The sequence below is a fragment of the Sturnira hondurensis genome, unplaced genomic scaffold, assembly GCF_014824575.4.
Source record: "Sturnira hondurensis isolate 20B ecotype Veracruz unplaced genomic scaffold, ASM1482457v3 Scaffold0013063, whole genome shotgun sequence".
NCBI lineage: Eukaryota > Metazoa > Chordata > Mammalia > Chiroptera > Phyllostomidae > Sturnira > Sturnira hondurensis.
This window is the reverse complement of record NW_028085694.1, coordinates 1,873,656-2,162,013: the sequence shown is the minus strand read 5'-3', so window position 1 is coordinate 2,162,013 and position 288,358 is coordinate 1,873,656. Positions and strand designations below refer to the sequence as shown.

The following is a 288,358-nucleotide window of genomic DNA, read 5'->3' as shown; positions in this document are numbered from 1 at the left end:
CATGTACATACATGCATGGAACTCGGCTATGGCGTTTTTAGCCTTGAACCACAATCCCTAAGCTAGCAGAGCTCAAGAACAGGAACTTGGTGTCCCCTAACCCCTAGCATACCTTAAGTGGAGTTTCAACAGTCCCCATAGCTGCTTGCTGCATGCTAATTTCTACCAATGTCCTATTAATGATTGGGATTTGGTGTTTGCCCAGAGAAGCATTGCCCCCTTTTAACATCAGTATAAAGACACATGTTTACTTCTCTTCAGAGTAAATCCCAGATCTTTCATTATTACTTCCCGTTGACTGGTTCATTTTACACAATGCTCAACACTGTCATTTTTCAGAACAGTAATTTATTGGGGAATGGAGCTTTTGTGGGTTATAACTATATTTTGAGTTAATTTAGTACCAGTCATCTCTATTAAGTCAGGATCGGCTGTTTACATTAAGCTTTTTCATGTAAATGTCCTCTGTAAAATGTGTTAACTTTCCTTCCTTTAACCTCCACCTCTTTTCCAAGCTTCCTTTTTTACATTCATACACGTATTCCCTCTCCCTTTCAAAAAAGATGCTTAGAACAATGTATAGCACATAACAGAGGAGAGGAAAAATGATAAAATAGTCAAAAATCCAAAATAGATCTTGCTCAATTGTTATGTGTGAGTGACTAATCTAACTCATTTTCTAGCAGCCAAAACAAAGAAAGAAGCAAAGCATGATCAAACTTCAAACTCCCTGGTCACTAAGAGAACCATGCTGGTGGTTCAGGGGAAGGCCCATCACCAGGGAGGACTCTGACAACGTCAAGCACCAGGGCACAGATAAGGGACCCGAGCCTGGCCCTGATCAGGATGAAATGTTCCATGACTGCGGTATTGCAGTTTTCATCAGCCTGGGAGTACAAATGAGCACGAAGCGCCTCCCTTCAACATCCTGAAATACAGTGACACTGTGACTTCACCCGTCAGGTCATGAGGAAGGGGAGGGGATTCCCTTTCGTACAGATTTCTAACAATCTCCAGGGATCCGTAGGTCCACAAATTAATCCTCCTTTCTACCTGCTGATGGACGGGGGACTCAAGGGCCACCCACCTGCCAGATTCCAGGACATCTCACCCCCATCCCAGTTGCCTCGCAACCTTTCTGTGGCCTCTATCGGTGTAGCTAGGTTTAGCGGGCTCCAGGTTAGTTAAAATCAGCAGGTTGGCACTGCCCTCTGATGCAGCATTCTGCAGACACTGCTATAGAATGCTATTTTGATTAGTATAGTTCAATTTTAGGCACCAGAGTTGCTCGTGATACCTCCAAGTCTTACAGCAGTTACATGATAGAGCTCTTTTCCTCTCGGAGACCCACCACCGGAGCAATCTCATGGTGACTGAGATCGTCCCCAAACATNCCAGGGATCCGTATGTCCACAAATTAATCCTCCTTTCTACCTGCTGATGGACGGGGGACTCAAGGGCCACCCACCTGCCAGATTCCAGGACATCTCACACCCCCATCCCAGTTGCCTCGCAACCTTTCTGTGGCCTCTGTCGGTGTAGCTAGGTTTAGCGGGCTCCAGGTTAGTTAAAATCGGCAGGTTGGCACTGCCCTCTGATGCAGCATTCTGCAGACACTGCTATAGAATGCTATTTTGATTAGTATAGTTCAATTTTAGGCACCAGAGTTGCTCGTGATACCTCCAAGTCTTACAGCAGTTACATGATAGAGCTCTTTTCCTCTCGGAGACCCACCACCGGAGCAATCTCATGGTGACTGAGATCGTCCCCAAACATCTGTGCTTCTTGCTAACCCCTAACCCACTCCCTCTCTTTATGCCATCTACAGCCCCCAGAGCCTGGGTCACTGCTCCCTCAGACACGGGTGGGAGTCAGAGCACTGGAGCCCTGACAAGAGCTCATTCCTTCCCTCCTATTATGTTCCGTCAAGGGCCTCCCAAAGCCCCGCCCCCCCCCCACNCCACCCTAAACCAAACCCCCCCCCCCCCCCCCCCCAAGCGCCAGAGCTCTTCCACTTGAGGCACACATGCCAGTTCCTCCAGGAACAAGTCCCAACAGCAATAGCAGTGGGAGACAAAGTCCACTCCTAGACACTTTTCAGACCTGGAGCCGAGACTCCATTTCATCCCATAGCCTCTCGTGCAGGCACCAGTGTAGTCTATTTGTACCTTCACGTAAATTCCCTCTTAGGGGCCACATTAACCTCTCCAACCGTCCGGCTTTGATTAGAACCGTCTCACAGCATCCACACTGTTTATCGTATTCGAACCTGAGCGTTGAGAGCAATGAGTCCTATCCTATTGCTAGGCTACAAAACATTACTAGTACTCTCCTGCCCAGACAGAATCTAATTGCAAAATCACCTAGCACAGAAACATTTTGAAATCAAGCAAATTTTTAAATCCCAGCTCAGCCAATTATTAGCCATGGGTTGGGTCAGTTTACATAGCCTCAATTTCTGTTTCTTCACCAGTAAAATACAAATTGAAATACCTACTTCCCAGGTTTGTGGCAAGCAAAACATGGTCCCCCCAATCAGCAGGATCAGCATCACTTGGAATTTATTAGAAATGCCAACTCTCAGACCCATAGTGAATCCGAAACGATTTGTTTTGACATGTCCTCAGGTCATCTGATGCATGCCAAACTTGGGTAACCACTGGTGAATGAAACAATGCATGAAAGGGCTTGGCTCAGTAACCAGCACATCCTAAACACCTAACAATTTCTATTACTGTTGTTGCTACCAGAAATTCTCAATGAATGAACCACACACCCTCAAGCAAAATTCCATGTATGTTTGCCATCACCGGTCTTTTCGTAAGAGTTTGGCAGCTGAAGGTTTGAAATTCTCTCGTGAGAATAGGAAGTACAAATCCCAATACTTTAACCGATCATGTAGAAAATGAGTTGAAATAATTTTTACCAAAAATTAACCTACTTATATCCGTACAGTTCTCCTATCTCTGCAAAAAGGAGCACTTGGAGAAAGGGTCAAGTTTTTCTCAAAAAAAAAAAGCCCACTTAGATTATGCCTGTACACATGGAATAATGAGGCAGTGAGGGAAGCTTCGATGGTATCTGCCAAGAATACCACATGACCATTTTGATTTGAAATTTTTCACAGCATATGTTACCANAATCCCAATACTTTAACCGATCATGTAGAAAATGAGTTGAAATAATTTTTACCGAAAATGAACCTACTTATATCCGTACAGTTCTCCTATCTCTGCAAAAAGGAGCACTTGGAGAAAGGGTCAAGTTTTTCTCAAAAAAAAAAAAGCCCACTTAGATTATGCCTGTACACATGGAATAATGAGGCAGTGAGGGAAGCTTCGATGGTATCTGCCAAGAATACCACATGACCATTTTGATTTGAAATTTTTCACAGCATATGTTACCAATCATGTGGTTATAAAATAATTTCAATCATGAAATTAGAAATGACTAAATGTATTTCATATAACTTACTGATGAATGCCTCTAGATAAATGTGTTTCCTAATGCAATCCTAGGACACTAAATGAATTTACCTTCATGTAGGGTACTTGGACATAAACCAATTACACGTTACAAGAGACTAAAGTAATTGCAGTTTTGGAATAGTTCATAAGCCATTCTTTCTCAGAGCATTTATATAGCAAGTCAAGTAGAAATTAAATTTATGGTCATGTACCCTCAGGCAAATCACTCACTTAACCTCAAAGGCCATCAGCTTCTCATCTGTAAAGTGAGAGGAGTAAACCAGACGGTCTCGAGATCTAACTCTTGCATCCTAAGATGCTCCAAACAAGGCAAAGTTGCTCACGTTTTAATAGTAACAAATTCTAAACCTTAAAACTATTAATTAACTCAAAGAGCATGAAGGGACCATTTTCTTTACATTTAATTTCGGATAACAAAACTTCAGTTTAAATTTTCCAGAAGAGACTGATACCTTATGAGAAATTCCTTTGGAAATTCTTCTCGACCTGGACTGACGGAGCCTGCCTGCCCTGGACCTCAGAGCAGCCGCTCTGTGCTCAGATTTTCTAAAAGGTTCTAATGAGCAATTAGGAACAGTGGCGCTCACGGTCTTAGACATAGTTGAGTTTTTACATCTCCTTGAAAAAAAATTGCTCACATTGATTAAGCAGTTTATGTGCATTACCTTTCAACCTGACAAGAAGGTAAATATCCTTAACCTCTTTTCGGAAGAGGAAACAGTTTAGGGAGCCAGAGTTAGGTCTCGTTCCTTGTCTTCCCAATCCCAAAGCCCAAGCTCTTAATCTGTGTCTAAAACATACAGCATTTGTTCAATCCTCGCCCATGTATACATTCACTGATTTCAGAGGCGGGGGAGAGGAGCGAGAGAAACATCGGTCAGTTGTCTCCATATGCACGCCAACCAGGGTCCAAACCCACAGCTCCGGCGAGGGTTTTGACCAGGAATCGAGTCCACAGCCTTCCAGGGTATGGGACAATGCTCCATCCACTGAGCCTCACTAAGCGGGGCAACACCAATTTTTTATACATGCCCCCGAAATATGGTCAATGGCCCATTATTTCCTGTACGCCTTCTGGGCTAGTAACTGTTCTGGGGGGCATAAAAAGGTTCTTAACATGAAGTGACTATAAACTATGGCTTACCCAACTTAAAAAATATCTGCAAAGTTTATTAAGCCAAGTAGGGATCTTTCAGCCCCATTCATTAACCACCACAGCTGAAAGGGCAGAGAAGTCAGCTTTGGCTTAAAGCAGAGGTTCTCAAGTGGGCTCCCCAGAATCTCAGGGCTGGGATCCAGCCGTCTTGTCTCTCAACAAGCCCTCCAACTGATTCTGATGCACATGTTTGAGAACCACCTGTTCAAAAAAAAAAAAAGAAAAACCACAGACTACCTTTTGTTTTTTACTTTAAAACTGACTTAGCTACAGAGCCAATAAAGGAGAATGACAGGCCCCAAAATATTGCTGCAAGCTATTAAATTAAGCTAAATTGTAATAGCATTTGACTGGATACTATTAATTAAATAGGCCATTGCTAATAAGTAATATGGTGAGCAAGTGAAAATGCTTAGAATATAATTTTGCCAGGAACGAGGAAAAGAGCCCATGGCTTGGAAGAGTTTATTCCAAAATTCAGCCATAAGGGAATATATATTCTATACACTTGTCTTTTTGAAAGGTAACAAATCTGTATAATCTTTATTGTTCTTTCTAGCCAGAGCCTTAGTTTCCGAGGGGCTTATATGCCCTGTTTGGTGGGACAAGAGAACAACACTAAAAATAACAGGTGCCACTCGGTGGCGTTTATAACATGCCAGTCACTGTGTGGAGCACTTTACACGCCTTTTCTAGTTCCATTCTGACGACAGCACTATGCCGTGGAGACTGTTGTCCTTGCTCTGCAGATGGGACAACTGGCGCTTAGGTAAAAACTTAAGTGGTGAACCTGCTACACTCATTTCTAGGTCCCAGAGTCCCTAGAGATGGTAAATCCTCCAAGCTTGCCTCTCCCTGCTCTACCCTACCCCCCCCCCCGCCCCCTTACCTCTGTTCCCAGCACCGCCAGGCACTGGCGGCCAGTGCTCTGGACTTCCCTTCACAACCCGGTCCCATGCTTGCTCCACCTCACGCACGATATACCCATTGTGGCTAATTTTAAGCTCAATTGCTGCGTTTAGCCTTCCAACTCCCAGGGCTGCTGAGACTCAAGGACCCAGGAAGGCTGGGGACAAGGGACGCCTCCTGGGAGGGGAAAGAAAGAAAAGCGACAATAGCAGCAGGAGGTATGACTTCATGGAATGTGGGAAAATGTGTGACAGTGCTACTGAACAGAGATCCTAAACAACTAGCCAAGAGAACTACTGAAAATACCATTGGTGGGTAGGGAAATCCTGGGGAGTGTGGTCATTTTCATGAACAGCTTACCATATCTACCTCTCTACCACATAACAAAACAGCTGGTGTGCAAATTCTCAGATGGGTTGGAATGGGGACTTCTGTGCTGCCGTGACAGTGGCACGCTTGAGTCGGCTGAGCACCGAGCGCAGTGGTCTGCTCAGCACTTCGAAGTAGCAAGAACCTCCAGTCACACGTGTATTTCTCTAAATTAGGGAACACATGTCTACCAACCAATAGTGCAGACATTCCAATGCAAAAAGGTAAAAACTAAATCCCCTTCGTTTGGTAATGGGCAAACATTACCATTGTTACCAGTCCCGAAACGTGTGCTCCTAGCAGCCCTGTGTCTACCTCAGAAACCCACTTGGCTACAGGAAAGAGATCCCCCTCCATTTGTGCTCGCTTGCTTCATTTGCGATAGCTTTGAAACCGAGGATTCTTCCAACTTTGATTAAATTTAGTTTTAAATCCCAGTTCTAGAAATTATATGTCTCTCTCTGTCCATCCCTCAAAGACTTAGCTTTCTCCCCTGGCTACACAGCAACCGGCAGGCAGCAGGAGACCTGACTTGTGGTCACAGGCCCGGACCCCACACAGACTAAAGATAACATCTTGACCTAAGCTATGTTTCAGGTCCTGAGCCCTAAGGTGAAACACCCACACCCACCCGCAGCTCCTTTCCCATGAGACTGAACAGAGGGGCACCGGAAAGGACCACAGAGCTGTCCTCAAGACCTGAAGACATGATTCATTACCCTTACCTCACCTCCGACCAAGCAGCTCCCAGCACGATCCTGAACCCCCAACCCATGGTGGCTTGTGATTTTGCCCTGTATAATCTGTAGTGTACACACCTTTGGGAGTTTGGGCTTTTGAGACACTGTTCATAATAGATTAGCCAATATTTCCCTGCTGCAGTTCTCAGTGTTTGTCTCTGCCAGCTCCAGGGGACCCTCCTTCTGTTCTGTAACAGCTTCCCATGGCTGACCCCAGGGAGGTGCTGGGCAGGGATCCCTTTGCCGTCCCTCCCCATCCCTCGCCCAGCTCCCTTTCTTTCTTTCAAAAGTCCTGTCTACAGGGATCTTTCCACTTCAGGAAAAAAAAATGAAATAATCATAGCTACAATGATCTAAGTGCTGTCTGCATGTCAGGCACTGTACTAGAAGCTTTCCATCATTATCTCATTCTAACAACCTGTGAGGTGAGTACGGTCTTATCCCCATTTCACAAAAGGGGAAAGGAAGGCTCTTAAATTACACAGCTAACAGAGCCTGGGCTTTGACCCAGGCCTCCCCAGTTCCAAAAGCCTTGCCTTGCTCTTGATTTCTGCACTGAGGGCTCCCCCAGTGAACTATTATACCATTCAGTCTAACCAATGTTTAAAGCAAACAGGAGCAGAGACATACCCTTCTATAATCAAGAGAGAGTGCAGCTTTTCAAGTGCAGCAAAACACCAGCACCACCAGCAAAACTCGTGATGAATTGGCTCGAGTCCCTCCTCTTCGTTTCTGCTTTGAGCTCTCAGAGGTTTGGGCTGAGACGCTGTGAGGCGGAGGAACACAGGTTGGCAGGGAGGTGAAGGCAGTCAAGCCAAGCAAACCAGGAATAATTAGGCTGGAGAACAGGCCTTAATTGACTCCGAAACGGTCTCTAATGGCAAAGGCGGAGGAAGAACAGAGAAAGGAAAACAGATGCCCCTCGGCGTTTTCCATCAAAAATCTAATGAACCATACTTCATAAATGCAATGGTGTTTTATGATCTGCTCTGCAATTCTTTAAAGTGTCTAGGTCCAGAGCAGCTCTCTGTTTGCTTCCATCCTGCTGCTGAAAGAAGCATTGCTGGTTGCCACTGAAGTTATTCTTTGGGGGGAAAAAATAGAGCCATGATGGATGGCTCCTAAACTAACATTTGTTGTTGCCTCCCCCTGTTATATATTAGCTGAAGAGGCTTTTGGAAGACATGACGGAGACATTATATGTAAATCAATAACCATTTTTCTTCTGTATTCAACCCCTGAATACTGACTAGCTAATTTTCATGACTTCTCTATGAGATAAGTGAGTTTTATTATCCTGTTCCCATTCAATTCTTCTTGAGCATTTTAATCAGCCTAGGCAATTTTATTTTAATTCATCTCCATGAAACGATTTTTACTGGCACCCTACATTTTCATCAGATTTTCTTGTCATAACCAGCTCCAGCTGGCACAAGCAGTCAGGCGCTGCAGACTGGGGCAGACTGATGAGGGCGATGCTCCCACAAGGCCACTGTGGGGGGTCAGCTGCGCGGACCCCACCCAGCTGGGAACGTCAGGAAGAAGTCTAGTTGGTGTCAGTACAATCTACAGAGATCTTAGCACAGATGAAAAGGCAACAGTCACCACAGTTGAGGATACAGAGCATTGACAGATGGACAGGATTGTCACCCAAAATGGGCGTACCCCTTTCCCTCACCTCCGTGGACTACTTCACCCCATCACCCCATTGACGTCAAGCTTGGTCTTGTGACCTGCTTTGTCTGACGGGTGCTAGCAGGCACATAAGCAGAGGCTTGTGATATGTTCACACAGTGAGCTTTCCTCCCTGGGCCTGTACTAGCACCTGGAGGAGCGCCTGCCCGCATAGCACCAGTTCAAAGGAGATGAGAGGCAGTTGAGCAGACCCTGATCCCACCTCCAGCCCCGAGCAAGCCCGGGCAGGTACGCATGATGGTGTACCTATACGTTTCAAATTCTTTGGGGCTTCAGGGCCTTGACGAGTGCTATCTCCTATGCCTGTATTACGCTTGCCTGTATTCTTCCAACAGAAAGCTCATGCCTTCTCATCCATCCAGGCTCAACTTCAATGTCACTTTCTCAGACACCCCTGCCCTGACTCTCCTTCAACCTCACTTATGTTCCTCTGTTAATTCTTTCCAAACACACCTGGTTCTTTTCCTTCACTGACCTTACCACACCTATTTGTTTAGTGCTCATCATTTCCATTAGATTTGCATTCCTTGAGAGCAGGGAGTATTCCTTTGACATCATTTAGTTTGAGCACAATCCTAGCATATAGTAGATACTTAGGAAATAATTGCAGAATTAAATATACCAAGCACTCTGGTGGGAGGGTGTAGCAAGAAATACTACCCTGAGCCCTTCTCCTAGGGAGATTTGAATCTACAGGGCAGAACCAGCACCCTCGGCACTGTGGTGGACGGGTGCTACTTCATCCCCATCTGCTTATTGTCAGAACTGACCTGAGAGATTGAGACAAGGTGATTGAGTGGCCACTGCTGCATAACAAATCATGCCCAAATTTAGTGGTTTAAAAAAATGCAGACCCTCCAGGGTCTAGACAGATAATTGCACCTACGTCATTGCCAATCCCCTTGCCTCCACTTCCTGTGGTGGCTCTGAGGTGTCCCCATTCGAGGTTCTCAGTGCCTTCTCTTCTCCCTCCTGGAAGGCAGCCTTCCCCCTCGAAGGTCTACCTGCCCCCCACAGCCCTTCATAACCCGACCTTTTCCTCCTTTTGCCTCCATCCAATCTTAACCACCCTTTGTCCTATTTCTTTAGGCTTAGAGCAACTCTACAACACACCAGATAGATGTGCTTGGCTTTCAGAGAGATAAGGACCAATTGTGTCTTAATAGGGACTTTCTATTCACTAAGCCTATGATGATAAACACATGCCAAACTTTCACAGGGGTACTGTGGGGTATTTTCTGTTTTAGAAGGAAACACACAGACATGTGTCAGACTTTGCACCGAGTTCTACAAATTAGTTATTAGGACTTGACTACTTAATAAACAAACTGTAAGATGTTTATTTTGTCCTAGAAGAGCCCTGAAAAGAAATAAGTATGCCATGAACAGAGAGAGTTTGGGAAATTCTGCCTTAGGCCAAAGAAGTTGGGAAGGGTGACATTTAGCAAGAACTTTAGCAAGCTCTGGGGAGAAGTATTTGTGGGGACAAGGTCTGTTTCAGGAGCCTAAGTCACACCATATAGGTAAGTGTCCCCTCCTCCAGTGGCTCAAGATGTCCAGCTTTGTCAACAAATTTCTGGTCTCATCTTAGTGACACCTGACCCCAGGACCATATGCCCCCTAAAAGGACAGCTTGATCATAGCCCTGTGGACAAAGAGGCATGCACATAGATTACACAACCTCACACAACCTCATAGATTATGAGGTTCACTGGGCAGAGATGGGGAGAGCCTGCCATTTAAGTCCTTCTTGTTGGGGGAATGAGCAGAAACCAGCTAGATCCTGGCTCCGTTTCCATATAGCCTGACCTCCCCAGACATGCTAAATAGCCTCCCCTTCCCTTCCTGTGTCCAGACCCCATCTCTGTCTTTAAGACCCAGGTGTAGTACACCCAAAACTAACATAATATTTATGTTCACTATAATTAAACAAATAAATGGAAAAAAGACACAGGCATATAGCCTACATATTGTTTATATGGATGACCCTTGAACAACATGGGTGTGAACTGTGTAGGTTCACTCACATGGCTATTCTTCAATCGACTTGCATAGTTCAAACCTGCATGCTGTTTCAGGGTCAGTTGGAGGTTGGAATCTGAGTATACCAAGGGCTGACTTAAGTTACATACAAATTTTCAACTACGGGGACAATCAGTACCCTGAACCCCTGTATTTTTCAAGGATCTAATATACACACACATATACATACACACACATATATACATACATATATACATATGTGCATATATATATATATATATAGGGTGGGGCAAAAGTTGGTTTACCGTTATAAATACATAAAAAATAAAATGTATTCTTATTATTAAGGATAATAACTTTCCATACAAACAGCTGTAAACCTACTTTGCTCTAACTCATATGTATGTATATATATATAACCCATATGTATGTATATATATATATATATATATATATATATATCCTGAATCTGAATTCACTAGAGTATAAACACCATGAGGAAAGAGACCTGTTTGGTTCACTGTTGTATAACCAGTACCTGTAAAAGTGTCTGGCATTCAGTAAGCCTTCAGTAAATATATTGAATAAACACACTGCAGTTACATGAGAGAACGAAGTCCTAATGCCCGTCACCCACTGAATGAATTAACTTTTCCTCCACGCATCAAGAATGGCACTATATGTCCCCTTCCTGAAAGAAGAAAATATTTAAGAAAACAGCCAGTCAAGTCACCTTCTGTGTGCTGTGGTGTGGAGGAGGAACTCTGAGTCCACGAGTGAATGAATGGACGAGAGCTCCACTTCTTCCAGCCTGCCTTCTTCTCTGGCCATCCATTTCAGGCTCAGTTAATGCATTAACATGACTCACAAAACTTTTTACTCCTGCACAGATTTAGCAACTTTCCCCACATCTATTAAGTATATATTGGGTTGGAAATGGTTAAGAGTGCAAGGCTTCTGCCTAATGATTGGTGTGTACTTAGGAGGGGGTGCTCAACCGTCCCTGTAAGGTGACTTTTGGGACTCCAAGTTAATGGCTCTGTAAGCAGATCCAGCCTTTTAAAGATCTCACAAAGGGCACACACAATCCAGGCTGCCGTTCTAAGTACTGTCTGGTCCTGATAAGGCTGGCTGGGAGCGCCCTGTTCTATCCTTTCCCCAAATCAAATGCTCTTTGAGAGCCGGCCAAGCATTTCAGACCAACCAAGCAGTACTAAGTGCATTATCTTGTCTAAGCAAAGCATGAGAAATAAATTAAGATTCTTGCTGACCTCACCAGCTTAAAAAAACATCTCTGCTGTTACCTAATGTCTGGTCCATGTCCTAAAGAGAGTCTTCTTCCTCCCCTTAAACTGTATTTAGGCTAAAGAGATTAGGCAGTAACTTCCATTCCATAAGCATGCTTCTGTTCAATGCTCTCTGGCCATTTTTAAACCGAGCACTTGCAAAGGGAATGGAATTTTCATAATTAGCTTATACTGTATTATCCTAGGCACTGGGGAGGCAGTTCCCTACGTCACACAGGGCAATGGCAGATAACTGAAAAAATTCAGGGTTCTCTTAGCAAGGAAGCAGGGACCCAGTAGTGTCCATTATGAAAGATCTCATAGAAATAACAGATTTCAAGGTAAAAATAATTTTCAAGTACTAAATAAAAGAAGGAAACAAATTCTTTCTCTAGGGTCGCACTTTCAGAATGTTCTGTGTCAACTGCAGTGACCCAACAATTATTACAGGAAAAACAAATTTTTAAATCTGGTCATTTCCTGAAAGTAGAGTGTTTTAACTACTGCATGTCATGTATGTGCACATCACAAATATCTGACTTCATAAACCTAACAGCACAGTGGAAATTGGTGACAAATAGGTGATCCTACGTGGAGTTGACAGTGCAAAGCTGCAGACAAAGCCAGACAGCTGATTGAAGTGTCCATCCAGCTGGGGCACCTGGGAGGCCCCGCACGGGACCTCCCAGGTGCCCTAGCCGGTGCGCAGGACTGTTGTGCTATGAGTCCCCTTTTCCTGGCCCGTCCCTCGTCACCTTCCTACTGAATTTCTTCTGCTTATTATTTCACTTGTTTTAAATTTTTTACTAAGATTCTCTCACCGGAGAGAAGATGTGCTAGGCACTAGTGTGACAAAGATATACAAGAAATAATCCGTGTTACTGAGGAGTTTACCGACTAATCAGGGAAGAGACCAACATGTCAACAAGCAATTGCCATGGTGAGAGAAACATCCCACGGTGGAAACATCGAAATAATTGTATGGGAATTGGAAAAGGTGAGAGAGTAACACTGATTAAATCCTGCTTTGTTCATGTGGCTTAAAATCCAGATTTCTTCACGGGGCTTTCGAAGCCTTTCCGACTTTCCCTGTTGTCCAATCTGCCCTCCTTCTTCCCCCTAGCAAAAAGGATATCAGATCTTTTCAGCCTGAGAGAGGTGGCTAGTGCTATGGTCCCTCCATTCCACTTGTCCTAAGGTGAGGCTTATCACACTGCCTTCCTGCCAATGGACACATTTGGTACAATCATGAGGTCCTTGCACGTGCTGTCAACATTGAACAAATGACCAGAGATCCTTCTCCTGCCTTTGCAGTGCCGAGCCATTCTAGCGTGCTCCGACACCCAGCCCACTTTCAGTGCGGCAAATCTCCTCGGGTTGCTCCAGACTTGCCTAGTCCCCAGTGACTTCCCAGAACAGTTGTCTTCAAATTTTCTTGCAGATTCCCTTACAATTTTTCAAAAATAATCTATATACATCCTAGCCCTGGCTGGTGTGGCTCGGTGGATTGAGTGCGGGCCTGCGAGCTAGGGGATCGCGATTTGATCCCCAGTAAGGGCACATGCCTGGGTTGCAGGCCAGTTCCCAGCAGGGGAACGCATGGGAGGCAACCACACATTGATGTTTCTCTCCCTCTCCCCTTCCCTTCCCCTCTAAGGATAAATGAATAAAATCTTTAAAAAAATAATCTGTATACACCCAACATAATTTAAAACCAACATCAAAAATTTTTCATCATATGTTTAATTTCCTTCATATTCTGTGATGCCTATAGGCTCTGAATATATTCCTGTCAAAACCTGGAAGCTGCATATTTACTTGGTTCAATTTATATGCAATATCTACCATAATAACTTGGCAAACCCAGTCTCATTGTCAAGTCAACTATCTCAGTCAGAGTCACTTTCTGTGAAAAAAATCTTACTTTATTTTTCCATTCAAATAATATATTAATGCCCACTCCTGTGACAATCATCTCAGTTTTTAAGTAGAAGGCAAATGGATGTGTGGATGGATGGATAAGTAGATAGATGGGTAGATAAATAAGTCCTCAGAGTCTTAACAAGAGTTTGTCTTTTGGATGAAACAAGAGACTACTTCCTTCCATATTTCCTGCCGACACTCCTAGGACTCCCCTAGGGAGCAAGGCATCTGGAATTGCCCCTTTGTTTGGGGCCCTGGGTCAATCAGGTTCCTAAGACTAAGGCTGGGGGAGAGATTTCTCTTTCATTTGCAAAGAAGATTTAAAAGAGGAGGTGGGGCAGCCCAGCAGACCACAGACTAGGCAGGAAAGAGTACAACTGGAAATTGAGGATGTAGAAATTGATTCCCATAAAATTAATTTAAGGGCCCCACGAAAGGTCACTTGTTCTCCTCCAGTGGGTAGCCTGAGGTCCCATGAGGAGGCTCAAAACCCAATTCTACACGTGGATTTGGGTGTATCAGAGCATTACAGCTTGCCATACTTCTGATCCATATCTTGGTTTGAAGAAACTCTCTAATGGTTATACGCTTAGTTCCTCCAGGTTTTCTATTGCCCATTAACTATGACTTATTTTCATATGTTTCCTGAATGAAGGTTAAACTCCTGAATGAAGAGGCTGTGAACACTTATTTTAGCTTCTCTTCTCCTTTCCCCTGAAAAGAAAATGTTGGCTGAGGCATCTCTTTCTTGGCTGAAAGTTACCTGGAAAACTACCTTGGTGATTCAAGGGTGGGTTGGTGAGCGTGGAACCCGAATTTGGAGTCAGATAGTCTTACTTATGAATGTTAGTTTAACTATAGATTAGAAGTTATTCGATGCAGCTGTGAAAAAGCCTGAATAACTTCCCCTGTCCCAACCCAGACCACATACCCCTCTGTAGGCGAAGGAATATTTGTGGAAAAAATATGTTTCTTGTTCCAGGGAGATTTCAGCCTTCCATTTTATGAAAATCTCCTGTGGCCTGGCTAGAAAAGTAGAAAATGCTGTATTTGGTGTAGTCCACAGTAGTGGGACATGTCAAGCAATCCATCAAGTTAAATTCAGCTCAACCACATTTATACATTCAGTATAAATGTGGGTAAAATGAAAGAGACAGGACTCCTATCCTCAAGGAGATCACAGATTATAGGTGAGGCTGAAGTGTATACATTCAGTTGGAGTTATAGTGGCTGCTATTCTAACCACCTACCCAAGAACTGCTTAAAAATGATTTTCAAGAGCCATTGGAAGTTGGCCATTTGGCTCCACTCTCTGAGTCTCACCTAGTTCTGGCCTAGTTCTACCCACCTCAGTAAGTATCTGAGTTCAATTCTCCCTTCAAAGGCAAATAAGTTCTCCCTGACTGGTGTGGCTCAGTGGGTTGGGCTCGTCTCACTAGCCTAAAAGTCCCTGGTTCAATTCCCAGTCAGGTCACATGCCTGAGTTGCAGGCCAGGTCCCTGGTTGGGGTGCATGAGAGACAACCAATTGATGTTTCTCTCTCTCTCTTTCTCCCTCCTTCTGTTCTCTAAAAATAAATAAAGTCTTTTTTAAAAGTGCATTAAGTTTATGAAGAGCTTCCCAGTTGCCCTTTAGTGTCGCTTCATGGCACATTCCTGGTAAATTAATCTCAAAACTATTCTATCCTGATAATGAGATACTATCTCTACCATTCCATAAGCCAAATTCAGGTTTTTCATCTTACACCATTCTATATATGATCAATAACACATGTTAAGTGATTCTGAAGTGATTTCTCTTTCCTGCGGGCATGAAAAAGTTACTTTTGGGACATGAATCTGGAGTTTGGGGACAAGCAGGTGCTCCCAGACTTGGGGTTCAATGTAGCGACAGTTGCTTCAGTTTTCACTGTCCTGGAAGCCAGCTGTCAGCAAGGCTGCCATCCTTCCCACTGGGTGCCTGTTTATCCTTTGAAGGGGGGGAAGGTTTGGGGAAGTAAAATCTTCCTGTTTTAAGACCTAATCAAAATGTGAATCAGAACACCATTTGGCAGTACCTACATGCATGGTTCTCTAAGGCTAGCAAAAATGTTTTGATGAAACAGAAGAATAGTTTGCATTTCCTGTCTAGGTAATATTTTTAAAAGACTACTGGGGTCATAGTGGAAGAGTAGAATGGAAGCACTTATGACCCCAGATACATTGTTTAAGAAAGGAGATTAGTACCGCAGGCAGGAAGAGATATTTGCACCTGAAAGATTTGAAACACATATGAATGAGCCAGAATTTGGGCCTTATTCTGGCTGACTGTTTTTAAATTGAATTTATTGGGGTGACACTTGTTTACAAAATTATACAGGTTTCGGGTGCAAAATTCTACAACACACCATCTGGACATAAGTGTATCAGATATCTTAAATTAAATTTAACTTGATTTAAGCAGTTGAAAAGTCGGGGGTGGGGGCATGTATGTATGAACTAGGAAAGATATTAGCCTTCCACTAAATTAACAGTCTAAAAGCAAAGATGGGATTTCGCCACACTTTTTGAGGATAAACATGTGTATCCAAGGGAGAAAAAAAATGAAAGCATTCTCTTTGCTAGCCCAGCAGCTGAGAAGGAGCCAGACGCAAGCTCTGGCCGACCACACAAGGCTCATTTCTCTCCTCCCCGAAACTATTCTTTCCCAACTCCTGCACCCCACCCTCCGCCCCAACACTCTTCTCCACTCCATCCCCATTTAAAATCAGCAAAAAAAAAAAAGACAGTTGCTATGATTCATGGCGAATGAATTAGAGCAGATGTACAACCTTCATACATTTTAGGTTTGAATCAAATTGACTGTTCTTAACCCCTCTTCCTAAAGCCCAACAGTAACCCTTCGTCACCTGCCGCCCTCCTTCCCGTTCCTTTCCCAGCCATGCTAATTAAAGTGTCATGGCCAGGACTGAAGAAGGACTTGAGCTGGCTCTCTGATGGACGCCTTCCAACCTCAAGCCCCTGCTTCCTAATTGGACCCGCCGGCAGAAATCAACGCGCAGCAGCTTCTGCAGGAGCAGCTGCCAAGGCCGGGTCCCCTCCCACCAGCGCCCCTCATCCTTCCTCAGAGAGGGTATTTTTCTGCCGTCACATTCTCAGGCAGTATTTCAGAGGCTTACTCATCCCGCCACTCACTTCCCCCACCCCCACTCCTCTGCCCCCAGAACAAGACATTAGGAAGGAAACATGAGAGACTCTATTTTAGCCTAATTGAACAATAGCCCTCATTTCATCTTGAGTAAGACAAATGTCCGACTTCACTTCTCCCTTATTCGTAATGAGCTTCCTCTCCCAACTGTTTACTAAAGTATTAAAAAGCACTTTGCCGCACCTGCTGGTACATTCCATCAAAGGGAGTCAATGCAACAGATGAAGACATATGAGAAAGTCAGGGAGATAAGGTGCCTTTTGTAAAACTTCAGGTTGCAGGCCTATTAGAAAGAACTGCTCCCCCAACCCCTACCATAAATTCAGTGGCAAAAAAAAAACGGTGTTTTTCTCTTTGGCAGCAAAGTGGTTTCTATAGGGCAGCACAGCACCTGGCTGGTTTTTCTAGGTCAGACCAAGGTGGGTAACTAATTGCAGTCATTAACATCCAGGTGGTAAGAAACTGGCTGAATTGCGAGATCCTAATAAGCCATTAGCATCACTATCCTGGATGCACTGCGTGGACCCTTCTCTCGCCCACGGTGATGAAATGCTCGTCTGTTGCAGCTCTGGCTCCATCTCCAGCTGTTCCTGGAAGAGAGGGGCACATTCCGATGCTGACTGCTACGACGGTGGGTGAGCACCCGGGAGCAGACCTGCTCAGGTTTACGACACCAAAAGCTGTGTGACCTTACACGAGTCACTGAACTTCACCGCCACATCATCTCTTCCCTCACCAAACAGGGAGGAAACCTGACAAGTATTCCTGTAAGGGGAATGAACAGCCATCTGTTCGATGTGTTGAGCTTTTTACACAAGAACTAAGTGTGGACACTTTACAGCACTACAGCCACAATCCTGTTCAAAGCTTTTCTTTGACAACAAGTTGAGGGCTTACTGCATGGATACAGGTATTGGGAAGGGAGATAAAACACAGAAACATGGAAAGTGAAATAAAAGGCCTACTTAGGTTAGAATGGGAAGTCAAATTTCTACTTCTCATTCCGGACCCCATCAATGCCCTCTCCTGAGTGCCTCCCTTTGAGTCTAAGGTACACTGTTCATTCCGCAGCTGGTCAAAACCCTTGCTACCTTCTGCTGTGATCCGCCTGTGTCTCCTCTACTGGACGGTTAGCTTCAAAGAGAAAATTCAATGCCCCATTCCTTTCTTACCCCCAGTCCCTAGTGTCGCTCCTGAAACACAGTAGGCACGCAATGTTTGTGCATTAATAAATGGATGGGCTGACTAAGTAAATGCCAAATACAGACCATAAGTTTTGAAAGAGAGGCAGTTATGCTATGCTTGGAAAAGTCCTAAAATAGGAGCCACAGACCTAGGTGTAAATCACCAACCAGGCTGTCAGTCTATGAAAGCCTGACTTTGGGCTCCCTGAGCTTCAATGTCCATAAACGAAAAATAGGTATGCTAAATACCTGAACAGAACAGGGTTATTATGGGGATTAAATGAGATAACAAGCAAAGCACTTGTACATAAATTTTAGCTTTCTTATCCTGTTCACCTTTACCCCCTTAATGGCTGGAACATAGCACTGGAGGTCACGGAGAGACCCAAGATGCAACTACACATTTCTATGTTATTAATGAAGTACAAAGTCATAAACCATGGGAGTAAATAAATTCTCAGGGAGCAACAGAAGGGAAAGAGTCTGATGAAAACATTAAATTAAATACCAATAATTACAGAGCATGGTGCAGATGAAAGAGTATTCCAATGCTGGTTAAAATGATAAGAAAGGTCTTCCTGAGACCCCTGCAGGGGCATCAAGACTGTCACACAGCAGGGGACAGGTAGGACTCACCACCAAACACACCATTGGCAGCTGGGGAGCGGCTCTGAGTGTGGAGGGTCAGTGGATGGGGAAGCACTAACGGGAAACAGCAAGGGGAGGGACAGTCTTGCTAAACTGACTTAGGATTCTTCCTGCGGGCAAGCTGGTGATCAAGGGGACTGCTGTGGAGACGGCATAGCGGGGAGGAATTCTCACAAAACTGACTAAGTAGGATTCTCATTCTCGCTACAACTGAATTAGGCAGGTCGTAGGCAGGGCCCAAGGACAAAGCCTTGTCGAGAAGAGGGCTCGGAGAGGCCCAAATAACATTTTGTCAAGGTGGGAGTCTTTGTCCGAGGGGAGATCATGAGCTAAAGAAAAGACTGAAGAGGACAGTGAGTCCCAGGGCCATTCAAGGAGAGGATGGCGAAATCCGTGGAAGGCAAAGACGAGGTCCAGGAAGACAGGGACTCATCTATGAACACATCCGTGAGCATTTTGGTTTCTGAATCTTAAGTCCAAGTCACTCATTAAAACTTTTTTTTTCATTTGGTGATTATCAAAATTCTCGATGCATTTTCCACAGTATATGTATCAATCATGAAAGATACACTTTATGGAGGAATAGGGAACTTAAGAATACATTCTTCTTAAAGCATCATATCCAGAACCATACTCGTACACCTATTCTCTCCATGCAAGACTAGACAGAACGGTGACAGCGGTGGTGTGACTTTCCTTGTTCCAGAGGTGCCACTTCCGTTTCCTCATCTGGCTGCAACCTCATGTGGCTCCTGGCTCATGCTGAGTCTGTGGCGGAATTAAACAACGTTACTTTTCGTCGAAAACATAAACTAAATCAGAGGTGTAACAGTATACTTGCCTCACTAATTATTTTGAAACTAAGACTCAGTGTGGACCTAATGAGTCTGATCTGTTAGAACTTTTCAAACGTGTTGATTCAGATATCCAACCTTTTCGTTACCCCTCCCAGATTTTTGTAACCTCAAAAATTCAATGGTCATGTCCCTGTGTCTCCATACTTCTGATTTTTAAAAAGTCAAATAGCACTACACTGAAATAAAAATCCAGTCAACTATTCATTCGCCCACCTGGGGCTATTTTTAAGTGCTAAGGACTAACTGAAACAAAAATCTGCTAAACCGAGAGCTCCTTGAGGGCAAGACCCACGCTCCCTTGCCTTGACCTGCGTCTTGTTTAGCCCAGGGTCTAGCAAACAGTTGCATCCCACCCACATTTCTCCCACCCTGTGTTCGGGAAGTCTCGTCCAGCTCTCTGAAACCCAGGCCAACCGGGTCGATAATTTCCCATGGTTTCTAACTAGGCAACCAACCTTTCCTCATAAACGCTCCATCTGTTCCTGCCATGTTCTTTCTGGCTTGGAGAGGTGCCACTTCCCTTTCTTGGTCTTTACAAAACATCTGTTTAATGATCATACTAGAATCCTGCCATACTGGTATGTAATATAATATTCATAAACAGTTCAGAAATATTTTTCAAGAACTAATCTTACTTCTAGGCTTTGCAAAATGGAGGCCAAGCTTTTCTGAGATTTTTTTTTTTTACTTTGCTTTAGTTATTTTCTCCAACACCACAGGATGAACCTAATCATATGGCTCCATGCATTTACCTGCTTGTCCCAGTCCTACCCCCGCGTTCAAACAAGAGGGAGCAGCCCACATGCAGGGGCATGTGGAGGAACAAGTTCATGGTGCCCACAGCGCCCTCTGCTGCAGAGTCCTCGGTCTGTCCCTCACGGTCCCACCCTGGGGCTAAAAGGCAGTGTTGTGGACCGCAGACGACGGTCCTGCAGTTCCTCCTTTTCACCCTCAAATTCGGCCCTGCACTGTCCCTGTGCTCTGTGTCATCCTGGGTCCAGCCCTCAGCTCCACAGAAACACGCTGAGTCTCGCACCCAACACGGAGCTCCCAAAGACAGGAGCAGAGGAGGACACTTCAGCCAACTCCGCCGTCAGGCCTCTTCGGGAAGCCAAAGGTTCCGGTGGCCTAACTTCGAATTTCAGGCCTATCCTGGAGGCTTGCTCGCCATCGGCAGGGAGTGGCTTTTTTCTGGTCACAGTCTCTACCTTGTTTCTCTTCGGGAAGTGGAAAGAAATGTGGCCCTGTCACCCATCAGGAACAAGGAGCCATCATTTATACAGATCGTAATGCAGTTTTCAATAGAGCGGCAATAAATTTACACAATAGTCTAATTCCTATTTGCAGACGTAAAACTGCGGCACTGCGAGGTCGACTGACCCCTCCCACCCCGCCTACCGGGGTGGGAAGTGGCCAAGCGACAAACTGACTCTTAGCGCCTCGCTCTTCTCGTCACACTATCTGCATTACTATTTACTCAACAAATATGACAGGGGACCCAGAAAACTGGAATTTACGTATAAAAATGGTTTATTTACTCTTACATGTTTAAACTTCAGTCACCTTCAAAATACTCTCCATTTGATGCAATGCACCTATCAAGGAGTTTTTCCACGGCTCAAAATGGGTTGGAACTCGCCGATTTTGGTGCCTCTTCATGCTTCTGCTGTTTTTGTGTCACATCTTCCACATGGGCAAGATGTTTCCCTTTGAGGACTTTTTTCATCAGGGAAACAAAAAGTTGCTTGGGGCAAGATTAGGTGCCTAGGGAGGGTGGGCCATGGGGGTCATGTCACTTTGGGTCAAAAACTGCTGAACACTCAGCAAGGTATATAGGCAGGTGCACTTGCAAATCGCCCGTCATGAAATGGGCAAATGTGTTGAGTTTTCAAAAAAAAAAAACTCACTGAAGCCAAATGCAGCCTCTCACAACAGGGCCATTGGTACATGATACAGATGGGTTCCAGAACCCTCACCTAGTGGGGGAAGCATACACTACATGGGGCCCACTCTCTGGAAGATATCCCATTTTGGGGGGGTCCCCCCTCATATATTTCGACCCTGATGATACAGGACTTGGGCCAAGTGCCAGATGTACTAGTGAACAAGCTGTGGGCTTTCAGTTACACAAGGGAGACCTGTAGTAAACACATGCTTGTCAATTGTTACACCTGCTAAGAAGAATTAACACATGGTTAAAAGTTTAGGCTCCTAACCAGATGCCTGTGTTTGAATTTATACCAGCTGTGTGATCTTAGGGACATCAATTAGTTTTTCTGTATGTTGATGTCTTTGTTATAAAATGGCATTGATACTATTGATCTTATAAATGCTAAGGACTAAGTGCCTTCATATATGTTATGTCCTCATAATCAGCGCCCAATCGATATTAGCCACGATTACAGGAATCTCTGAAAGAAAGGGGATCTTAACCTATGGGGATGGGTGTGGAGTAGGGAGGTTGGTGAAGGTTAAGAAAGTGTTCATAAAGTGTGTGGAGATTAATCTGAGGCCTGGAGGATGAGGAGGAGTAGGGCCCATAGGGCGGGGAACATGAGAGAGAGGGGAGAGAGAGAGGGGAAAAAACATTAAGAGCGAGTGTAGGGGGGAGAAGAAATCAGGTAGAGAGAGGAACAAGTGCTTCAAATTCATCAGACTACAAACTGAGCTAAGTGTTGCCATGTGTCATGGTTCGGCCCATTCCCAAGTCTCACTACAATACTTGTCAGGGTGAAGGATGGGGTGTTTATCAGGGAGAAAAAATGTAAGCCTTTTAGCCCCTGTCCAATATCTATCTATTTCTCTCTCTCTCCCTCTCTCCCCACCCCCTCCCCCACCATATATAGTGGAAAGAACACCAACCTTCAAAGAAAACACTACGTTGATTCTCTGACTCCACCTCCTACGCCCCATGACCCTGGAAGTTCCACCTCCTCTCTAAACACCTCTGATTCCTCTTCTGTAAAAAACGATGACAACAATTTCTACCGCAAGCACTGTGAATTTACTTTAATAAAATATAAAAGTTCTGTAAACCTACTAAGCTTAAATTCCCAGCTTTGCGACTATGTGACCTAGAGTAAGCTACTTAACCAACTCTGAACCTCAATTTTCTTATCTGTAAACTGGGGATGATTAGAAAAATGTCTCATAGTTTTCTCCCCAAATATTTTTTAAAAACTGTAAGACGTCAAAGCATAAATTTATAATCTTCATATAGATTCACCAATAGTTAACATTTTACTACGTGTTTGATTATCCTGTGCATGTATTGCAGACATCGCATTTTCCCCTTAAATATTTTAGAATATATTTACTAAGAACGAGGATATTTTTCTATCTAGTCACCATTATCACACTGAAAAATTTACCCCTGATTTTTTTTTTAAAAGCAATGCATATCCAAATGTCCTCCATTATACATGAAGTGATTTTTGTGGCCTTTATTGAAATTCAAACTCTGATCAATCTTCATGCAATGCATTGACTATCATATCTCTTTCATCTACCTCAATCTACACCACTTTCTCTACTTCCTGGGTGTGCTAGGGAGGACTTTGAAGAAGTTAACATTTTTGAAGTATTCATGCTAGATTTCTTCAGAATGTTTCTGGATTTGTTTGGTTACTTCCTCATATTTAAATTCAGATTGAACATTTTTAGCAAAAATACTGAATAAGTTATGGAGTGACAGCAGCAAGATGACAGTGCAAGAAGCCCCAGACCTTGTTCCCCCATACAGACACTAACTTAAAAACAGCATACAGTGGGCCAGTGTGGCTCAGCTGGTTGGGTGTTGTCCTACAAAGCGAACAGTCACTGGTTTGATCCCCAGTTAGGGCATGTGGCTGGGTCATAGGTTCAGAAGCAACCAAGTGATGTTTCTGTCTCATATCAACTTACTCCCCTTCCCATTCTCCCTCCATGCCCCTCTCTCTCAAAATAAATAAATACGATCATTAAAGAAAAAAACCAATATACCATTTTAAAGCTTTATGAGAACTCCAGAAACCAGTTTGGAAAGAATAGTACCTCAGGCAAGTTCAAAGCCAAGAACAGCCAGCCACATTGAAATGGGTAAGAAAAGCTGTTTTATTTCAACTGCATCAGTAGGCCTAGTGATAATGGACCTCTTCAGGTTCCGTTCATCTGGAAGCTCCCTTGTACGTAATAATAAAGCGACTCATCGGTTATAAAGAAACTCCCACAAGTGTACCAGCAGATTTCTCAGCAGAACTATTCCAGGTCAGAGCAACTGGACTGATATATTTAAAGCGCTAAAAGAAAAAAGAAAGTCAACCCCAAATACTATAGTCAGCAAAGTGTCCTTCAAAAACAAAAGTGAAATAAAGACATTCCCAGATAAACAAAACCTGAGGGAGTTAGTTCATTATCGTTAGACCTGCCTTTACAAGAATTACTAAATGGAGTCCTTCAACTTGAAGCAAAAGAATACTAGATAGCAATATGAAAGCATCTGAAAATATAAAGCTCTCTGGTAAAAGTGTGTGTATATATATGTATATACACACAAATATAAGATATTATAATACTGTAATAATTTAGCCATAGAATTTAAAAGATAGAAGCATAAAAATAACTATAACTGTAAAATTAGTTCATTGATACAAATTTCAAAAAGATGCAATTTGTGACACTGATAACATAGAGTTTGGGGGGAAGATGTAAAGGATTAGAGTGTTTGTCTGCAATTTCAATAATGAGATTATTAAAATATTTCACATTTCAAACATGAAAAGGAAATTTCAATACTGTACCTTCAATATGAATAGATTAATCAGAGAGAAGATCGATAAGAAAACTGAGGACTTGAACAACACAAAATACCAAGTGAACTTAGCAGACACAATATCCACCCAACAACCGCAGAGTGCATGTTCTTCTCAATGACACAGGGAGCTTTCTTCAGCATGGATCACGTTAGGGCACGAGACAAGCCTTAACAAATCCAGGAAGACTGAAGTCACACCAAGTATCTTCTGACCACAATGGAATGCAACTAGAAATCAACAGCAGAAGGAAAATTTGAAAATCCACAAATCTGTGGAAACTGAACAATATGTACTCGAACAATCAGCGAGTCAAAGAAGAAATCACAAGAGAAATCAGAAAATGTTTGGAGACAAATGAAAACAAAAACCTCACATACCAAAACCTGTGGGAAGCAGAAAAAGCAGTTCTAAGAAGGAGGTTTATGGCAGTAAATATCTACATTAAAGGGGAAGAAAAATCCCAAATCAACAACCTCACTTTGTACCTCAAAGAACTAGAAAAAGAAAAAGAACCTAAACCCAAAGGTAGCAGAATAGACTAAGCCCTGGCACTAATAAGACAGTCCTTACCCTCGGGGGGCTTCCAGCCTAGCAGGCAGACTTGCTGCCAAGTGGGCCCCCCCACGGCAGTGTGAGAGCTGAGGGCCACTCCCCGCGCCAGACCTCAGTGGCTGGGGCTGGGGTGGGACACAGGAAGGGCTCTCCTTTCCAAGAAGCATCTGCCATCCTCCGAGGCTCAACACTTTGCTCCAATGCATCCTTGTGACCTCTTTCTCCTCCCTAACTTGAGTGAGTTGACCTAAACAGGAAATAGACTAAAATAAACAAGACGTTGTACAATCAACTAAAAGACCACTCACGGAAGTCAGAGAGTCACATTATGCAGGTGCTATGGACAAGTGGCAGTGAGCATAGGCAGGAAGGGCACAGACCCTGATGTCAGAACCTTCTGGCTTTACTGCTAACTCAACCTTTCTGTGCTTCAGCTCCCTCGTCTATAGAATGAGACAGAACATTACTCTCCTCACGGGGGAGTCGGGAGGTTACATGAAAACTGTAATAAAACGTTGCCCTCTAGTAAGCTTAAGCACTAGCTATATCTTAACTACTATTTCTATTTGGGCCTAGGCACGACCCTTTATCTAAATATTATAAATAATTTAAAACAGTAAAGCTCTGGCTTCCCATGGAGGCCTATGGAGAATTTCTCTTGCTAAGACGTGGAGGCAGCTACTGCTCACGTCTCCCCCCGTCGCAGAACTGTGATCTTTTCGTCCCTGGTTCATGGTGGTTTGGGCCTGATTTCCTGGCCCCTACTGTGTCCTGTGGCAGAAACCAAAGCCACTCTCAGCAGCTTTCTCTTTTCCTGGCACTGCATTTATAAAGGTATCACCAGCACACCTTTCTGCTTCAGTTCAGATTTCCTTCTGGTACTGATAGTCGCTTTATCAAATTTGACTTGAAATAAGCAGATATCCATTGGAACCTGAGATTTAACCAGGAAAGAGCTTGGTAGGCCATATTTAAAAAACAAGTCCTAAATCTGAGAAGGCACTTAAAATTGCATCAAGTGCCCCTCATTGTCTAGATAGTGTGCACTAACGTTTTAAAAATATCACCAGACATTTTGATAAATTGGAATTCAGCAATTAAGAATGTATTCCCTTCAAAAGACACTATGAATGGAATGATAAGCTGAGAAGAAATATTTGCTTAGTATATCTGATAAAGGACTTGTATCCAAATTACCCAGTATATCCAGAATATGAGATCTTTCTGGAAAAAGTCCAGACATTGTTACTATAACAAGAACAGTCTTCCCAACATCAATGTAACCTGGCAGCCAAGGAAAGTGACTGGAATGTGCATGTGTGAACAACAATGACTTCACTGTACTAGTCAGTGGGGGTGGTAGATGCCATTGAGTGAGCGTGTGTACTGTGTGGCTGTCCCATTCAAAATGACTGAGTGAATAGAGCAACAAATCTGCATTAAATTTTGCATTAAGCTTGAACATTCCTCCATGGAAACCATTTGGATGATTCAGCAGTCTGCAGCTATGGGCAAGCAGTGATTGGCTGCTTCATCACGACAACATGCCCACTCATGCATCACGTCATATGCAGAGTTTTTTGGCAAAACATCAAATCACTCTGGGGGCTCAGCCCCTCTACAGCCCAGATTTGGCATCGTGTGACTTCTGGCTTTTGCTGAAACTAAAATCATCTTTAAAGAGAGGAGGTTTCAGACTATTCACAAGATTCACAAAAATACAACAGGGCAGCTGATGGCGACTGGGAGAACTGGGTGAGGTCCCAAGGTGCCTGCTTTGAAGGGGACTGAGGTATATTGTCCTATGTACAATGTTTCTTGTATCTCATATCTTCTTCAATAAAGGTCTCTATTTTTTGTATTACTTGGCTGGAGACCTTTGAATGGTACAATTGGGATGTAAAGTACTTTCAAAACGTATAATAAAAAATGAACGACCCATTTTAAAAAATGGGCAAAAGATGTAAACAAACACTTCACCAAAAACATGTATAAATGGCAAATAAACACAAGAAAAGATGCTCATCAACATCTGTCATTACAAAAATGCAAGTTAAAACCACGGTGTCGTACCACTACATGTCTATTAGACCAGCCAACATCCAAAAGACGAAAACTCTCAGACACTGCTGGTGGGATGTAACATAGTGCAACCTCTTTGGAAAGCAGTTTGGCAGCTTCTTTAAAAGTGAAATATATCCACACCACGTGACCCAACCATTCCGCTCCTAGGCATGTGCTCGAGATAAATGTGTCTTGATACATAAAACAACATGAATATAAAGCTGAGTGAAAGAAGCCAGCCTGGCGGGAGAAAAAGGCATATTGTGTATGATTCCAGTTATGTAAAACTCTAGGCAATCCAAAGTAAACTTTAGTGACAGAAAGCAGGTGGTCACCTAGGGACGGGGTCGGGGGCGTGGGAATGTCTGGCCGAGGAAAGGAGAATCCAGCGGCTCCTTCAGAGAGGCAGAAGGAGCTTTGGGGAGTGGTGATTCTGACTGCGGTGATGGGTTTTCACAAGCGCATGCATAGGTCAAAATAAAAAATTGTCCACTTTCATCATGTGCCGTTTGTGGTATGTCAACTATACCTCAGTAAAGCTGTATTTTTAGAAGAAATAGCAGAGGGCTTACACTACTGCTACTGGAGAACAGGCTGGACGGTGTTTTCCTTAATATTCAACCTCTTTTACCTAATATATAATTTTTAATGTACCACAAGTAGATTATCAGCCCACTGCACTTTTCCTCTGCTTATACTGCTGGTATTGAACTCCGTAGTTAGTAAGCGAGGTTCTAGAGATCTGCTTCCACTCTCAGAATCCATCTCAACAGCTGCCAGTGGGTGGAGGCCATCTGAGCCCGTCAACAACTGCTCAGACAGCTGAGGGACGCCAGGGAGCTAGTGAGAGCCGGGGCCGGAGCCCGAGCACACCTGCCACAGGCGCTGGGCTCCAACTCAGCCCCCACTTGGGGTTCGAGAGGAATGACATATGCACCATAATAAGGATGCAGAAAACCCGCTTTTTATGGCATCTCAGCTCCTTTTCTCCCTTGTCCTCTTGACCTCTTAGCCTTTATAACCTTTGCAGAAGCCTGTTGTATTTATCTGACTGCCATTCTCTGAAACTTGCTCACTGAACAAGGGCTGGTTAGCAAGCCCTCCCTTTGTTCCTTAAAGCCAGAGAAAGAGGATCTTTGACCTCGGTTTCTAAGCACAGTAAACAAGGCCTCGTTGGCTGCCAGGAAGCTCAAAGTGCTCATTAAGCAAGAAGTTTTCTGGCCAGTGGTCGAAATGACATCATGCTTCCTCCTGGAATCCAACTAGAGATAAAAATCAGGTCATTCACTTTGCTGAAGGAAAACGCTCCCTTCTCCTACCAGCATTGAACAGTTGCTGGCTTTCAAAGAGATCAAGGAAGAGAAAAGCCTATCTGAACTCAGGTCTTCGGAATGTCTTTGACACGACCCCCACTTAATTCCTGATGATACGCAAAGGTTTTCCACTCCAAACTGCCTGGTGTCAGAGAGCAGGAGAGCCACTGACTCACCTCTTCTGAGTTTTCAAATGGAGTGTTTAACCAGTCCCCGCAGGGGCTGCGGTCTCATTAGCTGACAAGGAGGACCCTTCGGGGCTCTCTAAGTGCTGTGGGAGGAAGCAATGTATTATCTTTATCTTTTGACACCATTAATCACAATTTGACGTACGGAAGAAAAAGATATTGTGATCCTAAAGAAGGCCATTCATATTCCTTTAAGATAAAACCGAAAAAGGTCCAGTTTTCAAAGGACGGTGATCTATGCCCTGTGCTACTTGCTTTTTAAGACCAATATAGAGATCTTTTTGACTCTGTTCGGTGATTCATGAAGCAGGCCACATCCAATCTATCAGACAGAAAGGACCTCTGAGGAGCTCTACAAGATAAAAGGCTTTTATAGACAGAAAGCAGCAGAAACAAGGGAGTTCTACCAGGCAAAAAAGTGGATTGATTATTGCAAGGTCACTTTCCTGTAAGGCATGGCAGGGCCCAATTCGGCAGATGGCCTAACTCGTGCTGATCAGGTGACTGCTGACTGACTGGCCTGAGATCTGATTCCTGAGGGAGCCAAAGCTATAACGGAGTCACAGTTTGGTGATGTGGGACTGCGCCTGGTGACTCCATCGGAGGCCTGTGGCTTTAGGTTAACACTAGTGTAATGATGTTTTCTCAAAGACCCTCTGTCAGTGAGGAAAGTCTGGAGGTAACGCATTTGTAACAAGTTTCCAGGTCTGGAATTTACAGATAACTTCACAAAAATGCTAGATACACCATGCAAATGAAAACAGTGGGGGTGGGTGGGGGGTAGTAACTCTTGCATGAAGGAAAGTTTGCTTTGGATGTTACATTTTAAAATTCTATATGAAAATGTGTGGCATTTCTCATTTTTAAAAATGGCTTCAAAACACATTTTGGTGCTAAACAGGGAAAATTAACATTTTTAAATGCATGACGAACACACACATTTCACCAATCACTGTTCTGTGAGTAAGACTGTTGTCTTCATGAGACCAGAGATTACTTATAGAAGACCTACAATTCTCCTGTCGGTCAGAAAAATGATTCCAAACTTGGAAATAAGTGAGGGGATGATTGGGTGACCTTTTGTTCACACAAGGATGTTTTCTAACAGGCCCATTGAGTGTGGGTGGTGTCTTCCACTATTTGACTATTGTCCTCTGATCAGCAGCCCACTTAAAAAGTCTGTAATGTAAGAGTCTGTCTCTGTAGAAAGCTGATAAGTTATGGTGACATTTGTTCCTCTAAGGGATAATGTAACTCAAAGGTGGTGATATTTTTGCCCTGCAGGACACTAACCAGTTTTACACCTAATTTAGTGATCCTACTTCAGCACTGCTTTTCCAACTGACAATACACGTGAAATCAGCTTTGTTATCTCGCCAGTGCCCTCACAAATGAATTAAATAAAGCTTTGACACACACTATTTATCATATGAGAATTATCTTTCTAACAGTTTGAAAAGTATGCTTTGACATTCAACCACCACTTAGCAGAATCTGAAAAACCAGCCAAGAATGACCCTTTGCTGAACAAACAGGCCCGTCTCAGTTTGGGCTCCCCAGAAGCAGACCCTAAGATGAGGACTTGAGTAGGGCAGTAGCTGATTTGGGAGGTGCAAGGACCTTTGGAAGTGAGGCGGGGAATTGACACAGGGGCTGGAACTGAAGGAGTTCAAAACGTGCCACCCCAAAATGCACCGCCTTGGCCTGTGGATTATTTAGGGGGAAGCGAGGGGCGGGGTGGCAGCAAACAAGACCCAGCAGACTCAGGAGAAGTCTCTTCCTTTATTTTGAACAACTCGGCCTTTTAGAACGTAGCTATTGGAATGTAGACCCCCCCCCCCACCAAGTTCATTTAGAACAAACCGAATCTCTCTTCCCCATAACAATTCTTTCCACATTTGAAGACCAATGCCCTCTTTTCTTCAGCTGTTCCAAGTGGCTGGGTTTTGTGTTCCCTCACCAGCTGCTACGCTTGCTCAGAAGCCCTGAATTCCCCTAACACCTTTATGTTGGGACTCCTGAAGCCTCCAAGAGAGTCAGCTTCCTCTGTTTCCCCCACCCGTCTGGGGCGACTCCCGCAGCTGGCCCGGAGAGCGGCTTCTGCTGGGGCCTGGGAGGGCTTGTGTGAGGCTGACAGCCGAGCTGGGGCGTCAGGGCCAGCAAGTGTCAAGCTTTCAGAAGCATAGCTGAGGCTATTTCTCCCCTTGCACTCATTTGTTTGCTCTCCAGAGGAAAGGAAAAATGTGACCACAGTTTTCCCTGTAGTCAGTATCTGGAACAAATGGAAAGGCCTAGCTGTTACAGAGAGTAATCTGAGAGGAGAAATCCATTTGTGGCTTGAGGAGCAATTTGCAGAGGGCGTGAGTGTAAACACTCATTGCTTGGGTTCAAATGCCCAGCTTGGTCTTCAGTCTGCTTCTTAGGACTCGTTCCCCTCCTGTGAGCTTTTCCTCGGATGCACTCAGAGAAAAGGGCGAAGTGAAAACATGAGTGTGAGTGAGTGCAGTGGAGGAAACCACCAAGTCACCGGGAGAGGTGACCGCTGAGTCTGTGCCTCAGGGCCACTGTGACCTTCAGTGACATAGTTCTGGGTTCCAACTCAAGCGAGAATAGAAGGATGGGAACTTTTTCAGATGAAAGGAGACAGCAGAGGACTTTTGTTTTGTTTGCAGCACTCTTGCTCCTTTTTGGCTTTAAAAAAACTAAATATAAAACTGTTGAAGACAAGAATGAGGTTCTAGTTTACAAACTGGGTGATGGCAGGCAGAGCCCCTTCGGTTTTCACAGGCAGGGCCCCTTCGGTTTTTTTTTTTTTTGGACTGGGGCCTTTCCTCTTGGTCCTGAGCACGTCCGTCCTGCACCGACTTTCTGAAGGGGATGCTGAAGTGTGTGCGCCCGTCAGCCTGCTGCTGAGGGTTTGTATCCCACATTGCTCTACTTTGAAGCGAGCGACAATGGGGCTCTAGATGGCGTCGTGCACTTCAGGAAGTACTCGTGTCCAAATTTAGGTTTCTCTTCCACTAAAGAGCAGAAAATTGGAGGCTTTCTGAGTTTATCAGTGATCCTTTCTCACCCTCATCACTTTAAGACCCCTCCTCCAGGTACCTCCACTCCCCACGCCAGATACATTTATTTCTCTCTCTGCTCTTGATTGTATTGAACATCTTAGCATCTTATATATCTTTCCTAATGATTTCTCCTCACAAAATCTGTAAGCTCTCTTACAGGGAAGGGGCTAATATTTATTGAATGCCCTGCCTGGACCGGGCACAGGGATGGCTACTCTTACCTTCACTGTCTCTCTTAACAACACGTCTAGGAGATATTTCCTCTTTCCACTATTTTACAGATGAGGAACATTAAGATGTTCACCCAAAATCCCAGAGTGAATATGTATGGAGCCAGGATTTTTACGCAGCCTCTAGGGTGTCTCTCTACACTATCTCGTAGATTTTATTGACTCTTTGGTGTGTTGGACATGGGGTAACAATCAATCATTGGTGTATTGACCAATGATTATATTAACAATCAATCATTAGTGTATTGTACACACTTATCGTGCCTATTTGAAATCTCTGATTTGTAGTCAGCTAAGAGTATTTAGTTAGGATAAGGATAAGAAATAATCTTTGCAATGTCTAAGGGTATGTTGTAACTCATTGTCTAGGTAAGTCTTAATTCACGTCCAAGGGTTCTACCAACCTAGACTATTTCCGATGCCACAGATGAAGATAACAAAACTGGATGACTTCCATCTCCATTCTGCCTTCTTTGAAGCTTTCATTCCTGTTGTTTCTGTGAGTGATAGAAATGACTCTCAACTGTCTCACCCCGAAAATGAAGGATAGACAGTAAGTGCCACAACTTAAACAGACATACACACTCTGTGTGTGTGTGTAGCTACAATTTATAAAACAGTTACAATGGGTCATGGCTGGTGTGGCTCAGTGGATTGAGTGCCGGCCTGTGAACCAGAGAGTCATTGGTTGGATTCCCAGTCAGGGCACATGCCTAGGTTGCAGGCCGGGTCCTCAGTAGGGGACACATGAGAGGCAACCACACAGTGATGTTTCTCTCCCTCTCTTTCTCCCTCCCTTCCCCTCTGTCTAAAAATAAATAAATAAATCTAAAAAAAAAACAAACCACAATGGTTTCACCATTGTAGAACCTGAGGCTCACAAGATTTTAACTCACACGGTTAGGAATGCTAAGTATGCCAACCATGCTGTAGCACCCAGACCCTGCTAAGACACAGACCCAGGCCTATCTGAGTCCAAAGCCATGCCCTGAATGCTGCTTATGGCTGCCTTGTCTCCCCTGGGTGGTGGCCGACAGTGTCGGGAGAAAGACACCAAGAAAGGTCCAACATAAAGCAAAATATAACCGATAGAAGAGGCAGCACATTTAAGACTAGGGGTACAGAAGAACATTTCCCATGTATAAAAATATTAAAGTGCTTTCTGAGTATTAAGTCTTGTTCAAATACTTTTGACACCAGTGACTGATAGAAAACACATTAACATGAAGAACAGGCAGCAGGTTAATAATCTGAATTTTAAAGAGGCTTTTTCTCCCCTGACAGTTCAAAATTGTTTTATAAATGTTAAGGAAATGTTAATAGGTATCTGACATGAACGATTAAAGGGGAGCTACTTAGTATTGCAAAATGAATTAAAGCTTTAAACTGTCTCTGCACAATTATACGTGGAAGCAAAACTGCTATAATTGGAATCATGAATTTGGAAATTGCTACTTCAAAAAACTAAGAAATCTGAAAGTTATCCTCCCACAAATAAGATGCTCTTAACCCTCCTAACTGGAACGGCCTGGAAGGGGGGAGGGGTCACATCCAAATCTTAACAAGAGGTATTGATAGAAAACGAAGGTTGAGCCTCATGAAAGGTGCTGTGATTTGTGCAAAAGGAAGGGACAGCATCTTGACTGGCTACCGTGGCCTGTTCCCCTTTCCCTCCCCTGGCTCCCCAGCCTTTCTCTTCCTCCTAGAAGCGCACTTTCTGTTGAGAGCAGGCAGGATGACTCACCCCCTCATCATATATTTAACACTGCTTTCTAAAATTACCACGATGTCACTGAAGTGCTTTTGAGATCATAGTTCTCCACTGAAGAGTCCTCAGGATGGTACGTACTCAATAACTCCACTCTTCAGAAAACGTATAATGAAGCGAGCTTGGGAAAGTAGTTATAGCACAGTAGTTATATCTGTTTTCTTCATCTGTAGCTAACCCTACAATTTAGAAACATCACTGTCACTGGGAACTTCATTCTGTTACTTAGAACAGAGAAAAAACTCCCATGTTTCATAGGAAAACATCTCAGGGTAGTTTACTTTCTCTGTCTCTGAATATAGGGGTTTATCCTCAGTTCTGAATTCATCCACAGGAACAAAAATGGCACGTAGAGTAAGTTCTTGCTTAATGAGGTCAATAGGTTCTGTGACTTTAAGCAAAACAGTGTAAAATGAAATCAGTTTTTATCTTTGGCTAATTAATATAAACAAGCATTAAGTTCCTAAGCGTCTCATCAGTGTTATAACAAAATGACATTGACTGAAAGGATGTCCTTTGAGGACCTGCTGCATTCGTTAAATATCATAATTTTTCTTTCCTCAAATGGTTATTTTTCATGGAGGTGAATTTAATCAAATATTTGACAGAAAAGAAAACAGATATTAACAAGACCAATAGTCTTAGGAGCTTTTGGGAACTGGAGAGCTTTGGATTTAATTATAGTAAAATAAATGCCATAGTGATTGGGAAGCTGTTTGAAACGCTCCCAGACTGACTGTTACTACCCTCTCTGATACCTCTCTGAAGACAGAGCTTGTTCATTTTGGGTGGATGGTTCGATAAATGATGACCTATCCATATACTGTGAAGTCATTAAAAATAAAGATGCAGAGAAGTCATTTTCATGACCTTTTAAAGCAGCTTTGTTGCCATCCTCAAAAATCTTACGTAGCTCCCTAATCACAGAGGCAGCTGCTGGGAACAGCCCCAGTGTAATCAAGGGAGGGCACCTGGAACACAGTCTGCATGTTCTCTCGGCTGCTGTGGACTAGACCACCCCATGTGCCAAGGAGCTCCTGGAGCAGTTGAAAACCATATTGTATCTCACAATGCAATTAGTGGTTATCTATGGATAGTGCCATTAAAGGCGATTTTGTTCATTTCAACTTTTCTCTGTGTTTTAAAAAATTTCCACAGCAATGTATTTTTATAAGGAGGAAAGATTAGTTTTTTAAACAGATACATATAAGGAAGCTCAAAAATGTATAGAACTCAGGTTTCTATTGGGGGACAAGGGAGCGATAAAATAAAAAACTCCTTTTGATCACTCTGGGGCCGGTAGAGAACAGAGGAATGTGAGAGAGACAGTTGGCCTTTCTGTGTTCACAGGCTCACGTTTTCTTTGCCCTCCCCCCAGGGACGTCAGTGGTGGATGGGCAGTGTTGACTTGGTCTCTGGCCTAGATGCCAGCAGATGCAGCGGCCACATCTGCTGTCCTGCTGTTTCAAATCCCAGCACAAGCCTGACTCTCTGGGAATTCTGGGGCTCTTGTTACTCAGCTTCCTGTGCACGGAGCTGGTCACTTTCAGGGGTGCGCTATAAACAGCCCGTAGCGCTTCCACCTGCAGCCTGTCCTGCCCTTTCTTTGACTAAGATGCCACCATTGCCTTTTAAACTCTGACTCTTTGCCAACGCCCTTGTTCAAGCAGAACTATCGCATCTCAGTGCTGTTCCCTGGGCCATTTTGCCCACAAACTGATTTCCCAGCAAGCCCCAGACAGCCCACGGGTAATGTTTGATGGGGCTTCAGTCATCAACAGTGAGCTCAGAGTCAGGGGTATGATAAGATCACTCCAAGAGCAAATACCCTAGCGCTAGCTTTGGAGTCCAGCAGTCGGACAAAAGTCCCTGCCCTGCCATTTACTTGCTGCATGACGTCTTCCAGATTACTTAATCTCTCTAAGGTTCAGGTTTTTCATTTTTGAAATGAAAGCAAAAGCACTTGCCTCACGGGGTTGTTTCAAGGGCTTGCTATAAGGAGTTCACGTAGAGCCCCGAGCACAGTGCCTGGCATGTAAGAAAAACTCAGATGAGAGCTGTTTTGTTATTATTATCATTATCATTATCATTATCATTATTTTACTATTTAGAGTCTAGAGTCCAGAGCAAATGGGGTAGGGACAGCGGCTGAAGCAGAGCTGGACTCGTCCAGGAGGTGTTCTTTCCAGTTGCTGCGAAATGAAGGCGTTTTGCTGTCCTAGGAGAGGATCTCCCAGGCAGGGTCTCAGCGAGACACGGACAGCACACTCAGTGGAGAGTGTGGGCAGGGTAAAGAGAACCAATATGAGACACTGAGGCATTCAGGGACTGGCCACAGCAGGTGGCACTGCCACACCTACCTGAAAGGGGCAAGGGTAGGGATGTCACTAGATGTTGCTGAGAGCCAGAGCCCTGGAATAGAAGTCAGCCAGCCAGCCCACAGGAGCTGCGGGTCATGGAGGAATTCGGGCACAACCCAAACCCCAACTCAGCAGGAAGGAGCAAAGGAACACATTCCAGACTTCTCTCTCCTCTTGACCTCCAACCTCTCTGGTACCTCGTGTTAGCGACATCCAACGAAAACTCATTGGGCACGGAAGCCAAATTGGTGCACAGAGCAGGATCGAGAGGAGGGGACGATGGGCATCGAAGTGCAAACGGAATAACCAGCCCAGCAGATTTATAATTCCGCAAATGTTGAAACATCCTCCCCAGCCTGGCCTAGAGGATTGTGGTGAGTAGGTGCAGCAGGCAAGTGACAGACGCCCTAACTCTGCCAGGACGAGTGGGAGCCCAAGCTGCTGAGGGCTCAGAAAATGAGGACCCCAGATGATCCTTCACATGTGGACTATGAGTCTAAGGATGAGCAAGAGGCAGCTTCAGAAAAGCAAAACCCAAACTACCAACCAGGCAGGTGGTCCGACAGAGGTGTCAGCTGGAGAGAGCGAAGGAGAGAAAAGGAAAAAGGAGAGTGCTTAGGTGACTAGGCCCATGACGAAGTTGAGAACAGAGGCACAGCTGAGACTGGGGATTTTCTGAGATGCTGAAATGCAATCTTCATGGATCTTCTGTGATTCCAACATGGGTGGCATGCAATTTACTTGTTCATTCATTAATCCACTCATTCAACAAGTACGTACTGATTTCCTTGTCTGTGCTGGGCAAGTGCCAGGTGCTAAGGATAGAACATAGAGTAAGACACAAACCCTAATCTGCAGACTCTCAAGTCTAGTGGGTTCAACAGCCAATCCCAGCACAGTATGTACGTACGTGTGTAGCAATTTTAAGCCTTTCTCATCTCACAGCACTCATAAACTAGTTACTAAAATTTTGTGGCACATCAAGAAAATATTTTTACATTTTTTGCTATTCTGATGAAAAATAGGTATGCTTTTGATAAATTCACACTGGATGGCTGTTTTTGTGTTGAGTGTTGCCATTTTCTACCTGAGAGTCTAAGGGAAGAGAAGTCAGTGCCCCTGACTGAATAGTCAGGTCATGTATTGCATCTTTCATTTGTTTGAGTCTATTATGTTATTTTAATAACCAAATAACCATATTTAAATAACCATACTTATATGGTTATTTTAATAACCATATAAATATGGTTATTTAGCCCAGCAATTATCTAAAAACAATTCTTGGAAAAGATGGGAATAATGTAAACAGACATAAAATTAAATAATAATATAGGTCTAAAAATTCTAGATTATATCAATGAAAACAGTGATAGTGGGTTAGGAAGGAACTGGGGATAACTTCTGAAATGCTTCTTTATGCCTCTCCTAGAGGGGGACTCAACAAAAATCATTTAGTTCAGTATATCAATAAGCAAATAGAGTTGCAAGTACAGTTTTGTTTTTTTAAATATTTTATTTATTTATTTTCAGAGAGAGGGGAAGGGAAGGAGAGAGGGGAGAAATATCAATGTGTGGTTGCCTCTCATGTGTCCCCCACTGGGAACTGGCCTGCAACCCAGGCATGTGCCCTGACTGGGAATCGAATTGGGATCCTTTGCTTCACAGGCCCACGCTCAATCCACTGAGCTACACCAGCCAGGGCGCAAGTACAGTTTTTAATAAGGAAAAAAACAGTCACTCCAGAATATAAGAAAGTGCTATACTCTTCAATTAACCAGAGGAGGAAAAAGCACAGGGGACAGAGTTTATAGAATATTTTGCATATTATTACTAGTGCTTTTTTAATATTTTAGAAGTTTTTCAATATTTAGAAATTAGGCACAGTGGTGATGGAAAAACATGACTAATGGCAAAAAAAAAAACCCCACAAAGAACAAAAAGTACAAATTAGCAATAGGTATGGCATGTTTTAAAAATTCTTGTGGCACACCATTGACGATCGCTGTGGTATGCATGCATGCAGGGTGAGTTTCCCTGAGGGCTCACAGAAGAGGGGTACTCAGCCTAGGCTGATTGGGGAGGGAAACCTGCCCAGGGGGGCAACATCTAGGCTGACTCCAAAGGCTGAATTAACAGAGAGAGCAGAGTGAGAGGGACAGGTGGGGACAACTAGAGGCTGCTCCGTGTATTTAGGAGATTGCTACTAGATCCATATGGACAAGTGGGGAGCAATGACAGATCGGGCGGACCCCAAAGGGCATTGCTTATCAAGGTGAAGACAGTGAAGACAATGGGCAACCAACGAAACTTGTAGGCAGGGGAGTGACACCACCAATTTGAATCTCAGCAAGTTCTTCCGTTTTTAGTGTGAAGAGCAGATGAGGAGACAGGGGACATGACAGGGACAGGAAGACCAGCAAGCAGGGTGTGTCAGCGATGTGAAAGAGACGGGGTGTTCCGGTGCTCAACCCAGGGAGGGCCAGTGGGCAGGAGAGGACAGACCCAAACGCATTCAGGGGAAGAGCCGGTGGGAGATGACCAGATGGTACTGAGGTTGGAGCCACAGATTGCTGAGGCGTGGCCAGGTGTGGGCCATGCAGGGAAGTAATTCTGCAGAGACGGGTCTCTCTCTGTAGTAAGTCTGCATGCTTTGTAAGACTGAGAATAAATCACTAAACAGATTACACTTCATATATGTGTGACAGGGCTGCTGATGTAGTGGGAGATCTTGTCCTCACCCTGTAAGACTGGAAGACAGCAAATCAAATAAAACAAAATAGGTTTTGTTATCTCAGAACATCTCAGAGGCCTTAATAGCCTAGGGTCCTTCGTGTCCTAAACTTGGAATACAATCTGCTGTTTCTCAAGTCTACTTGACCCCTGCCTCTCCCCGTGCAGTATGCATTTATAGTTCCCGTGATGGTGCTTCACAGGACACTTTTACTCAAAGCACGCCCTGCAGACCAGCACTGGCTCGCAGCTGTTAACAGGAGGTCAGAAATCAGTACCATTTCAGAGCTGCTAACAGCAATGGTGTGTCTCCAAATCTAACAATTAAAACATCTAGGCTTGTATGTCTGCTTTTTAGCATCACTATACTTAGTGATGTATTTTAATTTTCCGGAAGTATTAGTCAACAAAAAATAAAACAACAACAACAACAACAAAAACCCCAAAGCTAATCCTTTACCAACAGGTAGTTGGAGAAGCAGCATCTCATAACACACTGAGGAATGCGTGAGGTCAGGGGCTCTCAAAGTCAGCTGCCCATTTTAACCTCCCAAGAGCTTTTTAAAAATGCAGATCCTGGGCCCCACTCCCAGGGATTATGATGTAATTTTTCTGGGGAGCAGCCTGGGCACTGGTAATTTTTTTTAAAAAAGATCCCTAGGTGATTGGAACATGTGCCAAGGTAGAGAGCCACTGTGCATAGGCAAAGCACAGGCAGATTATCCTTGGTTTCACCCTGACCTGCTTAGGACCAAGGGTAGGGACAGTGGTTCTCAGCCCTGGCTGCACAGAGGAGTCACCAGGCCACTTCTGAAGGGACTTGTGCCTGGGCCTCCCCTAAGCCAACTAAACCAGCATCTCTGGCGGTGGTTCCTGGGTGCTGGGATTTCACTAAAATGACCCTTGGCAGCCAGGGCTGGGACCCACTGGGGTAGGAAGTCTGATTGCAGATGAGACAGTCTGTTCACTGCTTTCCCCAGGGCCTGGAGTCAGAGTTAGCCCTTGGGATTTTAACTCTTTTGCCTTTTCAGGATCTACACAGCCAGGAAGCGGCGGCGGTACTGTGGATGTCGGCGTGGCAGGGACGCACTCTAGGCCTCCCCACTGAGGCCGGCGAGAGAGGAGAGGTCCTGGCACCAACAGTGTGGCCTCTGCTGGGCCCTGACCGCTCCTGGACGCTGCCGTAACTTCCGGGAGGCAGCACCGCTTCTGCTTCTCTTCCACTGAGCCAGAGTGACCCCTGAGAGGCTGGTTTTCTGAGAGAGGGAAAAAAGTGTGGCTCTTTATGCCTGACACTATAGGTCTTTGTGCCGGGCAGCCACTCCCAGCCGTCATGGCCGCTGTGTTTCAGCGGGTCCCACTTCCCAATGCGCCCTCTGCAAGAGTCCAACAGCCACTGGGGAAAACACTTTCACCTGGGGAAGGCACAAATGCGTTAGGACTTCTTTTCTGAGAGGAAGGCAGAGAGAGGAGATGGAAGGCGTATGCACAGTGAAGACTCTTTGATTTGCTGGTGGTAGCTGTGGGCAAATAGTTCCCGCTGTTTGAAGGACTGCTGTAGGAGGAGGATGGGACAGGCCTGGCGGAAGGGAACATGTCCACTCTGTTGGCGCACTGCTGCGTGTGGTGAGTTGCTTCTCACAACAAAACTCTGGGACACTCCATGGTCTTGCTCGTGGGGCAGCTCCGGCATCAACTCTGCCGAATGCTGCAAGGGCAGTGATGTTTGAAATTGCCTTGAAATCTGACTTTGCCTTGAAATTCTTAGTTCAAAAAACCCATTTGAAACAACATTAGACTCTAAAACCAAACACATATTTAATGACAACAAAAGTTCAATAAATGACAAGATCTTTTTACTGCGGGGCACTCAGGCTTGGAGGGGAAAAAAGCAAGTTTTGTAGTTTCTGGTTGAAAACTGTCGCCTGTAATTTGGGCTGTGTGGACCCTGGTAATTGTTTAGGTGGAGACCCCTTGGTTATGGTATGAACTGTTCAGTAGTTATAACTGTGTTATCGTTGCTTTCCGTAGCAATCGTTTACTCAAAAACCTTAAGGATCTCTGGTGAGCTCGGCTCTGGAGGCCAGTCCTTGGTGAGCAAGGCGGACATGGTGGTTGTCTTTATGGAGTTCAAATTTTAGTGGAGAAAATAACTGTTAAACAAATAGTTCGTGACAGTGGTGGTAAAGAGGTCCATTAAAAACGTACACGACTGTCTTTGTCTTTCCTTTCCTTCCCTTAAAAACATGTTGCTTTCCTTCGCTTCCTCCCTCAAAAAACTATTAGGCAGGCCCAAACAAAGCAGGCCGTGGAGCGGAGCAGGCAGGCGGGGGAAGGGGGAGAGGGGGAAGGGGGAGGTGGGGAGGAGGCAGCTGGGGAGGAGGCAGGTCTGAGCAGGGACTGTAGCCTGCACCAGAGGGCAGCAGTACAGTGAGGTCAAGAAATTGAGTATGTACCAGAAGATTGAGCAAATTAATAAATAGGCTGAAAAATAAATCTCAGTCAAGTTTCTCCCAAAGGCAGGACAAATAAAAGAAGAAGAAAACCTTAAAAGTGAACCATGTGCGCCCTGGCTGGTGTAGCTCAGTGGAATCAGCACGGGCCTGTAAAGCAAAGGGTCACCAGTTCGATTCCCAGCCAGGGCACATGCCTGGGTTGCAGGCCAGGTCCCTAGTAGGGGACACATGAGAGGCAACCACACACTGATGTTTCTCTCCTACTCTTTCTCCTTCCCTTTCCCTCTTTCTAAAAAATAAATACATAAAATGTTTTTTTAAAAAGTGAACCCTGTGCTGGTAAATTGGGATTGTAGATATTTTTATGAACTCTTAGTTTTCCATACATACTGATAGAGAAATAAAGAGAGATTTAAATGTATGTGTGTGTGTGTGCACTTATTTCCTGTCTCTGCCTGAAAGGTCCTGGGAGCAGTGACAACCCAGTCGCAAGGAGCATACATACTGCCCAGATCTTAAATTGTAATCTATTGAGCAAAATAAGGATCCTATGAATCCACAGTGAAATAAATAAGTAAATCAATAAATAGACAAATAAAGGGAGAAAAGAGAAAGGTCCTTCTTACGGTAGAAAGCCAACCAACAAATGTAGAAGGAATGATAGGATTAGAAAATCACTATTTGGCCTGAGTAAAAATTATAGTAATAACCAGGCAAGAACCATGGATGAGTGCTGACACTTATGGGTGAAAGTGGGATAAGTAATCGGGGTTTACATAGTCTCAAAGTCTCTTTGCACAACACGTCTACTAATTGCTGTGGTAGGTGGTGTAATGGCCCTTAAAAGATGTCCGCATTCTATCCCAGAACCTGTGAACATGTTCCCTGACATAGTGAAAGAGACTGAGGATTTGATTAAGTTAACGGTCTTGACATGGGGAGGTTATCCAGGTGGGTGCAATGGAATCAACAGGCTCCCTTTAAGTGAAAGGGAGAAGCAGGAGAGCCAGAGAAGGAGATGTGATGGAAGTGGGACTTAGGGAAAGATTCGAAGATGCTCCGCTGCTGGCTCTGGAGGTGGGAGGAAGGGCCACGAGCCCAGGAAGGCAGGTGGCCCCTAGGAGTCTGGAAAAGCAAGGAAACATCCTCCCCTGGAGTCAGAAGAAACACTGCCCTGCCAACACTCTGATTTTAGATCCACGAGACTCATGGAACTTCTGACTCCCAGAACTGTAAGGTAATAAATTTGTGTTGTTTTAAGTCACTCAGTTGGCAGTAATTTGTTACAAAAGTAATAGGAAGCTACTACAATTACAAAGGCAAAAAGTAACTTCACAGTACAGAAATACTGCAGATTCTATCTTAGTGAAAGTGATAGAAATTAACACCATCAGAAACAGACAACTAGACATTGAATGCCATGAGAGGATACAATGAAAAGATACAGCATCTGTCCTATTTTAGCCAAAAATGCAGAAACTAGGTTTTATCATGAAGACATCAGACAAACCCAAATTTAGGGTCATTCTACAGAAAGACTGTCCAGTCATTTTTTAAAATACCAAGGTTCTGAAGCCAAGGAATGAGTGTGGAATGTTCCAGGTTGAAAGATACTAGAAACACATGACAACTGGAGCAACATGTGATCCTGAACTGAACCCTGTGCTACAAAGGAGCTACTGAGACAACTGGGAAACGTGCATGGGGTCTCCTGGAGAAGTATATACGGGACTGCTCTGTACTATTCTTTGTAACTTTTTCAAGACAGTGTTTCCAAACAGAAAAAAAAATTCAGTAGATGATGATCATGATAACACCGTCAGTCGTGTGCAAGTTGTTAGTGTGGGTGGAAGGACAGCAGAGAGTTTGGTGGAAGATTGGTAGGGGGAGGAGGGGTGTGGGGGGATAATAGTTTGAGAGGTGCCCTGATTTCCCCCAGCACGGTGAAATTCGCCTCCATGTTTCTGAATGGCAATCAGGCGCCGGCCGTTTTTGCCTGCAGCTTTGAACCGAGGCCTGCAAAGCCGCCAGGTTTGTCAGTCTGCTAACAAGATCCCCTGGAGCAGCTTCTGAAGATGCCTTGGGAGGTAGTGCTGAGAAACCGCTGGAGTCTCATTTGGCAACTTAGAAAACATCAATGTCATGATTTTAACTTAATTTGGCCAGCAGATGGCAGCAGGCAATTCAGGGAAGAAGGAGAGACAGCCCAAACTGGGAGGTCTGAGGCGGCAGCTTCAGCGTCAGCCAGGAGAGGGCAAAGTCCTGGCTGACTCATTGAGTTGTTGGCAGTCTTTGAATTAAAGGGCTCCCGCCAGACAAAACCTCAGGCAGTCCAACCTCACTCTCTGAAAATAATGGGGGAAGGAGTAGGAGGACCAAGAGAAAGTCTTTATTGTGTTTCAAAAGAAAGAAGCTTTTATTTTTTTCCCCATAATGCAAACGACAAAAAAAAAAAAAGAGAGAGAGAGAGAGGCCATTATTTAGGGTCTGTGAATTAGAAGCCTTAAGGGTCTGAAACTCTGAGAAGAAAGAGTTGGACTCGGCCTATAGTGGCATCAAGTATTTGGATAATAAAAATAGGGCCTGGATGGGTTTATCTGTGAGAGGGGGCATTTGGAGGATTTGGTGAATGGTTGTACGCAGGGTGTTTAGAACAGTGCTAAGCATTCAGCAGAAATTAATTGCAGTTACCATTGCTTACTGAGCGCTCCCCATAGGCCAGGCGTCAAACTGAGTGTTATTTGTGTGCTGTGTCCTTTATTTCTTGGAATAGTCTTATACTATACAGATCTCAATTTTTTTAGGTTCAAGCTTAGAAAACTTAAGTCATTTGCTTGAATCCATTTAAGCATTTACTGAATGTCTCCAAGGGCCACTGTGAAGGTTATCACCTGGGAAAAAAGGACAGATGTGGTCTTGCCCACCTGGAACTTACAGTCTAGCTGGGTGCCATACAGCTAGTTAGGAGCAGAGTCAGGATTCGAACCCAGGACTGTCTGATTCAAACAGCTTCCTTTTACTGCCTTCCATAATAAAAAGACCTAACTTACTCAATGCCTGTTGTGTGCCAGGAAGTTTACATGTATAGTTTTGGACCCAACGAGGCAGGAATTATTGTTGTTACTATTTTACAGGTGAGGAAATATTGATTTCCCAGTGGCCATGTTCATAGGGAGTACTCAAGGGTCTTATGTATTTGAAGCCCATGTTCTTTCCATGGATGCTTCTTAGGATCAGAAGACACCTCTACAAGCATCACCTCATTGTGTTCAAAAGTTGCATCCATCCCAACACTGATGGGTCATGAAATGAGAGAGGTGTGTATCTGGGTGGTAAGAATCCTCTGAGAGCTTCAGATTCAGCGTTTTGTGTGCGTCAGTGAGACGGCTGTGCCATTAGCATTATAGATTCAGAATCAAAGATCCAAGACTGAGACTGCTCTGTTTGTCACGAGCTATATGACTTTAGGCAAGTCCTGTCCCCTTTCTGGGACCCCATTTACTTGTTTGTAATTATAAATAATGATATGTACTGCAGTGGATACCCATAAAGATTCGATGAATTAATTTATGCAAAACTGCTTTGTTCAACTTAAAGGGTAATCTGAGAATCATGCCAATTCTTGGTGGAAATCTAGTTCAAAACCTGGTATTCAAGGTCTTTTTCAGTCTGATTTCAAATTCTCTTTCCAGTATTAACACTCTTTCACTTCTACATGTTTTTAGGTAGATATGAAATCCTAATTAAAACTGGTTTAGGAAATTAAGGGAATATTGATTAATGTAATAATTGTTTGGCTAATGTAATACTCAAGGATTATTTCAGCTTCAGGAATAGATTGATGAAAAGCCAGTTCCTCTCTGCCCATTCTCAGGATGCCTTCCTCTGTGCTGGCTCCATTCTCAGTCAGACTCTCCCCTCATCGTCACAGACTGGCTGCAGCTGCACCTGCCTCTACATCCTCTCAACTTCAAATCCAGTGGAAAGAGAATTCTTACAGTTGAATTCTGGCTAGAACTCTGCCACATCCAAACACAAGTCTTGGTTCTGATTCTCATTGATTTAAATTGGGTTACATGCCTGTCATTGAACCAATTACTTTGGCCACAAAGCTAGATTATGCTGAGTAATTGAAACCAGTTGGGGCCCACCTTTGGAGCTGAAGGTTGTCAATCTCTCTCACACCTGATGGATAACACCAGGGGAGGGTTATTCTCCAAGTACAACGTGGGATATCATTTTTACTGGTTGAAGGGTGAGTGGTTGTCGTGGTTGAGTGGCAGAAACAATAGCTATCTCCACCCCATGTATATTAGAGTTAAGCTGAGCTGTTGTAGTGTCTGAAGCGCATTCCGTAATTTCCTGGTGGCAGGCCTGTCTGTGTCCTTCTCTCGCTCTCGAACACTTGGTCCCCCTTCTCCGAGCTCGGTGGGTCACTCCTCCCGGCCTTCTCCATTCAGCTGTTACCTCCTCACTGCCCTTCTTTTTCTGAGCAGTGGTGCTTCTCAGGCCTCCCGTCTCCCCTTTATGTTGCAGTTATATTTGTGTTTGTCCCAACTCATCTAACCCTAAATTTTGGATCCAATTCCTTGGGTTAATGACGAAGCCTCTGAAGAGGAAAGAATTACCATCTTTAGAAATGTTTGTCAGTAGTGAAGGTAAATACTTTAATGAATTACTTAAAATCGGAATCAATAGAACCCCAAAGAATGAGACTATATTATATCAAGAGGCAGATTACATTTGAATAGTAAAATTGCTTTTCAAGTTAACTAAAGTTAGCCAGACGTGTTTTCATTGCAGCCCTTATTGAAAGATTGATACGGGCCACCATTAATTCTGAGGGATACCTCACTCTCTGAGAGTGAGGCATCTTGGGAATGGGTATTCCCCTTAGAGTAGGATAGATAAATTCCCCATCTTCTTGACTTTCCCACCCAGGTGTGCGAAATCACTGACACTTGCACCTTCGGGGTCTGTACCTTCAGGGCCACGCCAATGCCCAGAACACAACCAGTGCTGCATGAAAGTTTGTTAAGTGGAAGAGTGAAGAAATAAAAGCAATGATTAGGAAAGGTCGTGCTTATTCTTTCAAATGTTTTCCAAGAAATCCCCAAATGTCAGTTTATTTTGCTATCTTTTTCCTTCTTCTGCTTTTAAAAAGAAGCACAAAAACGATTTCTAAGAGGGGTTTTGAGTCATAAGCTGGAAGACTGTCAGTGCCAAAGGAACAGTTCATTGCCAGCTGTGCCTGGTACTTAGCAGACATTCAAGTGGTGTGGGAACGGATTTAAAAGTGGGATAAGTGAACCTAAGTTCACTGTGGGTGGAATCACAGATCCTAAAGTCCTAATAGATCATACAGTGTTCTGATGGCCCACTAAAAACGGCTAAAGGAGGAGTATTTAAAGAAGGGACAATTTACAAAGACGTCTACATAAACCAGACATATTTTCATTGCAACAAGATTCCAAGGAATGGGTCCTGGCTGGTGTGGCCCAGTGGATTGAGCACTGGACTGAGAACCAAACTGTCACTGTTCCATTCCCAGTCAGGGCACATGCCTGGGTTGTGGGCCAGGTCCCCAGTAGGGGGCACACAAGAAGCAACCACACATTGGTGTTTCTCTCCCTGTCTTTCTCCCTTCCTTCCCCTCCGTAAAAATGAATAACTAAAATCTTTAAAAAAATGATTCCAAGAAATGATGACAAATCCCAGGGCAAGCAACAGCAGTGAGCCTTTATTACCCCTAGACAGGAATGCACCAGATAAGAAAACAGTTTCCCAAACCCAGAGAGAGGGGAAGGAGAGAGCCACCCAACAGGAGCTGTGGTCTTTGAATCTAGCCACTGAGCCACAGGAATCAGTACTCCAACCTCTGTCTCCTTCCATCCTTTCTTTTTCTGCTACTTCTCCTACTGGCCAAACTCAACAGCAAGGCAGAGCACAGGGATGTGGCCCATCCATCCAGGTCAGCCTCCCAGGACACAGCTAAGGCAAAGAGGTTGAACAAGCGGAGAATATTGACATATTCTCAAAGAGGATATGACATACTCTCAAAGAGGATATTGACAACCTTCAAAGAGGTTGAACAAGTGAAGGCCTCTTGAAGGCCTTCTAGTCCCGTGGTTTAACTTTTTTCCTACCACAGCAATCTTTCTTCTTTCTATATTAGACTTAAGAACAAGCCCAATGGAAAGCAACAGAGTTGATGTGACGGAAGGAGTGTGGACGGAGTACCAGCTGGAGGTCTCCTTGCTCTCCATGGCAGACGAATAGGCGTTGCCATGGAAGCCCCTGTGCTCCACAGAATATAGTTTGAATGTCACTGGTAGCTTTAAAATATTCCTTTTATAGATGAGAAACAGAGATTCCAAAACTTAAGTCCCTTGCTTAAGTTAGTGTCAGAGCTGCTCACCCAAACTCAGGCCTCCTGGGCACCAGGTCAGTGCTCAGGCGTTAGTTAGGCACTGAGTGGGTGACCGGGAATTTCCTGCAATGCGAGGCCATCACTAGGCTGGGGAGATGGGGCAGCATAGTTCAAGTTCAGAGTTAGACAGACCTAGGTTCCTTCCTGACCCTGGGACTTTTAGAATGTTATTAATAAACCTCTCATTCTTAATTGTCTCATTAGTAAAATAGAAATAAAAATGCCTGGTTTTTAGAGCTGTTGGAAGGATAAACAAGACAATATTTATGAAATGCTTATAATAGTATCTGGCTCTGAAATCTCACCAGTAACAACTGGTTATTGTTATTAATAGTAACCCCCCCCCAAAGTTTCTGCAATCATACAGAAGTCTCATTGACTTGCCTTGAGAAATATCCAGAACCAGAATGTGACCAACCACATCTGTAGTAAGAAGTTGTATAATGAACATCTGTAGCCTTTGCCTCCCTCCTATCCTTCCTCCTTGGAGAAACCATCCCCTGTCCCAGCCCCTGTGGCTTGGGGGTGACTGGCACAATCAGTATCAGTCCCTCCTCCCAGCCATCGGCATCAATCCAAGGATGGGGGCCTCACCAGGTTGTCAGTTTACAGTAAATTCTAGGGCTTCCACAAGTTACTGGAAAAGATGCGCTCTTCTCAACTGGGACTGTTACAGGAAAGGAATGATATCAGCATCCACTTGTTGGGGACGTGTGTCAAGCCCAAGAGTGACACCATCTCAGAAAAGGATCAGAGCAGAGAGAGAGAGAGAGAACCCTGATGACCTCAGCTGATCCCTTAGGCCAGGCACTGGCAAAGGTTTTCTGCAAAGAGGCTCATAGCAAAGAGTTTAGGCTTTGCTGCCTGTGACTTTTCTCTTGCCAGCATTCAGTACTACCATTGTAACTTGGAAGCAGCTGTAAACAGTGTGTGCAAGGACAAACACGGCTCTGTGCCAATAAAGTTTAATTTGTGAAAACAGGCAATAGGCTATAGTTTGCCAGCTTCTGCCTTAGGCCAGGCCGAAAGCCAGACTACCCTGGGACTTTTCAGTTAGATTTGCTGCTAAATTCTCTCCTTGCCTTAGGCTGGTTCGAGTTAGCTTTATAGCTTTAGAATGGAAAGAGTCCTAGAACACCTTTCCATTTGATAAATATGAGCTTAATGAATCGAGCGTGTCGCAGATTGCCTGATGGTAGAGAAATCGACCATTCCTGTCATCAAGTGGAAACTACCCTTGGGAGGATAAAATTCCCTCTTTGAGTTTGGGGTCCTGTGTCTCTGCCACCAAAGCTGGGTTTTAATTGGTGTTTACCTCCTTCTTGTCATGAAGGAGAAACGAGTATCTCCATGAATCTTTGCCTTAGACCAAGCCCTTGACGAGAGCCCCAAATACTCACTCAAATGACTGCCTGAAGGACAAAAGGATCACAGAGGCCATCATCTCCAGATACGAAACTAACATAATATTGTGTGTCAACTGTAACTAAAAAATAAAAAAATATATTTAAAGTAAGGAAAAAGAAAAAAAGAACCCCATAAAAGAGTTCTTATTCAGTCCACATAAAAATGGGAGAGAGGGCGTGTTGTGTGGATGGGCAGAATTGGACCTTTAGAAAAGTCCAGGCCCAAATGTTCTTGTCAAGGAAATGTATTGCTCTTCTTAGGAAATGACTTTCCTATAAGAAGGCTCTCATGTTCCTTGGATCAGGGCTGCCTGTTCTATCCTTTCTGACTAATTTCTTGCAGTTACTCAGACTTTCCTGGAATTAAGCTGACTTATTTGAAAGCTGAACACTGCAATCCTGATACTGAAAATGTAAACGCAGCTCCTACTGGCAAGCGGCACGTATTATAAACAAGTGTCTCCTTAAGGAGTTTCAGCGCTCACTGAGCAGCCAAAATGGGTGAGCAGCGAGGAACTTAGTGGACTGGTCTTTACTGAAAATTGCAAAGATGTTACCAGTACGGGCTATACTTAATCGCTGAGTTGTACAGAGCAAACTTGAAATGCTCTTCCCATTTCAAGGAGAATAAGGTGGTCTTATTCAGTTGGTGCTTCTGATACAAAGTATCATAAACTGAGGGGCTTATAAACAATGCAAATTTACACCTCACAGTTCTGGAGGCTACGAAGTCCAAGATGAAGGCACTAGCAGGTTCTGTATCTGGTGAGAGCTTGCTTCCAATCACCGATTGGAAGATCCATATTATATAGAATGACCCTGTTCTTGCTATGTCCTCATTAGGAGGGCTCTGCCCTGATGACCTAATTACTTCCCAAAGGCTCCACCTCCTAATACTATTACATGGAGGTTATTTTAACATATGACTTTTGAGGAGACAAAGTTAGTCTGTAGCAGAGAGGAGAGTGGGCCTAAGAATCTGGAGATCAAAAGTGAGAACATTCCAGGTGTGTTGGAGCAGACATGTGGCACTGGGGATGAACATTTACTTTAACAAGCATTTATGAAACACCTTCTTTGTGCCAGACACTGGACTCAGCCCCATGAATACAATTCAAACAAGAGGAACAGGGTCTCTGTTCTCGTGGCGCCTAATTCCAGCAGGGTATGCAGGGAACCCCAGTAGAAAGAGACAGACTTTATTTGTGTCAGTTGTTAGAGGCAAAGTTGGAGAAAAAGGGCAGGCCAGATGAGCTGGAGGAGGATGGAGATGAAGTAACTGCTACAAGGGAGGACGTGATGAAAATGCGTGGTATTTTCATCTATGTTAAGCAGAGGGGACTGAGGTAGAGGGAACTGGGGATGGATGCCAAGCGAGTGTGGGAGGGTGGTGGGAAGCCTGAACTTCAGCCTTGTGCTTCTTCTTGTGTCTCTTTTTGTCTTATATCCGGACAGTCAAGGTCCTCTTTGATGTTGAATTAAGGGTAGGGATTGTTTTGCTTTTTTCAGAACCTTTCAAAAACGAGGACCACTGGTTCTCGAGCCAAACTGCATATGCCCTGCTGAGCTGGTGATACCACTTCTTGGGGAGGCAGAGGTCTCTTGTTAGGCGCTGCCTCCAAGAGCAATCCCTCTGGTGTCTTTGTAGCACTTCAGCAAACGTGAAAACTACTGTGTGAGATCGTGCATCATTTCAAGAACTCTCTCAAGAAACCAGTGCCCTGTAGTTTTTAAAAATGTCTACTCTGAATGTGCAAGGAAAAGCATCTTCAGACGCAGGGTTTTCATTCAGTCTTCTTTGAAATAAATTTTCTCGTGGAAACCTGAACTTCAGTAAGAAAGAATGTTAAACAAATATGTATTGGGGAGAATGTAATCTCCCGATACTGTACTGGTAGAGTGTAAAAAAACTAGGATGTGTGGGGAGAAGAAGGTGAGTTCTTTCCTTCTTGTAAACTGTGATGTTCCCTCACGAGTTCTGCTTGAGTGTCAGACGGAGGTGTAAGTAAACGCTGGGTAGGTGATGTGTGAGTGGAGGAGACCCTCAGGAAGCGTGGAGGAGACACTTCGCAGTTAGAGAAACAGCAAAGAGCCCTTTGGAAACACTTAAGGCATAAATGATGTGCTTTCCACTTAGTAAGGTGTTTGCCTCATGTTAAAAAACAAATTTACCGGTAAGTGAGCCTCTTGAGAAGTCTGCTTTACAGATCAGAAGTAAATCAGGCTGGGTGGGTTACCGAAGGCTCCTGAGCTCAAAGTCAGGAGTGGTTGTTGTTTATTGTGCAGGGTTTAAGTGGTGCATAAAACGGCCTATAAATGGGTCTTGTCCACAGAGTCCTGGACAGGAAGACCTAGATTCTGAGAAGAGCCTGTCACTGAAACAGCTATAGAGTCCAGTGCAGTCAAGGAAAGGGTTTTTGGTCAAAATGGTGTCTAAAAATGGTGTTCAGTTGTGGCGCCTTTCTGTGGAGTATGCATTTTATCTTTGCCAGAGCTCTTACCACTCCTTATTGATCTGACCTCCGTGTTACCTGCCTGGCCCAGCCCTGATGCTGTTTCCATTTCTGACACTTGACAGAGAGAGGAGGCCTGTGAGGATCGACTTGCAATGTTTATGCATAGGCAGAGGAAAAGTAACCAATGAGGGACAGGAGAGAACTAGGCACACGTGGTGAGCTGGAAGCAAAAGCTGTTCCAAGGCAGAAGTGAAATTGACACAGAAAGTTCAAATAGATTGAGAACAAGGGATTAGCGATTAGGAGATTTCTGTTCTTGGGTGGGATGGAAACCAGATCGTAATTGGGTTAAGCAACACGAGGAATTGAAGTAGGACTAATAGCTACTGTAGATTTGACTGAAAAGAAAAAAATCATGATTCAGACTTAGAATTCAATCTTCTCACTGGTATGTAGCAATCATCACCAGGCTTACATGTTTCTAGGGGAAAAAAAACAAAACTCTGAATCTTAGCTTGTCATACTGACTCTGAGGCTGACAGAGGACCTTAACTAAGGTCACTGGGGCATATGAAGGAGATGCCAAGTCGAAAACAGGTCAACTCCTCAGCACAAGGAAGTGAGAGGTCTTCTAAAAGTCACTAATGCATTTTACATGGTCAATAAATTTCAGGAAATCCTGACTTACTGCCCCTATCGAGTAAAAAGCAAAGGCTGGTCTCAATTTACAATCTTATAAATCAGCTTTGAGGGGAGCAGAGATTATTCTTGGCAGAAATACGTCTGCTTAGTGCCTATTTTAATTGGAAATGTTTCAGTATGTGTATGTCTTATTTTCTTTGAGGGAAAACAGGCTCAAATTGGAATGTTCTGGGAATAGTTAACACTAAATGGGCAAAGTAACAGGTCTAGGCTCCACTTTTGAATGGGAGATGGGAGTGCTGAACCGGAAAAGTGGCGTCCTTGCCACCTGTCACTGCCAGAACCAACAAGCAGAGACAAGGATTGGCTCTTTGTGGGTGCTTTCTTCAGGTACTGGAGATCTGTACCCTCAAAAACCATCTTAACACTTCATCTGAAGCCAACCTTTTTATAAGGAGAAGTAAAAATAGGTAAGGGGGTTGGGAAAAAAGTTAATTAGACAAAGAGTTTAGTCCAGGGGCAGTTTTCCTAGTGCTTCTTTATGTGTTGTTCTTTGTCCCTGGAACAGGATGGCTCACATACCACCTCCATCTGTTGCAGACCACCCCCCCACCCGGGGCACAAAGGCTGAATTGCTTGTGGACCTCCTGGAGTCACATAGGTCATGCATTCCAGTTCCTTGAATGACAGCTTTCCACGAGCATGAATCACTTCAGCCTATCAGCAATGACTGAAACTAAAATCTTTAACTCTTAAGTTCCCCTATCATTATGAGCTGAATTATTTCCCTCAAATTCATATGTTGAAGTCCTAACCCTCAGTGCCTCAAAATGCGATGAGAGCACCCTATGTACCCAATGTTCATGAGAAAAATCAACGTGGTGCCACACAGGAAAAGAGAACACAGAGGGACTACCTTTGTACATGACTTCTCCCAACACAAGTCACCGGGAGGAGTAAATGACAGAAGTTAAATGCTGATGGAAAAATGGTGGGGGGGGGGGTAAGAGAGTCCACTATGGTGGGTCACTCCACCCCACGCATCCCCACCCTTGGCTACTCACTGCCAAGTCCCATGATTCTAGCAAGTCCCATCACAAAGGAAACCTGAGGATGCTGCTTGCTTTGCTCTAGGTTGATCCTGGTCTATTAAAAATAACAGAATAAATACTTCAGCATTCTCAAATGTACCCACTTAAGATCTAAGGTGCTAGATCATATATTTTTTTCTAACAAATAACTATATAATGTCAGATAGGATAAAATATCTGGCTACATCGAATACAGATTACATCCATCATTTCTCCCTGTTCTAGAAGGCCAATAATAACTCTGCCAAAAAAGATTACATTAATTTAACAAGAGGTCGTTCTCCCAGACTTTTATGCTAATCACTTTTCCACTTCTGTTTGCAAATCAATCACAAAACACAGTTCTCCCTTTCAGAAATTTCTGAACCAATCAACAGACATCATTGTTTACACTCCAAAGATAACTTTTTTTTTCCTTTTTTACATTTAGGTCTTTTCTTGTAAACAGTGTTAAACAACTCATTTAGTTGGCTCTGATGGTGTACACTACATACAGTCAATCATAAACACAACTGCATATGTTACTGCTAATGGGGGAAAATACCACCGCCTGACAAAGACACTTTGGCTAAGCGTCCGTCGTAAATGAAAAAGCAGGTCTGGCTGCCCGCTGCTGGGAAAGCCAGTGCTTCAGAGGCAGGTGCTGATGTAAAGGAAAGTGGTTAATTTTCAGGTGCTGACCACCTGGAAGGTGGGGGACTCACATCTCAAAGCCCATCTCCACCTCTCAGTGCAGGCAGAGGTTTTTATAAGGAGGGAGAGGGGAACAGAACAAGGAGATCAAGGTGGGAGGGGGGTTGAAAAGTTCTCTACGTGCAGATGAGCACATTCCTCTCCAGTCAGGCAAGTGACTGGAGTGCCTCATCCTGGTTTAGTCATCCTGGAGTCACGTCAGTCTGGCTCCATGGTTGAAGGTCAGCAAATCTCCCGGGGCTGGGATGCCTGAAGGTCAGAGCCTGTATCTTTTGAAGTTAGTCCCTAGGATTCTTATACAAACAATGCTGTTTATCTGCAAGCTACAAGACTAACATTTACTAGCTACATTTACTCTGACTAACTTACTCTGTTAGTGTAAACAGTTACACATACAATGTTAAAAGAATAATGGGGCGGGTTACAATTTCCCACCATTACAATTTTCCCCTGTTACACTATGAGGAGGAGCCTGTCAAAATTCCGTTAAAACTGAAATACTGTCAGTCTGACAATCTCTGAACATAGGTTTCATAAAGATCCTATAATAGTCTAGACTTATGTTGATCCTTTTCTTGAAAATCTTTATAAGTGAATGTTGATCATTAATGCACATAATGTTGCCAGAGACATATTAGGTTCTCTAGAGAAACAGAACCAGAAGAATCCATTTTGTTTGTATAGAGATATAGAAATATTTTGATAATGCATCTATCTTTCCATAATGTATTTGTCATCTGTATATTTTAAGGAATTGGATCATGAGATTGTGCAGTCTGGGAAGGAAGAAATCTGTCGGCATTACAGCAGGCTGGCTGGAAATTCAGGTGACAGTTGAAGCTGCTGTCTTGAGTCTGAAATCCATAGGAAACCCAGCAGCCTGGAAACTCAGGCGAGGTTCCTATGTTTCAGTCTTGAGGCATGATTCCTTTGACTTAGGAAAGCTCAGTCTTTGTTCTTAAGGGCATCAACTGGTTGGATGAGTGCCACCCATAGTGTGGAACCAGTCTGCTATACTTAAAGTCTACATATTATAACTGCTAATCGCATTTAAAAAGTACCTTAACAACATCTAGATTGGTGTTTTGGGTGTCATGGCTTTGCTAACTTGACACGTCACAAAGCGAATATTAACGATTTAGAACAAATGATTGTACTTAGGAATGTTTATTTACACCAATTACAAAGAAGGAGGTCAGATATACAGAATTATGGACTGGGGTTGGGAGAGCGGGCAGATGTCCTACATCAGCTCCCTGTTAAAGTTAGGAGGATCTTATGCAAAGCTAACTTAGAGATGCTCATGTTGCTTTAAAAATGAACAGTGCAAAATTGACAAAATTGCTTTGCTCTCCCAGGAGTCTGATAGGCAAATGTTTGTTCCTCATTAAATCCCTGGGAGTGCCTGCACGATAGTTAGACCTAGAGCCACATGTAGCAACTAGGAATTTCTCAAACCGAACTAAAGCCCATCTGAAGTAAGAAAAATGCCCAGCCCCTGACTGGTGCGGCTCAGTTGGTTGGGCGTTATCCTGCAAAGCAAAAGGTCACCGGTTTGATTCCCGGTCGGGGCACCTGCCTGTGCTGTGGGTTGGCCCCTGGACAGAGCACATGGCGGAGGCAACCGATGGATGTTCCTCTCCCTCTCTTCCTCCCTCCCCTCTCTGCCCTCTAAAAATACATTTTAAAAATCTTTAAAGAAAGAAAGATGTTCAGTAAGGCAAAAGGAAAACACACTTAAATAACATGAATATCACCCAAATGCTTCGGACTGCAGATGAGTAGGTGTGGTGTTAAAACATGGCTCCATAATTCTTTTCTTTAAATGCCACCAAAGATATTTTTATTACTGATTTTTAAGAGAAAGCAGGAGAGAGAGAAAGAGAGAGAAACATCGATATGAGAAATAGTGATCGGTCACTTCCCATATGTGCCTTGACCAGGGATCAAACCTGCCACCTAGGTATGTGCCCTGGCTGGGAATTGAACCCCCAACCCACTGGTTTATGTCATGATGCTCCAACCAACTGAGTCAGCGGGCCAGGGCTGTAATTTTTTTTGACATTCTCTATTGAGTTTATGTCTTCTCCTCTGACTCTGGACTCTCATTGCTTGACCCATAGAATATGGTGGAAGTGACATTGTGCTTTTTCTAGGTGTAGGCCTTAAGAAATGGGCAGTTTCCATTTCCTGCTTGTTAGGGTGCTAACTTTTGGAACCCAGTCAACATGCCTAAGGAAGCGTAAGCTGCCTAAAGGAGAGGGAGTGGCCGCCTGCGCAGAGCCAGCTGTGTGAATGATCCATCTTGGACACCCCCTCCCTCCCCCCCCGCCCTAGCTGAGCTGGTCCAGCTGACACCTGCAGAGCAGAGATGAGCTCTCCTCATTGAGCCCTGTCCTAAGTACACGTTTGTGAGCAAAATAAGTGATCATTGTTTAAAATATTTAAACCATTGAGTGTGGATTTGGTTACACAGTGACAAACCCTAGTCCAGAAGATGCGTGGCTGGGATCTGGCCTGGGCCTGGAGGGAAAGTAAGATGTAGCTGAATCTGAGTGGAGAGGCAAGGGATAGATGCGGACAAGGAGCTTTGATTCCATGTGGGGAAGAACTGAAGAGCGCTGCATTGCTGGGCTAAGATGCAGCTATAAAATATGTGGATTTAAAGTGGGTGAGTCATTCATTCATCACAGGACCAGGTTAGGAGGAAAACATGGAAATCTGCTCCGAGTGTTTGGGCTATAGGTCAGTATCCAGAAGTTCAAGCCAGGAAAGAAAAAAAAAATGGAAACACAATTCAGGACTGGGGAATAGATTTCAAAATCTAGAATGACAAATAGGGTGGTCTAGCCGGGTCATACGGTCATTGATGATGTGGGAGATCAGGCAAGAGGAACCAGGGACTCGGGTCAAAAGTCTGAGCGTAGGAAGAGGTAAAACCAGCAAGAACGCTGCTGGTACTAGTAAGAGTGGCACTGGCGAAAAGAGAAGTTTCAGAGTTGGAGGGAAATCACTCCAAGGCTGGCGTTCCATGATCACTCACTGGAGCTAGAATTGAGGTCAGGGCTCAGCTCAAAGGGGGGGGGGGGGGGCAAGGAGGAACACCGGAGAGTGGGATGAGCGAATACGCACTTGCGTTAGTTTGCATAACTAGTGAATAATCTAGGAATCGTTTGAGTGTATATACAAATAAACAATGGAATCTTGTACAATTTAACATTTATACATAGGCTTGTCTTTTTTCTTCCCAATGAAAGTTGATGAGTATCTTTAGAAAGCAAATTGTATCTTTGAGGTTCCTAGAGAGGGTATTAATCATGAATAAAAGCACTAGATAAAGTATGTAGTATTTACATAGACATAATTGACTATTTCCTGATCGCTCACGATGCTTAGAGTTGATCTCCTGGATTTTGTCATTTCCCTGTTTAAGGTTTCCTTTTCTGATTTTATTCTAAAAACAATTTAGAATATAGCTAAATTCTTTGGTTTTTCCCCCCTACATTTCAAAAGCACTTTATCACCAAAATGAACAAAAGCAGAATGACATGTAAATTAAATAAATTACACAAATAGGTTCAGAGCCTTAGCCTTCTCCAGGAGAATACAGCTAAATTCTTACGATGGCCTGGACAGGATCCTCCTAGCCTGTCTTCCCGGCCTCGTTTCCTGCTCTTCTTCCATCTGGCTCACTGGTTTCCAGAGACAACGGCCTTCTCTCAGGTGTGTGAAGGGTCCAGGCTGCCTGCTATGTCAGGCTCTTGGCACAGGCTCCTCCCTGTGACTGTAAGGCATTTCAATCCACTTTTTCCGATGGCTTCTGTTCATATTCCAGGCCTCAGTTTAGAGGTCACATCCTTCAGAGATCCCTAAACTCATTCATCTCCTTTGCAATTCTCTTCTAATAACTTTTTCTCATCCCTGCACTTACCACAATCACCATTAGGCATTTGTACTTTTTTACGTATGGCTGCCTGTCCCACTAGCGTGTGGTCTGTCAGATGTGGAGACGTTAAAGGTGTGGTTTTTATTCATGACTGGAGCTGGGGAAGAGAAAAACAAATTAAAACCCTGTAAAGGGACAGAAGGCAGAAGAGGCAGATAAAATTGAGAGTAAAACATGCCATCTGAAGAATTAAAAAAGAAACCACAGTCTGAAGACCACTTAGTAGAGGGCCAAGTGCTTAATACACCTCAACGGGCCTCAGTGACAAGACTGCAAAATGAGCACTTTTAATGAGAGATCAAGAAATTTAGGATGTGCAGTAATTAGAACCCATGTACATTGGCGGTGGGAATGTAAACAGAATGGTGTATTTGGAGAGTAGGGCAGTTCTTCACAAGTTAAACACAGACAGTATATGACTCAGCAATTCCATTTCTTGATAAATATCTTTTCTTAAAATAATATATTTTGTTGATTATGCTATTACAGTTATCCCAATTTTTTCCCTTGTTCCTCCTCTGCCTGGTACCTCTCTTTCCTCCAGCAATCCCTCCCTTAGTTCATGTCCATGGGTTGTACATATAAATTCTTCAGCTATTCCATTTTCTATACTATTCTTAGCCTCTCCCTGTCTATTTTGTACCTACCATTTATGTTCTTATTCCCTGTACCTTTTTCCCCATTGTCCCCCTCCCAGCTCATAACCCTCCAAATGATTTCCATACCTATGATTATGATTCTGTTTCAGTTCTGGGTGCCTGCTTAGTTTATTTTTTTAGGTTCGATTGCTGATAGTTGTGAGTTGCAATTTTAATGTTCATAGTTTTTTTTTTTAGATTTTATTTATTTATCTTTAGAGGGGAAGGGAAGGAGAGAGGGAGAGAAATATCAATGTATGGTTGCCTCTCATGTGTCCGCTGCCAGGAACCGGGAACTGGGAACTGGCCTGCAACCCAGGCATGTGCCCTGACTGGGAATTGAACCGTGATCGTGTGGTTCGCAGGCCCGCGCTCAATCCACTGAGCTACACCAGCCAGGGCTTAATGTTCATAGTTTTGATCTTCTTTTCTCTAAATAAGTCCCTTTAACATTTCATGTAATGATGATTTGGTCACAATGAACTACGTTAGCTTCACCTCGTCCGGGAAGCACTTTATCTGCTTTTCCATTCTAAATGATAGTTTTGCTGGATTGAGTAATCTAGGTTGTAGGTCCTTGCTTTTCATCACTTTGAATACTTGTTGTCAGTTCCTTCCTGGCTACAACCTTTCTTTTGAGAAATCAGCTGATAGTCTTATGGGAACTCCTGTGTCGTAAACTCTGCTTTTCTCTTGCTGCTTTTAAGATTCTCTCTTTATCTTTAACCTTTGGCATTTTAATTATGATGTGCGTGGTATAGTCCTTTTTTGGGTCCAACTTGTTTGGGACTCATTTTGTTTCCCGGACTTGTATGTCTATTTCCTTCAACAAATTAGGGAAGTTTTCTTTCATTACTATTTCAAATAGTTTTCAATTTCTTGCTCTTCCTCTTCTCCTTCTGCATCCCTATGATTTGGGTGTTGGGAAGTTTGGAGATGTCCCAGAGGCTTCTTATACTGTCCTCACATCTTTTGTTTCTTGTTGTTCAGGTTGAATGCTTATTTCTTCCTTATGTTCCAAATTGTTCATTTGAATCTTGGCTTCTTCCCCTTCATTGTTGGATCCCTGTAGATTTTCCTTTATTTCATTTAGTGTAACCTTCATTTCTTCCTTTGTGCTGTTGCCATACTCAATGAGTTCTTTGAGCACCTTGATCACCAGTGTTTTGAACTCTGCATCAGATAGGTTGGTTATGTCTATTTCATTTAGTTCTTTCTCTGGGGCTTTGTTCTGTTCTTTCGTTTGAGCCGTATCTCTTTGCCCCCTCATTTGGCAGCCTCCCTGTGTTTGTTTCTGTGTGTTATATAGAGCTGCCTTGACTGCTGTCTTAGTAAGCAGCATGGCCTATTGAAGAAGTGGCACCTGTAAATTGTGTGCGGCAGGGCCACCCCTTTTACCACTTTGTGGCTGTGTAGGGGGAAGGCTGGGAGAGGAGACCATGCCACTGCCTGGCTTTGGAGATTTTGCCGGGCACTTGTCCTGATTCCAGTCACTTCACCTGCTCCCTGTATGTGACTAGTGCCCTTCCAGCTGTTGCCCTAGTCCTGAATCCCAGAGTGGGTGGGTTGACCTACGTTCTAAGACCATGCATGCCCTTTAAGTGGAATCTGCTGAAAATCCAGCAGTTTCTTCCACTGTATGAATCTCCACCAGTTTTTGCAGCCAGAAGTTATGGGGGTTTATAATCCTGGTGCTGGAACCGTGAGCTGTGAGCTCTGGCTTGGGGCTGGGATTGCTCACTCCCAAGGTATCCTTCCTTTTATCCACCGCATGTGAATGTGGGTCTGCCTGTTTGCTGCCACCACCTCTCAGGGCCACACTGCGTCTCCTCGCTTCTCCGCCCCTTTGCATTTCTGCCCCTCCTACCTGTCTGGATGAATGTGGCTTCTTGATGGTCAGATTTCCATAGTTTGATTTTCTGACGGTTCCTGATATTTGTTTTTAGGTTTAATTGTAATTCTATCTGTAGTTGCATGTCTACCTATGCCTCCATCTTGACTGGAAGTCTCATTATTGTTATTGATATATATCTAAGAGAAATTAAAACATTTCCACACAAAAACTTGTATATCAATGTGTGTTATTCATATTACTCATAGTATAAATGGAAACAACCCAAATGTCTACCAAATGATGCATAAAATGTGGTATATTCATAAAGAAGGAATATTATTCAGCCACAAAAAGGAATGAAGTACTCTCATATGTGCTGTCATATAAATGAACCTTAAAAACACGCAAAGTAAAAGAAGCCAGACACAAAAGGCCACATATTGTATGCTTCCATTTAAACGAAATATCCAGAATAGTCAAATCCATACAGAAAGCAGATCAGTGGTTGTTTAAGGGTGGGAATAGGAAATGTGGGAGTGACTGCCAATGGGTATAGGATTTGGGGGGAGTAATGAAAACGTTCTAAATTTAGACTGTGATTTTGGTGGCACAACTCTGTGACTATACTAAAAAAACACAGAGTTGTTGGGTGAATTTTAAATGTAAATTATATCTCCATTAAAAAAAGTCAATTCTCAGTACTCATGGATGGTAGTTAACTATGCTCTATAAAATTGCCACAAACACTGAATTAGCAAATACTGAGCTTTTGCGCTCAGGGGATATACAATGTTGGGTTCCTGGAAGTTTTGTTCACAACAGCATTGTCAGCCCTTCCATACATACCCTTGTTTTATGTGTTTGTTTAAAGATACCTTATTTCCAATACATTGTTGATTTATTAACATTCAACTCATGGCCAATAGCACTGTAACTCATGCCTGAACAAAACTTATCTAAAACATGTATTTTCCCATAAGGCACATCACAGCCTTCTTGTGCTTAGGGAATATAGATAGCATGTTAGCACTATGCTTGGGGACCATTTGAAATAGGTAAATCACCAAGAAAAAGCACAAAAATGCTAAAAATGTGGCTCTAAATAGGCTGTGAAAAGGATATGCATTTATTTATCGCATGAAAGCTGCAAGCAGGCAGGGTCACCTTGTTTGGACTTGGCTGGGAATGCACACATTGGGTGGCCCACGGTTTGCTGCTCTGCGTGCATCCCATGCGCTAATGATCTCAAAAGTGCCTCAGGTATTGTAACTGTGGGGTTGCAATTAAATTTTAACGGTTCAGTAGGTGAATATGTAAATAATGGAATTCACCAATAAGGATCCGCTGTAGTTTAGTTTTACTACCAAAAGTGTTTTTTAAAAAAGTTTTGAATTTTAAGTTCTAAACTTTAATGTTGTCATGATGCTGAATAGACAAAATGCTGTACTTACGTTTCAAGAGTGGTTAATAGGAAAGAATGGCAAAGGAAAGTTTTAGGGGCTTTACACAGATACTTAGTTTAATCCTTCAGTATTTCTAAAGAACCGTATTTCATGCTACTGACTGTTGTGTCAAGGGCACTTCGAAGGTAAAAATGTTTATATTTAATCAGCAAAAGTCTGTTTTAAATTTTAAACACAAATGCAGACTCTTCTCCCAGAAAAAGCCCTTTGCCTCCACAGAGTTTAATTAAAAGGTACTTTATTTTCAGGTAGAAGAAATAGGTGGTTGAGTTCCTATCTGGAATCTGTACTCCTACTTCTCATGTATTTGTAGACACGCTTTCACATACTAGCTGCTGCCAATTTTAATTTCCAAAGTTCTGCAGTATTTGAAGAATATTTTCTGCACTTTATTAATTTTAGACTAGCTTTCAAGCCTCCAATCCTCTTATAACAGGAAATGTCAGCTCTTGCTCATAGTTTCTTGTAAGAGGCTTTTGCCAACTTCAGAAATCTAGAGATAAATGAGCTGTTTTAGGCTATAAGTAACAATTTTGGCGGAGGGATCAAATTTATAAATATCAAGTGACTAGTACAAATCCACATCTGTGAACTTGAGTACACATAATCAAATGCCAGAATTTGACTACGAAATGGTACTTTCTGGATTGGTATTTCTACCCTTTCTTGGTAACCAAGATTTCTTTGTTTCTTTAAAAAGCTTTTAGCTGTTTTTTTATTGAAATTGCTGAAAGAGTTGGAATCGGCTGATTAACTCAAACCTCCCAATTACAATAGTGAAACTTGGCAGATAACACATTTATTCAAGAATTTCAAGCTCTAAGATACTGCAGGGTTCTTTAGCCTCTTTTGATCTCTCATGATAAATTGAATATAGTAGACATTTTAGGCTTCTCTTCACTTTTTTGAGAAAATTCTCAATGCCAGATACTCATTTAATAAGCTCTTCCTGCCTAGAGACCAGTCCAATTACTTTTCTGTGCCAATCCCTTACGTTTTGCAGTTTTATCCCTTCAATCTCACTCTTGTTCTATGTGGTAGCAACTCCTCTCCTGGTATTTTTCCACTGTCCATGACTGGCTTTACTCCCCTCTAGTTCTGAGGTAATAACCACTATTAAGGATTACTGCCAATTTATCCAGGGCCTTGTACTATCAAAATGATGGCCCTCTCCATCACTCTCCCGATGAACACAAGTGGACCATGATCTGTTTGCCAAGGACTTCTCGCAGTATTTTGACTAACCATATTGTCCAGGGTTTTATTCTCTTGCTGGCTTTAAAAATATATTTGTTAATTTTAAATAGAGCAACAGAAAATGCTAGTAAAGACTAATAACTAATCTCTATTAAAATAAGCATTTTATAAGTGTTTTCTGGTACAGTTGTCTTTAATGACTTCCAAATATCCTTCATTAAGATGGTTTAATTCAAAATAAAAAATTAAGGTTTCCAGATGATAAGAATTTATCCTGACATTAAGTGTATATATAACAGGATTTTTGACCCACTTTTTAGTAAGCAGTTGAAATGACCTAAAGTCAGTGGATGAATGTTGTTCTTAGTGAATTAACTTTTATGAAATGAAGTCACTGTCACCAGACAGAAGGTTAAGTGAAAAAAAATAATCATTAAAAAATTGTTTATAAGAGTTTATTTGAGCCAAACTGTCGATATTTCCCAGGGAGCAAGATCTCAAATGCTCCCCCAAAACTATAATTTTTAGTAGCTCATAAACACCCTATATATTTTTAATTTTTTAAAAATTGTTATTTATTTATCATTAGAGGGGAAGGGGAGAGGGAAAGAAATATCAATGCATGGTATTGATATGGTATCAATGCATGGTATTGATTGCCTCTTGTGTGTCCCCTGCTGGGAACTGGCCTGCAACCCAGGCATGTGCCCTGACTGGGACTCGAACCGCGATCCTTTGGTTCACAGGAACATCCTATATTTTTAAATAGCTCATAAAAATTCTATAATTTGAGATATTTATGTAAAATTACAATGAAAATGTGTTCATAAATAAAAGCACTTGACAAAAAAATATTGCTAGAAAAATATAAAGCACTATTACCCAGAATAAGAAGTTATAAGTTTTCACCAGTGCAGCCAGCGAACATTTTTTCTAGGGAAAATAAAAGCTGATATGACAAGAAAATAAAAGTATACTGAGAAATGTGTCATTTTTTAAAGATGAAAGGACAAATCAGAAGAATTTCAAATTCAGATTTTTGAAACTTTTTATTTATATTCTGGTCTTACAAACGATCATTTTAAAATTGGCTTTTTTGGTAAGAATGTAAAGCACAAGAATTTGCTAAGTATCAGATCCACACAAATCCTCAGAAGGGTTTTCTGTGCAGTCCTCATTGACGCAACTCTTGGTGAACATTCCACTCTTGCAGTAGACCTTAAATCTGTTTCACAACAACAAAGCCATACAATTTTAATGCTGTTCATTCATTATGTATGTACTAGAGCATTTCTATTACAAGGAAAGCTGGGTAATACAAAAATATGGAGAGTCTGAGGATCAAGCAATCTGTTGAGGCTTGGTGTATCTCATTTGCTTTTCAGTTTACTGTCAATACTTTCAAAGAGCACACAGCACACAAAGCATAGCAGTAATCATCTCTCTTACAACCTCTCTCATTTAAAAATCTGCTGTTCATAAAACTGGACCAATTATCACAAACTATCACTTGCATAATTAACCACAAGTCTATTACAAAGCACTCTGTTAGTGGTATCAACAACTGTAGGGGGATAGAGATTTATAAAACATGAGTTTTGTTAAACTTGCCAAGTCCTTAGATATCAAGGGCAGTGCTGTTACTTTAACTTTTAATTAGATGCTTAATACCTCACAGTAAAAGACTGATCAAAGGGTGGAAGCAAAACTAAAGTATTTTCTAGGTGCTTATTTCATTTGATAAGGCAGTAAAAGGATAGGATACAATTCAAGCAAGATTTATATGCGTTCCAACTTTTCGTTCAGAAATTCTTCTACACTGTCTGTGTTCCACTTGAGGATGCTTAGTTCTTCAGCAATGTTCCCATTGTCATCCAAAAGCTTCAGTACAGGGTCTGAACCGCGAACATACTACAAAAAGAGAGGGGCATCATCATTATTATCTGCTTAAACGAGCCTTCTCAGCCTCAACCAAAATCAAACCAATGCAATCCAGCTTACCTAAATTTAGTAGTAATACAAAAAAGCATTCAGACATAACATCACAACAGGTCTTAAAGTCTTTGGGAAAGAATTTAATAAAATTTCACTTAAAAAATTACAATTTACCTCTGAAGAGAAAAACACTTGTTAGCACAACACAGTTCATTTGGGATTTAAGCTTATTATTGACTGTAACAAATATTACTGCATACATAGTATTGTCAAACTCTCAAAGAGCTTAAAATCCCATGGAGGAAGCATATAAGTTCAAAATAACTCATGAGGGAGAATGATTACATGAGATCAATGCTAAAATAAGCTGTCTAAATAAATTATCTGATAGAATTCTGCAATGGACCCTAAAATTTTTCTCTGGTTTAAGAAATCTAATAATTTTGTTGTGATTAGTTTAAAATTAGGCTAGATTCCTGAAACTTCAACCCACTAGCTGGGTCCATATTTCACCAGAGAGCACTGAGAAATACTAAATTTGGGCAAATGCGACCACAAACATGACCTCATTCCTTAAGACATCAAACTCCAAAAAGGAAATAAATTCATGCTGGAAAAAAAGACATTCCAAAATCACCTTACCTTGATTTGCAGTCCTCTGAATAGCTTGGGTTTATCACTTCTGACAAAAGCTTAAGAGAAAAGAAAAAGATTCAAATTGTTTCCTTCTAAATCCAAGCGAAATACAAAAATCAAAACAAAAAGAAATGAACTGAATAGTAAAACATTGATCCTATGTGAAAAACGGATTCATATATACCCTTCAATGAGAAAACAGTATTTTAACATGTTGCTTTAAATTAATTAAAACCTCAAATTGCAATGGGATTCTGGAAGCTTGAAAAAAATGATAGTAAAACTCAGCTAGAAAAGTGTATGTGTAAGAACAGTATAGCTTAGAAAAAGTAAGATGTGGAAGACAAATTATTCAATTGCTTTTTAACGTATGATACTGATACCAGAATAGAAAGAAACGGGTAAGAAATCTAGGGAGCTACACATATCTGTAGAAATTTTTTAGTTTGGTAAAGCTACCAAATCAAAGAGAAGGAGGCAGTAGGGAGATACTGATTACGTGTGTGTACATCTGGGGTGTGTGTGTGTGAATTATTCAATACATACTTTTGAGAATAAATACTAGGTAGAGGAGCATGTCATGTGCAAATATATATACACGGTCAATAAACATCTGAAATAAATGTTCAGCTTAACCATTGAATAAGTGTCAAATAAAACAATGAGATATCTTCATTTAGAGTGACAAAAATTAAAAACAAAATTTAAGATCAGAGAATAATTTTGCTGGGGTTTAGTTGTGGAGAAAACATGAATAGACACATCTATTCATGATGGATATTTAGCAAAATGAACCAAAAGTCTCAAAAATGTACATATTCTTTAAACCAGCAAGTCCCCTTCTAGGAATTTATTTTGAAGAAATAGTTATACAATAATGTGAAGATATATTATATAAGATCCTGCTAACCAAGTCCAGAAATTTGGGAATAATCTAAGAACAACTAGACCAGCACACTAAGACAAAGAAATATGGCTGAAATGAAAAGACAGAGAGCTAAGCGATAAGGAGATAGCCAACCTATCTGATGGGGAATTTAAAGCCCTGGTAATTAAAATGCTCACAGGACTGATTGAGCCTGGTCGAAAAATGAAAACAAACAAACAAACAAAAAATGAAAGATACGCAAAATAAAATAAAGCTAAATATTCAGGGAACCAAAGCAATGATTTGGAACAAAAGAGAAAAATAAACATCCGGACTTCCGCCAAGATGGAGGCATAGGTGGAAACACTGTGCCTTCTCCCACAACCAAGTTTGAATACAACAAAGGTTTGGAGAAACAAAGACACAACCAAAGGACAGAAAATTGAATTATACGGAAGTCCGACTACATCTAACCGTTCAACGGGACGGTAAGAGGGGCGGAGCCAGCAGCGAGCAGGGTTGGGCAGGACAGGGCCCCCGACCCAGGCGTGTAGGCAGATGGGAACCAGCTGGGGTGCGGGGCAGACCGCGGGCGCATATTCTCGCACAGAGAGACAGACCACGCAGGCCCCAGGGGCGAGGGCTGACAGTGGTGGCACACTCGCGTGCAGTGGGACAAAACGCGTGGGCCCGGTGACGGCAGCAACTGCGGCACCGGTGAGGGCTGCCGCGGCAGGTGGCGGACAGGATGCCATAGTCCCTCTTTGACCCCGCCCCCACATACAGCGTCACAACCCAGCGACTTAGTTGCCCTGTTCTAGTGAACACTTTAGGGCTCTGATCCTGCTATGGAACAGGCACGAACAACCCGAAAGATGGCACAAGAAGAACTCAAAGTCCCAGAGCCAATAACTCTAAGCGACCGAGAAATTGCCAGCCTCTCAGAAGCACAATTCAAGACACTATTTATCAGGATGCTCACAGAACTGGTTGATTATAGTCACAAATTAGAGGAACATATGAAGGCTAAACTAATTGAAATGAAGGGAGATGCACAGGAAACCAATAGTGATGGAAAGGAAACTGGGACTCAAATCAATGGAATGGACCAGAAGGAAGAACAAAACATCCCACCAGAAAGGAATGAAGAAATGAGAATTCAAAAAAATGAGGAGAGGCTTAGGAACCTCCAGGACATCTTTAAACGTTCCAACATCCGGATTATAGGGGTACCAGAAGGGGGAAAGAAACAGCCACGAGTGGAAAACTTATTTGAACAAATAATAAAGGAGAACTTCCCCAGTCTGGCAAAGGAAATAGACTTCCAGGAAATCCAGGAAGCTCAGAGAGTGCCAAAGAAGTTGGACCCAAGAAGGAACACACCAAGGCACATCATAATTACATTAGCCAAGACTAAAATGAAGGAGAGAATCCTAGAAGCAGCAAGGGATAAGGGGACAGTCACCTACAAAGGAGTACCCATCAGACTGTCAGCGGATTTCTCAAAAGAGACCTTACAGGCAAGAAGGGGCTGGAAAGAAGTATTCCAAGTCATGAAATCCAAAGACCTACAGCCAAGATTGCTTTATCCAGCAAAACTTTCATTTAGAATGGAAGGACAGATAAAGTGCTTCTCAGATAAGGTCAAGTTCAAGGAGTTCATCATCACCAAGCCCTTATTATATGAAATGCTAAAGGGACTTATATAAGAAAAAGAAGATGAAAAATATGAACAGTGAAAGGGCAGCAAACACACAGTTATTAACAACCACACCTAAAACAAAAGCAAACCAAGAGGACAGCTAGATCAGGAGTGGAACCATAGAAATGAAGAACACATGGAGGGTTAGAAACAGGGGGGTGTGAGGGGGAGAAGGGGGGAGAAGGCACAGAAAATAGCATAGATGGTAGGTAGAAAATAGATAGGGGGGAGGGCGATAATAGTGGGGGAAATATAGAATCCAAAGAACTTGAGACACGTGGTTATAAACTAAGGGGGGCAGAATGGTGGGGGAGGGAGGGTGTGGGTGGAAGGGATTGAAGGGGGGGTATAGAACAACTGTAATGGTATAATCAATAAAATATATTAAAAAAAATAAATAAATGTGTAAAGGCTGTTGGTTAACTAAATTAATATGAAACACACTGTCAAATGCATCCCAATCATTAAAAATTATATTAATCTCTACTTAATGACATAGAAGCTAACACACGTATACATCAGTTTGTTTCCTATGGTTGTTAAAAAGAAGATGGATAAACATTTTTATGTTCATATATGTTTATCCATAAATATATATTTACAAAGAAAAAAAGCCCAGAAGCACTAAACAAAATCTTTTTAAAAAATGAAATGAGAAATATAATACTTAACATGATAAACAACAAAAATGTTCACTATTATTTAACAGTGGGTTACATCTGGAGCACAGGATTTGGGGATGTTTTAAATAAACAGTTTTCCTTTATGGGGTGGTTGTTGATGTACATTATACCAATTTTTTAGTAATGATCAAGTTAAAAAATTTAGAGTATCTTTTTCTAAAATAAAAACAAATGAGATGTTTTATTTAGATATTTGATTGTTCTTAATCCCAGTTTATGTTATCATTTACAACATTCATTACTTTGATTTTATAGTGACATATGCTTTTTAGAACTTACTTTTTAAACTTAGAATTAATTAGCAAAAGCATTACAGCCATAAGCCATTATGCAGGTCTTCATATACTTGCATTTAGGACAACACAAAGACTAGTAAATGTTTTTTCTCTTTCTTTTAAGATTGTGAGGACTTGTTGGAAGAGAGTTATATACCCCATCTAAATTTCCCCTACAAAGTTTAGTTCAAAATAAAACTTGATTATGCTATTCTGGCTTATTAGAATATCTTCTCCATTAATTTCACCCTTTAAGATTTGTCCAAATGCTCTGCAGACTCCAGAATCCTCAAACAAAAATGATCTTATGCTATGCCTTTGCTTTTCACCATCCCTTTGTCTATGTGCACACCTGTGCAAAACACCACGAAACACACAGTATGCTCTTTACTACATAAATAACCTCTCTGGGGAAAGGACTATTCTTTTATCTGCTGTATCCATCCACAACAGAGCCTAGCACACTTAATAATTTTCATTCACTCAACAGATTTTTAACAGGTTGGAATGAGTGAACACACTGGAAAGAAGTATTAAGATGAGTTACCAATGCCTGTTTTCATTACTTCTTTCTACTACTCTCTGCTGAGCAGAGACTCATAAACCTCCCAATTTTGAACGAGGAGAATACATGTTAAATGCCGTAACAGCAAATGACATTTTACAAACAGTAATCATTTACCAGGTATGTGAGTACTTATTACATATGCCCGGCACTAGGGTAGGCTGTAGGAGAATATAAGGGTCTTGCAAAAAGACCTTAAAGTGAATTATTTTCCAGTTTACTTTCTACTATTTAAAAACAGCACAATGCCAGACTGGAGATTCCTAATCCAGTCACTCTATTTCTAGAAAATATTCTTCACACCAATTTAATTATTTGTCAGTTAGGCAGTTTTGTAAACACTTCAAAGTAGTCAAAAATACAGAAGTCATGAGAAAATAGATTAAACGTTTCAGTATTTCCCTTGGGATTCTCATCAGCACTCATCCATGCAGCTCCCTTGGAGAAGTTGTTTTGCTATTCACACTGCTTGGAAAGTCATGTGACTCTTCCTATAACTCGGAGACTCTTCAGAGTTAACTGTATATAAAGAGTAGTTAAAAAAAATCTATCCTCTTCTGTATTCCAAAAAGAAAATAGAAAGGAGTATGATGGGGTAATGGAAATGATACGTCTTGAGGCTAAAGAAAAATGTTTGAAATACGTTATTTCCAAAATCAGAAACAAGCAAAAATGTATATAAAAAAGAGACAAAATATACTTAACTAGATCTAATAATAGACTTTTGATCACATTATAAACAGTTGTACAATGTATTGGTTGTAAGATTTAGCTTGATTATAACAGCTTATGGCAGAGTGATTAAGACTTGTGAACTGTCATAAAATTACATGGGATGATAATTAGATGTTTTCCTGTTGATTAAAAGTAAATATACTTGAGTCAGAACATTTCCAAATAAAAATGTCATAACCAGAAGCAAAAAAGAGAACAACAACAAACAACAATAGAACTGAATTCTCAACTGTGCTCAATGAAAGCTACTGGGATCTAAAAGAGTATTTCTAAACTTGGAAAATTTACTATTGTATACAAACCATCTGGAGTGCAAAATTAGATGTCATTTGGGTCCTATCAATAAGACAATTTAGCAGCACTTAAAAACATTCAGAGAAGTGTGATCTAAATGATTAAGAGAATCTGGGGAGATTGGAGGTACAATAATGAAGAGAACACAAACTTAAAGGATTATGACTTCTCAGACAGAATAATAAAGGCAGGAAAGAAATGTCTGAAGACTATAAATTTATCAAGAGTATAGAACCATGTAAAGAAAGGGCACTTTTCAAATACAAGATGGTGAAGGTATAAGTGGAAGTTACACTCACCTCCTTCCAGGACCAATCTGGAATTAGAATTAAACTGTAGAGAAATCATCTTGAATAACCACCTGAACACTAACTAGCTGGAGAGAAGCCCTATAACCAAGGACAGAGAGAGGAAACCACTTCACCACAGTAAGACTGGGAGGGAGTGTAGAAGAGGCACAAGAGGATTGGCTGGGGGCTCCCATGGACAGCAGCTGAAGATTTGGAGGGATAGTTCAGTGGCTAGGGGGTTCCCCCTGAGAAGTGTGGGGTATAAGTCTGGGTTCCTGGCCTACAGCACCAGAGCTGGAAAGGAACCCAAATAATGTTCGGCTGTGAGAGCAGCAGGGTTTCTGTCTGCCAGGGAGAGATGGTAGGAGACTTAAAGAGCTTCTTCAAGTGCCAATGCATAAAAATTTGTGGACACTTGCCCTAGGTTCCAGCAGAGGGGGGCAGAGTGGACTAGAGACGCTTGAACAGAGTTTGGGGCTGGTTGCACTGGGGAGAGAACTGAAGGAACAGCCACCAGGATCCCTGTACCAAGTCATTTCCCACACTGCCTGAGCCAACTTTCTCAGGCAGAGCACTCCTCTCTGAATGGCATCACCCTGAGAAGAAGCCATAGCCCTGCCCACAGGAATTACTCTACCCCACCTACAGAGCTAAAGCTGGGCTGATGATTACAGCAGGAGGCTAAATCATTGATTAATTTAACAACTAAGGTAGATATCTGGGAGCTCCGTGAGACTTCAGCCTACCCTCACCAGGGCACTGTGTTGATAAAAGCTGGCTTTGGTGTGCAGCCTGATTCTATACACACACACCGAGGCCCAGCAGAAGAAGCCACACACTCTGGATTGCTGATAGCTCTGAGTAGGTTGACTAGGGCCAGTAGCAAGCAGCATTGGACAAAGGTCTACATCAGAGTCTTTGCAGATCTATCTAACACATAGAAACACATACAAAGAAGCAGACCCCAAATGAAAGAACAAGAGGATTCTCCAGAGGAAGAGCTAGATGAAATGGAAGCAAGCAATTCATCAGATAGAGAGTTTAGGGTAATGATTATAAGGATACTCAAAGCATGAAAAAACAACACAGAAACCATAAAAAAGGACCAGTCAGAAATAAAGAATGCAATATCTGAGATAAATAATACACTGGAAGGAATAAACAGTAGGTTAAATGAAACAGAGGATGAAATGAGTGATTTGAAAGACAAAGTAAAAAAAAAAACACACCCAGGAAGAACAGCAAAAAAGAAAAAATAATTTTAAAAAATGAGGAGAGCTTAAGAAACATTTTGGACAACATGAAGCATAACAACATCTGCATCACGGAAATACTAAAAGGAGGAAAGAGTGAGCAATGGATTGAGAACGTATTTGAAGAAATGACTGAAAACTTCCTTAATGAGGTAAAGGAAAAAAGATATACAGGTCCAGGAAGCTCTGAGAGTCTCAAACAAGCTGGACCCAAAGAGGCCTACACCAAGACACATCATAATTAAAGTGACAAGGCTTAAAGACAAGGGGAAAATCCTAAAAGCCTCAAGAGAAAAAGCAGGTAGTTACCTACAAGGAAGCACCAATTAGACTGTCATCTGATTACTCAATGGAAACATTTCAGGCCAAAAGCGAGCGGCATGAAATTTCAAGGTGATAAAAAGCAAAGACCTACAACCAAGGCTATTCTACCCAGCAAGACTACCATTTAAAATTGAAGGAAAAATAAGGAGCTTCCCAGACAAGAAAGAGTTAAAGGAATTTGTTAACACTGAACCAACACTGCAACAAATGTTAAAGGGTTTGCTTTAAGAAGAAGAAAAACAGGGGAAAATAATCTAACAATAAATGACACTAAATACTTATCTATCAATAATCACCTTAAATGTATGTGGCTTAAATGCTCTAACCAAAGGACACAGGGTAGCTGAATGGATAAGAAAACAAGAACATATATGTGGGGGCCCGCCAGGCCACAAGGGGACCAAGGACAGAGTTCTCCACTGTGAGAATGGTGGATGAACTTGGTTTCTGGTCCCTGGAGCCGGCGGGTACCTTGACACTTTCCTAACCTTCTAGTTCCCAGCCTTGAAGGACACAACAAGACTCTGGCGCAGGTGTCATGTTCCCAGATGGTTATGAGAACTTCTTGCCCTTTTGATAGCTTAAGGGAGTGCATGAACTTTGAAAAACAACATTGTTTCTAGTTCCCTGCAGTCTTGCTTTAGGCATTAACAGTTTGTATATAAGACAGCTGTTCCTTGAATAAATTTGCCATTTTGCCAGCAGAGCTTATGGTCCTCTCCATTTTTTAAGTCCCTCGCCTCACCTCGCGACCACCCTTGCTGCAGCGGGCTGCGGCACATATATATGCTGCCTCCAAGAGACACATCTCAGATTGAAAGATACACACAGACTAAAAGTAGAGGGATGGAAAGAGATAATTCATGCAAATGGAAAAAAAAAGAGCTGGAGTAGCAGTACTTATATCTAACTAAACAGACTTTAAAACCAAGGCTATGGTAAGAGACAAAGAAGGACACTACATAATGATAAAAGGAACAATCCAACAAGAGGATATGACCCTATTAAACATTTACACACCCAACATAGGAGCACTTAAATATGTAAAGGAAAGCTTTTTTCTAATCTCTAAACATTTTAAAAAATAATTTTATTATTTTTAGAGAGGAAAGAAGAAAGAGAGGGAAAGAAACATCAATGTGTGTTTGCAACTGAACCAGAGACCCCTCTGTTCATAGGCTGGCACTCAATCCACTGAGCCACACCAGCCAGGGCCAAATATGTAGAGCAAACCTTGATGGACATAAAGGGAGGGATCGTTAGAAATACATCATAGTCAGGGATTAACAACTCATTTAACAACCCATTGACTTCAGTTCATAGATATTCTAGGCAGAAAATCAACATGGAGATGGTGGCCTTAAATGACATAGCTTATCAAATGGATTTAATTGGTATCTTCAGAGCAATTTACCCCAAAGTTGAAGAATATTCAAACTTTTCAAAGTGCAAATGGAACATTTGCTAGTTTAGACCACATGTTAGGACACAAAACAAGTCTCAGTAAATTTATGAAGACTTAAATAATATCAAGCATCTTCTCTGACCACAAGGCTATGAATCTAGAAATCAATCACAAGAACACTGGAAAACACTGAAAGACATGGAAGCCAAATAACACGTTATTAAACAATGAATGGGTCAATAACTAGGTCAAGGAAGAAATCAACAGGTAGCTTGGAACAAAGGAAAATGAAGACAGAAGAATCCAAAATCTGTGGGACACTGGGAAAATAATCCTAAGAGGGAAATTCATAGCACTAGAGGCCTATCTTAAACATCAGGAAAAAGCTCAAATAGATAATGTAACTTTACACTTAAAGAATCTTGAAAAAGAACAACAAACAAAGCCTAAAATAAGTGAAAGGAAGGAAATAACAAAGATCAGAGCAGAAATAAACTAGATTCTAAAAAATCATACAGAAGATCACTGAATCTAAGAGCTGTTTCTTTGAAAAGATAAACAAGACTGACAATCCTCTAACCTGACTCATCAATAAAAAATAGAGCACCTAGTACATAAAATCAGAAATGTAGGAGGAGAAACAAATGGTATCAAAGAAATACAAAGGATTGTAAGAAAATATGAACTATATGCCAACAAACTGGACAACTTGGACAAAATNTATCTTAAACATCAGGAAAAAGCTCAAATAGATAATGTAACTTTACACTTAAAGAATCTTGAAAAAGAACAACAAACAAAGCCTAAAATAAGTAAAAGGAAGGAAATAACAAAGATCAGAGCAGAAATAAACTAGATTCTAAAAAATCATACAGAAGATCACTGAATCTAAGAGCTGTTTTTTTGAAAAGATAAACAAGACTGACAATCCTCTAACCTGACTCATCAATAAAAAATAGAGTACCCAGTACATAAAATCAGAAATGTAGGAGGAGAAACAAATGGTATCAAAGAAATACAAAGGATTGTAAGAAAATATGAACTATATGCCAACAAACTGGACAACTTGGACAAAATGGATAAATTCTTAGAAACATACAATCTTCCAAAACTAAATCAGGAAGAATCAGAGAATCTAAATAGACAGATTACATCTAGTGAAAAATGAAGCAGTAAAAAAAATAAAATGAAAACAAAACAACCCCTTCCCCCCCAAAACAACAACAATAACAATAACAAAAGCCCTGGACCAGACAGCTTCACAGATGAAAGGGAGCATACCTAAACATAATAAAGGTCACATATGATAAACGCACTACCAGCATTATACTCAATGGGTAAAAACTACAAGCATGCTCCTTGAGATTGGGAACAGACAGAGATGTCCACTTTTACCTCTTTTATTCAACATAGCACTGGACGTCCTAGCCATAGAAATCAGAGAAGAAGAAGAAATAAAAGGCATCCAAACGGAAAAGGAAGAAATAAAACTTTTTATTTGCAGATGACATGATACTAAAAAAGAGTCCACCAAGAAACTACTAGAACTGATAAGTGAATTCAGCAAAGTGGCAGGATACAAAATTAATATCCAGAAATCAGTTGAATAGACAATTTTATTTACAATTGCTACAAAAAAATCTAGGGATAAACCTAATCAAAGATGTAAAAGACCAAATTAATATCATTAAAATGCCCATACTACCCAAAGCAATCTATAGATTCAATGCAATTCCTATCAAGATTCCAATGACATATTTCACAGAACTAGAACGAATATTTTGAAAATTTATATGGAACCACAAAGACCTCCCCCCCCCCCCACAGTAATAGCAATACTGAGAAAGAAGAATAAACTTACAGGAATCATGCTACCTAACATGAAACTCTAAGTCCACAATAATCAAAACAGCATGATACTGGCATAAAAATAGACATAGATCAATGGAACAGAATAGAGAGCCCAGGAATAAACTTACACCTTTATAGTCAGTTAAAATTCAACAGAGGAAGCAAGCACATACAATAGACTAAAGATAGTTGATTCAATAAATGGTGTTGGGAGAATTGAACAGATACATGCAGAAAAATTAAACTAGACCACTTTCTTACACCACACACAAGAATAAATTCAAAATGGACCAAAGACTTAAATGTTGGACCTGAAACCATAAAAATCCTAGAAGAAAACATGGGCAGCAAATATCAGACACTGGTCATAGAAAATTTTTTTATTTATTTAGTTGTTGTTCAAGTACAGTTTTCTGGTTTTTACTCCCATCCCAGCCCACCTCCCCAGTGCTCACAGAAATTTTTTATCAATATATCTCCCCAGGCAAGGGGAACAAGAGAAAAAAATAAATGAGTCTAAAGCAAAGTAAAAAGATTGTGCACAGCAAAGGAAATCACCGACAAAATAAAAAGACAACCCACAGAATGGGACAACATATCTGCTGATACATCTCATAAGAGGTTAATATCTTACAAAATATATCTTTTGTAAAGAGGTTAAAGTACTTACAATACTCGACACCAAAACAAACAAAACAATGCAATTTAAAAATGAGCAAAGGACCTGAATAGACATTTCTCCAAAGAGGCCAATAGATGTATGAAAACATGCTCGATGTCACTAATCATCAGAGAAATGCAAATTAAACCACTATGAGATATTATCTCACACCTGTCAGATGGCTATCATCAATTAATCATCAAATAACAAGTGCCTGAGAAGATGTGGAGAAAGGAGAACCCTTTTGCCCTGTTGGTGAGAATGCAGACTGGCATAGCCACTGTGGAAAGCAGTATAGAGATAACTCAAAAAACTGAAAATAGATCTGACTTTCTCCCAGGTATTCCATTTCTGGGAATATAACTGAAGGAACCCAAAACACTAATTTGTAAGAACAGAAGCACCCCTGTTCTCATAGCAGCATTATTCACAATCACCAAGATATGGAAGCAGACCAAGTGTCCACAAGTGGGTAAAACAACTATGGGATATATACACAATGAAACACTACTTGGCCATAAAAAAGAAGAAAAATTTTACCCTTTGCAACAGTATGGACGAACCTGGAGAAAATTATGAAATAAGCCAGTGAGAGAAAGAAAAATGCCATATGATTTTATTCCCAAGTGGAATCTAATGAACAAACAACTAACAAGGAAAACAGAGACAGACTCAGAGATGGAGAGCAGATGACAGCTAGTGGGGATGGGAGGTGAGTGGGTGGAGGGATTGAGCACTAAAGGGAAAAAGATTCATGGACATGGACAACAATGTGGTGATTGCTGGGGGGAGAGGGGTATAAGTGGACTAAATGGTAGTGGAAAAGAATACAATCAAGATTAAATAAAAAAAAGAAAAGGGAGAGTGAAAAATTCTGTCTACAGGCCACCCAAAGTTAATGCTTGAAGTCAACCTTTAAGGAGTAAGATTTTGCTGCAGAATTAGGAAGAGGCATAAGTGAGGAAGTACATGTAGTGTGCACACAGACTTAGTGCTGAAAGTTCAGAGAACTGCAAATAGCTCGGCACATGAACTAGTGACATGAACCTAAGAAAAATAAACCATGTTGTGATGGGCCTCGTGTATGATCCTACTGAGTTTGATACTTACTCTGTATGTGATGGGAAACTGTAACGATTTTAAGCAAGAGGCTACATAATCAAATCTGCCTTATGGAAAAGGTCTTTTTATATGGAAGAGGCAATGGCAGTAATAAGAGGCAACAGAGAGGTAGACCAGATGTCAAGTAACTAATCCTAGTTGCTTGTAAAGCTGAAAATTTTTACTATCTAGCTTTTTAAAGAAAAAGTTTGCCATGACCTAAAAGATTAGGGAAAATTCACACATTTTTGGAGACAGACATATCTTTAACATAGTAAAACTAGGTTGCTTGAGAAGGAAAACATACTTATTTACATTATTACTTTTATCAGCACAAGTGCCGTAACACCGGGTCAAATCTGCTAAGAGAAATTATCATATAATGCATACTGCTTTAGGAGGGAAACCTGGAACTGGCTAGGAAATATGATCTGGGGCTTTCTGTTCCCCCACAAGTGCAGTTGTTTAATGTTAATAAAACATCTCAAAATTTAAACGCTCCTCTCTTCTAGAAATATTTCACATTAATTTACTCTTATTTTATGACATGGCTAATTTAAGTAAATTAAGAAATAATTACAATGCATTTTAAATTAAAATATAATGAAAGTTATGCTAATTTTAGAAGCTACCTGATGTGGATAACAAAAATTACAAAACAATGACTAGTTAATAATTATTGAATAGTTTGTTATCTGTAATCATTGCAAAAACTGGCAATTCTCCTTCATTCTCTATTCTAGAGTAGCTTTAAGACAGTGAGTCTCAAAGTGAGAATGGTTATATTAAAAATATACCAGCTTTTCAAGGACTAAGAAAATATTGGTGATACATGTAATTATATTAAACATGGTTATGCATTATGTAATTATGCAATCATTTTCATTTTAAGTACGCTTGTACTGATTAAATATTTACACAAAGAATTAAAATCCAGTTGTTTTCAAAAGGAAAAGACACTATGACTACATGTACTCAAAGGTTTGGTAATTTAACTATACATAAAACATACATAAAATTAAGTTTAACTCCAAAGATTGAGAAACTATACTTAAACTTTTAAAAACTAAAGTACAAGCTATATAAATTATTACCATGGACATAATAAAGTCTGATATCACAAATAGAAGGGATAATTGCTGTATCAAAGCTACTCGTAACTTCCCGAAAAGCTAAGTCACAAAAGATTAATACAATTAGTAAATATGAGTGATCAATACAATTAAAAAGGAACTGCCAAATTTTGTAGGAATAAGAGTAATCACCTTATCATTTAGAGAACTTATATAAAAACAACTATGGTACAATTCTGAATTTAAGTGTTTGAGGAAAAAAGTACAGAGTAAGAATTTTTTTCCTAAGCAGATGTAGATGTTATATCCTGTGCTACATTAGAATTTGTGCTTATTCTAAGAAAAAATGTAGTTAATTAGATGTGTATCTGCTTTGGGTCTCATTTATTAAATGTCCTGAGTCAAATTATTCTATTTCACTTCTGTGCCAAAATAAGCAATATTTTATTATAAACAATTCTGTATCAGCAATACAGGGCAGGTGCTAATACAGGCAATTTTATAAAATACTAAATCTAGATAATTATCTTGCCATCAAGTAAACAAGGCAAAAAATCATGGGAAAGCCAGCAAATAGAGCACTTTGTTGACCCCGAGAAAGGGATACCCACCTGGTGGCTAGCAGGGTTCAAATTTAAAAACAGAACCTAGCAGCCATTTCTAAACAAGCCTCTCATGCAAACCATGCTTAAGGGAGAAGCCAGCAGCTAAGCTGTCTGCCTGCATGCACACTGTTCCTGTCGACTGAGCCAACCCTTTTAAAGGAGTTCTTAAAATCCTATTTAAATCAATAGGACTGAGACTCTGCCTGTCTCCAACAGGAGCTGTGCAGCTATATCTCCATCAGCATCTTCACTGACCAATCACAGTGGCTTCATTCTGACCAACCAAGACAGTGTCTTTTGGACTAATCAAACTGTGAGGATTTGGAGTCCTTGTTTGTGTGAAGCTGGACCAATCAGGCACCAGGGGCAGGCACTTCTCTCTATATAAGTCAGCTCCCTTATGGCTTGGAGAACGAAAACTGTTTTTCCCCACCTGGAGCTGAAACAACGAAGACATTTTCCTGGACCACAGCAGAGCACAGCGTAGCAGAGCGGTCTAGCCTGAAAGGGCTGCCTCATAATTGAGCTGCAATACTACTGAGCTGCTCCACAGCTGCGCTGTTACACAGCCTTGCTCAATCACAGTTGAGTTGCTTGCACCGAATAAAATTTCCTTCAGTACCCTAAATTGAGGATTCCTGTTGGCATTGTACTGGTACCGACACCCATTGGTTGATAACCTTCAGAAAAGTTCAATTTCATAAAACTGATTTTCAAGTGGAATATAAGGACAAAATAGAAAAAAGTTTTAGCACAAGTATTTTTGGAACTGCAAAACTCCATTACTGTTTGATGTCAACCAAAAGAATAAACACTCTTTTACAATTATCCTTTCATATAATTCTCTTTAGAAATTCCTGCAGAAGCCCTGGCTGGTGTGGCTCAGTGGATAGAGTGCCAGCCTGTGAATCAAAGGGTTACTGGTTTGATTCCTAGTCAGGGCACATGCGTGGATTGCAGGCCAGGTATGAGAAGCAACCACACACTTATGTTTCTCTCTCTCTCTTTGTCTAAAATAAATAATAACATCTTTAAAAAATTCCTGTAGAGACATACAACATGCACGGCTTCCTCTCTTCTGCACCTCAAGTTTTATGTTAATTGATTCTATTCTGGATGTTTTGTCACTGAGCACAGGTCTAGTTTCACTAGTGCTATTGTTCCTTAGGAGTTTTATATAAATCAATTTACATTTAAAACATAGTACAATGAAATGGTATTTAAAGGGATGACATATCTGATAGAAGAAAGGGTCTCACAAAATTTACACTTGGTAAAGGAAAGACTCTCCTTTCAAAGTATTAACCATCTCATCATGTGTCGCATTTAAATCTAGATTTCATATATTATGGTTGCTTAAAGTAACCTTGTACTCAACAATTACTGTAAGGCAGTAATTACTGTAATACCCCACTTCCATGAAAAAAGATGTGGAAAAATTCATATGCTGTTGAGAGAGTATAATGCTAAAAAGTCTTATTTGTAGGAATATTTTAATAAAATTGTTCTTGTGAAATGTTGATTTTATATTATTAAACTAAGAATTTATTGGAGTTAATTTTACATACCTTGGACTTGTGGGAACCTCCCCAGTTTTCATCCGCAGACTTCAAGAATAGCTCCTGCATATAGCTGGAAAGGAAAAAAGGCCCCAGAAATTTAAAAAACTTGTATAAATTAAAAATATAGTTATAAAATAAACCTAAAATTTCACAGCATAAACATTACAGTTAAGCACATACATATATCAAACAACTGCTAGAGTTGGATAGAACTATCTGGTTCCAGTCCACACACAAGGCATCAGAGGCCTGAAGATATTAAGTGGTAGAGAGTTGCAGCTCTACTTGGAGTGCTAGTAAACCTAGCCATAAAGATCCAGGGGGATATGGAGACTTGACAATGAATTTGCATAGGTTCAGATGTCCTAGAAAGTTCCTCACAAAAATCTTAAAGATGTCCTATGGCTTTTTAGGACACTAAAATGAACACAGGTATGTATCCATCTATCCAACATAGACACTTAATGAGATTCTGTATAGTTGCTTCTAAAATTAAGTGATTATAGTTATAAACTTAAACAAAACTAAAGCACATCTTTAAAAAGTAAACATAGTGTGTAGTATATGTAAATATAGGAAAACCTGTAAAATCTCATTATAAAGATTTTAATGTAAACACTTCTCTTAACAAATTTAAGCTGAAAAAATCAGTGGTAAATATTGCTTTTCTAGATCTAGAACCTGCATTCTATAGTAAAAGCTCATTATAAAAACTCAAAACAAATATTTGATTGTAATGAATTCAGCTGAAATGTCTTCAATGGTGAGCATCGAGTTTTCTGTAGCTATGGAGCCTGCCCACGGTTTTTGTAGTGACTTGAAAATGCTGTGACTCTAAGGGATGGCAGGCAACGATAGGAGCACACTATGTCCATTTTGCTTCTTTTTAGCTTCCAGACTCATTTTTTAATTGTACATCCAAGAGCTAAAGATAAGTTTTACCTTTTAAATTTTAAAATAGCATAAAAATCACATGTACTACACATGGTTATTTTAGGTACTTGGGAAAATATAGAAAAGCACAGAGTAGAAATTTAAAAATAACCTTAATTTTACCTACGCAAGAGATAGCGAGCTTTTCATATTTTGGTGATTCTAGGCTGCATCAATAGTTCTTAAGATATTAAAGGTCCGAAGTGCTTTTGAGACTCTGATGGAATTCTACTGTAATTCAGCTATTTGTGGACTCTCTGGAACCATGAATGGATTTCAGATTAAAAATTGAGGATTGCTAAAATTCTTTGTAGCAGTAAAACATTTAAGAGTAGGCTGATCTAATTCTATAAAATAAATTGCTTTTGAGTAAGAGTTGGTTAATCTTATTCAAAATGGTTGTATACCTCTCCTTATCCTCAAATATCTTTGAAAATATTAGACCATATTACCAATAAGCTCATGAAAAGATGTTCAACATCATTAATCATTAGGAGAATGTTGATAAAAATCACAGGGAGATAACCACTTGCTAACACTCATTAGGATGGTTATTATCAAAAACACAGAAAACAAGTGGGAGTGTGAGCAGGTGGAGAGTCTGGAACCCTTGTGAACTGCTACTGAAATGTAAAGTGGCACGGTCACTATGAAAAGTAAAACGGTGCTTCCTTAAAAAATTAAAAATAGAATGATATGATCCAGAAATTCTACTTCTAGGTATATACCCAAAAACACTGAAGCCGAAAGCTGAAGCCAACCCAAATGTATAGATAAACAAAATGGGTATTATACATGCAATAAAATGTTATTTGGCTTTAAAAAGGAAGGAGATGATGACACATACTCTGACATGGATGAATCTTGAAGACATTAAGCTAAGTGAACTAAGGCAATTACAAAAAGATAAACACCGTATGTATGACTCCACTTCTGAGGTACTTAGAGTGGTCCAGTTCAGAGACAGGAAGTAGAACGGTGGTTGCCAGGGGCCAAAGGAGAGAAGCACTGCGTGTGTGATATTGTTTAATGAGTATAGTTTCAGTTTGGGAAGATGAAAATGTTCTGTTGATAGACGGTGACATTGCACAACAGTATCAATGCATTTAATGTCACTGGACTGCACACTTAAAATGGTTAAAATGATGAATTTTATGTTATGTATATTTTATCAGAATTAATAAAAAATTTTTAAAGGTCATTTTAAAATGTGGTTATTAGATTTATCTTTTGTTAGCGAGTCTGTGACCCTATGGAATCACTAGTGGATAACGGCATTCTCTACACCAGTACTTCCCAGTATTCTTCACAACATCACACATGGAGCCATATGGTGCACTAGGACATAAGGAGGCGCCTGGCTGCTTGTAACTGGGGCTCCTGCTCACTTAATCTCCATTGATTGTTAGTCTCCATTTCCTAAGACTGAAGGACTCAGTCTCCTAGCATACTTTAGCCCATTCACGGAAAGCACGTCTCTGCACCACAAACTATCAACTGATTAATGAAAAGTGTTAGGAACACATTCTTTAATGAACAGGCAGCTCAGATGCGACCTTCTCCAGGAAGACTTTTCTTGGTCTCCTACTCTCCGCTGGGGACTTTCCACAGAATTCTGTGCTCCTACTAGTGTACTACAGAGAGTCTATAACTTCCCCGTGGACAGGGAATGCCTTATGTGTCACAATTCTCCCAGAACCGGACACCAAGATGCTCAATGCATGTGTGTTGAATACAGAAAATTATTCATTTAAAAGAATTAAACATTTTTTTCATCACATAACTTTCTAAATATTTCATGTTCCTTTGACATTTTATAAACTAGATTGTGCTTGGTTCCACTCTAGGGTAAACAAAAAGAAAATGTAACTCAAAGCTGCATAACATTATTAAAGTCAAATTCTAAAAGATTTAATTTGTGATGCTAAGGTGGCATTTTACTCATGAATTTGTAGTATTCTTAGGAAAACATTTGTTTTCATGGTGAATAAATAATTTAAATTAGCTACAAATTGTGTTAAATTTTCAACGTCTTAAAAGTAATCAGAAGCATTTTGGCATCACACAAATTCACACACAAGGAAATAAATGCTATGTATAACAGGAATTCTCAAGGGCATAAAGTATGAAAAAATTAAAACAGGGTAAAACTTTTAATTCCTTGACTTTCATCCTTATCATTTTTATCTTTTAAAGTAACGTTATTGACATATAAAAATGCTGAACCTCAAACATTTATACAAAAATACCATTAGAAGAGAAAGCAAAGAAGCAAGTTATATAACATATATATAGCAAACTTGTATTTTCTATATGTATTAGAGAAGACTTGTTTGTATAGAAAATCTAACTCTAGGTACTATATGTCATTATTCCATTAGGCTTCTATATTACTAAGGCCAAATAATTTAAATGGAAATACATAGACACCTTTAGAAAAATTAAAAAATGATACCCCAAATTGCATTTTTCCCCTTTGGCGTCCATACCTATTTCCATATTACATATGATTGCCAGATTTTCCTAAACTTCAAATAGTGTCTTCTAGGTGGGAAGTAGAAATACCTAACTATTATCTAATATCTAATACTTCAGCTCTTTAACAAATTTACCTTATTTGTAACAGGATTTCTGTATTTACTAATTTTCCTCTCATTTAAAAATTAAGGGATTTTTACTTATTTTTCTTAAAATAAATTTCATCTTTGTGGTTAGCTATTTTCCCCAATTTAAATAAATACATTTAAGTATAATAAAGATTTAATTTTATATAAATAAACTGTAGATTCTATTGGTTTCATATATTTTCTTAATTTGGGGGGATGATGTACTACCCCTTTCACTGTAGAAAGATTTTCCTGATAAATTCCTGTTGGAATGTAATGACTCACACACACCCCCTCCTCTACCCTCAGGAGCAACCTCTTGTTATAAAATTTCATACAATGATGTTTTCATGTATAGAAAAACACCAAAACTATTTTATGGTGATAACTTTGCTGTAAGTAAAGTTTATGTTGCTACAACACAGTTCAGATTAACAGCAAGACAAAAGATGGTGTATGCTATTTCCCATAGCTAGATTCCAAAATAATTCATAACACTGAAAAAGGGAACATTTGTGAATTATGTACCTTTTCTGAAATTTAAAAAAAGTGTCGCACTTGTTAACTTTTATTGCCACCATCATAACCACTAGCACAAATCTATAAACCGGGTCCATGTCAGAAATATTCTACTTTCCAAAACTAAGCACTTAATATACAGGGTCCAGCACAGTAACTCCCCTTTTTTATTACAAAATCATAGGCATGTAATTCTGTAATATAACAATATCACTCTCAAGCACAACATGACATTTTAGGCGAAGTGTTCAAATTAAAACTATAAATTATTACACCCATATTATTACCCTACCAACCACACTGAAGCAGGCAGTACTTCTGCTGGGCCCTGTATATGTCTCCTACACTATACATGTCCAAACTGCTGCCCTAGTACCCAGGACCTGAAAGCTCCCAGGGTACGTATGGCCTAACCACGGAACCCTGTATTTTTGTTGATGATGATATGCATGGCTCTAAAGAAATAGACAGTCAGAAAATTTTTTGTTAAAGGTAAGGACCTACATCCAAGATTACTCTCTCCAGCAAAGCTTTCATTTAGAATGGAAGGGCAGATAAGGTGCTTCCCAGATAAGGTCAAGTTAAAGGAGTTCATCATCACCAAGCCCTTATCATATGAAATGTTAAAGGGACTTATCTAATAAAAAGAAAATAAAAAATAAGAACAGTAAAAATGACAACAAACTCACAACTATCAGCAATTGAATCTAAAAAACAAAAACGAACTAAGCAAACAACTAGAACAGGAACATAATCGCACAAATGAAAATCACTTGGAGGGTCATCAGCAGGGAATGGGAGGGAGAGAGAATAGGGAATAAAGGTACAGGGAATAAGAAGCATAATTATAGGTACAAAACAGACAGGGGAAGGTTAAGAATAGTATAGGAAATGAAGAAGACAAAGAACTTAGATGTATGGCCCATGGAAATAAACTAAAGGGGGATTGCTGAAAGGTGGGGTGCAGGGCAAAGGGGAATACATACAGGGGAGACAAAAATATAGGACAACAAAAAACCCTGAAATAAACTAAGTCAAATTAAATATCAAATTTTCACACAGCATGGTACTGTAAATTAAACAAGGAGGCCATTAGGCTGGGTTGGCTCTAAAATTAGCAGCCTATGTAAGTAAACCAAAAACCTAAGTCTGTAAATGCTTCACAGTTAAGAAATCAAAACCTAAAGACAACCACAGTCAACCAGCATTTCCCAAAACAGGCAACTACTTAAGCTGTACCCAATCAAATAATTCCTTGCTCTGCTTCTGCATGTTCTGTGTAAGTCTTGCCACTGTCAGTGTGGTGCTCCTAACCACTTTCATCTGATGCCGCTGGGTATGAACTGATTTCAGCTTAAACTATTAAAAACTTTAATATGCCTCAGTTTGTCTCCCAGCAGTTCAGGGAAAAGACCTCAAGTTATAAAATCAAGCGTGTATGTAGTCCAGTTCTGGCTCCGTCATTTACAAGCAGCATATTCCCTTGGATGAGTCACTCTCTGAGCTTCAGTTTCCTGTCTGAACAAAAGATACTCCCTACCTCCCAGCTGCTATACGGAGTTAACAAAAAACGCAAAAAGCCTAGATTCTTTAGAGGCTCACTAAGTAACAATGGCTATTATGATAATGCTTTAATACTGCTGGTTAAGTTTAAGTTGTGTGTTTGAAACCCATTTTCATAGTTAACAGAGCTCTCTGTTTTGGGTTGAGGGCTATCATTAATTTTTCTTCTGTAATTAGAATGGCCACTCCAAAAATTTCTCAAGCTTTCAAATTCAAATTACATTACAGCAGGGTTTTCAACCTTGAGTGTACACTTGAATTATCTGGAGTTCGAAAATTACTTATCCCTGGAACCTACGCCAGTCCAACTAAATTAGTATATCTGAGGGCGAGATTTAGGTGTAAGACTTTAATTATTGTTAAATAATTAAAGCTACCCAAATTATTATAATGGACAGCCAAGGATGAGAACACAATCACCATTTTGGACTATAGTTAACTATTAATGAGACAAAAAATTACAAAACAATGAAAGAGCTTTTGCTTGACTCAGCAAATTAAAAGGCAAATTAGGTAAGGATCGACTAAAGCAAGGCAAATGCAGTGTTATTCTGTCTTCCTTTATGAAGTATTGCTTGCAGACATTCTTATTTTCAAACTCCACTTTTGTTTAAAGGTAAAACTATAGTATTACTGAAATTCAATAGAATGATTAGAAAAAACTGCGAACACCTTGAACATTAGGCAGTAACATGAAGAAAATGCTCTGCCCTCACTGATGTAGCTCAACGGTTTGAACACGGGCCTGCGAACCACAGGATCCCGGTTCGATTCCCACTCAGGGCACATGCCTGGGTTGCAGGCCAGTTCCCAGCAGGGGACTCGTGAGGGGCAACCATACATTGATATTTCTCTCCTCTCTCCTTCCCTTCTCCTCTGAAGATAAATAAAAAAATCTTAAAAAAAAAAAGAAAATGCTCTAACAGTAGGTGAAACAAGGAAAATTTTAACTACTAAACAGAATTCAGATCTGGGGAGCAACTATTTTATGGGTCTACTGAAAGTTTGACCTTAAATAAAATGTAGAAATTTAAAAATAAGGGAGTATGATCGTAACATGATGAAAGCTGAATATTAAGTTATTTAGACATTTTGAATGAAAAACAATTATGTTATATTCATGTGAGGCACTCTTCCAAACATTAATTGCATCTAGTGTAATTTTTCAATATCAACTTTACTCCTTTCAGTAATGCAAAAGCTGTTTTTTAGCAAAATATGGCCAGTTAATTCTCAGGAAAAAATTTTTTTTAACCAAAACCACATGTTTAATGATCTGCTAAAGTTTTAAGTTTTAATTCATTATTCCTCATCAAATCATTCCATATTTTCTGATATTTTAAAAAATGCCTGAAGTGCTAGAAACAATAAGCTACAATATCAAAGGGACAAATAACTAGGACACTAAATTTTCTGTGATCTAATGGTAACCCTTTGACAAGATTTCACGTTAAGTTACTGAAGTAGCAGATATGTGGGCATCCCCCCAAACCAGAATTTATTTGTAAAAAATTGTGTATTTATTCTTACATGTTTAATCTTCAGTCACCTTCAAAGCACTCTGCATTTGATTCACTATACCTATTGAGATGTTTTTTTCCCCACTCTTTAAAACAGATTTTTGAACTTGTCAATTTTGATGTCTTCTAGTGCTTCTGCTCTTTTTTGTTTCACCTCTGCCACATCGGCAAAATGTTTCCCTTTGAGGACTTTTTTCATCCCATGAAACAAAAAAAGGTTGCTTGGGGTGAGATCAGGTGAGTAGGGAGGGTGGGTCATGATGTTTTTGGTCAAAGACTCTTGAACACTCAGCATAGTATGGGCAGGTATGCTTGTAAATCACCCATCATGAAATGGGCAAATGTGTCGAAGAGTCTTACAAAAATAACATTCACTGAAGCTGAATGTAGCCTCTTACAACAAAACCGGCTGGTACATGTATACAGATGGGTCCCTGGAACCCTCACCTAGCAGGGGAAGCTTGTACTACAAGGGGCCTGCCCTCCAGAAGATAATTCCCATTTTTGGGTCCCCCCTCATGTTTACTTTTGTCTCAAATTTGAAACCTCTTCAAAATTTTGTGAGAAACCTATCAGTTTTCTGAGAGTAAAGACCAATTAAGAGATAACTATAGATATAAGGTAAATGGTTTATCTGCTGACATTTTCATACACATTCTGATGGCATTCTTGCACAGAACAATGAATTAATATGAATGATTAGGGAAATACTTTTAAGTTTTATAATTTTAAACCAAGCTAGAAAGTATAATTCTCTAACGCTAGAATCCTGAGATTACAGTATTCACTTTTAGGTACTTTCTACTGAACTCTGAAAAAATATAAAGCAATGAATTATTATGTCTAAGGGAACTCTTTAAGTTTAAAATGTATTCTCCCACACTATTAAAGTGCTATTCCTTTTAGTATTTTTAGTTTCTGCCTTAAGATTGAAAAATCTAGAAAACAAACAAGGTAACTTTGACCTAACTCAGATTAGGCTCCAAAGAAGGTAAGAATATACTGGGGGAATTGTTCCATAAAGATATAATCCCTGTTCCACTAAGAAAGCTCAATGAAAATGTACAAAAATAAATAAAATAAAAATAAAATAAAATAAAAATGTTTCTTGGACATTACCCCATTCTAAATTAGAATATTTCAATTGTGAAATCTCAGGAAAAAAAGAATGAATTTTCTTTCAGTACTACCCAGTGGAATAGAATTTGTACATGCACCTAAAACAATGAGAATTTCAACAGCAAGCAGTAACAATGTTTGATTAGACTTTCATCTAGAGACAAATACAACTCCTAAAGACTTACTTCCATTCATACTTCAGCTACATGTACGAATAATCCAGGGTCACCACTTGGGAACAATGAATTAATTCTACAGACACTTATAAAATATACAATGAAAGAAAATAACCTGACAAAACATCACTAGGTAAAATTATCCAAATGTTAGTAAAAATGAGTTTAAGCTTGAATGTCATAGCAAGTAGTTTTTAATAAAACCACTGAGACCTTTAGTAATAAGTAAAATATGTTGGAAAATGGTAAACTAGTATAGAGTACTCAATAATAAAAAATTCAGTGTTGCTCTGGCTGGTGTAGCTCAGTGTACTGATTGCGGGCCTGCAAACCACACGATCGTGGTTCGATTCCCAGTCAGGGCACATGCCTGGGTTGCAGGCCAGTCCCCAGCAGGGGACGCATGAGAGGCAACCATACATTGATATTTCTCTCCTTCTCTCCTTCCCTTCACCTCTAAAGATAAATANGTTGGAAAATGGTAAACTAGTATAGAGTACTCAATAATAAAAAATTCAGTGTTGCCCTGGCTGGTGTAGCTCAGTGGACTGATTGCGGGCCTGCAAACCACACGATCGTGGTTCGATTCCCAGTCAGGGCACATGCCTGGGTTGCAGGCCAGTCCCCAGCAGGGGACGCATGAGAGGCAACCATACATTGATATTTCTCTCCTTCTCTCCTTCCCTTCACCTCTAAAGATAAATAAATAAAAATTCAATGTCTTTTTGCTCCTAAATGTATAAAGAATACAACCAATTTCCTGTTAAATTGAAAAACTGAGATCCAGACAAAATATATGGTTCAACATCCACACTTTCAATAATAGCCTCAGCAATGGAACATGAATGAAAGTTCTGTTTATGACAGCAAAAGCTGCTTTTCGGAGAATACATTTCTTCGTGTTAGTGTTGCTATTACCACTCCATTACTGAAAAAACTGTCATAAAAAGGGGGCATTTAGGATCACCTTTAAGGAAGATTACAAATATATGAAATACCAAAAAAATCCCCCACAGCTGGCACAAATTATGGTTTCTCTTGATCTACAGAGAATAATCACTTAAGATATTTTAAGAACAGATACAAAAATACGCCTACGATAATCCAAAAGCTTAAATAGCATTATTCAAAACTTTAGAGCAACCATATAAAATGAGAACAAACGCCCAGGCCATTACACATTTTTATTTTTTGCCCACTGTTTGACAAGTATACTATCGGTTTTAGAATTCATTATGGTACCCAGATAAAATTCATGGCCTTCAAAATGAAACATTTTTATTTTAGATTTTATTTTTTATTTTTAGAAAGAGGGGGAGGGAAGGGGGAGAGAGGGAGGAAAACATGGATGTGTGGTTCCCTCTCATGTGCCCCCCTACTAGGGACCTGGCCTGCATCCCAGGCATGTGCCCTGACTGGGAATTGAATCCCGACCTTTTGGTTCACAGTCCCATGCTCAATTCACTCAGCTACACCAGTCAGGGCCAAAATAAAACTTTTAACACATTTCTTCAAAAAGTAAATTGAAAAAGCAGTTTGTTGCTAAAGGGTATGGTTTATTAAAGGTTACCTTCTGTTGCGGCCCTTTCTCCCATCCACCATCGCCTTAGGGGGCTACCTTGTAACTAGTTGAAATCCATTCTAGCTTTCTTGAGTTTGGGTGACCAGTGTGTCAAGTAAGAACACCAGAAAGCTCCTCTCTTATTCCTACTCTCTCCAATCCAGTTAAGTCAATAAATCCTGTAGGTTTTATTGCCTAAATCTTTTTCAGATCTGTTCCTTCTCCATCATTACTACCAATGTGTTGGCTGATTGCCATGTTTTCTTCCTGGTAACAGCACTCCCCCATGCACTATCAACTATGGTTTACATCACCAACAAGTTATTCAACTACAAATCTGACGCCAGTCTATTGTTTAAAAATTTTTAATTTTCTCCCCTGATTGAAGGGTAGAGTTAAAACTTCTTATCAAGCAAGGCACTCCCCCCTTAATAATCATTATCTTTCATCATAACCAAGCTATCTGATGTGTCTTAGATGGCCACCTTTCTTTTGTCTCTGCCTTTTCATTAACATATCCTTTTGCCAGAGATGACCTTTCCCCAATTATTTTCCCAACTTATCATAGGTATCAACTTCTGTATAAGCAGGTGGTAATATTTATCTGACCTATAAAATGGTTATACCCTTCCTTCTTGTGTTTTCATAGAACATGAGTGTTTTTGGTTACAATGTGTGGTTGCCTCTTGCGTACCCCCAAGTGGGGACCTGGCCTACAACCCAGGCACGTGCCCAGACTGAGAATTGAACCAGTGACCATTGGTTTGCAGGTCGGCACTTTATCCACTGAGCCACACCAGCCGAGGCTCACTGAATCCTTTAGAAAAAAAATCAATGTGTCTTGGGGGGAAAAAAGTAGTAGTAGTAGTAAAGCAGTACAGAAGTGAATAAAATAAGTAAAAATTTTCTTCTGCCTCTCACCCCCGACTCAGTAACTTTTAAACTGTTTTAGTTCTTCTGTTGGTCAATTCCCTAATGATTAACAACCATTTACTTTTAGTTCTGTTGGTCACTTCCAGAAACATTAACAGGGTTATATTTATAGTTCCCAATACATCAACTTTAAGAAATTTATTGATTCCCTCTTCCTTCCAACTTTTGTTTTATTTGATTCTTTCAGTGATTACCTTTAAGGAAATGAATATGAGGTTTCAGCTCAGTAGAATATGTTGCTAACTACATTCTAGTTCAATTTCCATGTCTATTTCTCCTACTGAGGAGAAGTCACTGAGAAGGACAGTGACTACTGTCATATTTCCACAGTCTCAGAGCCTATACCAAGATGTATTTAGTGTATACATGGAACATTTACTCTGACTCTTGAGGTAGATATGTCTAGGGAATGTAGTTGTAAGGTAACCTGAAGATAATTAATTACTGTAAGAGCTTATGTCCTTTTTAAATATAATGTGCAAATGTGACAGAATGTGACAAAATGAGGAGACATAGAACATGGCCCAAGTGAAAGAACAGATCAAAACTCCAGTTAAATGAAATAAAGATAAGCAATCTATCAGATGCAGAATTCAAAACACTGGTTTTAAGGATGCTCACGGAACTTAGTGAGGACCTCAATGGCATAAAAAAGATCTAGTCAGAAATGAAGGTTATACTAATTGAAATAAAGAACAATTTACAGGGAAATAGTAGTAGAATGGGTAAAGCTGAGAATCAAATTAGTGATTTGGAACATAAGCAAGAAACAACCAATCAGAACAACCAGAGGAAAAAGAATCTAGAAAAACGAGGATGGTGTAAGCAGCCTACGGGACAACTTTAAGCAATCCAACATTCTCATCATAGGGTTGCCAGAAGGAGAAGAGAAAGAGCAAGAAACTGGAAATCTATTTTAAAAGATAATGAAAGAAAACTTCCCTAACTTGCTGAAGGAAGTAGACATGCAAGTCCAGGAAGCACAGAGTCCCAAACAAGATGGATCCAAAGAGGCCCAGTCTAGGACACGTCATAATTAAAATGGGGAATATGCAAGAATGGGGGGGGGGTTTAAAAGAATAAAAAGTACAAATAGGTAGTTATAGAACAGCAATGGGGCTGTAAAAAGTACAGTATAGGAAACGGAGTAGCCAAAGAACTTATGGACATGAATAATGGTGCGGGCATGGCCTGAGGGAGTGGGTGGTGCTGGATCAAGGGGGGGAAAGTGGGAAAAACTTGGAAAACTATAATAGTATAATCCATAAAATATAATTTTAAAAATAATTACAATATAATTTACCACATCAGAAGAATAAAAAGCCCCCCAAAATGCCATGCCCATATATCTCTGTAATGTTCATCCCCATGGGGTGGGGATTGCATGAGGGAGTGGGGTTGCTGGTTGGAGGAGGGGAAAGGGGGAAAAATCAGGACAACTGTAATAGCATAATCAATAAAATATAACTTAAAAAATCAAGTGCTTAGAATAGCACCTTCATATAATAAGAACTTAATGAATGCTAGTGGCTATTATTATCATGTCAGTATCTGTGTCATTATTTAGTATTGTTGCAACTCAGGAGCCTTAGTGATTTTTACACAGAACTTGAACTGTTGCCAAGGCTTATTTAGATCTTTTTTAAAAAGCTTCAATGTCACTGTTTTTATATTATGATTAGAATAATTTGTTGAAGACATATTTAGTTCCCTTTGAAGAAATCGGTTCATGTACTGAAGCTACAAACAGTGCAAAAAAGTTCAGCTATTTTAAGCATCTGTGAAATTTCTTTAGTGGCTACAATTTCACGCATAGTTAGCTTAACCTCGACTTCATCCTCCTGTTTCACACATCAGTGGCATTCTATTTCTGGTGGGCTAAAGCTTAATATTTGCCACTGTCCAGAATAATTTAGCTATTTAAGATGACTTCTAAATTACCCTGAAATTAGCTACAGAATTTCCAAGTAAATGGAAAGTAACTAAATATTTTGATTCTTTTACCAGACTTAAACATTACATGACTTATTTAAGATGTGTGGTTGGTTGGGCCTTAAAACCAAATATTGTCAATGTATTCTTGAAAAACACCAAGTTAGGGAACCATTAAAATCTGGTAAACTGAGGAATAAAGGTTTGATCATTTTAAATAGAAAGTAGTGATGGAACTGTGTTAAAAAATTGTTAACTATAAATCTAAAGGGGCCTTCAGAAAGCCAAATGGTGTTTTACATTTAACTCACTCATTTTCCTACAGTAACACTGTGGATACGTATTACTATCCACATTTTCAAGATGAGAGGCAAACATAGTGTAGGAAAGAGGTTTAAAGACTTTGGGTTCTCTGGAGTCAAACAGTTCAGATGAAGGCAATCTGTGATACCCAACTGCCAGGTAGGTAACTTTGGGCAGATTACACCCTAGTTTCCTCTTTTGTTAAACAGGAATTATACAGTATTTACGTTATAGAGTTATTGTGAGGATTAATGCCTAACAGATAAAATGCTTCAGCACATAACCAAGGTAAAAGAAATACTAATAGGCCCTGGCTGGTGTAGCTCAGTGGATTGAGCGCAGGCCTGCGAACCAGACAATCGCAGTTCGATTCCCAGTCAGGGCACACGCCTGGGTTGCAGGCCGGTTCCCTGCAGGCCAACTCCCAGCAGGGGATGCACGAAAGGCAACCATACAATGATGTTTCTCTCCCTCTCTCCTTCCCCTCTAAAGATAAATAAATAAATAAAATCTTTAAAAACAATAAAACTGAATATCTTGGAATTTGCTGGCTAGAAATCACAAAGCCAGTAAGCAATGAAGCTGAGATAACCCTTTCAAAAAGTCTTAGAAGAGAAAGGGATAAACTCACTGAACTACACACGTTACTATTGCCTCTGTAGACTCTGTCTGGCTTGCTTGGAGTGCAGGTAAATATGAAAGCAGAATATTATACATGTAGAAAATGGGAATGCTGCTATATAAAGCCAGCCAATTAACATTAGCCTAACTCCAAGTAATGGAGTGACAAGTGGAGGGGATCTAACTGCATTCTTAAAATTATCTTCTGCAGTACATACTTTGGTCCATTTATTCAAATCCAGTGAATTATAATAATTATTGAGGATACTTTTATTTTGTTTTGGTATCATCCAAAAAGTAGATTTTTAAGAGAAATAAAAAAGCAACCCTACATCAAATACCTGAACTATTTATTGAGCTATTATTTTCCAGAACAAGTAGTTTGGTGATCTGCAGCCTAGGCTTCTACTAGTATTCTATGAATGAGACCAAGACGTTCCAAAATTCAGATAAAGGAAATCTCTTCTCAATCTATAGAGTTTTTAAAAAGAATTACTTTTAAGTTTTTCTTTCCCCAAAATTTCTTAAATGTTTAAAATCTGTTATCCAGTATTAGACTAAAAATATAAGGAGCAGAGGAATGTTTGTAAGAAAATTAGAATCCGTGATTCGTTTAATAGCTTGCTTTTCTCAGTGATTATTTTTATATTACAAACATAGTCTAATTTGCTTTCAGTTATGTTATTTCTGGTTTCAAAGAATATCATGTCTTCTACCTGATCTGCCATCTGAAAAAGCCCAAAAGCCAGCAATACATTTTACTTTAAAAAGACTTTGAAACATAGGTTTCATGCCATTTTTGGAACAGGTTTGTCCTAAGAAAATTGAACTCACTTTGTAAATGGTTTTGAAATATGTTAGTAGCAAAACCTTCTCTCCTCACATGCAATTTTACGTAACACATTTTAAATGATCAAAATGGTGTAATTTTAAAAGTGCAAATTTGCAGTATTTTCCTTATTATGATGTCAATCAGCAGGACTCAAAATTGGAAATGTAGCCCTGGCTGGCGTAGCTCTGGATTGAGCGCGGGTCTGCGAACCAGAGGATCGCACAGTTCAATTTCCAGTCAGGGCACATGCCTGGGTTGCAGGCTGCTTCCTTGCAGGCTAACTACCAGCAGGGGACGCACAAAAGGCAACCATACATTGATGTTTCTCTCCCTCTCTCCTTCCCCTGTAAAGATAAATTAAAAAAAAAAAAATCTTAAAAAAAATTGGTAATGTAAATTATGTTTGACATAATTTATTTCTATATTAAGTTCCACATAAACAAATAGTTGCAAGCAGTAAAATTTTCATATTACTAATTTTGTTATCACATTTTTTCTTGATTCAACTGATCCGGGAGCATCAAAATGGAATACCAGAAGATTTTGTTCCAAATTTTTATCACAGGCAAATCTAATAGTTTTTATCACATCCCTTGTCTATTTTCTTTTACCCTACTTTGCCAACAGCAATCATTATTATGCTATTCTCTAAGTTCTCCAAAATTTGTTTTATTTTTTATCCAAAATCAGATATTACAACTATTACTAATGTCATCACCACCAGCCCCAAGTATTTACCTAGTACTTATTATAATGCCAGGAACTTTTCTAAGCAGTACATATATGAACTCATTTAATCCTTATAACTACCCTGTGAGACAGTAACTAGTATTATCCCCAATTTATAAATGAATAAATAGGGACCAAGTCATCAAGTAATTTGCCCAAGATCTTCAGCTGAGTAGCACAAGATCTGAACCTAGACAGTTTGCTTCCAGAGCCTATGCTCTTACCCCCTACTCTCAACTTCCTCCTGTCACAATCCGGACTGAATGAACAGTAAATGCGGTGGAAATAACTTGCTAATTGCTAGATGAGTAATTCAGCTAAGTGGGTTCTTTTCTCGAACAAGGTGCTCTAGTTTGGTAACTAGCCGAACCTTCACCACAGCAATTCAGAAATATAGTAGGTATAAATGCAAAAGAATAGGAAGTACTAAAAACCAATTAAGTAAAAATATTTCTAAAGAAGACAAAAGAAAGCAGTGGGATTATAAGGATCTTGGAGAACCAATATCTTAAGAACAGGTAGTAGCTAAGGAAATAGGGTCATAAAATTAAGGAGAAATAAGAAAGTTCTATAATGTCTGAAAGTCGCTGAAATCATTCCTATTAAGATATGAAAACTTTGAATGAATGAGACAGGGAAAAAAACCCCATCTAGCTGTCATAACCAAGTTTCAATTCACAGAACTAGAAAGATAACAAGATATGAGAAAAATAACTTATTAACTGAAATACTACATTTAATCTTACAAATTTTAAAAAATAGAAGTTAAAAACTTCTTAACAAAAAAAATTTTGATTTATGCTTATCTTCAGGAAAATCCCAGGAAGCTTTTGAATCTGATGGTCACATACATTTTGAAAAAAGATCTATTAAGGTTAGTGGTCAGAAAGGAATTACTAAATAATTTGTGCTAAATAATTTATCTTTTTTTAGATAGATTTGGAATGCTTACAATATCCTTATAAGAAAAACAAAGAAGTGAGAAATCTAGATTTATAGTTTGAGAAACAGTTGTAACCAAAGTCTTACTAATGGAAAATTGCCAACATGGAGGCAAATTTTCTTTTTATATTTAGGACACATAAGTGAAATGAAAAACGTATTTAATAAACATCTACAGAGTTCAAGTATATTTTCAACATTAAAAAAATCACCTTTTCTATCTTATTCTTCCCCCAAACAGCCTTATTCAAGGACAAATACTTATGAAATATTTTATGGCAAAGGCTAGAGATTCAGAAACAAAAAAGTCCTAGGCTTCAAGAGCATCTTTTATTGGGAGAAAAAGAAAACAACAGGCACACTGTAGTGGAGGTAAATACAAGTCAATACATCTTCAATTGCTTTGGGGATATAGAGGTATAGCTAACACAGTAATTTGGGATTGGTAGTGATGGTGAATGCATGGGGGAAGGGAATTAGGGAAGACTTCCTAGAAGAGAAGACCCTTGAGCTAAATTTTTAAAAATAGGTCAAGTGGAAATGGTTTACTCTTGTAATCAAGGAGGAAAATATAACATATCCATGAGGTTGCTTACCTAGTACCTAACCTGCTCTTTACCTGAGAATTGCTTCATCTCTCTCTGCTCCCCAATGCAACATTCCACATAGTAACTGTAGCGGCTAATGGTTCTTTTATTTTTCCATAATCCTAGCTAATAATTGGTTACTAAGTTCTCCTACCACAAGGAAAAATTGAGTCAGTAGTGAAAAAAAAAGAATGGCCCCTTTCCTTCCACCATAAGATTCTAATATTTAAAGCTGAAATCACTTATACTACTTAGTAATATTAACTGTATAAAAATAGCACCAAGATTTAACTATTTTTTCCTCATTAGTTTGTTTTTTCTTCAAAATACAAATAAGCTCTTCACAATTAAGCCAAAATCCTTAATGATGTTTGTAAACTGTACTTAGTTACATAGCTATGAGCAAAAATAGTTATATCTCAATCTAGCTAATATTTGTGATGCTTAGCAGGTCCTTCACGATCAAAATGGGGTGGAAAACAAGACCAAATAAAAATAATAATAAAATATCTATTTGAAGAATTATGAGAAATTTCAAATACACTTTCTACTTCTATTATGAATAAGTTTTTTTCTTTTTAAAGCAAATTCTGTGTGTCTGGCTATCAGAGTAAATTCAGCCTGTTAAATGAGTATGCATTCCTAAAAATGATTAGCCTCATCCCCGGACAGACCTATAAAGCACGCGTTAAGCAAGAACCAAAATGAGTTTTCTGATAACATTTCTTTACTGTACATAAATTGCTAAAACATTCCTGTACACAACCTGCAACTGTTTCTTTTAAAAAATTTATATTCACAATGATTTATACACACATGGCCATACTTAAGTATTTTTAATGTTTTTGATGTAAGATAATTAGTCTATATGCTGTAGATCTTTATTTTTATTAAACTAGGACTAAATTAAACTATGATTTCAAAATTATGATTTAAGCCAGAGTTGACAAAGACAGAAAAATATATTGTATATACTGTTACCTCTGATCACGCACCAGTGACCCAGAATGTACCCAAATATTCTACACTTAAATGTGGTTTGCATCTAAGTGGAGGCTTGTACATGTCATATTTTTATATTTCCAGTCACATTCTAAGTGTTTTTGCTGTTTGGTTTCACCAGGCTCATTAAGGAGAAGCATTTAGAGATTAGTGGCTGAACAATTAATAAAACCAGTAAGTTATATTGGGGTAATCCTATCACCTCTACTGCAGTCTTTACTTGCATTTTACCATTTCCTGTACTGCTGTCCTGGTTCCAGGGTCCCATCCAACATCCAAACAGGATCCTACATGGGATGAGTTATCTCTGTTTAGACTCTTCTATAAAAAATTTTTTAAAGATTTTATTTATTTCTTTTTAGAGAGAGCAAGGGAAGGAGGGAGAGGAACATTAGTGTGTGGTTGTCCCTCGTGTACTCCCTACTGGGGACCTGGCCCGCAACCCAGGCGTGTGCCCCGGCTGGGTATCAAACCACTGACCCTTTGGTTCGCAGGGTGGCACTCAACCACTGAAGCACACCAGCCAGGGCTGTTTGGACTCTTCTAATCTGTGACAGCACCCCTGCTCTTCTTGTATTTCATTACCTTCAGACTTAAGAGTACTTATTGGTCAGTTATTTTGTAGAATGCTCCTCAATTTGGGTCTTGCTGATGTCTTTTTTTTAAAAAATATTTTATTTATTTATCTTTAGAGGGGAAGGGAAGGAGAGAGGAAGGAAACATCAATGTATGGTTGCTTCTTGTGCATCCCCTGCAGGGAACTGGCCCCTGCGGGAAACTGGCCTGCAACCCAGGCATGTGCCCTGACTGGGAATCGAACCGCCATAGTCTGGTTCGCAGGCCCGTGCTCAATCCACTGAGCTACACCAGCCAGGGCTGGGTCTTGCTGATGTTTTTTAATCATGATATTGAGGTTATATATTTTTTGGAAAAAATGTAACATTGTGCTTGCCCTTGCCAGTGCATAGATAGGGGGATGATGATGTTCTTCTGCATTATTACTGGTGATATTAATACTGATCAGTCAGTTTTGTACAGTTCTTTATCATGAATTTACTATTTTTTTTGTAATTAATGAAATTATTTGAAGAGCTAAAAATACAGAGATTAGTGGCTAGGAGTAAAGAAAAATAAATGGATTGAGCATAAAAGGTATGTAAGGATACAGGCTCACTTGTATTCGGATACAATAACTTCAGCTTGTAACTAGATATGCATTACTGGCAGACTACTGTCAACTGTAACTACTGAAAGGTGTCAGATACAAACAGTTCACCTGATAATGAAAATTGAACAGGAACATAATTATTTGAAAAGTGCGTGATCCAAGTTTGGTTCCACTAAAATTATGGCATAATTGACGTATTATAAAGAATTACCGAGAAAGGACTGTAAGTAAAAACAGCTTTTATATATACTTAGTCAAAGTGTAGAACCTCTCAACTGACTTAATTACCAAGAGTATGTATGATAAAAATGGTTTATTCTAAAACAACCCTTGTTATTCAACCTTTGAAGTTTTGTGTCTCAGGAAATAATAATTTCTGGTTAAGTAGTATACAGACAATGGAAGATCACAGAATAATACTTCAGAGATGAGAAGATGACTCATACAGATTCCTTCAGCAATTATTCCAAACTAAAACAAAGAAACAAAAAAAGGGGGGACAGGGAAGGGTTTCCTACACTAGGTAAATCCTATGTAAACTTGTTTAGATTTCATTTACAGGCAAAAAGACTAACTTACATGTGTGGAACTATTCTAAATATTAAACTATATTATTGGCATACATAAATCAAGATAATAAAAAACATGGAAGACTTGAAAATTTCAGGTTCACAAGAAATCAAGTATTAAATTATGGTTGAATACTAACATTTTTAAAAGCTTATTTGTTTTTCTTTAAGAACTATAAAACTGTACTCAGTGTTAGAAATAAACTTTTTATTATCTAATAATGAGAAGATACAATTACTGTCTGAAAGCATACAAATCTTAACACCTCAAGTGTATGTCAACACCTCAGTATGTACAAGTGAAAGAATTTTGAAAGGAAACATAATGGAGATACTACAATTTTTTCACCACCCCAAACAGAGATCTTATTTAGTATTATTGGAATAATAATGATCTTTTCAGAGTACTTAACAATTTAAAATAAATCTAAGAGCTTTAATTAAAAAATTTAAAAGGAAGTTTTTTCATGTATTTAGAAATATTTTAAGTTCATTGTTTTTTCAATTAATAAGCCTGTAGAACTAATGATTTAGTAGACTAAGAATTAATGTCTTTTTTATTGATTATGTTATTACCGTTGTCCATTTCCCCTTCATTCCCCTCTACCCTGCACACCCTCTCCCTCCCACATTCTCCCCCTTCATTTCATGTTCATGTGTCTTAAGTTCTTTAGCTTTTACATTCCCCATACTGTTCTTGCCTCCCTATTTTCTGCCTGCCATCTATGCTACTTATTCTCTGTACCTTCTCCCCGCTTCTCCTCCTCCCACTCCCCTGCTGCTAACCCTCCATGGATCTCCGTTTCTGTGGTTCTGTTCCTGTTCTAGTTGTTTCCTTAGTTTGTTTTTATTTTAGGTGTGGTTGTAATTGTGAGTTTGCTGTCATTTTAGTATGCATGTTTTTATCTTCTTTTTCTTAGATAAGTCTCTAACATTTCATAAAATAAGGGCTTGGTGACAATAAACTCCTTCAACTTGACCTTATCTGAGTTCACTTTATCTGCCCTTCCATTCTAAATGAAAGCTTTGCTGGATAAAGCAATCTTGGAGGTAGGTCCTTGTCTTTCATGACTTGGAATACTTCTTTCCAGCCCCTTCTTGCCTGTAAGGTCTCTTTTGAGAAATCACCTGACAGTCTGATGGGAACTCCTTTGTAGGTGACTGTCTCCGTATCTCTTACTGCTTCTAGGATTCTCTCCTTCATTTTAATCTTGGCCAATGTAATTATGATGTGCCTTGGTGTGTTCCTTCTTGGGTCCAACTTCTTTGTGACTCTGAGCTTCCTGGATTTCCTGGAAGTCTATTGCCTTTGCCAGATTGGGGAAGTTCTTTATTATTTATTCAAATAAGTTTTCCTCTTGTTCCCTATTCCTCTTCCCCTCTGTACACCTATAATTTGGATGTTGGGACATTTAAAGATGTCTTAGAGGTTCCTAAGTGTCTCCTCATTTTTTTTGAATTGTTTCTTCATTTTGTTCTGGTTGAATGTTTCTTTCTTCCTTCTGGTCCACTCCATTGATTTCAGTCCCAGTTTTCTTCCCATCACTATTGGTCCTCTGTGCATTTCCCTTTATTTCACTTAGTTTAGCCTACATTTGTTCATCTAATTTGTAACTAAAATCAACCAGTTCTGTGAGCATCCTGATCACCAGTGTTTTGAATTGTCCATCTGATAGGTTGGCTATCTCTTTGTTGCTTAGAAGTATTGGCTCCGGGGCTTTGAACTGTTTTTCTGCTTGAGCCATAAAGGTTTGGTCTGTCTGCACCTATTATGTATGAGGGGCGGAGCCTTAGGTGTTCACCAGGGCAGGGCAACCCACATCCCTGGGTTGTGATGCTATATGTGGGGGCGAGGTCAGAGAGGGAAAAAAAATGGCCCTTTGCTATGCTCTCTATTGCACCTCAGTCCCTTCTGCTGCTTCCCCCAAGAGAACTGGGTCTTTCTGGTGCTGATTCCCATGTGGGTAGGCTTGTGTGTATTCTAGGACCCTGTGGGTCTCTCCAACGAACTCTTCTGTGAGGGTGGGAGTCTCTCCCTGCGCCTCAACCCCCACAAGTGTTTTCAATCAGTGTTTTGAGGCTTTATATCCCAGTGCTAGGACTCTGGGTTGCGCAATCTGTCTTGCTCCGCAGTTATCTGTGCACGAATGTGGGACTGCTGCCTGGTCTGCGGGCCACGTTGAGCACCGTGCCTGGCTTCTCAATCGCTGCCTCCCTGGGACTGCCCATCACCACCCCACACTTGGGGTCCTCCAGCCATCACCTGGGTGCTCAGGGTCTGCTCTGGTGCCACCCTGCGCACCTGGTGTCACCGCTTCCTGTGCAGTGACCCCTCTCTGCTTGTCTGCCCAACTCTGCCCCGCCTACCGGTCTGGACGAATGTGTCTATTTTAACTCCTTGGTTGTTGGACTTCCATATAGTTCAATTTTCTTTCATTTTTCATTGTCACTTTGTTTCTGAATTGTTGTTGTCCTTACTTTGGTTGTTCAAGGAGGCACAGTGTGTATACCTATGCCTCCATCTTGGCCGGAGGTCAGAATTAATGTCTTATCTGGAAACATTAAACTGGGCATTCTGCATGAGGTTATCTTGGATAACTGCAGTGCTAGGTAATGCTTACACATCTACACCTGTTTCTGTACGGTGGCACATCTGGCTGTATGGCTTTTAGGGAACAATCCTACTATGTTAGGTTCTTTATATGTGTACTTCACAAGAACCATTCCCATGTAAAATGTGTATATAGGTTGTATGCAGGCATTCTTACTGTGAACCTGCACATTGCAAAATAGTTGGAAAGAAAGTGGTGTGTAGTTATTAAACTGGACATGGCTTAATTGTAATGTTTAGTTTATAAATGGTTCTATTTTCTACTGCAAAGACTTGGGACACTTGAAAAATAGAAACAATACTTGGCTGAGTTTTGTAAGTAGTTAGGATATTTTTTTTTTAGATTTTATTTATTTATTTTTTAGAGAGAGAGAGAGAGAGAAACATCAATGTGTGGTTGCCTCTCACATGGTCCCTATTGGGAACTGGCCTGCAACCCAGGCATGTGCCCTGACTGAGCATCCAACCATTAACCCTTTGGTTAGCAGAGCCCACTCAATGCACTGAGCTATGTCAGCCAGGAGTAGTTAGGATATTTTAAGTAATTGGTCAATAAGAGTAAAAAAAAAAAAAGGCATGTTTACTATTAATTTCAACAGTAGGTCAAAACAGTAGATTTTATTGAATAGTTAGAACTACCTAACCTTGGCTGTTTTCATGTGTTAAAGGTGAGGTTAGGGACCTGGAACTATTAGTAATATGTGTAAATTAACAGACCATATTCTTTGTTAACCAGATTTAAAGTTATAATTTATTACCTACAATTTTGTGCCAGGTAATGAGTGCTTTATTTTCATCCCAAATTTCATTATAAAACTGGGTTCTTATTACAAATGAATAAAAGCATCTAATTATTCTTTGACTTCATGTGGCTATAATTTAGAAAGATCGGGGAGTTTTAGGGTCCAAGCATGCTGTGGTAATTCGGCTCCCTTTCTGCTGGAGACAGACAGACACGGGGTCCTGGTATGCAACTGTACTTTGCCTTCCTATTTGCTTTGATCTAATGGATTAAGCAAGAAGTCATTCTGAGTTTCTACAACTACATAATGTAAAAGCCGAAGACTTCTTTATATTTAAGCTGATTAAGCAATTTAGTATTTTACCTTATTTCAACCAAAACATCTAATGAAAGAGATACTAGAAAACAACACCTTTTTGGTTTCAAACTGTGCTTCTTCCTGACAGCATCCTCTACAGTCAGGATCCAGCTGAAGCAGGTTGAACTGTCCAAGAAGATCACAGGAGCTGCAGAGTAAGTTGCTGGAGAAGCCTAACTCTCTGCAAGCCTCTGATGAAAACTCTGCCCCGAAGGCAGACACCTGAATAAAAAAAATAGAAATAAAACTTAATTCCATATTTACATTACAAAGCTTCTAAAAATGGAGAAACCAGAGTTGTCTGAATCCAACACACTGGAGATAAGTTACTCTATAACCTTATAAGAGTCTTTGGTCCCCTCCCCAGCCACCCATTTTTTTCTTAATAGTGCTTCATCTTTCAGCTTAGCTAAAAATATGGATTAAAAAGATATATATTTTTTAGATATGTATGTTACATATAGTACCTTTTATTAAACAGTCAATAGTTTTTAAAAAGGACATTTACTTAGGAGAACAACAAATTTCCCTTACATTTAAAAAACTTACCTTGTTTACATGGGTCTATGGAGTAACCCAGACTGAGGTCTCTACCACACCCCACAGACTTACTTTTATTCACAGGTAGCAGCGGGAGAATGGGGAAGAGGATGGTGTGGGGGAGGGCAGGAGCACATCAGAAATAAAACTTTGGGGTTTAGGTACCAGCCCCAGCACTTACAAGATGCGTGACAATGGGCAAGTTAACCCCCCTAAGCATTAATTTTCACTCTAATAAAGCACAGAGCAATACTTCCTACATAAAACAGACTGCAGGAAAGACTAAATGAAATGACTTATGTAATTAATCAGAGTGACTGGCAAAAGTAGGGTTTCAAAAATATTAGTCTCCTCCCTCACCCATTCTTCTTTCATGTTCTAGTCAAGGTGGCATCCCTTCATCTGTCTAAGCTCAATCCCTCTACCTGTGCTGCAAATTCTAGCTTCCACCATATTCACAGGGACTTCATTTCAACGTATTCTTCAGTGTATTTTTTAGCGTATTCAAGCCTGAGATTCTAATTGTTCTCCCCACATTCCACCATATCTGAATTGTTACTCTATTCTGCTTTCTGATCCCACCACTCGACTACACTTGCCAAAAATCACTAAATGCAAAGGCATCAAAGCTGTTCTCCTTCAGCTTCCCCTTCCATGGGCTTGTCCTCCTTCCTATTCCTCTTCTATACATTTATTAAATGTTATTGTTTACCATTTCTATTTTTGGTTTTCTCTCTGCTTTACATACTTTCACAGACAAATGCATTTTCCATGGCTTCAAATACCGATTTACTGAAAACTCCCAAATCTTTTTCTTGAATGTCAAGCTTCCGAAGCCAACAGCCTACCTGATGTCTCATTGAGATGTTGTGTAAGGCATTGCAAATTCAAATCTCCAATGGTGAAGCTTATCTTCTCCCCTTAAATCTATTCCTTCCCAATGTATTCAGTATCTTTGTATGTGTTCTCAGTAATGTATCATCATTCAGCTTAGCTAAAATATGGATTGTTTTCCCTGACCACAACGTTGCCCAGGTCAGTCATTCTAGGCTGTATACTTTTCGCCATTCTTACAACCAATTAGTTAACAAGTTTTAATAATTCTGTCTCTTACAAAGCTCTCAAATCTCTTCTTGACTCAGTGTCTTAAATGGTCACTGACAGTCACACCTCCAATTACTTCTCCAATCCCATTCTACTTTTTCCTTGAGAAATTTGTGCATAGCTGTAAAATAGCATCACTCACAACATTGTATTATGTAAACCTAGGATTGCAGACAATTCTAGAAATCCCCAATATGTGATCTCCTGAGGGCAAGAATTAAGTTGTTTCTCTGTATTTTCCGCACTGTGCTAGTTCTTGTGTGTGTTGAACAAAGGAACCAGTGGAAACCACAGCTTCAAGTAGGGGGGGGATTTCAGATTGTACGATTACAGTTGGCTGATCTTCTAGACCAAAGGTCCACAAATTTTATATAATGGGCTAGATAATAATTAAGACTTTGGTGGCTACACGGTTTCTGTTGTAACCAACCTCTACTCAGGTATTGTAGCACAAAAGCAGCCATAGACAATCATAAATAATGTCTGTGTTTCAATAAAACTTTCTTTACAAAAACAGGGCTGGCTAGATTTGGCCCACCACTATAGTGTGTCAGCCTTCTAGACTAGCCAGGAAGATTCAAACACAATGGCATTTTCCAAAGTAAAAAAAGTTCAAGTATTGCTAGCATAATCCTCCAAAATACTGATCATCCCATTGGTCTTATAACATCCTAATTTGATACCTTATACATCTTTTACCTATTTCAGTAATAATGTGGAGTATATATAAATCTTCAAAATAGATCAAGTATCCCAGTCTAGTGGGAGAGATCTAAGACACTTGCTACTATACTAGTACTTTAATATCTCCATTATTAAAGTGATCTGCTTGATCTATTTCACAGAATAATTTGTAGTTTCCAAAGACAGCTGTACCAATATACCATCAGGTCTTCCAGAAAAAAGTCCAACCATTTAATATAATGAGAAGAGTTTGCACAATATCAATGTAACCTGGCAGCCAAGGAGAGTGGACTGAAATATATATGCGTGAACAATGATGATTTCACTGTACTAGTCAGTGGGGGCAGTAGATGCTGTTGAGTGAGCGTGAGTACCTTGTAGCTCTTGCATTCAAAATGACCAATCAAGCAGAGAAACAAATCTCCATCAAATCTGCATTAAAATTGAATATTCCTCCACTCAGAAGGCTGCAGCTATGGGCAACTGATGACTGGCAACTTCACCATGACAATGAACAGTTTTTTTGGAAACATCAAATCACCCAGTGACTTAGCCCCGCTACAGCCCAGATTTGGTGCCCTGTGCCTTCTGGCTTTTTCCTAAAACTGAAATCACTTTTGAAAGGAAGATATTTCAGACCTCAAAGAGATTTGGGAAAATATGATGGGTACCTGATGGTGATGGGGAAAACTGTGTGAGGTCCCAAGGTGCCTACTTTGAAGGGGACTGAAGCATCAACGTCCTATGTGTTGGGAACAAGAAAAATAGTCTCAGCCCCAAGGAGCCTGCGTCCCTAGCAAACATCCTGTAAGTTGATTGCCATCTGTTTAGTTTCAAAATTTTCCTCTCAGTTGAGACAGACCCCACCCTGTTCCCGCCCACAGGCTCTGTAAGCCAATAGCTAACCGCCACATCTGCTTCTGTGCAAGGCTTGCTTGCTTGCCTCTATATAAGGACTTAGCTGTAAGCGCTGGGCGTGACTCTCATTTGCAGCCCTTGTGGGCACTGTGTCGCTGGACACTTTGAGAGTTCACCCCTGCGCAGGTTAAACTTGGCCAATAAAGTAACATCTTTGGAACCCTGAAAGTCTCTGACATTTGTTCTCGTGGTTGGTGGATTCAACACTATGTACAGTGTTTCTTGAATTTTCTTCAATAAATACTTTCTGGACAGGCCCATACACATCCTCCCGTATGTTCTTACAATGTGACTGGGAGTCCTCCACTGAGAGGTGGGTATCTGTGTTCCATCTCCTTGAATCTGGGCAGTGGCTTGTGACTGTTCTAACCCACAGAGTGTAAAGGAAGGAATACTATGTGATTTTGGAGGGTAAGTCATTAAAAAGAAAACAGCCTCTGCTAGGCTAGTGCTTACACATGTTTTGTCTCTGTCTGTCTCAGGACATTCAACTTTGGAAATTAGCTACCATGTTAGAAGGAAGCCTAGACTAGAGAGCCAATGTGAAGAGACCCATGTAGAAAGCATATGAGGCCCCTAGCTGACAACAGCAAGCATCACTATCAGATAGATGTGTGAATAAAGAGCCTTCACATTTCAGGCCCGAGTATTTGAGCTGAGGTGGGAGACACCATGAACACACAAGCCATTCTGATGTGCCAGCTGAGCTGCTGATCCAGAATCTGACAGCAAAACAAACTGTTTATACTACTACATTTTAAAATTATTTATCTTGCAGCCATGATAACTAAAACAGGCAACAAAAGTAAAATCACTTTGAAACTGTGAACTGCTTAACAAATGTAAGAAATTCATGCCAAAGCATGTTTAAAAAAAAAGGACTTCATGGAAAATCATGTGATTGTAATACTTGATTTTATTCTGGCATTTATTGAGCACCCACTGACAGGTGGTTTGAATATACAAAACATGTATCGAAGTCTGATGACATCTTGATTTAAATGCCAGCATAGCGCAACCATACTCTGGAATTTCCAAATAGGAATTACCACTACTTATCTCACAGAGTTTTGAAGACTAAAGGGCAAAAAGTACAGAAAGCATCTACTATCCTACTCAATACACAGTGGCTACTTAATAAATGTTAGCATCATTCCCACCTTCCAGTGTGGAAGTACACTTAAAAACTACTTATGTTTTGCCCTGGCTGGTGTACCTCAGTGGATTGAGCACAGGCCTGCAAACCACACGATCGCAGTTCAATTCCCCGTCAGGGCACATGCCTGGGTTGCAGGCCAGTTCCCTGCAGAGGACACACGAGGGGCAACCGGACATTGATGTTTCTCTCCCTCTCTCCTTCCCTTCCCCTCTAAAGATAAATAAATAAAATATTTTTAAAAAACTACTTATGTTTTAATCATTGTTTAGACATGGCACATGAATGAAATATTTTTTTCTGGTTCTTCTGTCATTGGTTTGGCAGACTCAAGCTTTGAACCTAAGAACATTAGCAAATATTTTCAAGTACTTCACAGATAAACATTAAGTGCTAAATAGCACAGGAGTCAAATTTATAAATTATGCCTGCCCATCCTTTTATTACCAAAAAGTATCTGAAGAGCATTTAAATATGCACATTGCCAAATATTAAATTTAAAAATAAGTAGCCACACTTGTAAAAAAGACACAGTTCTAAAGACAGGGTAGGTTAACCCTGACTGGGTTAACCATTTGACAGCTTAATTTTCCCCAATTCAAAGCAGGACTGACAAGCTAAGAGACTCCATTTTTTGCTCCATGCATTGTTCATTGATTTTTTTCCCCTGATGTTACTGAGTTTCTGATCAGTAACCCCCCCCCTGTAGATGAGGGGTTTTACCAGGGAAACTGGATTAACTATATGGTAATATCATAGTTTCAGGCAAAAGTCTGATAAAGTTATACATTTTATTATACATACCTAGGGTTAGTTATCTCTTAATTGTTCTTTACTCTCAGAAAACTGATAGGTTTCTCACAAAATTTTGAAAAGATTTCATATTTGAGACAAAAATAAATACCAGGGGGGGTACCCCAAGAGCTGGAATTATCTTCTGGAGGGTGGGCCCCTTGTAGTACTGGCTTCACCTGCTAGATGAATGTTCTGGGAACCCATCTGTATCAGTGTACCAACTGACGTTGTGAGAGGTGTTCAGTCCACTTCATGATGGGTGATTTACAAGCACGCTGTGTCCCACAGCTGCTAAGTGTCCAGCAGTTTTTGACCCAAAACAGCATGACCCCAGTTGCCTACCCTCTCTATTCACCTGATCTCACCCTGAGCAACTTATTTTTGTTTCCTGGGATGGGAAAAGTCCTCAAAAGAAAATGTTTTGCCAATGTGGAAGAGGTGAAACAAAAAACGGCAGAAGCATTAAAAGGTATCAAAATCGATCAGTTAAAAAACTATTCCGAGCTGTGGAAAAAACATCTCAATTGGTGTATTGCATCAAACGGAGAGTAGGTGGTGAGTGAAGTTTAAATGTGTAAAAATAAATATAAAATTTTTTTATAAATGAATTCTGGTTGCCTTGGATCCCTCCCTTGTAGACAAATTTATAAATGAACCTGTAAAAATGAATACAAGAAACATGGCAATTACATCAAGCTCTTACACCATGTACCTTGCTAAGCACTTTACATCATGGTATGATTTAATCTTAACTACCCTGTGAAGAAGGTGTTATCCCTGTTTTATAGAGAAGTAAAAAGTGGCTTAGGACAGTTCAAGACAACAATTTGTCTAAGCAATTTGTTCAAGCAATTTGTCTAAGACAACAGAGCAAACAACGGGCTGAAGCATCAAGAGTCTGATCCTGGCCTGACTGAAAAACCCTTAGCCACTGTTACTAACTTCCATATTTTACGGATTCCTTGATTCACCATCATTGCACGAGAATAACAAAAACACTGACAATTATAATTGTGCCGCCCACTGAAAAAGGCCTGAACCAGATGTTAGCTTACAAAGAAAAGAGGGTGGGAGTTGTATCAGAACCAATGATACGTAGTATCACCATCTATACCGCTGCCAGTGCAGTGCCTTTCTGAATGAAGAAAATTACGCATGAGCTGAATGAAGAATTGAATACCACTTAATTCTGGGGCACTCTAGAAAACCGCTCCCTTAGGCCACACTAAAATATTATTTTTCTAATGTATTTGCAGATTACATCACTTTATATCCTCTCAGTTGTTACCTCACTGGATGCTGATAGATGTTGATAGCTATGCATTGTTATTAACTTCAATTAGAGCTATTCAGAAGCACAATGATAAAGACTTAATTTGTCCAGTCTAAGGACTCAGGTATGAATTAAAGTAGGAGCTAAGTTCTCTATTCATACCAGTAGCTCAACTTCAAGGAACCATGAATTCTTCTCTTACTTTCTTTTTATTCAATGTCAGGTTCCAGAGATTTGGTTTATTTTTATTACTGCCAACTACTTATTCCACTTGGCCTTTTTCATCCCCTTGGGCTGACTGTGAAATGAAATTTTCTAACTTTCTAAGTGTTTTTCCAACAACCCTCCACACACACCTCCCTTTTCATTTTATTGTCTTTTTTTCTTAAAAACACTAGGCATTACAGAAGAGACAGGAATAGACCTTAGGAAAGCCAAAACAGTTCAACAAGGGTGAATTGCTCAGGAATCCCTTTCTATGTCCAGAGTCATTTTGTATTTGTAGCAGGCGGTGGGATTATCACTCTACATTCAATGCTCTACACCAACTACAGATACCCTGATGATGTTAATAGCAAGGACACACACAAATGAACTACAAGGCTATTCACACTTCTGAGGGATTTAAGTGAACAAATACAAGAAAGACACAATATGAAAGATAAAAGAAAAATGGCCCCTGTATTCCCTATGGCTACATTCTAGTTAGCATGGGAGCAGGACGAGTGGAGGGATACAGACACTTACACGGAGCTTATATGGTGCAGTTAAGATGGGGGTTCGGTGTAACACAGCATACAATATGTTGAGACAATACAGCATAAAGTATGATGATAGAGTACAATATATCTACCTTTCAAATCTGGAAATGGGGCATTAAGTTAAGTCCTGTGTTTTACTTAAACACCTTATTTTAGACCTGGTCAGGAAGAACACAATATGTGAGATATGCTAAACAAAGAACCACATTTTTACTCGTCCAATAGAGGTAAACACTGGCAATTAAGCCTAGATAGGCAAACAAGTATCAGGTCAACAGGCCTTGTTAAGGAAAATGAAGGAGGACACACTTCACCTTAAAAGCAAAAGAGAGCCACTGAAGAGTTTTAATAACAACAGATTAAAGTTTCAGAAAGTTGACTGGATGCACCATAGAAACTGGATTAAAAAGGGAGACAAAGAGATGGGGAGACTAGTTAAGAAAGCTCGTGTGGTAATTCCAGGCAAGCAAAGATAGTGGCTTGAAATTAGGTATTACCTAAGTGGAAAAAGAATTAAGTGGATTGGCTTGGAGATTTTTAAGGGTTTGCTGACCAACTGCATTCAGAGAGTGAGAGAAAAAAGATTTAAAAATGAGTAACTTTTAGCTTAGGCAACTGGGAAGCTGGCAGAGATAACCATTCAGATTCTGAGAATTCAAAGTGTAAACCAAGAGTCTATTTCTAAGGAGGGAGATGTTGACCTGAATAAGTGGATAGACTTGGGACACATTTAGTAAGTAAAACCAGTTAAGACTTGGTAATTGCCTGGATATGAGGTTTATAGGGAAATAAAGGAGACAAAGATTTCTGGCTTAAATCTGTAGACTGTCACTGTGGTAGATTGTATAATGGCCAGAAATTCCTTTTAACCTGGTATTTATACTTCTTTGCAATGTGACTATGTCACTCCTCCCATGCAGGGAGTCTATCCCCCCGCTCCCCCCAAAATCTATACTGCTCTTGGGATTTGCTTTGACAAATATTGTGAAGTGGAAGTGATCCATGTGATTTCTAAGGCTAGGCTTTAGGGGGCATTGCAGCTTCTGCTCTTCAGCACTGCTGCCATGAGACTGTCATGAAAAGAAGTTGGTCTGGCCTACTGGAAAATGAGAGGTCACATGGAGAACCAAGCATGTCACCTTCGCTGACAATAAGCACCAACTAAAAATGAATCCATCTTGGACCTTTCTGTCCAGCTGACCTACTAGCACAACACAGCTGCATAAATGAGGCCAGAAGAAAGCAACAAAGGAATTGCTCATCAGACCCACAGAATCATGAGATCATTACTTTAAGCCATTAAATTTTGGGTGGTTATAAAGTCATCGATACTGAAACAGTCAGAGACAGGAAAATCAGAAGGCAACTTGAAATGTTATTCCTTTTTATCTTTGCATGGTGGTGAACTCAAATCATCTAATATTTGCACAAAAACAAAAAAAAAAAGAAAGAAAATCTTGAGCAGAAAGTTTAGAGAGGGGTCCTTCCAATAATTTCTAAGGCACCAAATACTAATGAAATACTGTAACACTAACTGGAGGAGAATCCACCTCTGTGTATGGCTGCAAAAGCAACCGGGCACAATCTTCAAACTTCTTGATAAAAGAAAATCAAAGGTATTTAAAGAGGCCTTTGGTGTAGGCCCTAACTCCACCAAACCTTGGATAAATCAGTTATACCAGCTCGCCTAGGAAAGGGTATCAAACTCATTTTCACCCAGGGCCACATCAACCTCGAAGCTGCCTTCAAAGGGCTGAATGTAATTTCAACTCCTTAACATTTAAGGAGTAGTTCCATTTATACAGTCCTAAAATTATTTTGGCTCTTTGAAGGCAACTATCAGGCTGATGTGGCCCCGGTGAAAATGAGTTTGTCACCCCTGTCCTGGGAGAAAACTTTTCACCAGGCTGCATAACATTATCTGAAAAATTAAGCTGATAAAAGAAATGTGTGATATATAGCAAAACATGGATCGCAAACTTTTTTAGGAGAAATTAACCAGTATTAATTTGTTCATGTGTGAATAGGACAGTAAGTCAAAATTATTATCTTTCCCCATTCAAAGATTAAGAAAGCATCTGCTCTGTTATTGGGGTGAGGGGGAAGAAACGCTGTAAAAAAAAGAAACTTGGTTAACACTGTCCGACTTTAAACAAGATGAAGACTACCTTTTTAGAAAATCAATTTTAAAAATAAGATATGCTTTAGTATAGAGCAGCTATTTTTACAACAACGACGTTGTTTAAAAACAAAACAAATAACACTGAAGTGCACCCAGGTATGTGAATGCTAGATAACTGTGGTAAAGAGCTAACAGTGAATTAAGGGAACACTAATATGTACCCGACAGAGAAAGAAATACATAGGAGGTGTAGCATGGACCAAACACTTGAGGGCTTTCCTCTAGGATTTGGGGACCTTGATACAAAGAACAGTTTCATTTCGGCCATTAAAAAGCAATTTTCACTTCTTTCCAAGATTTATTGCCTTTCCTCACCGCCCTATCCCCGACCCACTGTGCACCGTGCGATTTACGGATTGTTTTTAGCTGGAGAGCTGCAAGAGACGATAAGTACTCAAGATAGCTGAAGCCAGGAGAAAAAACCGTTAGAAACCCAGATCGGGGAAGGATAAGCATCAAAGAAGGAAGCGAACCACGTCGCATTCCGGCCGCATCAGTGGCTAAGGAAACCCAGTCCTTCCACCCTTTTCAAGTGTGGTTCCCAAGTGGGTCCGAATGATCCGTTTTCCTCAGCCCAATCCCTCCCACTCGCTCTGGGACTACTGCGGAGGTGATCTTCACTCACCACTTGAAGAACAGTTGCCAACAGCAACCGCGGCCCTACTGCCAGGCCAAGCCATCCAGCCGCCCCAGCTGCCATCGCTACCATATTCCGCAGGTCTCGGAGTGCTCCTAGGACCCCCTCAGATAGGGGAGTCCACTCCAGAGCCTGATCTAAAACAGGCTGCTAAAGAGCGGTTGCTATCAAATCTGTTAGTCTGCAGTGAGTGATTACCCAAGGGCATAAGGAAGTTAAAGGTGATCCAATATCTTTATATTTGATATAAATATAAAGTTGTGGGTCCTTTTGATAACCCGTGTCAGGCACTTTCCTAAACTCCCCAATTACTTTGCTGGGCTTCTTCCTTTCTTTCACGACATTTCGTTGAGCAGACAAGAAGCCCCGCCCTAGTCAGTTTTGGCCAGCTTCTTCCTCCAAATTTACCCAATCGAATGCCGCTTTGGTTGATGCCTCTAGATAAGGAAACCAACCGTAACACGAACCGAGAACGAAGCCCTGAAATTCTTCGGTCCAATAAGCACAACCGAACGGGAGCAGAGGGTGGAGCCTCTGGTTACCAAGCAGCGTACGTGGATGCGTGCGCGTGGTGGCGGTGGGGGATGGGCAGGGGGCGGGGCCGGGGGCGGCGCAGCCGCAGCCGCTGCACTTGCGGAGGAGCGCGCGGCCGCGAGTGAAGGAGGGAGGGAAGGAAGGAAGGGAGTGAGGCAGGCAGGCTGGCGGGCGCGGGGGTCGGTGACTGAGGCAATAGAAGGAGGCGAGATCCCGGCAGGCGTAGCACTGTGTTGTAGCGCGGGCTTTTGGAGGGATCGGTCGTCGAGTCATCCGAGAAGAAGCGGGCACCGGTGGTGTTTGTGCTGGCGCCTGGGGGCGGGGAACTGGGGAGGTAGGAAGGGGGGGTCGCTGCGGTGGTTTTCTCGCTGTCTCGCTCTCCTTGCCTTTCTGCCTTCTCGGTGGGCTCCTCCCGGCGTCTCCCTTGCCCCCGGGGCCCCGTTCCCCGCCCCCCGCGGTATGTCTTGATCCGGAGCAGCGGGTTTCATGGGGCTCCTCAGGATTATGATGCCGCCCAAGTTGCAGCTACTGGCGGTGGTGGCCTTCGCGGTGGCGATGCTCTTCTTGGAGAACCAAATCCAGAAACTGGAGGAGTCCCGATCGAAGCTAGGTGAGGAGCAGAACCACTCCGGGCTGCGTGAGTGGCTTGGAAGGGGCCGGGCCAGGGAGGCGTTGCAACGCGAGCAAGTGGCGTTCCTCTGACCTGGGGTCTGGCTTGGAGGCTGGAGACTGAAAGAGATTATAGGGAGAACTGGGGCTGGGTATATCGAGGGCACTAGCTTCAAGAACGGTGTGAATGAAACTTGAATGCTGTGCTGGCCTCGCGAGGTCCTGGGACAGAGCTTGCAAGGTTGGGCTTTCTGGAGCCAAAAGGTTACCTCGAGGTAGGGATTCCATGGGGAGAGAGCAAGGGAATACCGAACTCGGTGGGGAACGGGCACTGCTGGAGGAGACAGAAACGCTCAGCCTGTGTGTTCCTTCAGAAGTCGTGCAGAAAACCCCGGCAGTGTCAGGCGAGGGGTATTCTAATTTGAGGTATGGGCACCTGGATACGGAATCTTTTGAGGATGGGGAGGTTCACCAAGGGATAGATGAGCAGAAATGGAGGGAGGACCTAGGAATGATGGTGAGTAAAAGAAATATACTGCTGTGAGTTGCACTCTTGTGCTGGGTTCAGCAAGTGATCACAACTGCTAACGGGAGAAATAGGAATAGGCTGCCCAGTAAGGACAGGAAAGCATATTAAACGCTTCAACAAGGGACTGAAACGACGCACCCAGGCTTTTAAATTGATTTTTAGTGACGCTAAAGTGATTAATATTTTGGGCTTAAGATAGGGATACATATGTATGTACATTGCCTCGCCGCAATGTTGATGTGAATTTAGAAGAGGAGGGAAAGCTTAAGGGGAATTATTGAGATTTAAGTTTATGGAGGGAAAGTAGGATTATGCAAAAAGTTAACCATATGCTTAAGTAAGGAGTTAACACTAAATGCTTACTTTAGTGGATAATAGGTTCGAAGTACAAAAAGTTGGGTAATGAAATTTGAGACACCAGAAAAATACATCGATTATACTTTCATAGTAGTAGAAACTTTGGCATCTGGGAGGAGCTCAGATGGGAAGGGGGTGTTAAAAGAATGTCAGTGATACATTTTGATTTAAAAATGAACTTGGCACCTAAAAATCAGCTCCACAGGCCATACTTTGAATATGGAAAAGTAATGTGAAGTGTTTTTATGCATATATTTTCACCTCAGCATCGTTTTAAGTACTTTTTGAGAAGCAAGCAATAAAATACCGGCAGCGGTATAATTTACACTAAGAAGTAACAGCTACATGATGTGGGTGATGATTAGTATTTAATACAAATATATCAGAAAATAATTGTAATTCTACCAATGGTTGCTGATAACTTGTCTTGGTAGACTGCAAAAAGCCTTGGAGATATTTTAGAAAGCAGTCTACCAAAGAGCATCAGATCTAATTGAAGTGCACTAAAGTTGAACATGAGCTAAGGATAACTCCATTCCCCAATTCTAGGGTAAAACTTACCCAGTACAGTTTTGAAGAGATACCAAATTTATTTACTATGATTTTATTAATGAGTCTTGTATGATGAAAGAATATTCACTTTAAATATTGAAGGTTGGTCAATACACTTCAAAAATTTATTGATTTTAGAGAGAGGGAGAGAAAGACTCAATTTGTAACACGTATTTATGGATTCACTGGTTGATTATTGTGTGTGGGGTGGGACCCATAACCTTAGCCTTTTGGGACAGTGTGCTAACCAACTGAGCTGCTCTGGCCAGCTCTTCGGATCCATTTTGCAGCACCCAGAATCATATTCTGAACTCATTAATAATTCAGCTTAACAGAAAAAAAAGACACTCTGAGAAATTTGAGTTATGTTGAAATTAAAATTTGTACTTTGTTGTATTGTTATGTGGGTTTCTTTGACATATTACAGTGGGTTGGAAAACTTCGATTTTTGACTCTTTCCTTGATCCCAAGTAGTGGGTGTCATGGGGCTTCATGATACCTGAAAGCAGTTTTAACAGGCACAACCTGACTGATTTTAAAAAGAAAGTTATCTGAAGATGTAGAAAGCCACTAGAAAATAACATGAGTTTGTGTGTGTGTGTGACTTTTTTTTACAAGAAAGAAACCTTTATATTCCATCAGAAATAATAAGTGTAGATCAAACTCAATCTCAAAAATAAGCCAAGAAAAGGAGCCTTAAATACAGAACACTTAAATGAACTAATACTCTGGAGATGCAAAAATATGGCAAATACAATATATTACTTTATATCCGCAATCTTTTGATATAAAAAAAGTCTTAGAAAAGGCTCTACTAAAACATATGTTGCCGGTTAGTAATCTTCCTTAGGAAAGGAAGGCAGAAGAAGGCATAGTTTGACAAGCAGACTCTGTACTAGGTACTTTCATATGAATATTTTTATTTAATCTTCCAAGAACCCTATAGAAAGCCATTTTCACAGATGCAGGAACAAGTTCAAAGATTATGTAATTTGACCACATAGCTGATAAGTGTCAGAAGCAGTGTTGGAAACCAGGTATGACTGATTTCAAATCCAGTGTTCTTTTAGTTATACCAGGCTGCTTGGGACTTTATATTAACATTACACTAAGATTTAGCAGTTTGAATAGAGTTTTTAAACTGTAATACCATGCTAATTGCATTTATTGCAAAGAATGAATATCATTCTGAGAAAATCCAATTTCTGACACAAAGGAATTGGTTTAGTGTAATGGCTGGCCTTGTTTATATCTGTATAATGAACATAATTATATTACCCAATGAAGCAACTGAAATAGCATATTTCTGCTACAAGAAAGAAAAATCTGTGGTGGTTTTCTATGAGTGTAAAATCACAATATAAATTAAATCACAAGTTTATATTGAAAATGCTTTTTAATATAAACATTTTTATTTTGGCATCGGAAAAACTATTAAACATTTTTACTCTTAAAAATAGTTTTTATTGTTTATCTTTTCTATTGTAGAAGGTTCCAAAGGATTGTGTTGTCTGATAATGCCTTATATACTTTGATTTGAGTATTTTGGTGGTGGAATCCTTAATAGAGCAGTAGATATGTTCAAACTTAGGTTCATTCATTGGCCACTTGGTAAATAAAGTATACAAACAAGATTTCCTTAAAAATCATGTATCACACAACATAGTTTTAAAAAAATGAATATGGGATTATGGTATACATGTTACTCTGTATTTTGCTCCCTCCACCCCATTTAATACCATAAACATCTTTCCAGGCCCATACGTACAAATTTGACTTATTCTGATAGCTGTATAATTTTGCATAGTTTGCATGAATCATGATTTACTAAGCCATTATGCCAATTATGAACATTCAGTCTCTCCCCCTCCCCCACATCCACCTTCTTTTGCTTTATCATTTCTTTTCTTGGTATTACAAACAGTGTTTTAAGAAATACCCTTATACGCCCATTGTACTTCTTGTATGTCGGTATCATTTTCACTCGGATAAATTCTCCTATCTATGGGATTGCTGGGATAAAGAATATATGCATTTTATAATTTAAGAGAATTTAAAAAATGTTACTTTCCAAAACAATTTGTTTTCCAAAAAGTTCACAGTAATCTATACTGCCGGCACACACTCACAAACACTGAATGCTAGAAGCATTTAATTTTTGCCAGTCCGAAGCTGTGAAATGATTGCTGTCACACTAATTTACATTCCCTCAACTTCTAATTAGGTGAACATTGTTCACTTGTTCATTTTCATTTGTCTTATTGGATAGTTTATCTTACCAATTTTTAGGTGTTTGTTTTAAATATTAGAATTAGTAATCCTTTATCTACCATATGTTTTACATCTTGTTTTTCTTCAAGTCTCTCATTTACCCTGCGACCTAATAGTGCATGTTGCTTATACAGAACTTAAAATATTTACACAAATATATCAATTTAGGCAAATATATTTCTTACATTGTTTAAGAAGATTTCTCCCAGTTGAGATTATGTACCTTTTCAACATTTTGTGATAGTATTTTATAATTTTTATATTTTACATTTAGCTTATTAAAACCTTCATGTGTTTATATAGATTTATTGTAATTTCAGTGAATAGCTACTTATGGCAAATATTTTGTAAATAAATAACCCATTTTTCTCATTGTATGTTATTGTTCTTTTCTTTATATATTAAGTTTTCATATGTTCTTGGATCAGTTTTGGTCTCTATTCTTTTCCACTAATTGGAGATTCTTTAAATATCAGAGACCCATAGGTAGGCTTCCAGCCATCCATAAATTCTCTGAAATTATATGCATGGCTTTTATCAGATTGGCACAGGGGTATGAGATCCTGTTAATGGTAAGAATCACTGATTTGTAATAGATGGTCCATATTTAATGGAGTGTGTTTTATTTTGTAAATATTACTATATTACAGTATGCAACTTGTGAAATTCATTTAGGATACAAGCATAGTAATTATGAAAAATTTTCTTTGGGTGTTACATTAAACATTTTCATTTTATTAAAATGTATACTTAATTTTCTTAATGAGTTATGGAAGATTACATGGAGTCAAAATGACTAGTTACTCAGTTTATTTAGAACTGTATGTCAGAATTTGTTGCCTTTTTTCCCCCTCAAAGCAGTTCTTTCTGAATCTAAGTGCACACCTCTTACTAATGCTGACTATTGGAACAGTGCAATAAAACCTTTGTTAACATAAATGTTAGAATTATGTGCTTGATGATTTTATTTTCTATATGGCCTAATAATTTAAAGTAATATTTGTCATTTATATGTTTAAAGTACCCCTGCTTATGTTTATAAATGCTGTGGGACATAACCTTTTCAATGAGGATAGAGTCTCAGAATGGATTATGTAGCCATTTTCATTGGTGAAAATTATGCTACTGTTCTTAAAACACTGCTAAACTAATGAACTAACAACTCCAGGGCTAAAGTTGAGACTGCATTTTGAAATTTGGAATTAGTTTTTACAAGTGTGTGAAACCATACCACCAAGATATTCCTGAGAATAATATATTACTTCTGAAATTGTTTGGAAACCTCGTAGTAGTGACTGTTTAGTAGAGAACTTTGGATAATTGGAATGCAGTCATTCTAGAATTGCTCATTGGTGCCTCGCTTATGAGTCTTGGATAGAGTATCGAGTGCCATGGAGTTGCCTGAACAGTTATGTCAATTAAGGAGTGTCGTTCTATCACTCTGTTGAGCCCTCTACTAGCTTTTTGGTACTTGGTGAAAATGAAATTATAATGAATATTCAAACATTGCCCTCCAGACAAACCACTTTGAAGGATGTCCTTATAAGTGGACTTTATAGTCCTAGTTCACTCTAGCCTTATTTACGATGATCTATGCATCCACTGGTAACAGCATTTTGTACTCTGCCTTTCTGCCTGTTAACTGTAGATTACCGGTAAATGCCTGTTGAGCCACTTGTAAACCCGATCCTGTTCCCTCACCTGCTTAAAGACATGCTTCCAGCAGTTTTCTCACGTTTTCCTATAATCATTTCCTCTCTTTCTGCTGGATTATTCACATTAACACATGAATATGATATTATTTCTCCCAACAGAAGACAAAACAATAATTTGTCTTGACCAATGAGCAATTTTCCATCTTTATTGTACTTGACCTGTCAACAGAATTTGACACAATTAACCACTTTCTCTTTTTTGATAGATTTTTCTTCACTTGAGTCCCAAGATCTATACTATTGGTTTTCTTCCCACATCACTGGTCACTTCTGTTTCCTGTGTGAGATTCTTCTTTTCTCCTCAACCCCCTAATGTAAGAATATCCCAGAGCTCAGTTCTTGGAACTCTTCTCTGTTTACTCTGCCTTGGTTGGTGATTTATATGCTGACAACTTCCAAATATTTATTTCTAATTTGGTTCTATTTCTTAATCATTGGATTGATGATGTAATTTAGCTGCCCACTTGAAATTTTCTTTGAATAATTGGAAGACTTCTTAAACTCAGTGTCCAAATGGATCTTCTGATATTTCTGTCCACTGCCTCATCCCATCTAACCCTAACCCACTTTACCTTTGATTTTCCCTGTCTCCGTTGATGGCAGCTCCATCAGTCTAGTAGATAAGAGTTTTATGGGACTTTTCTTTTTCTCACCCTCTGCATCTAATGTCAGAAAAATCTTAGCTTTACCTTCAAAATATTTCTAGACTATGACGACTACTCAGCACTTTCTCTTTTGTCACCCTAATTCAAGACATCATCATCTCTCCCCGGATTACTGCCATGCTCTAAGTAGTCTGTCATTTCCACACTCGCCTCCCTGTAAACTATTCTTAATATAATGGTGACAGGAATACTTTTAAAATGTAAATCAAATCATGTCACATTTCTGCATGAAATTCTTTAGAGGCCTTCCTAAATTACAATAATGCTAGTTGCTTTTTAAAAACAAAGTCCACAATTTATTGGCTAAACAATAAATAACTTTTTAATTCCCAGTCATGTATTTGGTGATCATTTTGGGATGACTTTCCTTTACCTGGGTGATTCAGGGTTTGGGGTACCTTTTGAAATGTAGTCCTGCCGTCAACTCAGACTTCAGAGTTCTCTGCTGTCAGCCTAGGGAAGAAGCAAGACAAGGATGAGAACCTCCGTCCCCCCTTGTAAACTTCGTCTCCTGTCATTGTCAGTTTCTTGACTAGGACTAGTCACCATCTATATGCAAGGGTGTAGGTAGGCTGGGAAATGGGGTTTTCATCTGGTATCCAAGTATCAGTTAAAACTGGATACTATGGAAGGAGTGAGCGTATATGAATTTTTTGAATTCTTTTGAATAAATTGTAAAATATATTAAGGCTTATTTTATGACTCAGAATATAAACTTAATAAATGTTCTGTGTGCATGTGAAAATGTATATTCTGTTGTTGGGAGTAGTATGTAAGTGTCGGTTAGATCCTATTGGTTGGTGAAGTTGTTCCATTGTTCTGTATCCTTGATTTTCTTTCTGCCTACTTGTTCCTTCAATTACAGAGTGAGCAGTTTTGAAGTCTCTGGTGATAATGCTGAACTTATCTATTTTTCCTTGAAGTTTTGTTAGTTTTTGCTACATGTATTTTGAAGTACTGTGATTAAGTATATGAATGTTTAGGAATGATGTCATGTCTTCTTGATTAATTCACCTTTTTTTGCAATATGAAATGACCCTCTTTATCCTTGGTAATATTCATTGCTCTGAAACTTACTTATTCATTGGTCTGATACTGATATAACCACTTTTGATTAGCATCAACATGGATATCTTGTCATTTTTAAAACATTAACCTATTAGTATTTTTTAATATAAAGTTGATTTCTTGTAGGCAGCATATATTTGGAGCTTTGATTTAGTTTCACAATCTCCCTTGTAAATGGAGGTATTTAGAGCATTTACTTTTTTTAAAAAGTATAAACAAAGTTTATTGGCACTGTGAAATTATAATGTATACAGAAAACTAGAGTTCCAGAAATACTTTATAATTATTCTCCCACATCTTCATTTGTTCCCACAATGTTGTCTTGCAACTGAGGCAAAATGGAGGAAAAATGAGAAAACAAAAACTGAGGAAAAACTTTTCATGTTCAAGTCACAGAAGAATGTAAAAAAAATTTGGTGAATATTTTGTAAATAAATAAATATTTTGGAAATAAATAAAATAAACAAAATAAATATTTTGTAAATAAATAAATAAATATTTTGTTCACTGATAGTTGAACAAAATTCTACCTACTGTACATAACTTACAGGAAGAAAATAAAGTCATAGTTCATCCTTCATAATCTCTTGCAAGCATATACTTTTAATGTAATTATATGGTTACTTTTATTGTTTCTTTTTATGAATCAGTGTATCAGTATAACCCATTTGATCTAGTGTGTCATTTAAGGCCGCTGTCTCTTTGTTGATTTTCTGTCTGGATTCCCAACTATAACTGTGTTTCTGTTAATTCTTTCCCTTTGTGTCCATCAAGACTTGCTTTACATATTTAGGTGCTTCTGTATTGGGTGCATAATTGTTTACTAGGGTCACATCCTCTTGTTGGATTGTTCCCTTTATTATTATGTAGTGTCCTTTGATTCTTATTATAGCCTTGGTTTTCAAGTCTTTTGTTGAATATAAGTGCTGCTATCCCAGCTTTTTTTTAATTTTCCGTGTGCATGAAATATCTTTCTCTATCCTTTACTTTTTGTCTGTGTACATATTTCAATCTGAGATGTGTCTCTTGGAGGCAGTATATATATGGGTCGTGTTTTCTAATTCATTCAGCTACCATCTGTTCTCCGGTTGGAGCATTTAAGCCATTTACATTTAAGCTGATTATTGATAGATTATGTAGTGCCATTTTATTGAAACATTTTTTCTGCTTTTATTTTTCCTTTCTCCTTTTCTTCTTAAAGCAGGCCTTTTAACATTTATTGCAGTACTGGTTTGGTGTTAACAGACTCCTTTAGCTTTTTTCTTGTCTGGGAAGCTCCTTACTTCTCCTTTGATTTTAAATGATAACCTTGCTGGGTAAAGGAGCCTTGGTTGTAGGTCCCCTTGCTTTTCATCCCCTTGAATATTTCACACCACTCCCTTCTGGCCTGAAATGTTTCCGTTGAGTAATCAGATGCCAGTCTAATTGGTGCTTCCTTGTAGGCAACTACCTGCTTTTTCTCTTGAGTCTTTTAGGATTCTCCCTTGTCTTTAAGCCTTGTCACTTTAATTATCATGTGTCTTGGTGTAGGTCTCTTTGGGTCCAGCTTGTTTGGGACTCTCTGAGCTTCCTGGACTTGTTTATCTTTTTCCTTCACCAGATTAGTTAAGTTTTCAGTCATTATTTCTTCAAATAGGTTCTCAATCTGTTGCTCACACTCTTTCCCTTTGGAAGTTCCCATGATGCAGATGTTATGCTTCATGTTCTCCAAGGCGTTTCTGAAGCTCTCCTCATTTTTTAAAATTCTTTTCTCTTTTTGCTACTCTGCCTGATTGTTTTTTTTACCTTGTCTTCCAAAACACTGATTTAATCCTCTGCTTCATCTAATCTACTGTTTATTCCTTCCAGTGTTTCATTTATCTCAGGTGTTGCATTATTTCTGACTGATCCATTTTTATGATTTCTATGTCTTCTGTCATGCTATTCAATGTTCTTATAATCATTACTCCAAAGTCTCTGTCTGATAAATAGCTCACCTCCCTTTCATGTAGCTGTTCTAGAAAATTTTCTTGTTCTTTCATTTGGAGTCTGCTTCTTTGTCTGCCCGTTTTGGCTGGTTCTTTGTATTTTCCACCTTAGGTGGTAAATTGATCAACCATTAAAATGATCAGCTGTTAATCTAATTGACCTGTAATCAATACTCAGGCTTAAACACCACAGGGTGGAGCAGAGTAACTTTTGGGGGCAGATCTATTGCTTCCCTCAGGCTGTTGCCACTTAGAGGGGAGTACCCTGTCTGGGGTGGATGGCTCCTACAGTGTGGGGACTATCTTAGCACATGGATCCTGGTGGCTGTTCCTTCAGTTCTTTCCCCAGTGCCACCAGCCCCAGACTCTCTTGGAGCATCCCTAGTCCAGTCTGCCCTTCCTTTGCTGGCACCTAGGGTAAGTGGCTGCGAATGAAATTTTGTGCTGTGGCCCTTTAAGAGGCTCTTTGGGTCTCCTGCCATCTCTCCCTGACTGGCAGAAACACAGCTGGTGTTCACAGCTGGATGTTATTTGGGTTTATTTCCAGCTTTGGTGCTTTTGCTGAGGAGCCCAGCTGGGGTTTTAGATGGCACACTTCTCTGGGGGAACCTCCCAGCCTCTGAAATATCCCTCTTGGCACTTCAGCTGTCACCCGTGGGAGCCCAGCCAGCCCTCTTGCCTCTCCTTTGCACTCCCTACCAATCTCATCGTGGTGAAGTGTTGTCATCTGTCTGTTTGTGGTTGTAAGGCTTCTCTCCAGCTAGTGTTCAGGTGGTCATTCAGGATGGTTTCTCTACAGTTTAGTTGTAATTCCACCTTAGTCCTGGGAGGAGGTGAGTGTGGCTTCCACTTACTACTCTGCCGTCTCAAATCTTTAGGTTGTCTTTGAGTTCTCATTAACTTTCTGTTAGTCCCATCTACAGATACCGTTCCCTTTTTCTGCCTTCTTTAGGATTAAGAGTATTTTTTTATTCTATTTTATTTCATTTGATGACTTAATTAGCAGTACTCTTGTGTTTTTTTGTGGTTGCTTTAGAGTTTATGTCATACATTATATGTATTTCTTAATGTCTGATATAGGAACCTTAATCATTATGCTTCCGTTTACTTTCTCCTGGCTTTTTATTATTATTATACATTTTATTTCTATGTACAAGTTCTCCATACATTGTTGTTTTTGTTTTAAGCATTCAGTTATCTTTGAAAGAGACTTAAAATATTTTAAAATATTTTTTATTTTTATGTTTTATATTTGGAAAGATTTTATTTATTTAGATTTAGAGAGAGGGGACAGGTGGGAGAAAGAGAGGGAGAGGAATATCAGTGTGTGAGAGATACAGTGATTGGTTGCCTCTCACGTGCCCCTATCTGGGGACCTGGCTTGCAACCCAGGCATGTGCCCTGACTGGGAATGGAACCAGTGACCCTTTAGTTCACAGGCCAGCACTCAATCCACTGAGCCACACCTGCCAGGGCTAAAGTATTTTATATTTACTTATACATATTCCATTTTAATGCTCTTTTTTTTTTTGGAACAGACACAGGTCTCCATCTGGTACCATTTTCCTTTGACTTGAAGGATTACTTTTAAAGTTATTTATATGGAAAGTCTCCTGGTGATGAATTCTTTTAACTTTTGAATGTCTGAAAAAATCTTCATTGGCCTAAGTGTTAAGAGAGATTTTTCTGGGTATAGAATTCTAGCCTGACATTTTTCTTTTAGTACTTTAAAGATGCTGTTCCATTGTTTTTTTTTGTTTTGTGTTGTTTCTGGTGTTCATTCTGTATTAACTGCTTACAAGCAAATTTATGATGAAAACACACCAAGCAAACCACCCTACATACTTCTGAAAAGAGTGACATTTCCTCATGAGAAGCCTGAGATGGGTCCTTCAGGAGGTATTCCGGAAAAAGGCATTATTATCATAGGACATTGTATAGTACCATGCATGTTATTGCCCCTGAAGGCGGTGGGAGAAGATATGGAGGTAGATGACAGATACTGCTAATCCTGGCTCTCTGTAGGCCTAGGCTAATGTGTATGTTTGTGTCTTATTTTTTTAAATTGTTATTTATTTATTTAGGGAGGGAGAAAGAGAAAAACATCAATGTAAGAGAGAAACATTGTTCACTTGCCTGTAGTAAGTGCCCCAACAGGGGACTGAACCCACAAACTAGGCATGTGCCTGTTCTGGGAATTGAACTGGCCACCTTTCACTTTGTGGGACAGCACCTAACCATTTGAGCCCCACTGGTCAGTGCTGTGTCTTAGTTTTTAATAAAAAAGATTAAAAACTAAAAATAAAAAAAAAGTTAAAAAAACTTATAAGGATATAAAGAAAGAAGTCTTTTTGTAGAGCTGTACAATGTGTTTGTGTTTTAAGCTGTTATTTCAAAGGGGTTAAAAAGTTAAAAAAAGCCCTGGCTCGTGTAACTCAGTGGATTGAGCTTGGTCCTGTGAATCAAAGGATCACAGTTCAATTCCCAGTCAGGGCACATGCCTGGGTTGCAGGCCAGTTCCCAGAGGGGACACACAAGAGGCAACCATACATTGATATTTCTCTCCCTCTTTCCTTCCCTTCCCCTCTAAAGATAAATAAATCTTTTAAAAAAGGTAAAAAATTGGAAAGTTTATAAAGTAAAAAATGTACATTAACCTAAGGCCAATTCTTTATTGAAGGAGAGAAAAAATATTTTCGTTTTGCAAATTAGTGTAGCCTAGGTGCACAGTGTTCTATCGTCCACAATAGTATACAGTGATGTCGTAGGCCTTCACATTCACTGACTTCTCGCTCAGAGCAACTTCCAGCCCTTCAAGCTCCATTCATGATAAGTACTTTATACCGGTATATCATTTTTAAACTTTTGTACTGTGTTTTTACTGTATCTTTTCTATCTTTAGATATGTTTAGATAGATGAATACTTACACTTTACCATTGTGTTACAGTTGCCTACAGCATTAAATTCAGTACAGGTTGTACAGGTTTATAGGCTAGGACAATATGCCATGCAGTATTGCCAATGTACCTCTAGGTTTGTGCAAATGCTATCTGTGACATTTACACAGTGGCAAATTGCCTAAGGGTGGATTTCCTAGAACATATCCCATTGTTAAGTGATGCATGACTGTATTATAGTTACCAGATCTTCAACTTTGCATAATATAATTCTTGCTAAAAGTAGATAGGTTGTACTGAACCTATGGGTATTATAAAGTGTCAGGGACAACCCTTTTTAATTTAAATTGTTGCATTCTCCTTTTGAAAGATGGTGATTTGAAAAACTGCAAATTGATTTGGTACTTACGTAGCAATTTAAAACTGGATTTATCTATGTCTCTGTGGTCAATTAATATTTGACAAAGGGAGCAGAAGCATAAAATGGAGTAAAAATAGCCTCTTCAACAAATGGTGTTGGATAATCTGGATGGCTACATGCAAAAAAAAAAGAAATTTAGACACTAACTTAACATCATACACAAAAATGAACTCAAGGTGGATATAAATATAATCACGACATCATAGAAGCCCTAGAGGAGAACATAGGAAAATCTTAGATTCCACACAGCAATATATTCACTGATATGTCCCCTAGAGCAAAGGACATAAAGGGAATAATAACAAATGTGGTCTCATCAAGACAAAAAGCTTCTGCATGGCTAAAGAAAACATCTGCAAAATGAAAAGTGAACCAACCATATGGGAAAATATATTTGCAAATGATAGCTCAGACAAGGGTTTGACCTCCAAAATATATAAAGAACTCACACACCAGGAAGACAAACAATCCAATTAAAAAATGGGCAAAGGACCTGGACAGACAGTTGTCCAAGGAGGACATCCAGAGGGCCCAGAGTCATATGAAAGGAAGCTCAGCATCACTAAATACCAGAGATGCAAATTAAAGCCACAGTGAGATGCCACTTCACACTGGTCAGAAGGGCCATCATAACCAAATCAACAAGTACTGGCAAGGATGTGAAGAAAAGAACCCTGATGCACTGTTGGTGGGAATGCAGACTGGTTCAGCTGTTGTGGAAAACAGTATAGAATTTCCTCAGAAAACTAAAAATGAATCTGCCTTTTGACCCAGCAATTCCACTGCCTGGGTTATGCCCTAAGAACCCTGAAACACCAATCCAAAAGAACCTATGCATCCCAATGTTCATAGCAGCACAATTTACAATAGACAAGTGTTAGAAGCAACCTAGGTGCCCATCAGTAAATGAATGGATCAAAAAACTATGGTACATTTACACAATGGAATACTATGTAGCAGAAAGAGAAAAAAGGAGCTCCTACCCTTTGCAATAGCATGGATGGAACTGAAGAGCATTATGCTAAGTGAAGTGAGCAAGGCAGTGAAAGATAAATACCATATGATCTCACCTATAATTGGATCCTAATCAACAAAATGAGAGCAAAACAGAACCAGAAACGTGGAAATGAACAAACTGACAATAACCAGACAGGAGTGGGGAGGAGGATAACGAGGGAAAGAAGGGGAAGAATCAAAGGAAGAATCAGCAGGGAACATGTATAGAGGACCCATGGACAAAGACAATGGTGGGGAGTGTGCAGAAAGGATTGAATGTGGGAGGTAGGGTTGGGTAGGGCACGGGAGAGTAGTGGGAGGAAAATGGGAACAACTATAATTGAACAGCAATCAGAAAAACTGAATTTAGAGGGAAAGGGATGCCTATTTGAAGTTTAGGCATTATCCATTAGTATTACCTTATATTTTTCCATTATTTATAACTTTCTGATGTAACTAGAAATAAGTGAGTTTAGACAATCATCAGATATTGTCTAGGCTGGAAAAGAGGAACTCTGTTGGAAAATACCTTAGATTTTGTTTAGTATGTTAATCAGTTTCAAGCTCTGTGTCTGTGGGTGCAGACTAGCCATTGGCATATATCTACTTAGCAGTTATGGTTAGGCTGGACTTAGTGAATTTGTTGAGGCAAAATAGTATAGGAAATGGGCTGATCAGTCTAGTTTATTTTTTTCTGGTAATACATCACACAGTAGGTGTTGATTTTGAGTCTTTAGACAGTGAATTCTGTATTTTTTTTACTGTTGTGCCTTAAAAATAATGGCTTATTACGCTACACCTGTTATTTTAGTTAATAGTGACTTTAAAAAAATGAAGTTTAAAAAAATCTAATTGCACAGACCAAACATTATAACTAAAATCTTATTGCAAAAGTGAATTTCCATTTCGCCTTCAGTAAATAGAGTTGTCTTACCCTATTTTCATTCCTTTGAAGAGCTTTGTGATTAGTTAGGGCTGTCTGTGGTTCTTTTCATTTCTAAGGTGTGATGTAATGGGACAGTATCTTAAGTATTGCCCTGGCTGGGTATCTGAGTTGGTTAGAGTGTCATCCCAATACACCAAGGTTGCGGATTGGATCCCTGGTCAGGGTACATACAAGGAACAACTAATGAATGTGTAAATAAGAGGAACAACAAAGTCGATGTTTCCCTCTCTCCTCCCCTCTCTTCCCTTGTCCCTCCTCCTTCTCCTCTTCTTCCTTTGTCAATCAATAAAAATTAAAAAAATTTAAAGCATCTTAAATATTCAGTAGTAAGAAATGTAATATTTTGAGTATAGGGAGGAATGTTGGAGCTTTGAGTAAATTGAGTTGTTGGATTAAAATAAAATCAATGAAGGTCTCTTTCACTCTTGTAATTGACTTAGTTGATTATCTCAAGTCTATATCCAACTGCAACTAGTTGAGCCATCAGTTTTGACACTAAGATTCTTTAATATGATTGAGAAATTTGTGATGATTTTGTATTTGGATTTCGAAAGCTGCCTCCAATTGCCAGAATTTAAAAAAAAAATTTCACCATAATTTTATTGCTTTTTAACAAAACACACCCATCTCTTTAAAGTGTTGCATGTTTCAGGTGTGCAAAACAAACTTAGCTAATTTGTTTCCTCGATACAAGAACTGATTAGGAAGACTGGCTGGATATGATTGATCCTATGGTGTACTTTGATAAGACAGCTTCTTCATTTTGTTAAATAGGATAGAATAAAAAAAACACTCACTGTTCTCTAGAATAATTTCTTACGTTTCTTTCATTGAACATAAAAAACCCCCCAACAAAACAGCAAACAAACTTCTGACTATATTTCAGTTTCTCAAACCGGGTTTTTCAGTGGGGATAATTAGGGCTGTAGGAGACTCGCTCCTGAACCTGCACCTTGTTAGTGATCGTCTCTGACTACGGATGAGCCCATCCAGGAGTGTCTGTGGATGAGATTCCATATGCGCCCTTTTTTCCTTTTGTCCTAGATTGGAACTGTTGACTAATTAAGCCTGTGACTAAAGTCTAGATCTTCCTCTTGACCATTCTGGCTTCCCTTTGGTCTTTTTTTACTTGTTTGGAATATTTTTCTCCTTTACCCATGTTTCTTAAATGGATTTTTCCTTTCCTCACTAATGCCAATCCATCATGACCTCTGAACCTTCATCTGTAACAGAACTTAATAGCTAACTATCTTTGAATACTTATTGTGTACTGGGCATATTTTAAATGCTTTACATGTATAACTATTTAATTTAAATGATGCTTATTTTTCTGTCTTTAGGGAGTTACTGGGAAAGTCAGATGATCATCAAAAGATATAGGGAATGTGAAAATGTAAGCTGTAAAACTGTATATGTAAACAGCTATAAGTTGTTAATAGTATGAGTGGTAATAGTGTAATAGTATAATAGTGATAATATTATATCCACTTGCTCTTTGCTGTTTCCTTTGTGTTTTAATGTAGTGTAGAGTTTACATTTCTTGCTATGTGCTCAGTAGGATCACTTGTCTGATAACATGTTCAGGTACATCAAATGATGATGTTACATGAGTTATAAATTTGACACTATGATTAGCTGTTTCTTTTCTTTCTTAGGAAGGAGTTAAAATCACTGGCAATGAATACTGTTGTTTGCCCCTAAAGACAGAGATCTATTTATTTTTATATACATTATCAAAAAGCCCGGGCTTTTTACAATGCCTGAACTTCTTCACTCTTTTCTACTAATCCTTGCCAACTTTGTATTTAAAGGATTGAGTATTGTAAAATGCAAATTAAATTTGAATTGTGACGGGGAATTTTTTTAAAGATTTTATTTATTTATCTTAGAGGGGAAGGGAAGGAGAGAGAGAGAGAGAGAGAGAGAGAGAGAGAGAGAGAGAGAGAGAGAGAGAGAGAGATAGAGATAGAGATAGAGAGAGATAGATATCAATGTATGGTTGCCTCTTGTGCGTCCCCTGCCGGGAACCAGGAACTGGTCTGCAACCCAGGCATGTGCCCTGACTGGGAATTGAACCGCGATTGTGTGGTTCGCAGGCCCGCGCTCAATTCACTGAGCTACTACACCAGCCAGGGTGTGGGAATTTCTGCACAGGTGCACACATGTATAAAGTGACTCCTTAGCTTCTAAACACACTTTTAAAGCACTAACGATAGTCATTAGTGAAGGAAGAGGAACCCACGCCTATTTCTTCAGTATGGAAAAAGTTTTCTGTGATAGTTTCTTTACTGTTAGTTTTCCCACAGGGATTCATTGTCATATTCTCAGAGGGGAAAAATGTGTCTGTACCCTTCATTTTAATTTAGGAATTTCAACATTAAAAAATTTTTCTAACTCAGATATAGAATAGGATAGGTTGTACTTTTAGAATTACTCTGGGGATTATGAGAATCTCAAAGAACAGAATTCTTGAATCTTACATAGCTTCAAAGGCTTTTTAAATCAGTTAACAGTTGTTTGCCATTCTATAGTCAGAAAATTTGATAAGCCGGGATGACAGGAACTGTCTTATATAACTGAGTTGTGATCACCTCTTCCATCATATATTATTGCTACTTTTGCAATACACAGTTTCATGAATAGAGCAGTAATTTGACTTAGATATTACAACTTTTTATGTTTGTGAATAACTCTTAGTTTTTCTAATTAGTGAAAATATTTTGAATGTGCTGCTACATTGGTTGGGAGTTTTATTTCCATGCACTTCAATTATACCTTTAAGACTTTCCTTAATTCATTTTTTAGTGAGTTTACCAATCCAAAATTAATAACAGAGTGAAAGAACTCATGAATCTTTCACATTTCATCTAACCTTCCTCTTCCCTAATAGGAAGGTAGTAGCCCATAACTGGAGACTGTGTTTTAGTTTTCATCTGGGTTCCAAAAATGTAAGCGTATGTTAGTCTGGGCCTTGGGGAATTACCACCTAGAAGAAATTATCAAGGGACCCCATAATTTTCTAATTTATAATAACACTGGAAGAGCGGGCTTTTTTTTTCTATTTAAGCAGTGTCTTAGTACACCGTTCCCTCCCACCGTCCTTCATCTTGAATTATTAATTTAATTTAAAAGCTTTCACCTGCCTTTCTAACCAAGTATGCAAGGTGTTTTGTGTTCTTGTATGAATTATTAATCTCCTAAATACCAAAAATTGAGTATTTGTTCTATCTACTTAGGTGCTTATGGTAATATTGTCTCTTGTAGGAGGGAAGTTAAGAGAGATGAGGCAGAGAGGTAAGGAAGGGAGTTTTTTCAAACATTAAAAGAAATGATAAAAGAAAAACTTACAGTGTGTTGAATGAATGCATTTTGGGAATGACCAAATGGTTAATAGGGATAGAATTTTCCCGTCCCTAAAAACAATGTTTTTTTGAGGTAGTTCTAAAAATGACTTTGTAAAAATCATAGGCTATTTTATAGTCTCTGTAAATGGAGTTCTGTGTGATGTATGTTATAGCCAGTTTGAGATTTTTGACATACTTAAATGGTGTTCAAAGGAGTTAAAAGTTTGCAATTGACATTCTAATGGAATTACACATTGTCACGCTTGTGCATTTTAATCCTGTCTTTCATGAAAAATTACTGAGATTTACAGATGTATGTGTAGTATAGAAGGCATGAAAAAGGCAGAATGAAGTAGCAAAAGAAGTGAAATATTTGTGTACATATTAAATAATTGCCATTTTAAAGTCATTAGCCCATTTTCTTTTGCGGAGGCATTGAGGTGTTAAAACACTAAATAGGTGTCTATAGATTTCCTTTTCAGCTGCAGTGAGATACAGCACTTTGTTACCTTTTATGTATGGAGCCAGGGAAAGCATATTCCGTACTTGAAGTTCAGTCACAGAATAAAAAAGTGAAGTGGGAAAGTCTTGTAAATTTAAATTTAACATTAAACCTAAAATAAAATTGCCAAAGCAAAAATTAATGATACTTTAAAAAATATATATTTTATTGATTATACCATTACAGTTGTTCTATTCCTCCCCTTCATTCCCCTCCAGCCTGCACAACCCCTCTCCCACCATTCCCCCCCTTTAGTTTATGACCACGTGTCTCAAGTTCTTTGGATTCTATATTTCCCCCACTATTCTTGCCCTCCCCCTATCTATTTTCTACCTACTGTCTATGCTATTTTTTGTATCTTCTCCCCCCTTCTCCTCCTCCCACTCCCCTGTTGCTAACCTTCCGTGTGTTCATTTCTATGGTTCCACTCCTGATCTAGCTGTCCTCTTGGTTTGCTTTGTTTTAGGTGTGGTAGTTAATAACTGTGAGTTTGCTGTCCTTTCACTGTTCTTATTTTTCATCTTTTTCTTAGGTAAGTCCCTTGAACATTTCATTTAGTAAGGACTTGGTGATGATAAATTCCTTGAATTTGATCTTACCTGAGAAGCACTTTATCTGTCCTTCCATTCTAAATGAAAGCTTTGCTGGATAAAGCAATCTTGGCTGTAGGTCTTTGGATTTCATGACTTGGAATACTTCTTTCCAGCCCCTTCTTGCCTGTAAGGTCTCTTTTGAGAAATCAGCTGACAGTCTGATGGGCACTCCTTTGTAGGTGACTGTCCCCTTATCTCTTGCTGCTTCTAGAATTCTTTCCTTCATTTTAATCTTGGCTAATGTAATGATGATGTGCCTTGGTGTGTTCCTTCTTGGGTCCAACTTCTTTGGCACTCTCTGAGCTTCCTGGATTTCCTGGAAGTCTATTTCCTTTTCCAGACTGGGGAAGTTCTCCTTTATTATTTATTCAAATAAGTTTTCCACTGGTGGCTGTTTCTTTCCCCCTTCTGGTACCCCTATAATCCGGATGTTGGAACGTTTAAAGATGTCCTGGAGGTTCCTAAGCCTCTCCTCATTGTTTTGAATTCTTGTTTCTTCATTCATTTCTGGTTGGATGTTTCTTTCTTCCTTCTGGTCCACTCCATTTATTTGAGTCCCGGTTTCTTTTCCATCACTATTGGTTTCCTGTGCATTTCCCTTCATTTCAATTAGTTTAGTCTTCATTTGTTCCTCTAATTTGTGACTATAATCAACCAATTCTGTGAGCATCCTGATCACCAGTGTTTTGAACTATGCATCTGAGAGTTTCGCTATTTCTTTTTCACTTAGAGTTACTGGCTCTGGGGCTTTGAGTTCTTCTAGAGCCGTATTTTGGACTGTTCATGCCTGTTACAACATATGAGGAGCGGAGCCCTAGGTGTTAACCAGGGCGGGGCAACTCAGTTGCTGGGTTGTGACGCTGTATGTGGGGTCAAAGGAAAGCAATGGCGGTCCCCTCTGCCGGCTCCTGCCACTGGGGCCCCGTGGTCTGTCCCACTGTGTGCGAATGTGTGACCATGGTCAGCCTGCCACCTTGCGCACCCACTGGGTTCGCCTGCTGGGTCCTGGGTGGTCTGTCTCACTGCTCACTCCTCTGCTGGTTTATCTGCGCACAAATGTGTGACTGTGGTCAGTCCGCCCCGCACCCTCACTATTGTCAGACTTCCGTATAGTTCAATTTTCTGTTATTTGGCTGCGTCTTTGTTTACTAAGCCTTCGTTGTATTCAAACTTGGTTGTGGGAGAAGGCACAGTGTTTCCACCTATGCCTCCATCTTGGCGGAAGTCTAAAGTAAAGATACTTTTGAGGAGAGCTGTTATCTTTTTTATTTTTAACCATTGCTTATGTTATTCATGTGTAGTACATAAAATTTCACTTAGTTAATATAATAGCCCATTTATTTTATGTCAAAGCAATAGCAACCAAAATCTTGCCTGGAGATTTAAAAAATCCTGAATAAATAAAGTGATGCATAAAAGTCATAAAACATTTTATTTTAGGCTAGGGTCATGATAAAATATATTTATGATTTATAAAACTAAAATTAACTTCCGGCCAAGATGAAGGTGTCAGTAGACACACTGTGCCTCTTCACACCACCAAAATAAGGACAACAAAAATTTAGAAACAAAAAAACAACCACTACTGACAGAAAATTGAACTGTATTGAAGTCCGACAACCAAGGAGGTAAAAAAGACACATTTTCCCAGACTGGTAGGAGGGGTGGAGTCAGGCAGCTGGGCAGAGAGGGGTCTTGGCAAAAAAAAGCAGTGGCTGGCAGACAAACCCAGGGAGGTGGCAGATTGTGGATGGGTGTGGGGTACAAGGTGGCTCGCAGACCTGGTGGTCCCGCATTCACTCCCAGATAAACCAGGTGAAAATGGGGAATGAGACAGACCCAACAACCCAGGGTCCCAGTGTGGAGAAATAAAGCCTCAAAACACCGATTGAAAACACCTGTGGGGGTCGAGTTTCTGGGAGAGACCCCGGGCCTCATAGGAGATTTAACTGGAGAGACCCACAGGGTCCTAAAAGGTACACAAGCCTAACCACCTGGGAATCGGCACCAGAAAGGCCCAGTTTGCTTGGGGGAAGCGGCAGAAGGGACTGAAATCTGACAGAGAGGAGAGCAAGCGCCATCGTTTCTTCTCATACCCCTCCGCCATATACAACATCACAACCCAGCAACTGGGTTGCCCCGCCCTGGTGAAGACCTAAGGCTCCACCCCTCATACATAACAGATGCATCAAGACAAAAAAAAAAAAAAGAGAGAAAAAAGACCAAATGAGAGATCGAAGCTCCAGAAATAATACCACTAAGCAACAAAGAGATAGCCAGACTATCAGATGCACAGTTCAAAGCACTGGTGATCGGGATGCTCACTGAACTGGTTGATTTTGGTTGCAAATTAGATGAAAAAATGAAGGCTACACTAAGTGAAATAAAGGAAAATGCACAGGGAACCAATAGTGATGGGAAGTAAACTGGGACTCAAATCAATGGAGTGGACCAGAAGAAAGAAAGAACCAAACAGAAAAGAATGAAGAAACGGGAATTAAAAAAAAAATGAGGAGAGGCTTAGGAACCTCCAGGACATCTTTCAACATTCCAACATCCAAATTATAGGGGTACCAGAAAGGGAAGAGGAACAGCAACAAGTGGAAAAGGCATTTGAACAAATAATAAAGGAGAACTTCCCCAGTCTGGCAAAGGAAACATACTTCCAGGAAGTCCAGGGAGCTCAGAGAGTTGGACCCAAGAAGGAACACACCGAGGCACATCATAATTACATGAGCCAAGATTAAAATGAAGGAGAGAATTCTAGAAGCAGCAAGAGATAAGAGGACAGACAGTTACCTACAAAGGAGTGCCCATCAGACTGTCAGCTGATTTCTCAAGAGACTTTACAGGCAAGGAGGGGCTGGAAAGAAATATTCCAAGTCATTAAAGACAAGGGCCTACATCCAAGATTGCACTACCCAGCAAAGCTTATGGAAGGGCAGATAAAGTGCTTCTCAGATAAGATCAAATTCAAGGAGTTCATCATCACGAAACCCTCATTATATGAAATGTTAAAGGAACGTATCTGAGAAAAAGAAGATAAAAAATATGTATAGTAAAATGACAGCAAACTCACAATTATTAACAACCACAGCAAACTAAGCAAACAACTAAAAGAGGAACAGAACCACAGAAATAGAGATCACATGGAGGGGTAGCAACAGGGGAGTTGGAGGACGGGGGGAAGGTACAGTGAATAGTAGCATAGATAGTAGGCAAAAAATAGACGGGGAGGGCAAGAATAGTATGGGAAATGTAGAAGCTAAAGAACTTACATGGACAAGAACTAAAGGGGGAGTGTGGGTGGGAGAGGGTGTGCAGGGTGGAGAGGAGTGAAGGGGGAAAATGGGACAACTGTTAATAGCATAATCAATAAAATATATTTAAAAAACTAAAATTACAAATGGTAATTGCCGGTCAATCTTTTCCACATTTTATATAGAACAGCATTAGTAATAGGAAATAAGTAGGATAGTTACTCACAGCACATGATGGTCAGACACAGGAAATGAGAACTCTTTAAAGGGAGAAGACAGAGGAAGTCAGGAAAAGTGCAACAATATAAAGTTAATGTGGTGAACCTATCTTCCTTAACTGTTTCTGAGTACAGTTCTGAAGAAGGTAACAATCATGTGCTTATAAAATAAGAGAATAATATTCGTAAAAGTAATCACCTTAAAAAAGTTACACATTTAAAAGTAGTTGCTAACAATATTTTGGGACTCTTCATGGAATGCTTTCAGAACCTTTAAATCTACACAAGGTTATTTTTATTTCTCTATAGCCATAGTTTAAAAGTATAATTTAAATTTTAAATTATAAAAGTAATTATAGAGTATTTTGAAAAAGAGGAAAGAAAAAGTAATCCTATTTCAAGTACTGAAGATCCCATTCTTGCGAAGTTTTTTCCTAGAAGTTACTTACAGGTGATTATAATATGTTATCTTTTCATTTAATATCAGATCATAAAAATTTTCATAGCTTGCTACTGTAATAGCTAACGTAACAGTAGCATAATAAACCCTCTCTTTGAGGAGGGGAAGTAGGAGCCTTTAAAAAGGGTTTCAGCTTTTTATTATGGTAAACTGTGAAGTAACCACTTGGACTGATTTTGTTTCATTAGCTGTAATGTTCTATAATTTTTATAGTAACTTGTATGTACCAGAATCATTGTAGTTGGACTAAAATTAAAGATTCCAATCCAGAGTGCATTTGACTTTATTCTGCTTTCCTCCTGGGTTTTATCCAGAGCTGATCCAGCTTTTGTGAGGGTTCAAGCTTTTGTGATTTTAGGAATTCTTTAAAAAATGTATAAAATCATGTCTAGGGCTTTAGAAGGGGCCCAAGCCAAGTGAATGGCCCATAACATTGAACTTGATTAGCATCACAATGTAAATCCAACTGTGATTTTTTTAATCTTCTGATGCTGCAAGATACTCAGTGTTCAAAAAGGAAAATGCCTTTTGATGTGCTATTGAATCTTTTTGGTTTAAAACAAGTTATGTATATTTATCTTTATATCCATGTATTTCTCTCTATATGTCTGCATTCTAGCCCTCTTAATTGTGAATAATTGTTTTGTATAATATTTAGATGAAGTTATAAAACATGGCTAATATTGGAGACAACTGTTTGGGTCTAGGGAGCAGATGATTGATACCTTTTCTCCCTGAATTTTTACCAATTTAGTAAATATATAAGGGAGTCAGATGGAGATCAGAATTTTAATTGGGTAAAGCTGAGTTGGAAAAATTGGCTTAGATGTGTAGCCACAGTGGCCTTCTTAGTACTTCATCTCTGGATAAGATTTATCTAGCACCAGTTGCTGTACTGAACAACTGCAGGCCTGTTTACAGGGCCAGAATGTGGTCTTTTAGGCACATAGCACAGAGCAGAAGAAATTGTGGGCATCTGCAGGTAAGACTGGCTCTAAATGAATAAGAATCTATGAGACACTGAACACAGTGTTTCTGATTTACTAGTCCGAGAAGTCAACCCTTGATTCTCCCACTCCCCAAACTGGATGATTTTAAAAAAACAACAATGTATTAAGACTACTAACTGGTTATCATAATAGTTTTTAGATAGTGCCTGGCTTTTTAGTTTGGTTTATTTTTCTCATTGATAGGGATGAACAATATTCATCGTTACCATTTTGACATGTTTTTTTCTCTAAGGGCAAGATTTAAGTGTAATTCTTTAGGAAAAGTAAATGTTTCCTTTCACACTTACTCTAGGGTACAGACTTTGCAGCAGCCATGTACAGCAATCAGTGTAAGAAGGGTTTCCATTCCTACCAGTTCTGTGGACTCTTTTACCTGATCAGTTTGCTGTGAGTGTTTTTGTTGTTGGAGAATTTGAGCTGAAGTATGTCAGGATGAGTTAGAAGAGAGTTACAGTATGTGGTCCCACAAAAAAGCAGACTAAGTTTTATTTATTTTTTACTCCGTGTATGTGTGTGTGTTTTCTCTTTGTGGACTACTGAATCACGTTCCTTCTGTTAGGATCTTCAGAGCCGTCGTAGCCAATCTTAGTTATTTGTTAGAATCACCTCCAAAATGCTGGTGCCTGGGTCCCACCCTCCATAGATTGATTTCACTGATTTGGGGTATGACTGGGGCCTCCGTTCCCTAGGTTAGGGGTCCTCCACCTGTGAGGAACCTGGCCATGATGGAAGCTTGAGCTTCTCCTCCTGTCCCCACCCCCACTCATCTTCATGGAAAAACCGGTCCCTAGTGCCAAAGAGCTTGGAGACTGCTGCCCTAGGTTATTCTCTTGCACAGCTAAGGTTGTAAGCCTTGGTTCTAGAGACTAAGACTAAACCTATTAAGTTCAAATGCACAGTAATGTTTTGTTATTAGCTCCTAAAAATTTTTGTGGTAGTTCCAAGACTAATATATCATGAATATTTTAAATTATGTTTTTGAGTTTACTTTGGTCACTGTATAAAATGAGCATTGTTAATGATATTATATTTTGAAAGTTTTTTATTTTAACCAAATTTGGCCAAAAAACCGAAAGGCTTTATAATTAACTGCCTTTAGTAGTGAGCTGTTATTTTCTTCAAAATATAAGAAGTTACAAGATACGTAGAGAAATGCTCTTTGCTTGGTTAACTACATAATTTATATAATTCAAAGGGATGAGTAAAATCTCAGTCCATTCCTGGTAGCAGTATTTTCTTTATAAGGTATTTTGTAAATCCACCATTTGCATTCTAGTGATTTTTCTCTTATTCTTAAAACTGTAAGAGATTTTGAAGTTGTGTGTATAAATATTATTAAAATAGATTCATTACTTTAATAATTACTGTTTACTAAAACTGCATGTTTAGTAGCTTCTTTTTTAAAAGATTTTATTTATTTGTAGACAGAGGGGAAGGGAAGAAGAAGGAGAGGGAAAGAAACATCAGTGTCCTGGCTGGCGTAGCTTGGTGGATTGAGTGTGGGCTGTGAACCAAAGGGTTGCCAGTTCGTTTCCCAGTCAGGGAACATGCCTGGGTTGGGGCTGGGTCCCTGGTGGGGGCCATGTGGGAGGCAACCACACAGTGATGTTTCTGTCTCTTTTTCTCCCTTCCTTCCCCTCTCTCTAAAAAGAAATAAATAAAATCTTTAAGAAAAAAAAAGAAACATCAGTGTGTGAGAGAAACTTCAGTTAGTTACTTCTCACATGCTTCCAACTACAGATCTGGCCTGCAACCTAGACATGTGCCCTGCCTGAGAATTGAGCTGGCGACCTTTTGGTTCACAGGTCTGTACTCAGTCCACTGAACCACACCAACCAGGGCTAGTAGCTTCTTTATGTGACTTGGCTTATTAGTTTTAAATTCAGTCGGCTACCGTAGGAAGTCCAGTTAGATTTAAGCTGATATTTAATGTTCTACTCAGTAATTGATCTCACTTGGAGAAAGGCTGGTTGCTATCTGTGTACTTCAGTGTATTTGGATATGAGGAGATTCTTTTTTTAAAAAAAAATATTTCATTTATTTATCTTTAGAGGGGAAGGGAAGGAGAGAGGAAGAGAAACATCAGTGTATGGTTGCTTCTCATGCATCACCTGCTAGGAACTCACCCCTGCTGGGAACTGGCCTGCAACCCAGGCATGTGGCCTCACTGGGAATCGAACCGCGATCCTGTGGTTCGCAGGCCCGCGCTCAATCCACTGAGCTACACCAGCCAGGCCAGAAGATTCTCATATGACTATTAAAAATACATTGTGGAGTAGAAAACCTTCTGATATCCTAACCAAAGGTTGTGGCCCAACCCTGTAATCAGCTGTAGAACTGCAAGTGATATTAAGGATACTTTTAGAAGCATCTCCATGGACAGTTAGTTTCTGATCCAGGCTGATTCTTGGCAAAATCGTAATCAGTTTGTATTTGGTGCAAGCCTGTTTTCTGGAATCTTTCCTACTCATTCTCTAGTGCTATGACCCTGTTTCTCTCATTTACTTCCTATAAAGGGCCGGGATTGCCTTCCTATGATATAATAATATTTCCAAATTACTTCTTTTCTCCTCTTGCCCCAATTTTTTCTTAGCCATAGAGTTTTCATTGGGAGTAGTTTTCATAGGGTATGGGAATGGTGGATTGAGAGACGGACAGAGCAATTTATACCATTTTCTTCTAACCATATACTTACCATATATCTTGTTACTTACCATTTGGCTTTATTAAATATCAATATTCCACATGTAAAATAACAGATACATCAAAGACTCTGGTACTTCTCACTGGACTCATTTCCTTTTTTTGCAGAGGCAGCTGCTACGTGAAGTTTATCTTTTCCAGGAATATTTTCATGAACCAAATCAGTCTCTTAAGTAATAAATTAAAATGAGTGGCAGTGGAGAAGGAAGCATTTATGAACAGAAATTTGATGTCCCACTTAGAGGTGGTAATAGTGATAAGACCAGTTCTGCATCTAGACTTTTTTCATTCTCCTGTATCTGAGTGTTCAGCACTGATTGTTTAAAGACCTCCCTGTTAAAAATTGTAAAAGCTTGCAAACCTAGGCTATAAAGGGCCGCAAAGGATTAATTCTGCTTTGTTAAAATCTACTACAGTGTGTCAAATGTGATTACGGCTTGTTGACAAGGAACCGTTGGATGTACAGAATTCAGTGTCTATGGGACTAGGTCATGGGCAGGAACGGGGAGCAGTGCCAGCGCCACTGAAGCCAGCCGCCTCTTTCATCTTCAGTAAATACCCTGTCAAATAAGAGGTCAGCCTCTTTAAATTTTAGGTAAATTGTAGAATTCAGTTAGACTTTAATTTACAATGGACAGTTAAAATAGGTCATCATTGATTAGATTATTGTGGTTCTTTATGCTGGTTGGTTCACATGAAAAGAGCTTAAGTAATGCTGGAGAGAGCGGAACAAAGATTGTAAGCCATGAATCTTTGAAGAGTTCAAAAATAGAAGTAACATTTTTTCAGAAGTAGTGAAATTACTTTGTACTATTTCTAAGAAAAACCAAGTTTTTGGAGGACTGTTCTGGAGCACTAACTTAGGTATCTGTGGAAAACGAGAAAGCTTCTGTGTATGGATGGAGAATTCCTCCTTGAAGGCAAGGCAGCGAGTAGCCTGTTTTTCTCTCCACCCTGCCTGTCATCTGGGCAGTAATCAGCTTTCTTTATTGATAAGGTAAGGTGTTAGCATCATAGTCAATAAATTTTAAACAGCAGTAAGAAAATAACCTTTTTCTCACTCCATTCTCTGCCCTCAAAGGTAGTTTGAGGTAGTTCAAAGGTAGTTTCCCTTTGAACACTACCCCTGTTAGTGATTCCCTAATATTTCCATATCCCTTGGGCTTGAAAATTCTAGGAGTCATCCTTGATTCTTTTTTCCTTTATACACAGTCAATCATCTGACTTTCTAGGTCTGCCTTTTTGTGTCTTGATTTATTTTAGGATTTGCATTTTTTAAAAGTTCTTAGTTTATTAATCCTGCTATGAGAAACCTGCATTATCAGCACAGATAGAGTCACTGAAGAACCTTTCCTCCTTGTTTTTGCTAGATGCCTGCCTTTCTTCGTTCTGTTCTTGTGCTCCTTGCACCATTTTTTAAGGTCTTGTCATACAGGCTGTGGCTTGCAAGTCTACATTTGGGTTCATTTTTCTTCGCATAACCCAGGGAATCGTAAGTCATGCCCGAGCTGGTTGTCTTGCCACCACCAGGATGGTTCTGAATCCAAACACAGAGTTGACATTTGGTGTAGTCTTATACATTTTGGCTAGTTTTTCCCAAATTTCTGTCTTGGGTGCTGTTACTTTCCCAGGGTGAAGGACATCAGTGACCATTTCTTTCTGCCTATGTAGTCTGTTGGTCATGAACTTCCGTGTCCAGATAGTTACTGTGTTGTTCATGATGGTGCCTGATCTTTAAGCAGCCAGGAAGAAAAAGATGAGCTTTACATCATAACAAGCATGAGATGTTCAAAGTTTCTTCCAGCTTTTAAATACTATGATGACCTTTAATATCTAAAATTAAATGTAGTGTTAAAGGCTGTTGAAGGAATATTAATGACATTTTTAACAAAAAGTATGGATCAGATTCATCTAACTACAAGAATCCTGAAAATTCAGAAGGACATTTAGAACTTTTTATTTAGTGTGAATTTAGTATTAATATTACATATGAATCATTGAATATTAATGCGGTTTAAATGTCTAAAACTGAGCTTTGCATCTTTTTCTGAAGAAAAAACTTTGGGTTCTTCTTGACGAGAGAAGAGAAAATTTAATATTATATTAACCAGCATCAGGGCAAGTGGGACCTTCTAGCTCCTGAACCTGGATCCCAAAGATAGAAATTTTAATTCATAACTTTTTTTCCTGAAGTTTTCTTGAAAGGATTTCAAAAGGTACTTTAGATGATTTTCTGCTATTTTCTCTAAGGATCATAAATTGTGAAGAGAGACCTCTATAGCTTGGTCTTAGGTGAATAGTATAAAATTAAGAAAAAAGTATTTGATAGTAGGAAAAAAAGATGTCTGGAACTGTGGATAGAAAGCATAAACAAAGTTTTGAGGACAGGTAGCTTTTGAGGGTTTGACTTTTAATGTAGAATGAAAGGTAAATTTGAATATATAAATCAAAAAATATTAAGCACCAGAATGATATAAAATTTTTTGACCTATTGATTAAAAAAATGAAGCAATAGTAAAAATTGACATGTTTTTCTAAATGGTATATTGATACTTAGGGATTTTTTTTAATGGTGGGAAGCATATTTGCTTGAAGGTTATAAAGGTTGTGGTGAGCCTTTTTCTTTAACATAGCTATCCCAGTACCTGAATCTGCATAGAACTGTGAGCAATAACAGTTTTAACTTCCCAGGTGTTTTTCCTTATAATCAGTAACACAGAAATAGTCAAGAAGCCACTCTGGGGTATACTGGACATTCTGCTTTTTTTCCTTGCTGTCATTGTAAGCTTGGCTTGAAAATGAAGATTTATTCCTTTGGACTGTTTCCAATGTTCAGACTGCTAGTTTCTACTTTCTATGAAGCCAGCACCTGTTTTCTCTTCTAGCCTTCTAACTCTTCATGGAAGTTAATAATTTCGTTCCCTTGAGCACCAGCTGCAAGCACCAGGGGTCTGACTATTTGAAATGAATATGTATTTGAAGTCCTCTTGAAGGAGAGTGGAATTTGATCAAGGATTTTAAGAACGGATAAAAATTTGACGGAAAATTCAGACTGAGAGTATGACATAATCAAAGGTATGAAAATGGGGGCCCATAAGGTGCAGTTAATATAGGAGTTGTGATATAGTATGGTAAAAATACATGGTAAAAAATATTCTTAGAATATTGTAGGGGATACATACCATTGGGAAGATAGGGAAAAGATCATGGAACTCAATGAGTTTCAGGTAATTTAATGATATCTATCATTTATTGAATGCTTACTGTGTGTCCAAGTGTGTGTTAGGTCCTGTAGAAATAATCTTAATTCTTACAAACAGTAGTCCTGTGTGTCAGATATTATTTTCTGAAGAAACTAGGGCTGAGGGAGTTTAAATAACTTGGTAAGACTCAAAGAGCTAATAAGATAGATTGGAATCCACATCTCAAAATATGCTGCCCTCCTAGGCCTCTTTAGCTAATTAAAGTTGCTTTGCAGTGACCTATAGATTTAATACAAGAATTTTGTAATAGTCTTCAACTTATTGTAGATTAGGTGATTTCTATTACACTGGATTGAGGGGAGAACCATCATTATTAATGTGCCAAGTTTCAGAACTTCAAATATAAATCTGTTATTAAACCAGTGGCCCCCCAAAGAAGACTTTATTTTGGATAACAAAATAACTTCTCAATATCTGAGGCTCCTTAAAAAAATAGAAAGACTCCAGGCCAAATGCTCAAAGCTGTATGTTCAGGGAGATCTTTATCACTCTGTAGTTCATAGGTATTTGACAGTTTAGGCCTGAGTCAAAAAAAAATCTGTTTTTACTAATGATATGGCTATCTACCTTTTGGCTCCTTGAGTTTAGAATCTCATTCTTGCGTGTTTGTTTTAATTATTTTCTAGCCCATTGTTTTTCTTGAAGGAATGCCAAACTGAAGTGTATTTGCTATTGTTGTAGGAGGTCATTGTCTTTCAATGAACCACAGCAATTTTAATAACTGATAGCATGTGAGTTAAAGAATTTTAGAGTTGAAGGGATCTTAGTAATTGCCCAATGATGTCTTCTTGGACAGGAAAGGTAAATAAAGCATGGAATAGATGATGTGGCTACGGTCACTTATTCATTTCAGTCTGTTAGAACTACGAGTAGGACTAGAACTCCTTTTACCAAATTGCACTACTTCTGGTATTTATCAAAAGGCTGTAGGCCACCACCGAAACAGTAGGAGTCCCTTGCTGGTTATGAGGCTAGACTCCTAAAGCAGTGGTCTTAGCTGGTTGAGATATAGGTATTTATATACCAGAATCTTGGGACTTTCACAAAACACATAGAAGAAAAACCACTTGGTCAAAAAAGCCCTTTATATCAAGGGTCTCTTTAATCAGTAAGCATAGGCCCTGTGGCCAGGAGCATAATGGGAGGTAACGTGCAAAATATTTTTGCCTTTTGGAAACAGGTGTATAGAAATAGATGGATACCAGGGAGTTATCCCTTCTCCTGTTCACAAAAGACATTTAATTAGATTATCATATATATTTTAAAAAACTATTAAGTAAAAATACTGGACTTGTAAGACCTGATTTTTCCATGTGATTATTCTGATTGATGTACACATTCTGAGGATTTATTGCACACCAACAAATTAGCCTGCCATTGTTTTGTAGATGTTGGTAAAATGATAAGAAGACAGGATTATCGATATTTTTGCACTAGTTTCCTGAACTTCACCTACCAAAGGGCGACACGAAGTAGCCTGGATGACATCTGCCAATTTAGTGGAAAGAATTACTGGAGAGGAGCCCCAAGTTTGGGGAGCATATGTATTTGCTTCAGAGGAACATACGTACTATTTCTGTCTCCCAAGGCTATTGTTTTTACAACTACCCTTGAAAAGAAAGTCTGGAGCAAAGAGCAATCAGTGCGCCTGCTCACAGGGCTTGCAGACATGTTGGAGACCAATGGAGAATTGTCTCCAAATGGGTATACTATCTTAAGCAAATTAGGTCATCGTTTATTCTCAATCTAAAGGAAATATGTTAAACAAGTGGTGTCAGGAGTATGGCCTCTGTGCATTTTGTTTTTATGTTGAGGAAAATGTCTGTTGTTTGTATATTATTGTATACATGTATGTATTGTATAATACATGGCCCAGTAAGTTTAATAACGTGAAAGTTAACTTAGTTTGATGAAGGATGTTCTAGTTAACAGAATTTTCTTTTAAAGTGTTCAGATTCCTTTATGCCATAAGACACACCCTATTTCTTTATCTCCCTCCCTCTTTTTATCTTAAAACATTTTTTCTCTGTGTTGTTTTTAATTTTAACAAATACTTAGTGTGCCTGTCCTGGACCAAATACTGTGTGCTGACTGGGTGTATAGATACGCGATATCTTGTGTCCTTTATTCAGAGTTCTTTCATGGCCAGGCATTTTTATTTTTACTTAATCCCCATACCAGTCCTGTGCCATGTGAGGGAAGGAGACAGAGTAGGCTGAAGGCCTCCTCCTTTTAGGAGTGTTCCTGGTAGAGTGAACATGTGCAAAGGACTTAGAGAAGACAGGATAGGCCACGAAGGGCACTCCAAGAGGAGAGCACTGTACCATGTGATGGTCTAGAAGAAAGAGTGTAAAATTATGAGGAATTCATCATACTGGTACTAACCTTTTTTTAAACTAAAGTTTTAAATTTAAACCGTTGGGAGTTTTGCAGATTATATTGTATCAGGGAGTGAAGTTCTGGTTTTATGTATTTCAGTGGTTGTGCTTATTATATGTGAAACCCTCAATATTTGTAGGCTTTTCATATTGTTTCTTATTTATTTGATGAGAAAGAAAGAGTGAGAAATATGTAAGTATATATCTTTTAGTACTAGAATGCTACAGCATCAAAGGTGTCAGGTTTTGGAAGGGACTGCTTATAAGTTTGCTGTTTGATGCACAAGTTTCTATTCCTGTGTAGTTCTTTCAGTAACGAAAACTTCCAAATAACTTTATTTAATCAGACTTCTATGTTTGTTGACCAGAATTGTGGGTTTTTAAAATAAATTTTTTATTTTCACCCGAGGGCATTTTTTTTCATTGCTTTTAAAGAGGGGAAGGGAGAGAAACAGCCATGTAATTCATCAACCTCAGTCTTTCTGTAATGTGTAAGATTTTTTCACTCCTCTCCAAAACCAGTTTTGCCCTCACTGGAATGGAATGAGCTGGATGAAGGATGGAGGGGTTTTCATTGTACTTTTCTTTCAACTGTTTTTGAAGTTTTAAAGTTTTTATAATAAAAAGTCAGAGTAAAAGATGTGGCTCCTTATTTGGTCTGCTTAGTAGACAGTTCCAGGAAATGCCCCTTTATTTTTTCTGCTATTCGATTGCAACGGAATGGATTTGTCAGATTTTATATATTTGCCAAAATATATAAAAGTATCAAACCCACATGTTGTACATCTTAAATTTCCCCAGTGCTATATGTCAAATATATTTTAATTATAAAAAACATGACAACTGGAAGATTAAATTGCTCTCTCTCTCTAAAAAAGGGAGAACATGTGTGTATATAATAGGGATGGTTCTAGTCATCATTTCATCATTTCACCATATATTTTTCCTTCTCCAACCCTTTGTTCATTCTGTTCCTTAGAGTACACATGTCTTTTCCCTATCTGCATTTTGAGACCTTAAATTATATCACCTCTGTGTGAAACTTCCCTGGGAGTTTTTCTCTCCAAGCCCTAGTACTTGCAGCAAGTAGATACTCAGAAACTGTTTATAGAATAAATAAGAGAAATATCACAGGTAAAAACCATCATATTCTTTTTTGTTGTTCATTAACTGTTACAAATATGCATATTTGACTTTTCTTTAAGTGCTGATGCATTTTTTCTTAATTTACTTGCCCACAGAACAAAGGTCTATATGTCAATGATCTCTAAAGCAAAAACTAACGTAACTATAAAGGGCCTTGAATGGTGTTAATATGCTGTCATTTTCTGGTTGTTCTATTCTAGGTCTAATATTCCAAAGCCTGTGGTTCATGGGATGTCGTGCCTTTTTTCATTTTACTTTCAAGGTCAATGTTCATTAGGCATGATGGAGTAATATAATAAGCTTGATTAAAGTTCCATTTGATGTACTCTGGTTTCTCTTCAAAACAAATAAATCTTTTGCCTTCTAGTAAAATTACACTTGAGCCACTTACTAGCAATATGATTTCAGTCAAGATACATAAGCCCACTGAGCCTCTATGTCCAATCTGTTGAATAAGAGTACAGATTTCTGTAGCCCTTTCAAGAGGTGGTGTTGAGGGGAACTTGGGTAAGCAGCTGTAAATGGTTGAACCAACTAGTAGGAAGACAGGTGTTTCACACAAGAAAATAATGTAAGTGAAAGCATTTTAGTTCATATGTTTTAATGTTTGTTTCAGCCAGAAATTATTTGCAATAGATCATTCAGTTTTGTTCTTTCCTGTTATGGCAAACTAGAATGCATATTAGAAGTATTTGCATATATCAGTTCTCTTAATAGCACTGTGCACTGGCAGATGCTCCAAGTATCTCAGCAGGTAGGGAATACGAGAGACTCAATTAGGCCTTGCCTTTAACTGCTTTTTCAGCATTTGGTGACCACCTGGGTTCAGGTATTTCTAGCAAATACTACTGATTTTTGAATTGAAATTTTAAGTTAACATGATATTTATTTGATGATAATGTACCCTGTACAATATGAATACATTGTTTATAGGCTTATCAAATTATTTAATTCTATATTGTTCCACTAATTATAAATATCCTGTATACTATAAGCAACCACTTTGAATTTCATTATTGTTCTTTAGGAAACTGATGGTAATTTACTAGTGTGGATTGCCTATGTCACAGCTGCAGTCTGTTTTGTTCCGCGTTCTCACGTATGTTGCAGGGCATTCTTCGGTTTTCTCTGTGAGAGTCTCAGTGGAAAACAAAACAGATGGAAGAGGAGGAAAGTTTTAGGATTAGAGTAAAATGCGTAAATTAGAGTAGAACGTCAAGACTATAGGAACAGTGAGAACATTTATACTGTCTTAGAGTCCTTAATCATTTACCAAGGTTGAGCTGAAATTTTTTATATTGAGTTATGATTTGCCTATAGTAAAATGTGTAAATCTTAAGGGTATAGTTTGATGAATTTGAGCTGGGAATTTGGTCTTGTGAGATTCCTTATGTCTAAAGCCAAAAATAAAACACACTAGTTCCTGGGGGGTGGAGGGGGGTGGGCAAAGCTTTTTCTAGTGCAGTTTCTGAAAAAAAGTTCTTGAATGCATCTTCATATAGGGTGTATTGAGTGGTGTTGGGTTTCACAAGGCTCTTTCTTACAGAACCCTAAGTGGAAGCTGAGGTGTAATTGGGAGTTAAGGGTGGGGAGCTAAATAAGTAATTTTTATCCAAGATATATCTAGATTATATGAAGGAATGATTGACCTCTGTATCCTTCAAATAGAAGTTCTCTGTATACACAGACATATATCACACATGTAACATACATTTATAAATTATATATGTACAAGTATTGTATACATGTTTGTGTAACATAATATATACATATATAATATCCTTAAATCTTTTTTGTTGAAAATTGGGCAGAGAAAGGGCTTGAGCAGCAATTATTATTAATTTTTAATATATTTTATTGATTATACCATTACAGTTGTTCTATTCCCCCTTCATTCCCCTCCACCCTGCACACCTCCTCCCCCATCATTCCCCCCTTTAGTTTATGACCACGTGTCTCAAGTTCTTTAGATTCTATATTTCCCCTACTATTCTTGCCCTCCCCCCATCTATTTTTTACCTACTGTCTATGCTACTTATATGCTATATCTTCTCCCACTTCCCTGTTGCCAACCCTCCATGTGTTCTTCATTTCTATGGTTCTGCTCCTGATCTAGCTGTCCTCTTGGTTTGCTTTGTTTTAGGTGTGGTTGTTAATAACTGAATTTGCTGTCCTTTCACTGTTCATATTTTTCATCTTCTTTTTCTTACATAAGTCCCTTGAACATTTCATATAATAAGGGCTTAGTGATGATGAACTCCTTGAATTTGACCCTATCTGAGAAGCACTTTATCTGTCCTTCCATTCTAAATGAAAGCTTTGCTGGGTAAAGCACTCTTGGCTGTAGGTCTTTGGATTTCATGACTTGGAATACTTCTTTCCAGCCCCTTCTTGCCTGGAAGGTCTCTTTTGAGAAATCCACTGACAGTCTGATGGGTACTCCTTTGTAGGTGACTGTCTCCTTATCTCTTGCTGCTTCTAGGATTCTCTCCTTCATTTTCATTTTGGGTAATGTAATGATGATGTGCCTTGGTGTGTTCCTTCTTGGGTCCAACTTCTTTGGCACTCTCTGAGCTTCCTGGACTTCCTGGAAGTCTATTTCCTTTTCCAGACTGGGGAAGTTCTCCTTTATTATTGGTTCAAAGACTTTTTCCACTCATGGCTGTTTCTTTCCCCCTTCTGGTACCCCTATAATCTGGATGTTGGAACGTTTAAAGATGTCCTGGAGGTTCCTAAGCCTCTCCTCATTTTTTTGAATTCTTGTAACTTCACTTTTTTCTGTTTGGTCATTTCTTCCTTCCTTCTGGTCCACCCCCTTGATTTGAGTCCCAGTTTCCTTTCTATCACTATTGGTTTCTTGTGCATTTCCCTTCATTTCAATTAGTTTAGCCTTCATATGTTCCTCTGATTTGTGGCTAAAATCAACCAGTTCTGTGAGCATCCTGATCACCAGTGTTTTGAACTGTGCATCTGAGAGGTTCGCTATTTCTTTTTTGTTTAGAGTTACCGTCTCTGGGGCTCTTTGAGTTCTTCCTGAGCCATATTTTGGACTGTTCATGCCTGTTACAACATATGAGGAGCGGAGCTCTAGGTGTTAACCAGGGCTGGGCCACTCAGTTGCTGGGTTGTGACACTGTATATGGGGGTGGGGTCAAAGAAAAGCAATGGTGGCCCCTTCTGCTGCCTCCTGCCAGGGCCCGGGTGGTCTGTCCCACTGTGCGCAAATGTGCGACCATGGTCAGCCTGCCGCCACTGGGTTTGCCCGCTGGGGCCTGGGTGGTCTGTCTCACTGCTCACTCCTCTGCTGCTTTATCTGCTCGCAAATGTGTGACCACAGCCAGCCCACCACACTACGCCCTCTCTGGGTCCACCCAAGGCGGGGCTGCCTGGGTGCCTGGTCAGGTATCTTTCCTGCCCGACCCTGCTCTGCTGCTGGCTCCGCCCCTCTTACCGGTCCGGGTTGAACAGTTCGTTGTTGTTAGACTTCCGTATAATTCAATTTTCTGTTCTTTGGCTGCGTCTTTGAATACAAACCTTTGTTGTATTCAAACTTGGTTGTGGGAGAAGGCACAGTGTTCCCATCTAAGCCTCCATCTTGGTGGAAATCTGAGCAGCAATTATTTTGGGTTATCAGCTAGGAGTGGATCTTTTGCCCTAAGGAATAAATATGCAAGCAAAAATTTCCTCTTCTGAAAATTCAGGATTTAAATTTTGTTTTCCTTTTGACTTCTAGACTGTTCCATATTCAGAGGAAAGTAGGCCAATAGGGAAGCTACAGGTAAAGCCAGGATATTTTTGAAGGAACTATTCTATATCTGATTGAATGCTGAAAAGGAATCAATCAAGTCCTTAAAAGTTCTTTAAAATATAGCATGGCATACATATGTTTAACTGGCAGATAATTTCCAACAAGTATTCTCATTTGGCCATGTGGCTGTAGAAAAAAATATTAGTAACGTTCCCATTAAAATCTGGTTTTGAGCAGTGTGATCCTGACCAAAAGGTGCTGGTGGTAAAAGGAACTTTTTTCCTTTTATATTTCCTCCCTGTGATACCTTTACTTCCAGTCAGTTTCTGTGATCTGACTTTTTGCTCACCTTTTTGAGTTGTGATTTTTTAAAGGAAAGCCTGAAGTTTAAGTAGAAATGATTGGCTTCTTTAAAGGGCACCATTAAGATTTTTCCACCAGGAAAAAATATCACCTTACTCTATGGTGCTTGATACATTTCTGTTGTAAATTATGCTGCATTTAGAAAGATTAATACTGCTACATGATTCTCTCTCTTTAGACTTTGAGTAACACTTTCTTGTTAATTACATACAGATCCTTGCTAGTTGAGTTTAAGGAATTTGGGAGTGTATTCAGAAACTAAAATACAACTTTTCTCCTCATTACTGAATCTTTGGACATTAAAAATGCATTGTATTTAACATTGAAATCATTTACAGTTTTTTCGTTTGAAATTACAGATGGTAATGTGGAAGGATCTGCCACATTTTGTTCCTTATGTTAGGAAGGGGGATATATTAACCTAACTTAGCAAGAGAGTTGTGGACTCCAAATTGTCAGTATGTACAAAGTGAATTTTTAGGTAATGAGCAAATTTCTGAACATGTAGAGTCTTAAGTTTTTTGAATAAATTTTGTCATCTTAAAAAGCAACTGCAAATTGTTTTAAAATAGCTGAGTTTGCCCCGGCTGGTGTGGCTCAGTGGATTGAGTGCTGGCCTATGAACCAAAGGGTCGATAGTTCGATTCCTGGTCGGAGCACATGCCTGGGTTGTAGGCCAGGCCCCCAGTAGCGGGAGTGTGAGAGGCAACCACACATTGATGTTTCTCTCCCTCTCTCCCTCCCTTTCCCTGCCTCTAAAAAAAAAAAATAAACAAAATCTTTAAAAAAATAAATAAAATAGCTGAGTTTACCTTAGCTTTTTACATAGACTAGGGTATTTAATTTGATAATTTAATTCTTAACTAAAACATTTGAAGGGTAAATAATCCTCCCATTTTGCAGAGGCCCAAAATCACCCTTTTAAGAAGTGATGGAGTCAAGATTTAAACCTGGGCACGCTTACTCTTAACCACTGTGTTAGTCTTCTCAAAATGTATAGAATAAACAGTGTTGTGACATATTACCTCCCATTATGCTCCTAAAGCTGAATTACTAAGGTGTCTGCTCTTTCATTCCCTTTACTTTTTTTTCCTTTAACTCCCAAGTTTTTCTTGATTTCCATAATAAAATCTAGAGGAAATAGAACAGATGTCGAATTAGATATACTTGGGTTAAGACAAGACTTATGTATATACCAGCTCTGTGATATAAGCAAGGTACTTTATTTGAACTCTCTTTAAAAACATGTAATAAATGACTAATAAGAGTTACTAATTCATACGTTTGTTGGAAAGATTACAAAGACACTATTTTTTATCTTTAAAAGATTTTAAAGATGTTCATGGGTAGAGGAAGACTGAATATGATTTACATGTCATTTTTCAACTTTATCTATAGATTCAGTGTAATCCTAATCTAAATCTCAGAAAGTTATTTTGTGGTTATTGTTAGCAAATTGACTAAATTTACATGGAGAGGTAAAAAGGCCCAAAACAGTCAACTTGGTATTGAAGGAGAACAACAACGTCAGAGGACTAATGCTACTGGACTTCAGGACTTAAGTATAATATAAAACTACAGTAATCCAGACTGTAGTATTGATGAGGAAACATTAGACCAGTGAAACAAAGTGGGGAGCCCAGGAGTATACCCATGTGAATATAGTCAACTCATCTTTGACAAAGGAGCCAGAGCAGTTCAATGGGAAGAGGACAGTCTCTTCAAGCACATGGTGCGGGTGCAACAGCACATTCTCATGGGGGGAAAAAGAATCTACATACAGATCTTCTATCTTTCACAAAAATCACCTCGAAGTGGTAATGTTAAACATAAAACTATAAAACAGCTAGAAAATACAGGAGGAAATCTAGACAAACCATAGGTTCGACACTGACTTTTTAGATATAGCACCAAAAGCACAATCTATGGAAGAAAAAAGTGATAAGTTGGACTTCATTAAGATGAAAACTAATGCTCTGTAAAAGACACTTAACAGATTAAAGACAAGACACAGACTGGGAGAAAACTTTGGAGAAAACGTGTTAAAGGACTGCAATACAAAATATACGAAGAACCCTTAAAACTCAAAAGTAAGACGATGAATACTTTAATTAAAAATGAACAAAATATCTGAACAGACATCTCACTAGAGAAGATAAATGAGTGGTAAATAAGCATATGAAAAGATACATCATATGTCATTAGGGAATTGCACATTAAAATAATGGCATACCTCTACATTTAGTAGAATGGCGAAAATTGAAATCACTGACAACACCAAATGCCGAGGAGTGTGGAATGATAGGAACTCTCATTCATTACCAGTGGAAATGCCAAATGGTATAGCCATTTTGAAAGACACTTGTCAGTTTCTTACAAAATCAAATTTACTCCTACCGTATGATCTATCTGTCACACTTTGGTATGTACCCCAAAGAGCTGATAATTTATGTCCACATAAAAATCTGCACATGAATGCTTGTAACACATAATTGCCAAAACTTCAGAGTAAAGGTGTTTTTCAATAGGTGAGTAGATAAACAAACTGGTACATCTATATAGTGGAATATTACCAATAAAGAGAAATAAGCGATCAAACCATAGAAAGACATGGAAGAAACTTAAATGCATAATTCTGTTAATTTAAAAAAATCTCCCTCGACTATACAAGCAGTAAGAAACTATGTGTAGACTCAACAATGTAAACAGGTCTTACAAATAGAAAGTCGAGTGTTAAGAAATGATTACTAAAAATCAGGATAATTTCTGTCTCTGGAAAGGAAGGATCAAGAAAGAACATTTGAGGTTTTAAGGGTTTTAAAGTTCTAGTTCATATTTTTGTAGATAGTTGTGTAGATGTTTGTAACTTTAAATTGTGCATATAGTTTTTCTTGAACATCACATAGTATACAATCATACAATTCAGTTGTGTTTATGTATTTATTATGTTATACAACCAGCAGTTAGTTCCCTCCAGTTTCACTTTTTTTTTTCATCACCCCATGTCCATTAGGTGATCGCTTCTCATTCTCTTTCCTACGGTCATCTTATAGCCTTAAACCTGATTTTTGTCTCTATGGATTTGCCCATTCTGAATATATCATATAAAAGGAATCATAGAGTATGTGATCTTTTCTGTGTTCTTTCACTTAGCATAACATTTCTGAGATTCATCCAAGTTGGGGCATGTATTAGTATTTTGTTTCTTTTTAGAGCTGAATAATGTACCATTATATGTATGGAAAAAGTCCAGCCATTATTATAATGAGAATGGTTTGCATGTTTTGTGCCACATTGATGTAACCTGGCAGCCAAAGCATGCACATAGATGAACAAAGACAACTTCAGTGTACTAGTCATGGGGCAGTTGACACCATTGAGTGAGCATGGGTACTGTGTGGCTGTCGCATTCAAAATGACTGAAACCATAGAAACCTTGGGTGATTCAGAAGGCCGCAGCTATGGGCAAGTGGTGATTGGCAACATGCCTGCTTGTGCATCAAATCTCATGCAGTTTCTTGGTGAAACCTCATATTGCCCAGGTGACTCAACTTCCCTACCACCCAGATTTGGTGCCCTGCGACTTCTGGCTTTTCCCAAAACTAAAATCACCTTTGAAAGGGAAGAGATTTCAGACCATCAGTGAGATTTAGGAAAATATGATGGGGCAGTTGATGGCAATTAGGGGAATGGTTGTGAGATTCCTAGGTTCCAAGGTTGTGAGGTTCCAAGGTGCCTAATTTGAAGGGGACTGAAGCATCATTGTCTGAGGCATTATTGTCCTATGTACAGTGTTTTGTATTACTTGTGTCTTGTATCTTCTTCAATAGATGCCTCTGTTTTTCATATTATGTGGCTGGATACCTTCGGGACAGACTTCATAGGTACCACAATTTGTTCATTTATCTGTAGAGGAATAGCTGGGTTTCCACCTTTGGAGAGTTATTAATAATGCTGCCATAAACATTCTGTACACTTAGTTTTGTGTGCTGTATTAACTATTATGTAGGTAAGCTATATATCACAGTGAAAAGAGAAGGAAAAAAGATCTCATTGGGACCATATGTATTATTAGCAATGGCATTGTGCTAAATACTGAGAGATACAAAAATGAATTAAGCATGATTCTTACTCCCAAGAAATTTAAACATAATTCAGCATGTGGAAATTTATTGTGTTATTACAAAAGCAGTCAACTAGCAGTGCACATTTTAAACAGCCTTGACATGGAGTTAGGATATGATTGGTTAGAATATTAAGCTGACTTGGATGCTGTGGTCAGCTAGGCACTTGTGATTACAAGTGGAAGTCACGGATGACTGATTCTTCACTAACAAGGTGTGATTCCCTTCTACTCCCTAATCCCTAGAAAAACGCAGTGCTGTGGAAAAAGGTGGCTTTGCTATACTTATTTTTGAGTAAACTAAACGATAGAGACCAAATTTTTAGCTTAAGACGAAGAGTCCTGAGAAAGTTTGGGTATCCTTTTATACTTCTTTTTCTGTCGAAAAGTCAGGAAAAGTGTGTTAATTAACTTTCAAAGCCAAAATATCTTTCAAAATACTCTAAACAAAGAATTCTTTCTTTGTAATATAGAAAAAAGTAATGATCAAGTCACAGTTGGTTCAGTGCCATCTAAGTGTTAAAGGTATAAATACTGAGTTCTTAACTTGTTTTTGTTATTCTGTGGTTAGGAGTAGAGCTGTTAGCAGTAATATCTATATTGCCTTCATATGTAAAGAATGACCAAAACTCCATGTGCTTAGAGCTGTTTTTTTAGTAGTCATGATGGGTTTGTGCTGGTGAAACACACTACACCCTCTTTGAACATCATGATCTGATAGCAAAGGGTAGATGAGTCTGTGTCGTATTTTAATTGATTTCTTTAATCTCAGCATCGTTTCAAAAAGGAGTTTATGCGTTTTTCAGTGATGGAATAAGACGGGAAATCAGGATGACTGCAAAATGAGCACAAGGAAGATGGATAGTTAAGTATAATGTTGATACACAAAGACCCTTAAAAGTTTTGAGTTTCCTAATGGCCAATGAAAAGAGGAATTAGTCTGTAAACTAAGAGATGTGATTTTTTTTATCATTTTGTCAACATACATGTAGTTTATAAATAGTTGTAGAAAAGTGCCTGAATTGGAATATCTAGGTTTTTTCCCCCAGGCATTTTGCAGAAGAGGAATATGAAGTCATAAACCCATTGCTGAAGGTAGTAAGTTCTGTAGTTTCAGTTTTTATATTTGTCATTGTGGATCACTGTGACATCTCCTATTGGTTCTTGCTGTTCAAGATTGTTTTAAGGCGATTTTATGCTAAAATTATTATATTCTTGTGAATTCCAAAACCACCTCTCAAGATTTCACATTGTGTTTCTGGTTCACTCAGGATTGTTATTGTAGAAGATAGTCTTCAAAAAACTGTTCTATCTTTTGCTTTCTTATTTTGGAGAATTACCTTCTTGCTAGTGACTCTGATCTTAGGCTCTTCATTTATTGGGTTTTGTGGGTTTTTTTTTTTTTTCTTTTTTGGACCAGGTACTTCTTTGACATTTTCTGGCTCTCTTTTTCCTTCCACTCAGTCTGTTCGCTGGCTTATCTCTACTTGGCTTCTTACCATTCATTAATTCCCACTTGGGGCATGGCAATTCTCCCGGAACACTTGAATCTCCGCAGGCTCTTCTCCTGAGGACAGCATCTTATTAGCACATTTTTTTCTTACGTGTCTTTCCAGTGTAGCTCCTTGCTGCCCTCTTCTGGCTGTGACATTAGGGCATCCTTGAGTGTATTTTAGCTTTTAATCTTTAGAATTCTGACAGTATCTTGGATAGACCAGTGGTTTTTAAAGCCTTGCTGCATGTTAGAATAACTTTGGAAGATTTCAAAAAACTACCACTGACCGGGCTCCACTTCAGGATTCTCATCATTGGTTTGGGGGTAGGGTTGGGGGGGTGTTGGGCAGATTTTTTTTAACTCCTTAGGTGATTATGATCTCTAGCCAGTGATTAAAATTCTAACACCAGGAGAGATGACCCTTGGAATGCTGTAGAGCCTGAAATCCTCAGATGTAGTCCTCATATTTTTAGGTATCAAAAATAATATTAAAATGAGGCATATTAGGCTATTTTTATCCTCTTCAGGAAAGGCATAGTTGAGACAAGGATATGATATGAATAAGTGACAAAAAATATAATTTCTATGTAATACGTACCAATTCCAGAAGGGATTTTTGGGCATACTCTGTGCCATCATTTGCCTGTTTGTTTTAGATTTCATTTCTCAAATTTTACTTCCTTCTCTCTCAGGGACTGATCCCAGAGGCCTCTGCCTAGATCTGGTCACTGCGATGTTTGCATAGTAATGAGTGTGGGGGAGCGCTCGTACTAATGTTGTTTCATAGTTGGATAAGAAACCTGATGGGAAATATATCTGTATCATGAACTTCTTAAATAAAACTTGTTGTTAAACAGCACTCGTAATCATGTTTTAAATACTACTTCTTACTTATTCATCCTTTTTAAAGGCTACTATTAGAACTGCTTTTTAGAATGTGTTAGAAATACATTAATTTTACATTTTAACCTATGGTACCAATCTCTTAATTTGGGTTATTTAAAAAAAAAAGAATGTATTTCATTCTTTAGATCTTTAGGATTAGATCTCTAATGTATAGCGAGTTATTTGAACAGGACCTCTATTCTTCTTTGGGAGGGAAAATTATAGTACATTATATTGGCTTATTTTTTAGTGCATATTAAGTGCTCTAAAAATTTATCTAATTGATTCTCTTGATTTTGTAAAGCTATGAGGGATCTATTAATATAATTATAGTTCTTTAGTCCTTGCATGAGTTTTAGTATCTTTAATTCTTTTTAAAAAGATTTTATTTAGTTACTTTTAGAGAGTGGGGAAGGGAGGGAGAAAGAGAGGGACAGAAACATCAAGGTATGGTTGCCTCTCAGGTGGCCCTCATTGGGGACCTGGCCCGCAACCCAGGCATGTGCCCTGACCGGGAATTGAATTGGCAACCTTTTGATTCGCAGCTCGCACTCAATCCACTGAGCTACACCAGACAGGTCAGTATCTTTAATTAAGTGGCATATTAACTAGTTCAGTAATATGTGACCATTTCGCTGTATTCCTTTTGCCATGGGATTTGTTTATTCAGTTATAGGCTTTGTGTGATACCCAAAACACATACAAGTATTTGGTAGCAAAGTTCTGAAGTCCTGACTAAGCATAATGGGTATTTGTATGGTTGGGGTTTTGGTCATCTTGGGATTACCTGTTTCTCCAAGTCTTTGAAATATAAATGTTTCCTCTGACTTCTTTTATTTTTCTCCTATATGGACTGTTCACAAGTCTTTAGTTTGCTTTTTTTAAAGACCCAATACTTCATGTTGCTAGATTTTAAAACTTAAGATGTCAAATCATATATTTGAAAATTTAATTTGAACCCTGTTAAAATAAATGGTGTAAACTAATTTTATTCTTTTTTGTTTGCATAGAGACACAAATATGAAATCATTAGTACCATTCAGCTGAGTGTTTTTTGCTGAAGGAGTGTAATAAAGATATTTTCATCAAATTCTTTTTTGTACCAGTTCAGTGTAAGTAAGGTGTTCCAAATACATGATTTCATGACACATATGTTAAGTAGTAATATGTGTTTCTCACTTTTTGTAAAAACAACATAACTTATTTTTTTCTTCTTTTGCTCCTTATTTACCCCAGGAGCTCATCATTCCACCCCTCTTCATAATTATAGACTTCTCCTCCAATCAATCACTTAGCTTTCTCTTATTCCAAAAGGAAGGCAAACACTTCCTGAGGCCTACGGGTACCCACATATCCGACCTCATTTCCTAATCTGGTCCATAGGATGTTTCTAATGTGAGATGAGGAGAGGAGAGACTCTTGGTAATTGAGCTGCTGAGAGAAAGATTTCCTGACACTGAGACTCTCAAACATTTTCCCTTAGGAAAAAATTAGTTCTTTGTCATTGTCATTGTAACCTATAATTCTCAGGTGAAATATTAATGTGTTTTTATGGAGTTGATTAGGAATCTAATGTATCTAGCACTAATAATTTCATTTCTTTGTTAAAATGTGTTTCAAGATCTAAATAGATTTACAGATGCGCTTTTAAAATGTTTTCTTTGAAGATGAATTATGCTTGTTTTCACTTTTTATTAAAAATACCGTGTTTGGGGGTGGAGAGAGATGAACCATGGATCTTCATATCATATATTGTGTGCTTTTTAGGGCTTGGTATAATTTCACTCTTCTTTGGATTTTTGTTTTTAAGATTTTATTTATTTATCTTTAGAGGGGAAGGGAAGGAGAGAGGGAGAGAAATATTAATGTATGGTTTCATCTCGTGAGTCCCCTGCTGGGAACTGGCCTGCAACCCAGGCATGTGCCCTGACTGGGAATCTCACTGTGGTTGTTGGTTCACAGGCCTGTGCTCAATCCACTGAGCTATACCAGCCAGGGTAAATTTCACATTTTTAATTCTTTGATCTTTTATAAATAGTTGTCTTGAACTAAGATGATTGGGACTTCAGATTTTTTCCACTTTTGGAAATGATAGGTATTTCTCTACCTCCTTACCCTTCCTTTCCTTTCCTTTCCTCTCTTCCTTTTTCTTTTTCATTCATATACCCACCCTGATTACTTTTCATTCCATAGATGCCCCAGTGCTGTCTATTTTTATTGGGTCTTACATTTCCATTGCTTCTGTAAATGTAATTTTTCTTGCCTGACAAAACCCTTTACAAGCATACTTGGGAGATACTGTGGACTGGTTCCAGACCACCACATAAAAGGTAGTCGTAATCTTTTTCATGGAGGGGGTTGCCTTCAACTTGTAAAAATCACAGCATCTGTGAAGTACAATAAAGTGAAGTGCAATTAAATGAGATATGCCTGTAATTTTTTCCCTAAATGTAGGTCTTTATCTTACTTTCTATGTATTGGGCTACTGGATTTTGTGGGCTGATGTCTTAATACTTTTGGAAAATACATAGCCATTATCTCTTCAAATATTGCCTATGCCTCCAAATCTCTTTTTATTTCTCTGAACTCCTCTTAGATTTATATTAGAATACCTTCGTTTTCTATGTACCTCTTATGTAATTTCCATTATCTGTCTCTGCTTTCTGCATAGTTTCTTTTGATGTATCTAATTTGCTGTTTAATGCACCCATTGAATTCTTAACTTTATTCTGTTTTTTTTAAATTGTGTAATTTGTAGTTCTTTTAAAAATCTGCTTAGTTGCTTTTTAGAGTTTTCTAGTTTTCTGCCAAGTTCTCCCAGTCTTTTCAAAAAGCTTCTTGAACTTAAGCATATTGTTTTTGTAATCAATGATACTTTCAATGTCTGGAGTCCTAGTAGGCTGTTTTCGGTGCTTTTTTTTTTTTCACCCGCCTGTCGCTGGTTCTTGTTAGGTAGTCTTGTTTCCTTTGTTTGTTGGGCTTTGTATTTAAAAAATTATTTGTAGAGGTAATTTGAAGCCTTGGACACTGTTAAGCCCCTCCAGGGAGGGTTTTCCTGTGCTGGCTTGCCCAGGTCAGGCACCTGGTGGTGTAGCAGTCAGAATCTACACTTTGGGGACTCGAGCTTCTCTGGGCCGTGGAGATGACTTAAAGCCAGGCTGCTGCAGTGTGTGCAAAAGCGCTGCTTTATTTCTGCTTCACCTGATTACTCCTCAGGTGCATCCTGTGGAGTTCCAGCCCGAAGTACTGACCCCTTTTCTAAAGCCCTCTTTCAGAATTTCAGTTTTCCTGAGGTCAGGTTCAGGGGCATTCCGCTTGAACATTTATACCAATAACCAGTATCCCAAAAAGCAACCCTGACATCTCGGCTTGTTCTTGTCCAAAAGATAGAGCTCTGATCTTTGACCTTAGAAGTAGCTGCTCCGTGGATCTTACCACCTTACAGCTTTTAATCTCATGACCTTGATTGGTTCTAATACTTGGTCCCAGAGTCTTGTTTTTCTAGTGTTGCCCCCCCTGATCTGTATACTAATGTGATTCTTGGTTACTGACAGGAATTGCTTAAAATTCACTTAAATTATGTCCCCCAACTCCCCAATCCTCACTGTTTAAAGTGATGATTCTCTGCCCTGTTTCCATCTAGAATTACCTAAATACACACACACACACACACGTATATACTCATGTGTGTATCTCTGTATCTCTATATCTTTCTATATATATTCTATTGATAGAGAAGTCTTACAAATTTTATTCTCATTTATATTCCTTTGGGAACATAATGGTTTGTTGTGGTGAAAACAGTACCAGGGGTTAGACAGGTGAAGTCAGACTGGACCTTTGCTCAGCAGCCTTGGTGCTTGAGTTCTAAGAAAGAATTCAGAGCCAAGATGAAAAGAAAGTTTATTTAGAAGTCACAGAGGTAGATGAAATGAGCTGTAGAAGAAATGGACTCAGGGAACAAGTTATACAGGCAAAAGAAGGGCCCTCGGAGTTTAGGAGGAGGGTAAAGGCAACCTGGAGTAAGGAGGAAAAAGAGGGGGAGGGGCAAGGCATGTGGTAGGGAGAGCATGCTGGGACCTCTGTCCTAAGGGCTTTTACGGGTGGGAATTTTAGGGGCGGACCTCAATAGAATATTCATCAGCTTTCCAGGTGTATCCTTTAAGGGTTGTGGGTCCCCATTGATTGGTCCGCACCAGGGCAGGGATCCTTAGTGCAGCTGGTCCTGATGTCAGCCTTGGCATTGCTCCTCTGGTTTTGCTGGTTTTCTGGGCCTGGAGCTGAAACACAAGTGAGGCATAGATGTTATCCCTAGGGGTCAGTGCTCAAGGGAGTGCTCTGGGAAGGCCCTGCCCGGGAGTTGCATGATGCCGCTCCTTTTTCTTCCTTCAAGGGAGTCTGTGGCATGACTAGTAATAAACCTGGGGAGGAAAGGTCGGGGGAAGGTCTGAACCATGTGACCAGCGATTTGAAAGCTCAGGGTTCTAAACTGCATGACCAGTGATATGGTAGGGAGGGAAGGTCACCGTGGGGGTGAGGTCCTTGTTTTCCCAGTTTTTTCTCTTGCTAGGGACCTGGGGCTTTCTGCTCTGGTGACCTGTATCTGGCCCACTGTCCTTGATCTCACATCTGTCTAACTGCCTACCACATAACTGTTTTAGTGTGGGGTACAAGGGCTAATACCTAAAAATATCATCTTTTACTAGCTATTTCCACAGGCAGTATATACTGACCAAATCCTTTGGAGGATTTAAAAAGCTTTCATGATATCCAGCTTTACAAACCCAATCTAAAATGTCAAGGCAAATGTACCTTTAAGACTTTTTGAAAATCCTAATTCTCTAGAATAAAACCAAGGTATATACTTTCCTTAAAAACCTGATAAAGATTTGTCTCAAAGGCTGCAATTTAGGTATCTGTAGCTGAAACATAATTTGGAGGGATACATTTTAAGCTTCTGTTTCTGTTCAGTGTCACAATCGGAATCCTTCATGTGATACATTATGATTGAGAACTTGTCAGTCATTATAGCAGCTGCTTTAGACGGCATTTATATTTAAATAAGAGAAACTGTTCTGTTTAGAATTTTAAACATTGTTGCCATGGCAAAGTAACCTGCTATCTCATCTTTTATCTTTGCCATTGAACTGATCTATCTGGCAGCTTATTCCCATGAGTAGGAAGGATGAACTGTACTGTTGGAAAGCTTTCATTAGAAAAATGCTGAATATAAGTTAGACTAAAGCTTTCTGAAACCGTTGGCTTTGGTTAGGTATAATTATAATTGATTCTCTTCAATTAAAAACAGGCACGATAAAGCTAGAACATTTTTAAAGAAGAAAAATAGCCTAATTTAACATTATGTTTGATCAATTCAATGGATGACATCTAAATTTGTGTTATGAAAAGCTTTTTCATATGAATATTGTTTGTAGAGTTGAGGCAATGTATAAGTTGATCTCTTTTTTATAAAATGGTATATCCATTTTAAAAATAGTTGTATTGATTATGCTATTACAGTTTTCCCAATTTTCCCCCCTTATCCCCCCTCCGCCCTGCCCCCCGAACCCTCCATCATTCCTCCCTGCTTAGTTCACCTCCATGGGTTGTACATACAAGTTCTGTGAGTCCTCCGTTTCCTGTACCATTTTTTATCTGTCCCCGTCTACCTTATGCCACTAACCATGCTCCTTCTTCCCCGTACTTTCCCCCCCCGATTTCTCCCCTCCCCCTCCCCACTGAACTCCCTCTGTGTGATGTCCATTTCTCTGACACTGTTCCTGTTCCAGTTGTTTGCTTAGTTTTTGTTTTTGTTGTTTTTCTTTTAGGTTCATTTGTTGATAGTTATGAATTTGTTGTCATTTTACTGTACATATTTTTTATCTTCTTTGTCTTAGATAAATCCCTTTAACATTTCATATAATAAGGGCTTGGTGATGATGAACTCCTTTAACTTGACCTCATCTGAGAAGTGCTTTATCTGCCCTTCCATTCTAAATGAAAGCTTTGCTGGACAGAGTAATCTTGGATGTGTAGGTCCTTGCCTTTCATGACTTGGAATACTTCTTCCAGCCCCTTCTTGCGTACAAGGTTTCTCTTGAGAAATCAGCTGATAGTCTGATGGGTACTCCTTTGTAGGTGACTGTCCCCTTATCCCTTGCTGCTTCTAGGATTCTCTCCTTCATTTTGGTCTTGGCTAATGTAATTATGATGTGTCTTGGTGTGTTCCTTCTTGGGTCCAACTTCTTTGGGACTCTCTGAGCTTCCTGGAATTCCTGGAACTTTATTTCCTTTGCCAGATTGGGGAAGTTTTCCTTCATTATTTGTTCAAATAAGTTTTCAATTTCTTGGTCTTCCTCTTCTCTTTCTGACACCCCTATAATTCGGATATTGGCATGTTTCAGGTTGTCCCAGAGGTTTGTAAGAGTCTCTTCACATTTTTGAATTCTTGTTTCTTTATTTTGTTCTGGATGGATGTTTATTTTTTCCTTTTGTTCCGAATTGTTGCTTTGAGTCCTCGTTTCCTTCCTGTCACTGTTGGTTCCCTGAACATTCTACTTTATTTCACTTTGGGTATCCTTCATTTGTCTTTTCATTTTTTGACCAAGCTCAGTCCGATCTGTGAGCATTTTGATTACCAGGGCTTTCCATTCCCCATCAGATAGGTTGGCGATCTCCTTTTTGCTTAGTTCTCTTTCTGAAGCTTTGCTCTGTTCTTTCATTTGGGCCACATTTCTTTGTCTTGGCCCACCTTATAGATTATAAGGGGGCAGGGCCTTAGATATTCACTGGGCAGGGCAGCCCTCTCCTGGAAGACTGGGAGCTTCTCCTACTGCTGCAACTACCCTAACCCACAGCTACCTTGGAGCCCCCTTAAGTCAGCCCCTCCCTTGCAGCTGGCTGAGCTCAGCAGCGAGCCCTGCCCCTAAAGTCTGCTGTGTTGTGAGGGATTTCCGAGTTGGCCCCAGAGGTCTGCCGCCTTACTGGTCTGGTTGTTCTGGTTGATTTTTTCTTTAATTCCTTTGTTGTCAGTTTCATGCAGTTTGATTTTCAGGCACTTTTGGTTGTTTATTAATTTCAGATTGGTGGTCATCCTCCCTTTGGTTGTTCAAGGAAGCGAAGGGTTTCTACCTACTCCTCCATCTTGGCTGGAACTCCCCCCGCCTTTTTTTTTTAAAGAGAGTAACATATGGCCCCTCATTTTTCCACTTTTCTTGAAAATCATGACTCATAAGCTGACTGGTATAAGTGATCTTTGAAGGCTAAGTGAATATTTTGTTTTACATTAACTTATTTTTTTTTAAATTTAATTTATTTATTTAGCTTTAGAGGGGAAGGAGAGAGGGAGAGAGACATCAATGTATGGTTGCCTTTTGCGCGTCCCCTGCTGGGAGTTGGCCTGCAGGGAGCTGGCCTGCAACCCAGGAATGTGCCCTGACTGGGAATCGAACTGCGATCCTCTGGTTCGCAGGCCTGTGCTCAATCCACTGAGCTACACCAGCCAGGGACATTAACTTATTTTTTTAAAGAAGAAGAGTAAATCCACTCTTCCCAGACTAATAATTATTGACTTGATGGATATTAATTCTAAACTAAAACTTAGCCTTTTCTTGTGTTTCCTTATTAGATGAATTACTGTGGAGAATCTTCTCAGTACAGCGATTGTGCCTCTGAAAGTAACATTCTTTTATTTGGTAGGCCTGTGTTGACTGCTTGTTACGTACTGTTACCCTCAATGTGTGTGATTTTGACTCAGTATACAGGCAGTGTTGCAGTGTATTTTAAAGCTAACAGACATTTCTTTGATTAATTTGAGGTATTTTGTATCAAACTTGCTTGACAGCTTTAAGACGCAGCACACACTTGTAGTCATGTGCTGAGATAGTGCAGCTATTGCCGTGACGTTTCCTGAGACGGAATTACGATTCCTCGGTCATCTGAGCATGTGAAAGACCATCTAATGAAGTGCCAAAAGTCTTGAATTTAAATGTGGTGGGTACTCACTCACTACTTAAAATAGCCCTTCAAATAAGGAAGGCTTTTAATCTCAAGCCCCAGAGAAAGCAAGAGACAGTGTCATCAATTTATTTATGATATTGGCTATTTGGTAATGTTTTTAAGGCTAATTACTTGGGAGAATAAATGTATTAGCTGAAAGTAATACTTATTTTCTGTTTTTGAAATGTAGCAGTGTACACCATAATTAGAAGGTAACTGAGGAAAAGTTCAGAGATTTGTGTGTTGTTAAAACTCATGAAAAGTAATAGAAATCGTAGAGAAAGCTAACTCTTTATGTTTTGAGAAAATTTAAAGAATTTATCAATTATTACATACCTTGCATGTTGAAGGCAATAAATTATATTGAGCAGTGTCAAAAGATAGAGCAAATTAAAATGTATCTGTACTAGACAAGTTTTACTCTGAAAGGTAGAGAATACCTTATATTAAAAGGCAATTTTCTATTCTGTTTTTTAGGCCTAGAATATCAATTTTGAGATCCTTGAAGAATGTTCTTTCTGGTCTATATCCATATCTCTATGTGGCAAAGAATCAGACTCAATGTATTTCGAAAGACTAGCATCTAAATTATCAGATGATATTATAATTTGAATGTTTAATAAGTTGCATAATTTGGCATCTAGTAGAAGATTTGAACATTGAGAATATATATTTTGTCATAATTACATTCCTAATTGAATAATTATATGTGTGTAATAATAGAGATGAAATTATTTTTTATTGAGAATATAATATATTCTTAGTGGTAAAATAGATGTTAAAGGGTATCTCAATTTCTTTTAACAGTGCTTTACCTAAAAGGTGAAATTTTGAAATTGGAAAACATTGATTTCTAGTTTTTTTTTTTTTCCTAACTAGGATTCTTTATCCTCTTTTGATTTCATGGGTTTTTTTATTGTGATAAAATATACATATAAAAATTTACCATTTTAACTGTTTTGTTTTTTTTTAAGATTTTATCTATTTATTTATCTTTAGAGGGGAAGGAGAGAGGGAGAGAAACATCATCAATGTATGGTTGCCTTTTGTGCATCCCCTGCTGGTAGTTAGCCTGCAAGGAACTGGCCTGCAACCCAGGCATGTGCCCTGACTGGGAATCGAACCGCGATTGTCTGGTTTGCAGGCCCGTGCTCAATCCACTGAGCTACGCCAGCCAGGGCTCCATTTTAACTGTTTTTAAGTGTACAATTTAATGACATTAAGTAGATTCACATTGTGTGCCACCTATTAAGTCTCCTATTTGCATTTTGAGGAAATGAAAAGATATTGAAAATTCTCTCAGTTCCCCAAATCTTGACATCCATTCAATTTATTTTACTTTTTAATTGCTAGTATCTACTGATTACTAGTTAAATATATTTTATACATAAAATTACATATAAATATAACATATGTATTTTATGTGAAGATGCCTACTGAAATGGTAATTGAAATATAGGGATAGAGACTCCCCTGTCTCAGCTTTGTCCATTAATTAATACTGTAAGTTGGCATTCTGGTCCATAAATCTGGTGCCTCTGTGGTATCTGATGTGAATTAGTTCCTCAGAGTTGTTTATAAATCTACGTAAAGCCATTCTTGGGTAATTTTAAGCCAGTAATGTTTTAGTACCAGTGCTGTTCAGATAGAAGTGTTGGAATCTAACTTAAACCTGTTCTGCGGTGCTGCTTCTGGTGTTTGTGGTCACGTGGTTTCTAAAAGTATATATGTTCCTGACATGGAATGATCCCAGTTTCCATCTTCGTACATATTTACAATTGATTTTTTATGTGTTTGAGGTTAATTTCTTCAAAAACCCAAATCTTACGTTGTTTGCTTGACAAAATATTGGGTACTGTCATTACAAAATCACCCAGGGTGATTTGTCTGTAAGGTAAACACATGGTCAGTGATGAAAGCTTCTAAACCTTTTATAGTATTTTACTGCATGCTTGTTCCCCTTCACTTCTACCTTAATTCACATGACTAATAGTTTTTTAACATCCATCACCATATATAACGACAACATTTTTTCTCTAGTGATAACTTTTAGGATCTACTCTGTTAGCAACTTTTTAATAAATAACACTGTAATGTTCACTATTCAACATGCTATACACTGTATTCCCAGGACTTACTATTTTATAATTGGAAGTTTGTACCTTTAGACAACCTTCACCCATTCCACATCCCCCCACACCTAATAACTTTAAATTGCAGTAACCATACAAAGGAAACCAACCATTTCTGTTTACCTAGAAGGTAGGAGTTCACACCTGTTTATTTATTTAAAAGATTTCATTTAAAAATTTTTTATATTTAAGAGAGGGGAAAGGAGGGAGAAAGAAGATCAGGGAAACATCCATGATGTGCAAGAGAAACACATCAATGCATCTTGCCACCCTAACTGGGGACTTGGATCCCAACCCAGGCATGTGCCTGACTGGGTGGGAATCAAGCTGGTGACCTTTCAGTCCTCAGGCCAGTGCTCAGTCCACTGAGCCACACCAGCCAGGGCTACTTATTTATTTTTAGAGAGAGAGTAAGGGAGGGAGGAAGACAGGGAGAGAAACATCAATGTGAAGATAAACATGGATTGATTGCCTCTTGAATGTGTCCTGACTAGGGCCTGACCCACCACCTGGGCATGAGCCCTGAGCAGGAATGGATCCTGTGACCTTTTGCCTTACGGGACAACGCCCAGCCACACTGGTCAGGGTGTCACCTGGTTTTGTAAAGGGAGTAACACAAATTACTCTCCTTTTACAAAATCATTTTAATTTTATGGACTTTGCCTAGCATGTTAAAGTATTCATTACCTGTTTGTAACGCATTAATGAGGTTGGCTTTAATTCTTCAAAAATTAAAAAAAGCCTCCTCCCAGAGTTTTCGGAATAGCCCAATTACATGCAATCAAGGGTTATTTTCTCAGATGTATTTGCTAAGTACTGTTTCACTTCTACATTTATTTTATTAAAAATGAAAATGATTCATTTAATATGTGACTTAAGGTTAATGTCATCTGGTGGGTTTTTAAGAGAATGATAAATATTCACAAAACATAAAACCCTCCCTGGCCTATGATTGTTGCTGTTACCTTAGCTGCATACTTTGCCAGCTTCAGGGTTGAATTAGTTCCACTGCATTGGTATTGGGTTGCTGTCTTACTGCTGGATGTTGTTCTATTTTAAATACCCAGTTACCCAGCCAGTCCTCTGATTCTCTTGCCTGTGGTAGGTCTAATAATGGCCTCCTAAGGATATCTCTAGCTAAACCCTTGAAATTTGCGAATATATTTTTTTTACATGGCGAAGGGAATTAAGGTAGCAGGTGATTGATTTAAGGTTATCAGCTCACTTTAAAATAGGGGGATTGTCTTGGTTTATCCAGGTGGCCCAACACAAGGATCCTTAAATGTGGAAGAGGGAGGTAGGAGTGTCAGTGTGAGAGTGATGCCATGTGAGAAAGTTGACTGGGCACTGCTGGCTTTGAAGATGGAAGAGGGGTGTGAGACAAGGAATTGGAGGCACCTTCTAGAAGCTGGAAAAGGCAAGAAAATGAATTCTCCCCCGGAATCTTCCTGGACACCAGGAAGACATGTAGCCCTGATGGCACCTTGATTTTTGCCCCGTGAGATGGACCTGTTTTGGCTTTCTCATCTCCAGAATTATAAGAGAGTAAATGTGTGTTTTAAGCCACTAAGTTTATGGTAATTTGTTAGGACATCCAAAGAATAATATACCACCTAACTCCCATGACCTTTGTTTTTTGTTACTCACACTGAGCCTAGATAGATACTGCCCTCAGTTTAGGACTGTTTACTTTCCTGCTGACTACAGAACTCTCCTCCATTATTAGGGTTGTATTGGCCAGTACTGGTACGTAGTTGCAGATGAAGGAATCCACTGTAGCTAGTTTTAGTACAGAGGGATTTTTAAAAGGTTTCATGCATACAGAATTGTTGGCAGGGCTACAGAAACAGGCTGAGCCTTCCCCAAAGGGCTCTCAAGCACCACACTGCACAACTAGACCGACTAAGGAGCTGCTGCCTCTGCTTTGATCGGGACGGGAAGCTGCTACCGCAGCTGCTGGCTCCACGTCATTTTGCCTGTGCCATGACCTTTTACTGTGATCAGCATTGCCTTGTACTGTCTGACTCTGCCATTACCTTTCTAACCTCATCTCCTATTAATGTGTCCCTATTCATTTTGGTCTAGAAACATTGTCTTCTTGCTGTTTCTAGATCTGATCAGGCATGTTTCTGCTACAGGACATTTATTTACATTTGCTGTGCTTGCCGCCTGAAGCTCTTTACTCTGTTACCTGGATGATTCACCTCCTCATCTGTAGTAGTACAAGACCTTTCTGCCTGTTGTGTTCCAAAGTGCAATCCTACCCCATCTGAATATATCCAGTCCTCTTAGTGTTATTTTTCTCCTTAGTATTTATCACCTTGTAATATAGTATATAATTTACTCATTTAGATTTTTTAAAAATCATCTGCCTCATTCCAGTAGACAAATTATTTTCCTTTGTTGTGTATCTCTAGTGCCCATCACAGAGCTGAAACATGGCTGCTTAGTAAATATTTGTTGAAGAAATGAGTACACATTCCTGAAAGTGCTTTGGTTTTTCAAGAGTTGTAAAGACTGCAGGACTTGCTCTGTTTTTTTTAGTTTCTTGAGATTCTTTGGTTCTAAATGAGAATTCCATTGAATATGACGTTAGTAATCTTTAATATCTAGATTAAATAATTATTATTGTAAAATATAAATAGCTTATTAGAGTGTTCTTTTGTGCTAGAGGAATTACTTTCAATTTTATTTGTTGTTTAATATATTTTATTGGCTATGCTATTACAGTTGTCCCATTTTTCTCCTCTTTATTCACCTCCTTCCTGTACCCCCACTTCCATCATCATTACCTCACTTTAGTTCATGTCCAAACGTACAAGTTCTTTGGCTTCTCCATTTCCTACACTACTCTTAAACCCGTCCCCGCCCGCCGCCCCATCTATTTTGTACCTACCATTTATGCTTCTTATTCTCTGAACCTTTCCCCCACTTCCCCTCCCTGCTGATAACCCTCCATGTGATCTCCATTTCTGTGATTATGTTCCTGTTCCAGTTGTTTGTTTAGTTTTTGTTTTCATTTGTGTTGTTTGTTTTTTTTTTTTAATATTTTAGGTTCAGTTGTTGACAGTTGTCATTTTACTGTACATATTTTTTATCTTGTTCTTTTTTTCTCAGATAAGTCCCCTTAACATTTCATATAATATGGCCTTGGTGATAATAAACTCCTTCAACTTGACCTTATCTGAGAAGCACTTTATCTGCCCTTCCATTCTAAATGAAAGCTTTGCTGGATAGAGCAATCTTGGATGTAGCTCCTTGCCTTTCATGACTTAGAATACTTCTCTCCATCCCCTTCTTGCCTGCAAGGCTTCTTTTGAGAAATCAGCTGATAACTTTATGGGAACTCCTTTGTAGGTAACTGTCTCCTTTTATTTTGCTGCTTTTAAGATTTTCTCCTTATCTTTAATCTTGGGTAATGTAATTGTGATGTGCCTTGGCATGTGCTTCCTTGGGTCCAGCTTGTTTGGGACTCTCTGAGCTTCCTGGACTCCCTGGGAGTCTGTTTCCTTTACCAGATTAGGGAAGTTCTTCATTATTTTTTCAAATAAGTTTCCAATTTCTTGCTCTTCCTGTTCTCCTTCTGGTGCCCCTATAATTCAGATGTTAGAATGCTTAAAGTTGTCCTGCAGGTTCCTAAGCATCTCCTCATTTTTTTGAATTCTTGTTTCTGCATTCTGTTCTGGTTGAATGTTTATTTCTTTCATCTGCTCCAAACTTTTGATTTGAATCCTGGTTTCCTTCCCTTCACTGTTGGTTTCCTGTGCATTTTCCTTTATTTCACTTTTCAGAGTCTTCACTTTTTCCTCTGTTTTGCAACCATACTCAAACATTTCTGTTAGCATCCTGATTACCAGTATTTTGAACTCTGCATGTGATAGGTTGGCTATCTCTTCATTGCTTAATTGTATTTTTTCTGTAGTTTTGATCTGTGTTTTCATTTGGGCCATATTTTTTTGTCTTATTGAAACTGTTACATAGTAAGGGGTAGAGCCTTTAGGTATTCATCAGAGTGGGGCAGCCCACGTCACTGCTTGTGTCTCTGTGGTGCGGGGGTGTCCCAGAGGGAACAGTGCCACTTGCTCAGCTGTCTGGTGGCTTTCAGTCAGTTCCTCTGCTACCCACAAGCAAATTGAGCCCTTCTGGTGCTGATTCCCGGGTGACTGGTTTTGTGTACCCGGTGGGTCTCTCCAGTGAACTACCCAGTGAGTCTGGGAGTTTCTATCACGTCCTCAACCCCCACAGGTTTTTTCAATCAGAGGTTTTGAGGGTTTATTTTCCTGCACTGGAACCCTGAGTTGCGTAGTCTCTCTCTCTCCCCTGCTGTTCCTCCCCATTTTTCTGGAAACAAGTGACTGCTCCACCAGCCACCACTTTGCTGAGAGTCCCTTCCATCCCGGCTGCCTGTCTAGGCAAATGTTTCTTCTTTAACTCCTTTGTTGTCGGACTTCCATACAGTTTGATTTTCTGGCAGTTCTGGTTATGTTTTGTTTTTAAATTTGTTGTCTTTTTGATTGTGCGAGGAGACAAGGTGTATCTACCCACGCCTCCATCTGAGCCAGAAGTCTCAATTTTACCTTTATACTACATTTACTGCCATATGCCATACACGTCTGAGTCTTTCAAGTTAGGAAGTTGCAGTCACTTACCAATTTTTGCCCACAGCTTTTCACTGATATGATATAAAGTCTAATGTTCATTCATGGTATAATAGGAATTGTTTACCTCAAATTGTCTAAAAATATGGTAGGGGAATTGAATATAAATTCCAAAAGTTACCTTTATTTTTAATTTTGCAGAAGGACCATTATTATTAGTTCAGATTTTTTTAAAAATTGTTTGCTTACCCTGGAGGAAAAGACAAACAATTTTGACATTAATGTCATAGTAGACATATGAAATGAACTCATTGTTTATTCACACTGATTATTCAAATTATAAGTTAAAAAAATAGAACTTCTTTATTACTACCCATATTTATGCACTTTTCTTTCAAAGGTTAGCAGTGAATGGTAGTAAAACATAAATCAGTCATATAATTTACTAGCAACTGAAGAAAGTTCATGATTGCAAAATTAGAAGATAATGGTCAGAATTAGAGGGTTGTGTTTGTCTGTATTTCGACTTTTCAGTTATATTGAACTCTGTGTCTCAGATAATTGAATAGGTTGCAAGAAATCCTTACTTATGCTGTCTCCTAAGTTCCATATTAAAATCTCTCAACTATTTGTCCTTTATTCATATTCTCTCTAGTAGAAGGAACACTCTGATTTTTCCTGTTTGTTTTCTTAAATGTTGCTTGCCCTATAAGTGATGTTGATCTCTGTAAACCAGAATTAATGGTAGTGAAGAGGGTTATTCCAGGTCTCTTTAACCTATCCACATGGACCACAAGATTAAGCATTCATTCTCAAGAGCTATTTATATCCCATACTAATTGGAAAAGGAAAGAACACCAACTCTTCTTTCCCTTGTTCCCATCAGTGTTTTCAAGGCTAGATAATGATTACCTCAAGAATCTTTACTTTAGATGTGGCTTATGGTGGGTTTATTGTTAAAGCTTGGATCATGATTTGACTGCATCAGGCCTCCTGTTCGTGATCAGGGTGGATCTCCAACATCATTTGTAAAGTAAACATTCAAAATTAATCACTTTCTTCGTATTACTTGCAGTCCATACAGTAACCTTGCTTTCCTTACTTTATTTTCCCAGACAGGTATTCTCAAACAGAACTCTGAGAAATTTCCCAGAACAGATGCTGTTTTTAAGAGCAGATGTTGTTTATACTTGTCGTACCTCTTGACATTTGTATATATTTTTTCCTCTTCTCTTTGGGGACCTTTCAGGTCATTCTTTTTCCCTGGAATATTTTCATGCTACTCAGATGCTCTTCTACTCAGATGCTCTTCTACTCAATCTTTAGACTGTGCTCGAGTATACACATGTATCTGCTGCATAGTAACAGGCAATTCATTTGCTTAATATGTAAGAGAAGTCACATAATCACGTCGCCAAGCACATACACCCACTTCCTTCAAATTTATGGCATTATTCCTTTCTCTTGCTAACTTCTTCCATCTTTCTTTTTGCTTTTTGGGTCTTTGGCTACTGGGCCACTGAGAATGTGTCTTTCTCACACATTTTCCTCCCCACCCCCCCCCCCCACTTCCCATTCAGATTTCCAGGATGAGAAACACATCTCCACAACCCTTGCTGATCCCAAATAAGGGTTCCTAGTGTCTCCTTCTGCAGATTCCTTTGCAGTGGAAGTGAAGGTCTGAGTGAAAAAAGGCTTTCTTTCTGAGGTCACATCAGGAAGATAAAAATTAAGATAAAAATAGTCTTCTAAATCTTCTAATTACTGTGATTAGAAGCAGAGGCGATGAAGGATGGTGGCAGGGTTGATAGACATCACTGTGCTATTCAAGACTTTTTCCTGCCTTCCCTGTTCCTGCGGCAAGAAGCAGTTGTAGGTCACTGCAGGATTGAAATGCCAGCATAGCTCGTCTCAGTGAGGATTTAGTCTTGGTGTTCTCTTTGTGTTGTGTTTCTTTTATAGGATCTTGGGTGTTTATTCCCTCATGAAAGAGGTTCCCCCTCCCATGGCTTTTTTAGCACTTTAAAAATTTTCTTCATCTTTTTTTCTTTTTTATGCTTTTGTTTCCCTCCCTTCTCTTCTCCTCAGTCTTCCAGGAAACAAGTTACTCTCTGTATTTTGTTCTCTAATCAAGTTAATAGATAGATCAATCCTAATTCTTTTGGGGTGGGGGATTCAGAAGGACAGGGTCCATTGTCTTAAAGACACTTGCAGTTTATTTTATATCATAAATATATTTTACCTTTTGTTTATACCAAGAAATGTAAGGAAACTTTATAGAGTGTGACATAACTTCCACTTCTTTCAAGATTTATACTCTTAGTATAGAGTGGGCCTACCTTGTTACTGAGCCTCAGTGTAAATGCATGTCAGATAAAAACCATGCTAATGGGTTTTCTTTTTCAGTCAGTGAACATCTTATTTTAATAAGAATTTATGATTGGAGTTACACCTGCTTAAGTGTGAATCCCAAGTGTGCCTCTTCCTTTTCAACAAGTTTAACCTTTTTTTAAATCTGTAAAATAGAGATAAGACCTGTGTCATAGAACTGTTATGTAGATTAAGTGAGAAAAATATATAAAAATATCCAGCATAGTTTAGCCACCTCTTCGATGCTTATATTAATGTGCTGTGAGGGGTGGGGGGCAATTCCTCTCTGTCATTCTGAGTTCTTAGCTGAGACCTCTGTAATGAAAGGTAGATTAGTAAGAGAAAAACAAAGGTTATTAACATGTATGCCTTATGACTACATGGGAGATACCCAGGGAAAAATGAGTAATTCCCTGTGGTAGCTTAGAATTAGACCTAAATACTGTCTTAACAGGGAAAGGGTTGAAGGGTGTAGGCCTCTTGGGAGAGAATCAAAGGTTTTTAGGAAAGATGAATTCTTAGAAGAATAGATGAGTTTATGTGAGAATGGTATGGACTTGTAGTCCTCTCTCCTGTGACAAGAGTCAGTCCTCCCTAGTTGATGGCCTTCCAGGCAAGGACATTGATGACAGTTGAGGTCCTTCGGGAGAATTTGTCTTTAGGCGGGTAAGGGAAGTTCAGAGAAAGAAAGCCTCACACTGCGTTTGCTGTTTTTTTCAGGGGTCTACAGTTCAAAATAATAACTAAAGTAATAACTAAGGCAGCATATTTGAGGGTGGCGTATCCTGAACTCCAGTCATATTTTGGGGTTGCATAGTCTGCTATTCAAGAGGATAAAGTGTATGCAAAATACTCTTAGAAGGAAGATACATTTTAGTAACCAAAATTACTAAATATGCCTTGAGTTTCAAAGAGATTGGATTTTACCTATCTGGAAAACGTTCTAATTTTCAGCAATTCATACTGTGAAAGTTACTCAGAATTTTGTAATAATTTAATTTTGTGTGCGTTATGTGTATTGGCTTTCATTTCAAAAGCTTTTTAATCCTCTGTGATAAAAGGCTCTGTTGGTAATTCGTGCAGCCGTATTTAGAAATCTAAAAACTGGCAGGAGTATTTGAGGGGTGGGAAATTGGCCCTATATTTGCTACACAAGCTTATATAGTACTTAGATGAAAACTGATTTTTCTTTAAAAAAGACAGCAGCAGCAGTTTTTACTCCTATTTACATGTCTGGTGGAGCATGCTGTTTTAAAGTTTTGTTTTTTTTTATTTCTAGGGGAATAAAAAATGGTTATATATCCTCTTTTTAGGGGCTTATAAATGCAGTCGTATCACTAAGACATGTATATTCTTACTATTTGGTCCATTTAGATTCTGTATAGGTTATGTCCTTGTATCCTAACATTATTTTAAAAAACCACAACTGTATCGATACTTACAGTTTATAAATGTAGTGTTTTAAGAAAGATGTTAATGCAGGACCTTAGTCCCATTTCTGTGTGAATTACATTACTTAAGCATCATTGATCATTTACATAAATTCACATTTGCCAAATTATACCAAGAGGGAAAACTTAATATGATTATCTCATAGATCATATAATTTATTTAATATGATTGCTTTTTTTTGATGCAGTATGTTTAACTGGTGTTTATATAGATGCAAAGTAATGTCCACAAAATATGCAGTTTTCTATGCTTTGTTTTTTAGTGTTTTTTTCAATAGGTGTGTATGTGTGCTGTTTAGAGAAATTGGATGAGGTGCATGTTTTCTATTAACTTTCTTATGGGCAACAAAATTGCTTTGCTTTGTTACCACTTACCAGGTCTCATAGTAAAAACAACCCGCAATCAACTGCTGGCTAATTCTAGGGTACAAAACTACTTGTCATAAAAGCTGTAATATGAGATTGAAATTTGTAACTCAAAGATGCTGCCCCCCCCCTTTTGAGAGGATTCAGCTTAATTTTTCCGAGGTTAGTGCGAAAATGCACTGTAATCTTTGGCTGTAAAAATGTGGCTTTGTAGTGGCAACACTAAGCCTAATGCTGGGACAAGTAAAGCTAATGCTTTTGGCTCTGCCTTTTATTATACAATAAAAGCTGTATTGTTTCTTGAAGAATTAAAATAAAAATAGGTGCTTATTTGCTTAACATCTGATTCTACTGCAATACTTTCCCAATGTATCTTCAAATAACAGAAAGTAAGTTATTTGTTAAATAATGAATTTTTCTGGGATTCTGTTATCTGAGTAAGGGTACTTAGAATAGGAATGTGAATATTTCAAACTTTTAATTATTTTTTCTTTTGACAAAAATTTTTGTATCATTGTATTAATTCAGAATAAATAATATAGGTACTGCGTACTTAAAATTTTTTGACATAAAAGGAACTACGTGTGTTAAATATAAAAAGTTCAACTTGATAAAGTTGTATAAGTTTTTCTCTTTTTTCCAGCTCTCTTATCTTATTATTGTCTTGAGATGAAGAGTTCACACTTATATGGATGTTTAATTGTTAGGTTTTTTGTTTCTCAATTGGGACAAAATTTATAGTTAATTTTATAATTGACCTGTTCATTTTCAAAAGTATACATTCAGGTATAAAAATTTACATTTGTTATAAGCCATTTAACCTAAGCATTATCGTCTCTATGTAAAAATAGCTTTTTTTATTACATGTGTGATTACCTTGCTGTTCAAGTGTTATGATGAACTTTAATGTACTTACCAGGATATAAGCTGTAGTCATTTCCATAGTCTGAAACATGAAAGCTCTTAAAAAATACCAACATTACATTTTATTTCTTTCTGTATTTAGCACTTCCTTGGCAACGTAGAGATGACATGAAGAGTAAAATAGAGGGGATTAAATGTGGCCACTTGGGACTGAACCAGTAGAAGCTGAAAGTTTGTCTAAAGAGAGGAATGAAGTAGAACGTGCCCTCCGAGGGCTTACTGGTTTATTTGAAAATCTCTGGTCTGTAATCGAGTTATTGATTTAACATTCCTTTATCATATATTAGAACAAATACACCATGTCTGTAACTGCTGGATAAATTCTGGGGATACACTGTATTACTAAATGTAGTAGACAAGTTTCCTGATTCATTGCAGTTTCTTTGGAGCTCACATTTTATTCAAGGACAGAAAAAAATAAGTAAATAAGATAATTTCATAGAGTAATAAGTGCTGTGAAGGAAACGGTAGAAGCTGGAGTGATAAAGGGTGATTAGGGAGCTATTTTCAATTCTCTGAAAGGTGATCGATCATTAAGAGGTTGAAAGGACAACAGTGGTGTCTGGTTTCGTAAACGGTAAGCTAAATCATTCAAATCCACTTTTTCCCTGAAATTAAAGAAATACATTGGATAAAAATATTTTTCAGTGCTTTAAGAATACTTAAGAAAATAGTCACTATTTAAATAACAACCTTAATTAGATTGGGACTGGAAGAGAGGAATGTTTGAATGCTGAGCAGAATAGGAAAATAAAATAGAAAAAGATTTTTAAAAGAAGCAACTGAACAGTATGACCCAAGACTGGCTTCATGCACACTTATGTCACAAGTTCATGTAGCCCAACTTGGCCGGAAGTGGTCTAGTCTGATAGTAATGCCTCAAAGCAAATGTAACTTCTGTAGATGAAGTGCATGATCTTACAGTGAACCCCTTCAAATACATTGTCAAGCAAGTAGCCAAAGATAACAAGGCACATGAAGAAACAGACAGTTGGTGAAGAACCAAGCAAGAATAAATGGAATCAGAACCACAATGACTTCAGATATTGAAAGTATTAGACATAGATTTGAAACAACTGGGTTTCAAATTATAACACATGTAAATGCAAAGAAACCATAAAAAGCAACATAGTAGATAGGAAAATGAACTAGATTAAATTTTTAGAAATGAAAAACATAATAACAAGGTTACTGAGTCTTTTGGTTCAGGCTGTGGTGATGAGCTTGTGTCAAGTGAACCCTCCCTACTTAAACCTATTTAAAAAGTTGGCCTGTGCATGTAAAACAACTAGTTGAAGGCCATGGAGAGCAAGCAGTGTAAGCTGTAGCAGAAGGGCTATGATATTTGAGAATAGCAAAGCCCATGAAGTGATCTCCAGGTTCATTTTCTTGAGGGAATTTTTCAGTTCTCAATGCCAAATAGAGCTCAAGTAGAAAGCAGCAATTTGACTCGTCTGAGGGTCCAAAGGAGCTGGGAACTGAGGCCAAATCCCAGAGGTGAGAGGACTGCAGGTAATTATAGTCTGTGTACAGTATCTACATAAAATTAAACATATGTAATACAATTATAGTTGTTTAGTAACTACCAGGCCCAGAGCTGTACTTTGAAAAACCCATCAGACAACACTGAGTTTTAAGCTCAAGAGCTGTGCAGACATTTCATCCCCCTTGGGAGATATAGATTAGAGTTCAAGTGCACCAAAAACTAGTACATGGTAGCTCTGCCTGGTGTGGCTCAGTGGGTTGGGCATCATCCAACAAACTGGTCACCAGTTCAATTCCCTGGTAAGGGCACATGTCTGGGTTGTGGACCAGGTCCCTGGTTGGGGGCATGGAAGAGGCAACCAATTGACATTTCTCCTTCCAGTCTCCTCTCTCTAATAAATAAATAAATAAATAAATAAATAAGACAAACTTAAGCCATTATCTACAAATATATATACCTAGTAATATATACACCTGTACACAGTTACTTTGTAAGAGCTTTTAAAGATGAAAGAAAAATCTCTTTTAAAAAGTGAATAATAGGCTAGATACTGTTATATAAAATATAGAAGGGTTAGGCTGTGTCTCAAATACAAATATTGCTTGAGTTTTTTGAGATGAAAATAATATGTGTTTGGGTCATAACTGTACATTATTGTGCAAGAACAATGCAGTATTGGATCCTTACTTTGCATTTGCTCTACCTGATTGCTACAGGGGGTAAGAAGGTTAAGGCTATTCTTGTGTTGAATAGCCTCTATACATAATTCTTTTTTTAAAAATCCAGCTAAGTTTCCCATTTACCTTTGCTGTCATATACAACCGACTTTAAAATGCTTAGGGAAATTCAATGTAAGCACTAAAATGTCCTCAGGATTGACCAACACAGTTAATGCATGACCGCATGCATTCATTGTCCACGGAAACATACAGCACTCGGAGCATGTGTTTTTTAGGTCAATGAGTTTTCTACAGAGCTGTTGCTGAGAATTATTTTTAAAGTACCTTCTCAGATATGCTTGTCTAAGTCAATAAGTCTATTGCATTAGAGAGTTTCCAGGCAATACATAAAGCAAAACACTAAACAAATTGTTCTTCTCTCAAGTGACATAATGTCTCTATTTTACTTACTGTCTACAATAATTTTTAGAAGCACAAAAGTCATTCCTGTTTTCTTGGTGGGAATTACTAGTTTGTTGTCAATTTTACAAGATTGATTTTATTGGGTCTTGAAGTCTTGGATTTTCTTAGCTTTCTTTTTACACACATGCACACCCATAGTTAATGTGGCATTTTAAAAAGTGTTCTTTTGATGTAAATAGAATTTATATTTACTTTTGTCATTTCAGGCATTTTGTATTGAACTTTCAAGTGAAATTCACTAAGTGTAATATTTTGCTCACTTCCTTTCTGAAATAGAATTTAATTGCCAGATCTTAGGAATTTTTCTAAAAGCTTGCTACTCAAACCTTGGTGCTTAGAATAGAATTCTGTGGCCATCACTTGGGAGCTTATTAGAAATGTAGAATCTTGGGCTGCCTAATCTGCCTTTTGATGTACTCAGGTGAGTCCTGTACACATTAAGGTTTGAGAACCACTGGTCTAAAAGCCTGCTTCATAGTGTTTGCATTGAATCTACCCAGCCCTGAAAGGGAAAGAGCCCTTTACCTTTAAGAGCCTTCAGAAAATAATACAAAGCACAATCAAAATTTAAGAGTTGGTGACTGAATAACATGGAATCTTTGTTTACTGTAGCCCCTTCCTCCAAGGGCTTTTACTGGGTTGTAATACACAGGAATACAGATGGCAAGGATCAAACAGTAGATAATATTTCAAAGAAATCTGAGGGCTTAGTCTGAGTCAGTGTCTGTCAGGTAAGAGGGTTGCAAAAACTTTGGGAGACATACTCATTTTCTACTCAGACCCTTATCACATGAATGAAAGCACTTGTAGCAAATCAGGCTTCACAGGACTTTTACCAATTCTTTCCTGTGCCTGATCACCCCGGATCTCGCTCTAGCCGGCAGAGGGCTGCACTGCCCTCCCCGATACAGGTTTTTAGTCTTAAGTGGGTTAGAGCCAGAAAGTGCTTCTTCCAGATGGAAATGGGGACTCAGGCTATGGTAGCATAGCTGGGGAGTGAGGGCCCATCACCCTGTGTTTGCTGCAGCCCCCCAAGTCCTTCCTTGAGGGCCTCCCAAGTGATCGTGTCTGGCTTAGGTTGCCCCCGCTCTGAGGGTTCTTACCCATCATTGACTAACCGACCAAGCCTTGGGGACCAGAGATGGATGAAGCGGAAGTGGGCCTTCTGCCAGGGAGGTAAGATTTGTCTCCTTAGTGGCTCACAGTCTGAAGGTCGCTCACTCAGCCTTATCCATGGGGGGTTTACAGCTCCTGAAACCAGCCAGGGCGGTTCCCAACAACGACACGGCATCACACAAAAAAATCTCAATGTTTTAAGTAAATTTACGATTTTGTGTTGAGCTGTGTTCATAGCCTGCATGCAGCCCGTGGGCTGCAGATTGGACACACTCCTGATAGAAAATAATGTTTATTTGCTCCTACTGGTTTTACTGTGTCTTTGTTATAGCCCCTTTCTTCCTTTCTTTTTCTGCCAGTTGCCAATTTGTTAACTGTGAACAATCGTTAATTTTTAAGTTTCTGTTTTACAGTTAACAAGGTTTCCACGTTATGCAGTAACCAACTCGTAAATTTTGACTCATCAGAAAACAAATACTAAGTGAAAACCTCAACAAAAGAATGGTTTTTGATAAAGTGAATAATCAGTGCCCTCACTATTAGGTACATAAGATGAATGAACAATTACTTTTGATTGCTTAGAATAAAGGTGACAGGTAGTTATTTTTTTAAGGCTGAATTAGATTGTAGAAGTGGACTCTGATGGATACTAACTTAAAAATATTTTAGAGCACAAGAACATTAAAGATCATAATCCCTTTATTTAATGGAAAAGAAAACAACACAGTTAAATATTTCTACTTAATGTCAGAATGGTATGCAGAGCATGTCTCTCAGCTTTAGATTTTTAGTCTAAAATCCAGAAGCCTGAAGATGTAAAATTTGCAAATTATGTTCACTTCTAGTGTAGAATGAAAGGTTAGTACTTAGATTAAATGACACTTGGCATCGGACTGTGCACATAAGTAATTATAACACAAAAGACTTCATGTTCTAAAAAATGATCCAAAGATTAGGATGCACTTGGTAGTTTATGGTTTCAACCCTTTCTTTGTAAGACTTAGCAAGCATTTTACCTTTCACAGCTTCAGCTAGGTAGCACAGGGGGAATGCATTCAAGTTTGCACTTGGGAAAATGGTCCCCATTTTCTGAGTTATGCATACTGAAACAATTTTAATAATTTCATCTTCAGTCTTCAGTGTTTATTGAAGAGTAGACAAACACTCCTGCTATTTTAAAGATATTTAAAATACCAGTGACTCAATCAAAATTAATGTCTATAACATATTGGTTTCCAAGGTTTGTACCCCCCACTTTTAAATTTTATTTTTTTTTATTTTTAGGGAGAGGGGCAGGGTGGTAGACAGAGAGGGAGCAAAACAGTTGCCTCTCATACATGCCCCCCAGCCAGAGACCTGGCCGGCAACCCAGACACATGCCTTGACTGGGAATTGAACCTGCAGCTTCTTGGTTTGCAGGCCGGCACTCAATCTGCTTAGCCACACCAGCCAGGGCTGTCTCCCCTGCCACCAACTCCTTTTTTTGAGGAAGTGGGTATGTATGTATTAGTGGGTGGGCTGAGGAGTTCTTGTGTGAGTCAGGGGGGCTATGAAGAGGAAGAGGAGCCTCAGGTCTAGCAATCCACGTGAGTGAGCACAGATGCAAAGGGCCCAGCCACAGTACCTCCTGCTCAGAGAGCATCACAGAGATGTCCCCCATCCACCTCCCCCGGGGAAGGAGAGAGCCGGGACAGTGAGGGGTACCCAGTGAGTGGGTGCCCAAAGCCCTAGTCTCAAGTACAACAGGGTCAATCTTGGTGTTAATTCAGGTGAGCATAACCCTGATCATCTTACTAAACTAATTTGGGGAATAGGAAAAATAGATGAAAACTAGAGCAAAATACTTCCTAAAATGCTAAAATGTTTGGTGGGGACATTTAGCATAAGAGAGGTGCTATATACAAATACTTTTGAATTTATAGTTTATAGGTTGTTTGTCGTAATTGGTTATTTAATCTTTTTGAACAGATTCCTGTCTCCATAACATTCTTATAATATCTGGGTTAAATTTTGTTAACATCATGAGATTCAAATACTTACTTCCTTTAAATAAAAGTGTACGTTAGTGGTGGTTTTACTAATTATTCTTGTCCTGTCCTTTTCTCTGTAGGCCATCTGTGAAGGAGGAAATTTGAAATCAAAACTGAATGTAACTTCAGATAGTTACTTTTAAATGGTTAAAAAATTCAAAACAGTTGTGCTCTGAAAAGTGAGAATCTTTTAGAATTTTAGATCTTAGAATAAAGAACTTCAAAAGAAAGTATAATTTTAAAAGAATTTGAAAATTTTTATGATATCAATTCCTACTGTATTTTTGTTAAATAATGCTCACTTCAAAATATTTTGGTAAATGACAACTTTGTGTGTAGCTACCATTCAGACTCTTAAATGTTAAGCCTGTGTATCTTACTTAATCTCAGTGTATTTTTTATTACACAGAATATTTTTTCTTTACCCTTTTAACAAAATGCCAATTCCTTTTCCTTTTTCCACTCAGTACTTTGTATAGCCCACCTTTTGGTCACCAACAATCCTGAATATCCTGATTTGACTGCTTTTGGGGTCACCTGAGGCCTTTTGTAAATCATCACTTAGTGTAGAATATAGATTAGATCAGTGACTCTTCAAACTTTTTAGCAGTGGAACTCTTTAAAATCTCTCTATGGGGGGATAAGTGACAACAGAAAAATGCAATAAAATGAACTGTTCAAAAATAAATAAAATATTCTCTCATAGAAGCTTAACATGTATGAGTGTAAATGTAAGTCACATAAATGTATTGTTCTTTTCAAGTAGTAGGTGGAGAGGTCGAGTTTGAGCCCTAAGTAGTTGTGGGAGCGAGAGGCAGTCTGTTATCCAACCCCCGGAACTCCGCAGATCGCAGTCCAGAGTATAAGGGTGGAGTTTGCAAAGGGCAGAGCAAAGTGTTGCTGCCTCGTAAGTTAGGATATAGGAATTAATCAGAGGCTGTTTAAGACACTTTACGTATCCTTTTGTTAGACAGGAAATTAGATGAGGCTACACTTCAAAGAAAAAATAGAATAATGTTTACATGGTCTTGAAGTCAGATATAAATTTGCCATTAATATTCATACTAGACGGGATTTTATATGCGGTTCACCAAAGTTAAAAAATATGTTTTGAATGCCTATGGTATTCATGAAGAAAAGCTGTCTTTTTTTCTTCTTTTCATGAAACTTCATAAAGTGTTTATACTACCACTGTCTTAATCAGTTGTGCTTAGGAGTACATATTCTTTGTTTGTACTAGAACAAAAATAGTAAATTTTTGAAATTTATGTTAAGCTTGTCTTGAAATTTCTTGATGCTCTTACCTGTTAGGCACTGTCAGGTATGTAAATGTGTAGTTTTTAGTCAGCAGCTCAGTGTAGCCTTTATGTTTTTTGGCATCAGCTTCTTAATATGTGGCTAAGGGAAGTGTTTGTGTATGATACCAAACATAGTTTCCAGATACTTTCTGTTCACGTACTGATTCAAAAATATTTAATGAAAGGCAACCATGTACCTCAAACATTTAACTTTAGAATTGAAACTATGATTAATTATATGCCATTATTTACCAAGAAGAGGCCTTTCTGTCAGAGCGGTGCATCATACAGCAAATATTGGTTATAAGCTTTTATGACAGTAATTTTTATTTCTGTATTGGAGTCATTGTCATCCGAAGACAGTTTTATGCACTAGTTTGATTGTGTTCACTGACCCAATGGATACATAGTTTGATATGAGAATATAAGACTAAATATTCTATTAGCAGTGATTTCACAGTGAACAGTAAGATGCTGTAGAGCTTCAGGTTTTTCAAAGAATAATCAGAGAATGAGAGAAGCCACATAGTTCTCCCTCTTAACCAATATAGAAATCTACCCCATAATGTTTTTGAGAGGGCAGCATCAGTCCTTCACTTCAAATTTCTAGAAACAGTAACATTAGTAAAGGATGGTCAATTTTATTTATAAGTAACTTTCATTGGAAAATTCCTTGTTAGTTGAACTATAGATGCCTCTTATTTTCTATTCTGTGGTTTCAGTTTTGACCTCTGAAGTTAACCATTTAAGCCTAATCTAATGTGGCCTTCCATGTAATGACAGTTCCATGTTTATAGAGAGTTATGTTCCTCCAGGGCACTTTTCTTTTTTTAAATACCTAGTATATATCTTTTGCTATAAAACTCAAATTCAGAAGGATTGTTTGTCATGCATGAATTTTCTTTTGCCCACTCAGAGTCAGAATTCTTTTCTGTATATGTTCCCTCTGTTATTTTTCTTGAGCTTTTCATGTTTTATGTCTTCATATCTTGAGAACTTTTGGAGGGATACCTGATCCTGTAATTTTCCTGAATATTCAAATCAATCCTGATAGTTGTTTATTTAGGTGAAGAAAATATTTTATTTTTATGTATTTAAAGCCATTAACTCTTAATCACCATATTTAATGCTATAGTTAATATTAAGGTATAGTCCTTTAAAAATTAACTACATTAAAAGCCAAAATTGAAGGATATTAGAAGTCCGGTGTTTAAATAGGTGCCAGTGATTTACACAATTGGCAATAATAACAACACTGTATAATGATCTCTCTGTAGTATTCTTGGATTCAGTAATTGAAGATTGAGTATATATTTTTATTAGCCTCTACTAATGGAGAAAACTAGGAAGAAAAATAGGTTCTAGCGGATGCGGAGTAAGTTGTACAGAGAAGAATCTTAAGAAAAATATAGTAACAAAATTAATTGGACAGAGGAATTAATTAGTAAAGTCCTGTACATTTGCCTTTGATGTTTTTCCAGCCCACTTAATCATAGATTGTACAACAGGAGTGAGATAAATATTTATATACTCTTCAGTTATAAATCATGACTTGCTGGATAGTTGAGAATTTAGATTGCTTTTGTGGAGTGTTTAAATTCTCTTGCTAGAACTGAGATGCTCCTAAAATGCAATTAGGGACACAGCACATGCCAATCCTTGTTCTCCTTAAATTACATCACTGAAACTTGGTGTATTTGGAGGAATTCTCTTAGCAAAGTCACTTTTTATTAGATTTTATTTTTAAGGATGAGGGTAATTTCAGAAGAGTGGATTCCTATTAGCTCTTTTGTGAGCAGTGGAGTATTACATTTCTTTTGCTTCTACTTCCATGTAACATTTTTGAGGTAAGAGAAAGATGTATTTCTAGAGCCATATTATTTTTAGATAAAAACAGGATTTTTTGTAGTTTTTAAATATCAGGTAGAACAGAAGGAATTCTTGTCCAGTGTGTTACTATGAAAATAGAATATTTTAGATAGATACTTTATGAAATTCTTGAAACATTCTGGCAGGTTTTGTAATAGCCTATTTAGTGTCCCAGTAAGCTACTTAGTGTCCCCAGGAGACTTGAGGAAATGCTTACTGTTTTCCTCATAATGTTTTCTGTTATCTTAAAATGTACCACTAATGTCTAGGGATAGTAGGGAATTAATAAAAAATTTCAGCATTGACATAATCCACTTTACTGCTAAAATATCCAGAAGACATTTAGTAATGCTTAGTAACTACCCAAGTGTACAGGGAATCCTTAAATAAAGGGCATCAAAGTAAATAATGCACAGAGTGCACTTCCTGGCCAACAGGGACTGGTTTGCTTGTGTAGGCAATGCCTGCCTGCTGATCGATGATGCCTGTTACCTGAGGCTACGAGCAACACTTCAGTAGTTCTATGCACAAATGAGTAATAGTCAACAAATGACTATAGATTTTAATTAATTAGAATGATCAAGGTAAATTCTGAATGAAATAGATTGAATGATCATATTGACTTACTCTACTTGACATTATTGAAGTTTAAGATTGCTACTTAAAGTTGTCATGCTATGAGTATTCTAAGTAAAGTTTGAATAATTTTAGTCAATTCTTCAAATATTAACATTGAAAAATCTGAAATGAATCTTCAGTATTTGTTAACATAAGATACTGACTTAATCCCTTTATTAGCAATAATTTTTGCTCACTAGCAGCTGCTGATTTAAAGACAAATCATTATTCACATTCTGTCATATAGTTTTCTAGTTCTTTCATTATATGGTTACTAGTATTTTTCAACCTAAATCTTTTTTCTTCTACAGTGTAGATTGAGTGAAATAGCAATCTCATATAAGAGAAAGCATTGTTTTTACACTTCAAGTTTTTTTGTTAACACTATTACAGATGTCCCCCATTTGCCCACCCCCTGCCTTTGCCCAGTTTCTCTCCCTGCACCCACAGTCTTTACCACATTGCTGTCTGTGGCCCTAAGCTATACATACATGACTTTTGGATAACTTTTTAAAAAGATTTTATTTATTTATCTTTAGAGGGGAAGGGAAGGAGAGAGGGAGAGACACATCAATGTATTGTTGCCTCCCATGTGTCCCTTGCTGGGAACTGGCCTGCAACCCAGGCATGTGCCCTGACTAGGAATTGAACCAGGATCTTTTGGTTGGCAGACCCGCACTCAGTCTGTAGCTCAGTTGTACCTGAGCTACGTCTGTAGCTCAGTTGTACCTGAGCTACACCAGCCAGGGCTGGATAACTTCTTCCAGTCGCCCTCACCCCCCACTTGTCTGAGATCTCTCAGTCTGTTCCATCTATCCTTTGTGATGGCATGGATGGACCTGGAGATCATTATGCTAAGTGAAATAAGCCAGCCAGAGAAAAAAATACCATGTGATCTCACCTCTTTGTGGAATCTAATGAACAAAACAAACTGAAACCAAATAGGGCTAGAGGCATAGATACATGGAAGAGAAAGTGATTTTAAAGTGATGCTTTTCAACTAGGTGGGCAATGCTGTACATTGCAATAGGAAGCAGAGTCAGATTCTTTTCTAACAATAAGAGCTTGTTGGTCAACAAACTTTCTGAAATGAACCTAAATAACTTAATTTCTTTCCTTCAGCCCCATGGTCACACCAGAAGCTGATGGAAGTAATTTAGGAACTCAAGTTTATCAGAGTTTAAGAGATTGTTTTGGCTTAAAAAAAAGCTATATTCTAGAATATACTTTCTTTTTTAAAAAAATATTGTTTTTATTTATTTATTTTCAGAAAGAGGGGAAGGAAAGGAGAGAAGGAGAGAAATATCAATGTGTGGTTGCCTCTCATGTGTCCCCCACTGGGAACTGGCCTGCAACCCAGGCATGTACCCTGACTGGGAATCGAACCGTGATCTTTTGCTTCACAGGCCCGCGCTCAATCCACTGAGCTACTTTCATGTACATACTCTCACACACATACATTCATATGAAATTCTAAGTATGTGCATCTATCTATCCACTTTAGGTTTTGTGGTCCTTGGCTTCCTAGCACACGAATAAAAAGATCTACCTAAATTCATTTGTAGATCTTGCCATATTCCCACAGTAATTGGCTCAGGTCTCTAGGTATTATAGAGAGTACATAGAGGGCATGCACTCAAGCACTGTGAGAGACGTTCGAGTACCCCTACACGTCCATCATAGCACGGTGGGAGAGCCGGGACAGGAGAAACCACCTCTTAAGTTCTTACCTGCTATTTCCCATTAAAAATCGTTTTTTCACTCCAGAATATTTGGCACTCTTTTGCCATCTCCAGTGACACATAGCTATGTGGTATTTTTCCATTCCAATGTACGTGGCCTTTCAGTGTTTTTCAACAGTGTGCTACAGTGGGACATAGGGTGTCATTTATGCACGAGTCTAATGCATAACACTATTCCTCTCTTGGTGCCCATGTTCTTGTCTGTCATTGAAACCTAATGCATAGAAATCTCCTTTATATGCTCTGCATACAATTATTTGTACTCCTGTGCACCTACTTATTTTTATTTAAAAATTTTGTGCATCTATTTTTAAAACTGTTAACAATCTTAACTATATTATCTTTATTTTCAGTGAAATAAAGTCATACAACTTATTCTATGATCTAAACTCATTTGTAAAAGTAATCTAAAAGTAAAAATTGCTTGTTTAAATTGTAGCATATAACAGATAAAAATGGTATGCAGATTTCTGTATCCTGGAGAAAAGAAAATAATACTGGATTAGATAGAAAATTACTTAAATTAGGCATTCTTGGACACTGCTTTAGGTCTAGCCTTCCTAACAAGTGGTTTAAATGAAAAGTCTCCTCTATGAAATCTCAGAGAAGTTAACTTATTTAAAGGCTTTCCTAGATTTTGTCAACATATATGAGGTAACTATAAAACAATTAGAGAAATTGAACAAGTTTTGCATGGAAATCTGTCTTGTTATTTCTCTCTTTGCAACGTGTGCTCTTATGGGAAAATAATATATGACATGTTGAAGGACATACACCATTAATTAGTTAATGGCTCATCTTTGAAATTTGGTAATTAAATTATATCTAGCACTTAAGCAAAAATAAAGCCTGATTGCTTGTGCCGTGTTTTGACAAAGCATTTATATACTAATGTTTTGAAATGTACTTGCTGAGCAAGAAATGACACATGATGCTTTATTTAATTGCATTTACTCCATCATCAGTTACCTAAAAGCTTCAGTACAGTTCTTTGGTGAACTTTTTAAATCCAGCAGTAAATAACCTTTTAGCCCAGTGTATAAATTAATGTTTTGACAAGCCATTTAAAATAGCAAGTATGTGAGATTTTTTTCTCCAATTTTTTTATTTAATTATTTTTCAAGTACAGTTTTCTGTCTATTACTCCCATCCCATCCCACCCCCGTGCTGCCCCCCTCCCTCCCATTTCCACCCTTCTCAGTTGTTGTCCATGTATCCTTTATATATGTTCCTCTAAATCCCTCCCCTATTTTCTCTGAAATTCCCTCCCCTTTCCCCTCTGGTCACTGTCAGCCTGTTCTCTATTTCAGTGTCTTTGGTTATATTTTGCTTAAAATAGCAAGTATGTGAGTTTATTAGGAAACAATGCAGAATAAGATTTAAAATTCTTTGAATAGGTGAATGACTTTATATTTGGCTGACTATATCTTAAAAAGTTTGCAAGCCCTATTATTTTAAAATCTCTTATGGCTAATATCAATAAAAACTAGATGGTAATTCTATAGCTACCCAAATACAAAAATCAAAAGGAGTTTGAGATTAGAAAACTACTGTATTCAGTATTGCTAATTTCCAGCTGAATGCTACTCTCTGTGTTGCATGCAATGTGTGTTATGTGTTTATTTTTTCCCGTTTTCTTGTCCCGTGTGCAATAAAATACATACGATTATAGACCTATAATCTTTTGGAAAGTAGTAGGAAAAATAGGTAAGAAGGCTAAATTAAATGCAATAGGGACATCAGAGAGACATCCAAGTAGTGGGAGCACCTGGCCCTGTTGTAGTCGTTTTCTGACATTCAACTAGGGTAATACTTAATGGACACAGAAATGGGCTTTATATTGAGTAGTAGCCATGGATATGTGCCATTTGACTATTTAATGTCTGTAATTTTGAGCACCTTTCTCACTTGCCATGGATAGGACGTATTAGCTTTTGCAAAATTGTGATAGCAAACAACTCCAAAAGCCCAGTGGCTTATTTTTTTTGGGGGGGGTATATTTTGTGGATCTGCTATGGCTCTGCTCATGCCCTTTTCCTTCTGAGACCTGGACTGAAGGAGGGGAAAGGATGATGGAGCTTACAGGATGGCTCCTCAGGCCTCTGCTTGGGATTGCTTTTGTGACTTTCACATTTCAATGATAAAAGCAGGTCAAGTGGAAGCAGGAAATACACCTCTGGAAATATAAGCATAGGCTCAGTAAAGGAAGGGGCAGCCAGTGTTAGGACATTAATAAAATCTGTCGCATTGATGTTAACATCGGTTGGTCTCATCCTCAACCACCTTCCCTATTCTTACTGTCTGTGGTAGAGGAGTACAGAATTTTTTAAGCTTTTATATGATTCTTGATTTTTTCTTAGTTACTATTTACTATTAATATTTAATATTATAGATGGAAGTAACAGTAAAATCAGTGATGCTGGTGAATGTAGAGATTAGTTTATACAACATATTATGTCATACATATCTATACTGGTGGCCTCTGAGTTACTACAAAAAAGAAAGCTGACAGTAAGGTAGAAGAGATTATCTTTTCATTCCATTTTCTTTTTGATAGAATACTTTTCAGGGGAGTAAGGAACCAATAGAGAAATTTAGACTAACAAATTACTTTGCATTTTACGCTTTTATATTTGTTAGATTTTTTGTTAGTATACTAAGAGTAGATGTCCTATTCTTATATTCATAAGGATATTAAAGTACAGAGCTTTAAGTTTTCTTAATTATTATTTGAAATGCAATAAAAAAGGACTTAAAATAGACTTCCATGCTTCCACTTTGATAAAAATAATATACATTTTCTTATTTTTACTGTTGTGGGGGCAACTTTCCTTGCAAGTCCCCCCGTGTGCCACGGATGAGAGTAAATATGACTGAGACATGATGTGATTTGCTTGGGAAGGAGAAATGAGCAGTGGTCAGTTTCTCAGGGGAAAAAGGCCCTGAGCCCCCTCCTCCAGGGCTTTCTTTTATTGGGTTCTAGTACACAGGGATACAGGGAGGCAAGGATCAAACAATAGATAACATTTCAAAGAAATTTGTGGGCTTACTATGAGTCAGAGTCTGTCAGGAACAGAGTTTTAGGGTTTCCCCACTTGAACCCTTAACATGAATGAAAGCACTCTTAGCAGAGCAGATTTCACAGGTTTATCAAGAAGTCTTTGTGATGCCAGATTTTTCCCCAGGACATGCTCTAGCAAGGCAAGGAGCTGCACCTCTCCCCATCAGGTATTCAGGCTTAAGGGGATTAGAGCCAGGAAGCATTTCTCCCAGAGAATTTGGGAACCCGGGCTATGTTAAAGCTGGGGGACAAGAGTCCATTGCTCTTTGTTGCAGCTCCCCCTCCCCCCAGTCCTTCCATGAAGGCCTCCCAAGTGATCGAGTCTGGCTTAGGTTGCTCCCCGCTGGGGCAGCCTAAGGGGTTGCCTTCATGGGGTCTTACCTGTGAAGGGTTGTACCCGTTATTGACTTCCGACGAAGCTTTGGGGGCAGGGAGAGGAAACTGAGGCAGTATTTGCTACCAGAGACAGGCTTTGTCTCCTGCAGCTTGCATTCCAGAGGTTGTCCCTCGCCCTTAGCCACAGGGGTAGAGATACAATTCCTAGAATCAGGCAGAGTGGTCTGCAACATACTGTTGTATTGCCCTCCATAAGCTGACCTGCATTCTGCTTGATACTTGGTGGTTACTGTAGGAGTGTTACTGTGGTTATGTTAACTAGCTTCAGTCATTCAGTATTTTGTACATTGCCTTAATGAAATACTCTGCCTTACCCTGATCAGAAAAGGGGTATATGTACATAATGTTAATCAAGACTATGATGTTAACTTTTGGGAAAGGACTGTACTTTCAGTAGGAACATGTATCTGTCACACAAATTTAGCAACCAGCTGTCTAAGATACGAATCACTACACCCTAGCATTTGTCAAGGTTAATTAATTGTAAGTAATATTGTCCTTTTTTCAAAGCATACCTTATGGTACATTTTAGTATAGTTTGGGTCCCTTTATTTGCAGATTGTGGAGTTACGGTTTTTAGCGTATCTGAATAATTCTGCATCCTTTGGTCTATCATTTCCTGCATCTGATTTGAATACCTTGAATTTATTTTTAATTTAAAAAATATTTTTGAATTTTCCTTGGTTTGCACTTGGCTTAAATCCATATAAATGGAAAGTAGAATCTTTAAGAAGTTACTTAAAAAGCAAAACGATTCATTAATTCAGCAGACTAGCTACTGGTTACAATCTTCTAGGACATGGTATAAGTGCTATAATGGAGGTTTGTACTTGTTATTTTACATATTATGAAACCAGGTTCCATTTCAGTTGTTAATCTGTCTTTGAAATTTGGTACCATTATAATGGTCTTAAACTTTCCATGGGCTTCGTGAGACTCACTCCTTAGAAACTACAGTAGTCCCCCCTTATCGGTGGTTTTGCTTTCCAAGGTTTTCAGTTCCCTGTAGACAACCTCAGTCCGAGAATATTAAGTGGAAAATTTTAGAAACAAAGAATAAGTTTTAAATTGCATGCCATTCTGAGTAGCATGATGAAATCTCGCTCTGTCTAGCTCAGTCCTGCCTGGGGTGGCAGGTGTCGCTTTGTTCAGCTAATCCCCACTGTGCATGCTCTCCACCCGTTAGTCACTTAGTAGCCCTCTTGGTTGACAGATGGACTGTTTCAGTGTCATTCTGCTTGTGTTTAAATAACTGTTAATTTACTTAATCATGTCCCCAAAATGCAAGAGTAGTGATGCTGACAATTCTAATATGCCAAAGAGAAACTGTAAGGTGTATGTATGTGTAGGGAAGTACATAGTATATATGGGGTTCAGTAGTATCTATGGTTTCAGGCATCCATTGGGGGTGTTGGAATTCATTACCATGTTTTGCCGTATATAAAGTGCACTTTTTGCCCAAGTTTTTGAGGGAAAAATAAGGATGCGTATTGTACATGAGTATAATAGTCCTGTGTATAATGCGCACAAAAAGCCATGGGGGTGGGCATTATACATGGCAGAATACGGTACCTGCTGATAAGGGATGACTACTGTACCTTGTTAGGATCTCACCAACACCAGATCTGAAGCAGTATTCTTGCAGTTTTCTGTACATTTCCATCCCCAGTGTAAATGAAAAAAAGTGATTCTCTTGTCCACACAGATTGTTAGTGTTGAGCTGAAGCCGTCCCATTTGAACGAAGTCCAAAGAAACTTGAAGGGTACTCTTTCCGTGTGTAGTGACTGGGACTTAATATTGATGTGTTTCAGATTATCCAAATTCTTCTGTCCAGCTTTCATTAAAACAGAAGTGAGCTTATGCTTTTTAAAATTAGTCTTTCAGGCAGTCTCCTAAGATTAGGGAAGAAAATTGGCCTCAAGATACTAGGTATAAACAGAAAACAAAATTGAGATAGTCAGAATAAACTTTAGTAAGCCACACTGTATGTAGATAACATGTCCCCCATCTCCCTAAATCCTTGATGATTTCAGTTAAAAAGTTATCAACACACTTCAAATGTCGTGGTTATAATAATAAAAAGTGCTATTTAGTTGCTAGAGTAATTGAAACAGAATTTTTGGTTTACTTGATACAATCTTTTTAAAATGAAATCACTAAATCCAACTCTCATTTTGCATCACTGCAGAATATCATCTAGTTAATCCAGAATATTTGTGGAAATTAATTTTGTGAATAATTAGATTTAATTAGTTTTACGTTTTAAATATTCTTTTAAAACATTTATGACTTCTGAATGCAAAGAATTTGAGGCAAAGTACTAGAGTATAAAGGAAATTTAGACTAGAAAAATATATTAATTAGAGTAAGAGATAAAGATGAAGGGAAAAGACGGGGTGCTTATATAAATTCTGGAGCTACACTTTTTACTCTAGGTAGCTTTTTAGAAAATAAGGAGTCTAGACATTTTCAAAATGGCTTTTGTGTTGATGTTAAGTGCTATGTACTATACAGGGGTAGGGCAAAATAAGGTTTACAGTCATTCATATGAAAATAATTGAATACTTAGTAAATAATGATATAAGAATAAACTGCTCTGTGTACTCAAAACTGTAGCATTATTATTAAAATGCTGAATTTTCTGCTTAGAATTAGAAACATGTCATTAACAAATATTTGCCACCAAATAATGTACAGGACGTTGGGTTATAGGATATGGAGTTATAAAATGATATGAGATAATCCTAGGATTTTTCTCTTAGTTCCTGTCTGGTATTAGGTTCTTAGTGTTATGTTAGCCACTTTGTATAGGGAGGGTTGGTACAGAAGATTGATGCTATATAAGAAAAAAAAGAAATACTAGATAAATGTTGGTTTAACTAGAATACAATGTACTAAAGACGAGTATGTTTCACCTTAAGTTAAAAACCCCCAAGAAAATAGCTATGATTGTATTACCATTTTATGTGTGATACTGAAGCTGTCCAGATGGCTGAGATTGTGTGATAAAATAATGAAACTCCCCTATTACAGTAGAAATTAACAATATATAGGTATAGCCCTGCTGGTGTGACTCAGTAGATTGAATGCCAGCCTGCAAACAGAAAGGATGCTGGTTCAATTCCCAGTCAGGGCACATGCCTAGGTTGTGGGCCAGGTTCCCAGCTGCGGACGCGTGAGAGGCAACCATACATTAATGTTTCTCTCCCTCTCTTTCTGCCTCCCTTCCCTTCTCTCTAAAAATAAATAAAATCTTTCAAAAAGCTATATGGGTATAATATATAAATATTGCTAAACTATTGACAATATTTAACTATATAAACCTATTTACACTATAAATTATTTCTGACTTTATAGTTTTTAGGGCACTTTTATATGCATTGTCTTATTTAAGAGAATATTGAATTTAGACCACAGTTTAATTTGTGGATGGTCCCAAGTTGCTTATTTTTCTTTCTTAATGAGACAACTTGAGCTGATATTCCCAAGCTTGGTGATAGGTTGCATTCTTCTCAATAAATCAAATTCCTTAGTAAGTCTTTGCTTAGACACTGATGTAATGTTTGTTTCTAAGAATTCCACAGAGAACTTAGACTCTTTTTTAAATAGTATCCCAGATCTGGGATATCAGTTCCTATTTCGTGCCTCCCCCCGCCTCCCCTTTGCCTCTGCTTTATTTATGGTGCCTTTATTTGTGGTTACTGCACAGTGAAAGTGAGCCTCAGGCTACTTTCGAGTGTACAGCCTATCAATCAGAATCGATTTTCTTCCTCATTTCCTCTCTGCTCAAATTTTAAATATGTTTCCTTGTGCTTATGTATCCTAACTTACCCTTAATAGTAACTTGGCATAGTCTTCATTCTGGTTAATATTCCCACTTTGGAAGTTGTGTCTGCTTTCAATTTTTCCCTTTGGTAAAATTATACATTTCAGTTCCAGCAACCTGAACCACTTGTAACTGGCAGAGCTATGGCAAGTTCTTTGCTTTTTTCCAAGAGAACTCCAACAGACATATCATCGCCATTGTAATCTTTTTGTGATTAAAAAACACAATGTGAGGGCTCTACCCTCTTAATAAACTTTCAAATGTATAATATTTATAACTATAAGCACACTGTCATATCGCTACAACTTTTATCTTAAAAGTGTCTTAACTGAGTCTCTGTACCCCATTGAACAGCAACTCCCCTTTTCTCCTTCTCCTTCCCCTACCCTGGTAACCCCCATAGCGCCTCTACTTCTGTGAATTTGTGTACTTCAGATGCCTCATATAACTGGAATCAGGCAGTATTTGCCTTCTGTGACTGGCTTTTTTCATTCTGCACGATGTCCTGCAGATTCATTCACGTTATCGCATATGACAGGATTTCCTTTTTTAAGCTCAAGCTACTCCGTTTTATGTACATGGCACATTTTTTTAATCCATTCATCCATCGATGTCTTAGCTGTTGTGAATCGTGCTGCAGGGGACATGGGAGGGCAAATATCTCTTCAAGATCCTGATTTCAGTTCTTTTGGGTAAATACACAGATGTAGAATCGTTAGATCATATGGTACTTCTGTATTTAATTTTCTAAGGAACTGCTCTATTACTTTTTCATAGAGGCAGTGTCATATTATCTTCTCACCAGCAGTGCACAAGGTTTCCAGTTTCTCCGTGTCTTTACCAGTCTTTGTTATGTGTGTGTGTGTGTTGTTTTTGTCCTTGTTTTTTTGGTAATAACTATCCCAAGTGTTATGAGGTAGTATCTTTATTATAGTTTTGATTTGTGTTTCCCTGTTGGCAAGTGATGTTAAACATCTTTTCTGTACCTGTCTTTTGTATGCCATATGTATATCTTTTGGAGAAGTGTGTATTTGAGCCTTTTGACAATTTTCAAATTGATTTATATTTTTGCTATTAAGTTGTAGGAGATTTTTCAATATTTTGGATATTAACCCCTTATCAGGTATGTGGTTTTTAAGTATTTTTTTTCCATTTCCATTTCATTTCCACTCAGTTAATTGTTTCATCTGCTGTCCAGAAGGTTTTTAGTTTGATGTAGTCTCACTTGCCTATTTTTGCTTTTGTTGCTTGTGTTCTTGGTGTCATATCCAATAAATCACTGCCAAGACCAATGTCATGAAAATTTTCCCTGATGTATTCTTTTAGGAGTAGTATAGTTTCATTTTTCACATTTATTTAAGTCTTTAATCCATTTTGAATTGATTTTTATGAATGGTATAAGGGTCTAATTTCATTCTTTTGCATGTAAATTTTAATTTTCTCAGCACAGTTTGTTAGAAAGACTATTCTTTCTCCATTATGTAGTCCTGGCACTCTTGTCAACGATCTTGTCTGTATATACATGGATTTTCTGAGCTCTCTATTCTGTTCCATTGGTTTATATGTCTGGCTTTATGCCAGTACCGTACTATTCTAATTACTGTAGGTTTGTGCTGTGTTTTAAAATGAGGAAGTATGAGGCCTTCAGCTTTGTTCTTCTAGCAAAATTGTTTCTGCTATTTGGGATCCTTTGTGGTTCCATATGAATTTTAGAATTGTTTTTCTATTTCTGTAAAAAAATGGCATTGTGATTTTGATGGGATTGAATTGAATCTATAGATCACTTTGGGTAGTATGTACATTATACCAGTGTTAAGTGTTCCAGTGCATAAACATGGCATAACTTTTTATTTGTGTTGTACTTAATTTCTTTCAACAGTGTTTCATAGTTTTCAGTGTATAAGCCTTTAGCCTCTCTATTTAAGAGTTAAGTGAGACAAAATCTAGTCTTTCAGGTGTTCCTTCTGAAAAGCCAGAACATTGAGTGCATGCTTCATTCTTTTCTTCCCTCAGTGAGGGAGAAGTTCCAGCCCAGGGTGATCCCATTCTGATCTGACCTGGCTTGATGGAGGGACTGATTTGGATACAGGGAAATTTTCTTTTTACTCATCTCAATATGACTATTCTTGGCTTTGTGCTCACCCTGGGCACTGCAACTTCTTACCTGGAATCTGGAAATCTTATAAAGGTGTTTTAGTCCTAATGTTACTGTATTGCTGTTTCCATGGGGAAATGAGGTCTGTGGCTTCTTATTCTACCATCTTGCTAATGTCACTCCAACATTGTACTCTTAATCCCATAAGCAATGAGCACTAATCAAGTACCTACTGGATGCCAGGCTCTGGATTAGGAGTTGGGGTAATAAACATGAACTCAACATGCTTGTTATCCTTAAGAACCTCCTCTGGTTTAGAATACAGACATACATAGTGAATAACTATAAAATGTGTTTTGCTATCATGTAGATGGAAACAATTATTGTAACTTAATGTCTAGAGGAAAATTGTCTTCAAGGAAGGCAGCTGGACTTTGAAGAATGAATAGGAGGTTTAGAAGGACATTCTAGGAGGAAGGGGCAGTGGTTAGAATGGAGGGAACCTTACAAAACTATGTTAAACAGGGAATGGGGAGAAATCCACCAAGGGTAAGGAAATGGGGGTGGATACTGAAATGATTGCCTGGGGCTTGATTGTTAACTGAAGGAGTTTGGATTTACGGTATCAAGCTTTTTTAAAAAATAAGATAAAATAATAGCTTCCTTCTTTCTCCTGTTACAAAATGTTATCTTCCTCACGGAACATGAACAACAATTAAGAGCTGCGGCATTTAGGGGAACCAGTTGCAACATCCCAGTTAAAGAAGAAAATGAGGGAGTCTATGACAGTGGCCTTGTAGATGGAAAGATAGGGTCTGACAAAGATTTCTGGGATAAAACCAAGAATTAATAATCAGATGAAGGTAGAAGGCAAGGGAGATGGTAAGAAGGTAACCTCCAGGGCCATAGAATATTACTGGAGGCAGGAAAATGAAGGATAAGAAAGCAATAGAATAAATGGAGATTTGAAGAAATTAAAGATAAAAGTATTAGAAAAAACTCAAATTTCTGTTAACTCTTAAGTTTTGTAAATCTTCAAAATGAAGGAAAACACCACAAAGTGAACTGTAAATTAGTAAGTATTTGAACCAAACTGAATTGAATTGTGTGCTGAGAAGCATGCTCTAATGCCATCCTGCGTGCTCCAGGCTCTGACTTTAACGTTTTCTTGGTACGTCTACCTGTGTTTTACTCCGCACGGTATTGTTGCATCCAAGATGGTAGATGTGAAAAGATACAGAAAGAGTCCTCAAGTTAGAAAAAAGGCTTTGTTCTGTGAAATTTGTTGTGTGTAATTCATGATTTGTTTTCATGTGGAAATTGAATTTATGTAACAATATCTGCTCACCCAGAAAATTAACTGCTGTTGCTATTAATTACACAGGAAAATGCGATGGATGAAAAGCAGAAACTTTGATTTTGGGCTTACATCTCTGCACTGTTCTTTACCAGCTTTGTCATCTTGAACAGATTTTTAAACCTCAGTACAATTTCCTCATCTTTGAGAAAAGTACCAACCTCATAGCAGTATTATTAAGATTTTCGAGGAAACTTTTAGGCAGGACAGTGTCCTGGTCATAACCAAGTAAGATTTAAAAATTTACCCTGCCTTAAAATATTTTAGGATGTGTGTGGCAATTCTTACAGCTTATAAACTAAGTATTTTTCAGGTTTCATTAAATCTGTTATAGGTAAATAGTCTTATTAATGGACAGAACGTCACTATGAACATAAAATAGAGATCTTGACCTGTTTTTTGTCGCATCAACAGGACACCAGTTCCACTGTGTTGTTGTTCAGTTAGTTATTAAAATTTACTCTTTACCAAAATTGAACACACAGTATTCTTAATACCATTTGAAAGGTTTAATTCTATACACTTAGTCTGTTACCTTTTCATTCCTCAATTCACTCATCAATAATAGAATTAGGGCATTGTGTATTATATTTTATAGGACAGCCATCTGTCTTATCTAGAAAAATCAGTGTAATTTAAATCTTAATATCATTTTAAGCACATTTATTAGAGTAGACAAAATTTTTTCTTATTTGGTAGTAGTACATCCCAAAGCTTAAGGTACTTTGTCAGAATGACAGATTTAGGTCTCAAGTATGTACTTTGAGGAATTGATGCTGTAACTTTCTTTTTTATATGTAATTTTGGAGATGCAAGTAGTATATGTAGGACATAGGAATTTATTTTTACTTTTTGGTGGCTCAGGAATGTTATCTTGAATTTTTGCTCAATTTGTTTTTTTTAATCTGCGTAGTAATATAATTATCAGAGTGTTTCTTAAGTGCGTGGGCAATGCATTTGTTTATAACTTTGATTCACACCTCTTCACAGTATTGTCTTTTTGTTTTTTTATTTGTTCTTATTTTCACAATATTGTCTTGCTGGGCTTTTAAAGAATAGAAACTGCCAATAGTGCTTAGTTTTCTACCTTCTGCTTATTCATTTGGGGGTGATTGTTCCATCAGTATCTCACCTTATTGCTTATTGTATCCAAATCATAGATTTTTCTAGCACCATCAGATATTTCACTTCACAAAATAAAATTTTGGAATAGCTTTGTAACATGACTTTACTAGCAGTACCTTCCTTTGGCATCAGTTTTTTCGTTAGGTGCTTTCTAGATGGGCGTTTGGAAGGAAATGCATTAAGGTGGCTCTTCTTACCCTAAGTTAGAACATTCTGACTTGGAGTTATACTGTTTTGACTTTCTATAATAGAACTGGAAATTAAAGCCATTGAAAGGTAATTTAGCTTTTTTCAATAAAGTGAAGGTTTTTCTAGTTATACCTTCATCGAACTCAGCATTTAAAGCCAAAGTGCCTACCCACTCTGGATAGACCCAGGTGAAGACAGAATGGTGTGGCTTCCAGGAGTCTTAGCTTATCATTGGTGATACTTAATCTGGAGGTCATTACCCGCTTATTTTCCATGAGAAACCTGGATGAGTGAAGTCAGTTTTAGGAAAGATAATGTAATGCAGTCATTTCCAAGTTAACCAGTTAATTAATTAGTTAAATTTCTCACTCTAAACTTCCTTTTCTTATTTCCTCCCCCCTTTCCTCTCTTTTCTCTCTTCCTCTACTTCTGCCCTCCATTCATTAGATTTTTTTCCAAATAAAATATTACAGAAACAGCACAGACATTTTTATTAAACTGTTCATTTGAAGAATAACTTGGCTTATACACAATTAGTAAATAAGGAATGAGGTCAGTATAATAGGGAAGTAGAGTTGTTTTACAGTGATATGTCCCAGAACCTTCCAGTTACAGTAGCTAAGTGCAAAACAGACTAAACTGAATGCCTGCAGCCCATTCACTCCACATTCTACCTTTTGGTTTTGTTTGGCTACATGCTGTAGAAATATTTGTTCTCTGTGCTCTATGATTTTCATTCACTTTGCCCCCTTTTCCATAACTCATCTCATATCCCTTTCTATCAAGATCTCTCCACTTTTATTTTAAAGATAAGGCTATATATTTACTGTAGTAATTACTCATTTGGATCTTCACGTGTCTTTTTATTAGAGTTGTTATTATTGTCTGTTATTTACTATTTAGTATAATTGGAGTCTGATACTTTATTAGAGTTCTTATTAAAGTCTGTTATTTCTCTAGTTCAAATTGTGTAGGTTTTTAGTGGACTGTGCTAACCCTATTTTTTCTCCTAAGGCCAATTATTTATAGTCCATGACTTTGAAGAACACAAGGTATTTTTCTAGGAACTCTTATAACACCTTATAGCTTATTTTCATGTATACATACATAAAAGTAGAGGGGCTTTGATACACAAAGTGGATTAGAATCCTGCCCCATCCTCTCTTACTTTTTGCCCTATGCCAGCCTGCCCTTTTTTTTAGCATTCTAGGAGAATTCTTTGGGCTCTAAAGAGTATAACTTAGAAACAGTTTGTCTATAAAACAGGCAACCCATCCTTTTCTCTAGGCAACTCTAAATCCTCTCCTTAGATCCATTTGGGGTATTGGAGAATATACATTTAGACCAGGTCAAAGTGGTATTCTATAAAGTACTGAGCTATACCTCCACCTTATACTTTTTTGAAAGTCTTTGGAAAAGTCAGATTTGTGAATTCTCTTTGTCTGTTTACTGAAGAAAAGTTGTTGAGGACATTGTTGTATTATGTAATTTTACACATGAAAAACTTCTAAGAAAGTTTATTTTGCAAGATATCTTCATCTTCTTTCAGGAAATGGTATATTTTCTCATTGTTGATAATGAAGATTTCTGTAAAAGATTGACAGTTTCTTTTGCCATAGGCTTGAAAACTTCCCAACTGTGGCAGGTAGGTTGACCCACAAGGTTGATGTAGTTTCTTTCTTTTTTCAGTTCATTATTTCTTTTTATTCTTTTTATGAATCTTATTGCAGATGTCTTTTTAAAATAAGCTTTCTTTGTAGGAAGAGAGGCTGTATATGGAAACATTCAATACCTAAAATTAAAGTAGCTGGAGCTAGAGATTCTCATTAGTAGACTATTTAATAACTTGGGCATGAGATGATGAAGGTCTCTTTGGGGGGCCAGGAATCAAGGAAGAATTGTTGCATTTCTGGTCTAGTAACCAAGTCACTCTGGAGCTATGATCAAAGGAATTGGATGAGAAAAAAGTAAGGAACAGGAAAAAGTTCACAAAAAAAATTTATATAAAAGTTTACATGCATATATCTGATTGCTTAAAACACAGGAGGAGGAAAAAAATTGAAGATGAAGGTAATAAATTTGGTTTTAGATAAACTGAACTTTTGTATGCATTGAAATGGTACTTTGGAAGATCCAAAGTGGTGGTAGGAACAGTGGGAACTACACTCACNCTATTTAATAACTTGGGCATGAAATGATGAAGGTCTCTTTGGGGGGGCCAGGAATCAAGGAAAAATTGTTGCATTTCTGGTCTAGTAACCAAGTCACTCTGGAGCTATGATCAAAGGAATTGGATGAGAAAAAAGTAAGGAACAGGAAAAAGTTCACAAAAAAATTTATATAAAAGTTTACATGCATATATCTGATTGCTTAAAACACAGGAGGAGGAAAAAAATTGAAGATGAAGGTAATAAATTTGGTTTTAGATAAACTGAACTTTTGTATGCATTGAAATGGTACTTTGGAAGATCCAAAGTGGTGGTAGGAACAGTGGGAACTACACTCACCTCCTCCCAGGACCAACCTGGAGACCAAAATTATAGCACAATCATCCTGAATAACCAACTGAAGTCTACCTGAAGAGAACTCCTGTAACCAAGGATTTACAGAAGAAGCCAAATCGAGATTGGTAGGAAGGGCAGAAATGCAAAAAGAGCTGGCCCGTTCCTATGGGTGAAAAGGCTGAGGTTACAGAGGAATATCTCAGTCATAGAGGTCTCCTCCTGAGAAGCAGGGGTCTACTCAAGTCAGGCTCTCCAGCCCAGAACACCAGAGCTTGGAAGAGGAGCCCACATAACATTAGGCTGTGAAAAGCAGTGGGGTTTCTGTCTGTCAGGAAGAGGTGAGACACAGGCATCTTCTTAAAGGGCCAACACACAAAATTTCATTCACAGCCATTCACCTTGGGCTCCAGCAGAGGGAGGGCAAGAGTGAGTTAGAGTTGCTAGGGAGAGTCTGGGGTTTGCCACTCTGGTGAGGGAGCTGAAGGGACCACTACCAGGATACCTGTGCTAAGTCATTCTCCCTTACTGCAGATGCCATCTTTCTTGCGTGCAGTACCTGCTCTGTGTAGCATCATCCTGGGGGAAAGCAGTATTTCCACCCTCTAGACTTCCTCTTGCCCCACCCTGTGTAGCTTATACCCTGCTGAGGAGTATAACCAGAAGCTCTTTCAATGACAGAGTGTAACAGGCATCTAGTAGGCAAGGACAGATGGAGGAAGAGTTCAGGATGCCTTGAGATATCTGCTGACCTGCCCCTGGGCCTGGTGCTGGTAAAAGTGGGCCTTGGTGTGCAGGTTGGTCCATTACCTGCTCACCCAGGCCCAGCAGAAGCAGGTATAAACTGGATTGCTTATAGCTCCAAACAGGTTGCCAGGACCAGTCACAGGCAGTGTCTTACATTTGCCTGCATTGGAGACCCTCCCAAGAGGCCCAGAACAAACATGCTTGGTGACCAGCTTTAGACATCATGAGAGTAAGATCCAATAAGCTTCACAAGCAAGTATATCCAAAGGGAGATTTAAGCAGATACCAAACCCTGTTGAGGCGAATTTTGCTTTATGTGGTCAGCACAGCACAGCAGCTCACATGATGTGGGTGGCTGGGGTTAATCCTGAGAGTCAGCCAGCCTGAGGGTTGATCCCACCCATGAACAAGCTAATATCAATCAAGACTCAATTACAACAGGAGGACTCACATAATCCACACGAGGGACATTTCTAGAGCACCCAGCTCAGGAGATCAATGAGAGTGCACCACTGGATCCCACAGGACATGGGGATCTATTATGTAAGGCCACCCCATGAAGACTGGGAATCAGCAGATCTAGAAATAAACAGAGACAGCCAGAATGAGGATACAAAGAAATAGTCTCCAAATGAAGAATGGGAGGAATCTCTAGAAAATGAGCTAAATGAATTAGAGACAGGCAATTTAACAGATACATAGTTAAAAGTAATGGTTAAAAGGATACTCAACAACACCAGAAAGGACATAGAAACCATAAAAAAAGAGGTAATCAGAAATTAAGAATATACTGGAAGGAATAAACAGTAGGTTGGATGAAGCAGAGGATCAAATCAGTGATTTGGAAGACAAGATATGAAAAAGCACCCAATCAGAGCAGCAAAAAGTAAAAAATTTTCTTAAATGAGGTTAGTTTAAGGGACCATTGGAACAGCATGAAGCTTAACAATATCCACATCATAAGAGTAGCAGAAGTAGAAGAGAGAGTGCAAGGGATCTAGGACCTATTGGAAGAAATAATGACTGAAAGCTCTTCCCTGGTGAAAGAAATAGACATATAAGTCACAGAATCCCAAACAAGATGGACCCAAAGAGAGCCACACCAAGACACATCATAATTAAAATGGCAAACGTAAAAGGCAAAGAGAGAATTGTAAAAACCACAAGAGAATGACAGTTCTCTGCAAGGGAGCTTCCATAAGATGTTTCTCAACAGAAATATTTCAGGCCAGAAGGGATTGGCATGAGATATACAATGTGATGAAAAGCAAGGACCTACAACCAAGGCTACATTATCCAGGTAGGCTCTCATTTAAAATTGGAGAAATAAAGAGCTTCCCAGACAAGAAAGAGCAAAAGGAATTTGTTGCAACTAAAGCAGTATTACAGGGATGTTCAATGGCCTGCTTTAAGGAGAAAGAAAGAAACCCAGAAAACATAGTTAAAAGAATAAAATGGCAATAAATATGTACCTGTTAGTAACCACTTTCAATGCAAATGGCTTAAATGCTCCAATCAAAAGACAAGGTAGCCAAGTGGATAAGAGAAAAAGATTCATGTATATGCTGTCTGTAAGAGAGAACCCTCATTAGAACTAAAAACAGACAAAAAGGAAGGAAAAATAAATTTCATGCCAATGCAAGCCGCAGGAGAAGCTGGCTTAGCAGTACTTATATCTGACAATACAGACTTTAAAATTAAGGCTGTTGTCCATGTCTGTGAGTCCCTTTAGTGTGGTGATTGCTGGGGGGTCAGGGCATAAGGACTAAATGGTAATTAAAAAAATAAAATAAAGATTAACTCAAAAATAAAAATAAAACCAAGGCTGTAGTAAGAGACAAAGAAGGATGCTACATAATGATGAAGGGAGCAGTCCAACAAGAGGCTGTAAACCTTGAAAACATTTATACACCCAACATGGAAGCACCTAAATATGTAAAGCAAATAGACATAAAGGGAGAGATTGCCAGTAATACAGTCATACTAGGGGATTTTAATCCCCCATTGATGGCAATGGATAGATCTTACAGACAGAAAATTAACAAGGAAACGGTGGCCTTAAATGATACATAGGTCAAATGGATTTAATTGATATTTTCAGAGCATTTCACACAAAGCAGAATAGACATTCTTTTCAAGTGTATATGGAACATATGTCTAGGATAGACTAAATTTTAGAATGCAAAACAAGTTTCAGTAAATTTAGGAAGATTGAAATCACATCAAGCCTCTTCCCTGACCATAATGCTATGAAAGTACTAGTCAATCAAAAGAAGAAAAAAAAAACTGAGGAACACACAAAGAAGTGGAAGCTAAATAACATATTATTAAACGATGAATGGGTTAACAGTGAGATCAAGGAAGAAATCAAAACATACCTTGAAGTAAATGAAGGTGAGGCCACAATAACTCAAAATATGGGCCACAGGGGAAGTGGTTTTAATAGGGAAATTCATAACATTAATAGATCTTTCTCAAGAAATAAGAGAAACCTCAAACAATCTAAATTCACATTTAACAGAACTTGAAAAAAGAACAAAGCCCAAAGTGGGTAGAAGGAAGGAAATAATAAAGATCGGAGCAGAAATAAATGAAATAGAGCCTAAATAGACAACGCAAAAGATTAATGAAACCAAGTTCTGCTTCTTTGAAAAGATAAACAAGATTGACATCCCTTTAACCAGACTCCTCAAGATAGAGGACCCAAATAAACAAAATCAGAAATGAAAGAGAAGTAACAACTGACATGAAAAAAATAAAAAAGATTGTAAGAAAATGTTACGAACACTGTGTGCCAACAATCTGGAAAAAATGGATAAATCCCTAGAAACACAATCTTCCAAAAATAAGTCAGGAAGAGTCAGAATCTGAATAGAGAGAATACAACTAATGAATTTGAATAAATGATTAAAAACTCCTACAAACAAATATCCTGGACGGGATGGCTTTGCAGATGAATTTTACCAGATATTCAAAGAAGAGCTAACACCCGTCATTCTCAAACTATTCCAAAACATTCAAGAGGATGGAAGACTGCCAAGCTCATTTCACCAGGCCAGCATTACCCTAATTCCAAAACCAAATAAAGACACTACAAGGAAAGAAAATTATATGCTAATATCCCTAATGAACATAGATGCTACAGTTCCCAAAAACATATAAGCAAACCAGATCCAGTAATACACTAAAGAGATTTTACACCATGATCAAGTGGGAACACACCTCAACATAATAAAGGCTATACATGGCAAACTCACAACCAACATAATACTCAGAACTCAAAACTTGCTAGTGCTTTTCTTGTGACAAGGAGCATTCACTTTTCACCACTCCCATTCAACATAGTACTGGAAGTCCTAGCCACAGCAATCAGACAAGAAGAAGAAATAAAAGACATCGAAATTGGAAAGGAAGAAGTAAAAACTGTCATTATTTGCAGATGACATGATATATACATAGAGAACCTTAAAGATGCCCTTCAAAATTAGTAGAACTGATAAATCAATTCACTAAAGTAGCAGAACATAAAATAAATATACAGAAGTTTGTTGCATTTTTAAACACAAATAATGAATTGTCAGACAGAAACTAAGAAAACAATCATTCATAATTGCTTCGAAAAATACCTAGGTATAAATTCAACCAAGGTCGTAAATGATCTGTACAGATTTTCAGACCTTGAAGAAGATACAAATAAGTAAAAGCATATACCATATTTGTGTTTGGGAGGAATTAACATCATTAAATTATCCATACTACCCAAACAACCTATAGATTCAATTCAATTCCTATTAAGATACTAATGGTGTATTTCACAGATACAGAATATTCCAAAAACTTATATGGAACTGCAAAGACCCCAAATAGTAACAGTGGTCTTGAGAAAGAGGAACAGAATTAGAGAAATCTTGCTACCTGATATCAAAGTATATTATAAATCCATAATAATTTTTAAAAAGCATGGTACTACCATAAAAACAGACATACATCAGTGGAACAGAATAGAGAGCCCAGAAATAAACCCACACCTCTGTAGTCAATATTTGACAAAGGTGTTAAAAAATTCATTAGGGTAAAGATAGTGTATTCAAAATGGTGTTGGAAATATTGGGCAGATTCATGCAGAAAAATGAAACGACCACTTTCTTGTGCCATACACAAGAATAAACTAAAAATGGATTAAAAGTTTTAATATTAGACTTGAAACCATCAAAATGCTAGAAGGAATCCTAGGTGGTAAAGTCTCAGACATTTCTTGTAGAAATATTTTTTCTGATACTTTCTTCAGAAAGGCAAGGATAATAAAAGAAAAAATAAACAAGTGGAGACTATATCAAACTAAAAGTTTTTGCACAGCAAAAGAAACTATCAACCAATGGAAAAGACAACCCATTGAAATGGGGGAATATATTCAGTGATACATCAGATAAGAGATTAATATAAAAAATTTATAAAGTACTTATAAAACTCAACACCAAAAAACAAGCAATCCAATTTAAAAATGGGCAAAGGAAGTGAATAGACATTTCTCCAATGAGGACATCAGATGGCCAATAGACATATGAAGAAATGCTCAACATCACTAATTGTCAGAGAAATGTAAATTAGAACCACAGTGATATATCACCTCATACCTGTCAGAATGGCTGTTATCAACAAGTCAACAAACAGTTTTGGTGAGGATGTGGAGAAAAGGGAACTCTTAGACATTGTCAGGGGGGATGGAGATTGGTGCAACCATTGTGGAAAGCAGTATGTAGTTCGCTGAAAAAAATTAGAAATGCAACTGCCTTATGACCCAACAGTTCCACTTTGGGAATTTATCCGAAGAAACTCAAAACACTAACTGAAGGAATATGTGCACTTCCTGTGTTCATTGCAGTGTTATTTACAATAGCCAAGATTTGAAAGCAGCCCAGATGTCATCAATAGATGGGTAGGAAAAAAAGCAATAGTACATTTACGCAATGGAATACTACTCTACCATGAAAAAGAAGGAAATTTTACCCTTTGCAATAGCGTGGATGAACCTGGAAACCATTATGCTAACTGAAGTATAAGCCAGTCACAGAAAGACAAGTATTGTATGATTTCAAAGCTATGAGGAATTGAACAAACAAAATGAACTCTCAAGCAAAATGGAGACAGACTCATAGATAGAGAACAGGCTTACAGTTTGTGGGAGTTAACTGGGTAGATGGAGTGGAGGGATTGAGCAAAGAAGAAAATAGAAAGGACTTGTGGAAATGGACCGTAGTGTGGTGATTGCGGGAGGGGGAGTGGGAGGGGGAGTAGAGGTGGAGGAGGCTACAGGGGTTATAAATAGTGATGGACGGAGACTTGGGGTGATGAACACACAGCACAGTGTACAGAGAATGTGTTTTAGAGCTGTGCACACGGAACCTGCATAATTTTGCTAACCAGTGTCACCCCAGTAAATTTCAATAACAAAATGCTAATTTGTCTTTTTGAAAAATTTGTTAATGGAATACATTATACTGACAAGTTTTTCAGTTAATAAACCATCCTTCATGCCTAGGATTAAACACTTATTTGTCTTTCCAGTTTTACTGTGATATGACACATTGTATTAGTTTAAGGTGTACAGCATTATGATTTGAAATATGTGTATAGTGTGAAATGATGACCACAATAAGTTTAGTTAACATCCATCACCTTACATTGTTACACATTTTTACTTTTGATGAAAAGTTTTAAGATGATGAAAGTTTCTGAGAGGAACTTTCAAATTCACTGTAGTTACCATACTGTATATTACATTCATGTAATTCCTGGAAGGTTTTTTTTTGGCCCCCTTTAGTTATTTCCCTTACTCTACACCCCCCACTCCTGGCAACCACCAGTTGGTTCTCTTTTTTATGAATTTAGTTTTTTTAGATCCGACATATAAGTGAGATTTTGCACTAGTTTTCTTTCTTGTTTGACTTGTTTAACTTGGCATAACGCTCTCGAGGTCTTCAGTGCTGTCCCAGTGCAGAATTTTCTCCTTTTTTGTGGCTGAATAATAGTCCATTATAAAACCATGCCCCCCATTTTCTTTATCTGTGTATGCATTGATTGGTTGTTACCAAGTTTCAGTTATTGCAACCCTTCTTAGCCATGATGTACTATTTTTGTTATTAATAACATTTAATTTACTAATACTTAGGATTTTTAATCTGTGCTCATGTGATACATTGATTCTCCTATTATGCTATTGTGTCCAGGTTCATTGTTAAAGTGTATGTATGGTTTTAAATGCCTTATAAAATGACATTTATTCTTCCTTCTGAAATTTGATTCTTTTCTAAAAGTCTGGGTAAAACTCACGGGTTTGTATTTGATGCTTTTTGAAATACAGAATTTGTTGGTGTAAAGATGTGGAAAGTTTTGACTATCAGTTTAGTTGTCTTTGTGGTTATTTCTTTTAGGTTTATTTCCTTTCAGTGGGGAGGGTGGTGACTTTTTTTTTTCAGTTATTTTTTAGGTACTTGGTCATTTCATATGGTATATTGTATTTAAGAGTCTGGAATTTAGGAAAGAAGTTAGCCTGGAGACGAAGAAAGACTCAGTCTTCAGTATGGGAGTGAGTGGGTTTTCCAGACCAAAGCACAAAATTAATGATAAAGGGAACCAAAACAAAACTGGTGTCTAGCATCCTCTCTTTATATTTTTTAAAAAGTTACTATTTTCTTCACTTTTATTTAATTAACTAATTTTATTTTATACTGTGATTTCACTATTATAACCAATATGTTATACCTACTTGGCCAGGAGAAGTGTTCTGAATATTAGCTACTCACCCCTGGCAGTGCTTGGCAGGCCTTGTGGCGTTCAGGTCTCAGGTCTTAAGAGTGAAATTAGTAGAAGAAGAGTAGAAGCAGTTATTTGTATAATAATGAGATAAAAGGTACACGTGTTGTTTTGTTTGGTTTTGTTTTACAAGTGTGCCCTTTCCTCAGACTTAGTCTAAGTTTCTAGGGAAAATGGGCCCCAAATCAGAATCTTCAAATTCTGTAATTTAGTGATCTGTACCCCTCAAATAACTCAAATAGGAATGGTTATTTCTATTTTTTTAAACATCATTGGAGGAATTTTTAAAAAATATTTTATTTATTTATCTTTAGAGGGGGAGGGAAGGAGAGAAATATCAATGTATGGTTGCCTCTCCTGAGTCCCCTGCTGGGAACTGGTCTGCAACCCAGGTATGTGCCCTGACTGGGAATCGAACCACGTTCATGTGGTTCGCAGGCCGCGCTCAATCCACTGAGCTACACCAGCCAGGGATATTTCTACTTTATTAAATTAGGGAAACTGAGGTTCAAGGAAAGAATTTGGTCTAAGGTTTTCCTCTCTTTGACTTGCTCACTTACGTTGACTTTTAGTTTTCAAGGTAAAATGTGTATACATTTGGTATTCTTGCCGAATGTTCCACTTATCAATTGCCCTTCATTGGCTGCCCTGGAGTGATTGACAGGAATCCTTTAAGTGGTTTTTCTTTGCCAGTTGGCATAGTGTCAGGATTTGTCCGTTGGTGGTGCTAGAACAGTCCCATGGAAAGAGGAAGGGACCTCCTTTCATGATCCTGGATGCGTGCAGCTTCCCTGGTTTTTACAGTGCACAACGGTCAGCAGTACCTACAACCAGTGGCTTTCTCCTGCACCCTACGCCTCCCCCCCCTCCACCCACCAGGCGGTTTTGTAGCAGAATACCTCTGCAGCCTGTAGCCTTAGCAACAACAGTGTCTGGCTTCTGCAGTGTAGGGCAACAAGTAACTTCTTTCAGGGGTTTCATATTGGAGTGCTTCCCGTAAAACACCGCCTTGTGAATGGCTTTTCCAAACACCCTAGAGGACAGATTTCCAGCAAGTTCTGCTGGTATGGCACCTCAGCAATGTCTCTGCCATCCAATGAGCCATTGCTATGACCTAACCAACAATACCTGGACTTTAGCCAGACATGGGCATAGGGGGATTTTTTTCTTGGTTATTTTATTTTAATTTTAGGGATAGTGGTTACTCCTTATATAAGGGGGAACCACCCCCAAAATGGAATTATCTTCTGGAGGGTGGGCCCCTTGTAGTACAGGCTTTCCTGCTTAGGCAGATGTTCTAGGAATCCATCTGTATCAGTGCACCTGCTGGCATTGTTGTGAGAGGCTGTGTTCTGCTTCACTGAAGCTTTTTTGAAAACTTCTTGTCCATTTCTTCATTTCATGGTGGGTGATTTACAAGTGCACTTTCCCACACTGTGCTGAGTGTTCAGCAGTTTTTGACCAAAAAATAGCATGACCCCACATGCCCCACCCTCCCTAACCCAATCTTTTTGTTTCCCTGGATAAAAAAAGTCCTCAAAGGGAAACATTTTGCTGATGTGGAAGAGGTGAAACGAAAAGTAGCAGAAGCACTAAAAGGCACCAAAATTGACAAGTTCAAAACTGTTTTGAGCAGTGGAGAAAATGTCTTGATAGGTGTATTGCATCAAATGAAGAGTACTTTGAAGGTAACTGAAGTTTAAACATGTAGGAATAAATACAGAAATAAATTACAGTTTTGGGGAGTTCTTCCTTGTATCTGTTATTTTTATATTTTTTAAAGTTCTTTTTACTTCATGGTTGCCAACCTCTCATTACTTTAGTTAATAATCTTTACATTAATGTTTTCCTGTTTAAGTTGCTGGGTGGTTTCTAATGCTTGATTGCACCCTGACTGAAATACTGTGTGTTTGTAATACATATAAATTTAGGTGCTTCTTTAGATTGCCTTCTTTAGCACAGGGATATGGGATGTATTTCACTATACTGTTACTTTTGATGACTTTGTTGATTTTCAAATTGTATGTTCATAACTCAGAATTTTAGTTCTAGGTATCAGCAATGTGATCTTGTTTCATGTGGTTAATAGATTAAACTTCGTCTACTGATGAGTTTAAAAAAAAAAAAACCTCCGTGGATTAAAAGTGCCTTGGAAGTATTCAGTATTCTACATAATTTTATCAATATCCTTAGTCATTTTACAAAATAGATTGCAGGTATCATCACCCCATTTTCTATAAGAAGAAAGAAGACTCTAAAGTTCTAAGGGTATTTCTTAATAACCTTGCGTATTTCTTAAGCATTAAATGGCAAGTTCACTCAATATAATCACTCGATCAGTGAAAACTGTTATGCTCTATGCCAGGCAGGACTGTTGTAGGTGTTTTACATATCACACCCTCTCCCTAGTCCCTTCTCCACACATCTCAGTCTTTCCTATCTTTGTGAGGTTGTCACTTGAATATTTTCTTTTTCCTGAAAGCCACAGTACATTACATTGAAGGCATTTATAGTCCCATGGCACCTTAGCATCACTTTAGCTTACTAGATAGTATTGTGTTTTTAGTTGATGGCAAATGTTGATTTCTCCTTTTTGTTTGCAAAACTCTGTGACAGGGAATCTGTAGCTAAATATCACTTTATGATTTCCATCTGTTCAAGTACAATAGTGTTATTGCACAGTCCAGATTGCAGTGTGATAGAAATATCCTATCACAGCAGATAGAATTTAAAATGATCATTGTATATTCTAATGAGAAGACATTTTTAAACAAGTACTTCACTTAATTTCAAAGTAGAGTAACTGAGTACTACAATTTGATGACAGCATCTGCTTTACAGTGTGTGGTTGTGCTGTCAACAATAAAAACTTTTTCTGACTCCCATAGAAATGATTAGTTTGCTCATGTGTATACTAATAATGGAAGCCGGGCAGGTGGGGAGATTGTATAAGTCAATTTAAGTACCCTTTAAAAGAACTTTTTTCCTATTACATGCAGCATATCTTCCATTATTTTGTGTGGCTTAACTCTGGGAGTGAAATGGGGTTGTTATTTTGAGGGGCAGGTCCTGGCAATATAATTTTTGCTAAATTTTATATTTGGGTGCATGTTGACATTCACTAAATGAAAACAATTCCCCTTCTCATGTGGAACTCCAGCCATTTCAAATCTCTTTGTTTCTTAAAGCTGAGGTGTAAAAGAAAGGAGTCAAAAATGATGATCCCTGGAGTGTCATGAAGTGTGGAGTAATGCCAAGGTTTTTAGTTTCCATTGTGCATTTGCCTCAGTTACAAATGCATCTTGGCATTGAGCTGCTCTCTGGTCACTTACTTAACGTGTTTCCTACTCTAGATGCAATCAATGAGGAAACCCACACTGCCCTCCTTCAAGGCTTTACTGCACTCTTAATCACAAAAGTGGCACTATGTTTCCTGAATTTCAAAGATATTAGATGCGCGTAGTTCTTAATTTGATTAATTGTTGTCCTCTCCCTCCCACCTCCACCTTTGTTTTAGGTCTGTGTTAGTTTGCTAGGGCTGTTTAACAAAATATCACAGGTTGCATGACTTAAACAATAGAAATTTTATTTACGTACTGTTCTGTAGAAGTCTGAGACCAAAGTATTGGCAGGATTGTTTTTTTTTCCTGAGGCCTCATCTTGGCTTATACAATACCTGGCTGTCTTCACATAGTGCATGCTTATGTCCTGGTCTCTTATAAAGACACCAGTCCAATTGGATAGGGGACTACCCATAAAACTCTATTTTACCTAATTACCTCTTTAAAGACCCTGTCTTCAGAGCCAGTCCCATTCTAAGGCACTGTAGATGAGGACTTCAGCGTATGGATTTGGAGGTTGTTAGGGGACAACTCTGCTGCTTCCTGTAACTCTACAGATACCAGATCTGTGTGTGTTTCACTACACCAACCAGTTTTCTAACCTCTAGATACCAACTGGATGTTTTAAAATTCAATTATGAAATTAATTTACCTGGAGTTAGCATCAGAACCAAAGGTTAGGACTCAGCCCCACAAGTCTAACCCCGCTCCCCATTCAGATGTCAGTTGCACAATCGTCACCTGTGCTTCTGACGAGCCAGCTGTGAATTGCAGGTTCCCATGACCCCCTTTTCAGGTTTGATAATTTGGTAGAGTGGCTTGCAGAATTCAGAAAAGCTTTACCGAATAGATTCCTGGTTTATTATGAAAGGGTACAATTCAGAAACAGTTAGATGGAAGGAACACACAGGACAAGGTATGGGATAGGGGTGTGGGGCTTCCATGCCCTGTCCAAGTGTGCTGTCCTCCCTCAGCCTGGTGTGTTCGGCAGTCCAGCAGCTCTCCAGAACCCCTGAGATTAGGGTTGTTTTTTTTTTTCATTGGGAAGTTCATTATGAGGGTGTGATTGGTTAAATCATTGGCCATTGATGACTAGCTCAACCTTCAAATCACTCTCCTTTTTTTCTAGGGGTTGGGGGTGTGCTGAAACTTACAACCTTTTTTTAAGTTCTGTATTTTTAAAATTTTTATTTTAATTGTTGTTCAAGTACAGTTTTTTGGCTTTTACCCCATCCCAGCCCACCACCCCAGCCCTCACCACCTCCCTCCCATTTCCACCCCCCTTGTTATTGTCCATGTGTCCATACTTGTTCCTGCAAACCCTTCCCCTTTCCTCTGAAATTTCCTCCTTTCTCACCTCTAGTCACTGGCAGCCTGTTCTCAATTTCAGAGTTATATTTTGCTTATTTGTTTTGTTGATTAGATTGGTGAGATCATACGGTATTTGTCTTTCACTGCCTGGCTTATTTCGCTTAGTATAATGCTTTCCAGTTCCATCCATGCTGTCACAAAGGGTAGGAGCTCCTTCCTTCTTTCTTCCTGCTGCATAGCATTCCGTTGTGTAAATGTACCATAGTTTTTTGATCCATTCAGTTACTGATGGGCTTCTAGGTTGCTTACAGCACTTGACTATTGTAAATTGTGCTGCTGTGAACATTGAGGTGCATAGGTTCTTTTGGATTGGTGTTTCAGGGTTCTTAGGATATAATCCTAGCAGTGGAATTTTGGGTCAAAAGGCAGATCCATTTTTAGTTTTCTGAGAAAATTCCATACTGTTTTCCATAATGGTTGTACCAGTCTGCAATCCCACCAACAGTGCACTAGGGTTCCCTTTTCCCCACAACCTCTCTAACACTTGTTTGTTGCTTTGTTTTTGATGGCCATTCTGACTGGTGTGAGGTGGTATCTCATTGTGGTTTTAATTTGCATCTGTCTGATAGCTAGCAATACTGAGCATCTTTTTATGTGTCTTTGGATCCTCTGTATGTCCTCCTTGGAGAAGTATCTGTTCAAGTCCTCTTCCCATTTTTTAATTGGGTTGCTTGTCTTCTTAGAGTGGAGTCGTATGGGTTCTTTATATATTTTGGGTAAACCCTTGTCTGAGGTATCATTGGCAAATACGTTTTTCCATAGGGTTGGTTCTCTTTTTATTTTAATATTGTTATCTTCATCCATGCAGAAACTTTTTATTTTGTGAAACTTCCAACCTTCTAATTACATGGTGTTGGTTCTCCTGACAACCAGCCCTCATCCTGAGGCTATCTAGCAGATTTCTAAAAGTCACCTCATTAACATATATTTAGATATGGTTAAAAGGGGCTTGTTATGAGAATAATATAAGACAAATTTTTACTCTATGGCTCTATAGCTATTTTGGAAACAGAAGACAAAAGACCAGATATAATAACAAAAATGCTGCTTTCATTCTTTTCACTTATGAAATTACAAGGGTTTTAGGAGTTCTAGCCTGGAGCTGGGGTAAAGACCAACTATCATACTACCACAGGAGGAATACAGTTCAGCCCAAAATGAGATGTTGAGTCTTAATCAAAATGAAGTATGACCATAAACAGTTTTGAGCATCATTCTGTAAAGGTACACTGAGTCCTTTCCCCTGCCTTTACTATCTTTATGCTCTAGGTGCAGTTCCTCTCCCATTAAGGATAGCTTCCCTCCTTACCCCCAGATACTGGCTAGGAATTTATCTAAGGGGTAATGTAGTAGAGAGTGTTTGCTTGAAGATTTCCACTGATTTGTGTATAGTATCATGTTCTTTGATTATATGCAAATGAAAGGGTGGGGTGCAGGTCCATCCCATGGCCCCCACCTCACCCCTCCAACCCCCACACACTTGTTTTGAGTTTGCAAGAGGTACATGATTTAGACCTTCTTCAGGGACCATGTGGTATTGATTCCTCTTTTTAGTCTATAATTGCATTCTCTACAAAGATTTCATCTTCAATGAATCCCTTTTGGAGATAAAATGAAGAAACATAGCCTTTTAAGTTAGGATACCCATCTTTCTCATTAAATTCCTATTTTGCAAACAAATATTAAACTCAGCAAACAGTTGAGTTTTGTACATCTAGTGATGTCACAAATCCATCAACTCTATATTTCAACGTCATTTATTTTATGCCAATTAGAAAATGATGTCCTGCTTCTTATACTGTGTGGTGTTCAAGATCACAGAGCAGTCTGAGGGTAACATTTTCATGCTTTGAGATGATTTGTATATATGAAGGGAACAGGTGTGCTGTTTGAATTCCCAAATCGAGAAACTAGAAGGGAAAAGTAATAGAATGGCTGAAGTCAGTAGGTCTGTTTTGACAAAGGTAATTTTTGACAAACAAGTGACTAGTTTTATTAAGTGGAAGAAGGAATATTTTTATTTTTTAAAGATAATTTTTCTTCATATTAAAAATGAAATGTGTTAACCCTAAAGTATGTTTTTAAAAACCTGTCTTACTAACAAGATTTAAAATATTTACAGCAAACTGTTTTAATGGATATGGAAAAACAGACATCCTCGTACATTGTTATGAGTACATAACAGTGTACTCATAACACTGTAATATGTACTCAAAAAACTGTAACGTGAGTACAGTTTTGCCATATTTTGAAATCTGTCCTTGTAAAAATCACTGTGCTAGGCAAAATTGTGCAATAAAAAACAGGACTATGAGAAAAACGAGGTTAGAATGTGACATTCAGGAACTTCATCAGTGTCACACACAAAATGTTTAAGATGCTAGTAAAAATGTAAAACATGTTATACATGTTAAATGACTAAACTACAATAAATGGGGCACTTTACCTTGAGAAAGACCTGCTGAAGCTTGTTCGTGTAAATCGGTGTTGGAAGAGTTGCAGCTTGTGAGTTTTTGTGATGTGGTGGAAGGAACATTATCTGAAATGGGATGAAAACTTGTAACATTGGATTTGAATAGGATCAATGAGTGTATATCTGAACTCATGGCTGTAAGAAAATTTGATACACAGAATTTCAAATGTAAAGCTCAAATGTAAAGCATTATTGACTTATTAAGGTATCCATCCATTCCTGTTACTCTTTCAAGCAGTAGTAAACTTTTTCCCACTTAGAACATTATCTGTTTTCAGGATTTTGATTTAAGTTTATCTTTTGGGGTCAAGCTACCAGACCATATCTATCTTAAAGAAACTAAGTGATGAAGAGCCAGTGAAGAATTTTTAGGAAAAAGGGAAAATAATGTTAAGTTTTTAATGTTTGAAGAGCTGTCATTTGAAGGCATTTGACTTCTTTGTTTCTCAAAAGGACAAAAATAGGGCTAATGTATATAAAAGATACAGGGAGACTGATTTCAGCCTAATGTAAGAAGAGCCTGCTAATAGTTATTAACATTTGAAAGAGCATTGTCAGAAAGGATACTGGTGACAATTCTTTGTCGACAGACTCCTGTCAGGATTAATGTGAAATGTGGAGATATAGTCTTTTTTTATTTTTTTAATGCTGTGCCACTTAGGAACTATTGTGGCCTTGAGCCTTATTAAGCTCAATTTTTAAACCATCGTTAAATTTCCTTAACCATGATGAAATGTATCGTAGAGGATTGCTATGAGGATTAAGAAAAGGTGAAGTACCCATAACCATATTAAATTAGGCTCTCAATAAACTGCTACTGTCACATTGAAACAAGAACTTATTTTGGATGCCAGATTGTATTGTTTAGCTTCTAAGATCCATTCTAAAGCTGATATTTGGTAATTTTATGTTTTAAGTATACATTATATGTCTGTGATTAAATTATCATAGCAAAAATAAAATTTTGAACTTTGAATAATTATTTAGTAAATGCCCCTACAGCATGCTGATTATAATTACTGCATATTTGAATAACTATAAGATATGTTTTGCAATTAAGGTAATTATCTAAGGTTAAATAGCTACAAATATCATAGTAGAGACTGTATCAGCCAGAGTTCACTCAGTAAAACAGAAATTCACTATGCATTTCAACAGAGGGAATTGGTTACGTAGGTGTTGGGGGGTTGAGTGAACAAAACTAGTTTGCAAATCCCCAGGCCCAGAATCCTAGATCAGAGTATAGAAGAGTAAATTCAGAATTAAGAGACAATAGCTTAAGAAAGGCAGAGAGACCTCTTTATAAAATCTTTCTATTATATTTTAATGTTATATATATTTTATATTAAAAGCTTGCATTTTTGAAATCCTTTGTCTCTAGGAGGGCATCAGTGATATACGATGTGATAGACTGATTTCACATCGTATATCAGTGATGATGTGAAATTTCATATAATCAGTCTATCGGTGATAGACACTTCCTTTCCTTTTCTGAAGGAAAGGAAGACTGAACACACTAAGAATGTTGCACAATTTACTCTCAACCTCCACTCTTTGTTAAAAATTTGATTTCAAGCTTCATTAGTCACTAGAAAACCCTTTATTGTACATGGCTTTTTCAGGAATTAAAATTTGCAGTATGTAACATGAATTAAAATTATTACCTGCAATATGACTTCATATTTTGTAATCAAAATTTTATCTCAGTAAAATTACAAGTGTGGCTTTTTGTTTTCTAACAGTTGGAACAGGTGGACTTGTAGAAATAAGTCTGTGTTTATTATGATTTAGAAGATACTATGTTCAAAAACATGTTCTCATCCTCTTAGAAAAGTGAGCCAACAGATTATAATTGCATTTTTTAAGTTAAAGAATAGCCTGGTGTTTTTTTAAAAAGTAATTTTTTTCTAGATTGGTATTCATAGCAGATGGTATGATTAAGACACACAGTCCTATTACAACTGTAGGTGTCCATTAAGTTTCAGTGTATACAGTTTCCATTGAAGCCATAGTTGTTTACTGGACTTGACTTTAATTGAGATATGTTGTTGTTCTCTAATGAAGAATACTTGTAATTGTACGGAAAATATGCTTTAGCATTCAGCTTTTATAAAATGATAGTAGAACTATACCTTTTGCCTAAAGGCATGTATTGGGAGAATTATGTGAATTGGTCACACAAAGCACTATAGTGATTTATTGAAGTTAAGTAAATGTTAGTAAATTGTCTTAATACCTTTAGAATACCTTAATACTTTTATTTGGTGAGTTGAGGTTTTATATTATTAAAACAAATATCCTGAGCAAGCATTTTATAGCATTATTCAGAATTAATAGTTTTTGTTAAATATCTTATTAAATTAAAAAATGAAACATATTGGCAGAGTTGCATAGAAGTTCTTTTTATGTATCTTTTCATGTCATCAAGTGTGAGGTTTGACTTGTATGCCCTAACTTCACTGGTGTTTCAGGGTGTATTTGGTTGCTTTAGATGTGTGAAGTCTGCACTGCGAACTTCTGGATGAATGGCAACTTAAAAACTAGGCTCTTCAATTACCTGTTGAACAGAAAAATAGTATTACATGCAAAGATCAGAAAACTCTTAGTTAAAACATCCTTAAACTGAATGGAACTCACTAATATGCTGATTTTAGTGTTCAAATTTAAAGTCAGCTTGATTTTCTGATTTATATTAATCATAATGAACCCTCCACAACAATGTTATATATATATTGGTAATAGTCTAAAACACACTGAATTGTGTATAGAATCATTTTTCTTTATAATTTTACCAGCCATGAAACTGAGGGAGGTCAGTTAACACTAGTTAAGAACAGTGCACATTTTTTGTTATGGAATGCCAGTATCAATTTTTAAGCACTGGACAGCTCCCTATGTTAACCCTTCTTTCCAGCTGGTATTCCAACTAGTATTCTCATGAGCTGCTTCCACACACTCCATTTAGCGTCTGCTTTCTTTTATCAAATAAGTTAAATTACAGTGGTTTTATGTCAAAACTTACTCAACATCTTGGAGATTTTAAGGTAAGCACTATAATTGAATCACTTTTCTACTGATCAGTGGGAGGGAAGAAGACAGTAGACAATGTTTGAAAATCATGAAGAAGAGGCATGACTGGGAACTAGTTTATAGAACTTAGACCATTCTCTCTCAACTAGAATCATATCCTAGATCAAGATAGGCAGTGATATGGTGAGAAAAAAGCATTGTGAAAATAATGGCATAATTTTATACTGAGAAAATGAAAATAAAAAGATTCTGTTTTATAATATAACCCACAAGAGTAAAGTTTAATAACTGGTGAAGGTGAAGGTTATATATCCTTAACTGAGAAGAATGACAGGTCTTTTTTATATATTTATCAGAATAGGAATAAGTTTTTTAAATGTTAAGAAATACTGCCTTAGATTGTATCTGAATAGTTTGTGGCATTAACTGTTACCTCCCTCCCACTTCTGCCAGGTCTAATAAGATTCTTTTGAACAATAGAGGGTCACAATCAAAAATAAGTACTTTAAGTAGACCATTCAGATGTGTCTACTAGACAGGTGGTTTTCCTGTCAGAAGAACCTCAGATTGACACTCCCAGCTGAGGTAATATCAGCAGTGATTTCTAAATAGTGTACCAGGGAAGCTCAGAGTCCCACAGCAGTGTGTCTGGGTCAACTCTGACAGCCAGGTAGAAAAGTCTGCTGGGCTCAAATCTCCCTCAAATCAGAGCACTTCACATATTTTGTTTTTTTATTTATTCAGTTTATTTACAAAATACTTTATTAGGGGAAGAAATAATCTCACTGTCTTTATATTTTTAATCATATTTGCTATTACAGTTTTCTAAATTTTTCCCCCTTTGCCCCTCTCTACCTACCACCACTCACTCTCTAAGACCATTCCCCACCATTGTTCATGTCCATGGATCATGCGTGTAAGTTCTTTGGCTTCTCCATTTCTTACACTGTACTTTACATCCCTGTGGCTATTCTGTGACTACCTATTTCTCCTTCTTAATCCCCTCACCTTTTCACTCATTCCCCTACACGCTCCTCCCATCAGGCAACCATCAAAACACTTTCCGTACCCATGAATCTGTCTCTCTTCTTCTTGTTTGCTTAGTCTATTTTTTAGATTTAATTGTTGGTATGCATTTATTGACATTTTATTGTTCATAGTTTTGATTTTTTTATTAAATAAGTTCTTTTAACATTTCATATAATAATGGTTCGGTGATGATGAATTACGTTAGTTTCTTTCTTGTCTAGGAAACTCTTTACCTACCCTTCAATTCTAAATGAAAGCTTTGCTGGGTAGAGCATTCTTGGCTGTAGGTCCCTGCTTTTCATGACTTTGAGTATTTCTTGCCAGTCCCTTCTAGCCTTCAAAGTTTCTTTGGGGAAATCAGCTGACAGTTTTATGGGGATGCCCTTGTAGGTAACTGCTTTTCTCTTGCTGTGTTTAAGGTTCTCTATTTAACCTTTTGCATTTTAATTATGATGTGTCTTGAAGTGGGCTCTTTGCATCCATCTTGTTCGGGACTCTGCTTCCTGGATTTGCATGTCTGTGTCTTTTGCCATATTAGGAAAGTTTTCTTTCATTATTTTTTCCAATACATTTACAATTTTTTGTTCTTTCTCTTCTTCTTGCACCCCGATGATGCAAATGTTGGAACTCTTAAAGTTGTCCTACAGGCTGCTTACACTATTTTTGTCTTTTTGGATTCTTTTTCCTTCTTATTCTGATTGGTTGTTTTTTGCTTCCTTATGTTCCAAATCATTAATTTGGTTCTCAGCTTCATCCACTCTTCTGTCGTTTCCCTGTAAATTGTTCTTTATTTAAATTAGTGTATCTTTTATTTCTTTTTTAATATATTTTATTGATAATGCCATTACAGTTGTCCCATTTCTCCCCTTCATTCCCCTCCACCCTGCATACCTTCTCCCCCTCACATTTCCCTGCTTTAGTTCATGTCCGTGTGTCATAAGTTCTTTAGCTTCTACATTTCCCACACTATTCCTGCCCTCCCCCTGTCTATTTTCTCCCCACTGTCTATGCTACTTCTTCTCTGTACCTTCTCCCCCACTCCCATTTTCCTGTTGATAACCCTCCATGTTATCTCCATTTCTGTGGCTCTGCTCCTGATTTAGCTGTCCGCTTAGTTTGCTTTTGTTTTAGGAGTAGTTATTGATAACAGAGTTTGCTGTCCTTTCACTGTTCATATTTTTTATCTTCTTTTTCTTAGATAAGTCTCTTTAACATTTCATATGATAAGAGCTTGATGATGATGAACTCCTTGAACTTGACCTTATCTGAGAAGTGCTTTATCTGCCCTTCCATTCTAAATGAAAGCTTTGCTGGATAGAGCAGTCTTGGATGTAGGTCCTTGCCTTTCATGACTTGGAATACTTCTTTCCAGCGCCTTGTTACCTGTAAGGTCTCTTTTGAGAAATCAGCTGACAGTCTGATGGGAACTCCTTTGTAGGTGACTGTCCCCTTATCCCTTGCTGCTTCTAGAATTCTCTCCTTCATTTTATTCTTGGGTAATGTAATTATGATGTGCCTTGGTTTGTTCCTCAAGTCCACCTTCTGTGGAACTCTCTGAGCTTCCTGGATTTCCTGGAAGTCTATTTCCTTTGCCAGACTGGGGAAGTTCTCCTTTACTATTTGTTCAAATAAATTTTCCACTTGTTGCTGTTCCTCTTCCCCTTCTGGTACCCCTATAATTCAGATGTTAAAGTGTTTAAAGATGTCCTGGAGGTTCCTAAGCCTCTCCTCATTTTTTTGAATTCTCGTTTCTTCATTCTTTTCTGTTTGGTTGTTTCTTTCTTCCTTCTGGTTCACTCCATTGATTTGAGTACCAGTTTCCTTTCCATGACTATTGGTTCCCTGTGCATTTTCTGTTATTTCCCTTAGGGTAGCCTTCATTTTTTTCATCTAGTTTGTTACCAAAATCAACCAGTTCTGTGAGTATCCTGATCACCATTGTCTTGAACTATGCATCTGATAGATTGGCTATCTCTTGGTCACTTAAAAGTATTGGCTCTGGGGCTTTGGTTTGAACCTTTTTTTTGGTCTGGTCATGCCTGTTACGTAGTGAGCAGTAGAGCCTTAGGTGTTTACTAGGGCAGAGCAACCCAGTGGCTGGGTTGTGACGCTGTAATGTGGTGGGGGATCAGAGAAAAAACAATGGCGCTTGTTCTGCTGTCTCTTGGATTTCAGTCCCCTTTGCTGCTTCCCACAAGCAAATTGAGCCCTTCTGGTGCTGATTCCCAGGTGTGTGGGCTATAGCTTTATAGCTCATTCCACCCTGCATGAGCTATAATGCAGTCTGAGACGTCTGCTACTTGTCCTGGGTTTGGAGATTACCAGGCAAAGCCAAACCATGAATAGGTTGCATGCTGCTAGTGCCGGACCTGTGGCCACTTTGCAAGAGGTGTGCGGGCTCAGGATTCACTGAGACCAGCTGCTCGTTTTATAAGATATAGGAAGTTGAAACATGAGCAAAGACTAGTCATTCATATGGAAAAGTCATGGTTAACAGTTTGGGTGGGCCTATAATTTCGTTATCGCTTGTGATAATGGAGAAAGGTATACTGAAGAAGTAAATTATTCTGTAAAACATTTCAATTATAATATCATGGTGGTAGAGTGGAACATTTTCATTTTAAAAGAATAACATCTAAACTTTTTCATTTGTTCTTTAAAATTTGCTACCCAACAGTTGTAGTTTTAACTTTTCAAACATTGCCATTTCTATTATCAACATGCTTTTATTATATTTTAATTAATATTGCAATAATGACAAATTAGCAAATTTTAAACAAGTATATATTAATTATTCAGTCATAGAATATAAGAATTGGGAAAGAGAAATGCCGAAGTACTCCTTTAAGACCAAATAAAGAGCTTATGCATGAGTGTAAATCAAATTCATTACTTTCTTATAAAGCCTTGCTACAAAAAAAAAAAAAAAAAGCACCCAGTCAAACTAAATAGTACACTAGGGCTTTAGTTGATTTGCATTCTGGCACAAGCTCTGCACATGGACTTGTAATGAAGTTTGTGGATTGGCAGGAGCTTGAGGACCACACTCTGAGTAGTATTGTTTTGTACATTAGCTGGTTCAGTGGTTCTCAGCCCTGGCTCCACATGAGAATCATCTTGGAAGACTTAGAAAATATGAACACTTGGGCTTCACTTCAGAGAATCTGATGTAATTGGTCTTGATTAGGACAAGGGCATAAGTATTTCTGCTGATGCAGGCCTGTTCTGCTTTGCAGATGGGAACAGGGAGGCTCAGAGAAACAACTCACTCTTAGTTTACAAGGCCTAAGAGCCAAAGAGCTGACTTTCTCTATAGTAGTCCCCCTTCCCTTATCCAGTTTTTCTTTCCACAGTTTCAGTTACCCAAGTTCCACCACAGTCAAAAAATGTTAAATAGGAAATTTCAGAAATAAACAATTCTTACCTTTTAAATTGCATTCCATTCTGAGTAATATGATGAAATCTCATGCTCTGTCCTGCTCTGTGCTGCCTGGGACGTGAGCCATCCTTTTGTCTGGCATACACCCACACTGAATATGCTACCCATTCCTTGGTCACTTGAGTAGACACCTTTGTTATCAGATTAACTGTTTTGGTATCACATATCACAGTTAATTACTTGTGTTCAGATAACCCTTATTTTAATAATGGCTCAACATGCAAGAGTAGAGATGCTGACAATTTGAATATGCCAAAGAGAAAGTATAAAGTATATGTGTGTATAGGAAAAAACAGTGCACACAGGGTTTGGTACTATCTGCTGTTTTAAGCATCCAGTAGGGGTCTTAAAAAGTATCCCCCAAACCTAAGGGCTTTTCCACTATACTCTATGCATAAGATTAGTTACAGTTAGTTACAGTGCCATTCTAAATTCAGGATACCATAAAGAAAGACATTTTGTATGGTTTTTGCTTTCTCATTATTGATCTGAGAGAGAAAAAAGTATAAGGAAAGCATTATATAGTTAATTTTAGGTTACCTGAAGGGGTAATCATATCTTCCTTTAGATACAAATAAGTTACTTTGTTATTCAGGAGAAATCCTGAAATGGATATTAGTAAGTTAAATACTTTGAGATTTTCTTGAAAATATTTATCTAAGGGATAAAAAGAATGGGATAAGACTACATAAGGTCTGGAAAGCTAGTTTAAGATTTAACTAGGCAGCAAATAAGATGCTACTATACATATGTCTCACAGCAATGCAGTGACAAAATGAAAACGTTCTAAGATTTTTGTGGCAACACTGTATAGTATGGCTTGCAGTAAGTTACGAAAAAACAAAACCAAACCACTTTAAACCAATATATGCCCATAGTAACTCCATATATAAGAACTCTAGAACCCTAGAATTGAGGTGCCCTAGGGAAAGGTATGAACTGAGAGGTAAAGAACATATAACCCATAATTTTGTATCAGAGGTGAAGGAAATTGTAGAATAATCTCAGTTAGAAAATCTAGGTCAGGCACTCCTTAAATAACTTACTGTTTCACAGACAAACCTTGTTTTTGATTGACTTCTTTCAAACATATTCTGTCACCATCAAAACAAAACAAGGCAAACAAAAACAGCCAACTACCCCCTGCACCACCATCCCCAGAACAGTAAATTCAATCTAAAAGAAAACACTTGGGAAGGTTTGTTTGTCATGTTTAAAATAAGGGAATGCAGATATTTCAGCAGGGAAGTAAAACACAAGGCCAAACTTTCATTTGTAACCTTTGTATAAAATAGCCTCTGATTTCAAAAAAAAAACAAAACAAAACAACCTATACAGGAGCATATTTTTCAGTAGAAAAACAACAAAATGGTAAGCTTTATAAATGTTAACTTTTCTATTTTAAAATTAGTTTTTTCCTCACATAATCCATTTCAACTACCCAGTCTGAAAATGATGGGCCATTATTATCTTTAGCCCTGGGGAGAGAAAGGCAGTATCTCAGTCATAGGCTGTTCCACTCAAAGTACCTGCTTCTTAGAAATTCTTTAAAAATATATCTTCCTGTCCTCCCCATATTAGACTCTACAAGGGTGTATTATGTGTGTGTACCTATAGATAGTATATATCCCACTATTTAAATATCCAAAGTGAGAAGTTTTAATTCATTTTCTCATTTTTCTACACTTTATTTTCGATATGGTAAATAAAACAATGTCAGCTTCTTGTGGAAGAATAGAAAGCAAAAGTTCTTAAAAAAAGTTTTTTCCAAGCTGAGTACACTGAATGTAACAGGGGAAATGGAATTATTTGTGGGAATGTCCTTTGATGCTTATCCAAATTGTTTTTAAAGACAGTGGAATTGGGACATTCAGTCAAGATGGTGGCGTAGGTAAACATGACTCGTATCATGCGCAACCACATCCAAATTACAACTAAAGTATATAGAACCACCACTCAGAACTGTCAGCAATCGAGGTTAATGGAAATCTGACAATGACAGATTAAAGAAACCACATCCATCCAGAAGAGTAGGAGGGGAGAAGATACAAAATGGGCTGGTCCCACATCCATGTGTGGTGGATAAAAATTCGGTAGGGATATCTCTGGAGCGAGGAGTCCCAGCCCCACACCAGACCTCCCCGCCCAGGGTTCCAATGCCAGGAAGACCCCATAACTTCTGGCTGCAAAACCCAGCAGGGGTTGAGTTGGTGGAACACACTGCTGGAGTCCCAAACAGCTCCCCTTAAAGTACTCACACACAGACTTACTCAGATTCACTCCCTCTGAGCTCCAGCGCCAGGGTAACAGCTTAAAAGGCTCTTGTAGCATACAGGGAGCAACTGAAGTGTCTGGCATCAAGGCAGGAGCTGGGGGACAGTTTTCTCTCAGACAGGAAGGCAGACAGAGGCCCTTGTCCCTTTCTGAGCCCTCCCCCGACAGAGCCACAGGGCCAGCAGGCCAGTGCCATATCCAAGATTCCCATTGACCTGGCAAACAGTTTGCCCCGCCCTAGAAATCCCTAGAGACTGTCCTACCAAACTTGTAGTTAATAAGTTTGTTACACATAGTTAGTTATTTTAAATTATAGCAAGCTGGTTTTAAAATGTAAAATATTCTGTGATATATTTAATAGGACTTCAACAGTGATAGCTAAAGAAAATTAAGAAAATAATTGCTTTTAAGTGTATCAGTTAATAAATATTAGTCTTCAGATAACTGTACCACAAAGATTGTTCGTAAGTGGACTGAGAATACCAGGCTCAGGAGAGAGTTTTGACTATTACAGAAAATTATTTAAAATTGATTGTCTGATTTGAACTGTATAAATTTATAAACTTCTTTGTATTTAATGATAGTAGGATTGTAAACAGTATTGGCTTAAAATTAATTATTTGAATAACTGGTATGTGAGTTATCTTTCCCAACTCTGCATAATTTTATATGTTAAAGGTAAAAAATAGATTTTAATATTAAAAAGCTAATTTAATTGAAGGTCTGATTTGAACCACTACTAATTTTAAGGGCACTTTTATCTGTTATTGATACATTTGAGATGTTCTTTTCTTAAATTAGTAAAGGAAATGATTTAACTGTTTCAGCTCAGCCAGCACTCACAGATCGCCGTGGGTTATTATCTTGATTGGCGATGGTAGCAGCTCTTCTCTGTCGGGTTAATTTTCAAAGAAGCCAGGATCCTCCATCCGCGCCCCTGCTTCCTATTTATCTACTCTGATATTTTGTTTTTAATAATAATGCATTTTGCATTTCTTTTCCACTTACTGCTTCTTTTTACAATTATTTTGGCAGTGAAGGTAGTCCCAATAACAGATATTCTTGGCCTAAAAAGCTGTGAAATATATGGAAGACCAGTGTAATTAAAAGTTTTGAATAAGCTCCAGATTAACGTCTTAGATTTTCTGGATGAACAGCTGGTTCAATTTGACCATCTGTGATTACTGCCCTTTATAAAAATAATTTCTTCCTTTCATCTGACTCACTCCCAGTCTTTAGTTTTTCCTAATTCATTTAGTGTGTTGTAAACCCAATGTTTTAATTGTGATGAGCCTCTGGATTGAAAAATAATATTTATAAATACCATTGTTTAAATGTTTTAATAAGTTGTAGAAGCTGAGATTATATGTATTTTTGAATTATTATGTCCTTTTTTTAGATGCATATGTAACTAGAATAGTAGAACGAATTCCTATATATACTTATCACCCAGCTATGGCAATTATCAACTCACATGCAATCTTGTTTTCTCAGCACCTCCCCACACTGTAGGGTATCTCAGACCTCATATTATTTTATCCACATTCCTCTGAGGGATTATTGACACGTAATTGATAAACTAGCATGGAGGAAGTTCAAGAACCCCGTTGGGTATACAGAAGTAATTGGTAATATAGAATCTTTGCTAGAAGGAAATACGAGTTTTTTCTGCTGGAGTTCAAAAACTGTGTCACGCAATAACTCCATTACCGAGACTCTGCAGTGTGAGTATGAAATGCCCTCACAGCAGCTTCATGGTAAAACTCTCAAATTATCTTCTTTCTGTGATTGATTCTTCAGTGCAAATTTTTATTTGAAATGGTAAACATTATAGTTTGTCTAATGTCTATTTCTGTTTTAAGTGAACTTGCAATTTCTTATAATGAATAATAATATTCAGTACCACAGGGAGGAATTACGAGCTTAATAATGACACAGAAGTGCAAAAACATAGGTTTTACTGGTTTCTCAGTTGAGACACAGTAGCCGAGCTGTTTGTGTTACCTCTGTAATGAGTAACATTTTGCAAATATGCAAGGATTAATTTTAAAATATAAAGTAATAGTTCTTAGTCTGGATTAAAGCTAAAAAATGAATACATCACCTACCCTTCAGTTTGTTTCAAAGTGTTAAAAATAGTATTAGTGGTGAGAATGGCTTAATGAGATACCAGTGAAGAAGATCATGGTAATTATTTTATGACAAATAAAAATAAAACCTATTAAATTGCAGATATTAGTATTATAGGAAAAGAGCCAATATACAGTAGGAGAATCAGTATTCTAGAGCAGATGGGTTTTTATTTTCCCCTTTAATTTTTGTGACCTTGGCCTCCAGGTTAACTGTTATATATTGTTTTCTCAAATCCAAAAAGGCTGAAAGTGGTAAAAGATTGATAATTTATTCTTCAAGCTGTTATAATTTTATTCATTATAAATTTTAAATTATTAAAGTTGTCCTCAAGTTGTAAATGTGCTAATAAGTATGACCTTTTAATGAACTACATTTTCAAAAATGCTACTGTATTGTGTCAGAATAAGGCTTTAAAAAAATCAAAATCTCATTTTGAAAGAATCCTGGAGATTAAAAAACATTTCAAAATCTATCAGTTGAGAAACTATTATAGTTTTACTAAGTATTTGTATTAAGCTTTCCTTTTAAAAGATTATTAAAAATTGGCCCTGGCTGAGTAACTCCGTTGGTTTGTGCATTGTCCTTATATAGTAAGCCAAGGCTGTGGTTCCAGCCCTCCTCAGGGTAGATACAAGAAGCAGCCTATGAACACACAAATAAGTGGAGCAGCAAATCAATAAAAGTTATTGGATCAAAGTTATTGGATCACTTCCTCCCATCCTCCCAAATCAATAAAAAAGTTATTAAAAGTGGGATAAAAGAGTTAAAGTGTCATCATCTTTACAAAATTAAAGAGATAAAAATATGCACCGTGGTAAGCTAAATATGATCGCCCAGAACCTGTGACTGTTATTTAACATAACAAAAGGAATTTTACAGATATGATTAAATTAAGGATCTTGAGATTATTCTGAATTTGCTAGGTGATACTCATGTAACATTAAGGGTCCTTGTGAGAGGGAGTCAGGAGTGCCAGATGTGCTGACAGCACCCATTGTCACAGTCCCTGAGAAAGAGATGTGAAGGTGTCGTGCTGTCTTTTAGAGGTGAAGGTAGAGGCCAAGGAATGCAAGGAGCCCCTAGAAGCTGGAAGAAGTTTCTAGGGAATGGACTTTACCCTAGAGCCTCCAGTGGTGCAGCCTTGATTTTAGAATTTCTAGTGTCCAGAACTGTAAGATGAATTTGTGTAGATACGAGCCAGTAAATTTGTGATATTAATCATTTGTCATAGCAGCAATAGGAGACATACACTTAGTGAACAGCTTTCAAGAGTGGCACTGACGTACTGGTATTAGAAATATTCTAACAATTTTTAAAAATGTCTTTCCTTCAAAAGCTATTGTCTGTTAGGGTTCAGACTTTCCATGTATTCAGGGAAAATAAATGAGCCCTATTCTAAATTAGTTTTTCTCTTAGAAATATGACATAGATGAGTTCCGTAGTTCTGTGGTCCAGAGTATTTTCGGACGTCCCTGTGTGCCCATGAAGGATACTCTCATGATGATTCTGCAGGTGGCTTCTTGACTTGGTTTCTCACTTGTAATGTGGATCATAATATTTATTAATTTTATGCATCTAATATGCATTCTTCATTTATATGTTTATATAAAATAAGTTTCTTCATAACCTTGTAAGTTTGATGGTATCCATATTTTACAGATGAGGAGTGTGACCCTGTGACTCATTCATTCAAAGTAAATTAATATTCATTGTGTTAATATTTATCAAGATGATAAATGTATCATTGGACATAATGTATTTCTGTAGCCATCATTAAATAGATTGTATTTGGCTGTATTTTGTAATACTGTATGTTAGGGTGCATGGTAAATGAAATACCGCGTGAAAAGTGTCTGATGCATAGGAATTTCTTCCTCAGACTTTTTTGTTTTAAAGCTTTCGACCACATGAAAACGTCAAAATGACTGCATGCTCACCAAAAGCATTTCTAAAAAACCCAGCTCTCTTTATGGTGGCCATTAAAGTGAGGGTGAGTAAGAGCCATGTTTTTCTGTTCTTGCCCTTTTTACCCTTTCAAGATTAGATTTTGCCTGTGAATAACAGACATATTTGGGTAAGGGGATGCATATAACAAATCTTTGCACTTAGAATGCCATTCCATTCATTGTGCCCTCTAATTCAAAATATGCTACACGGCAAGGAAGTGCTGTTAGAAAGGCAGTATCTCCATAATACTGCAGGTTCTACTTTATGGGGAGAGGGGCTGATGGGAAGAATGAAAACCTAGGTCTATATCCTTAGAATTAATTCTCTTTCCCATTGATGATTTGGGTAGAGAGTAAGCAATTTTGTAAATTTAAGAACTATTCACCTTTCAAGGTGAGCACTGTCCATAGTCTATGGGGTTGTTTTATAGGTGGCTGGAAGTTAAGCCTTTAGATCAAACCAGTTTTAGAGACCAAATAAACCTGTTTAAAGAACCTTTTACTTTATGTAACTGATTTAATAACCAGCAAAACATTTTATTCTAGATTTATTGTAAAACATAACAGTTACTGGATTGTCTTCCCCCTCTCTTGAAAAACCAGCTGGTAGATATTTGGTGTTAACTACATGCTATGCAGTCAGCAGTGAAAGTAAATGAAGACTGTGCTGTTACAGTCCTGTTTTATATTCTGCACACTTATATTCTGCATGGTTAGTCCATGCCCTGCTATGGTATGGTCATTTGGGACCAAAATGACATCTTTCTTGTTGAAAAAAAGATGTATGTTTTTATGTGCATTAACAATGATCCTAAATAAGACTTTAATAAATGCATCATTCCTTTTTATTAAGTGTCTTTGGTGTTTATCAACAAATGTGTATATGTAGCCACAAAATGCATGTATATAAATATATTTTTGTACTTTACCTGGGCGACTGTATTTGTGCCATAGTATCTTCTGTGAGAATTAATTTTCTTTGGTTACAAAAATAATAATTTATTTTAGAAAATTTGGGAGATAACTGAAAGTGCCCTTGTATTCTGAATCTCATAGCAATTAAGGTGTAATGCTTTAAAATTTATGCAGAACCTTTGAAAGTTGGGCTTAGGACAGATCTTTAGTAGAAAATCAACAGGCCAAAATGCTCCCTGGGAGAAGGGTTTCTGCAGTGTTGAATCATAGCACGATTCAGTCATATAATTTTGAAATGTGATATTACTTTTGTGATGTGGAACTAGAAAGTAAGAAAATAGAGTTCATTAAGTAAATAACAATTACAGTCAGTACCCATATATTTTTTGGACATTACATCTCTGCTTATTCTTAGCTTCCTAGCTGATACTATTACCATTTCTGTCATCTTATTATATTTATTTTTTAAAATATTTTATTTATTTATTTTTAGAGAGAGGGGAAGGGAAGGAGAAAGTGGGAGAGAAACATCAATGTGTGGTTGCCTCTCATGTATCCCCTACTGGGGAACCTGGCCTGCAACCCAGGCATGTGCCCTGACTGGGAATCGAACCAGTAACCCTTTGCTTCACAGGCCCGCGCTCAATCCACTGAGCTACACCAGCCAGGGCTTATTATATTTATTTTATTGATTCCCTAGAATGCAAACACAGGGAAGCAGAAGCTAGACACCAGACATGAGATGTCAGGTTATATCTCTGTCCTAGCACATAAGTGAGGGATGTTTTTGAAACTCCTTTTAAAAACTCCACATAGGTAATTGTTTTTACTGTTTTCTTTTGAAGTAGAATATGCTTTGGTAGTTCTCACAGGTTGTTCTTTGATTTAGCAATTTTCTGGTTGTTTTAGCCTTTCTGAGTAGCTGCTGTTATTGACTTGAATACAGAGGGTAATACATGAGAATAAAGGGGAGAAATAATAGGTCAGGTCTTTTTTTTTTAAAAGAAAAGTAGCAATTATTTATGATGTCTTCATCAGGAATTCAATTTTTAGCTCTTCTCAATCCATATCATCTTCAATTCCTACTTTTCAATTCAAGAAGAGAAATGAATGACTCTGTGTACTTCAGTGTAGGCATCAATATGTACGCATGTGGCTTCTGCAATTTTAAAAGTCTGTGCCAGATGCAACTATTTGAAATAACAATGTTTTCAATAATGTGGGAGAACTAGCATGTTTGCATAGTTAAGGAGAATAAACAAGATGTAACAGTTGTTTATATGTTATGATTACTGTTTTCTAAAAGCATAGGGAAAAACTAACAAAATGTCCCCAGATATGTATAGTGGTTATATTGGGATGGCAAGCCATGTTATTTTTCCTCTTCCTGCTGGTGTTGTGAATCTATCTTTTTCAGTAGTATATTAGCTTTGACAGTAGGGGAAAAATGGATTTAGAAGACCCTAGGAACCTTTTTAATTCAGTGGGAGTAAGCCCCTATTTTGCTGTTTGATGCATGTCGGAATTGTACCATAAATATTTAAGTCAGAACATGCATGTGCATTTATTCATACATATCAAAAGTATAAAAGGATATTTTTTCTTTGAGTATGGGTCTGCTGACAGGGGTTCCGCATTATTTTTGTTTTATAAAGCATACCTACAATACTTCGTCTGTATTTTCTACTTTGGTTTCTTTAAAATGTAACCAAAAAATTTAAGACCTTTACAAGTTAGTCTAGATCTTCAGATTTTTTCCTCAAGTCTTTCGCAATTGTCTTGTCAATATCTGATTTAAGACTGATTTTTACTGGGTCTTCCCAGAATATCCAGTTTGGTTTTCAATGGTCCTTTTAAGTTTTTGCACTCGTATATACTTGACTTACACATTTACAATATTAAACATAATTAGTGTAAACCAGTTTGGGAATAAACAGATAACCACAAGGTAAACTTCATGGAACTAGCAGCATTGTTGTTTATTTCTGTATATATTTCTATAGTATATATACTTTTTGGTGGGGGAGGTGGGGTCTAGCTTCTTTAACTCAGCATAACAGTGGTGAGAGTAGACATTTTCCTTCCAGTCTTAGGGTGAAAATATACAATCTTTGATGTTAGTTGTGGATTTGTCAAAGATATTCCCTTATAGTTTGAGGAAGTTTTATTACTAATTTGCTGAGATTTTTATTATGAATGGATGTGAATTTTGTCAAACACTTTCTCTGCAAGTATTAAGATAATTGCTTTTTTTTTTAAAGCTTTTAGGTATTGCAGATTGCATTGACTTTTGAATGTTAAACCAACCTTGCATTCCCAAGGGACTCCCAAGTCCCAAAACTTCTTGTCTTCCACAGGAGACTCCCAAGTGTTTGAACTCCCGAAACTGTCAAATTTATAAGAATCTGGGTGACCTAAAAACTCCCAGTAGGAGCCATTACAAAGCATACTGGGGCAACACTGCAAGCTGATACATCTCTGTTAACTCTGGCTTGTGAACCTGTAGCTGTGATTCATCATTTCATCCATAACTAATATTTTGGAAGAATTCTCTGTAGCATTTCTCATCTTCAGAGGCCATTTTATTCCTAATGGAGTCCCAGTTTGTTTAAGATTTTGTTTTTAGAGAGAGGGGAAGGGAGAGAAGAAAAAGGAGAGAAATGCCAATATGAGAGAGAAATGTTGACCTCTCATATGTGCCCCAACTGGGGACTGAACCCACAACCCAGGCATGTGCCCTGACTGGGAATCGAACTGGCATTTAAGGCATGTGTATGAAAGGGTCAGGGTATCCTGAACCTTTCGCTTTGTGGGATGACACTCAACCAACTGAGCTACACCAGTCAGAACAAAACAAAGTGGTTTTCAAGGACAGTTAAAACTTAGAAACACAATTACTTAATAGGATGTCCTAAACTTATTTGAAATTTTAAATCTTTACTTACATTACAATGACAAAAATTCATATTCGCCCATGAAAGGTAAATGAATCATTGCCCTGGCTGGGTGGCTCAGTTGAGTGGAGAGTAATCTCATACACCAAAAGATTGTGGGTCTGATTCCTGTTTGGGGCACATACCTGGGTTGCAGGTTTAATCCCCAGTCAGGGCAAATATGGGTGACAGTCGATCAATGTTTCTCTCTCTTTTTGCTCTCTCTCTCCCTTCCTTTCTCTCTAAAGTCAATAAACTTGTCCTCAGGTGACGATTAAAAAAATTAGTAAATGAATTATACAACCCAATAAAACTGGAGAAAGTGTGAAGGCAGGAGTCTGTATTTTAACAAATCCTGTGAGTCATTCTGATGCATGCTCAAGCTGAAAACCACTGCCCTAGAATATGATGTATTTCAAGCTCTAGTGAAATAATGGCAGGTTTTCAGCATCGCTAATTCTAATTTTCACACAGCTGCTGCTTTAGGTTTTAGTTAATGATCTCCAAACCCAGCTGGAGTTCAGTCCTAGTTACTCCTTATTCTTTTTCCTTACTAGTCAATGGAGCACCAGGTGCGGTTGTTGAAGTGTGAAAATAATTCAGCTTTGTAGGCAGTATTGGCATTTCATTCTTGACTTTGAAAATCCTTTAATCTTCTTGGCATGGTATTTATTTCAGCAATCAAAGGACTTCTATTTTAATGCAATTTAGACTTATGCCAAAAGTTGAGGAAATTTTGAAATCTCCCTGCCAGTTTAATATCAACATTAATATTTTAGCTGGATTACAAAACTTACATACAATTAGTCCCTCATTATTTTTCTCCTCCATTGTTTTCATATTAAGAAAAACATTTTTATCACTTCCCTGGATAACTTACCTTCCAACTTCACATCTTCAACATTGCCATATCTTTATTTCTACTTTTAAAAAATCCTAGCATAGATTTAGTTTAATTGAATGCATTCTGTAGTAGTAAGACTTAAACATGTGTTTTGTGTATTAGAAAAGCATTCCAAAAACATATTAATAAAGTGTGAATCAAGGCTCTATTTCTTGGGGTGGGGGAAGCAGGGCAGGGAATATAAAACAGAAAACTGTACCTGAATAAGAATTAAAGAAAAAAATATTTGAAGATTTAAAAAAAAAAGGCTCTATTTCTCACAACTGCTTTATGTTGAAGTCTACTAAAGATATTTAAAAGTGAACAACATGGTCAAGAACACAAAATATTAGTAGGTAGGCACATGATTTTGCAATGATATTGCAGGATTGTTTTTGGTTGTATTACACATGGGTTATAAGTAGACAGTGTGATAAAGGAGATCAAAAATCAAAAGTCTGCTTTGATGTTCTTTAATTCTGCACTTTGCCTTTGTGATCTCACCCACTCCTTTGACATCATCTGCTGCTTTTGTGGTGTGACTCCTAAATTCCTATCTTTAAAAATTTATGATAGCTCCTTTATGATTTATCTTTAGTTTAGAACTTTCTGCTGAGATATGTCATCAGCACCCTACATATTGCTTACCTGGGTGGTCCGTGGGCACCTAAAACTCACTTAAGTCTAAAAACTGATGATCCAAGTTTCTGTTGCACTAGCCCTGTGAATGTGAATGGGATCAGAATTGTGTAATAGTGTAATCAGAGCTGTGTAATAGCCTATTTTTCACTTGCTCTTGTTTCCAGATGTTCATCCAGGACCTCATTTTCAATTTAATTAAAATGCCATTCTGATATTTCTGGAAATTCCAGAAATGTTTCATGTGTGTTGAAAAAGAAAAAGCAGAATCACCTCTACCTGCAGGCCTCTGTTTGGTCACATTTTTGTCAACTGGGTGCCATCTCCAAACAGGTATCATTGTGTCTGCTGCTGCCCCAAGAGAAAGTGTCAGAAAGTACTAGAACCCACATACACCCCCGTCTGTTTTGTGTGCCTGTGTGGGCAGATGGCTGTATATACACCAAATATTTATACTTGTCTTTTCATATTCCGTAGTTACTGTTAGGAGGCAACTGCCTGCCTGAAGACTAAATTTCCTAACAATCACCAATGCACCTGGGTATAGCCATATGACTAATGTTTGACATTATAAGTTAGGAAACTATAGTGTTCTCTCCCCTCTGCCTTCCTGTGTCGGCTAACTGGATGCAGAAGTCTAAGAGGTCCTGGAAGAATGTCAGTCAGAAGGAAGAAGGAGCCTGATTCCTTGAATCATTGTGTAAAAGGCCACTTACCAACCAGGAACACGTTCATTGCTACTTTAACAAGAACTAAAGTTCTGTGGTAGAACAATCTAAATTTTATTTATTCTAGTAGCTGATACTTCCCTAACTTAGTGTCCCTGCGTATTACACAGCCCTTTGTTGAGATAGCTCCTTTATGATCCTGCATGCCCTTTCTCCAGAAACTCAGACAGAGGGGTATGTGGCTGTCCGTGAGGTGTGAGGGAATAGATGCCATGTAGTACTCTCCAGTCCGGACCTTTTCTGCTGTTGTGCGTTTTCTGCCCTATTTACGTAAGTTCAAAATAAAAGCCTTTATGAAAATAGATGCTTCAACAGACCACCTACGTATTGTATTTCTCATGTTGAACTTCAGCGTAGATTTCCAAATATCCTGAATTCCTTCCTTCTCCTTCCCCACTTTTTTCTCCTGTCTCTGATTCTCAAACTCAGTGAATGGTCCCTTCCTCTCTTTCTCAGTACAGAAGCTTGGAGACGACTCCTTGACCCTTCTATTCCCTTTACTTACCTATTTCATTTACTTATGTCCTAAAAGTACTGCCCTGTCTTTATTAGTGTTGCCTTCAGGTCTTAATACACATTGTGTCTTCAGGACATTAATATTCAACTCTAAGGGGTAGCTCTGAAATGACGCCTCATGTGGTCTTGCATTTTGAAGTCCCAGCAGGCTATTACTTCAAACTCTTCAAAAGTGGCTCTACACTGCTTATAGAAGATGTTCTAAAATGTAGTCCATGAGTCTCGGGTCCTCAAGACCCATTCAGGGGGTTCACAATGTAGTTCACAATTTTCATGATAATTCTAGGATGTTACTTGCCTTTTTCATGGGCTGACATTTGCACTTAGGGTACAAAAGCAATAGTGGTAGCAAATTGTATGAGTAACCCTTGTGTTCTTCACCACCTTGTACTCACCATTACCCACCTGCCCCCATAAAAAGCCATCTTCATGTAAGAATGTCCTTTATAAAGCAGTCAAAGTGATTAATTTTATTAAAATAATCTTGACTATTTAGTACATGCCTTTTTAATATTCCATGGCAAATGAGAAAGCACACCAAACACTTTTGTGTACCTAAGTAGAGTAGTCATCTTGAGGAAAAGCACTGTTTGTGTTGATTTCCAAGCTCAATAAGCCACTTTTTTTCATATAACACTGTTTTTACTTGAAAGAACAAGCAACAGATAAATTATGTTTATTCAGACGTTGGTAGTTGGCAGTCATTTTCTGAGAAATGAACAAAGTGAACTTGTCACTTTAAGGAATAGAACTGCCAGTATTTGTTGCCGATTATAAAATTTGAGAAAATGTGTATCTGCCACTGTGAGCATGACAGCTTCCCAAAACTTAGAGACTTTTCTGATGAGATTGGCGGTGATATAACTAAAGTGGGTTTCTTTTGAAATTATATATAAGTGCGTTAACATTTGAAGGATCTACATAACTCCATGACCCAGTATTTTCCAAATGACAATACAAGGTAGATCAATAAAAAATGTAGGAAAAGTTTATTAATGTGATTTTTAAAAGATATGCAAAAATGTAAAAATATGTCACTCTTTTCTATTTTTTAAAAGATTTTATTTATTTATTTTTAGAGGGGAAGGGAAGGAGAGGAGAGAACCATCAATGTATCATTGCCTTTCATGACTTCCCTCCTGGGAACTGGCCTGCAACCCAGGCATGTGCCCTGACTGGGAATTGAACCACAATCGTGTGGTTCACAGGCCCGTGTTCAATCCACTGAGCTATACCAGCCAGGGCACTCTTTTCTATTTTTTTGTTTTGGAAAAATATTTTCACAGAATATATCTGCATAAAAATTTATGCAAATATGCTTTATTATATTATTTTAAAATAGATTAAATGTTCTTAAAGTTTTGTCATTTTTATTTCCAATATAACATTGTAGCTATAATTCACACAAACACAAGCTCTTTGGAGTCTTCAGCTTTTGAGCATAGAAAGAGCTTTTGAGACGAGTAAGTTGGAGAACTGTCTGTCGACTTACAGGTACAATCCATACTCCCGGGGCGGTGAGTAAGACACTGTGAGCCAGCCTCTGCCTACTCATCTGCCTCCTGTTTCACCTCGCCCCTACCCCTTCTCCCATATTCTAAGCTTATCAAGAACCTCTTTCACCCCAATAAATTCTATTTAAAAAATAAAACTACATGGTTTGGGGGAAAAGAGCCACTTTAAGGCCTAAGTATACCATGGATTAGTATGCATCCAGGGACATTGCTCATGCTTTTCCCTCTGTCTGCAGTACCTTTCTTTTTCTACTCAGAAGGTACTTTCTTATCTTTCTCAGTCACCTCCTCTGCAAGTCCTTTGCTAAGCATCCTGTTTTGGGGACCTCTATTGCGTCTTGTATAAACTTTTATTATGATGTGCCACCAAATTCTCCAAGAGTAGGTTTAGCTCCAGGACCTGGTAGAATGCTTATAAATTAATAGACTCTTGGTAAACGTTGGAATGGAATTATTTAATGAATCTAGTTGTATAGAACTTGGTTATAAATTACTGCAAATTTTTAGTATTCAAAGCTGCATAGTACAATATGACAGCTCATTATTTGTATTCTTACAGGAATCACAGAGGATGCATTCTTTGTCTTTCTGGCAGACAAAGCTATATTCAGGTGTCACTGAGTAAAGCAAGATTATGAGAAAGTGTTAAGTGTTCCACTCCCTCTTGCTCAGTTGTCACTGACCTGCATCCGTCTTTGTTTCTGCTTTTCCTTATATTTTGGAGCTTGGTGGTGGCTGGGTAGAGGAAGTTCTCCAAAATACACATATACTGTAGAGGAGAAATTGACACTAGTTTTATGAAATTTATTTAGTGGAAATGGACCACAGCAGCCCCTTGTTTTCAGCTCTCACCAGTCCAGGAAACCCTTTTTACAGGGTTTTGCAAGTCCTCACGTGCCCTCTCTCTGAGTATCTCTAGAGACTGATAGCTCACTTTGGCCTAAACTGCATAGATCTTTACTTTGCCCACCTAATTATTTGAAAGGCCATTCTCTCCTGAGCAACAATTTATCTTCTCTTCTGGAATAATACTGCAGAAAGGATGCCTACTTTCCACAGTCACTTTTTAAATATTTCAAGATGCTTTTAATACTTTTTAAAAAATGACAATGATTAAATAGGAATTTGGAGAGAAGCTATTAAAAGGCCAATAAAATTAGAGGATTTTTCTTTACTTATTTTTTCAATTATAGTTTACATTAAGTATTTTATACTAGTTTCAGGTGTAGCACTTTCTTTTATGGAATCTCTCTAAGTGGATTGGGTTTTTTGAAACAGTCCTTTGTGTGGCATGGTTCGTCCACTTCATTCACATTTTGAATGTACTCTTATTTTTTGTGTGTGTGTATGCCTGAAATGATGCATAATATGCTTGTGTGATTGAATACACATTTCTTAGGAATTATGCCTTCCTGTGGTTTAAGAGTAATTACTGTCTTTGGTTAGGAATGTTGGCTTTGGTATTATAGACAGACTGATGTTTTGGATTCTGAACAGAGTCTTTATTTCCATTTACCAACTATAGGCAATAGGCATAGAGTTGTTGTAAAAATCAAATGAAATAATGTAGATTGAAATACAAAGCATTTTTCTGGTCCATAATAAAGGCCCAATATGTGGAGCAGTTGTTCCTTTGATAATTATATGTTTATTAGTATATTCTAAAAGTGTCATGGATATTTTTAACTGTTTCACACCACTGTAGTTAAATAATTTTATAATCAAATTATACTATTATTTTGCTATTTACCTACTTTTACCACCATGCAGGCTTTCATTCCTTTCTCCATGACCCATCTCTACATTTTGAAAGCTAGCCCCATCCTTTCAGGTCTTAACTTACTCAGTGTATCTTTCTTTAGAAGTTTCCCACCTCCTCCCATTCTTGAATTCAGAAAATTCAGAAATATTTTGTTCTTCTCTCTTACGTCATTTATTCCAGTGGCATTTGTTTGATTTTTTTATAAGATGAAAACTGAAAGTAGGAATAAATCGCTTGAGAAGTTTGTAGAAAGGTAAGGAATATTTTGAGATGTAATGTCTTAGTATAACTTAAGAAAAGGGAAAAACACCCTGGCTGGTGTGGTTCAGTGGATTGAGTGCTGGCCTGCAGACCAGACGGTTGCTCGTTCGATTCCCAGTCAGGGTACATGCCTGGGTTGCAGGCCCGGTCCCCAGTTGGGGATGTGCAAGAGGCAACTACACACCAATGTTTCCCTCTCTCTCCCTCCTTTCCCCTTTCTCTAAAGATAAATAAAGAAAAGAAAAGCATATTAGAGGACTCACCGTGTTCTATGAGAGTATTTCAAGTGATTGAGACGTCTAAAGAGTGAAGTCTTGAAGCCAGCTCACTTACAATTTTTTTCACTTATGATTTTTAACTAGAGTATATTTTAAAAACAGGCACTTGCAAAAAATATAGTTACTTCTATAATACTGTCACGCTGTGTTTAACTGTGTGGCTCTTCTCCTTCCTAATATAGGGTCTCAGAATACAAGTACAGTGTGGAGTACAGGCTCTGGAACCAGAGTGACCTGGGATGGTACCCTGACATCAGTATTCACTTTCCTCATAATATTGTGCCTCTTAGGGTTGTTTTAAGAATCACAACATGAGATAATGACTATACAGCCATGTGCTGCTTGCTAATGCGAGGATGCATTCTGAGAAAGATGGCATTAGGTAATTTTGTTGTAGTGTGAACACACACAAACCTAGATGGTGTCGTCTTACTGTACATGTGCAATAGATGGTATAGTCTGTTACTCCCAGGCTACAGACCTGTGCAGCATGTCACTGGACAAAGCAATACAAGATTATTATTTTCAGTTTTAACTCACTGGTTGGAACTGCCAGTGCTATGTTACATAAGAGTAGCAAGATTGTACATCATGTCTTGTTTCTGATCTTAGGAGGAAAACTTTTGTCTTTCACCATGGAGTATAATGGTAGCTATAGTATTTTTGTAGAGGAAGTTCCTCTCTGTTCTTCTTTTTCTAATAGACGTTATTACAAGCGTGTTCAATTTTGTCATATCCCTTTCCTAATAGACTGATATGATTGTGTGAGTTTTTAAAAAAATCTTGGGTAATTTCATTATGAAGTGTCTTGGTATGGTCTCTTTGCATTCATTTTGTTTGGGATTGTCTGAGCTTCTTGGACTTGTATGTCTATTTCCTTCAGCAGATCGGGGAAGTTTTCTTTTATAAGTATTTCAAATAAGTTTTTAATTTCTTGCTCTTCTCCTCCTTCTGGCACCCCTATGATTCAGATGTTGGAACATTTAAAGTTGTCTCAGACGTTCCTAAGCCTCTCCTCATTTTTTTGAATTCTCGTTTCCTCATTCTGTTCTGGTTGAATGTTAATTTCTTCCTCTGGTTCCAAATTGTTGCTTTGAATCCTGGTTTCCTTCTCTCAGTCCACCAGCCTGTCCACCAGTCACTGCCTTATCGCATGTCCTCTCCACCCTTCCTACCAGTCTGGATGACTGTGTCTTGTTTAACTCCTTGGTTGTCAGACTTCCATACAGTTTGATTTTCTGGCAGTTCTGGTTGTTTTTTGTTTTTAAATTGGTTGGTATCCTTCTTTTGGTTATGTGAGGAAGCAAAGCATATCTATTTATGTCTCCATCTTGGCCACAAGCTCCCTGATTTCTAGATATTAGTTTTCCATCCTGCTACTCTAGTGAATTCATTTACCAGTTCTAGTAGTTTCTTGGTGGAATCTTTAAGTTGTCTATGTACAGTATGAGATCATCTGCAAATAAAGACAGTTTTACTTCTTCCTTTTCAATTGGGTGCCTTTTATTTCTTCTTGTCTGATTGCTATGACTGGGGCTTCCAGTGCGATGTTGAGTAAGAGAGGCGAAAGCCAACACCCCCATCTTGCTCCCAATCTTAAGGGGAGCGCTTGTAGTTTTTGCCTGTTGGGTATGAGCCTGGCAGTGGCTTTGCCATATATGGCCATTATTATGTCTAGGTATGCATATGATCCCACTGTTTCCACTTTGCTGAGAGTTTTCATCATAAATAGGTGCTGAATTTTGTTAAATGTCCTTGCTGCATCTATCGATATTATCATGTGGTTTTTATCCTTTATTTTGTTTATGTGTTGTATGACAGTTACTGATTTGTGAATGTTGTACCAACCTTGCATTCCCAAAATAAATCCCACTTGAAAGTGGTGTATGATATTTTTGACCTTTTGCTGTATTCAGTTTGCTAATATTTTGTTGAGGATTTTAGTGTGTGTATGTTCATCAGGGATATTGGCCTATAGTTTCCTTTCTTTGTAGTGTCTTTATCTGGCAAAACAAAAGTATTAATTTTTTAAAAAATTAGTTGCTACTAGATAAATTTTGGTTAAAAATAAAAGTCTTTTCATCAGTTTTTCTGTAGTCATATGTGAGAGAGAGAGAGAGTGTGTGTGTGTGTGTGTATTTGTGACTTAACTGCCATGTAGAATTTAGGTAGGTCTGTTTAGTACAGTGTTTTATCCTTAGCTTAATCACTATAGTCTTTTAATACATGAGACCTTTAATACAATGTCAGTGAAGAAATAGGTATTTATTGTCATGGTCTTTTAAAAGACTTGAATTTGTTGACTGTCTGCCACACAGAAAAGTTTATTTATAGTTGAGATACGTGCCACTTCCAACAGGAGTTCAGAAAAATTAGAATTGTCATGGGATTCAGTATCAGTCTTCAGTGTCGGGCACATTAGTGCCAGTGTTGTTGCCTGGCCTACCCGTAATTTCATGATTGGAGTCTGCATCTCAAGTTATTTGTAGGCTGCACATGTTGTGGTGGTTCTGAAATAGTTTGCATAGCAGAGTCTGTGTAATTCATTAATCAAACATGAAAAAACATTACTTTAAAGTGCACCTTAACTGTTTTAAATACTCTGCCAACATATTGTACACTACAAATGTGCTATAATAAAGCTTCCCCATTGATTTGATAGGGTCTCAGAAGAAACAGTACTAACTAGATGTAAAGCACCTTTGGAAAAAAATTGGAACTATCAAATACTTAGAATACTAAAGCACTTGTCCATATTACAAAGTCTTAGTGGTTTTAAGTATTGTCACAGAAGAAAAGAGTAGTTTACCATTAACAGTAGTTACTGTTATTGTTCAACTAACTGAGATTTGATTTGATAAACATATACCACTAACAAAAATTCTCTTAATTTTATCTTTTATGTAGTTTTAGGCATTACACTATGGTAATAATTATCTTGTTTATGCAGTGTTAAAAACATTCAAAAAATAGAAAATGCATATATTATTTGAATGAGGAATATACTGACTGTTGTACCTTTTCATACTTTAAGAAAAATTTTTAATATGGTGTGAAATATACAGTTCTATAATTTAATACACATAATGAACCAAGAACAGTGATTAATTTTGAAAATATATTAGTTTCATGGTCCAGGTAGAGTTTTAGCACCCTACAGAATAAAAATTCCACATGCTAAATAACAACTTTTAAAAATATTTTTAATTAATTGGCTAACTTCCAAAGCAGTTATTGGTCATGTAAAATTTGTAAGTGAAAGAGGTAATTACAAAAACTATTAATATTGTAGTTTTTCTTTAATCACTGCTTTCTGTAGGTAAAGTGGATGCCAATTTGTGAAATAACATAAAATCTGCCTTAAAAAAATGCTTGATTTCAGAAAAACTAGTGAAAGAAAGTCTAGCATTGTTGATTGTTGATGAGTGGTGATTTTGAAGGCGGTCTGGTGCGTGTCTGGGCTGCTGGAGAACGCCCTGCCCTTCCCCACAACAACACTGTTTCACTTCTCTGAGCAGAAAAGGGGGCGTGTGTAGACAGACGAAGGGGTCCCATGATGGTTTGTGGCTACCATCATAGTTTGATGCTGTTTGGAAGATAAGATTTCTTTAAAATTATTTAAAATAGTAACATACATAGGCTTTTATAAATACTTGCTCAGTTTCACTTGAGACAAGTTCCAGATCCTGTGTAGAGGCTTATAGCATCATACAGTACCTTGATTTATAGGTTCATTTGGAAAGCACTGTCAATCTGGAAAATGTTATCCTTTCTAAAATGTGGTGTATGCCTCTGAAAAGTCTGTCCTGTTCCTTTTTCTTTTTTTCTCTTTATCTTCTTTCTATGGACTGTCTTTTTCTACTTGGCCCTTCAAAGTGTTATTTTCTAAGATTCTGTCCTAGTGTCTCTTTCCATGCTACATATTCTAGATTATCTAGGCAATGTGTTCCATTCCCAAGGTTTTCCCAGGTCTCTTTCTTCTACTTGAACCTTTATTCTCAACTCTCAACCTACATGTCCAGTTACCTATGTAACATCTCCTGATGTCTGGCAGTCCAACAGTGTGTTCAGCATTTAGCTCATCTTTTTTGTCACATTTCCAGCCAACTCTCCCAAGGGCAAAAAAAGGATACACATGTATGCATATACATATAGAATATAGGTCCTTCTCCTCCTGTTTTGAAAAGCCCATTACTAATAAGCAGCAAGTCTGGAGCCTTAATTCAAGTCTTCTGAATGTGAATCCTCAGGTCAGAGTGTATTTTCTGTAGTATGGTGACCTTATTTCCTGAACCAAAACTTAAGATTTGTGGTCCAGCAATATTCGAAGCCTGAACTTGTTACTGTAATTGTAGCACATTGCTTTTTCATATCACTTTATTAAGGCATAGGCATTATGGTGGGGAGACACTAATGACAGTACATATAATGTAAAGTTGCACTTACAAGTACAAGACATGTAGTATGAGGCACATGATGTGTGTGTTTGTGCACATTTGTAATTTCCTTTTTATGGAATTTATTGGGATGACACTAGTTAACAAATGTATACAGGTTTCAGGTGCACAGTTCCACAACACATCTGTGTGCTATATTGTGTGTTCACCACCCCAAGTCAAGTCTCCTCCCATCACTATTTATCCCCTGTACCCACGTCCACCTCCTCCAACTGCCCCCACCCTACAATGACCACACCGTTGCTCATGTCTGTAAGTTTTTCTCTTTTTTGCTTGATCCCTGCACCCCCGGCCCCTACCCAGGTGCACATGTGTAATTTGACCTAGTTAGGGAGAGCAGATAATGCTTCCCTTGCAAAGTGGTGATGAAATTGAGTGAAGGTTGAAGAGTTCACCTGGTAGGATTGGGGTAGACAGAGAATGGAAGCGTGATTAAGGCAGATGCAGTAACTTCCACAAAGACCTGGGGAGAGGAGGTGCCTGCTATGTGGGAGCAGCTGTTTCTGTGCAAAGAAATCTGCAATCTTGTTAGAGATGTTTTCTCTTCATTTCTTCCTTTGCTCCTCTTGCTCTATAATTCTAAAAATTATGTGAAGCTAAAATGTGTGTTAAGTAGGGAATAGTAGAAAGCAAAATGTAACTGCTTTTCAAACAACATGGTAGACAGGGGTTTGAATTAGAGGAACTATGGGATTTAAGGAATAAACATAGCCAGGACATATCTATAATGCAACACCAAAAAGGTAAAGGTTTTGTGATGGGGTTGTTTCTACTTTGTTACCTAACATCACACCAGCATTTATAATTACTGTCCTGCTACATTTTGATAAACCAGAGAATAACTAAATCCTAAGTAATAAATTTCAAAATCTTTGCTTAAATTTTAAGTGATCTACTTTCTAAGTACATTTTTTGCTATGAAATTCAGTATTCCATATAATCTGTTTTTGCGTGTTTGAGGATTAGTTCAGGCTTCATAAATTCTATTAGACTGTAAAGTGACTTTTTGAAGTACACTGAAGAACCCTGTGGTCTGTGGTGTTCTTTTGTTCTGTTTTATATGCGTATGTATTGTCCTTCGAAGGTAGTTCGGTCCTCAAAGCACTTCTTCAGCTGCTCTCACGCAGTTCTTGAAAAGGAGCATTATATTCCAAGTATAGGAAATTCTTTTCAGTGTTTTACAACTTATTGTCTCTTTAAAAACTGAGTTTATATCTGTTTTTCTTTTGCAGAAAGGGCTATTGCGAGACATGAAGTCCGAGAAATTGAGCAACGTCACACAATGGATGGCCCTAGGCAAGACACCCCTTTAGATGAGGAAGAGGACATGGTGATCATTTATAACCGAGTCCCCAAAACAGCAAGCACCTCTTTTACCAATATTGCCTATGACCTGTGTGCAAAGAATAAGTACCATGTTCTTCACATCAACACTACCAAAAATAATCCAGTGATGTCGCTGCAAGATCAGGTAAACACCACTCAAGGAATACGTGTTTTCTGACACTCCCTCGCTCAAATGTTATATGTCAAGGGGATAAAGTGTTTTAAGGGATATGTACACTGATCCCAATGAATCGTAAGTCTGTTGGGGGAAGGAATCAACCACATTTTTTATAACTTTAAATTCTTCACAGTATTTGGTACATTTCTTTTCATATAGTATGTATTCCAATATTTGTGAAATAAACGAATTAAAAGTTTGAATGTTGGAAGAGAAAATTGATGCTCTTCAGTATGGCATTCTTTTAAAAATATATAGTATTATTAGCAAGAGACTGCAATAAAAAACATATTGTCTCAACTTAAGATAGAGAATTCTTTATTTGATGATTATCTGTATTCTGTATGGCTCAGTTTCGTGAATTTCTTCTTATCTTTACTAGTAATTTATGTAAATATTAGATATAAACTTCTGGCAAACAGGGAGTGTGAGTTATATTTTAACATAATCTTGCCTTTTAAGTTGTCAAGAAACTTTAGATAAATGGATAGATAATTTTATGGAAGCGTTTTAAGGAAAGTGGAGGAAATTATCTCGTGAAATGAAATTCCATCATCTCTTTATCTGTAGTTGCACACACTTTCTCCACACCAGGAGTTCTAACTATAATTTTAAATATATGAAGTTCTTTCTACAGGTATTGAAGAGAATGGTTATTATGCCCCATGAGAATAAAAGATGACATTTGAAATGCTACCTAGAATTTTAAAAAAATATTTTACTGTTTATGCTACTACAGTTGTCCCACTTTTCCTGCCTTCACCCTCCTCCACTCAGCCTCCCCCACCTCCACTTGCACAGTCAGCCCCCTCACTGTTGCCCACGTCCACGGGTCCTTCGTGTGTGCCTTTACTGGTCCATGCACCTTCCTCCACTTAGTCCCTGCTCCCCCCTCCCCTCTTACAGCTGTAAGCCTGTACGATTCTGTGCCTCTGGTTCTCTTTTGCTCATTAGTTTATTTTGTTCACAGTGATACCTAGGATTAAATACCTTATTGGGGTAGTCTTATTAAAAAGGTATTTGTGATACTCATATAGTGAGAATGTATGTATTTGAAAACACCTGAGCTTGTATTATTATTGCAGAATTGACTCTGTTATCCCATTATTTAGCATATATAATCCTTACTCTAAAGCAAGAGGATAACATTGATACACAAGGTTAAAGTTCACTTCTTGCTAGAGAGCCATTTGTACAGGCCAGTAGTATATGGAATATCATCTGCCTATATAATTCTTAGCTGTCTGCAGTATCCTCAATTACTCTTTCATAGAACCCAAAATCTACATCTGTCAGCCAAACTTAATAACTTGTCGGTAAATGAGAAGGAATATGAGCTAATTTAGCTAAGTGGGTCATAAAAATTATTCATTATATAATATTGTATATCTAAAGGCAAGTATCCTAAATCAGTTTTTGGACAGCATGTGGTACATTTTAAATCTATTTGCGTGATTGCTTTCCAGAATAGATCTTTGTTTAAAAGGGACATTTCTTAATGTTCATATAATATTATATTTCTTTAGTAACTTTTTTTTAGAAAGGTATAGTTAGTTTGCTTGTTCAGTTTTTAGAGTGGTTTTGTGCCCAGCATTAGAGTTCTATGGCAGCTATAAGAAGCCTGACAATGATATTGATGATTTTTTTCAGGAAATACAGATCTACAGAAGCTCACCACATATAACACATTTATAGGCATCATGTAGTGGTACATTTCCCTAGTTGCATTTGGAGGAGATGAGCTTCTGTTTTTCTTTCAATAGCTTGTTAGTTACATGTAGGAAAAAAACCCAGCCAAAGAGAATCATAGACACCACCTTAAAAGCAATTGGATTGCATAATGAACAACACTTAAAGTATATTTGTGTGGGGAGAGGAAAATCCTCTTAATCATTAGCTGACATATTTCAAAATGTCAGCTGGTTACTGAGAACCTGCCCTTAATTAGGAATGACTTATATACCAAATATTCACTAATATGCCATATCTAAATCACTTACTGGTCTTGTTCTATATAGAAACATTTGTTTGAATAAGCCATGGAGGAAAGTTATCTGCCTCCCTCTCCTTCGTATGACATATTAGGTAGCATTTTAATTTCACATTTAATCTAGTAAACGTCATTTAAATGTAAACTTCTAAATTATACCAGATGCCTTGAAAATATTTTTAAAATATTTCTTATTTTGCATCACATACTTTAATTTTTATTCCATGTTTTTGTTCTTGTGTACTGCTCTCAACTGCTTTATCATGCATTCAGACAGTAATTAAATGACCTATTTTGCTCTTCTTGTTTCTCTGAGAAATAGTTTCGAATCAATAGCTGACTGAAGTGAGACTTACAAAATTAGATTTTTGTTAAATCTGCCATTGTCTCAATCTTTTCATTTCAAATCCAGTCTACTCATGAAAATATTTTGGGATATAGTAGATGACCACTCTCTTTATTCTTGCACCTTCCAACCTCAGCAGTTCAGTCTGCTGAATCCCTGCTCTTAGCCCTGGCCCTTTCCCAGGTGTGTTCTCTACATACTGTGCAGAGTGCTAAACTGTTTACATGTGTAATTATTTCTCTCAAAAATTTTAGAGGCAAAGCCCAATTTTTAGTCTAGTATAAAACTATTCAATAGTTAAACACAGTCTGCTACTTTAGAAATGGTAGTCAACTCTGCTTTTACATTTTCACTTAATTGAGTATGTAATATATATAGAAACTGTACGAAGGCTTTGGGGAAATACCAGAGAGATAAAAGCAAGGCCACATCTTTCAGGGAGCTTGTTTATAATGTACTTGGGAACATAAAACAGAGTCACAGGAACTATGAGGATTGTCATAGGAAACATCAGTATGTGGTATTCTCACCCAAAAGTTTAAGCTGGATCTCTTGAGGAAAAAGGCAAATCTGTGTTACAGAACATCGTCTAGAACAACTATTCTGAACTCTTTAAAGTGTCAATGTCATGACAACCCAAAAAGGTCAGGGTCAGGGGTGAGATGGGCTTCTCTAGACCAGGTGAGACCACGGAGACATGAAAACCAAATGGAATGTGTGATCTGTGATTGGATCCTTGGGTCAAAGGTGTCAGCTGCTAGCTTTCAAACATTTCTGGAAAAATTGTGTCTATATATCTCCAGATATTTATATATATGTATAGAGAGAGTGAGATACAGAAAGGTGGCAAAAATATTAATAGTTAGTGAATCTTGGTGAAAACTGTACAGATGTTGGCTGTACAGTTGATCAATTTTTCTGTAGATAAGGACTTTTTCAAAATTAAGAAGTTGGGATAAAATAAGAGAAGAACAAGGAGATTAACAGATAAACATTGAGCTCATAAGGCATGAGAATACTGAGTAATAAGAATAAGGCAGACTCAGTCATAGGTGTGTTTTTGAAATGGGCCTTACTGGGTTGATAGACAGGAATCGGCAGGAAACAGGTACTCACTCAATCAGCTGTTCTGACTGGAAAATGAAGTTTACTCTGCTATCATGAAAATACCTGTAAATTAAAGAATATCTTGTCTTTATGCCAAATTGTAAGTGGTACCATTTTTATGATATTTCTTACTTTTCTGCCCTTACATATTTTAGGTCTGTGATTGTATGTACCCCTTTCTGTTCAGACACTGAAAATATGTAGAATTTGCATTCTTTGTAGAACAACATAGTAATTTTTTGTTCACTAGCAAGCCCTCTTCTGGTCATTTGCATTAGATCCTGTGGTTCGATATTAGTTGTACGTGCTGCTTTTTCAGCATGGCACTTTGGATGAACGCTTAACTTATCTTGTGTATACTAATCACTAGTTAAAATGCACATTTTGATTCAGGACTGAGACGCAGCCTGATACTCAGATTTCTGTAGAGCTTCTGTTGGGTTGAAACCTCCTTAGAAGGTCATTTGAAACTGGCCTCCATACAGGAGGCCTTAACTGGGTTGAGTCCCGTACAGCCCAGAGTCTGACCACCACATTTCTGTCTCAAGGCTATTGTTCTCGGACAGCTTCTAACCCGGGGAAGGCAAGTGGAGCACACAGTCCAAGCACAGGGGAGGGAGTGGGGGCTTCCAGTTGTCCCTGTCAAGCCCGTGGGTGGGTCAGACCAGCGGTCACATCTTTTTGATGTCCTCTGCCAACAGCTTCCACTTGATGTCAAAACTGATGCCTCTAGGCCTTTGAACCATAGTTTGAATAGTGATTCTCGATGGGATTATGGGGACATGCATATTATTATCTTCTACACTTGATCTTAGCCAAAAGGCCGAGAAGCGATATTATTATCTTCTCAGAATGGTGAGGTACTTACATTTGAATTCATATTTCTGCCTCTCCAACAAAATCCAAGTTCCTTACCTAGACCAACAAGCCGTTTTTAGTAAAGCCTTTGTCCTGCGCTCTAACCTCTTACATACTAGCCGCACTGGCTTTTTGGTGCATTGAGTGCATCGAATGCATCAAGCCTTCTCCACTAAAGGCCTCTGCACTCATCCTATTTTCTTAGAATGCACATCTGGCTTCTCACGATTGGCTTCATGTTATCCATTTAAGGTTTCAGCTTAAATGACATTCTCTTAAAAAAAACACCTTACAGGCCCTGGCTGGCGTAGCTCAGTGGATTGAGCACGAGCCTGTGAACCAGAGGATCGCGGTTCGATTCCCAGTCGGGGCACATGCCTGGGTTGCAGGCCAGTTCCCTGCAGGCCAACTCCCAGCAGGGGATGCGCGGAAGGCAACCATACATTGATGTCTCTCTCCCTCTCTCCTTCCCCTCTAAAGATAAATAAATAATCTAAAATTAAAAAAAACACACCTTACTTTGTCATTATATATGTGTGTCTGTGCATGTGTGTGCATGCATGCATATGTATGTGTGTGTATTTAAAGTACTTCTTCCAAGTTACTGTGTACCATCGTTCTTTCTGTATCTTTTCTATTACTTAGTGATTTGTGTATTTGTTTGTTGTCTGTCTTTTCCTCTGTTATAAGCTCTTTAAGGACAGGAACTTGGCTGTCTTATTCAGCACTGTATCCCCTGTGCTTAAAAACAGTGCCTGAAACATAGTAGACACTACATAACTTATGTTAAATGAATGCACAAATGAACCAACTTGATTCTAAAAGTAGTCCTCAGCTGAGCATAACACCATGATGGTAATTACTGTTGGAGTGAGCCCCTCTGATTGACGGTAATAATATAATCTACCCTTCAGATTTGGAACAACCCCCACCCCCACCATCACCACTACCTTCCCCACACACACACACAAAAGGTTGAATAATACAGTTCGAACTTAGTGAAAATACTGTATTCTATTGCTGGTGACCTTTCTTATATTTGTATTCAATAATTACTCAGATTTCCTCTTTGTGTAGAAAACTCCTTCTCTAGTTTAGGCTCATAAAACTACCCACGCTGTACAATGAATTTTTATTTTAAGTATATGCATGAGTAGGAGTTCAGTATATAGTAATTACCTAAGTTAATAGTAGTATTCATTTAATTGGTAGTAATTACAAAGTTGGAATTTGTCCAGGATGTTCCAAATGGCATTCTTACTTTTAGATAGTACAAACAAGTTCTTTTGTGATCACAGGTAATTTTAATATTGAGATTAATCTCATTAAGAGTAGGTCTCGATACACTGTTAGTTAGATGGTGATTTCTTAGCTTTTTCCTGTAGCACCGGTTCAGGTCTGATTCAACTACAAATAAATCACAACACCACCCCCACATTGCTTGTTTTCCCTGGAAGTCTTTTCTGATTACTTGCTAGCCTGACTCTGCTTCAGTTATAAAATCTGACAAAAATTACAGTTTAGGTTCTGCTTCAGGCTAGACACAAAAACATGTCTTTTCATCTCCTATGTCTCACTACTACTGCTGAAACATCCTTCCTGATAGCCTGTTTAACCAGAGTGTAGTCATTCTCTTTGAGTAAAGTCACTCTGGTGACTATTTTTTTCTCCCCATGCCGGAGTCTGCAGTGCCTTCAGTCTCCTGAACTTCATTCGAAGCTGTTAGTTCTGCTCCTTTTTGCCTATCACTTTATCTTCATTAGTGCCAGGTGTAGTCAGTCAGAATCCGTAAAATAAACCAAGTGGAGGCTTGCTCACCTACTTTCCATTTCCTCTTCTTGATACTCCAGAGCTTTATCTGAAAGTCCTGGGCAGAATGCGTCACTGTAGAGGAAAAGACAAAATTTAAAAAAGGAGAAGAAAAACTGAAAGACAAGGCAGGTGTTGTAAGAGAGGTAAGAAGGCAGAGAAAGGCAATGGACCGGGAAGAGCAGCTAGGCTGACTAAAGGGAAAAGTGAAGGTGATGAAGAGGGCAGAGACGGACAGTTGTAGAGGCTAAGAGGATAAATATTAAACATGGCTGAAGGAGACGTGGTTAAATCAATCCTTAGAAAAGAAAACTTAAAACTACTGGTTTTCTTAAAGAAGAGATTAGGATTGTATAGACTTTCAGTAGTACGTAAATGACATTTCAGAATGTTCAGACTATATTCTCCAGATCAGTGTGAAAAGCCACTATAACCTTACTGACAGTTTTGTGCTCAGCGCTTTTTTCTTGCCTATGAAGGGAAGGTAAATCTCAGCTCAGCATCTTTTGATTTATGCAGACTATAAGTCAGCCACAGTTTTATTAATGAGACTTTAATGGCTTAGTTAAATGTTGATGAGGTAGGAAAAAATACATGTGCATCAAGTATGTAGCCTTCAGTATTCTGTTAGCCAGAGATTAGAGAAAGACTGTGAGTATTTTGGAGATTTTAGCAATGAGTGTAGAGAATTTAAAAGCAACATTAATGCACTTGAATTTACCTAAGGGTGGATTTAGGAAATAAAATTCAAAAGTCCTACATAGATATTTAGGCTGTGTCTCTGAGTTTTGACTGGCCATCTTCAGCAACCTCAGCATTTACTCATGACAATAAAAAGGACAAGAATGAGTCAGTCATCGTTGGAAAGTGCTTGTCCAAATGAGAATAGTGAACAAGGTGGTTTGGAAGTTGAGATTATAATGAACATAATGAGGAAAATAAGCAATTGAGAGACACATCAACAGAACTTTGAGATCTTCGAGGTCGAGGAGTTTTAATGATTGGGTTTGTGGGGTTTCCACGGTGGATAAAACCTGAAATTCTCAGTGTCCAGGTTTTTAAATCAGAATCATGGTGTGAATGATGGCTGCTCACCTTTCCTTTCAAATCCTTGTAACTTTCTTGGTTTGTTTTACCCCTGGGGTAAATTGGACAGTAATACGTCAAGGAAACTAGCTGGAGGTGTAGAGGGCTGATTGGCCCCAAACCTAAGGTACACGGTTCTTGGGTTGTAGTTTTTTATATATATGAAATAAACAGTACAGGATATCCTTGATCTCCCGCACCACTGAAATACCAATTCTATCAACGAGAGTTCAAGATGGTGGCAGTGGAAGAGTCATGCCTTGTTTCACTCTCTCCCTTTGTTAAACTTCCCTGAGACCAACTAGGCACACAGTCCTAACTTCGTCAGTTTCCAAACTGTATTTCTTGGAATACTTTGGTTCTGATGTATGTTCTTCAGGTATCACAGTGTGAGGGGCGGAGGAGGAGACTGAGTAGTCAGGACTCATTCTTCTCCTGTCCCGCCGTCTTCTGTTTCACACACTGCAGTAGCTTATAAGGTAATCTTGAATTTTTTTCTCTATTTCAATATCTTTTTTTCATATCATAAAAACAGTGAATATCTTTGCTAAAGAGCTTATGTAGACCTCAGGCCACCTTTGCAAGCGCTATAAAAGCAAGGCTCACATTAATAAAACCAGGAGTCAGCTCCTGGGCCTGCACAGACGGAACAAAGTCTAGCTTCTCAGTGTTGCCCGTGAACCGGGCCATCCAGTGTAGACTCTTCAGAAGTGCAGGGTCGCAGGCCCCACTCCAGACCTGCTGAACCGGAATCTGCGTTTTAGCAGAGTCACCTGCGCGCTGGAGTTTGCAAAGCCCTGAAGCAGCCAGGCATCTAGCTTTCCTGGGCTCCTCATCTCCCATTGAAGGACACATGTTGAATGAAGTGTGTTCTTAGACGGGTTTAGTTTAATCTTGACCTTTCTTCGGAAGGGTGGAGGAAGGATACATGAAGCCTATATCTAACTCTTATTTCTGCCTGAGTTTTTCACAACAGTGTACTCTTAAGTTTATATTATTATGATCTTCTCTAACATTTGGTTTATGTAACACCATTTTCTCAGACTTCAAACTAACATCTCCTTTCATTTTCCACTTACACCATCGTAACCATATGAAATGTCAGCTTTTGGGAAATAAAGCTGAGTTGCTAAACATGTGTTAAGCACCTGTGAACTACCAGCTCCCATTCCTATTCCCTTTGCCTTCTATTTCCCCCGGATTTTTGGCTGGAATACTGGAACTTATTTTTATAGAGCCAAAGGCTTATGTGAAATAACATATCATTAACTGACAGTTACAAGGACTTTTGATATTCAAATAACACTTTTTAAGAATTCAATTTTTAGGTTATCTGATTTCTTATTTTCTATTTCTTATTCATTTGCCACTTGTTATTTTTTAAACATTTTATTTATTTATCTTTAGAGGGGAAGGGAAGGAGAGAAGGAGAGAAATATCAATTTATGGTTGCCTCTTGTGCGTCCCCTGCTGGGGACTGGCCTGCAACCCAGGCATGTGCCCTGACTGGGAATTGAACTGCAATTGTGTGGTTCGCAGGCCTGTGCTCAGTCCACTGAGCTACACCAGCTAGGTGTTATTTTCATTCTGTTTGGTGCCTTACTTGAAGAACAAATAGGAAAGAATATGAGAACCTAAAATCACACATTTATTTGGCTCTTTTTTTGGGTGGGGAGAAATTGAAAATATCTGCTAAAGTATTTTCTAATGCAACATAATTTTAGCTGCATTCAATTTTCAGATTTTATTTTGAGGTTATGTGAGTGTGCGTGTGAGGAAGATAAACAGATAGGGTTCATTTAATTTTCCTTCTAAAAACTCCATTATTTCTCTAGAATATGAATTATTAACGCTTCCCTTAAAAAATGACTTTTACTTCCAGAACCTTCATTTCTCTCTAGTTCACATTCCTGACATTGCCACTTTTGCAGTGTTTCCCTTCTGCCCTCCGACAGCCCTTCACCAGGAGGCAGCCATCACCGTTCATTGCTATTAACTTACTGATGGACCTGCTAGGAAATGCTCCAGGACACCTTCATGTAACTAACTTTATTCTAATGTGTAAATGAAAGACTGATAAATTGTCAAATGTATCCAGTTGACAATCCTCTGCTTTAAAGGCTGGAGTTATATTTTACAGATGCTTTCAATTTAGTATAGGTGGTGGGCTGCGACCCTTCGCCTCATCCCTATCTCCTCCTTTACCCCCACCCTATCTAGTCTCCACAAGAGATTCTTAACCATTTGGTGTTCATAGTGTAGAGGTTTGCTTATCAAAAATACAAGGTCTGTCTGGAAAAAAGGTGGGCTGTTGTTGATATGTGAGCAGTTTGTGTGACATCAGTGTAACCTGATAGCCAAGGAGAGTGGACTGGAGTGCACATGCGTGAACAATACAACTTCACTGTACTAGTCAATGAGGGCAGTAGACATTGTTGAATGAGCATGTGTACAGTGTGGCTGTCACATTCAAAGTGACTGAGTGAGTAGAGCCACAAATCTGCATCAGATTTTGCATTAAGCCAGAACATTCCTCCATGGAAACTGCTCAGATGATTCAGAAGTCTGCAGCTATGGGCAACTGCTGGTGATTGGCAGCTTCACTAGACTTTGTATTGTGCCCGCTCATGTGTCATGTCTGGTGCAGAATTTTTTGGTGAAACATTAAATCACCCAGGTGACTCAGACCCCCTATAGCCCAGATTTGGTGCCCCATGACTTCTGGCTTTTCCCAAAACTAAAATCACCTTTGAAAGGGAAGAGATTCCAGACCATCAGTGAGATTCAGGAAAATATGACAGGGCAGCTGATGGCAACTGGGAGAACTTTGTGAGGGCCCAAGGTGCCTACTTTGAAGGGGACTGAGGTGTCATTGTCCTGTGTACAATGTTTCTTGTATCTTCTTAAATAAATGTCTCTTATTTTTCACATTACATAGCTGTATACCTTCTGGACAGACCTCACATACATCATTTTCCTGAGAAATTGTGTATCACTGCTTTGCAGCTGATGATATTTGGGTTTATCAAGTTCTATATTAAATAGTTTTTTAAATTTTAAAAAATATATTTCCACTTGAATTTTTTATATTAACTAATTTTGTATACTTTTAATTCTAGGGAATTAAAAGAGCAATATTTAGATTTAAAAAATTTTTATTTTACCTATATCTGTAATTTTATTTCTTATCAACAGACTTATGGTATCTGTTCTTAATACTTTAAAGTCTTCTGATAATCATGTTTCCTTGAATCATTTTGGTTTAGTGATTTTTTTATTTGTCTCCTTGTTAATGAAAATGGCTTTTTAGGAATTAGAGGTCTCTGAGAGGGAAACAGATTTCTCAGGGCATTTCTATCCTCTAGTGCTGCCTGCCTCGCCATGCGTGTTGGTACCCACCCTCCCCTCACCCTGTGTGAGTGTATGCACAGCGCAGCACTGAAAATGATCGCGTTGTGCGACTTGGTTTGAGGGTCCTCTCATTTTCTGGGTATGGTGACAGCTCTCTCTATGATGCATTAGTAGTTGCAGATCACACTATGTTTTCCTTAGTTAGAAACCCATGTTTTTAAGTTCTGTAGTTGTGAGAGTGGTGTGATTGGTTTTAAATGACTGCATGGAAAGTATTTTGCCATTGTTAAATTTCATTTCATTGAAACTGTACTTAAGTCATGAGGGTGTTCTCCTGTTTTAGGTGCGCTTTGTGAAGAATATTACTTCCTGGAAAGAGATGAAACCAGGATTTTATCACGGACACGTTTCTTATTTGGACTTTGCAAAGTAAGTTATACCTAAAATGACATGCCAATGAAGGTTTTGTACTTAGCAACCTAAAAATGAATAAATTGAATGAATTGTCATGTTCCAATTAAAAAAAAATGACTGGCTGGCCTTTGCCACATTTAGGTATGTAATTTAAATATACCTTCTAGTGTTTTACTGCCCTCTAGTGTTCATAAATTGATAATTGTCATATTAGTTTCAGAAATTTTAGGTAGATTAAATTTAGGTAATACTCTTTAAAAGGTATTCATCATTATTGTATTTATGTTTCTTGTACAACCAAATGAAACTTGTAAGCGAGCCCCAAGCTTTAACCTGGAGGCCAGTCAGATGTGACTTACTCTGTCACAGAGAGAGAACTGAGAAAGCAGAGAAGCCGTTTCTGGTACCCGTCAGTGCCCCGGTGCTGCTGCTGCACAGCCAAGACGCAGTGCTGCGGGTTCCCTTGAGCTGTCTTGTTTGGGCTTTCAAATTGTGATGTATTCAAAGGACACTTTTAAAAATACAGTGGTTTTCCTTTATATTTCTTTATAGTTACAGTATTTTTCTGAAACTGGAGATGAATAACACTCATTTTTGATGTTTTATGAAAGGAGTAGAACTGGGGTATTTCTATCATAATTCTCGCAAGAAAAGTTCATAAAGCTAGAGGCCTACTTAGAGCATCCACGCCCTGTGTGGCTCCCCCTAGAGTCTATGCTACCTTAAGTACTAACCAGAAAACTGGTCCAAGGGAGTATTCTGAAAACAGGCAGCTTGTGAATCCCACTTGAATACTGTAGAGTACCATTACAGTAAAACTCCAGATCCAAATCCTTTCCCTAATAATATTCTGCACCAACTTCAGAAATGCTAAAATATATTTAAAATTATTTAAGTTTAGATGTGTTTGCTCAGTCTTTTCAAAAGCAGTTATGACTTCAAAATTATACATGTGTCAGCTTTAAAGAGCATTTTGGGCAAAATTTAAAAATTAAATTGATATCCTGCTGTCAATTTAATTTCTTAAGTTTGAAAAGAAATTATTGAATAAAATGTTATTGATTCTGATTGATAGTCTTACCTTTTTTGATTTTTTCTTTTTTTAAATATATTTTATTGATTATACCATTACAGTTGTTCTATTCCCCCCCTTCATTCCCCTCCACCCGCACACTCCCTCCCCCACCATTCTCCCCCCCCTTAGTTTATAACCACGTGTCTCAAGTTCTTTAGATTCTATATTTTCCCTACTATTCTTGCCCTCCCCCATATCTATTTTCTACCTACTGTCTATGCTATTTTCTGTACCTTCTCCCCCCTTCTCCTCCTCCCACTCCCCTGTTGCTAACCCTCCATGTGTTCTTCATTTCTATGGTTCCACTCCTGATCTAGCTGTCCTCTTGGTTTGCTTTTGTTTTAGGTGTGGTTGTTAATAACTGTGAGTTTGCTGTCCTTTCACTGTTCATATTTTTCATCTTCTTTTTCTTATATAAGTCCCTTTAGCATTTCATATAATAAGGGCTTGGTGATGATGAACTCCTTGAACTTGACCTTATCTGAGAAGCACTTTATCTGTCCTTCCATTCTAAATGAAAGTTTTGCTGGATAAAGCAATCTTGGCTGTAGGTCTTTGGATTTCATGACTTGGAATACTTCTTTCCAGCCCCTTCTTGCCTGTAAGGTCTCTTTTGAGAAATCCGCTGACAGTCTGATGGGTACTCCTTTGTAGGTGACTGTCCCCTTATCTCTTGCTGCTTCTAGGATTCTCTCCTTCATTTTAATCTTGGCTAATGTAATTATGATGTGCCTTGGTGTGTTCCTTCTTGGGTCCAACTTCTTTGGGACTCTCTGAGCTTCCTGGATTTCCTGGAAGTCTATTTCCTTTTCCAGACTGGGGAAGTTCTCCTTTATTGTTTGTTGAAATACCTTTTCCACTCGTGGCTGTTTCTTTTCCCCTTCTGGTACCCGTATAATTCAGATGTTGGAACATTTAAAGATGTCCTGAAGGTTCCTGAGCCTCTCCTTGTTTTTTTGAATTCTCATTTCTACATTCCTTTCCGGTTGGATGTTTCGTTCTTCCTTCTGGTCCATTCCATTGATTTGAGTCCCAGTTTCCTTTCCATCACTATTGGTTTCCTGTGCATCTCCCTTCATTTCAATTAGTTTAGCCTTCATATGTTCCTCTAATTTGTGACTGTAATCTACCAATTCTGTGAGCATCCTGATAAATAGTGTCTTAAATTGGGCTTCTGAGAGGCTGGCAATCTCTTGTTGCTTAGAGTTATCGGCTCTGGGACTTTGAATTGTTCTTGTGCCATCTTTTGGGCTGTTCGTGCCTGTTACATAGCAGGATTGGAGCCCTAGGTGTTCACCAGAGCGGGGCAACTCAGTCCCTGGGTTGTGACACTGTATGTGGGGGCGGGGTCAAAGAGGAGCAATGGCGTCCCATCTGCCACCTCCCGCCGCGGCCCCCACAGGTGCTGCAGCTGCCACTGTCACTGGGGCCCGTGCATTTCGTCCCACTGCACTCGAGTGTGCCACCGCCTTCAGCCCTCCACCACTGGATTCACCCCCTGGGGCCTGCGTGGTCCGTCTCACTATGTGCGAATGTGCGACCACCGTCAGTCTGCCCCGCACCCTGACTGGGTCTGGGCTTCTTGTGCGCCTAGGTCTGGGGATCTTTCCTGCCCGACTCTGCTCCGCTGCTGGCTCCACTCCTCTTACCGTCCCGGTTGAACGGTTAGTTGTTGTCGGACTTCCGTATAATTCAATTTTCTGTTCTTTGGCTGTGTCTTTGTTCTCCAAACCTTTGTTGTAGTCAAACTTGGTTGTGGGAGAAGGCACAGTGTTTCCACCTATGCCTCCATCTTGGCGGAAGTCCTGTTTATTTTTTTCTTAATATTTTATTAAGAAATGTTTTTAGACAGAGGGGAAGGGAGGGAGAAACAGGGAGAGAAACATCAGTGTGCAGTTGCTTGCCATCCCACGGCCCCCCCCCCCCCCACACACACACATACACACTGGGGACCTGGCCTGCAACCCAGGCCTGTGCCCTGACTGGGAAATGAACCGGCAGCCTTTCTGTCCATGGGTCTGTGCTCAATCCACTGAGCTACACTAGCCAGGCAGTCTTACCTTTTTTGAAAAGCATGTAACTAAAAAAGAATCTCCCAAATGTTGCATATACAAAACAATATATTCTTATTTCCAGTTGTTCTCATGGTATTCAAGATGTTCAGTAAAATGGTAGTTTTAAAGTTAGATGTGCATTTTTCTATAAATAATTCATATTGCAATATTGAAAACATTTTATAGGCATCTTTAAAATAAACTAATTATTTTTTCTTTGCAGAGGCATTGAACCAATTTCATAAACTTCATTCATATGCATATTCTCCCTCGGGGCTGCATTATCCTTCAGTTGAATGTTTGTTACCCTTTCACCTAAATGATTTATTTTTTCCATACAGAGCTTGGTTTCTAATACTTGAAGTTTTCATTATTAAAATAATAGAATACTTTTGCTTTTGGCAAAAGTCTTGTACTTAGAACAAAACTCTTATGATATATGATAGAGTTCTTGCATTTGAAAAACTGTAAAGCTTCTTGAAAAAAATTAATGTCATTTATTATTAAATACAAACATGAACGTTTAAGAGTTTGAATATTTTCATCATGTGTTTCATATTATTGGAATTGAAAAGTATTGTAAGAATTTTTAATAGACTTTTACAAGAGTTTAAACAAGTACCAAAAAAATCAACTAGAGGAAATATATTTTGATATATGTAGTCAAGAACTATTGTAGATATAACTAGTATTTTTTAAAGTAATTTCAGTTGGATAGCCACACTCACCATGAATGAGTAAGGAAGAAGAAAGAAACACCTTACAAAACTTTAAAATACTGTAGTCTTCAAAACATATCCTTGAGTGGCACAGTACCTTGTGGAGTCCATTAAGATACTTGCCTGCAGGAGAAAACAGTCAAATTTGGTGAAAGAAATATGTAATTACATAGCTTTTTAGTTGCCTTAGCAGAGACACTAAAGAGAGTGTAAACCCAGGAAATAAGATTGCGAAATAAAAAATAAGAAGTACTTTTTCATTTAGACCGATTACTGAGAACTGCACATTTTATTTGCAGGCCTGTTTCTGTGTAATCCATGTTTTGGTTATATTTATCTGGCTTCATTCAAAATATTGGAATAATATAAAAAGTATCTTCTTGTTACATATTCATGTAATTCCTGAGTGCTCTTTTTTTCCTAATCTGATTCTTGGTTTTTTTTAAAGCACATTTTCTCATTCTTCTTTTCCATTTTTTCATGTTCAATGACTATTTTGTTTGTAATTGGTGGACAACACAATTTTATAATAATGTAAGTATGATAAATTAATGTCATAAATTTATAAATTTTTCAGTTAAAAATTGTGTAGGTTGGGTATTTCCCAAATGTCCTAGGGTACTGGCAATATAAAGTTAAATAAGTTGCAGTTCTTATCCTGAAAGAGTTAACTAAAACCCCATTTTTTCTATAATTACCAGTTTGTTTTTTTCTATAATTACCAGGTCAAAACAAGCATTATTCATCTCCAGTTTCACTCTTTATAAAGGGTGAAAACATTAGAGCTTACCCTCCTTTTAAAATTCATACTATTTCATTGATCAGCAGCATCTATTAACCCCACTTTGATTTTCTTCAAATGATGCCAAAGAAAAACATTAGAGGTTTCAAAAACCTTTCAGTAACACTTTTCTTTATAATGAATAATGTTTATCTGATAGAAAACAGTTTTAATGCTGGATTTTATCAGACATTCTTGAGATTTATTTATCATCTAGTGACCTAGGGGTCCCAAGCCAGCAGCTGTTTTAGAAAGACTTTGGACATTTTATTTGATACAGCAGCCAGTTTTATTCAAGCACAGACATCGGTGTGTACCTTTGTGATCGTCTCCAGGAAGGAGTGTGGGTTTTCGTCACCATCGTTTGGTTTCTCCATATCACCCCTTTTGTCTCTTGCAGAACAATTGCAGTCAATCAGTAAAAAAGCAGATCTATCAGGATAAGAAATGAATAACGGAATGCTTCACTGGTCTGAAACATCCTAGAGAGTAATCAATTGACAATATTTTAGGCCCAATAGAATTTGTTAGTATATAGATTCATATGAGATTCTCTCTTTTACTTCTCTGAACTAGCTGAACTTTGCAGCATTTTCTACAACTTCCAACATATATGTCATAACCCTGGAGAAACATTTAAAAAATAACTTTAATCATTACAGGCACTATGTGAGAGCTGCATTTCTGTTGACCTTGTCCTGCCAGCTCTTTGTACAGCACCGATCCCGTAGGCTGTAAGGAGCAGTCTCGGAAGTCAGATCTGCAGTTAGATCTACACACTTCCTTACCAGCTCTGTGGTCTCAGCTATATTACCTTCAGTTTCCCTCTTATAAAAATGAGGATAATTAATGCAACTACTTCATGGGTGGTTGTGAAGGTTAAATACCATAATGTATGTGGTGCACTTGGCTGTGTCTCACACAGAGCTGTGTTTTGTTCTTTTACAATTCTTTCTCTTCTTTCAGTCACCATATTGACTTGGTGTTTGCAATTTCTTGTCCTAGAATCTGCTGGGCTTTCTTATTTCAAACTCTTTTTTTAAAAAAGATTTTATTTTTATTTTTAGACAGAGGGGAAAGGAGGGAGAGAGAGAAGGAGAGAAACATCAGTGTGTGGTTGCCTCTCATGCATCCCCCTTCTGGGAACCGGCCTGCAACCCAGGCCTGTGCCCTGACTGGGAATGGAACCAGTGAACCTTCATTCACAGGCCGGTGCTCAATCCACTGAGCCACACCAGACAGGGCTCAAACTCTTATTAAGACATTGCTCAAGACTCTGTCTTTGTCTCCGTTATTCTTTTGGGGGAAGTTTACCCATTTTTATTTATCAAGACTTCCAAGCAAGAAATTAGAGTCACCTTGAACAACCCTTTTCTCTACCACGTGTATCTAATTAATCACCAAGTCTTTTGAGTCAGGCTTCTTTCACTCACATAGTGCTGCTGACATTTATCTTATTCTATGCATGTATATCAGTGGCTAGTTCATTATTGGGCACTATTCCATTGTATTGATGCACCATAATTTCTACCAGTCAGCAGTTTCTGGATATTTGGGGTATTTCTGATTTTTGATGATTGTTAGTAAAGCTGCCAAAACATTTGCATGCAGGTTTTGTGTGCACATTTATGTGCTAACCTCTTTTTGGTAAAACCTAGAAGTGGGATTGCTGGAGTGTATGATAACTTGGTAAGATGCTGCCAAAATGTTTTTCCAAGTGGCTGTATTATTTTGCAGTGTCACCAACAGTTTATGAGAGTTCCAGTTGCTGTGCATCTTTGCCAGCATATGGTATTGTTAGACCTTTTAAAAAAACTGGGGCCATTCCAATTGGATGCCCCATCCCATTGGGGCATCCAATGCGTGGTGGATGGATGCCCATTTTAACAGAAAAATAATTACTTTTAAAAATCACTTATTCACAACATTATCGTTAGTGGGACCAACATATACCAACAGATCATTCTCTATTTTTGAAGCAAGACAATGGGAACTTGTCACTAGAAGGATACGGAAGTTCCTTTGAACTTTTTTGGGCTCAGAGAGTCCAGAATAAATATGAGTGTGTATAAGATATCCATGTCCCCAGTGAAACTGCAATTTAACTAAAGATGCTATGTATAATATAAAGCAGAAATCTCAAAGCATAAGGCTTCCCAAAGGCCATTCAGCCCTCTTTCAGCTTTATCATCTTCTATTTAGGTTTCTCTAGCAAGTTGACAGGGTTCCCTTCAGATGTTCTGAGTATGCGCTTGTTCTTTGAACCAATATTGATGTTCATTCATTCATCCAAATTATATATAAGACTGTGGGTATAAAGAAATGAGCCTTGTTTGTGTTCCTTGTTTTGTCATAACACATATGCTGACATGGTAAGAATAAGGTCCCTAAAATGTCTTTACTAACCTGCTGCTCAGATTACACTTTCCCCCTTTTGATCCTTATGTAAACCCTAGGTTCTTAACAAATATGCTCCTCTCTTCCCAGGAAGATCATGTTCTAACAGGGCAATAGTAGTTTATTTCCCTGGAATGAAGATAGGTTTTCTCCTCTTCTACCTGAGCCCTTGTGAGGAGCAGTTCAGAAGACTGGCCAGGGTCAAAGGTGGGATCAGTGACCACAGAACATAGTTTTCCCCCTGTACAAAACCACCTGGTTAGCAAAAGAATTAAACCTACAAACCTAAAAGGATGCTTGTTTTCTAACCAGCCGAGTCGAATGACCCAAATACTATTTTTATCATGCCTATTTTAGTTTATAATCTTTTGCTTCCATGTCTATATAACATACTCTAACAAATAATAATTTCAGAATAAGTTCACACATTATCTCATTAAAATCATACATATACATGTCACCCAAAGCCATGCCCCAGAAAGTCATTTTCTCAATGGCAAGCAGAGTTTTATAAAGTGCCACTTGTTAAGAGTTACTGTTGTTTCTTACATGCCAGGAACCAGGGAAAAGGAAGAAAGAGGAAGCATGGTAGGAGTTGGTCTTCTGGGAGAAGCTAATTCCCAAGGAAATGGTCAGGGCTGGTCAGTAGCTAATAATGGAGAGATTAAAGGTGGTTCCCAGGGAATCCCAGTTTTACGAACCGAGTCATTGCCCAACAATGCCCTGGCTGGTGTAGCTCAGTGGATTGAGCACAGGCCTGCGAACCACACGATCATGGTTCAGTTCCCAGTCAGGGCACATGCCTGGGTTGCAGGCCAGTTCCCAGCAGGGGACTCACAAGAGGCAACCATACATTGATATTTCTCTCCTTCTCTCCTTCCCTTCCTCTCTAAAAAGATAAATAAATAAAAATCTTTAAAAAAAAGAATTCTCTGTGGTTTTCAGTATTTCCACATGTACAAAGAATTTACTGACTTAGAGCTACTTAATGGTGAGAAAAGGACTAAAATTCAAGAGAGCTGACCCCCCTTTACTACCCACAAAGCAGTTCTTACAGAATAAAACCTATTTGTAAGTTAGAAACTTCCTGTTCCGTTAACTTTCAATAGTTTGCTGAACTAATCAAGTTATCTGGGCTCCTTGCCCTTTCTCTTCTGTGGTCTCTTTTCACTACTCATCTATTTAAGAATTTAGTATAAAACATCTGTAGTATAAACAGACTGTTGTTTGTATGCAAGACATGGATTGTAATAGGCAGAAGTAACAGGAAACTAGGAAATCAATTAGTTTAGCTCTATGCTTTTTAGTGCCTTTGGGAAAAGATTTTAGTAAGAAGGGAAATTGAAGTTATTAGCTGAATTGAGGGTTTCTGTGGGCAGATGAGTATATCAAGAGTGGTTAAACGAAGAAGCAACTTTCATTGCCGTGTACTCCAAGTCATACAACTTAGACTCAATTCCATCATATCTCATAGTGTTTCTCATTTTGAGAGAGATTGCTAATATTTCTAATCTTTCAAAATAATACTAGTCAATAGGCAAGTATTTGTGTATACTAGGCTCTATGAAATATAAAAGAGTAAAGTACTGTGCCTACCCTCAAGTGGCTTATCATGATGTTGGGTAGAAATATTTCGTAGACATATTTGGTAGACAATCTCTAAGACAGGGCCTTTTGATAGCAGTTGCTCCTGGGTATCGCTGAGAAATGAAAGCACATAGCACTGTCTGCCGGAGTCATGAGGACAGCTTCTAGACATCGCAAGATTCCCTCATTGTCCTCTACAGTTTCTTCCCAAACAGCAGCCAGGGTCCCTCCGGCCCCAGCTTTATTGAGATATAATTGACATATAAAATTATTTAAAGTATACAATGTGGTGATTTGATAGATGTGAAATGTTTGCCTCAATAAGGTTAGTTAATGCATCCTTCACCTCACATCATTACCTTTTTCTTATTGTTGTTGTGAGAACATTTAAAATTGACTTTCATAGCAACTTTCAAGGATATTGTGCAATACTGCAAACCACGGGCGTTACGCTGTACGTTCCGTTCCGTGCGGTGGCACTTCTCTTCTGACTCAGTCGGCCCCCCTCCTGATTCCTGTAATGGCCTTCAAGACCCTCGTGATCTGCTCTTCCACTGCCCCCCGCCCCCATCTCTGTATTTTCACACTCTGTTAACATCCCCTTTGTGGTTCTCCTGCACGCACATTGATCTCTTCAGTATTCCTCGGAAATGCCTGGTTCTTGGAAGTCCCGTCTTCCTGGGACACTTTCCTCCAGGTATCTACGTGGCACCTTCTCATCACATAACACCAGTGATGTCTTCCTGAAAAAACCTGTTTTGAATTGTCCTCTCCCCACCTCTCTTGACAGTCCCTGTTCCATTTCACTGCATTGTTTTTCTCCCTAGTATTTTTTCTCATGTGATGTATTTGCTTATTTACTTGTTTATATTGTCTCTCCCAAGTAGAATGTTAGCTCCAGAGGACAAGGAATTTTTTTTTACTGCTATATCCCTAGTATTAGCATAGTCCATGTCATATATAAGGTACACAGAAAAGCATTTTTTGAATGAATTTAGGTAATAGAAAAATAAAGATGGCATTGTAGTTAAGAAAGACAGTGAGCAAAAGCATGTAAGAAGAAACAGAAAGAAGCATGATACAGAGGAGTAGAAGAGGCAGGCCTCGCTGTAAGAGATTGATGTTCTCTTACTTGAAAATAAAGTTACATCAGTAAGGTGCTGCCTGAGATATAAGGCAGAGATGTCAACAGCTAGACAAAGAAGTTTGGGTTTGATGTCAACATACATCATAGAGTTACTAACATTTTTAAAGAGGGGTGATCTAACAAGTGGTGCTTTGAGAGTATCAGTTGAGAATTGGTATGGAAGGTAGATTGAAAGGGAGAGAGACTGGGTGTAAGAGAACCAACTAGGTTATTGCAGTATTCTAGGCGGGAGACACAGAGAAAGGACAGCAGTGAAGAGTAACAGAGTCATCGACAAAGAAAGGCCAAAACTATGGACAAAGAAAGGCCAAATCTGTGAGAAAGCCTACAGAAGTAGAAATTGAAAGGACTTGGTAACTGTACTAAAGGAAAAGTAAAGGAAGGCCAGGGTAAGGTTTCAAGACGAGGACAATTAAAATTGGGAGCCAGCCGGACGATTCTAGGGTCTGCAGAGGTTGGTACTGTAAAAGTTCCTTCAGTTCATCCCCTGAGGAAATATGCTGAAAGCATCGTGTCTTTCACTTCTTTCTGGTCTTTAACATCGGCCACAGTAGCAAGCAGACTCAAAGGGCCTTGCTTGGTTGGGCTTGCGCTGTATCCACGGGTAACACTGATCTAGTTTGGTGGGCCAGAAATTAAAAAATCATTGCTACATAAAATTCTGGTATTTTATGTAATTTTGTCAGTAGAATTTTAAATTATTTTTCATTTAATTTTCCCTCTCTTTTTCTTCAACTATGATTTTTAAATTCCTATTTCTTATTTACTATATTGTAACATAAATAATCATAAAATATTTTCTAGTCTCCACATAGTCTATTATTAAATTAATCATGTTCTTTTCATAAAGAATGAATAGCTTAAACTTATAATTTCAGTGTACTACTAAGTAGAGTGAAAATGTTGATTTCACCTTTTAACTTTGGCTTTATTTCAGATTTGGAGTAAAAAAGAAGCCCATTTACATTAATGTCATAAGGGATCCCATTGAGAGGCTAGTTTCATACTATTACTTTTTGAGATTTGGAGATGATTATAGACCAGGGTTAAGAAGACGAAAACAAGGAGACAAAAAGGTAATATTTTACTAAAAATATTTTAATTAAAATATTTTTTAATATTTTTGTAAAAATAATTGTTATGAAATGCAGTGAACGATGTGCTTTTAAAATTTATTACTGATTATAAACATACTACTTGCTTATTGTAGACATTTTGAAAAGAGCCCCAAAATACAAAAGCAGAAGTAAAACTACTTTATACTTGATATTTTGGAGTACACATAATTTTTGGTCATTAAAAAATATTTCACTTATGTTTAGGGCTGAACATTTGTTTTATTACGGTTGTTATATTATTAACAACATTCTATGAGACCATTATACTGTTCATTGATATGATGTATTTGTGTGTGCACTTCGGTTTTTAGTCTGGGTGATCGTGAATTTTAGACACTACTTTGCTAAAGCAGCTGTTCTCAAGAAAAGAACAGTGACTTGAACAGTTCTTACTTAGCAGGTGCGGTATTGGGCTCTCTTCTGTTTATGTTCACCCTCCATAGAAGCACCAGAGTGATTTTTCTGAAAATCCAAACTGACCAAAACTGGTCAAGTTTTGTGGCGGAACGCCTTTACGGGAACCTCACTGCTCACAGGATTGCCTAGGGCGCAGGAGACACAAGTGGACACAGTCTGAGACCTGCCTCATTTCTTTCAGGCACCCACTGCCCCAGCCTTGTGAAATGTCACTGTCCTCCAGACTCATCACTTCTGTGTTCTGTGCATGTGTTGTTCCCAATATTTGTAATTTCTTTCCTTCACTCTGGAAGATTTTGTCCACCTTTAAGATCCAGTTCTCCTGTGAAGTCTTTTCTTGTGTGCCCAGGCAGTTAGCACATCGTGTTCAAGGCTCCCATAGCACGCCGTTCTGATCTCTTGCTAAGCATTTATTTTGACATATTTGAGTTATTTGTTTACATATATGTCTTCTCCAAAAGGTTGTGAACTTCCTAAAGCAGGGGCTATATTTCATTCACTTTTGTTTCCCAAGAATTCAGCCTGGTGCCTAGTTCTTCTGCATGTGTTTAACAAATGGTTGAATTTCCACACTTCTTAATTCGAAAATGTTACATGGCAGTGATGCTGGATATTTGATACATCATAATAATTAATATCCAACAATTACATTTTTTCTGAGTTAGACATGCTCTCAGTGTCACATGAGACAATATTTCTTGTTTTATTTTACTTTTTTTTTGTTTCTAGAAAGTGCTGTTTCTTTCCTTGGTCTCAAAGCCTTAGTCAGAAGGTACTAATCCAAACACAGATAACTGACTAAACCATTATTTTTAGTGCCCTCCCATCTCCTAGCATTATTTAAGCTCCTAAAAATAATATATATACTTATGTTATTATGGAGAGTCTACAAAATTTTGTAAACTAATAATATAACTATTTTGTGGCCTAGTACTTTAGAATGTATTGATAGTCATTTCTAAATTCACTGAAATGCTTACTACTTTTTTTAGGCCATTTACATTAGCTGTTACTCAGCAAGTGTATCCACCTCGTTCCTTCCAGCAAAGGAATTCTGACGTTCGTGAGTGAAAGGTTCACAGTCATGTAGGTTCCTACGTCCACCATTTGTCATTGTCAGCCCTGGGTGCCATGGGTTTGTGCTTTGAAGAATTAGACAGTAGTAACACTTAAGAATAATAGCTCACACTTATTGAGTGCGTCTTGTGTATCAAGCATTGTTTTAAGGGAGATATATACTGTGTATGTACATATTATATATAATATGTACATATTTATTATATATAATATACATGTATATATTTTCAGGTAGCCTGTACAGCAATTCTATGTGGTTCCTGTTGTTATTGTCTCATTTTACAGATCGGAAAGCTGAGGCACAGAAAGGTTAAGTACCTTTGCTCAGTGTTAGCTGGTATTTAAACCCAAGGACTCTAACTCCAGACCTCACAGTTTTAACCCCTCTGTGCCCTTTAAAAAGGAGGGAAGAAATGCGCACGACATGCCACTCAGTATTTTTATGTGAGAGATAGTCCACAGTTGTGTGTTCAATACCTGGAAGCAGGTATTCTCACATAATTTCTCTTTTATATTAGAAAGTTTTAGGTAGAAAGGCTCTTTGAACCATTCTTCACCCTGATGGTAACAAGGTTTTAATGTCATTATAAAATACATATTAATATACTTATTTATTCAGATGTAATATTAGTAATATCAGCAAAATACCATTGTGTGACCTTAATTCTTAGGAAGACAAAACCATCTACAGATTCTTTATTAAAGTGAAAAATTCCTTTGTTTTGTGACAAAGCAGACCGTTTCAATCTTATAACATATTGAGATACACACATTTTTATTAATTTGACTTCTTTTTCTCATGACACAAATGTTGGTAATATTCTGGGACCCAATGAGTTAAATGATTTGTTTTATTGCAAGTAATTCCTTAATATCTCTAACTTAATATCTCTAACTTTTCATTAATGAACTCACATTTATAGTGTTGATAAGACTGCATGGCGTATTACATTTCTGAAAATGACAGGGTTAATGTTTTGAAAATGGAAGATAAATGGGGATTAAACGATGGCTATAATAATGTAGGAAATACCTTGCAATGGTTTCATTTCCATGAAATTGTATATTTGCACCTCAAGTAATAGTTTGAAATGGATCAGATTATATTCAGTTCCGCACTCGTGGCAACTATTGTGTTTTTAAACTGCAGTACTGAACTGCTTCCTGTTTACACTTCACACAAATCAATTTTAGTCACATGTACCTTGTAAGGTGCTCTTGTAAAGAACACAGAATTTATTTCATTGAGGGAGATTTCAAATACTCTGTTTTTCGTATTTTATAACTGGAGTTCTACGTAATTTACTCTCTACCCAGTATTTGGAAAATAGGGATATTAAATAATCCAAAGGTCAGCATTGAAGAACTATACAGATAAATCAGTGGTCCTTAAACATTTTAGTCTTGGAGCTCCTTGTACTGTTAAGAAAATTATTGAGGACCACCAAAGAGCTTTTGTTTATGTAGGTTATATCTACTGATACTTTATAATATCAGTAAATTTACCAATAAATGAGAGCTTTTGAAAATATTAATTAATTTAAAAATAACAATTGGAAACCCATCATATTGATAACATTAATATTTTATGCAAATCACCATTTTCAAACAAACAAAAAGTATGGCCTTATACTTTTGCAAATTTAAAAAATATCTAGCTTAAAATAAGAGAGCTGGATTTTCATATCTGCTTCTGAATCCATTTAATTTAATCAGTTCTTTTGGTTGAAGTGTATAAAGAAAATCTGGCTTTATACAGGTATGTAATTGGAAAAGGGAGAATTTCAATAGTCTTTTCAGAATATCGTGGATATTCTTCTTTAATACTACATTAAAACTAGACAAGTGCTGGTATCTTGAAGTTGTTGAAGTGTAAAATCTGAAGCCATAGCAGTGAATTCAGTAAGCTATGCTGCATTGACATCCATTGATGTATTTTACACTTTGAATGGATTTTTAACCAAGCATAGTTTTGTAACATCATGCATTGGTCACTCGGGTCATATTAGTTAACTATGTGGACCTTCCAAATGCTGACACATTTTATTATATAATATTGAAAATTCACATTCATTAACATCACCACTGATCTCATCAGAAAAGTCTTTACATATTGAGAAAGAGTCAAGCTTATGGTGACTGGTCAAGTTTTCCAAATTTTATATTTTTGCTTGAAAACTTAACTTTGTTCACTGGCTACCACAGGGTTTCTCAACCTTGATACTATTGTTGTTGTTGTTACTTTGGGCCAGATCATTCTTTGGGGGGGGGTGCCTATAATTGTAGGATATTTACCAGCATCTCTGACCTCTACCCAGTAACATCCTTCCCACACACAACACAGGCCTAAGAACTACAAACGCCTTCCAACATTGCTAAATGTCACCTGGGGGTCCAGACTGCTCTAGTTGAGAACCACTGGGCTACTAACACTGTCAGCTGTTTTCTTTCAAGCAACAGGCAGCACACTTTGCTCATTTTGGGGAAATGTCTATCAGATATTCACACTTGAACAGCCAGAGTTGGTCTCTGAGCCCTTCTTTCTACGCTGGCCTCCTTAGTGGCTCCCAGAAAACATTAACTGCACCGACAAATCTTACCACTCTCGTTTTCTAAGTGTGTAAATATTTATTTTGTATGATCTTAACTTTATACTGCCTTATAGATTATTGAATGTTTTGTTAATTATTTTATTAACAGAACATCAAGACAGTTTATACTTATGGAAAGAGTCATTACCGCATTTTTCAGACCATAAGACACACCTAGGTTTTAGAGGGGGAAAATTTTTGAAGCGAAAAATGTGGTGAAATATTTAGTAACATAGATGATATATTTTACCAATGTAAATGTAAACAGAACTCAACAGCAGCATTAACAACCTTTATTCCTCCCAAATCAAGGGGGGTTGGGTACAGCGCATCTTAAAGTCTGAAGAATGCGCTTGTTCTCTGTGACAGTCTAAAGAAGAATCAGTTTAGTCCCAGAGATCCACTTCCTACCCCAATTTACTTTTTATATTTCTTTAAATTAATAAGCTTATCAACAGCTGTAATGAACTTAAAAATATATTTTTTAATTTATAAAAGATAGTAAATAAAGCCAGAAGGAATTCGTAGTTATCACTGCCTGGTTTTACCATTGACTTACAAAACACTGTCTTCACAGTTCTTGGCAATCACAATTCCCTGACAGTGGTTTGTGTGTCAAACATGAATTTCACTATTCTGTCTGACACAGGCATTTAAGAACTTACTCTTTACTTAGAAAGCATTTTATATGTAAAAAACACTGCAGGAAAGCGATATAATATCTTTGCAGTTTACGTATTTACAGGTTTGCTTACTTCATTGTAGACCAGTTTTCTCTAATCAGTAGAAGGTATGTAACCAGAGTCAGCCTTGACCTACGTCCTTCCCAAGTTTCTTATCGGACCATAGGTGGTTCCTTTCACTAGAAGAGAGAAATCAAAATAAAGTCAGTTGTAATGGAGGTGAAGGAGATGAAAATGGACAACATTTTTAGTCATGTAGAAGAAGATGGAAGTATCAACTAGAAATTGTATTCATACCTCAAAAAATAGGTCTGACTGAATCATAGATTTGAGAGTCATCCACATTAGGTGGAAGCCGAAACAAGGGATTGAATGAAATTGCACTTGGAAGACATGTAGAGTTTGACAAGAAGACCAAATGAAAAGGGAAGGAGAAAAAGAGGGGGTGCAGATATGTAACTCTGGGCAATGCCACCATTGAAAGAGCAGGCAGATAAAGAGTAGCATGCTAAGGAGGCTGCTGTCAGAGAATGAGAAGACAAACTGGGCAGGTCCTTGAAATGGGCAGGATAATAATTTCAGTTGCAAAAAGTTTAGTGAATTGAGGATTGAAATCACCTCTTGGATTCATCAATGGCAGGTTCATGAGGGATGTCAGAGAAAGGAGTTCAGATGGAATCCAAAGGGTTGAGAAGCAACTGAGAGATAAGTTAAGACCAACCCTGAGGAAGGAAAGACTGCTCTTGAAAAAGAAGTTTGGCTTTGAAAGGAACAACAAGAAAAAAAACTCAGAAAGTGTTTCTTTAAGATGACAGACACTTAGGGCATATTAATATATTTGAAGACAGTAAGGGGTGATCATGCAAGGAGCTGGAGAGAAATTGGTGGAGCAGGGTCTCGGAAGGGGGTAAGAATGGTGTTCAAAGATAGGGGAAGGAAATGTCTCATTAAAGACGAGGGTGGTGGGGTTATAGATGCAGATAAACTTGTATTGAAGCAGGAAGTTTAGAGAGCTCATGCTTAGTATCAGTTTTCTGTATAAAGTATGAAGCAAAATCATTTGCAGAAGAGGGTTTAATGCAAATATAATTGCCATTACTATCAAGCATCTGTTTAATTCTTTTGAACTTCAATTTTAGTAGTTAAATATCTGAACTAATCATCTAAATGGTCTCGATTATTTTGATATTTCATGCTTTTAAAAACATTTGTGTCTAGTTCACAAAGAATTGCTCTTTCTAAAAAGTGTAAATGGCTTTCTAAAAAGATTCATTTTTAGAGAGAGGTGAAGGGAGGGAGAAAGACACATTGATGTGAGAGAGAAACATTGATTGCTTGCCTCTCATATGCACCCCAACCAGGGACCAAACCCACAGCCCAGGCATGTGCCCTGACCAGGAATCAAGCCAGCAACCTTTCGCTCTGCCGGATGGTGCCCAGCCGAGCCACACTGGTCAGGGCAAACCATAAGTGGTTTTTAAGTGAAAAAGCTCATCATAACTTTTTGTTTCTCTGGTGATTTTGTAGGTGAGGAAGAGTCCAGAGTGTTTTCATTTCACTTATTTTTGCTTTTTATTTCAAGGGCTTGAAGTTTTATAAGAGAAAAATATTTATAGAAAATCCTGTTTCAGAAATGTGGCCAATATGTAAGGAGAAAGCTAATGGAAGTTAGCAAATCAGCAGGGAACTTTTGATGACCAGGCATTTGAGGGATGGTTTTCCGTGGTGAATGGAGAAGCCTGGGTGCTGATTCGCTGTTGGAGTCAGCCCAGCAGTTCATCTTAGGGTCTCAGTGGATTGGTTATCAAGCTGCATGTAGTAAAAATGGCACTGAATTGTCTTAATTTGGTTTCAGTGGGGAGTATTTGGTTTATTCTATTCAAACATTTAGGTTGAAATGGGAGAATTTCTGTTATATTCTATGGTCTGTCACACACACACCTGTATGTTCACCCGTTTTTTGATTATTCATAGTTTTTTCCCCTCCACATCTTCCTTGCCATCTTTGGGTTGTTTCTTTTAGTTGATAGGAGTGAAACACCTTCCCCAGTTAATAAGAAGGAACCATAAAGGAGCTGAAAACCCAAACTATTTTTCTACTTTCCTATCGTCTGTTAAAACATTTGGTAGGTGGATTAGAGTAGATGCTCAGCTTCTGAAACGAAGGAACCGGATGCAGACACTCAGGAGCCTTCGCTGCAGCCGAGTCCTCTTTCCACTCCATCCTCCTTCCTGTCCTCAGAAAGGGCGGGCGGTGTTGGTAGGGTCTCCCTGCAGCAACCGCAGCTCCCGAGTTGGTCCTGTGTCTCGGTGTCACGTCATTTCAGATAGGTAATGCCTGCTGCGTGCACAGTGCCCCTGCCAGACAGTAAGTACCCAAGACAGTGAAATTGAGTGATTTTAGATACATAAGCTGTGACTCTCTTTCCCTTTTAATTATTTCAGTCAAATGCATTTGGACAGGAAGACATACAAGTCTTAAGTATCTGAAGTCATTTCTGCTTTGTACAATGATTTTTTATGTTTATTTTAATGAGAAAAGGAAAAAAAGACTTAAGCGTAGTCCTGCCTTATATATTTTTTCAAATGATTATGAAGAAGTGATAGTCCCTTTAGCCTTGTTTTTATTTAATTTCCCTTTAGTACTAGGAGTTAGAAAGTATAAATACACAAATTTAACACAAACCAGTACTTATTTTCAAGGGAAAGACTTTACCTGGGGGGTTTCCATTCATGTAGTGAAAGAACTCTTATAAACATTGGCATAAAAAGAAGATGTGAGGAAAATCCATGTTTAACTTTCCTCGGTATCTCAGGTACGTGTTCGTAACCTGCACATCCCTTTAACTCAGTAGCTCGGTGATGGGTACCCACAACCACTTGTTTGTTTGATAACTTAATACATTAATATATTTGTGGGTGGGACTTGGGTTTATGGCTCACGTGTGCTGTCTTTGTTCCAGACCTTTGATGAGTGCGTAGCTGAGGGCGGCTCAGACTGTGCTCCAGAGAAGCTCTGGCTTCAGATCCCATTCTTCTGCGGACACAGCTCCGAATGCTGGTAGGGAAATGAAGTTAGCTTGAGTGGGTCATTTCCACAATCTGAATTTCTCTGTCGTCTAAATTATCTCTGTAATCTCTATTTCGAGAATGCGAATGTTCTAGCCAAGGGTGAGGTATAAGAAAATTCATGAAAGACCAGACTACACAAAGCGTGTGATTAAGTAATACCTAGTTTTGTGGTTACCTTTAAGTGCACTAAAAAGATTCTTTATGTATAATAATCTTGCAGTGTTTTCTCAGATGCTGGTTTTTGACCTTTTGTTGGTTGATTGGTTGGTTGTTTTTTTTTTTAAGAATTTATGTATTTATCTTTAGAGGGCAAGGGAAGGAGAGAAGGAGAGACATATCAATGTATGGTTGCCTCTCGTGAGTCCCCTGCTGGGAACTGGCCTGCAACCCAGGCATGTGCCCTGACTGGGAATCAAATTGGCGACCCTCTGCTTCACAGGCCCACACTCAATCCACTGAGCCACACCAGCCAGGGAGGTTGGTTGGTTTTTAGTGTTACATGTTTTTCTGTGTTCCAGCAGAGCTCTTAATTAGAGGTCAGGGGTCATTTTATAAACCTCATTTTTCCCTGAGCTTACTGTTTTAGCCGTTCGTGTTAGATAAAGTAGGACTTTTGTCCTGCCGGGTAAATTCCTCACCTGGTTTTACTGTTCAACTGGCTTTGACTTTGAGAGAAGGTTATGGTTACGGTTTTGTCTGCTAATAAACATGAGGTGGAAAATAAAGATATGTTATCTTTTGTAGGGTGTGTTTCCTCAGAATGTGCTGAGTTTTCAGTTTCTAAAAATAATGGTATGTCGTCATTTGATCTAATTAATAATTTTAATAGGAAAAGTTAAAAAACAAGAACGCATGGAAAGTTATTATCTTTTCTTAAAAACCATCAGGAGATGCAAGGGATGTTGTCTGTTCTTTTCTTCCTTATTTGAGATATTTGATTACTGTTAAGTTTAAAATCCTACACAATAGATTATGTAAAGGTATAATTCATAGCATAATAATAATTGGAAGCATAAGAAGAATGTCCTAATTTTGAACCATTTCTGTAGAACAAGGGAGTGGCAAATTACAACCTGGAGACTAAATTTAGCCCATTACCTGTTTTCATAAAATGTATTGCAACACAAGCCACATCCCTTTGTTTACTTACTGTCTAGGGCTGTTTCCATGCTGCAAAGACCACATGTCCTGCAAAACCTGGGACATTTTCCCTCTGGCCTTTTGTAGAAAGTTTGCAACCTCCGCCTTAGAATAAAGAGTATTGCTCTGCTGGGCATTATTGAGGAGATTACGACTGAATATCTTAAATGTGTTTTACAGACGTGTAGAACTGGGAGAGACCTTAAGGAATAAACTCATTTATTCTACCCCAGGTCTCACCACAGCTTTTTAATGGCTGAGGAAACAAAGAAAGATAAAGTCACCAGCCCCACATCACACTGCTTAAAAACAGAGCTGAAATTATGGTTAGAGAATGTCAGTGCTAGAAAGAACGGAAAAATACAGTTTATTTAGAGCCAAGTCTCTATCTGCCCTCAAACTAAACTTTGTTCATTTTAAGCTAACTGTAAAGTCTGAATTAGCAGTGCACAGTTGAGCAGAAATTGGGAATAGAGGCAAAGGAAATTGAAAACAGGTGTGCCTCCCGGAGGACATTAATAAAAGAGGGTTAAGGCTTTGGTCAGACATGTGTTTATCTATTTTTTCCATAATACACAGTGGCAAAGGCATCGAGTCCTTAATTTCTTTTCTTGGTTTTAGGAATGTGGGAAGCAGGTGGGCTATGGATCAAGCCAAGTATAACCTAGTCAATGAATACTTTCTGGTGGGAGTTACTGAAGAGCTTGAAGATTTTATCATGTTACTGGAGGCAGCTTTGCCCCGGTTCTTCAGGGGCGCTACAGAACTCTACCGTACAGGTATATAAACGATAGGTTTCTCTTCAGAGCTGTCCTGACTGTATTTGAAAATTGAAAAAATATGTGTGATTTGAAGTTTCTTGAGTAAAGTACAAGAAATAACTCCAGAAAGGCAAATGTACTGCCTATTTCTCCTCACCGTTTCCAAAACAAAACCGTTGCTGGCATTGTTTACTGATGGTGTTCAGTAAATATTTTTTGGATGAATAAACATGTATTAGATGATAATTAGAAGGCATTGTAGGAATAGTGGAAATAAACAAACTATAGAACCAGTCTTAGAAATGTATGATATTTAATAATTCTGGATACCAAACACCACGACTGCATTCCATCCTAGAAATGCTTAACGGCATTTAGAGTCGAGATGGGCAGGAGGACTCGGTCCCTTTGGTGGTGATCACCCTGCGCTGTGTCTCTTACGGTCCTCCTGACAGCACGCTACAGCGGCAGGGACAGCGCTTCGCATCGGAAAGTGACTGTGCTGGTCCCGGTTTCTAACATAGAGTTATGTGGAGTATAAGTAATGAGAAATTAGTATTGAGATTGAATGTAGATATTTTATCGTATTTTCAAAAATGAACTAGTCAGAGCACTTGAGAATACAGCATGTGTTGTGACAGCCTCCACGTCACTGGTTGGCAGTCCTTACTTTTACTCTCTGACAACTCATGAAGTCTTTAACAGGTCAAGGATTTACATTACAAGGGAATAAATCACAGTTGCAGTGTGATTAGGGCGCTGATTGTGGCCCGAGTGATAATAATATAAAACAATTATGTTACCTGTCCTTCCACATTAACTTAAACCATCTATTCAAATAAGAGGCGTTGGCCTTTTATGTGTTCTCAGAATTATTTACCTTTTTTTTTCTCCTTCGTAAGTAGGAAAGAAATCTCATCTTAGGAAAACCACAGAGAAGAAACTGCCGACGAAGCAGACCATTGCCAAACTGCAGCAGTCAGACATTTGGAAGATGGAGAATGAGTTCTACGAGTTCGCCCTGGAGCAGTTCCAGTTCATCAGAGCCCACGCCGTACGAGAGAAAGACGGAGACCTCTACATCCTCGCACAAAACTTTTTTTATGAGAAGATTTACCCTAAATCAAACTGAGGACAGGGTGTGACTGTTGGATTTTTGAACGAACACTTTGGCCCTGTCTTCACCTTAGTTCTCGGCTCCACAGCCTGGATGGCTGATGGGTGTGTGAGGCTGTTCCTATTGAGCCGAGTTAGGAAACGGACAATGACGTCGAAGAAGCAGGTGCTGGCTGCTGTGTCGGCGTCCAGGAAGTTTGGGTTTCAGGCGCTTTTTGTTTTTCCTGGTTAAATTTTGGTGGGAGTTATAACCTGCTGCCTAAAATAAACCTCTAGCGGTTCTAATCAAAAGGCTAAATATAACTTCAGAAAAAGTTCTGATAATTCTGTTTTTTGATACAGCATTTTTTCAGCTACCCATGAATGAAGGAAAACACCTGCGACTTCGCCTTCCCCTACAGGTTTGGGTTCTCCAGCGCCACTGAATAGTGTTATTAGCTGTTGGGCGGTGTGTGCTTCACTTCTGTGAGTCGTCCCATGGCATTTCTTGGAATATTTCATCATGTTTGCTAGGAAATGTCTCTGCTGTAGTCGGAATTGCCCATATTTATGTAGGTCATGTTAATTTCCTTTAAAAATCATTGTCGTTAGTGTTAAGAACCAGTTTAAACGATCACCAATACAATAAAAAGTGTCAAAGCAGTATTTCTCACTTCTGTCTCCCCCAGGACCTAAGCCTGGGGACACACTTCAAAAAATGTTGGCATTGCCTGAAGTTTTAGCTAAGGCCTTCACATATTCATATTTAAAAAAGTAAGTTTGGTATTTGTTTCTCCATGGGTTATTTGTAAACAGGTGTCAGTGACTCCATATTATAACTCCATTAGTGAGCTGTGGTGTGGGTAGGCTTTCCTACTTCTTCTGTACTTTTACTTGTAGACTATTTTTACTAAGGTGCTTTATAATGTGTTTTAAAGCATTGCATTTACAAAAAAAAAGGAAAGTGCTGTAAATACTGCATATTTTATTATTTGGACCAAAAGGTTATCAATAATTAGACAAAAGTGGTTTTGCACCAATTTTATTATGTCAAGTAAAACCATCAGACCTACTGTTCTTGTATTTCTCATTGAAGACGTCACTGAAATTTAATAACCTTTCAATTTTTATACATAGTACATTATTCATAATTGGGGGCAGTAATTATAGTGGAAAGAGGGGCGGACAAGGAATCAGAACACTTGATTTCTGGTCTGGCTCGGCCCCTTCTCAGCTGTGTGATCCTGGGCACGTCACTTAACCTCTCTCTGCCTCCAGTCCCTCATTTTGAAATGAGGGTGATAATACCTGCTGTTCCTACCTCGCAGGGATGTTGTGAGGGTTAAATGAGACGGCATGTGAGAGCACTTTGAAAATTGTAAAGCGCTGTGTAAATGTAAGGTGTTGTGGAAACATCTTCAAGATATAGTTTCATGCCATTCATTTTTTTAAAAAGAAAGGGAAAGTCCGCTTAGAAGCTGGTTGGAAATAATTAATCCTGATATAAGTGTGTTGGATAAGTATCTTCTCAGTGTTTTGTCTTCCCTGTTTCAACCGTTGAAATATGAAACACCTGTGAATTCTTAAAGATTCTTGAGCAGCTACGTGAGTTCAGAAGGTTCCCTCTTTGAAAAAGACTTCATTAGTTGACTGAGGGCAGGGGAAAATTTGTTCTTTAAATGTGAACGATTTTCCTGTTTTTTATACCTCTGGTTTTTAAGGTATATTTTGCAGAGTTTAATTTCCCTGCGTGTTCTTTAACTTCTTCCCCTTCTTAGAGTGACAGAGATAAAGAACTTTAGAAACGCTTTTCTAAAAGAATAACCCTTAATACGTATATTTTAAATAAATCTTCCCAAACAAGGTTTCACCAAACTATGTAAGCATTTTAGGCAGGTCGCTTTTGAGGTTATTAATTGTACGGGAGGTGAGGAGGGAGTACTACTTATCCAAAAAGATTTATTAACAAATTTAAAAAAAATTAAAGGAAGTTAACAGAATTATGTTTCTGCCTTTTCCTGCAGTAATAGTAGAATATTAACAGCATATTGACATACATACTTTTCTTATTTGGCTTGCTTTTTTTTTTTTTTACAGATTTTTGTTGGAAATATATACAAATTATTTCCTAGCCCAAAAGTAAAACGCCACTTCAGGGTGGGGTGCTTGACATTTGTCTGCCAAGGAGCCTCGGTGCGTGGGTTATTCTCGGATCGCGTGCAGGAGCCCTTGAGAGGGGCGTTAGCTCTCCTAGGCAACTGGAGTAGCACGTGTGCTAGATCGGGGGCAGGAAACTTTTTTAAATAAAGATCCAGAAAACAAATATTTTAGGTTTGTGGGACATATGGTCTCTGTCACAATTACTCAACTCTGCCGTTTTAGCACAGAAGCACCAATAGACAATACATAAATGAACGAGCGTGGCTATTTTCCAATAAAACATTATTACAAAAACAGGTGACATGCTAGATACGGACCAGGGGTGGTAGGTTACCAACCCTTGAAATAGGTCGTTATTTATGGAGAAGTCATTTTTGAATCTGTACTCAGATGGCCTAAAAGCGTTTCTGTGCTTCCCAAAGCTACTAACTTATATCCAAAGAATAGCTTTCTGATTCAGGCACCGTCTCCCACAGATTCATAAACTTTTACGGCTTAGATGGCTTCCAGGTGGGCTGTGTTCTTTCCCAGTTTAACAGTTCAGAGTAGGGGTTTGTTCTGGCGTCCTTCAGGGCGGGTTAGGGGTGTCCTTCCTGGAGACTGAGGAAGGGTTGGGTTTAGTTCCATGTGGTCCGATGCAGCCCTCGGGGTCCGGCGAGTGCAGAATCCGTACAACGCCTGACTTTATAATCAAATGTATAGAACCACTGAGACAATAGTGTATTTTTTTAACGTGGCAAATGTGGTTTTCTTTATTCAGCCTTTGCGCTTTTTCAGTATTTTGATCATAGGGGGAAAGTTTTTTTTTATAATACAAAAGCAAATCAACCACTTTGAATTTTAAACTATAATGTTATGTATGTATGTGTGTGTATGTATATCTATATGTTTATTTCCTAAAAGAAGAAAAAGTACCTTTTTGTTGAACTTGTATCAACTCCTGTTTTCTAATTGCTGTGAAATGGCAACTGTTGATAAATTATTGTGACTGTTTTAAAATGTAATGGGGAGGATATATTTTGATTTTACCTGGCTTTAATCTGTAAAGTATCACTTGATATACCTGATAGCAACACGTAAGACATTGCATGGGGATCAGTTTTCTATCATTCAAACTCATTTGTGCAACTTTGAACACACTGGGTGCTTCTGAAATCCTGACGAGTGGATTTAAGTCACTGAAAATCAGATAACTTGAACTTGCTGACTTTTACACTTTAGATTTTGTTTTCTATTTTTAAAATTCAGTTAATGTCTACAATTTGAAATCTGCTGTCGCTCTTTCTCAATGTGTGTCCTACTGAAAACTTCTAAAATTCTTAGTGCCATTCATGATTTCCAAATCGTATTTTGATATTGCAGACGATTTGCTCATTGTATTTGCATAGTTAGAAAGAATAGTTTGTAGACAATTATTCTCTCTTTTTCTAATAAAATGAAATAAAAGTTCTAAAAGCACTAGAGAATTCAACTAAAGGCTGGTTCCCAAATGCATAGTTGGTATTTTCATGTATATTTAAATTCTGCATACAGAACATCTGTGTAAACTATCTATTTGCGTTTTCCCAGTGATCATTGTCAAACACACCTATGGTCCTCGAATCCTTTATTATGAGAAGCACCCGGTACTGTAACCTTTTAAGAAGTGTGTCTTTAAGAGGCCCAGGTGCTTCTAATTTATGATTTGAAAACTTGCCTCTTCATAAATTAGTGCTATTAGTTTGAGAGGAAGCAGGGCAATTGCTGTGAAATTTTTGCATCCATTTGCCCTGTGCAGAGTTGCTGTCTGATGCCAGCTGAGCTGTGCAGGCAGCCTTTGGAGGGGAAGAACAGCCCTGTTTCAGCTGCCAATTCAGCGCCTCTGGAGTGGAGCTCTGCTCTGTTCTGATTTTCTGAAGTGGGAATTTGAGAGATTGAAATGGGTGATCATGTTAGTCAGACTTATCCCATAATTTAAGTTCATGCAGCTTTGTGACCTTTGCAGTGCTATTTATCAAAGGACCCTGATGGGGATGATCTCCTTAAGACACATTACTGTTAAGCCTATGATTTAGACACCCTGGTGCCGTCTATCTGATTTTACGGACAGCTTCAGTAGCTTTCTGTTGAGAGGGATGTGAGCATCTGTAAAGCAGTGTCAGATGTAATTTGGAGGGACATGGATTGTGTATATACATACATTACTTTATAAATACACAGACAGCTAAAGAGTGCCTTTCCCCCCCACGATCCATGCTGGAAGATGCTGACTCTTTGCTCCATCTCTGTTCTCTCTCCCTTCTCCTATCCCCCCCCCCCCCCGCCCGATCAGTTGATTCATTTATGCAATACTGTTTCCACCCTGAAACCATGTTGTCACATCTGCTGGAGAGATAATCACTCCTTGTCCTTATACTGCCAGCTTTCTGTTGAAGTGTTTCAGTGGATTACCTGATGCAAAAGCTATAAAATAAACACTTAGTGGGAAGGGGAAAATGTTTTGTGTGTCCTGTTTAATATTTCCCTCTGTACCCGGATGCGGGCGCACATTTTCCAGGGGGGCTCCATGTCCGTGTCATCGGCGTAACTCAGAGACGTCCTTGCCACCAGAACGGTGTGCACCTCCATTGGTGTATGATTTTCTGGGTTATTTTTGACAGTATTTTATCCTGATAGGCTTTCCTGTGCTGCTTCTTGCTTTGTACTTCATCACTGGTATTAAAATTTCAGGTTGAAAACGTACAAGGTATCCTTAGGATATACACTTAATTAGAAGAAAAAGGGAAATAAGGAAAGGGCTAACAACTTAGAATAAAATGGAAATGTGAAAGAAAAAAGTGACATAATCTGATTAACATTTATGCTTAGTTTTAGACATATCCATAACGTTTTCTTTGAGAATACACATTCTAATGATTACGATTTTTCACCCTTACAGGAGAAACTCTCAATTAGTTAGATTTCCAGTTCCCAGCTGCTGGCTCATTGTTTAAGCAAGTAATTGGTTCTTTTTATATTACATCATATTGGGTTGAATAAGATACCAGTCCAGGGATAAATTTTCTAACCAGAGAATTTGGTCTGTGACCACTGAGGCAGAACAGAGAGCAGGAGTTTGAGGTCCAATAGACCTGCGCTGAGCAGTGTGACTTTAGTAAGTGGGAAGAGCAGTGTGACTGTTCTCAGCATTGGACATGTGGATGCAAAGTGCCGGCCCCGGTCGACTTAGTAAAGGTGAGCTTCCGTACGCGGCGTTTGAATACTGTCAGGGAGCTGGCCTGCCCCTTCTGACCCTGTGGAGTACTAGTTGCATCATTTCATATAAGATATTTTTATAAATAGTTTTTATTTTTACTTTTACAAATATTTACAAATATTTTTGATATTTTGGATTTTCCTATTTACTGACAACCTGGTATCATATTGCCTACCTTACTTACGTGTCAGTAGCTTAGAGCAGGGGGGTCACACTCATTTTCACCGGGGGCCACATCAGCCTTCAGAAGGTCAAATGCAATTTTAGGGCTGTACAAATGTAACTGCTCCTTAACCGTTACGCGAGAGTTAGGTGCTGCCGCCGGGTGGAAACAAGGTGGAGGGCCATAATCTGCCTGTGGGCCTAGTGTTTGCCGCCTGTGGCTTAGATATTCTTTGTCTGGTACCTCTCTTCCCGCCTACAAATTTTCTGTGTGAAGTGGGGTCCGGGAGTGGGGAGCGGTGACTGTGCTAAAAGACAGCACCTGCTCATTCCAGAAGCAGCTGCAGTTTGACCGTATGGACTGCCAAGCAGCACACGTATAAAGCTCAGGAAACCAGGAGTGAAGTGATTTGCATTCTCTTACCAGAAAGGAAACTGTCCATACTTGATAATGGACAACAAGCTAGTTGATCATGTTAGAATTCCAGGTAGTT

At 38.6% G+C, this 288,358-nt stretch overlaps 2 protein-coding genes across 4 annotated transcripts; one reads left to right on the top strand and one right to left on the bottom strand.

Annotated features, from left to right (window-relative positions):
• Positions 1–63,781: 63,781 nt before the first annotated feature.
• Positions 63,782–114,266, bottom strand: SELENOF (selenoprotein F). The gene is made up of 5 exons (XM_037060923.1): positions 113,925–114,266; positions 103,941–104,108; positions 80,567–80,630; positions 65,320–65,369; positions 63,782–64,653 (listed from the first exon to the last, which is right to left on the bottom strand). The coding sequence occupies exons 1-5, from the start codon at positions 114,006–114,008 to the stop codon at positions 64,522–64,524; spliced, it is 498 nt and encodes a 165-aa protein (XP_036916818.1). The 5' UTR covers positions 114,009–114,266; the 3' UTR covers positions 63,782–64,521.
• Positions 114,267–114,573: 307 nt separating this feature from the next.
• HS2ST1 (heparan sulfate 2-O-sulfotransferase 1) lies at positions 114,574–286,942 on the top strand. Of its 3 annotated transcripts, XM_037060922.1 has the most exons (8): positions 114,574–114,804; positions 114,971–115,080; positions 249,361–249,599; positions 260,523–260,608; positions 271,291–271,429; positions 279,203–279,300; positions 281,073–281,230; positions 282,115–286,942. In XM_037060922.1, the coding sequence occupies exons 2-8, from the start codon at positions 114,975–114,977 to the stop codon at positions 282,342–282,344; spliced, it is 1,056 nt and encodes a 351-aa protein (XP_036916817.1). In that variant the 5' UTR covers positions 114,574–114,804; positions 114,971–114,974; the 3' UTR covers positions 282,345–286,942. The 3 variants fall into 3 exon arrangements, with proteins under 3 accessions (XP_036916817.1, XP_036916816.1, XP_036916815.1); XM_037060921.1 differs by having other exon boundaries at positions 114,574–115,080; positions 282,118–286,942; XM_037060920.1 differs by having other exon boundaries at positions 114,574–115,080.
• Positions 286,943–288,358: the final 1,416 nt, after the last annotated feature.

Excerpts from the sequence above, each read along its gene's own strand:
- HS2ST1 (XM_037060920.1), top strand. The coding sequence starts at position 114,957 with ATGGGGCTCCTCAGGATTATGATGCCGCCCAAGTTGCAGCTACTGGCG. Across the intron at positions 260,609-271,290 it reads TCTTATTTGGACTTTGCAAA|ATTTGGAGTAAAAAAGAAGC; the intron begins GTAAGTTATACC and ends GCTTTATTTCAG. Across the intron at positions 271,430-279,202 it reads GAAAACAAGGAGACAAAAAG|ACCTTTGATGAGTGCGTAGC; the intron begins GTAATATTTTAC and ends TCTTTGTTCCAG.